Below are 275796 nucleotides of genomic sequence, written 5' to 3' on the forward strand. Positions count from 1 at the left end.
AAAAAATTTGGTTTTTTCGGGGGCGGACCATTTTGACGTTAGTGGCGCCACTTACACCCCTATTATACTTCTCGAAAATGGGCCACGTACATGTCACCAAAGTCAAATCGTGAGACTAAAAAAAAAATATAGACACTAAATTTACCACACAAAAAAATTAACCACCTCTTCGGGGGGGGGGGGGGTGCGCCACTGCCCAGCACTCGCAAGAGTCCTTCTCGGGAAATACCACTACGCTGTAATGTTATCCTTGCTGTGAACATTTCACAGGTATACGGTTTAACTATACCTATCAATTTTTATTTGGCTAATACATAACATTCAATCTTAAAACTTTAAGTGCATTGATCATTTCAAGTTGGACAAACTGTTATATATAAAAAGGGTTTGGCATCGTAATGAGAAATAATAACACAAATCTAGAATATGCATGTATTATGAAAGTTGAAAGAAGTATAGATTTTCCCGGGTATTTTAAAACATTTTTCATTCAAATTCACAAACTCTAACATTCAATTCGCCGAGAACAATTTCACACGCTTTAAACAAACTAATTAGTCATTTACCATTCAATTTCAAAGTTTGGTCAACGTCTTTAGTCACCGTTTTTACTGATGAAATTCGTCTAAGCTGTTGCCGAATGGCAGCATTCAGTGATCAAATTCGTCTTATATACATGTAAATCAATTAGACGAATATAATTTCTGAATGACAAGGTTTGGCGTAGACGAGACGAAATTGAATACTCCGTGACGAAAACGTGTGTTCATCGTTTGAATTCGCTTGAACTGAATTTGAAATTGTCTGACACCAGACGAAATTAAACACAGAGAGTGCACTAAATCAATGTTGATGGACAAATTTGAATAATAGCAGGGAAACCTATATTATCTGGCAAGCACTCATTGCGCGCGAAAAGGGTTCTGACTGCGTCAATCGAGGGCGCTATTTCTTACGTTTTTTCTCATGCAGAATTTTCGACGTTTTTAGCCCAGATTTTCTCATTCTCAAACAAACTGTGGATTAGGGAACACATTTTTTTTCGAAATGGTACATCATAAACTACATGTCTGGAAAGTTTTATAAAATTCGGCGGACCAGACCGCGCGTATCTCTAAAACTAAAGCGTTTTCAGGATCTCGTCCCACGGACTAGGGCCCTCAAGCGGGCGCTAGCACCAGTGTCGCACCCAGAATTTGGCTGGGGGGGGGGGGGGGGGCTTAAAAAAGTTCTAAGAAAAAAATTGGGTTTTTTTTTCGGGGGCGGACCATTTTGACGTTAGTGGCGCCACTTCCACCCCTATTATACTTCTCGAAAATGGGCCACGTACATGTCACCAAGGTCAAATCGTGGGACTAAAAAAAAATATAGACAAAAATTGACCACCTCTTCGGGGGGAGGGGGGTTCAAGCCCCTGAACGCCCCCCCCCCCCATCCTTGGGTGCGCCACTGCCCAGCACTCGCATGAGTCCTTCTCGGGAAATACCACTACCGTACGCTGTAATGTTATCCTTGCTGTGAACATTTCACAGAATAGAAACAATTCTCCTAGAGCTGCGCTTCCTCTTTCCAAATGTCAGACATGCCATTGAGAAATTATTACCGTCCAGCTTGCCCCCAAAAATTACAAGTATCTTTAAATACGCATAAACTGACATTATGAGAAGTCTATGGAAATGTTAATGGTGCTTTTAATACTGGTTGATCAGTAGCAGGGCAATCCTGTCTATTCCTTCATACATCGGCAGGGCTGATGTCAATGCCTGGTTCCACCCGTCTCAGTAGGGGTAAGATGAGCAGTTGTGCAGCACAGATGAAGTACACTGCGCTACCCACGTAGAAGACTGTCTGATAGCTATCACCGGTCAGGTCCAGAATCCATCCTACGAGTGGTTAAATATAAAGACAATTATTTATACAAGGACATATAGAATCTCTATTTTTTTTAGAAGGCTCCAAACTGACGAACAATAATCTTCATACTCACCCGCTAAAAGGGGCCCAAGTATAACTCCAATGCCCGAGAATATCAGGAAGAGTCCAACTCCAACAGCTAATTTCCTCACCCCGACAAATTGACGGGTTAAAACGATCACGATGGCGTAAAAGAACCCCGTCGCAAATCCATGTAGAAACGAAGCTATCGCAAAAATGTAATAGCTTTCAAAATTCAGGAGAAGTACGGAAGACCCAGCAAGAGCCATTAAGATGGCGGTCACGTGCTCGGCCGATAGTTTCCAGCTCACCAGCAACCCATTTCCAAGACGACCAAGCAAGCTTCCGACACCCAAAATACTGAGCAAGATTGCGGCGCTGGAGGGCGCCACACCCACGCTCTGCGCGCGGGGAACCAGGTAAAGGACGAGCCCCATGTACGCGATGCTGAATTCCAGCCGGATGACGCACAGCAGGAAGAAGCGGTAGCTTTTTACAAAAAGATGAAAACCCAGTGAGGATGCTAATCTCTTGAGTAATTTCAGAATGGGATTTGAGTTCTTGCTGTCGGTTGTGAGCGATACATAACCCGTGCTGCTGTTGGGAGTTTTGTCGGGTTCTGCAGGTAGACCTGTTTGAAGTACATCGTCACTATGGCGATAGTTTTCTTCGCTATTCTGGTCATCATTGGACATGTCCCCTGTCTCCTTCACTGCAAGGTGTTGGTGTTTCGAATGAAGATTCCCTCCGGACTTTCGTGTGGCTCGAATTGGGCGGAAAAGGGCGCTTAGTGTGACAATGTTTGCAGCAATTGCAGAGGCGATCAGAAACGTTCCTCGCCAACCGAAGTTTTCCAAAAGAAATTGAAAAATAGGCGGAGCCGCCATCATCCCCATTCCATTGCCCGAAATGGCTATCGCATGAGCTATTTTGTATTTCCTTTTGAAGTAAATCGCGACGGCAACCACAGCTGAACTATAACCAATCCCAATTCCTGCTCCTATTATATGAACACGAACACACACAAAGAAAAAAAAAACAATACATGAAAATCTGTAAGCATCTGATTAATCAAACAAACGTGTCTGTAGTTAACTTGAAAATTGCAATTCACAGTAGTAGTGCATGAACATGCAAAGCGTGTTCTCGCTGGTCGGCGGTTTTTTTTTTATCATCTTATATAACAAGATCCTACGTACGCTGTCTGACTGATGGCTGTGAGTCACTTTTTTTGGTAAAAGGCGAGGCCTAGCGAGAGTGTGGAACCACAAATACAAAATGGTTAATGGAGCGGTTTAGTTGTCTAAACGATTAGTTGAAGTTCATACTTTGTATGCACTGAACTGAGCTTGACGATAAAGATTTTGAATCAGAGGTTGACATTTTTCACTTTCGTCAACAAAGAAGGTAAGTGAAGGTGAATTACCAATTATGGAAACTGTAATGTACAGCTGGTATATGTCAGTCACCCAGTAACTACAGAGAAGACCAATAAACATCAAAATTCCTCCGACCATTCCGGAGACTCTGCATCCGAAACGTTCCGTCAGAACCCCTGCAGGAAGACCTTGAAAGACATTGAACGAGAAAAAAAGGGAAGATGTAAATAACAGAACTAGGCTGATAACATGGCTGCCTTGCTACAAGTAACATGGTTTATATGCCTTTCCCCGGGCAATCTGGACTAAGAGTGCAAAATTACCATACCACTAAAGCATGACATTGAAGAAATGATGCTCTGAACGGCTGCAGTCTCTTTGTCGTTGGTGTCGAAATCTTCCTTCCAGCTCAAGTACATGACGCCTCCGCTCCGAAGGAGACCATACTGGATGACGAGGGACAGGTGAGCGGCGATGACCACCACGATACCCCAGCCGCCTTCCTTTGGAGAATCTGGCTGAGCCTCTGCTCCACGCCTGGTCCGCAAGGTAGAACTCTTTGCCATAATTATTTTACAGTAAGTCCGGGGAAGGGTTTATTATAATGTCGAATGCAAGGTTGAAGTCAATGTTATTTGAAAGGCGGTGTTTATGTTGAAACATGTAGTGGAACAGAAACGTTGGCAGCAACGTTTATATACACTTTCAAGTTTGGCTTCAACTGATATGTAGTGTATTAAACTACATGTAAGCGTGAGTTCAAATGATATGATTAAACTACATGTATGCATATTAAACATCTAGCACTTACAAAACTTTGAACTTTGAGCCGTTTTGTTACAGCGAGGACAATGGGGGGGGGGGGGGGGCTGGTACCATCTGTCGATGGGGGCGCTGTTCAACTTGAACAATTATGCACACAAAGGGCCAATATATGGTGCTTTTTAGGGCGATACATGTGCGAAATTCTGAAAAAGGCACCCAAAACGGCAGATGCCACAAAAAAGGCACTTCTTTTTTGAAAAGGGCACTTGTTCAGAGAAAAAAGGGCACTTCGTAAAAAAAAGGCCACTCTTTACAAATTATTGGGGGGGGGGGGGGTAAGCCCGTTGAAAAAAGGACATTTAAATGGAAAATGGCAGTCTTTACAAAATATTGGGTAAATACCCTCCTCACCCCCCGGTCAATTTTGGAGGAAATATCACCGATTATGATGATCGTGATTACTCTATATGTTAATTGCACAATAAAGCGACAACAAAATTAATCCAACTGGACAACAGGATTGTCGGCACAACAAATATGATCGTAAGTTATTCTACAATAATCAAGAAATATGCAGTAGTGATTGAGTCTTAAGGAAGTGGTTAAGTACCAGGGTCACTTAATTACACTTGGGATACAACTAACAGGCCACATAAGCAGCAACGCGCACAGCCTGAACGATTTGCTCAATGTAAACAATGCACTGCTAAGTCAACAATGTACACCAATGTAGGAATTATATACCAATGTAAGTAATACATACCATGTAAACATTACACTCCAATTAGCCCAGGTTGGACGAAGTCTTCATTGCAATACGACTAACGTCCAGGGCAAGAATTCTCTACATGAAACCACCCAACATTTTTACCAGAGTTTTGTTATGTTTTACCTCGTTATAGAAGCTTATTTCACGCCTGCAAACTCTATGTGTCCTTATCTGTTGGGCTGATGGGTTCAGGAATTCCATATGCGATGTTGCCCGACCTTAATCTGGAAAATAAACTCTAAAGCAGCGTTAAACTTGTACGTGTTTGTAGTCTCTTTTCATCAGTTTATTCCCAGAGTCGTACGTCATGTACAATGTACGTGCGTACGAAAGCGCGTACGCACGCTAGCGCCCTCATTTGTTTAGTTTTGGTTGGAACCGTGACGTCACTCCAGTCAACCGATGTCGCGAAAACGCTCAACCAATGACCAAAGCCGAAACGTGTTTCTGGTAACTGGCGCGAAAACACGCTCGGTCATTGGATTAGCGACCGCGCCTCAAGTAAGTGCGCGTGCGTATGAGGGTGGTTACTAAGCAAATCGCGCGTGCGCACTGCATATTCATGCTGCATAGTCTGGCCCCCGGACCAGACGTGATATGAGCGTCGAGAATAATTGCCCGGTCTAGGGAACCAGACTACACGCTGCACAGACGTACATCATGTACATGTACGACTAGAATAGACTCGGCGGTGAGAAACTGATGAAAAGAGTCTACAAACACGTACAAGTTTAACGTTGCTTTCGAGTTTATTTTCCAGGTTAAGGTCGGTCAGCATCGCATATGGAATTCCTGAACCCATCAGCCCAACAGATAAGGACACATAGAATACTACGACGTAAAAATTAGCTTCTCCAACAAGGTAAAAATATTGAAATTATTGGTCAGAAATGTTTTCGTTCGGTTTTGAGCACTTTTTACCCAGGACTCCCTCCGTAACGTAGGGAGGAAAGGGAGTCCACCAGGGCTACACTCCAATATGCAATACACATCAATCATGTAAGCAACTTACACTCCAATGTAAGTAAAAAACGCCAAATGTGAACACTCGTACGCCTATGTAAGTAATGCACGCAAATGTAAACGATACACGCTGTTAAGCCTTAAAGAGGTTGTGGAATGCTCGTAGACATTTCCGTCATTTTTTGGGTATATGTAGCCTAAGGTGTGATCGGGAGTCCTGTTTATTACGTCACTATTTACACTGTTTTGTTTGCTGCTCCCAACGACGACTTTTTCACAAATAGCACGTTCGGGTCGAAGTACGTACGAAGTCTGAGCGGCGATTTGGCGAATATAAATGTTTGTTTCTGTTTATATTACCTTCGCATAGTACGGTATCATTTCGGTTTTTTTTTTCAGGCAAATGGTATTGGGAGTTCATGCTGAAAACAGCTTACCATTTAAAATTGCTCCAGTTATGATCGGACACATGAATACATGCAAATCAATGAACATGCATCCTCTCCAAATAACATCAGTTTTCACTACCCATATTCACTTTTTCTACGTTACAAAAAATAAATACATACTGACATTGATCACTACCTAAAAGAAACATTTTTAAACAAAATAATTAATTTTATCAGACAGGTTAAATTTCGTTATCCTTTGTACATGTTCTTACATAAAAAAATTCATAACTTAACTGGACAGTGTTTCATAAAATAGTTGTCTACCCGACCACTCTGCGTTTGTAACAACAAACGCGAAGCTCTAGTTATACTCGTAATTGTTTTAGCTTCTAGACTAATCAAAAATGAATGAGACATATAATTTAGGGCATGCAGCATGTATTAAACCGATAACTGAAATTGTGCGAATTATCATTATGGCCCAAAGTAGGTGGATCTTCTTCGTTTGTGACCAAGCGATCGCTAGCTTTAAAGTATTCCGCTAACTGAAACGAATAATAAGTCAACTAAAGTTAAGAGAAATCAGTGTCGTAAATCTGTGCCGCCGGCGAGTGGGGGGGGGGGGGGGGAACCCTAAAATTTCCCGGTGGTGGAAATTTGGAAGCGGGGGGGGGGGGGGGGCAACACATCATAGGGGCCTAGACAACACATCATAGGGGCGCTCTTCGGGATAAAGATGTATATCAATATACTCGCGCTTACCGTAACTTTTTAAAGCTTTCGCACTTTGTTTCTCCACTTTTCAGTGCTATTGAATACATTTAAGTTGTTTTTAGTACCTCAAAATACGCATTTTTTTCTCTCTCAGCACAAAAAAGTGGTTGTTGGGGGGGGGGGGGTGATTCAATCGCCCATCCCCCCTGGTCAAAAAGTGGGGGATATAATACCCCCACCCCCCCCCCCCCCCCCCCCAAATGCACGGTTCTTAACTTTATTGAGTGTACAAGATACTGATTATTGAGAAATGAAATAAGTTTTTGCTTTTAAAATAAAAAAACAATGGTTTTGCTCAGAAAACAAAATGACTTAAGTGCTCAAGAATTACATCACCGACCTACTAGATTGTCACGTGTAGTCCTTGGGACGAGGCTTTTTTTTCGCTCGCCACGCGGTCTGGTTCGCCGAATTTTATAAAACTTCCCAGACATGTAGATTATGGTGTATCATATCGAAAAAACTTTGTGCCCCGATTCACACTTTGTTTGGGAATGAGAAAATCTGGCATAAAAACGTCGAAAATTCTACATGAGAAAAAAAAAATCAGAAACAGCGCCCTCTATTGACATAGTCAGAAACCTTTTCTCACACAATGGCCGTACGAGTTCGGGCGGTCTGTTCTCGACGCGAGTATTTTTATTATTCTCGCACTCGAACGGCGCGGCGGAAACTCGACCCACCAACACTGCACTTAGAATAGGATCTCACACCACCGTACATGACCTAAGTATGCCTGAAATTAAAAAAAATGTTATAATTTGATGCAGCCTCAAAAAAAAGAAGAAGAGGCGGGTGGGCCGTTGGGTTTTACTGGTGGTTTTAAGGGAATGGATGGAGCAACAACAAAACATGAATCAATTCTTAAAACAATATTCAAAATAACAAAAACGATTCTCAGCTGAAACAAAATAATAGCAGTTGTAATGCTGCCACTCAACGCTTCCAAATAAAGGAATATAAGTTCTTTTTTCTTAAAAAACGTTTGCAAACAGAAAGTGGGTCCTTCAATTTGCGATGAGACTTTTGACATGTTAGGCCTATATACAACAATTTATGTAATCGGTCTGTGATGTATACATTTTGTCAGTTGAAAATAAACGAGTCAAATGCTCATTCAGTACAGATTGAAAAAACTTATGTCATCTAAATACCATTCTTCTTGTGTGGGTGAAAACTGTGCATATTTCAATTGTCCCCCACAAACACATAAATCAATGAAATTAAATTATATTATATTAAATAAATCACGATTTGTATTTCTTTAGGTAATTACTTAAACCACATTGCGCCTGGAACATGAAAAACAGTATTTGCAGTTATAGCCGTCTTTTTATTTCTGAGTCATTTTTTTATATATAAAATTGTAATCAAAAATAAAAATCAACCTAAGTACATTGATTGTAGTGTATGAGAACACGAGATGTAATTTTTGAGTGGTTTTGTAATAAGACGCTTCGACTTATCTGGTATACATGCATATAATCCCTTTTTAAAATTCTGCGTCACTGCTATTGAAAAGGGGGAAAAATCTGTTAAAACAATTTCATTTATGGATTTTCGACAAATCCCAACCCCCCCCCAAAAAAAGAAGGGGGGAGCAGAACTGAGAGATATTCCCCTGAGATTCTCATCTAGGTATACGGTTTAACTATACCAATCAATTTTTATTTGGCTAATACATAACATTCGATCTTAAAACTTTAAGTGCATTGATCATTTCAAGTTGGACAACCTGTTATAAAAAGGGTTTGTCATCGTGATGAGAAATAATAACACAAATCTAGAATATGCATGTATTATGAAACTTGAAAGAAGTATAGATTTTCCCGGCTATTTTTAAACATTTTTCATTCAAATTCACAAACTCTAACATTCAATTTCGCCCGAGAAAAATTTCACACGCTTATAACAAAACTAATTAGTCATTTACCATTCAATTTCAAAGTTTGGTCAACGTCTTTAGTCACCGTCTAAGCTGTTGCCGAATGGCAGCATTCAGTGATCAAATTCGTCTCATATACATGTAAATCAATTAGACGAATTTAATTTCTGAATGACAAGGTTTGGCGTAGACGAGACGAAATTGAATACTCCGTGACGAAAACGTGTGTTCATCGTTTGAATTTGCTTGAACTGAATTTGAAATTGTCTGACAACAGACGAAATGAAACATTGAGAGTGCACTAAATCAATGTTGATGGACACATTTGAATATTAGAAATAAACGATAAACGTTTTAAAATAGGAGGGAAAAGTTATATTATCTGGCAAGCACTCATTGCGTGCGAAAAGGGTTCTGACTGTGTCAATAGAGGGCGCTATTTCTTACTTTTTTTCTCATGCAAAATTGTCGGCGTTTTTAGCCCAGATTTTCTCATTCTCAAACAAACTGTGGATTGGGGAACAAAGTTTTTTTCGATATGGTACATCATAAACTACATGTCTGGAAAGTTTTTAAAAATTTGGCGGACAAGATCGCGTATCTCGAAAACTAAAGCGTTTTCAGGATCTCGTCCCACGGACTAGGGCCCTCAAGCGGGGGGGGGGGGGGGGGGGGGGGGGCCCTAGCACCAGTGGCGCACCCAGAATTTGGCTGGGGGGGGGGGGGGCTTAAAAAAGTTCAAAAATTGGGTTTTTTTTCGGGGGGCGTACTATTTTGACGTTGCTGGCGCCACTTACACTCCTATTATATTTCTCGAAAATGGGCCACGTATATGTCACCAAGGTCAAATCGTGTTACTAAAATAAAGAAAAAAATTAAAAATATAGACAAAAAAATTACCGAAAAAAAATTGACCACCTCTTTGGGGCGGAGGGGGGGGGGGTTCAAGCCCCCTGAACGCCCCCCCCCCCTTTGGGTGCGCCACTGCCCAGCACTCGCATGAGTCCTTCTCGGGAAATACCACTTCGCTGTAATGTTATCCTTGCTGTGAACATTTCACAGAATAGAAACAATTCTCCTAGAGCTGTGCGTCCTCTTTCCAAATGTCAGACATGCCATTGAGAAATTATTACCTTCCAGCTTGCCCCCAAAAATTACAACTATCTTTAAATACGCATAAACTGACATTATGAGAAGTCTATGGAAATGTTAATGACGGTTTAATACTGGTTGATCAGTAGCAGGGCAATCCTGTCTATTCCTTCATACATCGGCAGGGCTGATGTCAATGCCCGGTTCCACCCGTCTCAGTAGGGGTAAGATGAGCAGTTGTGCAGCACAGATGAAGTACACTGCGCTACCCACGTAGAAGACTGTCTGATAGCTATCACCGGTCAGGTCCAGAATCCATCCTACGAGTGGTGAAATATAAAGACAATTATTTAAACAAGGACATATAGAATCTCAATTTTTTTTAGAAGGCTCCAAACTCACGAACAATAATCTTCAAACTCACCCGCTAAAAGGGGCCCAAGTATAACTCCAATGCCCGAGAATATCTGGAAGAGTCCAACTCCAACAGCTAATTTCCTCACCCCGACAAATTGACGGGTTAAAACGATCACGATGGCGTAAAAGAACCCCGTCGCAAATCCATGTAGAAACGAAGCTATCGCAAAAATGTAATAGCTTTCAAAATTCAGGAGAAGTACGGAAGACCCAGCAAGAGCCATTAAGATGGCGGTCACGTGCTCGGCCGATAGTTTCCAGCTCACCAGCAACCCATTTCCAAGACGACCAAGCAAGCTTCCGACACCCAAAATACTGAGCAAGATTGCGGCGCTGGAGGGCGCCACACCCACGCTCTGCGCGCGGGGAACCAGGTAAAGGGCGAGCCCCATGTACGCGATGTTGAATTCCACCTGGATGACGCACAGCAGGAAGAAGCGGTAGCTTTTTACAAAAAGATGAAAACCCAGTGAGGATGCTAATCTCTTGAGTAATTTCAGAATGGGATTTGAGTTCTTGCTGTCGGTTGTGAGCGATACATAACCCGTGCTGCTGTTGGGAGTTTTGTCGGGTTCTGCAGGTAGACCTGTTTGAAGTACATCGTCACTATGGCGATAGTTTTCTTCGCTATTCTGGTCATCATTGGACATGTCCCCTGTCTCCTTCACTGCAAGGTGTTGGTGTTTCGAATGAAGATTCCCTCCGGACTTTCGTGTGGCTCGAATTGGGCGGAAAAGGGCGCTTAGTGTGACAATGTTTGCAGCAATTGCAGAGGCGATCAGAAACGTTCCTCGCCAACCGAAGTTTTCCAAAAGAAATTGAAAAATAGGCGGAGTCGCCATCATGCCCATTCCATTGCCCGAAATGGCTATCGCATGAGCTATTTTGTATTTCTTTTTGAAGTAAATCGCGACGGCAACCACAGCTGAACTATAGCCAATCCCAATTCCTGCTCCTATTATATGAAACGAACACACACAAAGAAAAAAACAAACAATACATTTAAATGAAAATCTGTAAGCATCTGATTAATCAAACAAACGTGTCTGTAGTTAACTTGAAAATTGCATTTCACAGTAGTAGTGCATGAACATTCAAAGCGTGTTCTCGCTGGTCGGCGTTTTTTTTTTATCATCCTATATTACAAGATCCTACGTACGGTGTCTGACTGATGGCCGTGTGTCACTTTTTGGGTAAAAGGCGCGGCCTAGCGAGAGTGAGGAACCACAAATACAAAATGGTTAATGGAGCGGTTTAGTTGTCTAAACGATTAAGTAGTTTGAAGTTCATACTTTGTATGCACTGAACTGAGCTTGACGATAAAGATTTTGAATCAGAGGTTGACATTTTTCACTTTCGTCAACAAAGAAGGTAAGTGAAAGTGAATTACCAATTATGGAAACTGTAATATAGAGCTGGTATATGTCAGTCACCCAGTAACTACAGAGAAGACCAATAAATGTCAAAATTCCTCCGACCATTCCGGAGACTCTGCATCCGAAACGTTCCGTCAGAACCCCTGCAGGAAGACCTTGAAAGACATTGAACGAGAAAAAAAGGGAAGATGTAAATAACAGAACTAGGCTAATAACATGGCTGCCTCGCTGCAAGTAACATGGTTGATATGCCTTTCCCGGGCAATCTGGACTACTAGAGTGCAAAATTACCATACCACTAAAGCATGACATTGAAGAAAAGATGCTCTGAACGGCCGCAGTCTCTTTGTCGTTGGTGTCGAAATCTTCCTTCCAGCTCAGGTACATGACGCCTCCGCTCTGAAGAAGACCATACTGGATGACGAGGGACAGGTGAGCGGCGATGACCACCACGATACCCCAGCCGCCTTCCTTTGGAGAATCGGGCTGAGCCTCTGCTCCACGCCTGGTCCGCAAGGTGGAAATCTTTGCCATAATTATTTTACAGTAAGTCCGGGGAAGGGTTTATTATAATGTCGAATGCAAGGTTGAAGTCAGTGTTATTTGAAAGGCGGTGTTTATGTTGAAACATGCAGTGGCACTGAAACGTTGGCAGCAACGTTTATATACACTTTCAAGTTCGGCTTCAACTGATACGTACTGTATTAAACTACATGTAGGCATGAGTTCAAATGATATGATTAAACTATGCATATTTAACATCTAGCACTTACAAAACTTTGAACTTTGAGCCGTTTTGTCACAGCGAGGACAATGCTGGCCAAATACCTCGATTTGCCCCAGTCGCTTGAGACATTGTTTATTTGCATGAGTTCATATGATATGATTAAACTATGCATATATAATATCTAGCACTTACAAAACTTTGAACTTTGAGCCGTTTTGTTACAGCAAGGACAATGCTGGCCAAATATCTCGATTTGCCCCAGTCGCTTGAGACTTTGTTTATTTGCAGAGCTTTGGTCGTTCTTACACTATCCAAGGGGGGCTGGAACTCTGATTCGTTACATTTTGTTCAACCTTTGAACTATGTAAAAAAAAAAAAAAAAGCTTTGTGTGCGCAGGATGCGTGTGTACAATATGTTTTTTTAAAATTTATTTCTTATCTATTTGTTTTTACATGTGTTACACAAGGTGCTCCTAACAGTTTAAAACTGGCTTCTATTGTGAGGCCCGGCATTAATTTCAAATGACCACGCGCATGTACAAATGAAATAGTGGCGGGAATCTGTCCTGGCCAAACCTAAGCTCGTTGTGTCCAAGTTTGACACCTATTAGAGTGTAGCTGATCTTCCCGAACCGGTCATTTTTATGGGGGGGGGGGGGTAACATTTTTTGAAAAGGGCACTTGTACATCCGTTGTGAAATGTAGACATGCTTTTTTCCGCACAATTGGCCTCCGTAAAATCAAAAAGCGGGGGGGGGGGGGGGCTGGTACCATCTGTCGATGGGGGCGCTGTTCAAAACAATTATGCACACAAAGGGCCAATATATGGTGCTTTTTAGGGCGATACATGTGCGAAATTCTGAAAAAGGCACCCAAAACGGCAGATGCCACAAAAAAGAGCACTTATTTTTTTGGAAAAGGGCACTTGTTCAGAAAAAAGGGCACTTCGTAAAAACAAAAGGGGACTCTTTACAAATTATTGGGTGGGGGGGGGGGGGGGGGGGGGGGGGTAAGCCCGTTGAAAAAGGGCATTTGAATGGAAAATGGCAGTCTTTACAAAATATTTGGGGGGGGGGGGGATGTAAATACCCCCCTTACCCGATGCAGCGTAGTATAAACGAGTCCTGTTTATTACGTCACGATTTACTATGTTTTGTTTGCTGCCCCCAACGACGACCTTTACACAAATTGCACGTTCGGGTCGAAACAGGACCTGGAAAACAGCTCTCACAAGTACCTTTTGTACTCATTTCATGACAGACACAATGTTCGCTTTTATTTCATTACACCTTAGGCTACATATACCCGAAAAATGACGGAGAAATGTCTTCGAGCATTCCACAACCTCTTTAAACAATAGAGGGTAATAGGGTCCCCAATTCCCGAGAGGTCCCAAATTTACGATCGTGTACAAAACATATGGGACTCCCAATTGGGAGGTCTTCCTAAAAACTTAAAATACAAACAAAAGAGGGACAAAGGGGGGGGGGGGTCCCTGTTTGCAGGCAAATACACACCTGTATGTGGATGTACAAGCATTAGGCAAAATAAAAAAGACTCCGGTTTCTGGTATGCGCGCTTCGCCGTAGCCATGCGCGTCGGCAAAATGAAAAAGGTTTTTTTTCAATAAAAGATGATGTCTCAAAACCGCCAAACTCACTGGTTTGACTGGAATCCTGCTGCTGCACAATTTTAACGTGTTTTCAGATTGGGTTATGGTTGAGAATAAGCTTTAAGTGGCCTCTCTGGACTCCCATATTTTGCACTAAGTTTAGTCGGGCACCATTTGCAGTCATCAGCCGACTTTGAAGCAAAAAGATCAGGTAAAAAAAAAAAAAAGCCGCGTCGCCGCACCACTTTTTGGGCAAGCTCCATACCAGAAACCGGAGACTTTTTTTTGGGCCTAACACTGTGTGGACTTCCGAACAAAAGAGGTCCAGATAAACCAGGTAGCAGCGACGTTGTGTGGACTTGCCCACGTCCACACAGTGTTTCCCCCTCTCTGGAAAACAGGTTTAGAGGCATTTTTGGGTAATAAGTTTAAGTGTGGCAAATGAAGAGCAACACTGTAGGGAATCATAGGGGAAAACATGGGTTGAAAGAGTTATCACTCGTGTGAGTAAAATGATTTTTTCACAGGTTTTTCTTAACTACACGGAAACAAAAGAATGTCCACACTACGTATGTAACGTAAACATGTATGTTTGGGGGTGTGGGTGGGGTGGGGGGGGGCATTGGGAATTCGGGGGGGGGGTCCCCCTTGGCTACGCCACTGCTCCCGACTATTGGCCGAGACCTTCATAACAAGGGTCGATCACAAAAGCCTACGTGCATTATTTATACGTATGTTCTACACAAAAAATCCTCAGATAGGAAATCTATTCGATTTAATGAGCATACTAATTCGAATTATACAAACTAAATCGAATCAAAGCGTGTATTGAAGTGCCGACAAATCAAATTGTGTGAATTATTTGCGGCCGGCAAATATAGTCGGATTTTTGTGTGTGTGCACTTGGGACCAAGGGAGCGCTGGCAAGAACTAAAAGAAATCAGCCCATTATATTATATTGCTTTATAATTTCGAATGATTGACTGTCAGACAATAATGCTGTTCTCGCGAGGTAGGCTGGTTCCCGCCCCACAATCAGTGTCGACAATATTCGTGCCGGCAGCCAGTCTGCTCGCGAAGCGGATCTTTATGCGTCCAAAGCAAAACCTATTTTAAGAGAGTTGCAAATGTCCAACAACAAAAAGAAGGGAAAAACAGGTTTTCTTGGTTGGAATGCAGCATTAAATTGAAAAGTTTTTGTTAGAAAAAAAAATAAATCGAAACTTTTACATAATAGCAGGGGCAGGGGGAACGCACTTTTAAGGTATATATAAGACCTTATTTTAGATGACCGGAAATGCATATATACACCTTTAAAGGTATTTTACATCATTTGCAGCTATCCAAAAGGTACGTAACTTACCGAATTATTGTTGAAAAACTGAACTTGGTTTAAAGATAGTAATTGCACTAAACTCGCTGTGAAATTAATCCTTCAGGCATGCTGTCATTTGAAGAAAACAATAAAAGAAGGTCATTTCCAAAGATGGTCGAAATGCGCATTAATTTTTTTTGGTGGAAATGTCCATTAGTCGTACGTTTTTTAACTCGTCAAAGCCGTGAATGGGTGCTCGCAAGGGCACAACGCACACACAAACACACGCGGTTGCTATTACTCGTCAGATTGCGTGACATCGCGTAGCTGCAATCGGCTGAATAAGAACGTGTCCCGGGCGCTGATTTCGGGCGCAATTCAAAACATGACTCGGCAACCCTTGAATTGAAATCGAGATCCTATCAATATTTTTTTCTCGAAATTTACAGCATTTACTGAGTTAATTTTCATCAGGTTAGTTATTAAGTATCCGTCTTTAGATTTTGAGCAAAATGCACAAATGACAAATGATGTCTTTGCAATAAATGGCATTTAAGCACCGAAAGTTTTATATTCTATTTCTCCAGACTGACAGCAAAGTGTACATTCCTGTAATAAAACTGGACATACTTATTGAGAAAGAATGTGCGCTCTGACCAGGTGCGGATATAGTTGATATAAAGGGGGTGTTGAGTTTCTTGGGGGTCGGGGTCCGAGGAGCCTGCGTGCCCCTTGGAACATTTTGAAATCTAACATGATTTCTCCTGCATTCTTAGGCAATTCAAGAATAACTTTCACTTTAGCACTAAAAAATTAAAAAGGTTTGAGTAAACACTTAACCATTCAAAATCAAATCAATTCGCAGGGGGATCGTTGTGGTTTATCAAGCTTGGATTCCACATCTTCAGAAAGTCATTTTTGTAAAGTTTTTAAAAATTCGTTTTCTGTGAAAAAACATAGAGACGAGGACATTGCGGATTGAGCAGAGCACTTAGATCACAATAGATAAATAAGATCGATCTTTTACAATAAGCTTTTAAAAGCCACTGGAAATGTATCGTGCCTGTCAGGCAATCGCGTGTAAAATGCCTTCTTTCTATAAATTCAACTCAAAAGCACGCAAGTGTGAGCCAACTCGTCATACCTATTGTCTGGCTTGCTGAAGCTTTTACCACATTGAATTGTCAGCACCACCGTGAGGAACCTGAAGAAGACATTTTCGACGGCTTGCCGCGTAAAAAGAATCAATTTACTCAATGTTTTGTGAAGTGGTCTTGGGGGAGTCCTTCCGAAATATGGCAGATATCAGATCCAATCAGAGTTTTTGTTCTTTTCTGCACGGATGACGCGAAGAGTTGCATTGAGTGGAAAAGGCCGCCCTTCGTGGACGCGTTTTAGTATGTTTTCTGTTCGTTGGGGGCGGATCCGGGGTTACGCTGGGGGCGAACAGAAAAGGCACCTCTTATTACGAGCACCTCTTAATGAGCAAAACCTAATACAAGGACCTCTTAGTACGAGTACCAATTGTTACGAACACCTCTTAGTACGAGCAAAACTTACATGTATGAATATCTAGCTATCAACAAACACTACGATATGGACCCCCCACACATCCAAGATATGCCTTAGGTTTGATAGGTTTCGGTAAACTTTGGATTAAAACGGATCGGGTCATACAGTGTATTTGGGATTTAGCGTGATTGTTTTTATTTGGGGAGGGGACATGAAATAGGCAAAGTATATTTTGGTCGAATGTAAAGATTTGGACTTTGTTGGGTTGTGACGTCATGACATTATTATAAGCCGACGACTCGTCGACAAAGGACGACTTTCCACGAAACGGAAGACAGACGGCCAAGCTTCCTTCCCGACGAAGCGGGCCATGCCGGAAGCCTCATATATAATAATTATTATTCAAACCAAAAAAGTGACTGGACACGGTTTAAAAAAGACACGATGTAATAAAGATTGAATACAACAAAGATCCTATATTTATTTAAAACTGGCTTGCTGTAGATTAAAAATATCCCGAGCCCTCCGTTTCATTGATCTTTTTGACCGAGTCTACAGATATAGAGTGCGTTCTTGAAGGATTAATGATTTCTTTTCCTTTTCACCTGCTTATACCGCTTGATGAATAGCACAAATTCACGCGAGGTACCCCCATTTCCTGGAAATCCTTCCGTTCTGTAACCCTATGCTTTTCCCGCTCTTCCTTCACTGCAAGGCGTACAGTAATAAACATCTCAATCATTTATTATTTTTGGCCAGGTGTGATCGGTCCGCTTGTTTTCTGCAGATGTTTAAAGATTGTGTACATTAATAAACTAATAATGGAGGCTTTCTTTTGTCGACATTTTGATTGATTTGCTTACCATTGCATGGTCTAACAGGGTGAGTCAAAAAAAGGTGACTCCCATTTGAAAAATATATTTAAAATATTTTGCTTGCTTTATTTCATTAAAAAAAGTACATTTTATTAACTTTTAACTGTGAAAATTTCACGTAACTTGCGTACTCTATTCCCACGTTATGTCTATTTCAATAAAAACATCACAAAACTCGGCTGTCCACCACTGATCATTAACCGTTCGTCGAACCGATGAATGCCCATTGAGTACAAAGAAGCATTAAAGGGAACTGCGTCCTGGAACATGCAGCTCAAGTGGGCTACAAAACGCGCTTTGAACGACATGATGTTGATCGGAAAGAACATTTAAAAGTATGGTATAAACATCCATACAACTATCCTTTAAAAACTAGGCGTTCTGTATAATTCTTTTGTTATGCGTGCAAGAACGAATTTGGGGCTCCACTTTTGCGACCCCAAAAAGTCGGGCTGTTTGGGTTCTATAGTTGTGATTTCATCCGTTAAGTTGTTGCCTTTGGCGGACGTTTAAGAAACCACATTTTGTGCATTGGTGATTAGTCGCCGCGGCTGTTCGTGAGCACGGTGCTGTATACGTACGTTATAATAGACACACGCAACGCGTATATTGTATATTAAACGACAGGAAAAACGTATTACCGCGACATGTCCGATGTAAACAACTGTTCTTTCCCCGTCTTTTCTCGGGAACGGTAAGACATTAGGTTGGTTTCCTTTCAACCAGATGTTTGAAATAGCCTAAGTAAACAATCCAAAACACGATATTTTGGGGGATTTCAGGACCTAGTGCCCCTTTAACGTTTTCCCACCTCGTTGAGTGAACGAGAACTTGCAAAGGAAAACATACAAAAAGGCCAGAGGGCAGAGACAGAGCAGCAAAGTAAACATCCAAGTAGTTAACTAAACAGTTCTTTTCAGGACTTCCGTTACTTCCGAAAGGATATATACATGACCATTATTGAAAAAAATAAAAAATAAAATGAACTAAATAAATAAAGCTATGAAAACATCAAAGAAGGCAAACTACCCTCACCCCAAATCCATTACATTCCTAACAAATGACAATTGATACCTTAGACAGATTGAAAATAGGCACTTATTTTGAATTGTCCATTACTCAATAAATATTTACCTGATTTGAAGGATTGTTTCGTTGTTGAACAGCTAATGAACGATACTCTCTTATAGATATATGCGAAGTATATTGGAAGCTGCGAAAAAAAGGACGCTTCGAGGGTTCTTTTTTTTTTTAAAGACACCCTGTACTATTTTCTGTTACCCAGAGAACGGCATAATGTCAAAAATATATTACACTGTTGCTTATAAGAAATCAGCAACTAAGCTTTATTTAGTAGTTAATCTTTTTTCCGGAATAACAATAAATTACTCATTATACCTCGTTTGTTTTGTTTTTAGAAACTAGTCAACATTCTCGTGCCGTGGAAATAAACAACCGTTCACCCACAGTCCAGTGTCAAGTTAGTACGAGTATCAGCACCTATACGAATACGAGGGCCAACGAGTCGAGCACGATCGCCTACGAGTACGAGCGTCTGTACGAGCAAAAAGTATATACTTTGCTACGAGTACAAGTAGCCTATGAGTAAAGTAGGCCTACAAGTATTTGTTTTCTTTCGAATATGAGTACGAGTACATTCTCACGAGTACGACTACATACGAGTACGAGGATGAAAACGTCCTCGTGTACGAGTACGAGTACGAGTACTACAACATTACCCAACAATAAAGCACGACTTATGTCACAGTCAGTACAAATTACCTTGGATTGGACATTTGGGAGACATCCCCAGAGACTTGTGCACAAAATATTTCAAACTTAAATGGGCCCTAACCCAATATTCCCTTGTCCTTTTCCCATGAATTTCGGTAGACCACGAGAAACAAATATAACCTAATTGCGACAGCAAAGCTTTGCCTCTACAGGGGGGCTGTGACATTAGGGAGACATGAAAATGTCTCACCAATGATCATGTCTCCTTAATGGTACATTTAGTGGAATAATAGTGTGTATTTATAAAGCGCATGTATCCACCAGTATTGGTGCTCAAGACGCTACATCATTATTACCCTGCTCATTGGGCAAATAAAACATTCCAAAGACAATCTCAGCTCCCTGGGGAGTATACAGCTCGATGCTGCCATTTCGGCGCAAAGCAGCTAAAATCAACCACAATAACCGCATTCACAGGTACGCATTTACTCCTGGGTGGAGAGAAGCAGTGAGTGACCAAGTGCCTTGCCCAAGGGCACACGCACCATGACCCCAGGCTGGACTCGAACCCACGACCTGCAGAATTACCCGCAGACACGAATTCAATGCTCCGGACCACGAGGCCACGGCGCTGTAATTTTAGACAGCAATACGGGAACATTACAATTCTTGTCCCCCGGTGGATGCAGTTCAACTGAGTCATCAAATGAAATGCCAGAAGAAAAGGAGAAGTTGAACCGTGAATGAGCAGTGGTGGATCTAGGTCGACAAAACACAAACACTCAGAAATGAGGGCTGCAGCCCTCCTTTTTTTGTCCTATTGTCTGCCGGTATCTCGATCCGCCGCTCAAGAGCGTAGAATAATAAGATCTGATTAAAATCGCATTTGGTGCATCGTCAAAGTTCAAAGAGCTTCATCAGAAATTCTCCTCCCCAATCAATGTCCAGCGATTATTATTTCAATATTTCTTTTGTCGAGTAAATTTAAAGGGAAAATAGTTAGATACAACATTTGCAAACATCACAAAACGAAATGATCAAATTATCACAAAATACCTTACTGAGTTGTTAGGGATTGACAGTCTAAAGCATCCTGTAAAATCGTGGCTCCTGGTGTGCTGACATTTTCAAGAAAAATTGTATTTTTCCAACACTGGTCGGCCGACCAGCGTTGGAGAAAACTGGCTTTTTTTCCAAAAAGTGCTCCTACTTTTTCCCAATTTGTTATTTCGCATTTTCTTTGCAATTGATTACACACCTGTGAAGGGGTACAAGCCTTCTTGACTGATATTCTGACCTTACAATTCCCCAAAGTCTATAAATTGCTCTGATTCATCTTAAGTGGAGTCGGGGAACCAGACTACAAGAACATGATTGGTTTTCTTGGTTTTTCCAGCATCTACAAGTCCAAAACGTGAAACAAGTCATTTAAACAATATTTGCTATAACATACTGATCCTCCAAATTCATTTATTTCTGAAAATTGCAGCAAAAGCAAATGTTGTACATTCTCTTTAAATAAGATGGATAACTAAATCGTGTCGACGCACCATTTTTGGAGCAAGCTCCATACCAGAAACCGGAGGCTTTTTTGGCCTAATACAAGCATGCGTGTCTGGGTGACATGCACACGGATACGCGTGCACGCCGCGGGTAGCATCACCTCACTTACCTTGACCGCTGGGTCTATTATTAGGCCTATATACGTGGTAACATGAGGTGATGCACAGGGCAGCGTCCGTCAGGTCGTCGTCAAACATAACGATTTGCAGTATGGATTTGCAGCTTTTCAATCTAATACACATTCAAGCAATTACACCTGACGAGGGGCGGGAGATGCCCGAAAATTCGTACTTTTAAGTTTCCACAGGGAGAAATGGCTTTAAGGGAAATAAATAAGTTATCAGGAGAATCCCTGTACAAGGTCAAGAACATCATAAAGTGTATCGCAATCTAATACCGTCCATGGTATAACATAGAATTTGTCCCCAAACCAGAACTGCTTAAAATACCGGTCTGGGGAGGATTCGCAGCGGCTCAGTCCATCAAAACCTTGACGAAAAAAAAGGGCTATCCGCATTTGTACTTTCTCTTCCCCCGGAGGGCATTCAGCACCGACCTCACTTCTCACAATTGCACACTCTCACTTTCGCTGACATCAGCGAACTCCATACCGGGATATTTTTTGTATAGTGCGCCCGTCACTTAAATATTCCCCCTCTCCCATCCCCCCCCCCCCCTGCGCTGCCCCAGGTCTGATGTCGGGATTTGCATGGGCGTTGCGATGGAGGGGGGGCAAGGGGGCGCTTTCCCCTACCCCCCCCCCCACCCTGGAAAACGGGAAAAAAAGGAGGGAAAAAAAAGGAAAAAGAGGTGCGAAGCCATATTGCTGTTAATTTGATGGGGGGGGGTATGGCAAATGCTCCCCTGCTCACTTTCGGAAAAATGATAAATTGAGAATTTAATCAAAAAGTAAAAGATTTTTGGGGAAAATTTTGCTTTGCCCCCCCCCCCCTGGAAAAAATCCTGGCGACGCCCATGGGGATTTGGTTACATTTTTCATGCCCCGGGGGTGTGGATTTTGGTCACTTGTTTGACTCTAACTTGATAAAAAAAAAACAGGGGCCCTACACTACACGATCACCCTGAAAAGAACCAGAGGCGCATAAGTTCACTGACAATCTTCTTCTCCAAGTCTTCTCTTTATATATACTTCAGTTCGATACATACATAACCACTTCACAAGATCCTGCACCAATCTATATGTTATATTCACTCGCACCTCTTATTCTATGAACACCATCTGTTGTCCTCGCGTATGCAATGCTATAGATGAGAGTATCAGATCTCTGCGGTCCGTGGTTTTTTCTAGTCTTCATTCAAGCAAGTTCGTATCTCCCATTATGCATCTTAGCCTCATCTCCTGATTGAGTCTACCGCTTCTTTATTCCTCACATGTTAATCTTGTTTGTCTATTTTGTGTGTATTTTGTTTTGCTCATACATCATTTTGCCATCTTTTCATCATATTGCAACCTCTGTCATCAGGAATTGTTCTTTGTCTTGTGTCAGCTTACCAATTGTAATGTCTTTATTTGCCTGTTTGTTTATTTGTTTGTTTGTCCTGTGTTGTTTCTGTCGGCTGTTTTCCACAATCTTCTGCTTATTAAAACAGCCCATGCTCTATTTGCTTCATTTATTTTGCTGTTAATTTGATATTTACTGCTTTATGGCTTAAAGGGAAGATACAACATTTGCAAACATCACAAAACGAAAAGATCAAATTATCACGAAATACCTTACTGGATTGTTAGGGAATGACAGTCTAAAGCATCCTGTAAATCGTGGCTCCTGGTGTGCTGACATTTTCAAAAAAATGGTATTTTCCGAACGCTAATTTTTCCTAATTAGTTATTCCGCATTTTCTTTGTAATTGATAACACACCCCTGTGATAAGGAGTACAAACCTTCTAGACTGATTCTCTGACCTTACAATTCCCCAAAGTCTAAAAAAATGCTCCGATTCATCGTAAGTGGACGGTCAGGGAACCAGACTACAAGAACATAATTGGTTTTCTTGGTGGTTTTTTTCCCAGCATCTACAATCCCAAAGCGTGAAACAAGTCATTTCAACAATACTTGCTATAACATATCCTCCAATTTCATTTATTTCTGAAAATTGCAGCAAAAGCAAATGTTGTACATTCCCTTTAACCTTAACTTTCTCCAATGTTTGTATTTTTTTGTGAAGCATGGAAATAAAAGTAAAGTTGAATATTGAATATTGAATATATAATTACGTCCGACAAAAACCATGTAGAGCCATTAATGTTCAGTGTTACACTGCAAGAGTGTTTTCAGTGATTCTGCTTTCATAAAATCACGTTTGCTTGACAATCAAACTCAACGTTTGCTTGACAAACTTAACTTATGAGGGTTATAGTCGCGCATGAACTATTGAATAGACAGTGCACATTGATGAGCTTGAGTCGTTTGAATTAATGACGCTTTCGAACATGCACGTCGAAGACAACCGTACAATCAACAACAACGTAATTATTTCATGAATGCAAAAGGCAAGACAGTCTTTCCATTGATATACAGAAATGAAAAAACAACAAAATCGCGTGCTTGGACATCTTTATTACAGTGCTCAGAATGAAGCATAAAACATAATGTATACACAACAGGAATTAAACTTCTTTAAAATTAGTTAAATTAACTAAGTTAGTTTGACAAAGACAGCTGTTATTTTATCGCCCGGACGTGCAGCACAATTAGGCACCAGACATTAAGTGTTGAGGTTGCTCTCCTCTCGCCGTGCTCTTCAATGCATTCGATTATTTTCTCAAAACGAATTCATTTCGTGTGTTGTATTTTAACAAAAACCTGTGTTTTCCTTCCATTTTTTGGACGTCTCCATCCCTATGGGAAAAAAATATCTTTGCTTTTGTGCCTCTGACGCACAAAATATCGCCCTGAACTTTTGTCCGATGTGGACGGAGATTCAGTGTCCCCCCCCCCCCTCGGAGATTCTGTCCTCCCGGACAACTTTGCCTCCGGACAACTTTGCCTGGCTTGTCTAGGATATTGTGTCACCCGAGACAGCTCTCTCTAGCTTATTCTGTCCGCTCTGCACAACGGAGATCATGGTTTACAACGGAGAATATGCCCCCCAGGGACAAGGACGGATCCAGGGGGGGGGGGGGGGGGGGGGCAAAGGGGGCCATGCCCCCCCCCAAAAAAACCGAAACCAATTTTTTTTATGTGACATCGCAATAAAGGCAGGCAATGAGTACACCACCATCTTTTCCTAAAAAAACCCCATAGGTTAAAGTGGTCAGAAATTGCCTCAGATCGCGCCACAGAGCATCTAGAATCCCAAAAAATTTCGGGGCCCTTAAGCGGGCCCCGAACCCCACGCCGTAATTTTATTGACCCACTTTTTGGGGGGACCAAAAATTTTTTTGGCCCCCCGGTGTTCTGGATCCGCCCTTGCCCAGGGATGAGGTCCCCCACGCGCGACGCGCTGGAACTACTTTACTAAACTTAGTCCCCCGCTCATTTTCCGCAGCTTCCACGCGTTTTGCTATAGATAAAAAAAAACAAATTACTAAGGCCAACGAGTGACGACGTGTGTACGCACTATTTGTTTAAGACTGATATGCCTGCGCGCACCTGTGCACCAAACAAGTAGTTCCTCAAGGTGGAGCCAAAAGAAAAGAAAAGGAAAGATAAATCACTCCTGTTAGTCAAGAAACATTACGAGTATCATACAGAGAAAAACATGAAACACTAACAAAGATTATTTCAGTGTACTCAGTGTATCAATGGATTTAGACTAGGGGACAAATGCCCCCCCCCCCCACACACAAAATGTCCTGCCACACCAGCTGCAAATGAATTTTTTTCATGACTAAATAAGAAGGTATGTCTCATCAAGAAATGAATAACTTCTGCATCGCTACCTTCTTACATCTCAAAAAAGGGACAATGCATTCCGTCCGACTGAACTTGGGAACAAAACGATGATTCCACTTTCAACAGGAGTGATACTTTTCCAAAGTATTTCTATCTAAAATTAAACTTGATTTCACTTTAAGTCGCCTGGTTCCTACAATCCTGGCCAAATCTCGCTGGGCCCCTTACCCCCCAGCCCCCGCTCAATGTTGTCTCTCATTGCGCGGTGTGGGCTCCATCCCCTGAAGAGAACAACATTGACCGGGGGAGCGGGGGAGTTGGTGACCGTTGGAGGCTAAGGTTATTTCCAAGTATCCCAACCATTTTGGCCGGGATTGTAGTTTCACTCTGTGGAATAAGAGTAAAACAGCAATTAAATAAAAACGTATTTTTGGGATGAAACATCCTTAATAATTTGCAGTGGACAGAGAAGATGCCTAAAGAAGCGCTATAAAGAACACATTTAAACATGACAATGCGCTTTCCCATATTTATATATCAGGTTGATACCCCAATTTAAGGGTTTTTTTTAAATTAAAATGATTTAACGGCCTGGAATGCGCCCAACTGGGCTACAAAACGCGTTTTAAATGAAATGATATTAAGTCCGAGTCGGGTTTTTGTCTTTTCTCGGGAACGGTATTAGACATTAGGTTTGTTTCCTTTTAACCAGAGACCTTTGAAATAGTATAAGTAAACAATTCAAAACATGACATTTTCGGGGATTTCAGGCCGTAATACCCCTTTAACGCTGACGATCGCTGAAAATAGCCTACAGGGGGACACAGCCCTAAAGGTTTATACGATTTACATCTAAAGCATGATGTTACAAGGGACCTTCCCGATTTTTGTGACATCCCAATACAAGTGGTAAAACAACAACCTTCCCGATTTTTGTGACATCCCAATACAAGTGGTAAAACAACATCATTTCACGCATTGATTTGAATGAAACGTACCTCAGCAACTGCTTCGTGCATAACGCATAACAATTCGGAGTTAATCGACCATCTATCATAATAGTAGCCGGATAAGGGGGCGTTTTAATGGTATCGATCCCCCAGCTACTTAAGTCAAATCAGTTATGGCTGTATTGGTCTTTTGTGCGTGTGGCGCATGCTTTGCTCTCCCAGCTCCCCCGAGGAAACGTCAAAATATCAAATTAAGATCCGCGGGAGTTGTAAATCCACGAATAACAACAGCGCTTGACCTTACTCGCTATTTTGTTTCGACGTTTGGGACATGCATTGCAGCGTCTTTAATAGCCGTTCTTCAGCGGCTTCAATTAGGGATAAGATCAGCCGGGAAAGAAAAGCGTGCGCTTTGTACAAAATAAAAAAGGTCCCATAAAGAATTTTCAGAACGGTGAAAGAATAAAAAGAAAACATAAAAATGTAGGAAACGGGTCATTTGATGAACATTCCCATAGACTTGTGCACACAATTTTGCCATCCTTAATGTCACCTAACCCCAATTTTGGAGTAGAAGCAATCGATCTTGCCTATTAGCGACTTAAACAATTTGCCTCGAAATATAGGAAATGTCTCACTTAATGTTCGGTGTCCCCCTAAGGTATAATTAATGACGACAAAATGTCTCCCAAACGTACAATTAAAACTAATAAAAGGTATAATGAGTTTAACAAAAAAGAAAAAAACTTGGTCTTCACGAAATTGTGGTTTGGTCTCTATTAACTTTGCCCTTGATTGGGGGTATATCGGAAGCAAATAACAAACTTCCTCTGAAGAAATTAGTATAGACAAATAATTATACGTTTTGTGATCAACTCAGCGTCCAGAACAGAAGCAGATTTTAAGCCTGCAGGATTGAATTAAGTGTTTCCTGTTTTTTTTACAAAAAATCACGAATGCTTGCTGACAGAAGAGAACTTAATGATTCCCCGCAACTAAAGCCCGCCGCACACGAGAGCTATGTGCTGAGCAAAAAGTCGTTCGAGGCCGTTTGCTTAGCACATAAAGCTCACAAAATATCCCCGTGTGCGGTTTTCTGCCTCGCGAGTTCGCGAGGCAAATACCTTCCCTGTTTGAAATGTTTATCGCCTTGCGAGGCGAAAAACTCACCGTGTGCTGGCAATTTAAGCGTCACGGTGCTGAGCCAATAATAATATAGCCAATACAATTACGTACTCTTTACACGTGATTTCAAGATAAGCAATTCCTCTAAAGCCTGCTGGCGCTTGTCCTCATTTATTTTTTAAATCACTCGGCCGATAAAGAAGCGCACATGTAATGTGCTTTCATTGGCTAGTTAATATTTTTAGCTAAATACGTAGCTCAGGTTTACCGCACACGGTGAGTTTGTCGCCTTACGAGGCGGAAAAAAAATCAAACAGGCGAGATATTTGCCTCACGGCATTCGCGAGGCAGAAAACTCAGCAAAGTTTCACCGCACACGGTGAGCTACGTGCTGAGCAAACGGCCTCGAATGACTTTGTGCTCAGCACGTATGGCTCCCGTGTGCCAGCTGCACGCGTAAGTGTTGCACAATTATTTTTATGAGCAGTTTAAATTGAGAGAAACCAATTTCGTTAAAAGTTGAATGTGAATAATCAATTGACTAAGAGCTGCATCTCACCGTGTACTATTGCAACAATGCAGGGCTTTTAAAGTTGTATATACTATTGATGTCATGATTTTTTTGTGCATCAATTATACGCTCAAAACGGCTCAATATTACACACGCTAAAAGAAAACTAACTGCTTTAAAAGAATAACAATTAAATAAGAAACATTTTCCAACCCGTATGGGTGTTTCCCAACAATTTTACCTCCTCCACCCCCAAAAAAGTACATTAATAACCAGTCCGTTCAATTTCATTTTGAAATAAATTGATGCCTTGCATCAAGAATCACTCTTTAAACCACTATATTGATGTGTTATTTTCCGCAAAAAGTATTGCGTTATTTCGCAAAATATTTTTTTTTAACATGGCACCAACGTATTTCCGTAGCGTATTGTGACTGAAAATGGACTATTTTACTGACTAATCGTGATAGTCGTGAAGCCTGGCATGTTTGGTGACATGCTATTTGGGTAAAGGTTTCCATAAAACAACAGGTGAGGGGGCATCCAGGAAGTTTGGTAAAATGGTCTCAAAAAACTTTGCCGCTCTTTTTAACCAGCCCTAATCTGAGAGAAGGGTGCACGACAAACATCTGCGCAATTCTATTTCCGGAAATACAAGTGGTAGTGAGATTTTGGTGAGGTCGGGCAATCAAAAATATTGCACTTTACCGCTCATATTTTCAATTTATTGGGATGGGTATCAGTTTAACATAAGTTACGAATTCGATTTTTTTTTTTACTGTGCTAGCTGGGTGGAGTCATCATGTCTACTTTGACCTCAAGTTGCATGTTGATCCTAAGTGGGCGTGGTAAGCGTTATGTTTTGCCTAATAGCGGTACCTTTTTGTTTTGAGTGTTTTCATAGAGATAATATTGTTATATTTAACTATTCGAAGTCTGAAAGAAACAATTTTTGGTTTCACGTGCCCAACCATGACTTCAGAGGATAGTGAAATCGGAGCATGTAATTATAATTATACAACCATGGAGCTATGTAACTAAGCCTCTCCATAAACCCTTGCATTTTGTGTTTCCGAACACTCCGACCTTTTACAAAAACCACCATCTATTAATATTGGATAGCTTGATTAAAAAAAAAACTCTTGAAGATTGTGCCATCCATGCTTTGATCAACGTGCCGAAATGTAAAACAAGGCAGAGGTTTTAAATATGACAGGAGCCTCATGTAAAGGTTCAATATAATGAAGTTAATTCCGACCGCGCAATGAACCCATTAGCAAAATTCATTCACGTCAAAAGAATTCAATCAAATCAGAAACTGGCAAATTGCCAACTTGTCAACTAAAAAATATATATCACGAGCACCACTCCTATATACGGTCACTCCTTTTTGCGTTCCAACGAACTTGATGTAATTAACAGCGATAGATCTTCTTTACTTGACAACAATAACCAGCAATGGTCCCAACTAATTAAATTAGTTTGTAAAACCGACCCAGTTCCTTTCCTTATTAAGTTTAGAGGAACTGATTCTAATTATTGGGTTTTCCCCCTCACCGACGTACACCGACGGACGTATTTTTTCTTAATATACACTGTATAATATTATAATCTGTGTTTATAAAAAAAAAAATACGTCGGTTAAGGGAAAAATCCTAAAGTCAAATCTTGTCAACTTTTTAAAAGTTAATCAACTGAGCTATCCAGCCCTTTGTTGATGGTTCCCCAATTTGTCAATGTCTTTGCTCAATATATGCCATGCAGCCAGGGATCACGCCTAACGTCCCGATGCCAGCAACATTAGCAATGTTGGAAACATGGGAAATGGCAAACGGGGATCACTTGAACAAAGACATAGACAAAATGGAGGTCGCAGTTTTAGAACCCGCTTCAATTTCTTTGTTCAATTTGTTGCAGGTATCGAGACTCTGGGCGTGATCCCCGGCTACATGGCATAATAAATTACGTACCCACAGATCAGCGTCCCTTAAACAAAGTTCTTGACAAAATGGGGAACCGCCAACACAGGGCTGGATATAGATCAGTTGGTGGAGCACCGGAACGGCAATCCGGTGGTTGCAGGTTCAAACTCCGCTTCATTCAATTCCCTTGGTCAACTTAAATTATTATATTGCATCTATGTTTCCTTTTGTGATTTTTTTTAAAAATGTTCAATACTATCAAGCCGACCAAAGTAGCAAATCAGAGCAAATGGGCTTTAGTCTTGAGATTGCCCTGAAAATAATCAATTAATAATAAGCAGATTATTTTTAGGCCAAAGCGAATATAATTCAGTCCGGAACAATGCCCGTGACTAGAGTAATTCTTTGATAGGCCCTAACTGAAACTGAAAAATCTGCGTGTTGAATGACATACACCGTTAATTCCAGGGTTTACATTATACTTCCGTTACGTCAGGAAGTTAGGAAGCGTTTGTATACGTAAAAACAAACGCTTCCTAACTTCCTTTAGTGTTGCTAAAACGTTCGAGAGACTTTTGCAATGTAAACGCAGTGTTTTCCTGAATGTCAAATTTCAATTACAAGCTGCTGAAAAACTTAAACCAGCTATTTAGGGAGTTTTATGTTCAGTAACATCGATATCTGAATAACGAATCTAAATAAAAATAGCCTTTTACTATAGTAAATGCGGTATCTTTCTTAAGCGAGTTAAAACGTTTATAAACTGTTGCAAACAGCGTTTGTATGCCTAATGTGTTAAATAGGTTTTATTAGGTATATACGTATTTCAATTAATTTTAATAACTCGTCCAATACAAGGTGAGTAAAAAAACCCCGAAACCAACATGTCCGGACCATTTTTTAGTGAAGTTCGGCATGTAGCACTTTCAAAATCTAGGATATAATAAACCAATTCATAGGCTTTCATTTAGTACAAGAATCATTCAAATTCAAGTTACGGATTTTTAAACACAACCACTGTTTTAAAGTTCAGTCCACGGATCACAAGAAGGTAACTGTTTTTTCGGCAAAACGAAAACTCACATAAGGATGTGTGTGAATAGTTTTCGTTTTGCTAAAAGAAATCACATTTTTTTGTGATCCGTGGACAGAACTTTAAAACGGTAGTTTTGTTTAAAATTCCGTAACTTAAAAAGTACATAAGTGATTTGAATGATTCTTGTACTAAAAGAAAGCTTATGAATTGGGCTTTCATATACTAGATTTTGAAAGTGCTACATGCAGAATTTCACTAAAATAAATAGTCCCAACATTTGGGTTTCGCTTGTTTGACTCACCGTGTAGGCTACACTTTTAATGAAAACAGTGCGATTGGGCATCTATTCTGAATGCAAAGTGAACGCGTATGCACGTGATAGTCGAGTGCAAAAAATCACAACATTACTCAAAATCGATTGGTTACGGAATAACTACACTTCTACATGGACTTAGTGTTTCAGGTAATGTTCCAAGAAGGAAAAGTCACAAAATATTTTTCGACATGGAAATAGAACCTGGCATCGCAATCGTCGTTTATCTTTGTTGCTTTACTGTTAGACAAATCGGTTTAACCAGGTACGACAGGTCGCCTTGGCAAACCCATGAACTCAAAGCCTTCGAGTCCATCGCGAGTTTCTTCAAGTAGTTTGCGTAAAGGATCCAGAATTTGACGCGTCCTCGAGCTGCATACGTCGCCTGCAAAATACCTCGCGAAGCCCCTTGCGGAATTGACGGTACTTGAAGGCGTAGATGACCGGATTGACGCAGCAATTAGCGGCCACCATCGCCACTGACAGCAGGTAGTACCACTCGTCGTAGTTGAGCTTCCAGCCGAGATTGAACATGAGAAAGATGACCTGGTTTGGGGTCCAGCACACCAGGAAGGTGATGAACACGATCCAGAGCATCTTGAATGTGTTACGTCTAGCTCGGAGTAGGGACTCCATCATACCTGCTGGTTGGGCGTTGCCCGCGTTGGATGCTCCGGCAGCTGAGCTGATGACGGACGGTGCCGGTCCCACCCTATCCGCTCCTCTCTTGAGCTCCACGCTGATGCGAATGTACGCGAACAGCATCACTGCCACCGGCACGATGTACTGCAGGACGGCCGTCAAGCCCCCGATGGCTTTCGACCGATACGCGGCATTCGAGACGCACTTACCGTCTTGCACCTTGAAAATGGTAAGGTTGTAGGACTTGAGAACTACCGCGATGATCCAGCACGACACAATGGCCACGCCAACTTTCAGTCTTGGGCGTTTGGCGAAGGCTGCTTGGTACTTGAACGGGTGCACAATGGCGAAGTACCGTTCCAGAGTCAACGACAACAGGTTGAACGTTGATATGATGAACAGGAGAAAAAGTACAAAGTTGGAGAACCAGACGTGGCACACCACCCACCCGAGGGCATTGCTGGGTACGGGGTCTGGTAGCGGGGTCTCGCTCTGCAGAAGCGTCGTTAATGAACCAAGAAGATCCACCACAGCTTGGTGGAAGATGAAGGCGTTGGTACGAGTCTGCATCGAGGAGACTTTACCGATGACAAGACAGACGAGACCGTTGCCCAAGGTGCCGACAATACCCACGATGGTCTTGAAGATACGCAGCCATAGAATCTCCTCCATGCTGGTTTATTTACTATGCACTCTGCGTTCTCTTGCAATAAAACCCATCAGCCCCTTTTGCGTCTATCTGCCGAGTGAAGCCGAGGCCCAACGTTTTTATAGGCCTAATAACCTACCACGTTAATCATTCATATTCCTGCGCCATCGTGTTTAATCGCGTGTGTAATACTAACAATCGTGTTCACGATGTCGGAATGACGTATAATGAAAAATCATCTGCTTCTTTTTTACGTCTGTCTGCTGAGACGATAAGCCGCGGCCCTGCCGCTTTTATAAATAACTTACCGGTACCTTGTCAATAATTCATATTCTTGCGCCATTGTATGCAATGTTGTGTGTGAAATGTTAGACATTTTGTTTTCGACATCGGAACGAAGCACTGAATAGATCCGAAGGGCATAATCTGTTGTAATCGTGGGACATTGTTGACAACTAAACCCTCATACGCATGTAATTATAAGCCAATTATGTGGAGTACCATAGGCCTCGTGGTCTGGTGTATTGAACTTATGATCTTAATTTTGGCTAAATCTGCAGGTTGTGGGTTCGAGTCCAGCCTGGGTATGTGGTGCGTGTGTCCTTGGGCAAGACACTTTGTCATATTAGTATATTCCATATTAGTAAATGGATACTTTTGAGGTAGAGATGGTCATGTATTTGATTTAGCGGATTTGCAACATTGGGCTGTATATATTCCCCAAGATATTTGGAAGTTTTCCTTGACCAAGTGAGCAGGGGTAGCGCCATGATGACCTGTTTGGTTGATATGCGCGCTATATAAATCGATATGATTATTACTATTATTATATCGAAATGTGATTGTTTTAATAACGAGCCCTCTATATGCACTATTATTTTTTTCATGTGAACAAATAAGTTGAGGAATGGCTGCAGCAAAGCACATGCCGAATCGCTTGGTACCTTGGTAGCATTTTACACGACGAGCTAAATGCTTCACGCTTGGTGGCGCACTCGTCGAGAAAAATACTAAACGCTTGGTGGCGCGCTCTAGGGCCTCTATTGTGAAATTATTGACCCGCCTGGTGACCAGGGTTTTTTTTTCTCTCCAAAACTTGTCTTCGTCTGTGCCTTCGGCTTCAACTTCTTTTTCTTGTGGTTCCCCTTATCAGCTAAGCCGGAGCAACACTCGGAACAGGATTGCTGTGGAGAAGGTTGCTCAGTCTAATTTTAGGTGCGAGTGGAAAGCAGCTTTGAACAGATCAAGGTTTGAGATAGATAGTTCCATAATAATTTCAAATTAAATGTCTGAACTAATAAGCCTAGTTGGGGTATGGCAGACATAACTGGAGGGCAGTGTTTGATTTGGGTAAAGTCTTTTGTATTTACTCAAACCAAACAGCGCCCTCCTTTTGTGTCCGCCTCCATCATTTGCAGCTATCCAAAAAGTAACTGACCCAGTTATTGTGGAAAAGCTTACTTGGTTTAAATATATAGTGGCACTAAACTCCCTGTGAAATTATTCTGGCATGCTGCCATTTCTAAGAAAACAATAAAAGAAATTAAAGACGGTCATTTCCAAAGATGCACACGCGCGTGCGGTTACTACAATCAGTCGGTTTAGTGCGTAACATCACTGCGTAGCTGCAATCAGCTGAATGAGAACGTGTCTCAGACGCTGATTTCGGGCGCAAGTCAAAAATCGAGATCATATAATATTGTTTTTCTCTGAATATACAGCATTGAGCTAAATCTTCATCAGGTTGGTTATTACGCACCCTTCTGTAGATTTTGAGTACTTTTGTTGCTTCAAACGAAAAAAAGAATCCACAAACGACAAATGATGTAGGCCCATCTACCCTTAAATAGGCTAATTGAATTGCACACACACAAAATGTGAAGAGACGCCGGTGTCACTAGGAATTGCTGCTCAGTCACCGTCTTCATGTGCGTGTATAACTAACAGCACAGGGACAGCTATGCAAAGAGAGAACAAATTCATTGTTTGTCCTCATGTACATCCTTTGTTGAGAACGTTCCTGAAACGCACGTCTGCGTGTGTGTGTAGTGCATTATTATAGGCAAAAAAGGAAACATAAAGCCTTATTAGACGTAAGGGCTAATTATGGCAAATAGGCCTACGACTGGTCGTGCACATTGGCCATACAAAAACAATACTGCATACATTGTGAGCTCAAAATGAAACAGAGCTTGCTTTGACGCCTTTGGACAAATTTACGGCGCGCGCGCGGTAGGTAATCGCTTTTCGATTGTCTTAAACTGCCTTTCTTGATGAGATAGAGGGGGCGGTCGTCACTTGCCTTCCATGATGAGTTCTATTTGATTGGTGCTTCATAGCACCGACAATGTTGTGACCTAAAATCGATGCAAATTGCCCCAATTCTATCTCTATCTGGGACTTAATATTAACAGCTTAACAAAAGAGTCAGTTAAGGAGAATACACGAGAAAGTGTGGATTCGTAGTTTAAGAATTCACGAGGCGCAAAGCGAAGCGCCGAGTGAATTCGTAAATTAAGAATCCACACTTGCGAGTGTATTCTTCGACTTAAACCATTGCGTCAAAAGAAGTATTGGCATTAATAGTGAGTGGAGATGAAAAGACTTGGGATAAATGTTGCAACCTGACGCCACTTCCGCGATTGTGTACAAAGTATATGGAGAGTCAAGATTTTTTTTAGAGTATTTCCTAACAAAATTGGAAATATTTCTCAGTCCCAGATTCATGTCTTATCATCATTTTTGCAATGAATGCCCTTCATTGAGATGATATATGGAGAAAACAGTGGCGTCAGGTTGCAACATTTGTCGCGGCTCCTTCCGTCGACAAATTGATAGTTCAGACGATGATTTCTTTCTGACTCGAAGTAGGTTTTGCAGTGACGGCGGAGTATCTGACAGTGAAGATGCATTGGTAATTTCGGAAGGACATTTTCGCGCATACGGTCCTATTAATGCTCATTATAGAGAACAATTGTCTGACGTGCACTGTTCAAAGTGTGGATTCGTAATTCCGAATCCATACTTTACTAAAGATTCTTCCTTCCGAATCCACACTTTGTGACCAGCGTAACAGATTCGTAGTTCCGAATCCACACTTTTAACAATAGTTTGACGTCATAGCAATGGTTTAAATTCTTGGTAATGCACTGTGAATACTAATAACCCGATGTTGCTGATCCCCATCGACTGCTCGCCACCATAATTTGCTTTATTCAGTTACCAGTGGCCTATTTCACGGCACCGCTAACCACACAAAGTTACTAAGCACAAACAAGTCTGGCTTTATAAAAGCAGGTAACCAGCCAAAACTCTGTCACGATTACAGCCGTTTCCTTGATGACGTTTGTTTGAGCAAGGTGAAACCATCTCAGGATTGCGAGACATGGTTGACGGAAACAAGGGACTCTGAGGAATATCTGACGTGCACCAGTACATGCTGTACCGAGGCTTTTAATTTGTTGATGCGCACACGTACATATAGGTAGAGGTAATGTCGCAAAATGCCATCATTTCGGAAACATTAGTTGGAGTCTAAGCAGGCCAAGGATTTACTGACAGTACACAACTTTTGCTCGGCGTAGCAATTTGTCTTTGTCACTGTCAATATTTGGATGGGTGCGAAGTTAATGAAATCTTGAGTCGGTCCCCTGCGTCATAAATTATCATCCCCCCCCCCCCCCAGTGCACACCCCCCATGCACCCCCCCCCCCCACACCCCGTTTCCTGAAAGCTAGATCTGCTCCTGCTCGGCGGTAAAATCCTCTGAAGACGACAAATCGGCAAAAAGAATTGTCCAAATGTTTTCACTTTGATCGGCGTCTGTCATGCATGGAAATACCAGAGAGTCAATTCCACGCCGCGCGCATCCCTTGTACAGTACAGCGCTACCTGAAGTGAGGGCGCTGTTCACATTTTAAAGCTCTGGCGGTTCGCTCGTACCCCCCCCCCCCCCCCCCCCCACCCCCTTCGCGGTACGCGAATATTTTATTTACACAATGGTACAGGGTACCCATTTTTCAGGCGACTTGAATCAAGAATATAGGATTGTAGAGCGCCGCGTACGGAAACACTACTTTCTGTGACAAAATGACACAAGGGCAAGGTTACATTTGGGCGAATTTTGCACATTTGGGTGGAAAGGGCTTAAGAATGACAAACAATCAATGGGATCCCTGTGCCTAAGGTAGATCTCCCCGATGTCAAGACAACATAATGTAAAGTGCTTTGATGTTAGTTAATAGCGCTATGTAAGAAAATTTTATTATTATTATTATAACATAATGAAATTAAAAAAAAATCTGAAAAAAAGTAAAACTGCTGCAAACTGCTTACTGACTGGATGGACCTGAAATATATAAATCTTAAAATTAATGTGGCCTGACGTTGCGAACTTAGCAAGTTCTTCTTCAGAGGCTAAAAGCCTCTTCTTCAGAGGCTAAAAAAAAATCTATTAAAAAAATAACAGTTAATTTGTTCTATTTACACTTCGCTAAACAAATGACAATATAAGGATAAAGCTGTCAGAATCTTGGCGTTTGTGCATTACCGTTTTAGTGCTGACGGGAATGAGAAGCATTGCAATGCTTCTTACTTTTTCCATGTAGATACAATTGTGATTGTTTCTTTTCACTTCAGTTCGATGTGAAACATCTCCACATCCTTGGAGTATTCGAATTTTATCTTGCCATGGACAATTAAAACCCTTACTTTGAGGTAAAATAGCTGCATACATAAGGTACTCTTTGATAAACGGCGAGGGCCGCTTCGGAAGGTTCTTTGGTCAAATGAATTTTTAATCAAATCACGCCCCAATAAAAGAACTCACCTCTGAAGGTAATTGCATAATTTGTCTCAATTTTTTTCTGAGTGGGGGACAAAACTGGTACCTCGGGATCTATTTTCACCTGCACAGCTTTTTAGCAGCCAACGTTTCTTCCTTTGGGGGGGGGGGGGGGGGGGGGGGGGGGGGGGGGAGGGGCTTTCTGTTTCCTGTGATCACAAACTTCATGTAATGAAAGGCGGAATGCATACGAGATTGTGTTGTTTTAACCGACTATTCGTGTCACAAATTTATAGCAATGTCAAACTCATTCAGAATTAAAGATCTAAAAATTAATGTGGCCTGACGTTGCGAACTTAGCAAGTTCTTCTTCAGAGGCTAAAACAGAAATGACAGAGGTACATACATTAACATGGGGGTGCACACAAACATGCAGGGCTGAAAAAAAGAAACACAAAAGGAGGATTAGGTGGGAAAGGTGTGGAAAGATGCAGGGGAGGGTGGATGAGAGAACAAAGAAACAAAGGGAGATGGCAAACCACAAGGGGTCTGGTGTAAACAGGGGAGGGACCAGAAAGGGGAAGGATCAAAGGTCACAGGGAGTGGGAACGGACAAAAGAGTGTGAGAGTGAAGGGGGATGATGCGGGGGGGGGGGACAGTATGGAGGTGGAAAGGGATGAAAGATGGGGGAAGATGGGTAAACACAAACAAGGAAGACCAGGTGGATTATCTGTAACAGAAGACAATGGAGGAAGAAAAGGATTAATCATTTCCAAGTTGGATGTTGAGACCATGTGGTTGAATAGTTCGAAGACGATTCATCCACACTTTCTCTCTGCTGAGGCGAACTGAGTCCTTGCGATGGCCAAGAGATTCAATGCCCTGCAAAATCATATCAGAAATGGAGTGGTTAGGCAGGTTGAAGTAATGACCAACAGGGGTGTCTAGTTTCTCGGTGTTGACCGTTGACCGGTGGGCATAGAAACGCTTCTTGAGCGTATTCTTAGTCTCACCTACATACTGCACTCCACAGACCCTGCAAGAAATGAGATATATGACATTAGAGGTGTTACAAGTGATGTTACCAATGGTTCTGTGGGTAGTGACAGAAGAGTGGCCAGAAAAGGAGTCAGACTCCTGGATATGAAATTAAAGAATTAAATGAAATATATACTTTTGGTAAATTTGGGACAGTCATACATACCGACCACCAAGAGACATGTAGAAACTCCTGCCAGAGCTTACAAATCTGATGGGCCTGAAACCCCCCTCCCAAAAAAATCCTGCATCCGCCCCAAAGTGGTCTACAACCAGCCAACAAGTCATTTGAAACCATAGAGCTATATTAAATTTAATATATCTCTATGTTTGAAACCTTTCTTGTTGACAGGTGCCCGCATTCACCATATCTAAGCCCAGTCACTGAACACAAGTGCCAACTGTAATTTCTTAACGTCCTGATGGAAATGTCGAGGCCATGAGGGATTAACCTCATTTCTTATCAAGAAGCAAGGCATAAGTTTGCTAAGCCTCTGAGAGTGCTTTTCAACAATTCCTTTCTGAAATGGGTTTTCCCTGACCACATGAAAATAGCAGAACCTTTTTATACAAATAGTAGTAAACACAGTACATGTATTTGTAACTATTAGACCCATATCAATATTGTTGTCTAAAATTTACGAAAAGTAAACACAGTATTTTGTATAGACCAATATCAATATTACCTGTGTTGTCTTTACGCTTTTGGTAACTAAGATATTCTCATTGGCAAAATGGAACATATTGGTGTCCGCGGCATTGCCTTGGATTGGTTCAGAAGTTACTTGAAATACGTAAAACAATATGTCGTGTTAATTCCTCAATATCGCAACATAAAACAAGTTCTTTCGGTGTACCTTAAGGTTCAGTACAACGACCATTATTGTTTCTCATTTACGTTAATGACATCTGTAATTAAACTAATACGGTTAAATTTTCCTTGTTTTTCAGACGATACAAATCTGCTGTTTAATCACGCAAACGTGAACACTGCTATGCACAACCTTAATATGGGCTTATAAATATAAGGGATTGGTTCTCATCATATCAGTTATCTATAAATCGTTTGAAGACTAATTATATAATTTCCATGGCAAGACAGAATAAGTATGACTGTGGTACCCCCATGTTGTTTAATGGGTTGCTTTGAATCAGGTCAAAGGTACCACGTTCCTTGGAATTTTACATTGATGAAAGTCTATCTTGGAACAAATATATAAAAAATGTTTTAGGTATGATCTTAAAGAACATTGGTGTGATGAACCTTTTGAGGTTGTTTTTAACAAGTACTATTCTTGTTACACGTTACAATTCCTTTGTCCTTTCATATTTCAATTATGGTATTCTTATTTCGGGTGGCGCAACTTCACAATGTAATAAACTGTTCTTATTACAAAGGAAAGCCGTCAGAATAATTACAAAAATCATCGTTCTTAGAGCGTAAATCTCCCTCATTTGCAGAATTACAAATACTGAAATTCAATGAACTGTACAGAATTAATTTGGGTAAATTGATGTTTACGTTTAAACATGAATTACCTCTAGATTTCAATAATATGTTAACTTTGTGTTCATTGGTATATTCATACGGGACTCGTGGGACATCCAAGGGTAATTTCTACATCAACTTTAACTGTACCTCAATATCAACAAATGATCTGACATCGAATGGCATATTGCTACACTGTTAAAAATGCCCGTAAAGTTACGGACTCCGTGAAGTGAAATATTCCGTATTTTCGGCGTAATTTTACGGAGGCTTTCCGTAAATGCAAATATTCATTATGCTAATAAGCGTGATTACAATCAACCACATCGGCCCAAACACCTGCACATAATATAGTACATATTGTACTTCCGGAACTTTTGCTGCAGGAAAACGGAACGCTTTTTTTCTTGCTGGCAGCAAAATTTCCGGAAAACTTTTTTCATTCCGTAAAATAAACAGACCTTTAACATGAGTTTGGACATGTGTACACGGTTGTGGGTGAAATAACAATATGTACTTAGATGTGTTATGTGTAGGTGTTTGGGCCGATGTGGTTGATTGTAATCACGCTAATTAGCATAATTAATATTTACATTTACGGAGTCCGTATATTTACGGGCATTTTTAACAGTGTATGGAGCAATTTAAAGGTAGCGTTGAAGGAGGCTATCACAATATATTCTTTCACAAGAAAACCGGCACAATTTCTTTTAAACGCACATAATGTACAACATGGAGAGATTCCCCAATATTGATGGCTTTAATGGCATTGTTTTTATACAAATATTGATCAAACCTTGTCTGCTCTCGCGTAACGCAATTATCGTAATGTCTGGTAGTAGTTTTGTGTTATTTTTGTATGTTTAGGATTTACCTTAAAAGCTTTTGCTTCATTATTATCCCTACACATATGGGTAATTAACCGATTTATTAATTACTTATCCAAATAATTGTAATAAATATACCGAAATTCGTGGGCGTAGGATCAGGTAAAATTGGGGTTAGGTGACATTAAAGATGGAAAAATATTGTGCACAAGTCTATGGGAATGTCTCCCAAATGACCGATTTCTCGTCATTGAATACACACTACTAATAATATTATTACAATGTATTTGTTGTTCAAAATGTAACTTTTACCAACATAAAAAAGTGTTCAAATCTACATAACTGGCAGGCGTCAGTCTTTGTGAATTGGTTAAACATTTTAACGTTTAAACAGTCTTTAAAATATTTTCTAAACGTTTACATAATTCAACAAAAATTCACATTCCTATTATTTTGAGTTAGGTATTTATCATTAGTGCCTATGAACATTTATTTACTGGTCGGCACTACTCCTATACGAGACTCAATCACATACAATTACCAGCGTGACGGAGAATGGTACCTAAAGGGGGGGGGGGGGAATTCCCATAGGGTTGTACACAATTTTACATTTCGGTGCATGAGAAATCTATCTAGCAACTAAAATACCCAAATTTTGCCTCAAAAGAGGAGTTGTGACATTAGGGAGCCATTGAAATGTCTCCTTAATGTCCGGTGTCTCCCTACGATATCACCTATGACGATAAATGACTCCTTAGGGATGCATTCAGAGAAATTATGCACAATTTACACATTCGAAACTTTAATAAGGAGAGTTTCAGCCGGAAGAAATTAGTGTTAAAATGCTGCGCCGCCACCTCTGCTAAAAGCCAGTGTGCTCAGCACGACTGCGTCGATAAAGGGAGCAATTTTAATTAAAAGCCTGTTTGCTTGCTTACTTCATGGCACCGTAACAGCTATCGCGCTGCTGCCTGTATTGGTTTTCTACAACGTTAAACATACACGTTGCGTACATGATTCTTTTGTCGTTGAGTTCTCAAGCTTCCCAACATTTCATCAATTCTGCCAGTAGTCCAGCGGATATGTGAAAAAAATTGTGCACTTTTGCATAAAAGTGTGAAACTTGTCACAGATGTTTATATCTATGCGAGAAAATGTTTTAGATGTGGAGCCATAGCAAATTTACCCTTTTAGGGGCGTGGCATACATTTAAAAAAGGGGGCAGGACTTGTCGTGCCCGCAGTGAAAACGGTTTTTCCCACTTGTTACAAAAGCAGGAAACTTTACAAAGACATAATTATATAGATTATTAGTGTTTTCCAGATTCGAAACACCACAAAAGTACCTTTTTGGGGGCGTGGCAGCCATTAAAAGAAAAGGGGGTTTAATTATTATGCCCACTTTGGAAAACATTGTGCCCATATTTCATGAACGAATAAAACGTCCAACAGACGTTTATATTCATGAGAAAAAAAATCCAGATGTGGAGCCATCTCGAACACACCCTTTTAGGGTCGTGGCCACCATATAAGAAAAAAAGGGGGCGGGGTTTTCATTATGCCCCCCCCCCGGAAATATTGTTCCCACAGTCATAGAGAAATGGAGTTTTCCACAGACATTGACATTCATGAGAAAACAATTCCAGATGTGGAGCCTGGATGAAACGGATCATGATACTAACATTAACACTCGTAAAAGTCCCAGCCCGGGTACCAGATTTGACCCAGAATCCGGGTTCTATTGGGCCCCACACTTTTCCGGGTCAAATGATACTTAAAATGACACTTCTCCGACTCATTTTCCGGGTCATTTTGACCTAGAAAAGTGTCATTTTGACCCGGAAAAGCGTTCGACCCTATACAACCCGAAGTCCGGGTCAAATAGACTTTTATCATGCTGCCACCATTTCACTCATGCTCCCTGTATCCAATAACAGTACCGAATGACAATTTTTTTGCGCAAAAAGGAAACAGACTATTTTTCCTTCCAGCCTCGCTTTGGTAACATTGATTTGAATAGGAAAAAATCTAATGGCTGCAACATGATATTGGTCTATTGTTATCATTATCATTTCTACACTGCTCAATTAAAAACAAAAGTTTGACTATGTTATTGCTCACAAACGAGCGTCTTGTGACATTATACATGCATTATTCTACTAGATATTACAAAAACAAAATGCCTTGTTTTGTTTTTATCTTCAAAACAACGCCAATCTCTTCTCGAGACGGATTTGCCGGAACTAGGACGAATTAGAATGCTACATTTACTGAATAACACTGATATAATGACATTTACCTATGCAATTTTAACATTTTAATTTATCACTCACACGAAACATGTTGTGTGACGAAACGAAGGTATAATTCGATTTAATATATCTAATACAAGTGTGAAAATAACCGGGGAAAATCTTTGCTATTGGGTATCGTGTCTTTATACAGCCGAGTGAAGACAGTGAACGTAAACGCGATAAAAGAGTGCACAAATCATAGCAAGGTTTAATACTCGAAATCCAATTGTAAGGAATATATTTTCCTCCTTTTCAATTTTAACGAGTCTATGAATGTTTAAAAAAGTGTAGTGTATTATTGTTCGTTCCGATGAAAGTTTTCAGGGATATTGCGACTTGAAAATGTAGAGATTATTTACAGTTCTTTTTTTCCAATCAAATGGGCTTATGCCTGTACTGGTAGGACTGATACCACGAGAAAATCCACACGTTAGAGTCTTCGAGTTCGTTGAAAAGTTATCGTGTTCTTTGCGTGAAGATTCGGTGTCGTATGAAATATAAACTCCTATAAAATCTGGTCTCCTTTACGTTATAATGGACTCTAACTACCAAACATGACCTTTCAAAATCCACTAAAGCATGCGCAGTACAACTAATGAGTCCGTATTTTACATACAGAGTGCAACTTTCACACTACAAGGGAATTCGACGTTTCCTCAACGTGCATGAGCTGCTTGCAAAATAGCTCGCGTAGCCCTTGCGGAATTGACGGTACTTGAAGGCATAGATGACCGGATTGACGCAGCAATTAGCGGCCACCATCGCCACTGACAGCAGGTAGTACCAATCGACGTTGAAGTTGAGCTTCCAGCCGAGATTGAACATGAGAAAGATGGTCTGGTTTGGGGTCCAGCACACGAGGAAGGTGATGAAGACGATCCAGAGCATCTTGAAGGTGTTACGTCTGGTTCGGAGTAGGGACTCCATCATACCTGCCGGTTGGGCGTTGCCCGCGTTGGATGCTCCGGCAGCTGAGCTGATGACGGACGGTGCCGGTCCCACCCTATCCGCTCCTCTCTTGAGCTCCACGCTGATGCGAATGTACGCGAACAGCATCACTGCCACCGGCACCATGTACTGCAGGACGGCAGTCAAACTTCCGATGACTTTAGAGCGATTCGCAGCATTCGAGATGCACTTACCGTCTTGCACCTTAAAGATGGTAAGGTTGTAGGACTTGAGAACAACCGCGATGATCCAGCATGCCGCAATGACTGCACCGACTTTAAGTCTTGGGTACTTGGCGAAGGCTGCTTGGTACTTGAATGGGTGCACGATGGCGAAGTACCGCTCCATGGTCAACGACAATAGGTTGAACGTTGATATGATGAACAGGAGAAAAATTACAAAGTTGGAGAACCAGATGTGGCACACTACCCACCCGAGAGCGTTGCTGGGCAAGGGGTCTGGTAGCGGGACCAAACTCTGCAGAAGCGTCGTTAACGAACCAAGAAGATCCACCACAGCTTGGTGGAAGATGAAGGCGTTGGTGCGAGTCTGCATCGATGAGACTTTACCGATGACAAGACAGACGAGACCGTTGCCCAAGATACCTACAATACCCACGATGGTCTTGAAAATACGCAGCCAAAGAATCTGCTCCATGGTGGTTTATTAACTGTGCACTTCGCTGTCTCTTGCTAAAAAACTCAGCCTCCTTTTTGCGTCTATCTGCCGAGCTGTGAAGCCGCGGCCCAGCTTTTAATAAGGCCGAATAACCTGCTACCTTAAAGTCATATTCTTGCGCCATCGTGTTCAATCACGTGCGTAATACTACAAATTCGGAACGAAGCATAATGATTAGCTCCGAAGGACATTATTAAACTGGGACATTATTAATTTCTGAAGCCTCTCACTATTGCAAAGCAATATCAAAATCTGATTAAAGGATTCGTTGTGAAAGAAAAAAATACTTGACGCACAGGTCTGGTGCCAAACACACAGTAATTATGAAAAAATTGGAGTAATACTTAGAAGGTGTCAAAAGCCCTATAAATGGCGCGATTTATTTGCAATTGTAGGTGCACAGTTTACGCGCAGTGCTTTGCTAGCTCCCAGATAGCCATTCCCCAGACTATAGTGACGGTCAATCACTTCTGCAAATGTGAAGGAAACGCAAACGTATCGTGGGTCTTCCGCTGTTTACAACACCTTACGACATCTCAGTTTGTGAAAGGGTTTAGCCGCTAAGTACCTGCGCCTTTTGGTATAGGACGGAGTGCAGAGGAGTGGATGTGACCATGACCGAACGCTTGGTGGCGTACTTTAGGGTCTCTTTTGTGAATCCCCGGTGTTGAAGAAGCAAGTTGTCATTGGAGCTAGATTGTTGATACGTGCCTCATTACAAAAGGGCTTTTTGCCTAAACAAACTCTTGCTCCAGAATCATGTGGATTTTTGAAAGCCTTAATGTCAGAAAGGATCAAGAACACAATTTTTGGTGGTTTTTTTTTTGGGGGGGGGGGGGCAAACCATTTTGGTCCCGAAAAAAGTAGGTCCAAACAATTTTCCACCCCAAATTTAATATAAAAAGCAAGGGGAGTGGGTGCAAATGTATTGCTTTAGTTTTGTGGGTTATGTACGCAATGGCAGCCTTTTTTTGCGACGTACTTGAACAAAAAAAACTCCACACATACACACAAATCGGGTTCCTATTTGTTTGTTTTTTTGGGGGGGGGGGGGTGGGGGCATGGCCCCCGTTGGTCCCTCCCCCTGGATCCACCGTTGATGTCAGAACGAAATGGAAAGACTTTGACGTGGGTAGAGGGCGCTTGTCAAATAAACTAAGAGTTCCTGTATTTTTTTTCCATTTTGGTGCCAATTTGGTGTCCTCACTTCCATGCAAATTGCCGCAAGTCTGGTAGGACTTAATTCTGTCGGCTGTGCAAAAGAATTTGCCCTTGGTATCGCACTATTATGAATATAACTCCATTGAGTTGATCCAACCAACTGCTGGGCATCATATTTGTGGCATTCATTTAGTGTTAAAGCCCCCGCCGCAAACGAGAGCTACCTGCTGAGCAAACAGTCTCCCGAAGCCGTTTGCTCAGCACGTAGCTCACCGTGTGCGGTGATTTTTTACTGAGTTGTAAGCCTCGCGAGGCCGTGAGGCAAATATCTATCCTGATTGATTTCTTTGGCCTCGAGAGACGAAAAACTCACCGTGTGCGGTCAACATGAGTAGATGGTCTTGAATGATTTTTTGCTCGGCATATAGCTCTTTTGTGCGGGGGGGGGGGGGGGGGCTTAAGTGGCATATAGCTCTTTTGTGCGGGGGGGGGGCTTGAGCTACGTGCTGAGATAAAGAGATTAGCCTATCAGTGAAAGCACATTATTCTTGTTTGTCGGCCGCGTGATTTCCAAAATGGGGACAAACGGCAGCATCAAAACATTTACTAAGTTTTTGTCGCGAAGAAAAGCACAAAACACAATAGCATGTCCGTTGTAAAGCCTGGTGTGATGATATCTGGCTGGTGTGCAATAATAAATGCATCAGTTTCACTTTCAGAATACCACTCACATCGAAAAGAGATTGCACACAAATGGACCAACGTTGCAGGTCGGCTTAAGTTTCCTTTAAAAAAATTCCACTTATATATGCTGAGTGTTTTGGCAGAGTGTCACCCCCCCCCCCGCCAAAGGAAAGAAAATCGATTACAGTATTGGATTTTCGGAGTAATTTTAATACATTTTTTTAACTTTCCGAACAATGAGTCCACCCAGTTTTGAGTTAAAAATGACTGACCTTTAAATGATTTATTAAATTGTGTCGATAACGAATGTTCAATATAAAATTACTGGTATTTACGATCACTAAACAAGTCATACTCTAAACATAGATATCCTTCAGTGTGGAGTCAATCACTAGTAGCCTTTTTACATGTACATGCATTTAATACTGCTATGTGATTTTGGTAATTGAAATGTCACAAAAATTAACTGAAAAAGTATCTCCCCTTTTAGCTTTTTTTTTTTTTTTTCTTTAACTTTACCCGTCAATTCCCGAGAATCAGTTCGCACCAATACCTAAATTTTACCTTTTTCCTGCAATCTATTGTGCTATTTTGAAAGAATTCAATACCCAGCATTATAAATAGCGAAACGTCCTCAGAAAATCAGTTAAACAATACGATCGAATTATCCGGGGGAAATATACTAAAAATGGACCAGTTACAATGTAATTCACTTATGCCGTTCTGCCTATACGTTGCCGAAGTATGAAGTCACTCCTCCGCAGTCAGATTGACTTCCTCACAAACAATTCATACGCAATCCTTATAATTCCAAGCAAGTTTCTTCACACGATCATAGACAGCAATTTTACATCCTACTTTTGTTGTGGAACTAATCTCTATAATTTTTAGAGATTAGTTCCAGAAAACGGTAGAGTATTTTGTAGCAGATTTTACCACATGGCAGTTATTATAACCACAGTTGTGCTTATTTTTGCTACCAAAGGAAATTTTAGCCAATTGTGAAACTTGGTTTCATAACCGCCATAGTGAAAACACATTGTTCACGTGGGGCGCTGCAGTACGGTGTGCGTGAAACAGTAACACAAACTTTAGACTGTTTCCCCCCCCCCCCCAAAAAAAAACCCCAATAAATATGGGCTCCGGTGGCTACAATCCTGGCCGAATCTCGCTGGGCCCCCACCCTCCCCGGCCCCCGTTCAATGTTGTCTCTCATTGCGCGGTGTGTGCTCCATCAGCTGGAGAGAACAACATTGGCCGGGGGAGCGGGTGACTGTTGCTAGGCTCAGGAAGTGTCCCAATCATTTTAGCCGGGATTTTAGGCTGTTTACCGGCCCCACCTAAAGATATTGTTCAAGTCCAAAAGAAAATGGGGTCAGGGAACCAGACTAGCCTGCACCCTTTAAAAAGCTACAGCAGCTGTAATTATGTCTTTATATATATAGGGCATGATAAGTTACCCAGAATGCCATCCCTACTTCCTTCACAAGATTCTGTGAAGCTCATCAGCCTAGCCCTTCCCGGCCCAGCGCCCTAGGCCCCGTTTGCAGGGCGGGGGGTACGTACGAAGCGCTATCATAAAGGAGGCACATCGGTATCGTAAACAGCTCCCCTGGTGTAATGTGGTGTTCTTGTGTAATGTTGTTTTCGTGTATATTTACGGTTTGGGGTTGTTTTTTTTCAATAAAGGATGAGAACGTACTGTTTACTTAATTTTTCAGGAAAATAATGTTTGATTACAGCCTGGCGAAGGACTGTTGGGAACAGCGAACGGAATAGGCATAGAAGCCTGATTAATAGTGTTAACAAACAAATCTGTAAAAACAAATTATCGTTTCCTTTTTTTCAAAAGGTCCGTATTTTCTTGAAATAGCAGTGATGGAGTTGAGAATCTGTATATCTCCAAATACAAACAGTAGAAGTCAGGCGCGGATCCACAGGGGGTTCGAACCCCACCCCCTCCCCCCACCCAGCTGGACCCCCCCCCCCCCCCGCTCTGACACACACAAAATAGGCTAAATATTACAAACATGATAAGATTGGATATAGAAATCTTACGGGCCTGAACCCCCCCCCCCGCCCCCGACCAGCCAAAATTCAAAATAGCCTACATAATAATAGTGTTCATTGTTGCGTAACGATAAGTATGTTTCGCGCACGTGTAGGCCTACTACTAACGAGGCTGCCGTTGGCCTATACAATTGTCCAATCAAATGAAAACAGTTGACTCATTACTTCCCGAAACATCGACTTCAATTCTGTTCGTCCATGAAGTCAAAACAGATGCACACAGCAATGTTCCAGGTTTCTCAGCCTATTATTAAGACAAATTGTTTTTGAGGAGAATTCTAAGGAAGCCTGGTGGCCGAGTGGTTAGATCCGTCGTCCACGAATCGCGGAGCCCGGTATCGAATCCCGTCGGTGTCTTTTTGCTTTTTAACACCGCGTTTTATTCAGTCATGCATTATAAGATGTTTAATTTCCCGTCGTAAAATACCAACAGTACCTTAGCTTAATCGGTAAGCACTGCTGCTGGTACTGTTCGCGAGTTCCAGGTTGGCACCTTCGTACAGGTTCAGGGCATGTGGTCCACTCAGAGGATCAGTGCTTAGGGTGCCGCCCTGTTCCTCCCTTGGCTCTTTGCTTTTACAAGGTGACTGGCCCTCCGGGGTTATATGGATAGCCAGGGAAGGAAGTGTGTATTGGCCGGGAACGCCGAGATCCTGGAAGAGCCCTAAGGGATTAGTTTCATGATTACATCTGCTTGCCAGGCCTACGGTAGTATTAAAAACAAAGCAAAGGTCTATCTAATAAATCAATGAATTTTTAGTAATTGGCTATAATCAAAACGAAGTTTTGTTCGATCAATATGACTATGCCATTATTAATGTCGCAATTTTCAATTGAAGTAAGAAACGCAGTATGCAATATTGTATCGAGCAAAAATATAAATTGTACATTTTAATGTGTTTTTTACATGTTTCAAAATAATAACGTTTCTTTAATTGTGAACATTCCCCAAATATATAGTTATTCGCAAAATAGGAAAACGCAAGAAAACCTAACCCTTAAAACTGGAAATACAAAATAGAAAAACAAAGTCAAGTGGAAAACCCCAATGTACCTTAAGGATTGAATTGGAAAATTCCATAACATGGGGCTTTTACAGACTTGACTTTGACTGTCAGTGACATACAGTCAGTGTCACGGATCCAGAGGGGCGGGGGGGGGGGGGGGGGCAGTGATAAACCCTACCGCCTGCGCTGAGGTGCCGCTGGCATTTTATGACCATAAATCAGCCAAGAACGGAGACGTATACACTGCTCGAAAACAGTCGTCTTTAAAATCCCTTTTTCTCGCGTTGTAGGTTTTTTAAATTGTGTGCACTATCAGTAATGCGTCTCTCGTATAAAAATGCAGTGATGTAGATACGTTGGCCTCGTGAAATTACTACAATGTCATTGACCGTAAAGCGTTTAATGCAAACGTCCCTACCCATGCGTGCAAGGGAAAGGGGTTTATTTATCAAGGACTACGGTGGGAACTATTGATGACGATAGAAAGTCCGCTTTGTGCGACCAAGCACAAATCCTGCAAAATTCGCCGAGCCTTAAATGGTCTCTTCGTGCGTTCTGTGTGTTTTTTTTTTGTAAAAGGCCAAAAAGTGTACGCAAGCATAAAATGCAATTGTTAATTGAAATGCTTGGTTATTGTAGAAAGGTCCTTAAATGGTATACTCCGATTTCACTTTCCTCTTAAGTCACGGTTGGCACATGAACAATATGATTGATTTGTTTTATTTTGCTTTTTTGGCAATTTGTTTTCTTTCAGACTTTGAATAGTTAAATATCACAACATCATCTCTGTGAAATCACTCCAAAACGTTTCGTTATTACGCAAAGAACCTAACGTTGATCTGGCAAAATTACTTCACCAAGGTTTACTACGCCCACTTGGGGTCAACATGCAAATTAAGGTCAAAGTATATGACTCCATCCAGCTAGCGGGTGCCGCGCAAAAACTTTTTTTTTCTTTTCATTTATCATTGGGGTCTACTGGGCTGCAACATTATATGGCTGTATATACCTTCATTATGGACCATTAGAAACCAGGCAAGAACGGGAAACATACACGGCTTGCAGAACGGTCGTCCTTAAGCCCATTTTTCTTGCGTTATACGTTATTTAATTGGGTGCACTACCAGTAATGCGTATCTCTTACAGAAATGCAGTGATGTAGATATGTTGGCCTCGTGAAATAACTACAAAGTCCTTGACCGTAAAGCGTTTTATGCAAGCTTCCCTACCCATGCGTGCAAAGGAAAGGGGTTTATTCATCAAGGATTAGGGCGGGAAATATTGATGACGATAGAAAGTCCGCTTGGTGCTGTCAAACACAAATCCTGCAAAATGCGCCAGACCTTAATGCGTTCTGTGTGTAGCGAGAAAAATCTATTTTAAAATTCAAGGCCTTACATTAATATTATGTTTTCATTTTAACATCAATATTAAACCAATTTTTCTACTGCAGATTGTAATTTATGTTGTTATCAATTATATACAATGTAGTAGAGTTTTCAGTTGTTTGCCTCTATTGGTTGCACCGTTTTACCATGAATTAGTTGTATTTTCCCTTTAACCCTAAAACAGTTAATATTATGAGACAGAAAATGATACAGGTTTGCTTTTTGAATTTAATGCATTATTTCTTCCTGTTTGGTATAACCCAATACATGTAATTGTTGACTCGCCAGCTGGGTTACTTAATAGCTTGACTCGCCCGACGCTGTTTCGACTAGCATTTGGCTAGCGGGCTACCGCTAAAGTCGAACCCTGCCGCACCATGTAATAAGGTAAACCGACGTATCTTGTATAGTTACGCCCTTTTGTCTCGTGACATCAGGTCACATCAGGTCACATCTATAGCACAACTATAACACGCATCTCAACAAACTCCCTTTTGTCAAAGAAACTGAATTAAACATGCAAGATACAAGATACAAGATACGCCCTGCTATATGTTTGAAACGGAAGGCAATGGGCCTGATTCACGAGTTGGCCATTTTTGTCGAGTTCCTTGAACGTATTTCATTAAGTGCTAACTGTTCAATGGGATGGCCCCAACTATTTATGCAGGCACAATGCAGCCTTATTTTACTGTCATTTTTTTTAATCTGGCTTTAAACATTAGGGAATTTTTAATTGCAAATTTAAAATTATTCATTGAAGCAGACTGGAATTAATTAGGAATTAACTTGCTTTCATTTCTCTTCGCAAGGTCCAAAAATTAAGACTTTACCTCACTTCCAATTCAATATGGCCGACTCGTGAATAAGGCCCATAATGGAATTGATAGTTCGTTAAATGGAAACAGCGCCCCCATTAGGGTTGCAGCCTTTTACCGTGAGAGGGCCGCGGGGTATTTTGGGACTTCTTACGGCTTGAGGGAGCACATCGTGTCTCACATCCTAATTTCTATATGCGTCGACAGATTCGCCAGGAATGTTGTTTGGCTGGTAATTACACAAATTGACGTCATGTGGTTGCGCTGCGGTTACTGCAAGAGGGCGGTTTGTTATAGTTATGCACATTTTTCGACAAAACAGTATTTTTGGTGTAATTTCTACATATTATTTCCATGCCAAAGATTTCAAATTTAGTCCAAACTTTCTCCTTTTTTTGGGGGGGGGGGAGCGGTTTCAATATCTATCCAATTAAAAAACAATACCCAATGTGATCGCTAGAGGGCGCTATACCCACTTTGGCGGCAACATCCTCATTTTTTTAAATTTCAGCCCTAAATGTCAATTTTCCTCAACCAAAATTTCACGAAGGAAGTACTTATGAAATACTTGTAGCGTTTTTTATGCAAGACCTGTCAAATCAGAACCCAAAAAATTCCACTCCAAGGCTAGACCAAGGCTAGACACTAGTACTCTCGCGCTTTTACAGCATGGGCGTCGCGAGGGGGGTTTGGGGGTTGGGCAAAAGGCCCCCCCCCCCCCCCCCCCCCCCCCCCCCCCTCTGGACGTGCCAACAAAAAAGAGGGGCGAAACTATAATTGTTGCTCATTTAATGTGTTGGGGACAAATATCTCTGCCCACCCTCCAAAAATGATCAATCGGGAAAATGCTGGGAAAAAAATAGGGATTTTGGGGAAACAATCTGCTTGCCCACCTCTAGAAAAAAATCCTGGCGACGACCATGTGTAGGCGTACCGTACATGTATATGCAGCCAGACCGGCCTGCATTTATGGCTACGCTACAGTTCCTACGTTCGTTCATAACCGCTGCTATTTTGCGTCTTTTCCTGTCACTTCATCGCAAAAGCCCGTGTTTTTCCAAGTCTTGTTTCAAGTATCATTCATGATAGTGTTGTCCCAACGGTGTGACTAGCTGTATACACGTATCCGGTTCACGTATGTAGTCAATAATGAACAGCCGTTGAAATTATTATTCATAAGCTGCATAGTCGCAAAAGCGCATGCGTAACTAGGTCCCGCTGGTCTCAGATTCGAATTAGAGACGTCCCCTCCTAATTCAAAAGTTGAAATTAATTAATTGGTTACTTATCGTCGGCCGATTTTTATTCCGTGCGATATCTCACTCAAAAGCTCATAACTAATGCAGTGCTAGAAAATTATCATTTCAATTTGAACATCTATTTAATAAGAATCATTCAATTGCATCTGGGTAGCGTGGGTACCAGCAGTGGCTGGGGAGTAACCTGCAATAATAGATACATCCATCAGGGCTCGACCTTAACTTTTTTGTTAGCTAGCCAGCCAGGCTACTGAAACAGACTCTAAACTAGGCCGCGAGCATTTTCACTAGCCCGCATATTTGTTGTCTTTATAGAGTGTCTCATACATAGCAATGTGCATACATGTAAAACGTGTCGAGCCTGAAAGTTGACCCCTGGTGGCGCGCTTCAGGGCCCCTCGAAAAGGAAAATTAACTTGTTATAAAAGTTTTTAAATTAGTTTTGGTACATTGCAATAGATTTCTTAACCCTGCGCAGCGTTTACAAAAAACTTTGCAACAACTCTTCAACTGCAGCTGCCCTTTGGGCAGCAGGTACTTTCCCGCACTACGCAAGACCCTATTCATAGCAATACAACAAAAAGCCACGTGCCAGACAGTGTCCAGACAGTTGCCAGACAGTGCGCTGGAAAGATAATTGACTGGCGGCTGTGGTATGCAGTTATGAAGGGAGATGACTGTGTCAAGTTACAGGTCTTTGTTGATGTTTCAATGAGACTTGGCAGGAGGCCTGGTCGAAAGTTTGTTGACACGGCCTGGGTGTAGCCCTGGCTGCAAAGTTCATTGAACCAGCTGATTTGGCAAGGGTTGAATGAGGATTAGATAGGAGGTGAACGTTATTGGCCCTAAAAAAAAAAATGTATTCAAAAAATTCGGTTACCTGGGGCCCAAAGGGCAGCAGGTCACTCTGCGCAAGGTTAAGACAATCACCCTTGGAATCTAGTGGAAACTGAAAAATCGCATGACGTGCAAGAGAAATTTCGTGCCAAAAGTGACCTCTCGGCGCGCGTCCAAAAACATCCGTGTGGACTCATGGAACTCAATTACTTTAATTCAAGCATGACAATATATGAACTAATTTTATGGCAATCATATGGTAAAAACTTAAACTTAAATAGGAGACGAAAATGTCTTTTGGGATGAACAATTGGTTTGAATAAACTGGAAGGATTTATTTACAAACAAATCTAAAATGACCGTTGATAAGAAATGTATTAAAACGTGATCCAAACGAGCCTGAATAAATCTAGAATCCATCGGATCATGGTAAATCTTTGCGTCGTTATCATTTTTGTTCTCACGCAAGATTTCTCATCTATTCGGAGGCAATTTTGTCAGTGTTTAAGAAACACATCTACTAATGTAACCCTTTAAAACAGTTGATAAAATTGGACACAAATTAATACAGGTTTGCTTTCTGAATTTCATGATTTATTTCTTCCCGTCCTTTCATCTTTGCCGTATCCCAATAATTTTTGACTCGCCAGCCGGGCTACTTAAGGAATAGTTTGACTAGCCGGCCGCTGTTCTGGCTAGCATTTAGCTAGCGGGCTACCGCTAATTTCGAATCCTGCATCCATGTATCTACCCCTGGGTTTGATGTCTATCTGAGAATGTATATATTTAATCCATTTAATAAATATTCTCTTATTCTTGCTGGATGTAATTATTTTTTTCTCTCGGCAAAGAGTTATTATTACTATGGAGAGCTACTCGCCATACGCAAAGACGCTGATTTCCGCTCAATCCCGCTTATCATGCGAAATTACACTCAATCGGCCTTGACAATGACTGTAAGACTCAAATGAATTGAAAAGTCTGCGCCCTACGCTGAAGAATTAAATTAGGAGTTCGCTCTCTATAGTAATTAAACGAGCCCCGGCCCTTCATCCTGAGTGATCAATCATTCCATGCCAAGGAAATCGAACATAAACCACAGGTCTGACGAGCATTTTTGATTTCTTTTCGCGGTAGACTTTGGTTTTACTTATTTACATTGCATAAAGGTTCTTATCAATCGTTCCCTTTTTTTGCGTCTTGATTTAATTTTTTATACAATTTTGGATTAGTAGATCAGTGAGCATCATCGTTAATGCAATCATACAGTACATCCGTTTCTAAGAAGATGAACATCGCCGAGTGTGGTCGCTTGTTTTCACAGCAAATATTCATGATGGTGACCGGGGGAGGGAAGATAAATCCTATTTAAATGGTCCCTGGGGACATATTATTTTCAACATCGTTTCCAATAGTTTAGAACCGGGGAGGGAAACTTGCTTCCTTTATCAGGATACGATACCGCAATAACAAGTACAGGATTGATATCGTGTACTTCGTGATGTGATGTGAACGTTTATTCTGACTTATTATTAGGCCTACGTCCAAGCCATAAAAATCCTCCCTTTCAGATTATCATGCCTTTAAGAGAATAAATGTGCGCTTGACCGGTTTTAAACAAGTCCGTTTAAAACAAGTTGCGGCAATGGCCGCTAATAATAACCCGAGCCGAAGGCGAGGGATATTACTGGCGACCAGGCCCCAGCCGGTCTTAAACAGACTTGTTTAATACCGGCCAAACACATCTCCATTCATAAATACCTTTTCCGTCTAAAAGTCAACACAAGTAAAAAATTTATATATATACATTTTCAACGATTTTGCTCAACAATTTAATTTCACGTTTTTTGAAAAACCCCTATAGCGATGTTATGGAATGGGCCGCTCGCGAGTAGTCGTAAGTAATTCCTTACATGGAGATTGGCGCGCGCGTGACGCTTACTGCCCGATGTGGCACAGAGCGCAGCTGTGCCGGTGTAGTGTGAACTTAGGACAATGAAATACTGAGTCATTGAAAATATTGCGAATGCCTAAGTGAGGATTGTGAACGTTCAACAAATAAATGGGTAAAGGGACCAGATTTCATAGGAGTGGACACTATCTATCTATAGGGGGCGTTGTTCAAAGCAGACTGTTATCTACAGTATCGGACGCAGGATTTTTCCGGCAGGACGGTTTTGCTCCACAACGGTTAGCGACGCCCGCCGCATGTTGAGCGGAATAAAGTACTGACGTCAACATCAATAAAAACGGGTTCGGCCGTGCGTTTTGCACCCGCAAACGTGGCGTTATAGAGTGCAGTGCCCGTATAACAGCTCGCCATATCTAAACCTCACCGTTGCGCATCCGCCCCTTCAAAAAATGGTCGAGGCCCACCTTAACGTTGCGCGATCTTCCCCCTTGAAGAAATGGTGGAGCCCATATAGCAAACCACCATTTCCAGGTGTGTTAACCCGTACCCATGGCGCCGTATAGAGTGCAGTGCCCGTTGAAAATGTGCAGCAGTGCGTGGCCCGGTCTATATAGACGTTTAGCCTCTGGTATTGCTTCTTTTTGCAGGTTTTTTGAGATACGCTCATCCAAACAACTTAAAACTTGACATTGCACATTCTTGGGTCCTGAACAATACACCTACCGATTTTCAACTCATACAGTGCTCAGTTCTGGAGATACAGACAGACAGACACATGGCGATGAATTGTAGTAAGATATTGGGTACGTTCGAGTAGCTTCCCCGTGTATACCCGAGGTGTACACTCGAGGAATTAAGCACCGACATGAGGGTAATCGAACGCTGCGGTGTATTCGTCTGGCATTCTGGAAAAAATTAAGGCCAAAGGTTGCTTTATGGCGAGATTTTATATTGTAAACAAACCAGGTATGTTGTCTGTTCTACAGACTGACTGGTGGGCAAATCGAATGCTCTTGTGTAAGTTTTCACTTATACACGCGTAAGCTGCTCGAACGCGCCCATTGTAAGGTAAAAGTGACCAGATTAAATAAGAGTCCAAATTTCTCCCACTCTCTTTCGATTACTTGAGTGAATTCGGTGAATCAACACAATACCAGGGCGTAAACTCAAATTCCAACCAGTGGCATATCTTGTTCAGAGGACAACCTTTCTGTAGGGTAAGCACATACCTCCTTTACTAGGTTTCTTTGATACACTTGGTACCTTCGACATGACTTTGTAGGGCCTATAGCACAAAAGCGACGTGGAAGATTGAGAGACGCGCCAATTTGCAGTGATTATACGAAAATTGACCCTTTTCCCCCACTTAACGTTTTTTCATAAGCGGTTCAGCCCTTTTAATCCGTGCTAAATTGGGTCTGACATTTTACTTTATATAGGCCATGTGTGTGTGTGTATAGAGTGATTACGTGCCCAGATTCGTCTATATAATTACTGTGTGATATTTCAAGTAGTTGAGGGGCCATCTCGCTTATATTTTCCCAAACGGCCAATCTATCTTCCGTGTAACAATGTAACTATAACGGTAATTTATTGTGTATCCTGCAGGATGAAATAAAATACATGTGCGTCAAATAACAACGAAATTCTACGCAAAGATGCGGTAAAATCACGCTACATTGTAAACACATAGCATTTATCATGCATGAAGTGCTTAACAGCGTCGTTCAGTTATTGCTCTAAATTCAACATTTTAGTGGTGAATTTCGCATGCGGCCTTAATTAGATTATTTTTTCCTTCATTTCTACAACATTGTCCGTGTACATCACGAGGTAATTGGCGAGACTGCTATAAGCATGTTAAAAAAAACAATTCGCAGCGTAAGCGGAACTCATCACCGAGCGTGTGGGGGGGGGGGGGTCATTCCACCCCCCCCCCCCCAGCTCACGGGCCTGTACTCAAGTATTTTACAACTGATCTCTGAATGATAATAAATCCACCCAAAGCAAATTTGTTAAGTTTTCATCAATAGAAAAGACACGTACGAGGCCACGCTTTTCTTGAAAGAAATTTGCAGTCCTAGACGTGCACTTATCCGTGATATACTTACAAAGACATCGACATGCAAGGGCGGATCAAGAACACATTGGGGGGGGGGGGGGCAAAAGACATTTGGTCCCCAAAAAGTGGGTCCCAAAAATTACGGCGTGGGGTTCGGGGCCCGTTTAAGGACCACGAAACAATTTGGGATTCTAGATGCTCTGTGGTGCGATCTGAGGCAATTTCTGACCACTTTAACCAAATCTTTTTGAGATGGTGGTGTACGCAGTGCCTGCCTTTATTGCGACGTCACTTAGAAACAAAAAATGGGTTCTTTTTTGGGGGGGGGGCATGGCCCCCGTTGCCCCCCCCCCCCCGATCCGCCTTGTCGACATGGTAAATATGATGTCACATAGCATTAACTGACGAATAGTATGTGGTAAACTATTATTATTGCGGTATACGATGCTAAATTAGTCTACGATCGAGCATACAGCTATAGAGATGCTTGGTTGGAAATGTCTTGCAGACTAACGGTGAAGGTTGGTTTAGTAGGTAGCCCAGGTAGATGTATCAATCCGGTTAGTTTTACGCCCAAACATCTCTCTCAGACCTTTGCGAAACTGGCGATACTTGGCCACGTAGATGAACGGATTGACGCAGCAATTAGCGGCCACCATCGCTACAGACAGCAAGTAAAACCACTCGTTGAATTGCAGCGGATACAAACCAAGGTTGTAGGTGAGAAAGATCACCTGATTAGGAGTCCAGCAAACTAGGAACGTGATGAACACCGTCAAGAGTGTCTTGAAGGTGTTACGTCTCGCCTTGAGTAGGGACCCCATCATACCCGCCTCTAGAGATGGCTCGGCGGAGGTAGCGGCAGCTGCTTCGGGCGGTGCCGGTCCTACACGGGCCGCGCTCCGCTTCAGCTCCACACTGATGCGGATGTAGGCGAAGAGCATCACTCCGACGGGGAGAATATACTGAAAGAATGTAGTCAGGATCCCTACGACTTTAGATCCAGGGAGCGATTGGCACCTTCCATCTTGGATCTGGAAAATGGTCATGAGGTAGGGCTTGATGGCGGCCCCCACGAGCCAGCAGGAGACGATGACTGCTCCGACTTTCGCACGGGGATAATTCAGGAAGGTTGTCTGGTACCTGAACGGGTGGACGATGGCAAAGTACCGCTCCATGGTCACCGCCAGCAGGTTGAACGTCGATACCACGAAGATGAAAAACAGCGTGAAATTGGAGAGCCAGACGTGGCAGAGGAATCTCCCGAGAGCATTGTCCGGCAGGGGGTCGGGCATGGGTACCTCACTCTGTAGGAGAATCACAGTCGAGCCCAGGAGATCCACCACAGCTTGGTGGAAGATGAAGGCGTTGGTGCGAGTCTGCATCGAGGAGACTTTACCGATGACAGCACAGATGAGACCATTGCCCAGGATTCCAAGAATCCCCATAATTGTCTTAAAAATCCGCAAGGCAAGTATTTTCTCCATTTGTAATTTTCAGTCGCCAAAGCAAATAAAGAAAAGAGCAATGCGTAAAAGCAATCAACAAACACCACTATCGAGGCTCAGGCTTTACAGAAGCTGCTCCGAATAGCATTTGTCTGATTGTCAGTCCCTACCTTTTGGCTTTATTTGAACGAGTGACTGAAACACCAGAAAGCCCTGATTATGCGCGACAGCTCTTCAGTAACATGCAATGTAATGGTCAGTTCCGTTGATTCCTTATTGCCAGACCTGTGCGTGCGTGTCACGTGGGCTCCGGATGGGTAATAAAATGGTTTTGTGCTTTTCAATTTGTTTTCCGGGCAGTGCAATATGTAATGTTGCCACAATGGATCAAGTTAGTTGCGGTCGATGATTCGCTTGTTCTCTTTCTACCCTCATCTTTAGCTCATCCATCGCATTCTTGACTCGATATAAATAATATGACTGAATAAAAAGATTTCCAACACGGTTCAAGCAAGAAAAATAAAGCGGTCTGAATTTGTGCTTGCAGATTATTGGTGTTGCGAGCGCGCAGCCTTGACACTGTCGATTTGTATTATTGATGTTTGGAAAAGGGATGGCACTATCCCATTCAGTGACACTTCTTCTCTGCTGACTTGTATATGGCTTAATATGGATTTTAAGCATGACTTAGTCTTTGCTGGTTATGTCCGATTGAAATGTAGAGTGGGCGGACATAAGAGATTGAGTGACTATGATAGGTTGGGTAATCAAATGTGATTAAATGTGCGAGCAGAGGATTATGTTCGCAAATCCTCTTGTTAGCAATAGCATGCTTTCGTGCCTTGCTGTTGGCACTCTTCAGTTGCAAATAGGTGATTCAAAAAAGAATTGAAGCTGACTCGCGAAAAAGTTGTGGTTGGGATTGGTTATATTCCAATCATGTATCGTAAGTTTGGAGTGTTGGTAACAACCATATGACTTTAGTTGGTTTCAATTGTTCCTCTAGTAAGGAGAGCAATATGTTGAGGTTTTATCAGGTTCGGTTAGTTTTTCGAAAAAGCCGGAGTTTGTCGGGAGTGGGTTTAGCTCTTGATTTTGCTGTGGTAGTTTCTCCCATGATGTAGTTCCGATCGGAGATGAAGACGTCATCAGTTGACTCATCGTTCATTAATACATTATTTATAAGAACTTAAGACGGCAGATTGAGCAGTTTGCATCGCAACGTCTCAGCGAAAGGGTTAATATCTGTCTACGTTCGATGGAAAATAAACCTGTGAACATTTGTCCCTTATATACGCGTTTTCGTACTTAATCATCGTGAATAACATTAATTAAATTGGTATGTATATGAAAAGCTGTCGTCACCGGCTGAAGTAGGCATAATGCCGCGCTGCCGAACACGGAATGATTATTAAGCCAGTATTCATAAATACCTAAGACCGTTTACGCATTCCTATTGGTCGAGAGCCCTTCACGTGGCCGGTCTTAAACGGATGATAAAGACATGGGGGTTTACCAAACCTCGGCATAGGCTTCGTCTTCGGCTTCATCTCCATGCAGCCATTTTGAAGCCCGTACCAAATGAAGGCTCCGGCTTAGGCTTTATCATGCGGCTCCGTTTTGGGCCCAAAAAAATGGAGCCTGGCGAAGCCTGCCGAGGAGATGACTTCGTGAGGCTCCGTGACGTATCTGTCACGTGACAGACACAAAAAAATTATACAATTTTCATCTGCCTTTAATGGCGGACATCTTTTTTGCTCGCACAACATGACTCAAAGAATCTTTTCAAGAAAATGGAAGTTTCCAACCGAAAGTATTTCGGTGTAAAGGTAAGTTCATGAGTTCATGACATAATTTGGAAAAAGTCACGAACTGTATGTAGACTTTGTAGTGAAAGTATTGGCAGATAATGGATGATAATTCTTTGTCGCAGTGCTAACGCTACGCTGTGTACTCAAGTCACAGTGGCTATCGTTACGGCAGTCGACCGTCTGTGGTGATTTCCGACCTGTCAATATAACCAGACTATTCTCGGAAAGAATTCCATACCCAGACATCACTTGACCTCCCTTGCAAAAATTCTAGAGACGGCTCTGAAAAAAATCTGAAGTGTTTTCTCAAAAGCTTTGTTCAATAATTTTCCTGCTAAAGACTTTGGCCATGTTGCATGGCTAATATTATTAATTAAAAAAAGTGATAGGCATAGGCCTAGGTCACTGTAGAAAAAAATTAGTGATGACCATGTGTGGAATTGTTTCCTCTATCCTCCCTTTTAAAAAAAATTAGTTTATAAAAAATACAAAAATCCTCCAAAGCCACGGGATAAATCTAGGACATGTCTAGTAAAACTTAAGTAGAGGGCATAGCCTACTAAAGAAAACTAGGGCCTAGGCTAGGCCTAATAAATAAATAGAACAAAAAAGAGCCAAAAGAATATAAAATTCTCACAGCACAAACTTTGATCCAGGGTTCACTATATTCAGTAAGTTCATGATTTTTTTAAAACCAACCAAGAGGCAGAGCTACCAAATCGTTCTGGTTGGAATAACAGCGATACATTTTTATAGGCCCAACATTTTGCCTGGATTTAAATTATGGCTTTGTTCAATACCTAATTAGTATAGGTTATAGGCCCTAGCAGTTGAAAATCACGTTACGGCTGCCGTAACTATAGCCACCGGTCAGAATGATTCTAGAACAGTAGACGTATAGTAACATGTACATGTAACTAGTGAATGTCGGGCATCAAGTTATGCATGACACTGTCCTTGCAAATATATGGTTTGGAATTTTAATTGACTGTGAATTAAGTGGCGAACCATTCTTTAGGCTAGGTCTACAACAGAAATATTGATGAATTTGTTTTTGGAATTAATCATGTAGTGTTTTGGATGTTTCTTTTCGGGTTTTTTTTTTTTGGGGGGGGAGGTTGGGTGAGTGTGAAGATTATGAAAATTTATCTTTCGCATTGCAATTTGTCAATTCTCTCGAGGGCTGTCCATCTACGAAAAACGTAAATTAGTATTCGATTTTTCGAAACTACATGTACGTGTTCCACCGAATATTTGATTATTTGAAACTCTCTGATTCATTTTTTATACACGCCACCTGCAACTGCTTGCAAAGCCAGTCAAAAGTGCCACACGAAGGGCGGCGATCAATATTAATTATGGACCGCTAGAGCGTTTTACCATAGGTATTTTATTTCAGTGTGAATTGGGTATTAACCTTCTAAAAGGATGGGGACAATGGACCACCTTCGATAAAAAAAAAGTGGCATCTGGCAATAAAGCGCCACAACTTTTCTTCTTTTTCCTCGAATATTCAAAACTATTTAAATATTTGGTTGATGATGAGATATTCAAATATTCAAGTATTCGGTATAGTGGAGACAGCCCTAATTCTTCCAGGATCCTGGATTATATAAGTCATTCCCTTTATGAAAAATCCTTAGGATTGTATTTATTTATTTCTAACTAGCAAATTTCCCTACATCTAAATAAGGTTTACATACAATGGCGAATGGGTCAACAAATTTTACAGGCCTGACAGGTTTTTTTTATGATATTTCCAGTTTGTACTAACTTCAAACATTAATTTGTAAACAGGGACGGAGGAACTTTACTAAGAGAAGTTCAACGACTTGAGGAAACAAATATGATGAAGAATTCCCGGAGGGAAGGAGAGGCCATTGTAATGCAATGTATGGACGAGTAAGTAGGATATACATTTTATAATACATCACCCAAAGATTCTGCCTCTGGATTGGCCGAAATCGATTCGCTTGGCAATTATCTTGTTGACCATTAACTGAGAATGTATGACATTGGTGTGTGCCTTGTGCGTGGTGTTCACAAAAACATTCAGCGGACAGGCTGATTGGAATATATTTTGAAAGCATTCATTAACTTTATTACCTCTGGAAAACTCTGTTACTGATAGTGAGATAAACATGAATATTGAATCCCATGGTCCTCATGACATTCACTTATTGTTGTTTTCATTACTCGAAAGGTTGCAACAATTAGGAAGAAGAAATGCTGGATGAAAGGTGCTGAGCAAGTACACAAATACAACCAAAAGAAAATGGCTACAGGTAAGCTAATACTTTTAACTCCAAGTCAGATTACCTCTAATTCTGCTGTGAACTGCCAAACAATTCTGTGCTAGACTGTTATAATCTAAAATCCTGATTCCATCTCTGAATATTGCTGCACATACAGTATGCTTTGTATTCCTTGAAAAATTGTATTAAGAAAAGTAGACCCAAAAAGAGTTGGGTTGGGAGGCTGTCCCTCCCAGTTTATGGGACTTAATGTGACATATGATAATATAATGAACATCAAGCCAGGTTGACATTGAACGGAGTAAGGGTAATACTTTAAGTGGCAAGCATGTTTGAAATAATAATTGTCACTGCACATTTGTACCTGTAAGGTTAATTTTTTTCATTAAAAGTGTGTTCCTTTTTTTTTGAAAAAGGGATATTTCACTTGAAACGATGAGTGTGGAAGTTATGTTTACACTGAACATTATATTGTCTGCAAAACTCAAATTTTGCAAATTTTTATCAAAAATCAAATAAGGATTTATGAAATGTTAAAGTTTTTTTTTTTTTAAACGCCTTCGTGCATCAATTAAGTTGAATGAGTATTTAAGTGTTGTCTTCGTTGTGTAAATTATGTTAATGTTTAAAGAATAAATCGCAGAGGTCTCGTCCAAACAAGAAGTCAAACATTCACTGAAAAGGGATGGAGTTTTTGGCCCCTGACAGCGCCCCCATGAAGTGCTTCAGTAGCATCATTTTCATCTGCATTGTCATCCTATACATCAAAAGGGTTCTTCCTGTCCCCAAAGACTCTCTCCCTATGCAAAGCACAAGGATTCTGCATCAAAAGCAACTGAAAACCCATGGTAATTCACAGCGAGTTTATACTCACCCTGACAAAATGTTAATTTTTACATTTTCGCCAACATTGATCATGAAACTTAAGATTGATTGTACAGTTAGGTTCGATTCAGAGTTAATTTTAGATGGATATCAATCTTAGATTTCTTTATGAAACAGAGATAAGTTTAATTGTAAATTTAAGGGTTTATTTTGGAGATAAGATTGATTTTGGCAGGATAAGATTAATTGTAAAGTTTTATGAAACACCCCCCTGGCGTGGCGTTGTGAACGAGATCTCGGTTGCGACCGCTAGATAATGATGATGATGATTTCGATTTAGTGGCTGTAAGACAATTCCCGTTCGCGTGGGCTAAGCTGGTTTTCACCCAATCAGTATCAATAAAAGTACCCCCCCCCCAAAAAAAAATGTGACAGACTTTACAAAAATGGGGGAAAGAATTGATTTAGTTGGAATGAAAATATTAGAAAATTTATTCTAATAAAAGAAATCAGATTTGGATACACTGTAACAAAATTTGCCCGTAATTTTACGGTAAAAGCACTGTCAAACGGGTTGCCAACAAAAGACCGTAAAATTACGGTCAGTTACGGGTTTCCAAAAATGACGGTGACCGTAATTTTAACGCGAATTTCCCGTAAATTTGACGGCAATTTTCCGTAAAGTAATGGAATACAAAGTGGGTGGCGTCAGAGCTGAGTGTAGGGGTAGGGAGGGGGGTAGGTTCCAGTTGCAGCAGCTGGGAGTGGGGTATGCATACGTCTTGCAGCTTGTCTTTTACACGCATAGTGGTTTTCAAATCACTTAAGATGAAATTATCTTTAAGTTGTAATTTTCATTTACAACTTTTTACCGATCCCACAGAAAGGGGTCAACCTATTGCTGGTCAACACCGCAGGATTAGCTGCTTGACTCTTCAAATTTCGCAATACCAAAGCTTTGACGTCCCAATGATCAGCACGTAGCGAACGTTGCGTGAGTGCACACGAATCACAGCTTTAAAAACTAGGCGGTTGTGAGGGTTTGAAAGGGGAGGGGTTTTGAAAAGTTCCGAATACAAACCATTGTGAATCCCAGCCTGCGTCAGGACACCAAGTTTTACTGGAAATGCACGTAGCACGTTCTTTCTTGTGACGGTTCGAGCAATAACGGTACTAAACCGTAAACAATACGGGAAATGGACAGTGTTTTTACGGGTTTTGTTTACAGTGTATAATGCCCATTGTACCCTTTCCCGCAAAGTATTTCAAGGCAGACTCGAAATTTCACAGCAGAGCCCGCTTTTGTATTGATATGACACAAATAAAGCCATTTATTGGTGCTGAAGTTATCCATATCATTGTCATTCATAGCTTGACAATGTTACGCGAAACGACGAAAGGTGCCGAAGCATCGCGAATGGTTGGAGCCGCTAGCCGAAGCCAGCCGAAGCCTACGCGTTCCAAAGCTTATTGGCAGCCTTGAGGCTTGGCGCGGAGCCGCACGAAGACGAAGCCTCATAAGTCGAAGCCGGAGCCTAAGCCGAAGCCGAAGCCTGAGGTTTGGTAAACGCCCATGGCTAGCTGGTCTTAAACACTTTTCCAGTGTCACATGAAATTTGGACTCCAATGAAATCCGGTGCCTTTTACGTTTCTTTGGTTGAACATTCAAATTCCCCACGTATGCATGCGCAATACTACCGCGACCTTGGAGGTGGAATGCGCAACGCGCACGCAATTGTGGAGGGGCATTCCATATTATAGTCAGAGAGGTGTTTCGTAAAACATGAAGTAAAGTTGTTGAACAAAATGGTTAACAACGTCTAGTTTTTGACCTGTTTTGATTTTTGGACCGAAAAGATTTGTTTTTTGACCAAAAAGGTATTTATGAATGGGAATAAATATGTGTTCCGTCGGTATTAAACACTCTGTTTAAAACCGGTGTGAGTCTGGATGGGTGATAATTACCCTCGGCTTCGCCTCAGCAGTGGCGTAGCCACGGGGGGGGGGGGGGGACAGCCCATGAAACCTTTGCCCCCCCCCCCCCCCCCCCAGTCGTGCCCACTGAGATTTTGAGTTTCTAAAAAAATTATCATTGATCTACATGACGCCCCCCCCCCCCCCTAGGCTTTCATATCCTAGATTTTGGAAGTGCTCCATGCAGAACTTTACTAAAACAATGGTCCCGACATTTGGGTTTCGTTTTGTTTTTACTCACCCTTCACAGGAGGTTATATAGGTTTATATAATAGCCTTACTTTTCAGAATATGACACAATATCTGAACCAACAAGCTGCTTTGTACGTAGTTCTCATCCCTCCACATTTTAAAGGCATTTTTGTTTTATTATCGAACATGTCCAAAACTTTGATGAAACATGAACACCTTTTCCACAGATTGAAACCAACGTACAATGCCTGCGAGCTTCATACTCTTACTGGCGAAGGACGGACGTTCTTGTTATTGAAATATATAGGTCGATAGCAACAAATTAGCGATCTATTGCAGTTGTCTGCAAAATAATGGTAGGCAATTTCACAGATATGAAGGGTGGAGGAATATTTTTAATTTCCGGCTTGGTTCTGCGTGCCGGTAGAATGATTCCATTGTTAGCTCGAAATCGATGATGTGTCAGTGTTAATACCTCTATGGTATCTTATTGTGCAAAAAAGATAACATTCAAACGTTATAAATGAAGCTATTCTGTTTTAACCCTTTTTATAATTTGTTCTTTGTGAAAAAAATGCTAGAATTGGCTATTTTGTCGTTGCCGATACCAAAAAATGCATTTATTGTATGTAAATCATGGTATTTTCTCCTTCAAAATAAAAATCTATGCAGAACATTTCAAACGGAAATGAGATTTGGTCATTATCCAAATATTTACTTACCGAAAAAATTGAAACAAAATCAAACTGATACTGCCAAAACCCTGTCTAGCTGTTATCGTTTTATAAAGTTAGTATCCTAAAGACTTCCTATTTATGAAACCAAAATTTGTTTAAAAAATAAAGTCCGTATATAATCTGAAACTTTATGGGATTTTTTTTAAGTCGTCAATCAGAATTGAAACATTTTAGTTTTCTCCCGTTGTGAAATACCCAATGATCTTTAACTTTACTCTGGAAAAGTGTGATATTATTATCACCAATAAAAATGGGCCAATATCTCTCTTTTCACCCGTGATGAACACGTGCAGAAAATGACAGGCCATAGCAAAAGTCAATCAGAGGTTAGAAAAAATAGATGCACGCAGTAGATTCTCCATCGCATTGGGTATCCTTTTTTATTCTTTGGTTTTCATTTCCGACCGACAGTTATTTGGGCACTCAATCCAAGAACAAAAGAAATATATATCTTCTTTTATTACCGCCGACCGGCTCTGTCTCAAACCCGCACCAATACAAAAAAGAATACAAATTTCAGTCAATCAGGCTCTGTTTTTATTCGTGAGTGCAATGGTAAGAACAATTTTATGAGGTGAGAATTAGAATGGAACCTTCCAAAATGGTGGCGAATGGAATGCCGACAGATGAAATGCCATCTGTCACCGAATGAAATCATGCATTGTTTGCTTAATACAACACCTGAATAAATCCTCGTCATCTGATTGATGGGAGCCGCCAAAGCAATGGAGCGTCCATTTACCATGGAATGGAGCTGCAGTGGCGTGTGGCCGTGCCGTGGATTGGGACCAAAGAGCTATATTAAAGTGTGTTGCCCCTCATCATATTAGGGGTTTATAGTTTACTTTAAAACCCTACTGTTAAACCACGACTGCCACTACAGCCAAAATGTTAGTGAGCTGCATGGTGCAGATATAATGTAAGTCGACTACATCTTGCCAAAAATGGCTTTATTATTTTGTTCAGTGATATCAATCAACTTAAAATCATCTCGATGCAAATTGCTTTAAACAAAATTATATAAGACACAACACGCGCCGGCATCGTTTAAATTAGCCATCTACACGGGTGCAGCTGCATGTTTTTTTCTCAAGGGTTCTTCAGAAGCAGAAATATCTCAGAACCTTGGAAAACAAACAGGGATGCCCTTTCGAATAAAGAGAGATCTCACATTACGGCCTTCAAAAGATAGCGAAGCCGGAGCATGTTTGAGTGATTTCAAGTCAAGCATCCAAAACAGTTAAAGCGTCGTTTAGTCATACGACACTGGACACGCACAAATAATGCCTTTTCCCTCCCATAAGAGCGTCCTTTTTATTTCTATTCATGGTTCTCATATATTGTTTTGGCCTCTGAAGTAGGGTCGGTCGTTGGGCCGAAAAAAAAAGAAATCTTAAGGAATAGACATTGCCACTGCACCCATTTAAAATAGATAAATAAATGTCCTTATTAGTATTAGTATTTTTTGTAATGAAACCAAGGGTTCCTCAAAAGCGCCCTGGGCACTGTATCTCGCAAGCCTGCAGAGACCTGCCAAGCCTAAAGAATGATGGCAAGTATATTATTGCCTGTGGTTATGTTTATTGCAATGAGTTTATCATGAGTTTACATCACTGAATAAAAAAAAAAAATTTGGCAAGATGTAGTTGACTTCCCAGGGGCGGATCCAGGAATTTTCGAAGGGGGGGGGGGGGGTCATCAGCAAAACATTTGGAATGTAGACAGGGTTTTTTTTCTCCGGACACCTGGTCTTCGAAAATCAATAGGTGGGTGGAGGTGGTGGGAGGGGGTGTTGGGATTGGAAAGGGGATGGCACTATCCCATTCAGTGACACTGACAAATACTAGCTGGTTATATCACCAATATGTCACTATTCGACCGTGCCCACAGTAACACTTCTTTGCATTTTGATGTGAATGGCACACGAGTACATATTAGAGGCAAAGTGGTGGTTAAGAGGCAATATACAGGATCATTTGCTTGTCATGCATTTTATTGGATTTCAATAATAACAACCCTCAAAATTCACAGAAGAATGTTCCTATAACCTATTTAAAAAGTAATATTCTGTTGAAATTTCAGCTCATTGGAAACACGATTTCGTCCACAGCACGTTGTTTTTCCACACACTGGTAAATTGAAAATCACCTAAATTGTGTATGTTTTAATAACATCAAGCCAGAGGGAATACTTTCACGGGGTTTCAGCATACGACCTTCAACCCCAGTTTTATTATAATAATTCGGTACGTTACTTAGGGACAAATGTAAATGATCCTGATTAGACCGTGGGCCAGAAATCCTATCTCGCCTAGTAAATGAAGTCCGTTCAAAGTTTCTGGCGGCAACATACAAATGCTTGGTTTTTTTGGGTGATGCTGAATTCAATTCTTTCTGGTTCCAAGCTGTCAGGTTGCATGTATGGGCACAATCTTCGTCCAAGGTTTAATCAGTTTATTGATGCAGTACTCACTCCAACAGAATCAAGCAAAACGTGCAGTTGGATTTTGAAGGGTTGGCGGGGGAGGGGGCGGAATAGCGTAAAAGATCTTATGATCTATGGACGCCTCCTCCGATTTCAATGCAGATTGTCACCCGGTGTAGATCATAATGTCTTCAACAAGCAACCTTTTTCCGAGTCGCATAAATACCGTTCACTTATTTCTAACGGCCCTTAATAGCTCATGTGACGTTACAGGAGAGCGGGTGTGGGGGAGAACACATAATCCTTGCATGGGTTTCGGGAAGGAATTGTAGCAAGTGCAGCCCGCCCCCTCCCTCATCCCCTGCCACGCCCCCAATTTGCCCAATAATCGTAATGCAATATCGCATGGAACAGTAGTCTATGGAATAATTATCCTCTAGCACAGCAAGCGTCTATGATAATTATGTGAGCAGATTCTGCAAGTAATTATGCAAATTTTACAGAACAAGACTGCGTCTTGACCTTGAGGTTCTGACCACTCAGCGCGGGCGCATTCTATATCGGGTCTTCGGCGACTCGATGTTGTACATGTATTACAAACATGGCATCGAAATTGACCAATTAACAGCTTAGTCCACATTTCTGATCGAAATGAGCTCACAGTTTCTATAGTCGCGGGGTCGCATACAATTTGAATAATATATCAGACGTTCGACCGCGGCTCTGCACACGATGCGATTAAGCTAAATGAGTCGTTTGTCGACCCTGGTCATTTTTTTTTTACAGATTTGAAAATTAAAGAGCACAATCTCAGCATTACTGCTGTGAAAACCGCATGCTTATACCATCTTTAGTTCAAAAATTATGGAAGTCGGAACACCAAGAGATGTGATGAAGTGATGTGATGAAGTGGCCCTATTTTGGCCTGAATCGCCAAATCAAACTTCCCTACAAACGACTCATTTAGCTTGATCGCATCACGCCTATCATCATCATGCTCAGATTAATGGGACAGCCGACAAGGTGAAACTTGTACCAGCTGATACGGCCCATACATGGCATTTGTTCAGGCACATAAAACCAAAATGGGGCGATGTAGCCTCCCCTTTTATCCAACCGTAATGAGCAAACATGTGTAGCAAAATTACGAACAAGACATGTTTACCTTCTGCACGTACATCGCATCTCTTCGTAGCAACGAAAGGAGGCAAAGGATTAAGTCACGTTCAAACATACGCCTCGATTCTGACCAAGGGGACGCACAATTAGAGCTGACCCATTTGGGGAATTAAAGTAAGTGCATGCAAGTTAATTAAATGGAACCGGTACGGGTGGAAGTAAGGCAGTTTTTTCATCGATTGTTATTCCTAGGTCGAAAATGTTGCATACATTGTCAAGAGAAGATCTGAATGAGCGAACCGTCGCGAGTTGCATCCCTTGTCAATATAAGACGCAACCACTTTGAAAATTGGGGAGCATCGCAAAACAGAAACAGTCGTAGGATCCTGTGGCAGCCCTGCTAGTTTAATTGTGAACTTACGAAGCTGAGAAAAGGAACATTTTTCTCATTACAGACGGAAGTCACTTACCAATGGTAAAGCAGAACTGACTACCATAACATGTAAGGCTGTCTCACGATCTAGGCATACTTACTGCGTAGTCAAGAATATGTCAGGTACCTGTCCTGACTAAGAATCATGACGTATATCTTACCGTAGAACAAGGACCCGCACGGCATCACGGGATCTTGTCTCGATCGTAAAACTATAAGGGATTCAAATTTGAGAATTCATAATGGAGAAAATACTTGTCTTGCGAATCTTTAAGACCTTTATCGGGATTCTAGGCATCTTAGACAATGGTCTCGTCTGTGTTGTCATTAGTAAGGTCAAGGTGATGCAGACTCGCACCAACGCCTTCATCTTCCACCAAGCTGTGGTAGATTTCCTGGGCTCAGCTATGATTCTCCTGCAGACTGAAGTCCCCATGCCCGACCCCCTGCCGGACAATGCTCTCGGGAGATTCCTCTGTCGCTTCTGGCTCTCCAATTTCACGCTGTTTTTCCTCTTCGTAGTGTCGACGTTCAACCTGTTGGCAGTGACCATGGAGCGGTACTTTGCCATCGTCCACCCGTTCAGGTACCAAACAACCTTCCTCAAGTATCCCCGTGTGAAAGTCGGAGCAGTCATCGTCTCCTGCTGGCTCTTGGGGGCCGCCATGAAGCCTTACCTCATGACCATCTTCCACATCCAAGATGGAAGGTGCCAATCGCTCCCTGGATCGAAAGCAGTTGGGATCTTGACGGCGTTTATGGAGTACATTCTCCCAGTCGGGGTGATGTTGTTTGCCCACATCCGTATCAGTGTGGAGCTGAAGCGGGGCGCGGCCCGTGTAGGACCGGCACCGCCCGGAGCAGCTGCCGGTACCTCCGCCGAGCCATCTCCAGAGGCGGGTATGATGGGGTCCCTACTCAAGGCGAGACGTAACACCTTTAAGACACTCTTGACGGTGTTCGTCACGTTCCTGGTTTGCTGGACCCCTAATCAGGTGATCTTTCTCACCTACAACCTCGGTTTGTATCCGCTGCAATTCAACGAGTGGTTTTACTTGCTGTCTGTAGCGATGGTGGCCGCTAATTGCTGCGTCAATCCGTTCATCTATTCATTTAAGTACCGCCAGTTTCGCAGTGGGCTGAAGGAGATTTTTAGCGGGAAATCCAGCCGCAACGCACATCTCCTGGCTAGGTCTAGGTCATTACGTTTACCTTCTACGCAACCTACCACGCTTTCCGTCCTTTAGACGCCATTGTTGGACGATATACTGTTCTGTGTATTCGATGAATTACCAGTTGTCAGTCAAATTGACATGATGATTGTTAGACTGTTAGTATTGTTGTGTATATTATACCAGACCTCTGTGAAGGGGTTACTCGGTCGGGGCTTCATTATACCGGTTTAAATCAACAGTTTGGTCCTGTATAGTATACAAATAGTGAATGCTTCGAGTGGTGTAGTAAAACTAGCCTCCCGAGGTGATGCATGGACATTCTATTTTCCCGAGGCGAAGCCGAGGTAAAATAGAATGCTCCATGGATCAGCGACGGAGGCTAGTTTTACTTCACCACGAGATATAGCATTCAATATTTGTTTTATAACACTTCACCCACAGATTCTGCTTGGTTTTAATATTTTAAATTATTTAAATCTGAACACAGTTGAAATAAACTTCAATTGTAATACAAAATTGGTGGAAAATGTATTTTTCTCTTCCAAATTACCCCTTCGCGAAATGTTTGAACCCAACTCTGTGATGGAGCGCTCTCTTTGGAACAAAACGCGCTACGCGCAACGCGCACTCCAGCATGCATTTGCACACAAATACCGCGCCGTGGAAATAGTACTTTGGTTGCTAATGGTATAGTACTTTGGTTGCTACGGGTATAGTACTTTTGGCCGTGCACAGAAAGATAGCAAAAATAAAAAGTATCATGTGACTCGCTCTCGGCCAATCAAGACACAGAATTTGTGGGTGAGGTGTTATAAATTACATTATGAAACAATCTTGTAAGTTCATAGTATGGTTCTAAATGGTTTCGGGCTGTAGGTTCGGTGCTGAATGTTTTTTTTTGGCGCAATGGCATAGTGGTTCACGCTACATGGATCGGGGTTACCTTATGGTATCGGGTATGGTCGGGCTAATTGTTCGAGACTACACAATGGTACCAATTTGTGTCCACATAATGGTTCTCTGATATCGGCTGCATGTTTTGAATTACATATCCGTGGGGCATTATAGCGGGTAAGTCTAGCGCTAGGGCCTATATGGTACGGGTTCTTCGTACCATTATGATGTTCCAGGTCAATGGAAAACAACATCAAGGTAAAAAGCAAAACAATCACGGTACCGGTCGCAGAATTTTTTTAATTCATTGGCATCAGTGTAGTAGATTCTAAAAACATGCGAGTTTCTTTCTGCAATATTTTCCCAAACACTTATTCTATAAAATACGATAACAGATACCTTTTCGTTAGTTTATTAAAATACTACACAAAGGCGTACAATTCGCTGTTGGAGGATGGAGGTAAAACTAGGTTAATTAAATCCCGGCATTTTTTAACCTTTGCAATTTTCAAGAGTGGGTGAGAAGGCAAATTCTGCAGTTGACTATCCATTTCTCACGGAATCTTTGAAATTAAAAACGCCATAATCTCAAATATGGTATCAAATTGAAGGGAACAACAAGACCTTCCATTTAAATGATGTTCCAGTGAGATGGAATCTGGTTAAGCGTATTTTTCCCCCAAACTGGTATTTGCCTAAACTTATGGGTTATTGGTAGAGTCATTTTGGCACCTTGGTTTTACATGCAAAACGTAAAAGGTTATTGTGAGTTGTTGTTAGGGAAGAGGAGGGTTCATATTCTATTCAAAAGTGTTTTTGCTGGATTGTTATTTTTTTAAATGTTTTAACTGGTACCCAACACAGGCGGACAAACTGTAACGTGAGATACCCTGAGTTAATACCAAAAAAATATCCCTCTATTGATGATTTTTTTTTATTGTAAAGGTAGAATACACTGAAATCAAAAAATCAAAAAGTCAAACTCTGATAACTCAAAACACCTGTTTAGTCAAACAAGGAATTCATTGCCTTCATTAACTAATATGGTACCCTGCTTATACTCAAAACTCTGCTGAAGTCAAATTTTGAACCTGTTCCATTGAGGTTTGACTGATCAAGATTTCACTGTATGACTTATACCCTAATAATGTAGGGACACTAAAAACATTTTTTTTTTCAGTGCACAGCATGAGGACAACTTTCAAATGCAAATGTATCTATATATTTTCCATGATTTAGTGGGGTGCTGTGGTGCAATGGTTACGGTGTTCAACTCGTGGTACATGGGTTCAAATTCTGACCGTGGGAACATGGTGCTTGTGCTCTTGAGCAAAGCACTTTACCATTATTGCTTCGTCCTTCGGATGGGACGTAAAGCCGTAGGTCCCGTGTGTTGTGTAATGCACGTTAAAGAACCCACTGTAGCACTTATCGCTAAGAGAAGGGGTTTGCCCCGGTGTTTCTGGCAGTGGCTGCAATATGCGCCGCATCACCTTGTACACCCTTATAAGGTGCTTCATAATGGGTCTCATATCTCTCATAAACTTTATTTACCTTTCTTTAATAATAGACATATCTCCAGCGCCTTGAGTACCTAATTGTTGGTAGATACGTGCGCTATATAAGACTCCGATATTATATTATTATTATATGACCATTTTGTGTAACGTGAGTTACTGATGAAAAAAACTTACTGTCAAACCGACAGAGGTTTATTATGTTGGCATTTTAAATGTAGTTTAAGCAATTGTTTTCAAGGGATCTTATATGAGAAAACTCCACCGTAAATGCCTTGACTTTATATAGATTAACGGCATGCACAGAATTGATAGAAGACCCCCTTCAAATGATACGTGGGGTATCATGAAATCGCCCATGAAAGCCCCAAGTTCATTTAGGTATCTCCACAGCTCAGCATCACGTAGGAATTATCAAATACATGAAACTGTAAATTGTCGATTGCAAATTGGCGGAACTTAAATAATGTCGTTGCCTGATTTCCACCATGCATGCACAGTATACTAATAATAAAATTGTAACGCACAGTTCACCTATAATAAAATTGTAACGCACGCTGGAGGTGACGGATATTTAAAATACCACTACGCTTGCAAGCAGAAAGGAACACACTCAATTGTTAACACCCGTAGTTGTCAAACAGTTGACCTATCGCGGTAGAATCGCGTTAGAATCGCGTCACCACATGAGTGAATGGTAATTACATGAGTGATTTGAATGACTCTTGTACTAAAAAAAAAATTATAAATTTGGCTTTCAAATCCTAGATTTTGCAGTTGCTACATGCAGAACTTCACTAAAAATGGTCCCAACAGTTGGGTTTCGTATTTTTTACTCACCCTGTTTAATTAATTGTTGGCTCAATGGGATAGATTTATAACGCTTGCTTATGCTTTAAGGTTCAAATTATTGAACAATTGTAATTAAAACACCGAGCTACCGTGCCCGGTTGCTGCTACATGCAGAAATACCCAAATCAGGATGATTTGATTGTTAATTGTGCATACAGGTGTTGCATTGATAAATGTCAGTACTATTCCATAGTGCGTTCCTAAGCTTTCCTTTTCATTAATTTCTTTGCCCCCTATTCCGACTGACCCTGTTTTGGGCTAACTACCCAAGAAAAAAACAACCTTATTTTGTTATTTCTGCCGACCCTGCCAGAACCACATTACCGAAAACGAAATTACAATTGAACAAATATTGAATACAAAAGTCAGGCATTCAGGCACTGTGTTATTTGACAAGCTATTAAAAATGAATACCAGATTTTCCCTCGCAACGTACGGCGTATAGCAACCAGTGGAATCCCACAAGATGAGAGGATGTTGCCTCTCATCGTATTAGGTGTCTATAGTATACATTTACTGGTATGTCATTGCTGCCACTACATCCAAAACGTTAGTGCGCTGCTCGGTGCAGACAATACGTGCTTGGCATCATTTAATTTAGCCATATCTATACGATTGCAACTGCAACTTCTTTTCTTCAGATTGTTTATTTTGTTCGACCGACCGACCCTACTTTCAGAGGCAAAAACAAACATGAGAATCATAGAAATGAAAAGGGACACCCTGACCTCGGGAACCGACTTTAATTACCGAGTGTTTTCACTATTCCGAACTGTTTTGTAACTAATTTCATTTACATCAATTTACGGTGGAAGTTACGTGTCGTGCTACGAGGACTCCCAAGGTTAAACAAGCGCACACGGGGAAAAATTCACCTGTGATGAAATTAAAGAAAGTTATTCTTATAAAATTACTCTTTCTCCGGGAAAACGATCAGTTACAATTGTATTGTTTTCGTATTGTTCGTGGCAAATTTAATCTTGGACCGCTATACACACTATTTTAAGACACCGCAAGGTCTGTTTTACGCTTGATATCTTTGTTTTATGCCTCTAGTTTAAGATGAAAAAAATTGTGGTAAATTTGCACCAAATTTGCACTACATTAAGTCAACTGATATGTGTTTGTGTTGAAGTTCTCGCGTGGGGACCTTGACTTGCATGTATATATTTTGGTGGGCGCTGAAATGTGTGCAAACGGGACTTGATGTTGTAACAGACAGGATATCGACACTTCAGTTTCTCGTGGATGGTACTGGCTTTGCGAGTACTGTCGCTATGGAGGATATCCTGGTATTGCGTATCTACAAGACCTTCATAGGCATCTTCGGCATCTTGGGCAACGGTCTCGTCTGTGTTGTCATCGGTAAAGTCTCGGCGATGCAGACTCGCACCAACGCCTTCATCTTCCACCAAGCTGTGGTCGATTTCTTGGGCTCGACGATCATCCTCTTGACCAGTGAGGTCCCACTGCCTGACCCCTTACCCGATGACAGCCTGGGCCGGTTTATTTGCCTCGTATGGCTCTCTAACTTCCTGCTGTTTGTCCTCTTCGTCATCTCCACCTTCAACCTGTTGTCGCTGACCCTAGAGCGGTACTTCGCCATCGTCTACCCGTTCAAGTACCAGGCCGCCTTCGCCGAGCATCCACACCTCAAAATCGGAGCGGTCATTGGAGCCTGCTGGATCATCGGCGTGGTCATCAAGGTCTACAACTTGATCATCTTCAAGGTGGAAGACGGCAGGTGCCTCTCCAACGCTGCTGCCCGTTCCCAAGCCGTGGGCATCCTGACGGTGGTCCTGGTGTATTTCCTGCCAGTGGGGGTCATGTTCTTCGCCTACATGCGCATCAGTTTGGAGCTGAAGCGGGGAGCGTCTAGAGTCGGCCCGCAGCCCGCAGTGGCGGCTCCCGCCAGCGCCAGCGGTCCCAGCACGTCCGGTGGTGCAGGAGCGTCATCATCCACGGAGTCCGGCATGATGGGGTCTCTCCTCCGGGCCCGGCGCAACACCTTCAAGACGCTCCTGATCGTCTTCATCACCTTCATGGTCTGCTGGACGCCCAACCAGCTCATCTTCTTCATGTTCAATCTTGGCTGGAAGACCCAACCCAACGAGTGGTACTACTTGCTGTCAGTGGCGATGGTGGCCACCAATTGCTGCGTCAATCCGGTCATCTACGCCTTCAAGTACCGGCAGTTCCGCAACGGTCTGAAGGAGATGTTCTGTGGTCAAAAGTTCCGCGCTGATGACATGGCCTAAAGGATTGATACATTTACTAATAGCTACTATTTTATCATACTCTGTTATAACCACGAAAACGTCAGGAAATGTTTACTCTTTCCATCGTTCAAACTAAGTAGATGGACACCTTTGTAGGTCTACACTGACTAATTAAAGGCACGTATATAAATTTAAAAAAAAAAACATTGGCAGGTCCGGAAACGGTCTTACCGATTTAATGGGGGAAAAAATGCTCAAAGTGAAGATAAGGACGACACCAAATATACTCTGGGAAGTTTATTTTTTTTCCGCCCGTAATGGTATCGTTCGGAAGTCAATAATCGTTGAAGGTGGTTTTCAAAAAGGATAACAGCGGGTACTTTTTACGAACGTCAGCAAGGGGATAACAAAAATGTGCACATATTTTCTGTAGTAGCAAACAAGGTGTAACGTTAACAAGTTAGATGTTATGCACGTACCTTACTTACGATTTTAAGCAATTTTGTTGCACTTAGTGGCAGAAAAACAATTCAAAGATTCTTCACTATCTGTAATCATGCACTGACTCGTAGTAGGATATTATACTAGCTTTCACTTCTGCGTGTATATGCCTGCTCACCTAGGCCCACGCAATAAATTGGAGGCATTTCAAAATATCATATAAATTAGACAACTATTGACCACGTGGCCTTGTCGTCGGCAATGCCATTACCAGTTAATATTGCCCATCATCTGAAATCTTTGTAATTAATTAAAGGGTCAAACGTTCTTGAAATTAGCCATCAAAGTTGAAACAGCTGTCAGCTGTGTGACTGTTTCCTACTAGTCAAATCTAACTACAATCCTGGCCAAATCTCGCCCCCCCCCCCGGGCCCCGTTCAATGTTGTCTCTCATTGCGCGGTGTGTGCTTCATCAGCTGGAGAGAACAACATTGACCGGGGGAGCGGGGGAATGGGTGACCGTGGCAGGCTCATCAGGAAGTGTCCCAACCATTGTGGTCGGGATTGTAGGTGTTTTTAGAGTGTAGGTTGTTAATGAGCATCGATTATGATTCATTTTTCTCTCTTGTAAATTACAATGAAAAGGGTGTATTTTTCTTCTTGTAAAACATAGCTATCACTACGTGCATAAATGAGAACAGTTGTTCGTACTTTCACATGCATTCGCAATTGTTTCATCGTTCACGTGTAGACTAAACCAACCTACTGGAAAAAGACAGAAAAAGATCCATTCGTCTGGTACCTCCCTGATACATATATCCCCCCCCCCCCAAAAAAAAAAAAAAAAAAACAGGGGAAAAGACATCAGCAGTTTAGGTTTTTTTTCCTCGTGTGATGAAACTTTGAAGTCGCGAGTAATATGAAAGAAAACAACTCAGAAAACATCTTCAATGAGCGTCAAACGGAAACGTGCCCAAGATCTGACATTTCGTTCAAACGCTGAAGTCTTTGTCGCATACGACAATCACTGTATCCCACTTTATAAATGGACATTATGTGAAGACTGGTACCGTTTCCACTTATGCGATACATGAATTTAGGCTATCAAAAAAATACCATTAAACATGACTATAATGCGGTGAGGAAAGCTGCATGCACGTGCCGTAACGTGCGCGACACGAAGCCTAGTTTTATTACTCGCCCATGCTTTTCCCCCAAACAATCAACCTTTGTAAGTAACATTTCGTTCCCCCGCTGATACTCACGGCTTCATTACATCATTTCAGACGTAACTTAATAACAAGTTGTATTAGGGAGAAGACCCTGATTTTTCTTTTCGATGTGAAGCATCGCTCATGGACCAAGACTGGGTAAGCCATATTAAGGCTGATCCAGACCAGACACATAATACATCACAGTCATGGGCGTCGCTAGGTTTTTTTAAGAGGGTGGCAAAACATATTTTTCCCAAAAAATCCCTGTATTTCTCAACATATTCACGATTTATCAGTTTTAGAGGGGGGCAGGGACATTTTGCCGCCCAACCCATTAAATTTTAACCAATATGACTTCGCGCCTCTTTTTCTTTTTTGTTTTCTCTTTTTTTTCTTCCTTTTTTTTTTTTTTTTACTTTTGGGGGGGGGGGGGGGGGCAAGCGCCCCCCCCCCCCTTGCGACGCCCATGATCACAGTGCTTCGATTCAGAATGGCTATTTACTTTCATGTACCTGGTCTGTACACAATGGGCCAGTTATCATTAGTATTTCGGAGAAGTCCTTTACCATAGCGCTGTGTGAGCTCTTTGCACCAGACACAATAGTCCAGGAACCAGACCAGATGTTGGTACCACCGGAGGTGGCAAAACTTTAATGGCGTTAATTGCTTTGTTTCATCACTACAAGTGAAAAAGATTTATAAAAATTGCCTTTCGTAATGAAGGGTTTAATATATTTTTTATGCAGTTACTCCTTTTAACGTAAACCTATGTGCATCAGGGGGCCGGGTGGGGCCACAGTTTATAATAATATTACTCCTGAATGCTTCGGCTGGTCGGCATGAAATTCGATGATCTCTCCAAACTTCTACCAGGGTCCAATATGGTACACACCGAATTATGGAGGATGCCCATATTGTGACTGTTGACAGAACCCAATGTTTTATTTACCCAGGCTTATCATGTATCTTTACTTGAGACTACAATTTATGACCACCTGACTATAACAATGCATGCTGGGAATCAAATATTGGTATTGGTTCGACCCCATCCAGTACGGAAGACGGATAGTGCCATTTAATAAGTCGGAATATATTTGTTTGTACGTGTGAAAATATTTTTTTGTACAGCGGCCGCCAGTTATTATGTGGCGGCCGCTACGTACAAAAAAAATATATTCATACTTATTGAGTGGCACTATCCGTCTTCCGTAGTCCAGAGACCCTTCTCTACTGACTTGAATAAAACATGTGAAATGTCGTATTAAAGAAATAGGTCAGTTATATTTTCCAGTAGTCAAGGCAGAATGAGCCTTGCATGAATGGTGAAAATTGGGTTCTGTTCTCAATGCCAATATATCCAAGTCAAAGGATGTAGCAAGGTCATTTTTATTTGGCGGGGGGATTTCTTGTAAAGGGCACTTGCACATCCGAGTCCGTGCTGAAATTTAGACACTTTTTTCTGCGGACACTTTGCCTCCGTAGAATAAAATAGTTTTTTTTTTGGGGGGGGGCATTTTTCGATGGGGGCGCTGTTCAAAACCGACCATTATGCACACGAAACGGACAATCATGGCGCTTTTTAGGGAGATGTGCGTGCGCGCTCATTTTTGGGGGGGTTGGGGGGTTGGGAGGAATACCTCCTCACCGACCCCCCCCCCCCCCCCAGGCTACGCCTAATGAATGGCATTCTGGGTAACTTATTATGACCTAGATATAAAGACATAATTATAGCTGCAGGTTTTTAAAGGGTAAATAGTAGCCAAAAATATCGGAAAAGGGAATAACCAAAAATATCCAGCATGCAAGGCATGCAGCAGCTATTTTTCAGAGATCATCGAATAGCCTACTGCATTATTAAGCACACATTTCATAAAGGATGGGGGGGGGGTTCATTCCCCTAGCTCTGTCCAAATGTTTTTCATCGAAATTACTTACAAATAATGCGAACCCCCCCGGAAAAAGGTCTACATTTCATTTTTTATTTTTTTTTGCTGATGAACCCACCCACCTCGGGAAAATTTCTGGATACGCCCATTTCGCCTGTTGTGATCCACGCTTTTGGCGAGTCGTTTATATTCATCATCGGAAGTTTTTCAAGGTGTCAAAATGCCACTTATGAACGGACGAGCCATCGACTGATGTCACGCTGCCTAGCTGCTGGCTCGCAGCCCATGCACACGGCTATACTCCAGGGCCTCCAGCATCAATAATTGCTTACCACATTTCATTCTTCATTCTACATGACCTACAGAAACTTCCTTTTGGGTCAAAATAGTGATAATTCGATTTCACAATTTATATCACTTTACCAACTGCTCGGCGGATGAGTTTAGGCCTATTCTTATACCGGTGTGCACCCATAGTGCTTCGCTCGTAGCCCCGCCCTGCAATCAGGGTCTAGGGGACAGGGCCGGGGCCGGGAAGGGCTGATGAGCTTCACATAATCTTGCAAATAAAAGACGGTCGGGATGCAGTGGCTTATTTTCGCACTGTCATTTTTTTTTGGGGGGGGGGGTCATCCCACCAGCTCTGGCAAAATGTTTTTCACCGAAATTATTTACAAATCATGCGAACCCCCCCCCCTCCCCCCCGTTCCGACACACAAATAAATTGTACTGGTAATATTTCGCGCCGCCTGTGCATAAAATACGGACAGAGGCAGCTTCGGGGTATTTGTACGCTTTCTAATAGTGTTAATAAGGCCCAAAAAAAAAGTCTCCGGTTTCTGGTATGCGCGCGCGTCGCCGTAGCCCTGCGCGTCGGCAAAATGAAAAAGTTTTTTTTTCAATAAAAGATGATGTCTCAAAACCGCCAAACTCACTGGTTTAACTGGAATTCTGCTGCAGCACAGTTTTAACGTGTTTTTAGATGGGGGTATGATCGAGAATAAGCTTTATGTGGACTCACTGGACTCCCGTACATTTTGCACTAAGTTTAGTCGGGCACCATTTGCAGTCATCAGCCGACATTTGAAGCAAAAAAGTCAGGTAAAAAAAAAAAAAAAGCCGCGTCGCCGCACCACTTTTTGGGCAAGCTCCATACCAGAAACCGGAGACTTTTTTTTTTTGGCCTAATCGTCGGTTTTTCAAAAACACTGTAACATCATTTTTAACACTGTAAATCAGGAGGGAGTAAACGCTGGTGAAAAAAGGGCATTTGAATGGAAAAGGGCAGTCTCTACAAAATATTGGGGGAGGGGTGTAAAAAAAAACCTCCGCTGGCTAATCCTATATCTAATCTTTGAGTCGGTCCGTCTGGGACCCGTTTCTACATACGCACATGCATGTTTCTACATTAGGCCAAAAAAAAAAAATTCGGTCTCTGGTCAGACCAAAGTTCCGGAATTGACGCGGCCACGCGGCTTTTTTTTTTTTTTTTTTTTGCTTTTTTTTTTTTTCTTCAAGCTTGGATTGTACATACAAGGTGGGTACTATCAAGGGCGGATCAAGAACACAATTTTAGGGGGGGCCAAAAAAAATTTGGACCCCCAAAAAAGTGGGTCAAAAAAATTAGGGCGTGGGGTTCGGGGCCCGTTTAAGGGCCCCGAAAATTTTTTTGGATTCTAGATGCTCTGTGGTGCGATCTGAGGCAATTTCTGACCACTTTGACCAATGTTTTTTTGAGGAAAAGATGGTGGTGTACTCATTGCCTGCCTTTATTGCGATGTTACATAAAAAAAAAAAAAAATGGTCTCGTTTTGGGGGGGGGCCATGGCCCCCTTTGGCCCCCCCCCCCTGGATCCGCCCTTGGGTACTATTTTGCTTTTTTGGTGTCCTCATGTACATTGGTGTCCTCCATAATTTGCCTTGGTGCTTTCGATCATTTGCCTTGGTGCAATTTCCCATTCCTTGGTGCTCTTTGGTAAAAAAAAAATTGAGGAGTTGCGGAAATAGAGGGCGCTGTTGGAGCTACCGCGGAACATTTTGGAAAAAAAAAAAAGATCGACGCGCATGCTTAAAATCGATTGGCCTTATCGCACATACGGTCGAGTTGTCTCAACGGTCGACTTGTCTGACCCCCATTTAAACGATGCCTCATGGGCACACACCCACTCCAAGACATTCGAACAGCGACCCCCGGAGTCAGGTAGCACCAAACCTCTTACCCCCAACCTTTTCCTCAGCTTGTTTAATAGATTTCAATTAACTGGTCGCCCCCCCCCCCCACCCCTCGCCCCCTCCCCACATAGACAACAAATTGCTGCATACGAAGAAAAGAGAACATGTCACATGCATGTTGTTTACAAAACACAAGGCGGAAGTTTTATTTTGAATGCTGAACAGCAAATGTTATGATAATAAAAAATGCAAAGACTTGCTAATAACATGAATAATAACAACAAAATCTTGTCAATGTGATTCTGATGGACTCACTGATTTATTTGAAAATCACTGAAAATAATTTCATTTGGTATTTCTCCTCATTTTTGTCAACTGTAACATTACACCGATTCTAAACTGTAAAATGAAATTTGGTTGTAACCACACGGGTATTAAAGGTACACAGCTTTGTGTGGATTGAGTTCTAATGTTTACTGTTGCATAGCTGCCAACTTTTCAAAATCCCAATTAGTAATCAACCCGCGCGGTCATTTTCAACTGCTCGTTTTATCAAAAGCTTTACCAACATCGAGTACAGGTACATGGTTTACATGTACACATACATGTGCATACCCTTCTTGTTGTGAATAAAAATGTATTGTAGGCCAAAAGATAATTTAAAAAAAAAAAAAATTTAAAAAAAAATTAATACTTTTTTTTTTTAATTAATTTTGTTTCAATGTCTGTATTTGTTTGTTGAAGTCAAATGAATAATAACAATAATAGCATGTGCGCATATTTTTTTTGAGATGCATGCTATCGATGTGGAGTTTCGAGTTCGTATCAATGTTTTTACACACAATGATTTAGGGCCACCGTATGCAATAGAAATATCCCGCCAACATACCTTGCAAACGCATGCTGATTTATCTTTTCTGGACGTTGTGACAAACTCAAACTCTATTACCAATTATTCCAACCTTACTCTTATTAAATTCCATGATTAAAATCTCGCATTGATGGGTCTCATCCCGGCAATAAGCGACCAAATGTGCTCACGATCGTCACTGAAAAGCACTCACATACAGTACACACAACCACACATCCACGAGATGCACACAAATGACACACCATTGAAAAATAGTTTTAGTCTGGTCCTCATGTACTCCACTGCGCACACTGCATTGATGTCTATCAGGTGCTTGACTGCATTCTTATTAGACTTGTCACCAGTCCATCCATTATCACGACATTTCGCCAGAAGTTTTCGGTCAAAAACGATACTTTACAAGTATTTTTTTTTTCGTTAGGTAGAAAATGGGAAATTCGTAATGTTTTAGTGGCAAATCGTATTTTCGTAATTTAACAAACAATTCGTAATAATTACGAAAAATTCGTAACAGTTGGCAGCTATGCTGTTGTTTCATCCCACACAATTAATGCAGCACAGAAGTAATCCACTATAATGTTTATGAGTGCAATGGTAAGAATAATTTCATGAGGTGACAGACGGAGTGGAACATCCAATCTGTCACCTAATGAAATTATTCTTTCCATTGCACGAACGTGAAACATTCATTATTTGTTTTATACAACACCTGAATAAATCCTCGTCATCTGATTGGTCAGTGCATGGAGCTAGGAGCATGTGTTCCTAGCTCCATGGTCAGAGCCACTAGTGTGACCGTGCAATAGAAGCTTTATATACCATGGAATAGAACTTCTATTTTTGCGATGCGGCCGGACCGTGGGTTGGGACGAATAATTCAAAGACATGTGATCAACGGCCCACCAATCAGATGACGGGGATTTATTCAGGATGTTGTATAAGAATAAATATCCCATAGTTTCTGAGGTGAATTTGTGTAATAGTCAACAGTGTGGTCGGGATACAATACCATGTACAGTCGAGTCTCGTTAATGCAAACTCGTTCGGACCTACCCAAATTGTTTGTTATGACCAGAACTTTGTATTAACAGAGTTTGTACTAACGAGAGTCGACTGTATTACTATTTCATGATTATGTGAGGAAGTACAACGAAAGAAAACAACTGCAGTTTTCCTAACATTCTTCCAAATTGCTGTAGTCGTCTCCACCACAAGTCCTCACAAGTCTCTGCAAGTCGACAACAAGTCCAGCACAAGTCCTTCAGTCCCAAGTCAAGTCACTAGCTACATATATTTAAATGAACTGAAACAAAAACATTCATTTTGTCATTGTTCATCCTTTACTTGTGACTGGACTTATGAAGGTACTTGTGATGGACTCGACTACAACACTACTCTTCAGTGCAGTACTCAGGATCTAAGCTCATACAAAACGCTCCTTAAAAAAGGTTCAATATTTACAGAAAATATCCCCATCAAAAATCTTAGACAGAGATTATGAAAAGTAATCATCATCATCTACATTGAATGTGCACATGGTACATGTATACCTATTTACTGGAGGAACGTTGATGCACCCCACTAAGGGGATGTTGCCAAGTTTTCGAACGAATTCCTTCAGCAGACATGCAGTCACAGATTAAAGAAAACCATTCCAAGCTTAACAAGACTCTGCACTCGTTTTCCATTCTTGATTGCAGAAAAGAGAAGTCAAAATTAGGGAGTCAGCCTTGATCAGTTGCATGCCTGCTACAGGGAGTGGATAATGTACAGAAAATGTTGTGAACGTCAGCAACTTTGGCACTGTTCGCATATGCGGAATGCCTCCAACATTCAAATGCACACTGGCAAAAACCCATTGGACTCATAGAGAATGCCCTTTCAGTTAACAGAAGCAATACATAGCACGGGGGCCCAATTTCACAGACCTACTTAGAAAATCCAATAAGCAGAGTTAACATTTGCTTAGAAGAAACAAACAAAAACAATCACCAGCCCAAATGACAGCCAATGTAACAACCATGCGGGGAAAGAATTTGATTCGCAAAAACCAGTCACTAGCTGAAACTGTCAGCCAATCTACTGGTAGATTCTTGTCAGATTTTTGCTTAGCTATTCGCTTAGCAGGAACTTATGCTAATCAGCTCAGTGAAATTGGGCCCAAATACTACGAGGTCCTAGGATGATGACGACAGTGCTGAATCTCCTCTGGTTGCCATGGCACCTGCCTGTCATTCTCTCATCTCGCCATCCTCCTCTTCCTCTTCGACGCCTCTCACGTACATCACGTTGTTACATCTGTCCACCGAAATAACAACAAAAGCGGGTCATCATAATAATAATTGTGCTTATATACACTTTCCATCCTATCAACGATGTCAAAGCGCTTTACAGTTATTACCCTGTTCATCAGGCCATGGGACCACACGGCAGCCGATATCAGCGCTCAATAGGTCCTCCACCCTCACAGGTACCCATTTATACTCCTTGGTGGAGAGAGGCATTTGTAGTTAAGTGTCTGGCCCAAGGGCACAAACACCATATTCCTGATACGGTTCAAACCCATGCACCTTCGTACATGAGTCAAACACCATAACCACTGGACCATGCATGGCATTCTACAATCATGATGTACATATCATTAAGGCCTGTGTACATGTACAGCGCACAGTAACATGCTGATTTCTAGGGCTGTGTCGAATGCATGTAGACCAAACATTCAAATATTTGATCGTCAACCAATTATCCAAATCGCCTATTTTTCTCGATTCATATACAGGGTGAGTAAAAAAAAAAAGGAAACCCAAATGGCAGGACCAATTTTTTTTATGAAGTTCAGCATGAAGCACTACCAAAATCTATGATATGAAAGCTTAAAGGGAAAATACAACATTTGCAAACATCGAAAAATAAAACTACCAAGTTGTTACGAAATACCTTACTAGGATGTTGGTAAATGACATGCTTAAGCATCGTGTAAAATTATGGCACCTGGTGTGAAGCCATTTTCAAGAAAATGGTATATTTGTCTACATTTCCAATGCTGGTCGGCCGACCACCGTTGGAAAAACCTAACTATTTTTCAATTACTGCACCAAATTTACCAATTTTTTTCAGTCTAAATGTTGTTTTGCTAGCTATTGGTTCCATGCTCATGAACGGGTGCAGGCCAGCTAGACTGGTTCCCTTACCTTACAATTTTCTGGTATGTTTGATCCATTTCATCTTTAGTGGAGTCAGGGAACCAGACTACTTGAATATTTTTGTTTTTCTTGGTTTTTCCAGCATTTTCGAACACAAAACTTCAAACATGTCAGTGTAACAATATTTGATCTATTATACTAACCCCCCAAATAGTTCATTTCTGAAAATTACAGCAAAAGCCAATGATGTACATTCCCTTTAATCAATGAGCTTTCTTTTAGTACAAGAATCATTCAAATCACTCATGTGCTTTTCAAGTTACGGATTTTTAAACACAACCACCATTTTAAAGTTATGTCCATGGATCACCAAAAAAGTGTTCTTTCAGCAAAACGAAAACAATTCACATAGGGATGTGATAAACCTCACCAGGTTTAAACAACCTTCTTTAACTTTTGAGCTGTTTTGTTCCTTCAAACGAAAAAAATTCACTTGTAAATGACAACTGATATACTCTGCCTTTAAACCTTGACAATCCCTGAGACAATGCACAGGCAAGCTAGCTTGCTTCGCTTACACTGTAGGCCTACTTGTACTTTGCTTATAGTGTGTTCGTACAGGTACATGTGCATTTTCTGAATATTCAAACAACTGTGGGTTTTTTTTTCAATACCGAAAAACAAAACTCACCTGATCAGAACTTCACCGAGGTTTCCCTGAAATACACTATCAATATACTCCTCTGTGTTTGCAAGCTGGGATAGAAACAAAAAGATACAAGAAACGTATTTCAACGTAAGTGAAGTGGATTTTGTTTACTTGAAAAGCACTATTCTGTCACATTTCTTTTCATCTTAAAAGGCAGTTGCACCTGGTATGCTGTCATTTTCAAGAAAAAAAGGGAATTTTTTAAAGTATTTTCCAACGATCACTACGCTGAGTGATCGTTGGAAAAATTGTCTTCAAATATAAACAGCGGTTCTCTTTATTACCCAAACTAGATGTATTTTCACAGGAAACTGTCCTCAATCCTCTAAAATTTCCCGTTGTAAAGGAAAACAATGGCAAATTAACTGTCCACAATCCTGCTAAACTAAATGGTGGGTTTGTGAAGGATCTCGGAGAGCTAAGGCCAGTTCATACTCAGCGTGTAAGCAAACGCAGACGGATTTTTTTTCTGCTGGGAATTGTTGAACATATTTCAGCTTCAGCCAATTTCGCAGCAATGTTTCGCATTTACATTTGTACATGTAACCCCCTTAAGGGTAAGGCCGAATAAAGAAAGAAGAAAAACAGACTAGTTTTTCATCAGATCTTTTGGAAACAGGAGGTTTTTTTATTTTTTTTATTTTTCATGTTTTTGTTTTTTTGCCAATGACAGATGCAGGATGGCGAATTCAAAACATCCACTGCTTTTCGTGCGATTTCTTTCCAAAACAGAGGATGTTTTTTTTCCTCAAAATTGCCAATACTTTTCTAAGACTTGCTTTTCAACCTCATGTTGGAAACAAACATTAAGACACAAGATGTTTCTGATGGTAAAAATTTTGGAAAATACGGCAGATTTTGCCGTTAACAAAGTGAAAAATAAAAAAAATTAAAATGATGCGGCAAGAAAAAAATGCGGGTGGGGACGAGAAATGGGTTGAGCTATTAAGACACCCTTTACACAGGGCTGTGACCTTTGGGCCTCCCTTGTGCGACCACGAAACTGGCCAGGTCGCCGTCGGAGGCTCAAAGGAGGCCGAATGGTTGCCTACATGTAAGTCGATCAAAGGTGGTACACAGGATGTTCAGACATTGCCATGGACGCCATGGTCACCGTAAATTTTTGAACATGTTCGAAACAGTCGCACAAAGGTAGCCGAGGAGGTTGGTAGCTCAAAGGTGGCTCAAATGAGGCAGAAGGGAGGCACAAGCATTGCCGTGGTTGCAGAATGGATGCACAATGGTAGGCTAATGGTCGCCACGTAATAGAATCATTCTGTTGCAAATTCAATCTGGGCGATGCTTCTGCCTCCCTTGTGCCTCCTTTGGCCGACCAATAGCGTACATTGAACGATGAATGTGGCGACCAGTGTGCCTCCATTCGGCGTTGGTTGCCGTAGGTTGCACAGGGGAGGCAGGCAAGTGGCTCAGTGGATGCACTGGTCGCTCGTAGCTCGACATGAAATTGCCCGAAAAAAATGCAGTTTTGTTGGTTCAAGGGAGTCACAAGGATCGCTGGAGCAGTTACATAGAAACAGGATTATCTGGGTTTAGGCGACCATTGAGCGTCCTGGCCATTTTTTTGGTTGCTCATAGGTGGTACAAAGGTCTCAGCCCTGTGTAAAGGGGGCCTAAGCGTCAACAAGCGCCAACAAGCATCAACAAGCGTCAACAAGCATAAACAAAGTGTCAACAAAGCATCAACAAGTTGAAAAAGCACTTTTAAACTTGAAAATTATGTTCACAATATTCAGCATGTTCAGTGAGCTCCTACGAGTATTTGAAACGTATCGCAATATTTCAAAGTATCTTAACATGTGCAATTTGTTAAGCGAAACAGTACGACATCAACGGTGCCATTTCCAGCGAAACTGGCCGTTATCTTGTTATTCTGGGACATGGTACAATCACGCATGCGCAAAAGAGAAAACAAAGATGACGGCGCCCAGTCACCATAATTTTCCCGCAATAAAATTTTGTTTTTATGTTGGATCGTGAACATGAATTTCCCCAATTTCTTACATAATACGATGTGAGAGTTTGCTGAATACGATGATAGCTTTTGTGAAGCTTAATCCCCTAAGGGTTCCTCGGAACTACCCTGCTAAATCCAACAGAGTCCAACAGTTACTTCCTGCTCAATCCAACAGAATCCAACTTTGCCTAATTTTTAGCTGTCTGCTGGATCCAACAGAGTCAAACTTGGCGTTATTTACCACTACCCAACAGAATCCAACTCTGAATATGTACATTTGCACAAGGGGTTTACTGCTCAATCCAACAGGCTCCAACGGGTATATGATATAGTTGGATCCTGTAAGATTCAGCAGGGTTAGGGTTAAAGGTGCATTTTGAGCTCGTTGAGCTTGTTGACGCTTGATCGTGCTTGTTGACGCTTTGTTAACGCTATAAAATAGGGTGACTGCTCTATGTTCCGACACCCCTATGTTCCGACAACCTAGATTGTGTTACTCCCGGTTAGGGTTAGGGTTAGGGTTAGGAATAGGAATATGTGCAGTCAGAACATAGGGGTGTCGGAACATAGAGGTGTAACCATAAAATAGCAGGACCGCAGAAATGACGGAGCAGAAAGTGGTCTGACCTGAAGGTTCATGTAGCCGTCCACAGAGACCAGGTAGCCTTTGTACTCCATACCCCACTTGAGTTTGACCATGACTGGCTTGCCCGTCAGCCCGTTGAGGAAGGGCTTGGGGTTGAGGGGTAATCCCATACTAGCCTGTGGTAAAAGAAATAATAATACACAATACTAAACAAATTTTAAAAGGAACTGAAATATAATAAGATGGAATTATTATAAGATGGAAATTTTTTGCGCCGGGGTGATACAAATCAAATATAGTCAATCAAATTCCTAATCGGCAAAAGGAATTTTTATAAGATGAATTTTTGCGCCAGGGTGATATAAATCAAATAAGCTTTTGCCCTTCACCGACGTTTAAACACTGTATACTCAGTGTGTTACCTCCCGAGTGAAAGTTGGAAAAAATCACTCGGTGGGACTCAAACCCACGACCTCCGGCTTTCTAGTGCAGATGTTTTACCACTCGACCACCGAGCTAATGGGATCAGCTGGCTGGTTCGAATCTGATGTACATAGCAGCGGGTACCGCATAAACTATTATAAGATGGAACTTTTTCCAACTTTCACTCGGGAGGTAACACACTGAGTATACAGTGTTTAAACGTCGGAAGAGGAATGTTGTTTTCATTTTGTTTGATTTTTTTCCCGCACATGATGCGGCCATAACACAGGTGCATCATGCGGGAAAAAAATCGCATTCGGGGATCTGCCTAAGAGCGCACCAATCAGAGCCTCGGCAGATCCCCAAATGCGATTTTATTTTTCCCCCCATATGATGCGGCCATAACACGGGTGTGGTGATTCTAGAAGTACACAACATGCACGCACGACTGCCGTGTTAAAACGTGTTTTTTTTCTAGAGAAGCCACCGTAATCTTCAATATTTCTCATATTTTAGTCACTTTTGTTCTGTTTCAAGTCGATCATTAGCTTTGTGAATGACTGCTGCATGGTATGAGGTATGTGTAATGGAATCTGGGTTGGGAAAATAATGGCAAAATGGCCATATGGACCATTTTTGTAATTCACTGGGGACATACGGTTGCGTAATTTCGGGACTCTTAGTTGTCATGGTTGTAGCTCTATAGCTCTAAATGCGATAAGCACTGGAGCTGGAGTTACTCAACATGCTCAAGCTAGAATTTAACCATCATGACCATACAGCCAACATTGCCTTGGCCAAAGAATAAAGATCCAGAAAAAAATGTTGCAACCTGATGCCACTTCACTCAGCGGTTGTGTACAAAGTCTATGGAGAGTCCAGAAAACTTTCTAAAAATAAAATTAAAAAAAAAGTAAAATCTAACTAAGACTGTATTTCCTAACCAAATTGGAAATATTTCTCAGTCCAAGATTCATGTCTTATCATCATTTTTGCAATGACTGACCTTCATCATGTTCATTGAGACGATATGTGAAGAAAAAAAGTGGCGTCAGGTTGCAACTTTTTTTTTATGTAGACCTAGACCCAAGTCGATTGGCTCGTACGTTGGACGCATGTGTGTACATGGCTTTCGATACGTGCGATTTTTGCACGTGCCCCATCCACGGCCACTACCGCCAATTTCGACCACAAAAAGGGGGTCTTAAACCAACTTAATTCCACAGTAATGCTCTAAATCCCATCTAGAAGATAGACAGAAAGCACAGTTGATATTAAAACACAATAACTTACCGACATTCTGGAGTAGTAAAGGTAAAAATCTCCCTCAGAAGTAAGTCAGAATCTTACACAAATCTACACGCTATCATTCACCGTACAGCACGTTTTGGTTCCGTTTGATCAAACTACAGAGGGCGCTGTTTACTTCATCACAAAGAATCGAAAATAAGCGAGTTGAAACTCGGTACTTCGCAATATGGGGGTGACTTGGTGAGTTTATTTGCTAAAAATTTACTTTTACAGTGAAATATTGTAGAATAGCTTCATAGTTATGTTTTTCGTGGGGGACAGCAAGATATATGGAAAGATTTCCCATATCTGGCCATCACTTGACACCCTGTGCAAAAACTGTTCGAAGTGGCTATCGTTACGGCAGTCGTTGTTTAGCGCCCTCTACGATACTTTTTTGATACGCTGGCAGGTATATAATTATTTGTTTCCACACGGTTTAACGAGCAGTGCGACAGCTCAGTCGATAGAAGGTAGGATTTTGCACCGCGAGGTTGCGGGTTCGAATCTCAGTTTTGCACTCGAATTTGTTTCCTTTTCTAACCTGAGGCTTTGGAGGATTTTTTTTAAAAGGGAAATAAAGTCCGAATTTCATAACGTTCAAATTCACTTTTTTCCTTCTAATTTTATATTTTCTTGTCATGTTTTTATCAAAGTTGCAGTCTACCGTAACGATAGAAAATGGGAAATGCGTTACGGCTGCCGTAACAATAGCCACTGCGAAAACTGTTTTCTCAGTCACTCTCAGTCTCAGTGGCCTACTTCAAATTATTTTCCCTGTGCTAGCATGGCTAGTGCTAAATAGTAAATTTGACTTTTTAGGACATATTTATTATCACTTGCTGATGGCTGATATAGTGATGGCCAGATATGGGAATCTGTCCAAATATGTGTACACAGTACCCACTACCAATAGCCATCAATCATGAACGGGAACAAATCACAAGGCCTAATCAGTATTCTATCTGTCATTCATTGTCATTTGTTTATCTATTTATTATTTTATTTATCATGATAATTTATTTATTTCTGGTGTAATGAAACCAAGGATTCCTCAAAAGCGCCCTAGGCACTGTAGCTCGCAAGCCTGAAGAAACCTGTAGAGAGGAGACAATGAGAAGAAATTATGTACTCTAGTTTTAGACATGTTAGACATGTTAGAGGTGGGAGGAAAACCCCAGAAGAATATTCTTGGGGGAAACCTGAGGAGAGGAGACAATGAGGAGAAATTACAGTTGTAGAGGTGGGAGGAAAACCTCAGAAGACTATTCTGTGGAAAACCCAAGGAATCAGGTTGGGACTGAAAACCCAATCCACATGTTGGCCCAGGCGGGATTCGAACCCGGGTCACAGCGGTGGAAGGCGAGGAAAGGACCGCTAAGCCAACCCTTAATATGCTTACATGTATATGACAGACAGAATACTGACTGAATACTCCTACTGCTAGTCTAGTCAGTGCAACATGAAGTGTATTGCCATTGTTAGAACATGGAGGAAAAAAATTGCCTCCTGTCTTAGAATGATGGGGAAGTCATTTTGCCTAAAACTAAATGTGAGCGTGACATGTCTTGTCTGTGTTTCTTTGTGAAACTCAACTTACAAACCATCATGGCAAGTATAAAACCTCCTATTAGGCCAAAAAAAAAAAAGTCTCCGGTTTCTGGTATGCGCGCACGTCGCCGTAGCCATGCGCATCGGCAAAAAGAAAAAGTTTTTTTTTTCAATGAAAGATGATGTCTCAAAACCGCCAAACTCACTGGTTTGACTGGAATCCTGCTGCTGCGCAATTTCAACGTGTTTTTGGATGGGGTTATGATCGAGAATAAGCTTTATGTGGCCTCTCTGGACTCCCATATATTTGCACTAAGTTTAGTCGGGCACCATTTGCAGTCATTGGCCGACATTTGAAGCAAAAAAATCAGGTTAAAAAAAAAAAAAAGCCGCGTTGCCGCACCACTTTTTGGGCAAGCTCCATACCAGAAACCGGAGACTTTTTTTGGGGGGCCTAAAACTAAATGTGAGTGTGACACGTCTTGACTGTGTTTCTATGTAAAACTCAACTTACAAACCATCATGGCAAGTATAAAACCTCCTAGCTTACTTGACTGACTGTAATCTACGATTGTCACAATGACACTGGCATGGTTTTGTTCCAGTGTTTGTCAGTGGCCGGTGACTGAGAGCAGGACAGTGCAGCAGACTGTCGAGATGCTGACACGGCGGATTGAGGTCCTGGGAGCAGTCAAGACCGGCAACTTCTGCGTGGACTGTGAGACGTACCAATCATCAGTTCCGACGATAAGTAAGAAAATGTACATCATATGTGTGATCCTTGGCCTCCTTTTTTTTTTTTTAATAACGCTTTATCATCAGTGAATTCCTTCCTTCCCATTTATTTTTCTGGAGCCCCTTATCGCCCATCCTCTTTCTTCAAAAGTTAGGTCTGAAGTACATGTAACAAGGGATGGCCAATTCCTACTTGCAAAGGAAAACCTCTGACATTGCAGTTCGTTGAAATACATGTAACTTGTTAATTTGGATAACTTGTGATGAAATGTGACGACTTGCGATCGACCTGTGATAGCAGGCCCTGACTCGTGTGGACTTGTGATAATTTGTGATGGCTTGAGATGGTGTGAGATGACTTGTGATGAATTTTGATGGATTTGAGATGAAGATGACTTGTGGTTGAATTGTCATTGACTTGTGATATCTTGTGATTGACTTGTGGTATTACATGTACTTGCATTCCATTTGTGAATGACCTGTCATGTCTTGTGATTGACTTGTGATAACTTGCATTTGATTTGTGAATGACTGAAGGAGACTATTTGGTGATGTCTTGTGATGACTTGTGATTAAATAAAGATCACTTAAAGGTAATATACATTGTACAACATTTGCTTTTTCTTTACTTTTCAGACATGGATGGATTTGGGGGCTAGTAGATTTCATAGCAAATATTGTTACACTGACCTGTTCAAACTTTTGTGTTCATACATATGTAGATGCTGTAAAAACCAATAACAAAGTGCTGTTCTTGTAGTCTGTTTTTCTGACCCAACTTCATACAAAAGGAGCAATTTATAGACGTCGGAGAACTGTCTAGGAATCAGACTACATTTGTAGCTGGCTTGCACCTGTTCACAGATGTGTAAACGATTGCAAACAAAACATGGACTAACCTTAATAAATTTGGTAAATTGGGGTTAGTATTTGAAAACAAAAATAAGTTTTTTCCGATGATGGTCGGCCGACCATCGTTTCTTGAAAATGACAGCATGCCAGGTGCCACGATTTCCCAGGATTCTTGAAACTATTATTCACTCACAGCCAAGTGAAGTATTTCATAGTAATTTGGTTGTTTTGTTTTTTGATGTTTGCAAATGCTGTAAATTACATGTACCTTTAAAGCAGTCCTTCTGTTTTGAGGCGTGCGATCACACCCCCACGCCATCACACGCCTAAAAGCTTCTGAGAAGTGCGAATAATCGCACACCTGAATCCCTCTGTGCTGCAGACCTCGGTATGCATTTACAGTATGATTATACTTCACAATTTGTGGAAATAAAGCATGTCAGAGAAAAAAAAAAAATATCAAACATTAGGCCTACCATATCAATATGATTTAAAGTATCAAGATTGGAAACCCAGAACTTGAATTATCACATTTTCAGTGTACCGTACCACTACCCAATATCTAAGGGGTCTCCTGCAAAAGTAATTCAGATTTAAGAAAGCTTGTAAAAGATTCCTACATGAATTATGATTTAGCTACCATACCATATAAAGTACACATAAAAACCTTAGAATAAAGACCCTTGGGTCTGTGGTCATGGTGGTGGACAGATTAATATAAAATTTGGTAGGATTGGGCAATAAACAAACCCTTTTAGTGAGCTCTTGACATGGCTTTACTGTAAACCTACATGTACATGTAGATGAATATTACAAAAACAATACCAGATGGTTCATTCCCAGCTTGGACCACAGAATGACACGCCTAGAAAAATCACACGCCTAGAAAAATCACATGCCTAGAAAAATCAAGGTGTGCCTTTTTCCACACACTTGTGATTTTTAAATCAGAAGGACTGTTTAAAGATGGCTTGTTTATGACTTATGATGGCTTATGGTTACCTGAATACAATGTTTCTTTTTCAGATTCCACCAAGTTGGTACACCTGATGCATAACAGCGAGCAGCCACTCACATGCTTCAGCATCACCGACACCGGGGCATTCCTTGTCGCCGACAACCACTTGGAGGGCATCATGCAGAAACTCAAGGGTGAGTCAGCTGGAACAGCGCTCCTTAGTGATGTCATTGTTTTTAATAGGAAACCAACAATTTAGCAGCATGTATACTAATATTGGATTCCATAACGTCGATAAGAAATATTTTTGAATAAAAAATATTGCAGCGACGTAGCTTTCGATGTCATCGCGACATCTTCATTCAGCGTAGTGAATTAAACCACTCCGGTCATGTGACCACTTTTTGGGCGACGAGCTGCCAGCCATCTACGATGACCTGCTGGCTTGTGATCGCCCAAAAGGTGGTCACATGACCGGAGTGGTTTAATTCACTACGCTGAATGAAGATGTCGCGATGACATCGAAAGCTACGTCGCTGCAATGTTCTTACCAACAATTTAGTTATTCAGGCACTCGCAATGATAAAGCTAATTTTAATAGTGCTTACAAGTTAACCCTAACCACCCCAACCGTTCAAAATCCAACTGCATGTTTTGTTGGAATCTGTTGGAGTGAGTACTGCACAAGTAAACTGATTATGCTTTACATGGGGTCAGGCATGCCACCATAATCAGAGTCCAACAGTTTGGGTGTGGAGTTTACCATTATGGGCAATTCCACGGTTACTCATGTTACAATTTTGATGTACTTTTGAGTTTCCTTGGGCTGTATTTACCTTACTGAAAAGGTTTAAAAACTGTTTTACTGACGTTACACTTTCGTAACGTGAGTAACCGATTTTCTGCGTCTTGTTTATCATACACACTACATTTTTCTGGATGTCACCTTTGGTGCTGAGGTAGGTCTAGGTCTACTCTATCTGCCATGGGGATAACAGTGATTAAACCTTTTCAGTAAGGTAATTACAGCCCCAGCAAACTCAAAAGTACATCAAAAATGTAACATGGGTAACCGTGGAATTGCCCTTATGGTGTTGGATTTTGCAAGAGTGAGGAATGTTCCTAGTAGATCACTCAAGGGGGTTAGAGGTAAGGAATGGTGGAAAATCTTTAAATTATGCACTTTAGGTTGTCCAGTCCACACTATTTAAACTCCCTCAGCAAATTTGCTAGAACCCTTTTTAAATCCTCCAAGCTCCACCACTGTGTAGTAAGGGCCAGTCTCAATTCTTATCCAGAATGAGTTGCGAACAAGTTGCGGGTAGAATCATTCACTTTGTCCGGAAGAAGCTCTGCATTTGTCCCGGACATGTTACAGGAAAATTTTCATTAAAACTTCACTCATCAATACTGAATACTCTATTGCGAGAAGATTGCAGGAAAGTTGTTCAGAATCTTGCAACTTTAATAGTACCCGATACAATGTCCGGATCTCCCCCACCGACTTACACCCTTACAAGAAACGTTGACCTGTTTTCTGTGATCGTCTTGGTTTTTTTCTTCTCAGGATTCTACACTCCCAGGAAATCAGCCCGGGTGGAGTCCAAGGGCCAGCGCTTTGAGCTGGGGGACTTTCTGGTCAAGGTTGGCATTGTGTCCATCGGCCCACACACCAAGGGCATTCTTGTTGAGGTACACCTTGCATCTTAGAAGTTGTTCTTGACCAGGTTTTAAATAAAACAATACCTTAGTCTAGGCAAGCCTCTAGAGTCTTTCAATGAGCGAGTCAGCCAGTCAGGCGCAAAGAGGAGTGTATAGGCCGTTGAGAGTATTTTTAGCTGCGGTATGGCAGCTCAACAAATTGTGTCTCTCCGTAAGTCCGTTAGTTAGTAACAAACGTCAACATTGTCTATTGCTCCTGCAAAGTTTGACCGATTTCAACCAAACTTTGTCAAAACTAGCTCAGCCCCAACATGTCACATGACCAAACTGGGGTCAAAACCTTATGTTTTTTACTCAAAACACTTAACTACTCCTGCCTGAAATTACATGGCACAATCATGTGACTCATGCATGAACACGAATTTGTTGGTGAGATCTGATTGAACTTGTTTATTGAACAATCAGTTGCAACTTTGTATGAAACTTTGTATTCTGTGTAAAATTCATCTGCATGCCAGAATTTGACATCAAATTTGGTTGGCAAATCATTTCGGTCTACAAAATCCTCACTGAGTAGAGTAGTGTAAGTGTTCCAGATGTCAGAGCTGTTAAAGAAAGTCATTCACAAGTGAAAGTCATTCATGAGTCAGAATCATAAGTCAGTCACAAGTCAAGTCACAAGACAGTAACAGGATGAACTATGACAAAGGAATGTCTTTTAAAAAGTATAGTTCATTTGAATCGCTTGTGACATACATGTAACTCAAGGCAGGATGACTTGTGATTGACTTGTGATTGGCTTGTGATGACTTGTGACCGACAAGCTTACAACTCTTTCGAAGTTGCAGGTTCGAATCCAGCTCCACTTAATTTCTTTGCCAGGAACATATTGCCATTTCCCAATTGTGGATTAATTAATTGATGATGAACAACCAGTATCTGTGTTATGTATCCTTAGGTGGAGTACACGCCATGCATCATTGTATCCGACTGCTGGAACCTCCTGAGCGAGTTCATGCAGAGTTTCATGGGCAACCAGTTGCCCAGCATGCCCACGACTCTCCTGGCCAAGCAGGACCTGCCAGTCACTCCCGTCGACACCATGATGCAGTATCTAGAGCACTTCAATAACTTCAAGAAGGGGCCTGGAGGGAGGTGAAGGGAGCCGGCTCTCGACTCATCATCCTCAGACTATCAAACCCTGCACCCTCTAAGCTGCTTGGGATTCATCCCGAGTCCTCCCAAAGCATGCAGGAACAGCGACTTTTCATTTCCCAGCTACCAAGAGTTCAAGACCCATGTAAAGCTACGGAGAGACAATGCACGAACTTTAGATACTGCTTCCCGACCATTTGTTGTGAGATTTTCGTTGGACGGACACAGTCAATGGGCACACTGGTTTGTTTGCCTATGGAAGTACTACAACCAGTGGTGTAAAACTCGCACTGGTACTGTTTTTTTGTTTGGTATTCGTACATGTACTCGCACTCGCAAGAAAATATTACTTGTACTTGTACTCGTACTCGTGACAAAGTACTTGTACTCTTGCAAATGTTCTCCCGCAAGAATTGTAAAAATATTAAGAGCTACATGCAGGACAAGAACCAGTTTTCAACTGTTTGGGAGGCCTAGGCTTCTGCCTAGTCTGACAACAAAAAGCTCTTGAAAACATGCGACACTTTGAACTGTGCTCCTACTTGTGGAAAGGAATTGTACTTGTACTTTAACTTGTACTCATGGCTATGTACTTGAAGTACTGGAAATGTACTTGAGTACTACATCTGCCTACAATACAATTTTATTGTAATTGTGCACAAACTGTATACAGTCAAGTCTCGTTAATACAAACTCGTTCGGACCTAGCCAAATTGTTTGTTATATCAGAATTTTGTATTAAGAGGAACATCAGTCCCATTCATTGTGCACATAAATGCACAGTCGGGACTAAGGCTTTATGTTTGTTATAACCAGTATTTTGTATTAACAGAGTTTGTACTAACGAGATTCGACTGTATAGCGTAAGTCATTCGTAATTCTTTTTTTGTAAACGAGTGAGGGGAGTAATTGTGCGTCCAGTTCAAAGTGGTTGTGCTCTACACGTGTACCTTCTTCAATCCTTCAAAATTATCTCAAACATCCTAGTGGGTTTAGAAGGATCTTGGAGTGTCGAGTTACACTGGGTACTGGTGCCGTGTACCTGTAGCTCGGAGGTCCAGTATTTGGAACTTGTTCACAGCATTGTAGCTGGACGTGATTGAGAAACGCTGGTTCCCATCATCTCAGAGTTGGAACCATTATTGGTTGTGGACTGTGTGTTGGTATTTGGCTGAAATTCAGCTGTCACTGCCAAATATGGAATGCCTCAATAGTTTCTTGCAGCACTTTAGAGTACATTAATGCTCCCTCTCTGTGACAACATGTAGAGCAGGGGTGTGAAATCTCAGCTTTAAAGCTGATTTCAGCTTTTTTTTGGTTTTGGATTTCAGCTGTTTTCAGCTTTTTCCCTCACTTGCTGTGTAGAAAAAGTAGAAAAAGTGTAAGAGATCTCCGAAATTCAGCCTTTTTACACCTTTTTCAGCTATTTTTATCAGTGGTCACTCACACCCCTGTAGAGAGAGATACCCTATCCATCAAAACCCATCAGGTGACAGGCTTAAACAGTTCTGTAAATTGGGCTCGTATTAGTACAAGTGACAGGCTGTGGTAGTTTTGTTAACTGAGGGTACCATGCCTTGACTGACATTGATAGATATGGTGGGTCAGCGCTGGTGAGTGCCTGTCAATGATGGATTCAGTTCAGTAACAATGAAGGCACAAAAGGTTCACTCATGCAAATCCCAGTAAAACAAAGGCAATGCCCCCTAAGATGGCTGCTACGCAAGCTGTAGCAGTATTCAAGGTGACCCTGTCTATCAAACCCCTTCAACAGGTTTTGACAGTTATGTGGTTTAATCCATGGGGGTTCTGGCAGTGTTGGTGACCAGCCTGTACATATCGTCACCGACACCACTAAGTACAAAAATGTAACACTCCACGTGTTAAAGCAATTTTTTTTTTTTGATTTTCAGTTTTTTACATTTTTGAACGTTATTTATCAAGGCCTACCATTGCACAAAGTTTCAAACCTTAAAGAGCTTTACTTTAATAATTACGCTAATTATCCATGGCAACTTTAGCACAAAAGTGAAAATTTTCATTTTCACGAAGTAACACTCAAGTTCTATTTACCATTGCAATGCATGGTGCGCACTCTGCTTAAGTGTGAGCAACAACGTTTTCACGAAGCAACACTCTCCTCGTATGAGCGCGCACGCACTGACCTGAAGTTGCACTTTCCTCGTGCTCCTCCAAACTTCTAAATTACTACATGCATGTACATGTACAGTATTAAAATGTATATTGTAATATTGAAATAGGAAGAATAATAAACTGATCTGTAACATTTTGCAACGAATAGCATTTCTCCGTTCTTTTCAGTAGTTTAGTCCAAAAGTCCTGAAACTGGCATTCGGCAAAACTGGCAGTTTTCTATTGGACCCGTGACAAGGTTGAAGCCAGTATTGATCGTGTCCTTAAATTGACCCAAAAAAAATAAATTGGAAAATTTGATCTCATGGTTCAGAAAACAGGTTTATTTCTGTTTATACACGACTTAAATCCGAGTCTTCAAAACTTCTTTGCTGAACAAGACGTTCATGTCCTTATATTCCAACATTTGATACCAGACCAGTCGGGGTAAAGTCTGCAACCTCGAATCCGGAGATACAATGTACCAATCCTGTAAGAATTCTTGATATAAACCCCAACTGCCCTGAATCCTTCAAAATCCTTTTTGCCAAAGCTGAGGAATTTGGAGGATTGAGGTTACATGGGCAAAAGTGCGTTACTGCATGATTTCGTAGGATGCACTTTGTCAAGGTCTTGGGCCGGACCTTGTGTTGTTTTTGCTCAGCCATGTATAAATACAGTCAAACCCTGAGAAGAACATTGTTAATACAAGGTACTGCTTATAACAAGCAAAATTTTAGGTCCCAAGTGTTTGTTTTCCGTTACTGTTAATACAAGGTACCTGTTATAACAAGGTAATTCATAAAATCCCAAGGAACTTGTTAATAAGCTATTCGACTGCATAGGCATGTATTATGCTTGAAATCCTCTGTACTGCTTCAGGATGTCACTGACCAAGCCTCAACATTATCGACAGTCACTGCTGCAGGATTTTGCAGGATTCAGGCAGTGGTCACCCCTCCACGGACCATATTTAAGAAATAATGGAGGAATTTGCAGGATTGAGGCTATGCTTTTTTCCATGAGGCCAATTGGAGGATATTGCAGTATTGAGGCTACATCCTAGCAAAAAGGCCACAGGAGTTAGGGTTAAAGCTTAGTATTCATCAAGTAAATGACACACTACGGGATTGGTAAGTTCCTGCATAGATTTTATTGTTCAAAACACAAATAAATACAACTGTATCCATCAAATCAACCTGATGGCACCCACCTTCCTGAATAAGCCACCCCACCCCACCCCACCCCACCCCACCACCCCCCCCCCCAAAAAAAAAGTAGAATAATTGTACAATCAACATTTCCTTGCTTACTTTCCTGTTCAAGAATGCATGCCTCCGACTCTAAATAACAATCCAAACTGATACTTTTCTGAGGTCAATTCACGAAGCCATTTTCGAAATTTTGACTTTGTCTCCCGTTCGCCTTCATCTCTACCTCCAAAATCATTTTCGAAGCTTTTAAAATAGAAACGCAAACAAATGCTCTACATCTAAACTTTGGACTTGGGTTATAAAGGTTTGATGCTCCTGAACAAAATGTATACATGGACCTATATTGAGCTGGAGCCTTCAAAGTCATCAGGGGTTGAAAAATCTCCCGAAGCTACTGCTGGGGTGTAGCCGAGGTTTGTAAAATGCAGCAAAAGTCTCCATACTGCCATGTGCTCTGAAGAGGGTCCCCCACTGGTCTGCTATGGTTCAGTTATTAGCGTTGATAGACTGGATGAGCCCTGCGACTGATTCTGATGCATATTTCTCGTATAAAGCTGGGGCTTGATTCTGGTGGCCAACACTGGCCGTGGAGCTGCAAATACAGAGAGATGTAAACAACAAAGCATTATAAAAAAATTAACTTGGAAGTAGATTTGGTATAGGGCTGTTCCGAATATTCGATCAACTGAATATTTGAACAGCTTTTTGCCAGTTTGAATATTCGAAAAGGAAAAATTATGCATGTGGACACAATCTTCCTCACTCCTGCAAATTCCAACACCATATGCAGAGTTGTAACGAGTCACTGATTTTTGTGACTCGAGTCGAGTTCAGTCATTTTAAAGAAGTGACTCGAGTCAAGTCGAGTCATTTTAAAGAAGTGACTCGAGTCGAGTCGAGTCGAGTCGAGTCAAATATTTAGCTTGAGTCAATTCGAGTCACGAATATTTTAACACTTTTTACCAAAATATATAAAAGGAGGGCATAAATTTAGCCGGCGTTCGAATCCAAGAGGCTTTATAAGAAATCGCCCAAAGCCAATGATGAAACAACGAATTGGAAAATGTGTTTAAAATCCGGTTCTTGAATAGTATTTTGTGCGTTCCAGGACCATAAGGTGGTAGTCTGTGACACGTTGTATGTTTGTAAATAAACATAAAATTCGCAGCGTAAGTCATTGCAAATACTTTTCGCAAAATTTTGCTTTTATTTTTGGGACTCGAGTCTTATTAGCATTCGCTCGAGTCGAGTTGAGTCTTTTGATGAGGGACTCGAGTCGAGTCGAGTCATTTGCTTGCAGTGACTCGAGTCAAGTCGAGTCATTTACCCATGGGAACTCGAGTCGAGTCACCAAAAATGTTGACTCGAGTCGGACTTGAGTCGGGTCATTGACTCGAGTCATTACAACTCTGACCATATGGTAACTCTACAACAAAACTGTCTGTTGGACTCTGATTGTGGTGGTATGCCAAACTGAGACCTGGAGTGCTCTGAAACGTGCACAACTAAATCAGGCCAACTTTACTCGCTCTTTAGCCAGCAAATTTCTCCAAAATTTTCATTGGGCAAAGAAAAGGTACTCAGTATTTCATCAATCATATTTGCAGACTCAATTCCATTTTCAAAAGGAGACATTTCTTAAATATTTGGCACATGAGATGGAAGTCAAGTGATTTCAAAATGGGGCTATAGACTAGACTGGTACATGTCCAACCATGGTCCAACTGTTTGAAAAGATTGACCTTTTCACTCAGTGTCATTAGTCTGGTGGCTGACTATAAACAGGCATGCAACTTGGAAATTAGAAGGAAAAAAACGAGGAAACTCCAAACCAAACAAGACCTTGTACATTATTTTTTAATTTGTAATGACATTCACGAGAAGTAAAAAACGAGGAAATCAGCGGATCCGAGGAAAAGCTGCATGCCTGTATAAAGAAATGTGCAGTAATTAGAGACTAGTTCCCGGTTCATGCCACGTTTCTTATATTTGACACACTTGATTGAAGCAGTATTAAAATAGTGTTGGACTGGTTGTTTCAGGTGCCAGTCTATATTCTGGTACTGCATGTGTTCAATACATGTACCTTACGTTTTGGGACTCTCATACACAGTATTGAGAGTGGTATGCCTGACCTCATGTAAAGCATAATCAGTTTATTCGTTCAGTACTCACTCCAACAGAATCAAACAAAACATGCAGTTGGATTTTGAAGAGTTGTGAAAGAGCAAACATTTATTTTCATTACCTGTCCATCCATTGTATCATGCCAATGGGACTGCCGGCCCGACAACATCTATGTCAGCAAACTCTCTCGCTAGCCATACACCAACACCAAAGAGGACTGCGTTCTTTATGAATTGCCTGCCAAAAAAGAAGAAAAAAAGCATGCGAGTGACTAATTGTCTAAAATCATACTATAGTTTAATATCAGTCATGTCACTGTATAATTAGCATGCAGGTGCCGGCTTAATTAATTTTAAACAGTAAATGGTATTTGCTCTGCACTGATCATGCGCAGTGACTTTTCTTGAGGACTTCTTAGTCTGGTTCTATGCCAACATTGTCCCAAATTTTCGGACTAGGGACGGTTCCCCAGCCCCCCCCCCCCCCCCTCCCATGCCTGGCATTATGCAATCAAATCATGCCCATAAATTAAAAACACATAGGCCTAGCATAGAGCCTACTTAGCGCCCTTTAAAAAAGTAAACTGTATAACCATGAGATCCAATTTGGCACTACCTTTTGAAGGGATTCGTGTACAAATCTGTGGTGAACCACGCAGACTTCTCAAGAAGAGACTTCAGTTCGGCCATGTTGCTTCAGTGTACTGCTAGCATGCATGGTGGCGCTATTCAAGTTACGTTTCATGCATGCACGCAACACGTGCGTTTTATTAATTGGATTAGTCTTGATTCAAGCCCACCTGGCCTGATGTCAATTGATCTGTCGGATATTCTTCGGCATGTCAAAAAAGGGTAAACTTGGAGGACGATGTATGGAAGACCAAGTGTGGACATTATTGCTTACATTTTCTGCAATCAGAGTATCAGAAAGGCATTCGTTTCTCAATGATCCATTAGTTCTGCTACCAGACACAAGGACGGCGTAGGCCTATTAACTTTTGATGTCGACTTTTCTAGGGTTGACTTTTCAAGTGCTTCTAAGTTCTAGTACCTGAAAAACAGGTTTTACTTTTCCCTTCTTTAGCAGTTGCGGACGAAAAATGGACATCTGCTTCTTATGAGTCAAGTGGCTCAGATCCAATTGTTAACAAGATAGCGACCGACTGCATGGTCCAAAGCATCAAACTTCAAACTGATTTTTATAGCCCTAGAAGATGAGGGTATATTAACACCTGAAATTCTTTTGGGAGGGGTGATGCCTATAATTTGCATAGCTGCCGTGTAATTATTCCTATATTTTGAAAAATTTTGGGTTTTTTTTACATGTTGAAAAAATGATCTATTATGGGGATTCTACTTACAGCACACTTACTTAAAGGGAATGTACGTCATTGGCTTTTGCTGTAATTTTCAGAAATGAACTATTCGTGTGGTTAGTATAATATATCAAATATTGTTACACTGCCATGTTTCAGATTTGTATTCGAAAATGCTGAAAAAAACAAGCAAAATTAAAATGTTCAAGTAGTCTGGTTCCCTGACTCCACTAAAGATGAGATTGATCAATTTATCGATGCTGGATAACCGTAATGTAAGGGAACCAGTCTAGCTGGCCTGCACCTGTTCATGAACATGTAACCAATAGCAAACAAAACTTAGACTGAAAAAAGATGGTAAATTTGCAGCAGTAGTTAAAAAATAGTTAGGTTTTTCCAACGGTGGTCGGCCGACCACCGTTGGAAATTTATCACTTTTCTTGAAAATGACTTCACACCAGGTGCCATAATTTTACAGGAATCTTTAGACTTTTATTTACCAACATCCTAGTAAGGTATTTCGTAAAAATTTGGTAGTTTTGTTTTTCGATGTTTGCAAATGTTGTATATTCCCTTTAAATAACATTTTATGAAGCATATATAAGTGACTGAATATGATGACATTATAAAAGATTAAAAATTGCCATTATACCCTAAAGTTGCACGCATTTATCGTTTTCCCAGAGTATGATCAGGCCTTCAGTTGCCAACTGTGACCTATCAATAGGCCTATATTATGCATGTTGGCCGGGTGAAAAAGAAAAAAGATGATTCCTGCTTTTATGAAATGACTTACAGGTGGCCACTTTTCGGCCCTGAGGAAACTCTGCTTTTTAGGTTGCCAAAAAGCCGGGGCAGGTTTTCATGTGCAACCTATAGTACACGGCGAAAACAGGCCCTTTTCGCATCTATCGCCGCCATATTCGACGGAGTATACCTTAGTTCTTACTATAGTATGACCCTAACAATATATTCTTTCAGAAAATGAAAGAAAAACTGAATAAAACACTGATTTTCCCTCGCCCATATTATGTTGAACACTGCATTTTTAGTCAAAAATCTCCCAGTTTCGGCGGCGGGCGGGAAAGGTCCAAAACGTTCGATATGATTTCCTGCTATACGAATATTAACAGGGCATTATAGTGGTCGGAATCATGACCGTCTGGTCAAAGCACCGGAACATTTTAAGAAGGTGTAAGGGGCGACGACACCTGAAATTCTTTTGAAAAGGGCGCCTAATTTACATGAGTCGTTAAAAGCCTACGTGAAATAATATTCCCATACGCACATTTCCTTTTTGTTAAAGTATTGGGGATTACATATCCTTGCTTCAACAACTTTTTCAATAAGGCCATACCTCATTATTGATGAACTTAAACTTACTTATTGGTACACTTGTTACCTTAATGAAACTACATGAAAAAAGTCACGTGACAATGATAACATCACTAGTAGTTAGTCCACATATAATTGGCTATTAATATTAGGCGAAGGGTTGCGAGTGCAAAGAAATCCACCAAAAGATTATAATGGTTGTTGATAATAATTTTGCCTGCGTCAAAATGTTTTACACGTAACTTGGGATATCTTTGAACCTGTTCAAGTCCCCCACGTCATAATTACAGTCAACCCTTCGTTTTAGCCCAATGCGGATGCTTCCTTTTCCCCCTTTTTTGTTTTCTGGACTACTATGACTTTGTCAACTTGAAAGTTGTTTATAATAATTTTGCCTGCGTCAAAATGGTTTTACACGTAACTGGGGATAGCTCGGAACAGTGTTCAAGCCCCGTCATCCCTTCGCCTAATTTTAGCCCAATACGGACGCTTCCTTTTTTACCTTTTTGTTTTCTGGACCATTAGAGAGACACTCTTGGAAAAAATGGTCCGGTTTAACGTGGTTAACTTATTCCTCATGATGGGACTTGCGGTTTGGCCGAAATCAATTGAGCGTGATCGGCTGACTGATAAGGTTTACGCACAAAACCCCGAGCCAACGAGGTTTTTGTATAGAAAGCTGCCGAACCACTTTTTGCGAGAGTGTGTCCGTACTGATTGCGCCCGCTGTCGGTCTTATTGCGCCACTTCTGATATATCTTCTGTCTAGCCCCCCCCCCCCCCCCCCCCAGCCACCCCCGCCACCACACCAAAAATATTAAAGTAATTAAATACTGTTTAAAAATGTGCTCGTTTATTCAGAAATTCATGAAGCATATTCAAACTGATTGGATGTTTCCAAAGTGTCTTTCCCATTTGCAAAAGTTCTTTTTAAAAGCCCATCTGCCGGGTTGAAACCTGCCGGTATGCCGCTAATGCTGAGCCTGCATACTACCAAAGTTACCAATGGCATCCCTACATTTTCTCGTACAAATAGGACCCATTTTTGGACCCTAATTTTATCAAATCTGCTCTTAGATAATAGCCCAAAAGCTAGGGAGATGATCCTCGGCTATTTTCGCACGATTCCACCGATTTTTAAACTAGACGGTCTCGTTTTTTTACAAAAAAAATGTGGGGGGCACTTTTTATGCAAATTAACGACTCGCGTAGAAATTTTTGAAACCCTTATCAAAATTATTGCGCCCGCTGTCGGTTTTATTGCGCCACTTCTGATATATCTTCTGTCTAGCCCCGCCCCCCCCCACCACCACATCAAAAAATAATAGTAATTAAATACTGTTTAAAAATGTGCTCGTTTATTCAGAAATTCATGAAGCATATTCAAACTGATCGGATGTTTCCAAAGTGTCTTTCCCATTTGCAAAAGTTCTTTTTAAAAGCCCATGGGGGCATGCAAATTGTGATTTGGGCGGCGTATGCAAATTAGGGTCTTTTTATTGGACAATCTTAAAAGGTAGAACCCAGGAGCCTAGGAGATTTTTTTTATTTCCGTTTAAGAGTAAGATTTCCCTTACAAAAACACCTAATTATTTTATATTCCCTGACGTGCCTTTATGTGCGCACCCCGCCCCAATCACCCATAAATAATAAAACGCTGGGTTTTGTTACTTTTGTAGTAGCTTGACCTCCCCCGCCAACAACTAAAACAAAATAGGCAAAATACTGACAACCTTCCAAGGATATCAAGTGTCTCACATCTTTCAAGTTTTATTTATTTTGTTTAATTCCTTAGTCTTATTGACATACAAATATTTAAACCAATTCATACAAACAAATACAAAAGATTACAAATGAGGAAAAAAGTTGGGCAGAAGGCCAATAAATTTGAGAAATTAACAATCCTTTATATCGTAGATGATTATTACATAAGCAACGACTACATGACTGTACACGGTAAAGCCAGGTTTTTGCATTTCGCCATTTTGTGAATAAGATTTTTAAAAGGGAAGATAAAACTTGGGAATGCCCCCCCCCCCGCCAAAAAAAATTCCTAGATTATTTCTAAACATTTCAGGACTATATTTTATCTAATTTAGCTATTCTGTGAAAACAAAACATTTGATGCGAGGCAAGTTTAACACTCGATATATATTGCGTTTATCCTTTTGTGAGGTTAGTTATTTAGTTATTAATAAGAAAATGAAAAGACATGCAAAACCACCAAGAAAAACAATTGTGCATACGAAGTAACCACCAATTAGAAAAACAATTGTGCATACGAAGTAAAAAAAAATAACAAGTAAAAAAAGTGCAATGAAATAAATCACAAAAGGACAAACACAAATGTAATTTGAGTGTCACTTATACCTGTTGCAATGCATTTTGATGGATAGAAGTTCCTGAACAGTTTATTCTTTAAATGTTCCTAAAAATTAAACGTTCTTGTGTTTTCTAATAAATATACAATGGAAAGAAAGTCACGCTTTAGTTAAACCGACGTCTTGTTAAAGACGTTAAATTGAAATAAAGTTTGTTACATTTCTTCATTTTAAACAATAAATTAATCCTTTTTGAAATCTTTAAAAACTCTTATGACTTAAATTGGTTTTCTTAAAAATGTACTTTCAATATAAAATTAAATTTATAGAGCAAAATTCTCCATTGTCAACTAAACAAAAAGCAAATAGAAAGCCTTAGGCGAGACCTTCCAAATCGGACTCACATAAATGATGTAGATTAAGTTTAAACCTTTACAAAAACACGAAGAAATGTCGCATGCGATAGTAAATATGTCGCATGTCTTATACAGCCATTTTCCTTATCGCTTTGTTGATTTTACTTAAGTTGTACCCTTTCACATGCATAACCTGGCTATTTCTGGCCTTTTTGAAGGCAAACTTCTTGACAATGTCACAAATTGCAGTTATTTTCGCTGACGAATAATACTTAAAAGATGTGGTGTAGGCCTATAACTTGGGGGAATGCCTTTAACATGCTGCTTTAATTGAAATTCAGTCATTTTCTTTACATCGATATAATGGAGTTCTTCCTTAATTTTTTTACCTTTTTTTCTGCCGGCATTTTCTCCACCGTTTACCAAAATTCGCTTTCCGGCGACTTTTTAAAGCAGTGTACCGTACCGGAAGTGGCTGCCGATTATAATTTGAAATTTTTTATTGACATTATTTCGGTCATTTTTCCTTAGCAAATTTTTGCATGGCATAGGGCCTATAGAAGTTTAGAAAATTACCGATTTTCAAAAATTTATTTCTTTCGCTGCCGCTGTTAATCTTTTTACCGTAATTTTCGTCTCTTTAATTTCGTTCTTCCGCAATCGATTTTTTTTTTACTTTGTAGGTAAGAAAAATAACACTGATATCAAGTATTATTTCTATCACTAACGCTGTTATTTTTGAGCCGGTGAACTATGTTTCGTCACTTCACTTATATGCCGCGTTGATTTTCGGTGTAATTTTCGTAATTTTCCTGTAGCTACCTGTAGAAACAGAGTGCCGTGCTGCGAGAAGAAACTCCACGTACTATGTGATTTTCGTTGTAATTTAATTTGGACCGATTTGATTTTTGTTTCCACGTTTCGTCACACGCGTTTAGTCAAATATTTCGGAGGAATTTAAAGAGGAAATCAAGCATCGTAAGAGGTGATATAGTATTAACCTAAAGGGGCCGGGGGGGGGGGGAAATCAGCCCCCTCGGCTTTTTCCGCAATAGCCTTTAAACATTTTTTTTCGCAACCTGAGCTTTAATGACTTTTAAGCCTCGAGCCTTGCGCATCTTTTGACACCAAAAACATACAAATCGGACGAGGGGTTGTCGCGCAGCGAAAATTTATCCGGCGCTACGCGCCGTGAAAACTGAATTTTCACATTATACGTCGTGTACACAGAGCAGAATTGCCATTCATACATATGAATAATTAATTAGTCGTAATTCCAAAACCCTTTGACCTTTATTCATGAAATTTCTTGGGTATGTTTATGAAGAGTTGTTCTATGCATGAACCGAGTTTCAAATTTTTTCGTCACTCGATGGCCGAGTTCTTGGGGGGGGGGGCTGAATCCGTTACAGGAATAACAAATTTAAGTGTAGGCCTACATATCCCTGGTCTCTTTTCAAGTAAAAATACCTCAAGAATCGGTAATGGCCAACCAAGAGGCACAGTCAGTCAACCGTCGGTCCTCCCAGCTTATGGCAGGTTGAGGCAGGCTCATCCATCATAGGGCAATTCCCTCACCAGTCAGTGGTCCTCATGTCTGTAAAAAGATTCAAATGACGAAAGAAAATATCCGAATTATTGTTAAATATCTGAAAGGTAGAGCAAGAGGGCGGGGGGGGGGGGAGAAATGTTCGAATTAACCCCACAAAGCAGTGCCCAACTACCAGCACTCTATATTTGTGGGAGATATAGAAGAGCACCAGATCACCCATTTTGATTACTTGTTTCTTCTTATTCTTTTAGGTACATGTAACTAAAAACTAACCTCAAGAATCAGTAATGGGAAGCCCAGCAAGCAGGACATCCGTTCATCTGTCGGTCCTCCTCCCTGCTTCCGGTTCCTCGGGTTTCTGTTTGATGAGGCTGTCGAAGCCCTGATGATGTCTTGAGGCAGGCTCATCCTCATCTCAGTAGAGCAATTCCCTCATCAGTCAGTGGCCCTCATATTGCTGAAAGGATTCAAATAACGAAAGGAAACATTTGAATTATTGAGCCGTATTCGTGCCACGGCTCGAAAGGGGAAAGAAAACATTGAATTAACCCCACCAAGCAAAGCCCCGCTAACAGAACTTGTTGTTTGTGGACGAACATAGAAGAGCGCCAGATCGCGCAGTTTGATTAGTTCTTGATTGTTTCTGTTTAAGTAGGCTACATGTATACACAAACCCCACAATTAACCCCACAATTAACCCCACAAAGCAGTGCCCAACTACCAGCACTCTATATTTGTGGGAGATATAGAAGAGCACCAGATCACCCATTTTGATTACTTGTTTCTTCTTATTCTTTTAGGTACATGTAACTAAAAACTAACCTCAAGAATCAGTAATGGGAAGCCCAGCAAGCAGGTCATCCGTTCATCTGTCGGTCCTCCTCCCTGCTTCCGGTTCCTCGAGTTTCTAAGTGATAAGGCTGTTGGAGCCCTGACGATGTCTTGAGGCAGGCTCATCAATCTCAGTAAAGCAATTCCCTCATCAGTCAGTGGTCCTCATTTTTCTGATAGGGAAACGAAAGAAAACATTTGAATTATTGAGCTGTATTCGTGCCAGGGCTAGAAAGGGGAAAGAAAACATTGAATTAACCCCACAAAGCAAAGCCCGCTACCAGAACTCGTTGTTTGTGGAAGAACATTATAACAGAGTCAGATCGCCCATTTTGATGAGTTCTGTGACTTGATTGATCCTGCGAAGAGGAGGCCAACATGTAAACTAACCTCAAGAATCAGTAATGGGTAGCCCAGCAAGCAGGTCATCCGTTCATCTGTCGGTCCTCCTCCCTGCTTCCGGTCCCTCGGGTTTCTGTTTGATGAGGCTGTCGAAGCCCTGACAATGTCTTGAGGCAGGCTCATCCTCATCTCAGTAGAGCAATTCCCTCATCAGTCAGTGGTCCTCACTTTGCTGAAAGGATTCAAATAACGAAAGGAAACATTTGAATTATTGAGCTGTATTCGTGCCACGGCTCGAAAGGGGAAAGAAAACATTGAATTAACCCCACCAAGCAAAGCCCCGCTAACAGAACTCGTTGTTTGTGGACGAACATAGAAGAGCGCCAGATCGCCCATTTTGATTAGTTCTTGATTGTTTCTGTTTAAGTAGGCTACATGTACACAAACCTGATAGTCAGTAATGGGAAGCCAAGCAAGCAGGTCATCTGTTCATCTGTCGGTCCTCCTCCCTGCTTCCGGTTCCTCGAGTTTCTAAGTGATAAGGCTGTTGGAGCCCTGACGATGTCTTGAGGCAGGCTCATCAATCTCAGTAAAGCAATTCCCTCATCAGTCAGTGGTCCTCATTTTTCTGAAAGGATACGAAAGAAAACATTTGAATTATTGAGCTGTATTCGTGCCAGGGCTAGAAAGGGGAAAGAAAACATTGAATTAACTCCACAAAGCAAAGCCCGCTACCAGAACTCGTTGTTTGTGGAAGAACATTATAACAGAGTCAGATCGCCCATTTTGATGAGTTCTGTGACTTGATTGATCCTGCGAAGAGGAGGCCAACATGTTAACTAACCTCAAGAATCAGTAATGGGTAGCCCAGCAAGCAGGTCATCCGTTCATCTGTCGGTCCTCCTCCCTGCTTCCGGTTCCTCGGGTTTCTGTTTGCTGAGGCTGTCGAAGCCCTGACGATGTCTTGAGGCAGGCTCATCCTCATCTCAGTAGAGCAATTCCCTCATCAGTCAGTGGCCCTCACATTGCTGAAAGGATTCAAATAACAAAAGGAAATGCCACGGCTCGAAAGGGGGAAGAAAACATTGAATTAACCTCACCAAGCAAAGCCCCGCTAACAGAACTTGTTGTTTGTGGACGAACATAGAAGAGCGCCAGATCGCCCATTTTGATTAGTTCTTGATTGTTTCTGTTTAAGTAGGTTACATGTATACACAAACCTGATAGTCAGTAATGGGAAGCCCAGCATGCAGGTCATCCGTTCATCTGTCGGTCCTCCTCCCTGCTTCCGGTTCCTCGAGTTTCTGTGTGATGAGGCTGTTGGAGCCTTGGAGGGTTGATTTTCGTCCAGACAAAGCAGCCTAGCTCATCCATGCAGTCTCAACTTTTAGATCATCAGTTTCTTTGATGAAAGCTGCAACTCTTTCCTAAGTGAACAGGGTAACGAAAACACTGGGCCTAGCCCATTTGTTACTGAAGTGAAACATTCCAAAGCATTATGTCTAAGCCTACCTGTAATAAGGCCACTTGTTACCAAATAGAAACTAAACGATTCTACCCTGTTTCCACTATTTACTTTTAAAAACAGACATGATCTTTTTTGTCATAATGCACACGAACATGTGCCAACGCCGATAACGGCAGGTTGCCAATAAGTTGTTCCCTTTCACAATGTCCTTATTTTGGGGGGCGGGGGAGGGGGGGGGGGCAATTAGGTCTTTTTGAAGGCACTTCTCGACAATTCCAACAATTTTGATGTTTTTGAAATGCCGCTGTAATATAACTGAAATTCAGTCATTTTCTAAACAGATATTTTGTTCATTATGGTTTTTCTTTTCGTAATTTCGTCAATTTCATTTTCTTTTGCTGCCGTCATTTTCCCACCGTTTGTCAAATTTCGCTTTCCGACTTCGACAATTAATTTTTATGCCGTTATTTTCGTCTTTTTGATTTGTTATTTCCATAAACCATTTTGTTTACTTTGTGGCAAGAATTTCATTTTCTTTTGCTGCCGTCATTTTCCCACCGTTTGTCAAATTTCGCTTTCCGACTTCGATGATTAATTTTTATGCCGTTATTTTCGTCTTTTTGATTTGTTATTTCCATTAACCATTTTGTTTACTTTGTGGCAAGAATTTCATTTTCTTTTGCTGCCGTCATTTTCCCACCGTTAGTCAAATTTCGCTTTCCGACTTCGACGATTAATTTTTATGCCGTTATTTTCGTCTTTTTGATTTGTTATTTCCATTAACCATTTTGTTTACATTGTGGCAAGAAAAATAATACCGATTTCGGGTAATTTTACTCTCACTAACGCTGTGATGTTTTCATCGCGTTATTTTCATCATTTTCCTAGCGTGTAGGCCTACACGTAGAAAGCGGAGTGATTTTTTTTTTCGGAAAAAAAATCGCTTACGATGTGATTTTCGCTACAATTTATTTTGGACCGATTCGAATTTTGTTTTCAGTTTTCGTCATACGCGTAGTCAAGTAAATATCCGGGTAGGTATTGCAGTAAAGGTAAAAAATAACACCGATTTCAGGTATTATTTATTCCAATACTGCCTAACATTTTAAAGTTGATTTCGTATTTTCGTCAATTTGAGGCCTGCCGCTTCAAAACCGTAACATTTTTTGCCCGACGTATTGCAGTTGAGAAAAAAATAAACACTGATTTCACGTATTTTTCCTTTCAACATCTGCTTCGATGTTGCTTAACGATTTGACATTTTCGTAGCCGCAACGATTAATTTAATTTAAAAACATGTAATTTTGTCTAAAGTCAGAGACAACAGACGGATACCATTAAAAAAATCACACCACACAGAGAGCAATGCACACAAAGGCAAAAAATCAAACATGCAACATTTACAATGAAACAAAATACACTCTACTTTTGAGTTTTTTCCCCCAAAAGTCATTCTCTCTGTAAGCATTTTTTTTACTCACAGATAAGTTTATCTTTAAATACTTAATAATGAACCGAGCTTAAAAGCTCTTCACAGAATAAAAATGTCTTTTATATAAATTTATGCAAAGTATAATTAACCAAAGTTATGACTTTTGATTTTACTACAATCATTAAAATATGGTCAACTGTCAACTGTGCCCTCACTGCTCACAGACTAGCAAAGTATAGACAATGCGGCGCTTTTACAGACGCTGTTAATCCCAGATTTTTTGACCTTTTAGTGTTCCTATAAGAGCGTATATGTCACTTTAACAGAGAACTCATTTAGGAATTAGTGTGATTTGTTATTAACCAACAGTTTTATCTGTATGGCTATTTAAGTAGTAGGCCTAACGTCCTTCCGTGTTTTTGTTAAATGGTTTAAGTTTTGATGTTCAAGTTCTTCTGAAGAAAGGGGCCTCTTGAAAATCGGCGCTACTATGCACCGAAGAGGGTATCCCTTACAAGTGACACTGCACCAGGCATGGTCACTGTCAATTGCCGATGGCCTAGATTTTATTAATCTTGTTTGCTCTTAAACATTTTATACAATTATAAAGAAATTATATCGTCGTTGGTGGACAACGCACCAGGCATTGCCACTTCCAGTAGTTGTTTTACTAACTTTTGTTTAATTATTGTTTTGAGTTGGGCAAAGTACCAGCCAACGTCCGTATAGAGGGCAGCATTCCAGTTGATGATCGATAAAACATCACAAAATGACTCTCAATCAATTACAAAATCGACTTTAAATTTGCGAGTGAAGTTTCTTGATAGCGAAAATAAAATAAAATACACCAGTACTTTCAAGTTTAGGGGGACAGTGTTATTCATTAGACAGATTTTCGTTTGCATTAAGTTAGTGTTATGTTTATACTTTAAAAACTTAATTTTTAGAAAACTTCTAAAACTTCCCATCGCACTGCCTGCAGGCTCAGTGTGCGCATGCTCGCAGCGGACTATGCTTGCTCCCTAATTTTCGTTGCTTCATTTTCCCTAACACTGTTCATTGCACTTTGCTAAACAGTTCCCTAGATTTTAACACTTCGAAGTATGGTACACGAAATCGCGCGATTACGCAGGTACGCGGATATGCGGATACGCAGGTACGTGGGTACGAAGACCAAGAGGAGATGAACATATTGTTCTTATTTAGGGCCTACTACTATACATATGACAATCACAACGTACGTACGTGATACATTTAATTTATTACATACGTACGTGATAATATAATATTACCTACTAACGTAATATTAGTATTATTATTGCGTACATACCTGATAAATAAGTACATATTACGTACGTACATGTATTGCATAATGATAATACGTGTATCCTTAAACGAGTATACGTTGTGTATACGTACTTAATAATTATCACGTGGGCCCTACGTACGTAATAATTATCACGTGGGCCCTACGTGATAATATTACCTACGTAGTGATAATATTCAAGTACGTGCGTGAGTTACGTACGTACGTGACAATAACACGAACGTAATAGTATTATGGGAAAAAAACCCCAAATAACTCCCATGTCCCTTCATGGTCTTCGTACCAAACCGCATCTCCGGTCTAGCCAAAAAAAAACCACGAGTTTGCCGAACATTACGTATGAATATGCCTTATTGTCGAACGGAAAAGCGATAGAACGCGGTGCGGAGGTTTCTAATCGCGTATGAGAATATTTTGCCGAATTTAAATGCCTATAACATTATCCTAACACTCCTACAGATCCAGCAGCTGCTTTGCGGATGCTGCATAATGCACGCTTGCAACGTCTGCACTCCTCCCAACTTGACATACAAAAAAAACCTAATTGATTGTTTGCATCACTTGCACCAACGTTTTGCCCAGAATGTTGATTAGGTTTATATAGTTTCAATTTATTTTTTTAGTTTCTGAGACTGAGGTGGAGACCGTCTTTTAACCTTCTCCAGAAAGGGGGTTACATAAGACCTGCAAGTCAATGTGACAATGAAGTAGACACTGTCACAGTTTTATCATTGAAAATACTGGTGTAAATTGGCGAGTTTAATTATTCAGGGACAACAATTTGAAGAAAAAAAAACTTCCACTGGAATGCTACCCTTCCACTGTTCCACGTGCGAACACAATGTCACTGCACCTGTCTGACGAATTCTTTCGAAATTGTATTTTCTCCCCAAGTGCGAACACAATGTCACTGCACATTTCAGACGAATTTCTATGCAAATGTTATACTCAACGTGCGAACGCAATGTCGCTGCACGTATTTTATAAATTCCTATATGCAAATTAACACACGTGGGAACACAATGTCACTGCACGTGAAATTCATATTGGCATTGCATTATTATTGAATAAAATAATCATTTTCGTTCAACCTTAATTGTGCTGTAATTTATCTTCCATGTAAACTTTTTTTTTTAACATCCAATAAAATTTAAGGAGTTCTCTGTTTCAGGTGACAAAACTCTCTACTTTCACCAGAGCTTCTTAAAAAATGTTTTTAAAGCATTTTACTGCCTTGAAATGAAGTAATTTATACGCTCAGCCAGAAAACAGTTCCTGGCCGGCCAGTGGCTTCTTTTTTGCAGTCTCAAACTTTATATCTAAACTGCCTCGGATTAACAGAGCCTATAGCAACGCCCCATTTTATTTACGAACGTGCGAGTGCAACGTCACTGCACGCGTCTGCTATGTCGAATTTCTATGCAACTTATAAACGTGCGAACGCAATGTCACTGCACGTGTAGGACGAAATATTATTCAAATTTATATTTTCCGTGCGAACGCAATGTCACTGCACGTATCTTGTCGATTTCCTATGCAAATGTTATGTTATACGTGCGAACACAATGTCACTGCACGCGTGAGACGAATCCCTATCTAATCACTTATTATTGCTTATCCCCAAGTTATACTTTATACACAAATAAAGGCCTTACACTTACTTAAAGTGGCCCTGGATTTTGTAGGAGAACCTTATACACATGTACATTAATCAGAGACATGTAACGTACCTCTTTCTACTCTTGAAGACATTGCCCCTCTTGGTGCTGATCGGAGTAAATGGTAACGATGTCTTTGTTAATACAATATAAATTGGACACAATGTTCACGTTCAATTAGAATAAACACAGCCAAAATGATAATTTTGAACAATGTAATGAGTTGCATGCAGTGAGCGTGAGGAGCACAACGACAGTAATGAAGGCCTAGCCCAGCACCGAAACAACAGCTTAAGATAAAGCCCGTGCACGCTAGGTCGCTGTACCATGGTGATCAGCGAGGCATGAATGTAACAATAGGGCTGGAGTCTGAGTGGAAATCTTCTAAAACACGTTATTTGCATAATGTGCATTCAGCACAAGCCTGGGTTAGAAATGAGAATCGGATAGAATGCTAATGACGTAATCCCGATGGGCGATTACATTTTGGTCACGAGACTTACTTAGAGGGGTGGCACAGTTTCATACTGATCAACTTGAGTTGAAAACAATTGCCTGTTTAAATAAATATGTGAAGGACGAAAACAAAATGTACTGCACCCACTTTTGGGGGTTGAATTTTTGGACTGACCGGTTACAGTCGCATCACCGGGGCACTTGCTCAATAAAAGGCATCTTCTGTTGGTGTAGCAGCGTATCCAGCTTTCTTGGGGGAGGGGGATGGGGCACATCCGTGCTGAACTTGATGTCGACATTTTTTTTTCACCGGACACTTGGCCTCCGTAAAATCAAATGGGGGTGGGGGGGGGGGCGGGGGGGGGGGCTTGGCTGGTACCAAGTTTACAAAAATTGGAGCGCTCTTGGAAACCGGCCATTTTATTCTGGTTCTGTATCTGGTGGAATATACTGCATGCATAATCTCATCAGCAGGGATGTAATATGCAAACGCCATGGTGACCGAGCAGATATTTACATGAAGTTGTAGCGTTTTCAGATTATTCTCAATTCTCAAATCGTCTAAATTTTTAGTTAATTATCACACTTTAATTATCAATGTTCCTTTTGAACTTTTAATGATTAATTCTCTTGAATTCAATACTCATTGTTTTCCTTGTTACACATACACCCACACAGTACCTATGCAATGTGTAGTCCCTATACTTTTATACAGAGCAAATGACCTTCACTGCCCACACACAAGTCTTTGGTCACTAAACCAAGCTACTTTTAAGATCATTGTTTTAAGGAACTATATGACTCATTCCTCGTCATTTTTCTGAGACTCAAGGAAACCACGATATGACTAAGTTTCCCCATTCTTAAGTATTTCTTATTCCCAAGACTTCCTGTTTCCACCAGTATATAAGTGCTGCTCCACCAGCAGTATCTCATTCTGTTTCATTCTGTTTCAATTCCAATTCGGTTCCATTTCTATTCTAGTCTATTTCAGTTCACCCAGTTCTCTTTGTCTCAGTTCACTGTAACCAATTCAATCAATCAATGTGTATTAAAATATTGTTCTGGAATAAACAGTCACGGTTAGGCCAAAAAAAAATAAAAATCGGTCTCTGGTCAGACCAAAGTTCCGGAATTGACGCGGCGACGCGGCTTTTTTTTTTTTTTTTTTTTTACTTTTTTTCTTTTCTTCAAGCTTGGATTGTACAGACAAGGTGGGGTACTATTTTGCTTTTTTGGTGTCCTCATGTACATTGGTGTCCTCCATAATTTGCCTTGGTGCTCTCGATCATTTGACTTGGTGCAATTTCCCATTCCTTGGTGCTCTTTGGTAGAAAAAATTGAGGAGGTGCAACAATAGAGGGCGCTGTTGGAGCTACCGCGGAACATTTTGGAAAAAAAAGATTGACGCGCATGATTAAAATCGACGCGCGCGCTGACCAGAGACCGACTTATTTTTTTTTTTTGGCCTTAACACAGTCCTCATCCAACTTGTGTATCGACCTATCCATTCCCCAACAAAGTGGGCCTCATAGGTCCGAGTGATGGCATCTATGTTAAGAGACAGAAATTCTGACTTGAAAATTCCAATGCTTGGTGCTTGACGTATTTCTGGTTGAAATTTATAATGTGCGCATTTTCAAGGCCCATTGTAGAGGTTTAAGGGCTCGGGTTTTCATATTCCCCGCTCATGCATAACTCTCAGGCTATACCATTTTGGGAAAACAAATTATCCGAAATTTTAGGCCAAAAAAAAGTCTCCGCCGGGTTTCCGGTATGGAGCTTGCCCAAAAAGTGGTGCGGCGACGCGGCTTTTTTTTTTTTTTTACCTGAATTGTTTTGCTTCAAATGTCGGCTGATGACTGCAAATGGTGCCCGACTAAACTTAGTGCAAATATATGGGAGTCCAGAGAGGCCACATAAAGCTTATTTTCGACCATAACCCAATCTAAAAACACGTTAAAATTGTGCAGCAGCGGGATTCAAGTCAAACCAGTGAGTTTGGCGGTTTTGAGACATCATCTTTCAATGAAAAAAAAAAAACTTTTCCATTTGCCGACACGCATGGCTACGGCGACGCGCGCGCATACCAGAAACCGGAGACTTTTTTTTGGCCTTACTAAGAGCCAGTTTTGTTTTTATCTCGAGGGGGCCGGCACATTTTATGCTCAAGGGGGGGGGGGGGGCACATTTATGTCCGCAGGAGGGGCACTTGGGAAAATCTAGGGGGGGGGGGTGGATGTTCCCCCGGTTTCGCCGCCCCTGGGCCCGAACTAGGGACAACTAAGACGTACTTAATAATTTATTTCACGACGCTGTCGATGATCGCAATATTTTTTCTAGATATTGAAGCTCTACAGCATCGTTTTTTTTCCGCGACATGAAATTCACGGTAGCAGAAAGAGCGAAAAGTAGAAAAAATTATCTTTGAAACACATTCAATCTGCCTTTTTGTTAAAAATTTCAGAAGCGGCGTCCTTCCTCCATGCTTTAAGTACGTGTGTGCACCATTTTCGGAACAACTGTTGACTGTGTATAGCGCCCTCTGCTGAAATGAAATTCACTCAGAAAACTGATTTAATCGTGCAGAAGAATTAATACTACAAGAATTATTTTAGTCAAATTTCGGCTTTTTTATGGGTCAAGCGTTACCCTGTTAACCATCTAAAATTGTTCCAGAATAAATGCATGTGGAATTTGCGAAACCACTGAGTGTGCTGTCTAAATAAACAAAGCCACATGTGATACGAACTACGTGATATTTAATAGAATTCAATATTGAGTCAGTTGCATGGCAACTTGCACTGCATTGCATTGCACTGTGTGTGCAATCAACCGTAGTACATGTACTGTACAGTACTACCGTTCGCGCATGCATGCATTATGGAGGCCAACGTAATTGATTGACTGAACGGAATCCGAAACTGCGAAAGTGTTTGTCATGCAATTCTTCCATGGTCATGTTAAGTTAAATAGGGTTAGTTTGATAAAAAATCTTTTGAAAAGGGGGAGTAAATAAGCCATCGTTTTTGGCGAACAACGATCATGACGATGTAACGAATAAACGATGACGAGAAAGGCTCATGATTTTGGACAGGTAACAAACTTTTTTATTTCTTTTTCGTGTAGTTTTGATGGGGCCATAGCCAACAACACACAAACATGACAAAACGGTCGTGTGTAATTTTGTATAAAAATGTCTTGGGGCCTCGTAGACCCGTGAACGTGGCGTTGTATACAACGCCACGTTCTTGTTTCATTTCGAACCTGGCGAAATCGATCCGACATACAGAATTCCGTATGGGTGTTGAGTACTCACCTAGAAATCTAAATTTGCCCGTCCGATTGTTTCGGCTGTGTAATTTCGACGAAATTTGCCCATTAGTAAAGACCCATACTAACGTGTAGAATTTAGATTTTAACCTGACCCTGACAAATAACCCCGGACGCGTCTGAGTCGCTTGGACAGATTGACGGCTGTTTCATGTCGCAACCCCGAAAAAAAAAACCCGCAGACGATTGGCTGCTCGGCTCATCTCGTGTACAGTACGTGTGTGCACACACACGTTGGCGCACGTGCGACCGCGTGCGGTGCGGTGAGAGAGGAAAGGACTTGAAACTTGTCTAAAACGATGTCTGTTTTAGCTGCGACAGTAAACAGCCGTCGAATCATACGAAAATAAAACGCAATGCGCATGCGTCAGTTGGGAGAAAATGGCAGCTAGCAGTATAGTAGCGAACGGACTTCATGAACCGGGGCCAGAATTTTCCTCAATTTTCGTCAAATGCAAGTTTTGACGTACAAATAGAATTCAAGACAGCTTCATATGTGAGTACTTATTACATGGGCAAAATAACGTCCAGTGTGTGTAATGGAGGGAGCCAGAGGGACACGTTCGCCAGGTTCGAAATGACATAAGAACGTGGCGTAGTTTACAAGCCACGTTCACGGGTCTAGGGGCCTCGGTCATTGTCGGTCCTGAGACCTGTGTCATGTTTTGGTCAATTGCAAATTTGCAACAAGAATTGCAACAGTGAATGTTTTTTTGCCATTTTGAGAATTAGAAATTTTTACCTAGGCCGGCCTACTAAGTGAAGTCTTCGAAGTTCAACTGCTGAGTCCGAGTGCATAATTCTGCAGTTGTCGTTGTGTCTTCATATTCAGGAGATGGCATTCAGACCCATTGCAATTTGAACTTCTAATCGGCAAAAAAAACAACAACATACTTTTTATTAATTCTGAACAGTTTCTTGGGGTAGAAATTACGATTTTCATATGCCATGTATGCGGTTTAAATTTACGGTACTTGGTGCTGTGCAATTCTGCAAAAAAGTGTTGCAACCTGACGCCACTTCCGCGATTGTGTACAAAGTCTATGGAGAGTCAAGACATTTTTAAAAGTATTTCCTCACAAAATCGGAAATAATTCTCAATATTTGGAAAAAAGTGGCGTCAGGTTGCAACATTCTTTCCCAATTCAGCATGCCATGCGCATAAACGGTACAGGTATTGCGTTTTGTCGTCATCGTCATTTTACCCCCAAATTAGCTTGAGTAACTCCAAGTCCAACTCCAAACGTGATAAATATTGGATCTAGAGTTACGGTACTCAAACTACCCCCAAATTATATATCTGTGACATACCTGCATGTTCTTGACTTAACATGCTTAATGTTGCCATCTATAACTTATTACTAGTCAATTAAATTGAACTTGGATTTTTTTTCCTTGTACTGGAACTGGACCCGGTAGTGTACACGGTTGTCCATGTTATAGCCTAACGTTGCTAGTCCATAAACCCCATGTGCATAAGATGGTAATTTCCTTCCCAAGATTTGCTTCCAGTTACTGTTTATCTTTTGGTTATTTTTATTTTCCCCCCATTCCATTGCTTCATCTATAGGCTTGTCAATTCTTTTGTTTTATAGTTAAATTTTGAAAATAATATAGCACCATCATTCAAGGAGTACAATCATCGCAGTTTAATCAGTTGTGATAATTTGGCTGTGCAGTGAGCATTCGACCAAGACGACCCAATACATTTCTCAAAGTTGAAAAATTTGTCGCAAACTAAGAACGACATAAAACATGACATTTAATGTCTCCCATAGGTTTGTAATCGGAACCACCAAGTTCTCAGTGCCGAGTGAGGATGATGTCCCCCTACTCACCCGAGGTCTTCTTCTTTGACCAGAAGATCATCCTGAAGCGCAAGAAGCGCCGGCGGAAACACCCGGATGAGCTACCACGCAGTCTGCGCTTTGCCAACCTCAACCCCCGGCTGGCCGCCTTCCTGTCCAGCCAGGAGCGGCAGAAGAACAAGAAGGCCCAGGAGGGGGAAGGCGGCGGGGAGGAGGGGGGAGGCGAGGACGGGAAAGGGGCGGATGGCTTCCTCAAGCGCCACGGCCGGAGGGGAAGCCTGGACAGTCTCGACGAGGGGGAGTACTCCCAGCGGCAGATGTACCACGAGGCGGTGGTGGCAGCGCCCACCCTCCTGGTCCAGCTCGCCAAAATCCTGTACCTCTTTGAGAACGAGCAGTTGGACCTCCCGCGGGAGCTCGTCAACTACCTTCAGAGCGGCTACCGGGAGTTGATGACCGAGGTCCAGTACACGCGATACGAGTGGCAGTGCCCCGAGAACGTCCCCCGAGAGGATGCCAGGGGGGACGGGGAGGGAGGGGCTAAGAAGCAGTCGGAGGGGGACCAGCACCAGGACGAGGGGGAGGGGGAGAAGTCAAGGAAGCGGGCGCGGAAAAAGAAAGCCGAGGAGGGTGAGGAGGAAGGGAAGTCTGGGACTCTGTCAGTGATGGAAAGCACCATTGGGAGCACCATGGGGAGCGTCCGGGATGCGCAAGGGGGAGCCAGCAGTGCTGCAATGGGCTCATCATCACAACGAATTAAAGCCAAGATGGAGAAAAGCAAAGGTGAGATACACTCAACCAAAAAAACAAATTCCCCCCTTAATACTTTTTTGTCTAACTCAAAAATTACTGGGCACATCTTGCTCAAATTATGACTGATCAGTACAGAAATTCCTTAGCAATCCAGCCATACTCTTTGTTTGGCCCAAAACAGTGATAATGTGTACAAAAATTATGCAATTTATGACAAATGGTACCGAAAATAAGTTGCACTTTTGCAAACTTGCAAGGTCATGAAGGTGAGTGTGAGCTACAACTTTCACGTACATGTATACAAAAGTGCAACTGTATTCAGTATCATTTGTCATAAATTGCATAATTTTGTACACATTATCGCTCTTTTGGGCCAAATAAGGAGTATGGCTGGATTGCTAAGGAATTTCCGTAGTGATTAGTTGTTATTTTGAGCAAGAGGTGCTCAGTATTTTTTGAGTTAGACAAAAAAGTATTGGAAGGGGAGGGCATTCTTTTTTTTGAGTGTACAAGTCGACGTTGCTTCCAGTTTTCCATCCTTGGGTTTGAGTAAAGATGTGTTTCCATCATGAAACTATGCTTCCTAGTTTTAATAGTACACACGATCATTTGCTTTTTGTGCAATTTTTGTAAGTTTGAGGCAACAAAATTGCTCAAAATTTGAAGCAGGCTGCATTTATAACAATTACATTTGTAACTTGTTGAAGTTTGAGCTCAGTGGGTTTTGGATAAACAGAGAAAAATGTGTGCACAATGTTTTGGTCTCGTGTCTGTGAGCATCCTATTTCAAAACCACCTTCAGTGCTGTTTACTTGCAAAATGATGCCATTTTCATACAGAATAACTCAACTGGATATTTGGTACGTAATATGTTCACTTTGAGCAGTGTTTCTGTCAATAGATCATTAAAAAAGTAATTTTCAAAGTAATTTCAAAAGATCCTTGAAATTTATAGTTGTACATGTAGCTTAATTTCTGTGATACCAACAAGTTTTCAATCCTTGAATTTGACGTACTTTTATTCACAGTGGACCGGAGGGCATCTACAAGCACCTCCAACCGGGTATCAGTCGCTGGGAAGATGGGTGGAGATACAGGCACGGTCATTGGAGAAGCACAATCTGAAGGTATACAAATCACATTAGTAACACCCGCATCCCTGACCTAAACACACCATCTCCCCCTCAAAAACAGACAAAATACTGAGAAAATGTGTATCACACACGTATGCAATCCATTAACCCTCCTGCTATTCAAACAGTCACAGACAGTCAAAATTCACTTCCACTTCCCTTGCTATACTTTTAACAAAAGCCAGTCACCATAAGTCAGAACATAAATCGTCAGTAACACCACGAAGTAACACCCATACCAGTAAAAACTAGCATTCGGAGAAAACGGCATCTGAAGTTGAACGCCTTCTAAAACGACACTTTGGGTCAAAACGGCAGAGTATTTTCAGTTGGGTTTCTCGTTGTGGACACTTGATGAATTGAATTGATTAAATCTGCTGTTTTTCACCCGTTTGTGTATTAAATTAGCAAGAAATAAGAGAAAAAAGGTGAGTGTTCGTTTGTGAAACCGAAAAAGCTGCGAAACTGTAAATTTTTGTTTTCACGAAGTAACACTCTTCAATGTATACAACACGAAAAAAGTGCAACTTCAGGTCAGCAAGCGCGCGCTCATACAAGGAAAACCTTTTTGCTCACATTTGAGCAGAGTGTGCACCATGCATTGCAATGGTAAATGGAACTTGAGTGTTACTTCGTGAAAACGAAAATTGTCACTTTTGTGCAAAAGTTGCCATGGATAATTGGCGTAATTATTAAAGTAAAGCTCTTGAAGCTTTGAAACTTCGTACAATGGTAGGCCTTGATAAATAATGTTTAAAAATGTAAAAAACTGAAAATGGAAAAATGGAGAAAAAAATTGCTTTAACACGTGTAGTGTTACTTCGTGGTGTCAGTTACGATATGTCAAGCGGAAACACGTACCGCCATTATTTTATACCATTTTAAAGCTTTGAATTTTAACTTTATCCCTGGCGAGTATTGGTTTGATATTTAAAAGAGTTTTAAAATTATTCGTGTTCAAATAAAGGCATTTCGAAAACAAGCTCAACTCGATGATGCGGTACATCAGATGCAGACTCGAGTCAACAATCTGTTGAAATAACCCCCAAAAAACAGTTTATCTATATTAAATAAAAGCACATTGAACTTGAAACGAGGAACATTATTGTGAATTTATTAAGGTGTAGTCTACGTGGATCGAAAAGAAAAAGAAACGCAGAAAGTAAAAGGCAACGAGATCACATGATGATGCATTTCCACATTAGAAAAAATGTGCATGATTGATTTTCCTTGAAATCGGTTGAGTTTGTTTTTGACATGCCTATATTTAAACATGAATAATTTCAAAACCCTTTTGAAAATCAAACCAATACTTACCAGGGATAAAGTTAAGATTCCAAGCTTTAAAATGATATAAAAATAATGGCGGTACGTGTTTCCGCGGCGATGCTAGAGCCTCGCGAAAAAATGTTGCGGGTATGTTGGGACGCGCTGTACATGTTTACTTTGGCGCACCGGCCATCCTTACCTTCATACAGACAGAGATTTCTTTTAATTCTCAGCTTCATATCTCTGGCTTGGAAATCGTTAAAAAGTCTTTGCTGTCCAAACCAAATTTGAAATCTTCTTAAAATGTATGTCTTTACTATATCTCCCGGTACATGAGTGAATGTACATTGTATGCACTTGAAACCCAAAGTCTGATACCAAAAAAGAACCAAGACACAAACTCTGTTTTCTTTGATTTCTTCTGGGTACAGCGGTACACCAGCCCAACTTCTTACAGGTCCTCAGTTTCTCCATGTCCTCCAAGGTGTGCGAGGAGAAGGGCTGGATCCTGGAGAAGGAGGAGTCCGAGAAAGAGTTTGAGCAGCGGACCGTTCTGGAATGGGCGCGGGAGAGGTTGCAGCAGGCCATGGCTTTAGCGTAAGTACTGGACTTTGTATATAATACCGTGCATGTATGTACTGGTATGTAACTTATTAAGGCCTTTTCACACCATCTCCATTTGAAGCCTGTTGAAACTAATCTGGATCCAACCCGGTTCAGCCCAAATTGTTTCCGACACGGATCGTAAAGACGCAACGTTCACACTGTACTTTACACGAACCGGCCGCTACTTGAACCATGTAATGTTCAATCCGGCTAGGGTCCCAGTGTATTCACCATGTTCACACTAGGAATTCTCAACTCGGATCGCGCGCATTCGGCACGTGGCGCTGTGATGATTTTCTCGATCCCATAATGCATTGCGACGCACGGCTCTGCGTGCACTAGACCAGGCTAACTGACAGGTGAACAGCGTGAATTTACTACTCTGTGAAATACGGACTCATTGGTAGTATTGCGCATGCCTACGTATGATAATTAGGAGAAGGACTGGTCACGTGAGAGGGTTTGACCAATAAGAGAGTAAAGAAATCCCATTTTTAAAGGAGTCCAATTTTCATTTATGACACCAATTGTGCAACATATTTCCAAAATGGCTCTGCTCATTTCATAAGACGATTCATTCTATTTAACGTTAGAAATGTACTTTTTGTGTACATTTTGCGGAGAAAAAAGTCATACGTAATAATACAAGCCCAGACTTAGCAAAGGATGCTCCATATCCAGGGAGTTTTTGGATGATAATTAGGGGGTGATTGTCTTGTGATTGACAGGTGTTTTTGATGGCGATGATGGGATTTGCAGAAATACATTGAATGCACATATTAAATGTTCATTTTGATGTTTGTAACTTATTGTATCAAAATTCATCAATGTAGTAACTCTTTGTGTAAAGTTTATGATGTTGATCGTCGGCAGATTCGACAGCTGGCTTCGAATACTGTTGTTTTTTACATGTACAGGATTTGCAGAAATATCATGTACATTGAAATGCACTATTAAATGTTCATTGTGTTTTTAACATGGTGTATCAAAATTCATCAGACATGTCAGTGTATTAGCTCTCTTTTTGTCAAGTTTAATCATTTATTGTCCACGCAGCTGCACTGGTGATGCTATAAACTGTAACAAACTCCCAACCCTTTGTGCTTTGATTTCACCGCATGGAGGTTCATTGAGTGGACGGAAATTAATATCGTCTGTACGACCAGACATTGTTTTTATGTTTGCTGTTGCTTAGTTGCCATACACTGTTGCCTAGTTACAATCTTCTGTCTCTTAGTTACACTACTTTGTAATCAGATGCTTTTTTTTTCAATTGTCTGACTGAAGTACACTTCAAAATTATGAGTGTCCTAGTAGCTGAAACACATGTAGGTTTTGTTAGAGTTGGAAAAGACATTTATAATGTACAATTTTGAATGAAAGTGTTGACATTTACCGGTACATGTGTATGTTAACCTCAGCTGCATTAAAGGGAATATACAACATTTGCAAACATCGAAAAACAAAACTACCACATTTTTACAAAATACCAGGATGTTGGTAAATGACAGTCTAAAGCATCCTGTAAAATTATGGCACCAGGTGTGAAGAAAAGTGGTATTTTGTATAAATTTCCAATGGTGGTCGGCTGACCACTGTTGGAAAAACCTAACTTTTTTCAACTACTGCTCCAAATTTACCATTTTTTTCAGTCCAAATTGTGTTTGCTATTGGTTACATGTTCATGCACGGGTGCAGGCCAGCTAGACTGGTTCCCTAACCTTACATTTTTCTGGCATCTATAAATTGATCCATTTCATCTTTAGTGGAGTCAGGGAATCAGACTACTTGAACATTTTTGTTTTTCTTGGTTTTTCCAGCATTTTTGAACACAAAACTCCCTTTAAATTCTGTTATGAATTTGATTAAAAGATCTGCTTTTTTATGGATAAGTGGCACATGTTCTTTGGAGAAAGAATTCAAGTCTTCAGTAAAACAAACCATGTACATTAAGCATGTAAAAGCTGAAAAAGTTCTCTTGCTTTTTTCCGATAGGCCTTTTTTCTTTAGGTCATTGTGTTTGCCTACTTGTCGTTTTGATATACGGGTATGTCTTTCTCATATGAATATAAAAGCAGAATTAATTTTGAAAAAAAAATGGATCAAACATATGTGAAGTAGTTCAACAAACTGTTTTGAAAATACTAAACCTTTTTTAATCATTTATTACTAAGTAAATTATTGATATAAATATGTCTGCATTTTATTGTAGGTTTGAAGGGAACACTTGAACCTTAATCGGAATATGATAGTCAAAACTGGGTTGCTAACAAAAGACTAGCGTACTATCTCTGTTTGGAAATGACTGTGTCTGGTCATTTATAACAGGGCTTGTCAGCTTCTGTTGTACACATATTCAGTTGCACAGTCGGTATTATTCATTAAGGTAATTTGAAACTTGTTGATTAAACATGTAGAAAGGCCACATAAATAGGGAGTTGTGTGAGTCAGTATCAGATAACAAAACAGCACAAAGTGTGCAGTAGTTGTAAATTCCATAAATAGAAAACCTATTCAATTATTTGACTTTATCCATGTTGGTTTTCTGTCACAGCCATTGTACATGTATGTATCCATGTAGCTACATGTAACACATGAATGTTCTCGCTGTAAATTCGCGAAAGTTGAACACGTCTGGCAAATTTCACAGCAAATGTTTCATGACATCAAATTTGCTTCGCATTTGCATCAAGTTATGGACTGGCCTTAATGTAAATTATGCAAGCCCAACTTTAACCCTAACTCCCTAGGCCTTTTTGCTAGGATGTATCCTCAATCCTGCAAAATCCTCCAATTGGCCTCATGGAAAAATAGCATACACTGTATAGCCTCAATCCTGCAAATTCCTCCATTATTTCTTGAATATGGTCCATGGAGGGGTGATCATCACTGCCTGAATCCTGCAAAATCCTCCGGCTATGACTGTCAATAGGCTGAGGCAGATAGAGGCAGTGACATCCTGGAGCAGTGTGGAGGATGTCAAGTATAATCAAGGACTAAATTTATGCACGGCTGCATGAGCATAAACAACACAAGGTCCGGCCCAAGACCTTGACACAGTGTGTACTCCGAAATCAGCAACGCACTTTTGCAATGTAACCTCAATCCTGCAAATTCCTCCAATTTGCAAAAAGGATTTTGGAGGATTCAGGGCGGTTAGGGTTAATAGTAATAACGAACCACTTTAAAACATACGTTTTGTATAGCCCCTTATCCCTTCAACATTTTAGATAGATTTACAGTGTGGGTTAGTTCATAAATGTAGGGTCCAAAAGTGTGATATTTTTGTGTCTCTCTTACACCATGACTCGTGAAATTGACCATACAAGTACATGTATCATTAAAATTGACTTCAAACTAGTTGGGCAGGACAGCACAGGTACTTTGGTTATCACTCTCAGAGATAGAAGGCATTAATGGGGTGCTGTGGTCCAATGGTTACGGTGTTCGACTCGTGTGCCATGGTACATGGGTTTGAATACTGACCGTGGGAACATGGCACTTGTGCTCTTGAGCAAGGCACTTTACCATTATTGCTTCGTCCTTCGGATGGGACGTAAAGCCGTAGGTCCCGTGTGTTGTGTAATGCACGTTAAAGAACCCAGTAACACTTATCGCTAAGAGAAGGGGTTTGCCCCGGTGTTTCTGGCAGTGGCTGCAATATGCCCCGCAGCACGTTGGAAACCATTATACATGTTATAAGGTACTACATAATGGGTCTCATATTTCTCATAAACTTTATTTACCTTTCTTTAATAATTGAAATAATTTCCAGCGCCTTGAGTACCTAATTGTTGGTAGATACGTGCGCTATATAAGACTCCGTTATTATTATTATTATTATTATTGAAGAATGTGTCCTGAATTCACAGAATCTTAAAAAAATACACAAAAAATGAGACCCCAAATTTCATGAATTTATTTGACTGACCCACATGTACACGTGTGTCAATTAACACTCTTTCGACTGCATTGTGGTTGACTATTTGGAACCAGTCAATACAAAAAAAATTCTCTTTTGGCTGGGGTTCCTTTTAGTCTGGTAGTTTTTTAGCAGTACTTCATTACACTGTAATCTGCAACTTTCGGGAGCGTCACAAATGTGAAATATGTTTTGTTTTCCCAGGTAGTCTGGTTTTTATTTTTAAAATTTCCCACAAATGACATTCAAAACCTTTCTTTTCCATTGTCTGAGAAATTACGAAGTTAGTTGTAAAGTTGGTTACTCAGGTTCCCGATCACATAATCTGGAACTGGTTCCTAGAACATCAACGGTCGGGTACTCGGGTATACCCAGTTCTGACGCACAGCACTAGCTTACTGACAATGAGGTTTTGCTGGATTGTGACTAAGGCCAAAAAATATAAGTCTCCGGTTTCTGGTATGGAGCTTGCCCAAAAAGTGGTGCGGCGACGTGGCTTTTTTTTTTTTTTTAAACCTGTTTTTTTTTAGGTTCAAATGTCGGCTGATGACTGCAAATGGTGCCCGACTAAACTTCGTGCAAATATATGGGAGTCCAGAGAGGCCACATAAAGCTTATTCTCGATCACAACCCCATCTAAAAACACGTTAAAATTGTGCAGCAGCAGGATTCCAGTCAAACCAGTGAGTTTGGCGGTTTGAGACATCATCTTTTATTGAAAAAAAAACTTTTCCATTTTTGCCGACGCGCATGGCTATGGCCACGTGCGCGCATACCAGAAACCGGAGACTTTTTTTTTTTTGCCTAATGTTTCTTCCTTTATCTAACCTTTCAGATTTTTCGTTCTCCTTACAGGAAAGAGCAACTGCAGCGAGAGAAGGACTTAGGCCGGGACCGGCCGCTGTTTCTGCGTTACTATGGTGATGCCAAGCGGGAAGCCATGTTGAAGTACACTGGCAAGCGCGGGGGTAGCAAGCCGCAGAGTCACAGCGCGGGCCGGGTCATCACGCCCAGGCTACCCCCGGCTGCGCTGAACCTGGGGAATGTTCCCCAGCACAAGGTGATCACGGGACTGCCGGACGGAACCATGAATGTCTTGTATCCTTGTCAACATTAATTAGAGTGAGCGGATTGCATTTGCAAAAGGATTCGGCTCATTACTCGGTGTTTTCGAGAAACATGTGATTGTCCATTGATTGCAGGATTCTGAATAACTAACTTGGCCAGAATCTTCCTGTGAAGAAGTTATCAGTTTGTAAACCATATTTCCAAACCCCCCCCCCCAAAAAAAAATAGGTCAACTGCAATAAATCAAGTGGAGGCTATAAAAAAATTACGTGCCCTCAGTTTTTAGATCAGGTTTAAAATCTATATTCTGTGGATTATATAAAGGAGACTTTCTTCCAATTCATCAGGGGATTATTTTCTTTTATTTTCTCACGTAGTTTTCATATGGATATGATACAAAAAACGAATGTTTATGAGTGCAGTGGTAAGAATAATTTCATAAGGTGACAGATGGAATATGTACCATCTGTCACCGAATGAAACTATTTTTTCCATTGCACGAATGTGAAGCATCCATTATTTGTTTTAAACAACACCTGGATAAATCCTCGTCATCTGATTGGTCAGGGCTGCTAAAAGTGTGACTGTGCAATGGAACTTCCATTTATCGTAGAGTGGAACTTTTTTGCCGTGCAGCCATGGCGTGCATTGGGATGAATAATTCAATGACATGTGATCACAGCGTTGTATAATAAGGGAATGGGAATTAATGTGTGCTTTGGGGGTGTTAAACACTAATTTAAACTGGTTGGAGTCTGGAATGCTGATAATTACCTGAGGCGAAGCCATATTTATTCCCATTCATAAATACCTTGGCGGTAAAAAAATTACGGTCAAAAAGTCAAAACATGTCAAAAATTAAACACTTCCGATGATTTTGTTTACTTTCTGTTTTTTCGAAACACGCCTCTAGCTTTATAATGGAGTGTCCCGCGTTGTGAATTTAGGACTAGAAGTTGACTCAGTGGTAGTATTGCGCATGCCTAACGTTCAACCAATAAAATGGTAAAAGGCACTGAATTTCATTGGAGTCGGAATTTCATGTGACATTGGAAAAGTGTTTAAGACCAGCCAGCCATGTCTTTATCATCTGTTTAAGACCGGCCACGTGACGGGCTCTTGACCAATGGGAATGGATAAACTGTCTTAGGTATTTATGAATGTATAATGTATTTACCCATTAGCACCTGCATGTTTGCATTTTATCTCTAATTGAAAAATAATGCCCTGGAGTGTTTGGGCATTTGCGGCGGTGGATATGGAGTAATTGTTCATCCTTGACTGAGCATGTAATCACAGCTACCCCTCAGGTAAGCTGGCCATCATCCTGAGCAAGGCCGGTTTTGGCAGGCCAGGCTACTACACCATTGCATACAACGACAACGCCAGCCACGACATGCTGGCCGAGTTTACACCCACGGGGAGAGGGAGTTGCTATCACCCCAACGGAATGGTCAGGTGAGTTTATGGCCCTACTTGATGGCCCCATCTTTCACTATTTTCCTGTGATGAAGTATGTTGTGTTTGTTTGTTTGTTTGTTTTTTGGTTGTGCTGTCTGACGGTTTGCAAGAAAACAATTCCCAAGCTTACTCAGGTGGAGTCGAACCCACGACCTCCTGCTAGTGCAGATTCTGCTCGGCCACCGAGCTAGCATTGGTTCCAAAACATCCTTAGCGGTGCGATGTTTCGGCATATATCGGTTATTTGACTGTGCAGCGATTCACCGAAGCATGTACCCTTAACACACGGGCCAACAGGCCGCAAAGGACGTCTGGGGAATTTCGTATTCCTGCTAAGGAAATTCTGACCAGAAGTGTGTTTTGCATGCGTGCGTGATGTACGTGTGAGCTTGTTTGGTTTCTGTATGTACTGCAGCTTGCAAGTGAGCTGGTAAGCGTCGTTGGATAGAAATAAAAATGTTGTCCACATGGACAAAGCAGTAATTTGGCAGCAAAGAACTGGGCCTTGAAAGGCTAGAAATCAGGGCCCTTCATCGATTTGGACCATGATTCGATCGATTGTACGGTCAACCGGTTAGCGCCCAGTCTGTCGCAATTGCACATGTATGGTTCGTCACCAGACTAACAGTTTTTGGAACAGCTGTTTTTTTTCCACCAATGCGCATGTGCTGCTATATTGCATATCAAGTCGCATCCTGTTGCAGTGCAAAATTCCCAAGACATTCTTTGCGTGTGGTTCGTCTACCGAGTCAGGTTCATGAGTGGGAACATTGATGCTGCTCAGCACGGTACAAAGGATGTACTGTTACTGGCTATCGTTAACTACCCCGCTAAGAACACCTTGCACCAAGACTACCACTGACAACTGAGCATGCTGGGAGTTGCCCATACTGTTCCAATCTAATTAAGCAGCCGGTACAGCAGTCTATCAATATTTTTGGTAGCAGAATAAAAAAATATAATGTTCACATTGAATTGGCTCCATCTTTTCCAAGCCGTTGATTCACGTTAAAAAACACACGTACAGCTTTGGACTTGTATTAAAAGATTTTTATTTCCAAATCTTGCTCCCAACAGATTTCTCAGCACCGAGAAAATGGGCATGCTTATGGACGCGGAGGGCGTGGTTGTCCGCAAGTGGGCGTGGCCCCTGCCCCACCTGCGCATGGCCACGCCGGTCTTCTTCCACCTCAACCACAACATCAGCTTCCGCTGCTACAACCGGACCCAGATGACCCTGACGTTCCTCTGCCACAAGGAGACCACCAAGATTCAGGTGGGCCAGGTGCTGATGGCGGTGGACCCTGTCACCCAGGAAGACTTTGTGAGTTTAAAGTGAATGCACAATATTTGCTTTTGCTGCAATTTTGAGAAATAAATGGATTTGGAGGCTGAGTATGTTATGGCAGATATTGTTAAACTGACTTGTTTCACGTTTTGGGCTTGTACATGCTGGAAAAACCAAGAAAACCATTCATGGTTTTGTAGTCTGGTTCCATGATCCCACCTAAGATCAAGCAGAGCAATTTATAGACTTTGGGGAATTGTAAGGTCAGAGAATCAGTCTAGCAAGCTGGTACCCCTTCACAGGTGTGTAATCAATTGCAAAGAAAATGCGGACCAACTAAATATGATTAAAATTAGTAGCAGTTTTTGAAAAAAAGCCAGTTTTCTCCAAGGCTGATCAGCTGACCAGCGTTGGAAAAGAAACATTTTCTTGAAAATGTCAGCACACCAGGTGCCACAATTTTACAGGGACGGACATTGGTTATGGCTTTTAAATGAGGTCTTTAAAATAGTTTATGGGAGAGATTCAAATTATGTTGCCAAAACCTGTGATCTCTTTTGAATATATCTAATAAGAAATCATCCAAGACAGATTGTTGACGTGAGATTTATTTTCAAGGTACCTGGCATAACTGCTTGAGGTCTATGTTTCCCCACTGAGAATTCGTTAACCATTTTCAAGAATGATCTTAGGTGGGGCTGTTTTATTATTATTATTATTATTCGTTGAAGGCAAAAAGAGCTTATTATTGTTAAAAAAACGAGACTGTCATTAAGAAAGGGTCTTCTTTTTTAACTGCACAATATCTCCATATATCAAGGTGTCCAAAAGAGTGACATGTCCAAATAAAGGGCAGATTATGCTCTTTCTACTTACGTATGAAAAACTACTGCGGAGTAATGTTGTGTATCGGGTAGGGTTGACCAGGCCAAAAATTATTGATGTAAAATGAATCCGAACCGAAACCGGTCACAACCCCCTACAACCGACCCCACCCAACAAAAATTCAGGGAAACCTGACCCGAAACTTAACCAACTCAGAACAAAAATGAATATCTGGCTTGGGCAACTTTGTCCACTTTCTGTGCCTGAGAACCTACCCACATTGTGTGAAAATTGTCCGTCTCTCAGTAACTGAACCATACCTTACGGTATCACAATGTGACCTACTGGTGGGCCTACATGTTATGACTGTGCATGATTGGTCGTACTGGGGACAAGACTCTGCAATAAATATTGCTCCTTGTCAATTTCCCAGCTGTTTCTTTTTTTTTCGGTTTACTTTGGTTTATTTCAGGTTTCTCCAAAATGGCTTAACCAACCCCACCCGACCTGACCCGAAAATTACAAACACAAATCCGAAACCGACCCGACCCGACTGAAATGATGGACAAAAAACCGACCCAACCCGACCCGAAGTCGGTTTCAGTTGGGGTCGGTTTTGGATTTGGGTCAGGTTTGCACTACACTACTGCAGAGTGAAACAACAAAATGACCCGAGGACAAATTTTGGTAGAATCCAGTTACAACTATTTTTCTTTCTGTCACACATTTTTGCAGGGTTATCTAGAGACTGAAGAGAACTTCCAGTCCAACGCCGCCAAGGAGAGCATCAGGCCCCCTCCCGTCGTCAAGAAACCCACCAAGCGGGAGCCCCAGCGCTGGAAGGCCAAAGGCACGCCCAACGTGAACCCCAAGACGGCCAGGCTCAACGCCTTCAAGGAACAGGTGGCTGAGATTGCCAAGAGCCTGGTGATTGAGGAGAGAACGGAGTACGGGATACCGGCCGAGAAGGAGCTGACTGTACTGGCCAGGAAAACCAGGTATTAATACAAACCCTCTTATTGTTTGATCAGTCACAAACAATCACAAAATTTCTTCCACTTCCCCTGCCATGCATTTGTATACAGACTAGTAAAAAACAGTTGGATCACATTCGTGTATTACACTCTGACTAGTCAAATTCCATCAACAGACAAAGAGGTAACTGGTAGGTACAGCTGGCATATCAATCACCTCTAGTCAAAGCAAATTAGCAGGAGAATATTCTTACTGTTAAAAACAGCTTCTTAATAAGCCTTTTCGGAGTTCCAACTGCGCATTCGTAACCTGTGACAACGCGCATTGTTTGTCTCAAATGGCCTTTGACATCATCGCGCCACTGACTTTACAAAAAGGCTGTTTGTGCATTGTGGATACTGTCAAAGGGCATTTGAGACAAACAATGTGCGTTGTCACAGGTTATGAATGCGCGCAGTTGGAACTCCGAAAAGGCTTATTGAATTTGACTGTTATGATGGCGTAGCTGGATTTGTTGGCTGAATTTGTCTGCTGTAAATCTTGAATTAAACACAGACAAATCACACATGGGCCATTCTATAAATTTAAATACAATTTTGAATATTCAAATATTCAAAATTCACCGATTAAGTTAACTGTGTGCCGTGCCGATGAAATGAAAGCTTACGGTTGACAAAAAAGTGACTTTTGACAATAAAGCGATGTAACTTGTAAAGTTTTTTACTTTAAAATTACAACACAGTCATGTGTGTATGCGGGTGGTAGTTTTTTTCTTTGAATATTTGAACCTGTAAAAAAAGTTATTCAAATAGTTGGAGGATGACAGAATATTTGAATATTCGGTATATTCGGGACAGCCGTAATCCAAAGTGTGACATTTTTTCCTGTCCCTGTTACCTCTTGCAAATGTCTGGACTTTTCTAATTTGCCGTTCAAGTATCATTACGAATAACTTTTTGATATGATTCGTTGCTCAGTTTGCTGTTCAAAATTAATCTTACAGGATGACGGCATAAAGGATTGCATGCAGCATGTCAAGAATTAAAAATCGTAGATGTCAGACCTAACAGGGACAGGAAAAAAGTAGACCCAAAATTTATAGAATGACCCACATACATGCATATGTTGAGCAAATCAAAGTGTAAATGATCAATTAAGTCGACAGAAAAGAAAGTGAAAATTGACAATGTATCATGTTTAACAAGCTGTACATATCTATGTCTTAGGGTTGCCTGCGAGGATTGGATGGACCACTACCGCATCGCCGTCGGAATGCAATTCATCAGCTCCGCGGCCCTATCCAAGCGGCGGAAGCGGGGCGTCCAGTCGGCCAAGGCTGCCCCCACGCAACCCCTGGAGGAGGACGGTCTAGAAGGGCTACCCGCGGGCAAGACCCCGGCAGCCAAAGCCAGGGTGCCCTCCGCGCCGGCCATCACGTCCCACAAGAAGCGACCCTTCAGTACCGTGTCGTCGCTGTCCATGAGCAGGAGCAGTCGCTCGACGAGCACGCGGGCCACGGAGAGGCGAGAGCGCGTGCGCATGAACGCGGAGGATCACGGGGGCGGGTCAAAGCCAGGCACGCCCACAAAATTCTCAACTATCAGCGGGTGAGGAATTGTTGATCTTCAAACAAATCCAGTGATGATAATGTTACAAGGCATTTTTAAGGTCGTACTAAGCTGTCTGGGGTTAGAATAGGAAGGCAGGTTTGCTCAAACATCAGTTTCTTTGAAGGTAATTATACAACATTTGCTTTTGCTGTAGTTTTCAGAAAGGGATGGATTTTGGGGTTAGTATTTAACAGCAAATATTGTTACACTGATCTGTTTAAAGTTATGTATTCCTAAATGCTGGAGAAAACCAAGAACAAAATGCTTGTCTTGTAGTCTGGTTCACTGACCCTACTAGTACATTCGAAACGGAGCAATTTATAGACATCGGGGATTGTCAGGTCAGGGAACCATACTAGCTGGCTTGCATCTGTTCACGGATGTGTAACCAAGTTCAAACAAAATGTAACTAAATTTGGTAAATTGGCAGCAGTATTTGAAAAATAGTCAGTTTTTGAAATACATACAAAAATTCCACTGACAGCACGTTCACCAGGTATTGAGTATTATTTCATAATTTGTGGGTCTTTTTCTTTTGATGTTTGCAAATGTTGTACATTGCCTATAACTCTTTTGAATATGGATTTATTTGCCTGAATAAGACGAAAGTATACATGTAACAAGTAGCTATGACATTCAGCGGACGCCATTTTGTGCCAATATATTGGCTCGCCCAATGAAAACATCCTGTAAACACTTCATTATGTCCCATAAGAAAATGCGCCATATATTTATTGTACTACAGGCTGAAACTGCTTTACAGCGAAATGCAAAAAAAACATAACGGTCAACCAGGTCAGATATCACATGCTGTATCTTCTGATGCCTCAGAAGTACATGTAGAGCTCAAGTGATGAAATCCATATTATGGAGCTCAACTTCTATTCATGATCACGATAACTGTTCAATATATTTTCCGAGAGTGAAAGTTTCAAGGGAGTCATTCGAATTATGTTATCTTTGCAGGCATGTGGCTGGCGGGGGCGATCGATCTCGTAGTCCAGCCAGCAGGGTTGCCATGTCAACGGTCAGCGCGGACAGGAAGAAACCATCTCCGCTTACCGGCTGCCCAATGTATCCTTGATATACAGAGATGTCACTTTTCCAATTTCAGCCGGAATTCCATTTTGTTTTTTAAATCTCACACAATTCTGGTTTTTCCGGCCGTAAAAAAAAACTGGAAAAAGAGAAGAGAACCTGTGGAAATGCATTTATTTTTACCTTGTTAGCGCTCGATCTGGAGTTTAGTACATTCAGGCGCACGCACGGCGCAATGTTGTTCATTGAAGTCGTCCTAAAAACAAGTCTTTGTTGGGTAATGCTGGGTACCAACTATGTTTTCGTCGCGTGCATCGCGTAGTGCAAAGGTCATGTACACACCGACAGTGTCGTGAAATCGTGCATGTTCCGTGTCGAATATTACGCTGGAAATTCGGGTAGGCAGAATAAATAATAGGAATATGGAAAAAGTCAAGGTGATTGCGGGAACTGACAGCTTAAAGGCCATAGAAGCAAATATAAAAACTAAATGGAACTGGGCTTGGCTACAAGATAAAGATGAACAGGGACTTTGTGTTGGAGTGGCTTTTTCACCAAAAATAAATTTCCGGTTTTTTCGAGCAGCTGTTCTGTTTTTTTTTCAAGCAGACCTAGTTCCATTTTTTTCAAGCAGACCCTGTGGCACAGCCATCAACCAAAATTAGAATTAACAATAGTGTGTACACATGAACTTTTAATGATGGTTAAAGGCACCTTCCATCATTCGTAATTTATGCATAATGTTTATTTGAAGCAACAAAAGAAGGGTGCTGAACAACTATTAAACCTGATGAAGTTTTTAGCTCAGTGGATGTTGTATATTCCGAGAAAACACTATTCTATGATCTCGATTTCAAATCAAACATATTTATTTATTATTTTGAATTGGGCCTCAATTCAGCGTCCGAGACACGTTCTCATTCAGCCGATTGCAGCTACGCGATGTCGCGCACTGAACCAATGAATTATAGCACCCGCGCGCCCATGTGCATCGTGTCAATGCTTGCATGCGCTTCGCCAAATTAAAAACGAACTACTAACGGAAATTACCAACGATGCGTCTTAACCCGTTAGGGGGTGCGTGTGCACATAGCCTAACGAAAGGATTAGAATTTTTCATATGATTCACCTATTGTCCTTAACTGACAAATCACAGTGCCTTCCGTGCTGAGATGCTGGGCGACACCATGGCCACGTGTCGCTGCAGCCGGCACCGCATTCCGAGCCTGAACGACCTGGAGCTGGAGCGGTTCCTCGCTACCGAGGTGCCCCGCTCCCAGCTGGTCGTGGTCTGCATGACGTCCTCACTGCTGCTGGATGGCCTGCCCTGCGCCGACATGCTGCTGGAGTTGTACGAGCGGCAGAACAGGAACAGAACCAAGCCGTGTTATCAGGTCGGTATGCCTATAGTCCGGGGGTTGACCACGGAAGCGTGAATTAGTGAATTTGGACCTTGTAGATCAATATTCCGACAGGTACCTCCTTGGCACCCTTGAGTGTTTTTTCTTAAACAATTATTATGTAAATTAGCTTCCCCATATTCGTTCAAACTTATCAATCGAGGTGACAAGAAAATGCACCCCAATTCACAGTCCACCTCCAACTTGGGGTTTGACAACAAAAATCACATATTGTCAACATTTTGAAGAGTATGTCAGGCATTCTTACAAAATGAGATGGAACTGGGCACAAGCCGGCCGTTGTCAAGAAAAATGCAAAAAACCGAATGGATTGAATTTTTTTTTCAATTTTCAGATTTATTGATAGTTGGAATCTTTGATATGTCTGCTATACATATTTTTAAGAAACAGTATAACAATTGTGGAATACATTTTTTTTATGGAAAACAGTTTGCATCTTTCGTTTTTACGAATGCAAAACTTGAAATTTTAAGGGCCTTTTTCTCAGCATTTTACTTTTTTGACATGTTGATTAATACAAACTTTAAACAGCCATAATTAGTCAATGGAATGTCTGATTGAAGTGTAACAGACCCTATCATAAGGAGAATTTTAATCTCTTTCCTAATACCTGCAAACCCTCATTTTGACCGCTGCCCAGTTCTGTCTCATTTTGCCAGAATCCTCACATAATTATGAGGTTGAAGAGAGAAATTGAGTGGATCAGATTTCAACCTTTGATCCGGACTGAAACCCAAATGCATAAAAATGTAAACCAAATTCAAGCCAACTTCACTCACACTTTGGCACACAGAATTCTCTCAAATTTGCACAAGGCAAAGACAAAATGTTCAGTTCACCACCAGCACAGTTTGTGGTCAGGATTCACCTAGGGTGCTATGCGTCCCTCGGGTGTTCAAAATGTCATATCCCACATCAAAGCTGTCAACAAAAGTGTACCTGATTCATCATAAATTTTGCTGTATTCATGTTTGCTTGTTTCACTGTTTCAGAGTCGCAATGATCCTTACCGGCTGTTCTTGTACGACGTGGCAGTCGCAGCTCAGCACACCAGTAATGACATACCAGAACTCTTCACCCGACACAATGCCGTTCCGGGGATGTTTCTAGTAAGCCATACGAACATTCTGGTTTAACACTTTGAGAACGGAATTCATTGCATTGGGTGCAGGCCTAGGATAGACTCCTCCTTGAGCAAGGCACTTTGTCACTCATTGCTTCTCTCCACCCAGGAGTAAATAGGTACCTGTGAGGGCAGAGATGGTTATTGTGACTAAATAAGCATTGCTTGCACCTAACAGGCAGCATCGAGCTATATACTCCCCAGGGAGCTGAGATGGTATTTGGAATGTTTAATTGGCCCAATGATCAGGGGTAATAATACTGTAAACGCTGTGATTCAGTTTACTAATAAGAGCATTCTTAAATGCCGATTATTATTATTATATAACACCCAAATTAAAATCCTTGTCATTTGATTGGAGGATTGAAGGTCACACGGCATTCATTAATTAAACTATTACACGGCTTACGTCATAACCGTGCATTTTTGGTTCCATTCACCATGCATGTTCGTTCCATCCCTTTTGATCTATTGCACACGCAGGCCTCACAGACCAAAGATTGAATAGTGCCGCACATACGATCTTTGCAACATCATGCAATTTATACAGCAATACAAAACTTGCCTGTGAAGCAAATGCAGTTACGAACTGAATTTGCCTTGCAGATTCCGTTGCATTGTTTTAGGAACTTACAAGTAGTAACTTTCATATTGTTAATTTTGTGACATTTAAACCTTTGCTAGTTTTGAACAAGCTGGAAAAACATCTATAGTGGATGAGCCAGAATGCAATTTTGTCAATTTTGTTTATTGTTATAGTTTTATCCTCCAATCGAATGACAAAGCTAGTAGATCTTTGGACTTGGATGTTATATCAAACAAATAATGTTATAGTCTTGTGTTTGTGCAATGGAGAGGATAGTTTTATTCATTGAAAGATAGAATGTTCCATTCAACTTGGCTTCGCACATTCCATCTTTCAACTTACGAAAATATTCTCACCATTGCACTTACAAACATACATTATGTGTTATACTAATTGTTTATAATTAAATTGAAATCATTCTCAATCCCTGATTCCACAGATCTACGCCAACTCCAGGCTCCTGTTCTGTGATCACATCTTCAACGGCTACGGCAACGCCAGGAAGGACTTCCAGAAGCAGATGTTGAAATCCAAACGGGATGCCACGTTGGGCCGAATACTGCCCCCTGACTTCCACTTCAGGTAAGTTAAGGCCAGACCAGCGTACACCTTCCTCAAGTTTTTATTGTTGGAGTGACAAAAGAGTAATAATAATACCCAAAACCCTAGCCATTACTTCACTAACACAGACTTGAAAACTTCCGATAGAGGGTACAGGAAATTTTTCAAGGAATTGTTACAAGAAATTGTTACAAAAAACTGTTACACCAAACAGTTAGACGAAACTATTACAAGAAACAGTTACAAAAAAATGTTACAAGAAACAGTTACAAGAAACTATTACGAGAAACAGTTACAAGAAACTATTACGAGAAACAGTTACAAGAAATTTTTACAAGAAACAATTACAAGAAACTATTACAAGAAACTGTTACAAAAAAACTAGTACAAGAAACTGTTACAAGAAACTATTACAAGAAACTTTTACAAGAAACTATTACAAGAAACTGTTACTAGAAACTGTTACAAGAAACTGTTACAAGAAACTGTTACAAGAAACTATTACAATAAACTGTTTAAAAGAAACTATTACAAGAAACTGTTACAAGAAAATTGTACAGGAAAATCAGCTCCTTCACAAGTACAAGTCTATCCAGACAAGTATGAATGTAGATAATTGCTGAGAATTGCATGTACAATGTAAAAACCCATACCCTTTGCTGTTAACCTACATATAGTGATAACCTGTACTACATTGTACTAGATTGTATTCATTCCCTTGATCAATTCATAAAACCATACTGTGCTTTGGAAGGTTTGGTTAGTACAGGGTGTTACCGGCAGGACGATCTAGGGTGGTACAGGGAGTAACAGGCAGGGCGATTTGGGGCAGTGCAGAGAGTAACAGGCAGGGCGGTTTGGGGTGGTACATCAGGGTGGCCAGGGTAGGTTCGGTTACTGGCAGGGCAATCTAGGGCGATACAGGGAGTAACAGGCAGGATGATTTGGGGCAGTACAGAGAGTAACAGGCAGGGCGGTTTGGGGTGATACAGGAAGAAACCGGTAGGACGGTTGGGGGCGTTATAGGTGGTAATCAACAGGCAGGACAGTTTGGGGCGGTATGGGGATTAACAGGTAGGGTGGTTTGGGGTGATACAGGGAGAAACCGGTAGGACGGTTGGGGGTGTTACAGGTGGTAATTAACAGGCAGGACAGTTTGGGGCAGTACAGAGAGTAACAGGCAGGGCGGTTTGGGGTGATACAGGGAGAAACCGGTAGGATGGTTGGGGGTGTTATAGGTGGTAATTAACAGGCAGGACAGTTTGGGGCAGTACAGAGAGTAACAGGCAGGGCGGTTTGGGGTGATACAGGGAGAAACCGGTAGGATGGTTGGGGGTGTTATAGGTGGTAATTAACAGGCAGGACAGTTTGGGGCAGTACAGAGAGTAACAGGCAGGGCGGTTTGGGGTGATACAGGGAGAAACCGGTAGGATGGTTGGGGGTGTTATAGGTGGTAATTAACAGGCAGGACAGTTTGGGGCGGTACGGGGATTAACAGGTAGGGCGGTTTGGGGTGGTACAGGGATAAACCGGTAGGACGGTTAGGGTTGTTATAGGTGATAACAGGCAGGACAGTTTGGGGCAGTGCAAGGAGTAACAGGCAGGGTGGTTTGGGGTGGTACAGGGAGTAACAAGCAGGGTGGTTAAGGGCTGTACATTGAGTAACAGGCAGGGTTGTTATGGGCAGCACAGGCACCAACAGGCAGAACAGTTTGGGGCGGTACAGGGGATTAAAGGCAGGGCGGTTTGGGGCAGTACAGAGAAAGTAGCAGGCAGGGGTTGTTCTAGGTGATAACAGGTAGAACGGTTTGGGGCATTACAGGGAGTAACAGGCAGGAGGGTTTGGGGCGGTACGGGGAGTAACATGCAGTGTGGTTTAGGATGAAGGGTGGTTTGGGGCTGTACAGGGAGTAACAGGTAGGGCTGTTATGGGCAGTACAGGGACCAATGAATGGGCAGAACGGTTTTGGGCAGTACGGGGAGTTAAAGGCAGGGCGGTTTGGGGCAGTACAGAAAGTAGCAGGCAGGATGGTTTAGTGCAGTACCTGGACTAATGTTATTGATTTGTGTCCTCTCACAGCCCCACCTATGGCCGTCGGGGCCCCCGCTCAGCCTGGGGAGGTGAGATCGGCGGGGCCAGGGAACGCCGGTTCTCTGGCTTCCCCCGGCTTCACTCCGGCCAGGCCAGCCAGCAGAGATTGTCCACGTCCAGTCTGGACCAGAGCAGGTCATCCAGCACTGTGACCAGCCTGGAGCAGATCACGCTACTCAGGCCGGGCACGACATCCAGGTGAGTGTCTTTGATCATAGAGCTGTAGTACATGGCAGTGTCGTAGTCCATCACCAGGGCACATCACCAGTTCAGTCACAAGTGAAAGTTCAATCACAAGTCAGCAGAGTTGTAATGACTCGAGTCAATGACTCGACTCGAGTCCGACTCGACTCGAGTCCGACTCGAGTCACAATTTTTGGTGACTCAATTCGACTCGAGTCCCTAAGGGTAAATGACTCGACTCGACTCGAGTCACTGCGAGCAAATGACTCGACTCGACTTGAGTCCCTCATCAGAAGACTTGACTCGACTCGAGCGAAGGCTAATAAGACTCGAGTCCCAAAAATAAAGGCACAACTTTGCGAAAAGTATTTGCAATGACTTACGGTGCAAAATGTATGCTCACTTCGCTTTGCGAATAGCAGTCTTGTACAAATATACAACGTGTCACAGACTCCCACCTCATGGTTCTAGAACGCACAAAATACTATCCAGGAACCAGATTTTTAAACACATTTTCTAAATCGCTGTTTCATCATTGGCTTTGGGCGATTTCTTATAAATCTCTTGGATTCGAAGGCTGGCTAAACTTATGGCCTCCTTATATAAATTTTGGTATATTGTGTTCAAATATTCGTGACTCGAATTGACTCGAGCTAAATATTTGACTCGACTCGACTCGACTCGACCTTTTGACCTAATGACGCGACTCGACTCAAGTCACTTTTTTAAAATGACTCGACTTGACTCAAGTCACTTCTTTAAATTGACTCGACTCGACTCGACTTGAGTCACAAAAATCAGTGACTCGTTACAACTCTGAAAGTCAGTTCACCTGTCCAGTCACACGTAACAGGGGATGAACAATAATAAAGGAATGTTTTTATCACAGTTCATTTGAAGAGCTTGTGAGTTGACTCTGGACTGGATGACTTTTGATGACCTGTGATTCATCACAAGTACCTCCACTACAACGTTGCTAAATTCTTAAAGCTCTTGCTGTTTGGACTGGGCACATTCTGTTTGTGCACAAACCTATGTAAACTCAAAATTTAGGCCACATGTGAATGACACTGGAGGTCCTGTGAGTGTTGCACTTGGCCATTAACTGTTCCTGTGTAGAGCCCATATTATTCCACTTATCGCATTGTAGTTATACCCCGATGAGTCAATCAAACCGGAGTAATAGGCAGGGCAGTTTGGGGCCGCACATGGACTATTGGCCTTATTCATGATTTGGCCATTTTTGTCGCGTTCCCTGAACATATTTCATTAAGTGTTTATATAACTGTTTGATACAGTGCTATAGGGTGGCGCCAGACTATTTATGCAGGCACAATGCAGCCTTAATTTACTGGGTTTTTTTTTAATCTGGCTTTAAACATTAGAGAATTACAAATTTAAAATTATTCATCGAAGTAGACTGGAATTAATTAGAAATTTACTTGCTTTCATTTCTTTTCGCAAGTTCCAAAAATTAAGATTTTTCATCACTTTCAATTCAATATGACCGACTCGTGAATAATGTCCACTGATGCCAACTCACCCAACTGCATGTCAGTTGACACGTGCTGCCATTGATCACAGAAAATATGCATGTATTCACAGCATTTCTTATGCATATTTTTGTTTTGTGCTTCAGGCATGCAGAAAGCTCAGCAGCTGACTACATGTCCCTGAATCTCTCATTCAACGGCAGTATGCAAGTAGCTTCCTGAGGAGAGAGATAAAATGTGAGCCATGTAAACGGCTGCTCACCCTTAAAGATGTCACACAGATGAGACTATGAAGAACTTGAACTCTTGAACCATGCAGCATTTCAGGAATTGATGCGACAGCAAGGCTGGTTTGGATGAAGAGCTATGGACTTGGCGGGGCACGGCGAGTAAAAGGGATTGACAATTGACCTATCGCCGTTTGCGAGTTAGCCACGCGCCTTAGACAACCCGATGGAGCTTCTGTACACTAAATTTTGTTTGTCTCAGATTGTGGGCGTTCTGCGTTCCTTGTATATCATGTAATTGGACAATATTTCGCAAGCTGCGTTGACGCGATTCTACTGCGATAGGTCAATACAGTTTGCATCATCCAGCATTTGCCTCAAAGAGGCCACTTTAATACATGTACAACTATTTGGTCGACTTCCTGCCTGTATTTTCATTGTTTAAATGCGGGATTTATTCGGAAACCTCTCCAAAAAAAGTGATGTTTACAAAAGAATTTCAACTTGATTGCGTGCAACGAACACAAAAGGTAACTACTTAATCCTTGGCACCAAGTGCAAAATGTATACCGTTTGATGTCTCCAAATGGATCTCAAACTTTTCCGATGATGCATTTGCAGTTGAAGGAGGCTTTGTGAAATACACTGGAGAGTATACGAGGACAGGCAACGTCCTAGTTATCCTGAAATCTTATTGTTTGCTTTGCGTCATGATGATGCTGTCTTCCGCTTACGCCGCCCGCGGGTCGACGTTGTGGCAAAACAGAACAGTAGTTGACTGACATTTCAGGATCAAGCTGCGCCTGAGCTACGACCGTCGGGAACATCAGTTGCCCATTTTTGGCGACCTGAGTGTAACTGCAACAATGAGGCATGCGCACAACAGGTGGGAATCAATCCCAGTCGACCTGTGTGAAGTTACAATGTCGTGCGCAAAGCATAGCATTATAATAATTATGGCAGGCAAAAGAGCACACTTGGTGATGGAAGATCGTTTTATTGTTATCAACACACGCACCGCCATTTTGAAAAAGTCACTTGATCACGCCTAAGCCGCAGAAATTGTCATCACTTCGTGGGCGTCATGCAATTGAGATGCCGCCTGTTCCTCGAAAATCACTCAATTTCTCATTGTTCTGACCCGAGCATGATTTTGTGCTTGATGCCAGCGGTTCCGTCTCTGTGCAAGCAAATCGCAGGTTGACCTGAGGTCAACTGTACACTGATGGGCTTATTCAAGTGTGCCATCATGTCAGGCAAACCCCTGCGGTTAGACATGTGGATCTTTTGACCCCTACATCACAGGTCAGTCAGCCAATGTGCAGGCTGATCTCAGACTAGGTTTGTGCTGCTCAAGGCAGCTGTTCTGCGATTCTCACAAATTGCCGGGTAGAGAGGGATATTTTACCTGCTCTGTTCAATGGGTCCTTTAGTTATGGAATCGGGTGGCATGTGCGTCAAGCGCTCGCCTCTCACCAAGGTGACCATGGTTCGAATCCTGGCCGCGGATCACATGTGAGTAGAGTTGTGTGTTGGTTCTCTCCTGTGCCTCTAGGGTTTTTCTCCGGGCCCTTCGGTTTTCCTCCCTCCAGATGAATCAAACACTTTCGATCTCATGGGGTTGATGTGGCCGGCAGCCATAGGCGCCTTTACGTGCCAGCGGCCCGACCACGTTGTAGCCCCGTCCCTTCGCAATTCAGCATACCAGCTGCGAGTAAGGATGATTAGCCTCCCCTAATAATTATTATTATAAATGTAACTTTAATACATAGACCCATCATAGTATTTTGCTTTGGAAAAGCACTTTTCTGTTTTTCAGAAATATTCACAGTAAGAAGCGAGAAATGATTTTGATTTTGCCAGATGGAATGAATTTGCAAGAGTTAGTTGCTTGACCACGGTTTGCATTTTACTGTGCCTATTTTTTTTAAATACTGCACTTCAGAGTGTATTCAAATATTTAAATGTTTTGTGGTGCTGTTTTTTTTCATGAACAACTCATTGATGTGTGCCTTTTCTGTTTGGTTTTATTTTATTTTTGGGTATGTTAGAGCCAAAGAGCTATATAAAATTACTAGAGCGCTAACTCCTCATTCTTTGGCCTGGAGATACTTTGAAGCCATCCTGCATTCTGACATTTTGAATTCATGTGTGAGTTTGTGGAACATAACGAAATTAGATGGATTGAATTTTGAAAGTGTACTCTAAATGCAACGCGCAAGTTGAACATACGCAAACAATTAAAAGCTTGTCATGATGGTTAAAAAACGCCACGGCAAAACTCATCTGCAGCGGATACGCGCACGCGTTGCGCTGTTTACGTAGAGCAAAATGAAACGCTCATTTGCTGATCGTGCGTTTTGGTTTTGGGCGTATCGGCTTCGATAAAGCACCTGTATAGAATACAAATGCAGATATGCAAATAGCTGACAAAAGATGTACAAAAGTTTGAGTTTTCCATAAGTTTGAGTACAAACGTGGATGCGCCTAGCAGGCATCACTTTGTACATCGAGCCATCACTCTGGTAATTTAATATAGCTCTATGGTTGGAGCCAATTTATTTGAATGTATATATGTGCATACTTGTACTAATTTGCATTATACCGGTAATGATTTTACAGTTGCATACTATTAGTTGTCCCACAAGTGCGAGTGGAACATGGAATTGAGTAGTGTACGTCTGTGTCCCTTCGGCCTCGTGGTATGTATGTAGGACACAGACGCACTACATTTTCCATGTCCCACGAGCGCGAGTGGGATAACAAACTTGACGCACAGTTAGTTGAGATGGAACATGCCCCGTGCGCTAGACAGCGGTTTTCCTATTACACGTGCATACAGAAGGAATGGCGTGGGGATATATGCGGAATGCGGTATAGACCGTGCTACATGGGATAATGTAGCACGTTTTTTTGGCCATGGATCAGCCAGTCAGCATCGAGGATTCAAGTTTGCTTGAAGATAAATGAACGTGTACATGTATATCATGCTTGTGGACACATTTTGCATGTTTTCATACACAAAGCTGTAAGCTCCAAGATTTCCCTTTTGAGCCTGAATCCGAAATCTGAAAATCAGCTGTTTGTACATTGTACATAATTTTTCCTATGTAAATACACCATTTTTAAGGCATTTATCAGGGTTGTATGATATTTCTGATGAAGATCTGTAAAAAGTTTTCAGCATCTGTACAAAAGAAATTGGCTGTGTATTTTTGTTTCCTTTTTGGGGAGGAAGTACCTTATGTAAACAATAAATTTAGCACAAGATTAAACTTGAATATGTTTTGAGAGCTTTATACCATTTATGTAGATAACTTTCAATGATGTTGTCAGATTATCTTCCATTTTTAAAGAATTTTGAAAGGTTACAACAAATATTTTGAAAACCTGAATTCTATCCACTAAGAGCAATATTGTTTTATTCCGTCCTATTTTTGTCATAGTAGAGATATCTTTGCTCCACAAGATTAAACTTGTCAGTATGTCATTGTTATACATGTATGTGAGGCGGTGTTCTAGCAAAAGCACACAGAAATGGGCAAATATCAAAATGAGTTGGCAAGTATTAGGAAAGAGAATACTGCTTTCAAATTGAAAGAAAAAGCTGTGAGCCAGGATTACCTTTCGTTATAAATGGGGCACTAACAATGCATTTTTACGCAACCAGGTCGCCAAAACCTTTCGTTGTAACAGGAATTTTGTACTGTCCGTTTTCGTCTTAAGCGAAATTTTCCCCATAGACATGTGCACAATTTTGCCGGAACAGAAGATATTTGTTTGTAATAAACGGAATTTCGTTCTAACCATTTTCGCTATAACAGGAGCCGCCTATTCAATTGTTTAAAGTTCATACATGACATGCCGAAAAGCTAAAATACTGAGAAAAAGGAGTTTAATTTTTGGACTGTTTTGTAGATGTGAAAATGAAAGATGCCATTTGTTTCCCTTAAAAAACACTTTTATTTCAAGATTTCATTTGTAAAAATATGTGTATTACATTAACAGATATCAATAAATCAGAAAATCGAAAAAAAATCAACCCTTTTTTTGGGGGGGGGGGGGGGCGTTTTTCTCCACTACGGCCTGTGCCCAGTTCCATCTTATTTTGCCAGAATACCTCACCTATAAGAAGCTACACATTTCAGTATTTGCATCTTTGCATGTATTTCATTTGAAAGGACTCACTTTTACCTCCACTAAAGTGAAGTGTGACACAAAGGTAGATTATACATTGAAAAAAAAGATTAAAATCCACAGCTGCAAGAAACCAACTTTTCTCTTCTAGCCATGCTAGCCACAAAGAAAAGTAGGCTGGTGAGTACATGTATGCACTAAATACACACAGGCTGTGGTGACTATCTTTATACGGATCTGATACACCGTGCCCTCTTGAGACATGCACACAATATAATAGGGAACAAAAGATTGTATACGTCTCCAAAGGGCAATTTCTATAGACATGATAGATGAATACGTCTCCACAAGATTTTCACGAAATAGATATATGGATTTTACTCAAAAACTAGGAATTTCCAAGGTGGGTTGATCGGTCGCAAATGGAAGAGTTTTAGAAAAGGGATATTAAGTCCGAATTTCAGCCAAGGAAATTAATTCTCGTTAAAATGAGAGCATTTTGAAACTTCACTTTCAAACTAGAAAACTTTACTACTCGAAAACAAAGAAATGTCTCCACAAGAATACAAAATTTCAGTATTCGTGTACACGTGTGCATTGTTCTCATATTTGGACAACAAAGATAGCAATAAAAATAGACAGCATTGAAAAAAAAGTACTTTGTTTCGCATTTTATTTCAGTTATCTCCCAAATTATGAACATACTTAGTTTTGAAATGCGTGGATTTAGAAGTCTCATAAAATAGCAAAAACTATAGGGTGAGGTGTTATAAAACAAATACCAACATCTCTTATTGTGGGTAGAGTAAACTTGGCCTCTCAAGGAAAACGTATGGATCGTTACTATTTTTACAATTTCCAATTCAAAGCCTACATGCATATGAAACCCACTGGTAATGAATTGTCGAGAACGCATATAATTTAGAATTAAATTACTAAGCTAAACATCTCAAGAGCTGGCAAGAAAAGCAATTTATAAATTGAGAAAAGCGAGGGAGTTCTTTGGTACACAAGGGTACACTCCATGCGTCGCTGAAAAAACTAGGAAGAGTCTTCGTGCAACGGGACTATTTAAAGATATAGTCCATCATTTGTCATGTTTGTAATTTGTGCATTTTGTTCGTTTGAAGCAACAAAAGTGTTCAAAATCTAATGAAGGATACTGAACAACTAACCTGATGTAGTTTCAGCTCAGCTTCAGCTGTATATTCCGAGAAAAACAGCATTCTAGGATCTCAATTTTAAATCAAAAGTTGCGGAATCATGTTTTGAATTGCAGCTATACGCGATGTCGCGCACTGATCCGACGAATTATAGCAACCGCACGCCTGTGCGTTGTGCCAATGCTTGCCTGCGCAGCGCCGAATAACAAAAAGAACTACTAATTTAAATTTTTAAATTTCTTAAGACGCACCGTTGGAAAGGCCTTCTTTCGTTGATTACTTCAAAATGATAGCTTGCCAGAAAGATTAATTTCACAGGGAGTTTAGTCCACTTACTATCTTTCAACCAAGTATGTTTTTCAACAATAATACGCCAGTTACTTTTTCGGATGGCTGCAAATGATGGACTATAGCTTTAAGGGACATGCAGGATGGTGGGGCTTTGGCGACCTTTTCAGCGAGTTTTGTGTGCGTGGCATGCATGGTTGCTGATATGGAAATGTAGGTAAACAAGCAAGTGTTTTCTTCGCAGTGTAGAAAATACCTTCGTATTTTTTTTGAATCAAGATAAAATATTCCCTTGCTGTTCAACTGCCAAAGAGGACATGTTTAATCTTGGATGTCTTTTTACACCGTAACTTTTTAACGTTTTTAGCACCAAGTTGCTTGTGTGTACATGACAAAAACCAGCTGTAATACAAAGATCAGCTTACAGAAGAAATTCAAGCTTAAAATTTGTTTTAACAAGTTCGCGTCGAATGACGTGTATACATGCAAAGGTTTTGCGGTATTCGGAACAGACGACAGATAAACAAGCGGGGAGCAAGGCCGGAAATATCTGTCAGCGACCCCCTCGCAGCAAGCGAGGCCGGAAATATCAGGGTGTGCTACCCGCAGATGATGGCCTGAACCCGTCTGGCATCGAGGTTCGTGAAAACAATCCCGCGTCTGGGTCCGGTCACTGTCAAAATAACCCCGGCATGAACTGGTTAATACAAAGATATGAGAAGTTTCATTTCTAACTCTGTTTCTCTTTGTCCTCTGATTCTTCGCTATCCTCGTCACTTCCAAAGAAAGTTTCCTCCTCTTGCCGACATTGTCTAGATTTCCTGGCAGCTTCTGCTGCCAGCGACGGTAAGAAAGACAGCCCAAATTGTCGCTGTCCTTCCGTCGGGTTGAAGGAAGGCCTCTGAGTTGCAGCATCTGAGAGATATCCGTGACTGAACTGGTTCTTAGGATCCAGACTGTCTTGCGATTGGCTAGCGACTGTTGTGTCGTATTCGGATGCATGACTTTGATTGGTTGACTTGGCCGACTTTAAATCACCAAGGCTACTGGCAAGTCCAGCGGCAGATCTTCTTGGTTCTGATTCCCCAACATCCCTTGAGAGGTCCACCATCCTTCCATCATCCGAATCCCTAACTCCCGATTCACTTACATTAACTGCAGTGTGAACAGTATCATTTTCACTGACGTCCCTTGAGAAACCACCTGTCCTGCCTTCAACCTTCTCTTTTGAATCTGTTTTTTTTCCGTCTTGACAATTGTGGATTTTCAAATCGCTGGAACCCTCCAAAGAGTCCAGCTGTCTGTCGGCAAGAATTGTATCTTTGGCAATTTTATTTTGGACATAAAAGGAGCTAGGTTTATTCTCCGCGACTCTACTATCTGTTTGTAAATCTTCATCAGTCGCCAGTTTGGGAGAAGCTTCTTTTCCAACAGATCTGGATACATCACTGTGACCATCCTCACCCTTGGCACATCCAGCGGTCCGGTTCTTCTCTGATTTCATGCGTTCCCTTTCTGCTTTTCTGACTGTCAAGACGGAGCGTAGTTCCTGCAGCAAGCGTTTGGTTTCCTCTGCCTCCCGCCTCCGTCGCACCTGTGGATTAAGAATCGTGCAAAATTAAGACCTTTCAAGATTCTACGTATGGGCGATTCCATGGTGACTCACGTTACATTTAGAGGGGGGTTATTCTATAAAGTCGAAGCCTCTAGGGTGCATGTTTTTCTCACAGAAGATCCCTTGGAATTTGGACGATTCACAATGCAGTGCGCCACTAAGAGTTTGCCATGGAGAGTCAACTTTTCAAGTTTACGGTCGACAAACATGGCCCATATGAATGAGTGTCAGGAGACAACTCGAGCTAACTTGTTATAGATTGGGGCATACTTTCTGCCGTCAATCAAAAATCACCATATTGGTAAAAAGAAAAGAAAAGGTCAAACATGTACTCGAATCATACGCTTACGAAACCACTGACAGAAAAAAATGAACAATTTCAAATGTCCCGCGCTGTGAATTTGTCGACCGTCTCCCACAATGCACTGGGAAAAATGAACTTTCCATGGCAAACTCTTGGTGGCACACTGTATTGTGAGTCGCCCGAATTAAGAGACTATAACTACCAAAAAAAGGGCCAATAAAAAAACTTTCTATTGGTTTGGCAATAAGTTTTTTATCGGGAACTCGCGTTACAAGAAATGGACATGGCAACAGTTGAAAGTTGCCTCATACTGTGTGCACTGATGGCAAAATCTCTTTAGTTCAATTACCATTATTAAAAATAATAAATCATAAAATATTGTGGCAACTCACTCTCTGGGGCATTGAACTGTGTCCAAATTGTTACTTTTTTCTGAACAAAAACAGATTTGCTCTGCCATATTTTACATATAACCCTAACCTCCCCCAACCCATCAAACCCCAACGGCATGTTTTGTTGGAAACTGTCAGGACGGGTACAGTACCCCTAAACTGACAAGTCTTTTACATTGGGTTGGCACACCTCCAGAATCAAAGTCAGAAATATGTGTGTGCAGTTTGCCATATGGTGTTGGAATTTGCCAGGATGGGTATGGTTCCCATAAAATCATGCTAGGGAGTTAGAGTTAAAGTATTTCTGCACAGTTGAGGATTTTGGAAGATTTTAGCGTAGTCCCTTGCAATAATGCCTAGGGGGTTAGGGTTAAACTTAGGCGTACTTTTTTAAGATCTGTTTTATTTTCAACTGAAAAGCTGGATACAAACCTTCTCAGCATCTGAGATTTCCTCGCCCCATTCCTCGTCATCTCTCTGCCCTGGGTCGGTGTCTGTGTACGCTTCAAATATCTGGGAGAACCAGGCACACAAAAATGACAAAAAATAAAACTGCAATATTAATTGTCTAATCATATGCAAGTTGTTCAATCGAATACCAGAAACTTGTTAGCAGAACCTGAAATGGAACATGACCAAAAATGTACAAAGGGGGATTTTTTTTCGATTTTTGATTTACGACTTCAGAAAAAAACCCTGATGAACGGGAACGTGAATACAATAGCTTAAAATCAATAAATGTGAGGCGTTCTGGCAAAATGGGACAGAACTGGGAAGGGGTTGAGATGAAGGTTTGCAGGTGTTAGGAAAGAGAATAACATTCTCCTCATAATACAGTTAGAACTGCACTTCCATCAGACATTCCATGGTCTGTTTAAAGTTTACATTTATCGACATGTCAAAAAAGTAAAATACTGAGAAAACGGCCTTTAAAATTTCGACTTTTTTTAGTCTTGAAAATGAAAGATGCCAATTGTCTTTCCTTAAAAATACTTCTATTCCATGATTTTATATTATGTCTTTGAAATATGCGTAGTAGACATATCAATGATACAAATATCAATAAATCTGAAAATTAAGAAAAAAATCACCCTCATTTGGTGCTTGCATTTTTATCCACTATTTGTTGTGCCCAGTTCCGTCTCATTTTGCCCAAACTCCTCACAAAAGACAAAGTTGGTGTAAAAAAGAATTGTAAACAAAAAGTGTCCAATGATATAAAAAAAGACACCAATTCTAGAGCAATTTCAATACAAGATCAGCTCAAGTCCAATCACGTCATTATGAACAAAACTTAAAGTATCACATGCATATCCCACCTGATCATCAAATTCTATTTCAGTATCCCTCATTGGCAGCAACAGGATGGGTTCTCTGCTGTCTGGATGGAGATTGGACTGCTCAGCATCAAGACTACCATCTCCCCTACTCTGCTTACAACCTGGGAACGAAAAAAACCAAGGGGAAAAAGCTGTGACGCACAAATACATGTATAATGTTCAGGCAACATGATAAATGTAACGGCTCATAACCCTCCTATGCAAACATACATTCTGTGCCCGGTTGTCCTTGCCATCCAAATCAATCAAGTGACTGTTTTCAACAGTTAAGAGTTCCCAGCCCACATAAAGGAGGATTGACTGGCTGTGACTGTTTATGTAGCTTGACGCAGCTATGCTTTGACTGCAAGTGACGAATAAGCCAGCATGTGCGTATACTGCTTGCCTGTTTTTGTCTGTTGACTGAATTTGACTAGTCACAGTGTTTGCTTGAAATATGATGACTGTTGGTGACTAACCTGTTTAAAAGGCATGGCAGGGGAAGAGGATTCATTTTTTGACTGTCAGTGATTGTTTAGATGGCAGCTCCATGGCATGGCAGCTCCATGGCAGGGGCCAATTTCATAGAGCTGCTTAAGCACAAAATTTGCTTAAGCACAAAAACGTCTTGCTTAATAAAATCAGGTTACCGGCCAAAACTCCATGCGATTGTTATGCTAAGTAAACAACAGCTAAATACCAGTCACAAGCAATGTACATCACATGGAGTTTTGGGCGGTAACCTAATTTTACTTAAAATTGTGCAGCAGCAGGATTCCAGTCAAACCAGTGAGTTTGGCGGTTTTGAGACATCATCTTTCATTGAAAAAAAACCTTTTTCATTTTGCCGACGTGCATGGCTATGGCGACGCGCGCGCATACCAGAAACCGGAGACTTTTTTTTTTTGGCCTAAACAATAGTGAACACTTGATGTGCTCCCCATTATTGAGTGTTCTTACTGATTTCTTTGCTGCTCATCTTCTCAAGCGATGACGCCGCCTCCTGCAGACAGTCCTGAGATGCCGTCAGCTCCCTCTGGACAGATTCCAGCATCTCGGAGGTAACTGCATTGATCCTGTCACCTCCTCCCACTAGCTGCTGGTCACGCCCCTCAAGAGCCTCCTCCACTGAAATCACCCTGTAGTAATTAAGACCATGGCTTGTGCGAATGTTCAAATGTACCCGGTATACAGTAAACTCCTGTTAAGTCGAACCTCAAGGGAATGGATACAAAATTTGTGATATCCAGAGTTCGAGGTTAACAATTTTTCAAATTTTTCTTCAGTCATGTCATCTACCATGTCTACACGTCAGTGTTTGTACATTAATGACTTCTACCATTACTGACTATGCACTGGGCATGTTACTTGGCACACTTTCCTTCTTTTTAAAAAGTCACCAAGCATCATTTTTCTCAGATTTCATATTGTTCTTAGCCTAAAACATGACAATAAACCACACAAATTGTGTGACTGTGTATAGCCAATCTTTATTGCATGTCATTTGATTTTAGATATCAACGCACCACGCTCGGCGTTTTCCGATGTGTGGCGTGGTCACATGGCCAGTCCTACTGAATCGATAGAAGGCGCACCACTTGCAGCTGGGCTAGCGGTAGTGATCGGGCTATCTGGCGCGCATCCTCAGTGGTTTCTAACTAATGCGGTCACACGGCCACAGCAAAGAGCTATTGATTGGATTGCTGGCGTGTGGGCCACAAATGGGTCAGTGGCAGCTACATGTAAGCTGCATCCCCAAGTGAAAAGACCAAGTCCGTTGGGCAGTAATAAGTCATAAAAAAAAGTTTTGCAATGTTGTTTATGCTTCTTTGTGACTGTTTTGGCGTCATTTTCTATGGACTGGCCTTACAAAAATTGCAACTAAACATTTTCGCGATGTTGTTTATGCTTCTTTATCACTATTTTGGGGCATTTTCTATGGACTGGCCGAACAAAAGTTTGAGGTAAACGGAGGTACCTGTGCGGGTAGTTCGAGGTACGGGGGTATTTATGTACCGTATAAAATCCTATTCTCTTGACAGGAATGGGGTATTACTTCGAGATAAACAGACTTTTGGGGTATCTGACTTTGAGGTAACAAGAGTTTACTGTATTCTACTTTCTTTTGATCTTTCATACTCTAATAGGTTCTTAAAACAACACACTTTAGAGCCCTACTAAAAGGGTGTATGCCAAACATTTGTACTGTGTTTCCTAATGTGCCAGTTCATACATCTACCTGTTTAGTGTTGCCTCGAGGTGGAGTCTCAAGCTTCGCACAGCACAGCCGACCCTATCCATCTCACCCCCACCCTGGGGAGGCCTCTCTGAGAGGACCTGGTCTGTGTTGCGGCTAGGTCTCTGCCTGTGACAGTCATAACTCCGTTGCAGTTTTTCTAGCGTTGCTTTGCATGATGCACTGATGTTACTGACGATATTACACCATGAGTTTAGAGAATGAACTGTCGAAGGATTTAATAAAAATAAAATGTAAATTAAATTTAATGAGAGCTAAAAATAAAAGCTTCTAGGCTTGACATGTGACCCTTCCCATCATACACCTGGATGTTTTTGAGCTCATGGTAATATCTTGGCTTTTCTATTTCACGAGGCAAAGCCGAGTGAAACTGAAAAGTTCAGATTTTACCGAGCGATAATATTCCTCCCATTTCACAATTTAAAGCCACTCAATATTTGTTTTATATAACTGACATATAGATCCTTGTCATTTGATTTACAGTTAAAATGAACTTCCATTTCAATCTTGCTGTGCCATGTTGGTACCAACCATGCCTTGCGCGATCTTAACCCCTGGAATTTTTTATATCTAACTATTTTGGAGATTGAAATTAGGACTACAGTCTATGTGTTTAATGCACAACGCAGTTTTTTTTTTTTTTTGAGGAATCAAATCTTTAGAATCAATCCTTTCAAAGTTGAGATTTCAACGTCGGCTTGCTAGTATTTAGAATGTGCGTACATCTCCGTAATGCATTTCCATTGATTTTTTTATTTCTAAGTCGGCTTTTATAAGTCACCATTTTGCTCAAGTCGTGGTGTTACCCTCGGTCCCCTTTCCATAAAAAGCATTACAAAATCCTTTGTGTAAGTCGGCATTCAACAAATCACGCATTGGCATCGACTTCCTGTACTGCGGTTGGCAAAGTGAAAAGTGGTTTGGCACGGCCCGTGATCGCTGCATGCATCGGTGTCAAGAAAGGGTATCCTACTCATGTACATCGCATATGCATCGTGACCATATCAATACCAGTACCCCCTCTAGTCTATACGCATGCGCTCTGTCCATTTTGGGGGTCGTCTTATTGAATGACTACTGCTAGCTGGCTGCAGTCAATGCATGCGTGGTATATACCGGACCGTACCACGCACGCATTTAATTTGTTACTGTGCACGTACATATGTACAGGTATTGTGGTCTCCACTATCAATACCCCAAACATGATCATAAAATTTGAGGATTAATTAGCTGGATTCAACTCAAGTTAAGGAGTAAATCCAGGGTAAATCGAAGCCAATTAGTCCAATTATGGTCGTCAGATTTGCCTATAAGAGTGATGTTAATTGGTAGTCTAGGTAGGTGATGCTAGGCTTAGATGAAAGTTAGCTTTACAAATGACCAACCTGTTATGTGTGGCTCTAGCCTTGCATCAGGGCACGTGCTCAGTACCAGCCTGCGTATACACTCTGACCTCTGCTCCAGGAACAAACTGTTCATCACCTATAATAGTTAAAATCAACACAAAAAGTCTACAGTGGCTAAAACTATGATCTGTGGCCTATTGGAACTCTGCATGAAAATTTAAATAATGAATATTGTGCGGGTTATATAGCGCTTGATACCAAAGTCTTAAAGTACTTCACAATTGTTGCTGTTTTTATGATTGTCATTTTTCTAATTTCTTGTACTGAAACCAAGGATTTCTCAAAAGCGCCCTAGGCACTGTAGCTCGCAAGTCTGAAGAAACTTGTGGAGAGAAGACAATGAGAAGAAGTTACAGTTTTAGAGGTGGGAGGAAAACCCAGAAGAATATTCTGGGGAAACCCATGGAATCAGGTAGGGACTGAAAGCCCAATCCACATATTGGCCTGGGCAGGAATTGAACCCGAGTCATAGCGTTGGAAGGCGAGGAAAGTACCGCCACACCAACCTGACTCCCCCCGTATTTCTGCAGTAAATGGCAAATGGGCAATCTGTCATCTACCCTCACAGGCATGACAGGGAGAGAGGAAAGAGGCAATTGCAGAAAAGTGTCTTGCCCAAGAACACAAACACCCATGGCTCCCTTCACGGTTTGAACCACATCACTGCACAATACGCATGAGTTTGACACCGTAACATAGAGCTATATTAAATTATTAGAGCGCTAACTCGATGTACAAAGTAATGCCTGATGGGCGCATCCATGTTTGTGCACAAACCTACGCAAAACTCGAAAGTTTGTACGGCTTTTGTACGGCTATTTGCATGCGTTTGTATTCCATACCGGTGCGTCATCGAAGCCGATACGCCCAAAACCGAAACACACGATCAGCAAATGAGCGTTTCATTTTGCTCTACGCAAACAGCGCCAACGCGTGCGCGTATTCGCTGCAGATGCTTTTTGCCGTGACGTTTTCTGAACAGTCATGATGCGCTCAAGTTGTTTGCGTACATTCTACTTGCGCGTTGCATTTAGAGTACACTTTTAAAATTCAATCCATCTATTTAGATTGTGTTCTACAAACATGCGCATCAATTCAAAATGTCTGCGCCCAGAGCGGCTTCAAAGCGTCTCCGCGCGCATGAATGAGGAGTTAGCGCTCTAGTAATTTAATATAGCTCTATGCACCGTAACTCTACTGTGGTACCACACTGTGCACAATTTGGGCATAAAATGAAATGGCGATCAGGTCTTTCATTATTTTTAGTCGTTTCATAACTTTTTCATGACAAACACCCGAGACAGTACTTACTTTGAGAGTAGCGAGGGAGAAACAGCCTGTGAGTTCCGTCAGGGAATCTTGATCATTCTCAATGTCAGTCATCTGCAAGATCAACAAATAAACCATGGAAAATCTTTCACTCAGGTCATCCTAAGATCATGTTTCCTGTCCTCATACTACCTTTGAACTATGTAATTTGCCATTCAAGTGTCATTATAAATGACTTTATTGACAAAATTGTTTTATTTGTTGAGTAGGTTGTTTGCCTCACATAACACTCTTGGAGGAAGAGTGCATTGACCCTCCTACTATTAAAACAGTCACAGACAGTCAACATGCATTTCCATCCACTTCCCCTGCTACACTTTTAACACAGGCTAGTCACCAGCAGTCAGATCAGGCAAGCACTGTGACTAGTCAAACTCAGTCAACAGACCATGAACAGACAAAGCGGGCAAGTTGTGGGCACAGGTGACTTATCAATCACCCCCGGTCAAAGTAAAGCTGTATCAAGTTACATTTCAGTCACAGCCAGTCAATTTGTGTCGACTGGGAATTCTAAACTGTTGAAAACAGTCACTTGATTTTGACTGAAAGGACAACTTGGCAAAGAATGTATGTTTGCATAGGAGGGTCAAGGAGCGCATCCGGAATTACAAAATAATAGATGTCAGTTGTAACAGGGAAAGGGAAAAAAAGTGGATCCCACATTTATAGAATTACCAATTGCAATAAGTACCAACAAAAGGTGTTTTTAATAACCCTAACTCCCTAGGCCTTTTTGCTAGGATGTAGCCTCAATCCTGCAAAATCTTCCGATTGGCCTCATGGAAAAATAGCATATAGCCTCAATCCTGCAAATTCCTCCATTGTTTCTTGAATATGGTCCATGGAGGGGTGACCACTGCCTGAATCCTGCTAAATCCTCCGGCTATGTCTGTCAATAGGCTGAGGCAGAGGCAGTGACATCCTGGAGCAGTGCGGAGGATGTCAAGTATAATCAAGGACTAAATTTATGCACGGCTGAGCATAAACAACACAAGGTCCGGCCCAAGACACACTTTGGCCATGTAACCTCAATCCTACAAATTCCTCCAATTTGCAAAAAGGATATTGGAGGATTCAGGGCGGTTAGGGTTAAATTAAGGTACATTGTGCATTGTGCTAACAAAGGATGCCATAAGATGCAAGTGTCCAATAGAGGGCGCCGTTACTGTCTAACAATACCTTAATCCATGGAGCGGTGTCCTCCAAACACACCACAGCCAGGTAGTTATTGACATGGTCGATCTCGGCCACCAGAGGGAGCTGTTTCATGACCCCCAGCGTTGCATCTCGGAGGGCGTTGAATTGAGCTCTAGCAGCTGAGAAGCAGGCCTTCCTGAGTGCCAGGCACTGGCGCTGCTGTTTTGAGGATGCTGCGTTTTCAAGACGGACAACGGGTGTGTAGGGGCTCAACCTAATAGCAATTTGAAATAGAAACCACAATGATTATAGCAGCTACCGGTACACTAACACAATCCCAGAATGTTAAAAAAAAAAAGTAACTTGCAAAATTTCGCCCGATTTTTTATTTATTTTGAGTAAATTTCAACTTCACAGAAAACAAAATGAAAACTGACCAGTGCTAAAAAGGTCTGTTCCATTGTGTACATGTCGTCACCGTTTTGACGAATGAATCTGCGCACACAGCTGCATAAGTGAGTTTGAGAAAATCGTGTTTGAAGTTGGTCAATTTTTTCAAATCACATTTTCGCATGCATTTCTCACCCAAAATTCAAAAAATAAATAAATGATGTGATAGCCCAGTATTAAATAACCAAAACTATTTCTCCGTTTTCATAAAATCGTGTTTAATTAGGAGACATTACATGTAATTACTAAAGATATCCATCACTTTGTCAAAACGGAAATTCTACTTCGTCACAAGTGATGTAAATGCAGCATATGTTTGTACACTGTGCGCGAGTATATAAAATGTATACCTATTTGATAGCATAGATTTGTCATTTCATCAAAATGCAAAATCGTAGAGGTTACATAAACCTAAATATAGCACATGTGCAAAATCTATAGGACTAAGGGACGATTACAGATTCGTCACTTCGTCAAAAACTTTGTGTAAAAACTTTGTCAACACTTTTTGTAATTAGCATAATTAATGACAGACAGAATTTTGTGTCTCAAAATTTGGTAATCATTTAGAGGACATCATAAAATGTTAGAATATCCAAAAATCTCCAATTGCTTCAAATATCGGTTTTGGACGGATTTCTCACTTTATCGAAACAGTGACAATGTAACATGTCAAAACTGTTGAACAATGTTTATGTCGAACATTCTCAGAAAGAGAAAATCAACATGTATAACAATGTTCCTCATTTTAGGATTCTGGAAATTATAGAATTCTGTTTAACTTACATGGTAAAGCCTCTGGATATGACTTCCACCTCCTGAATGTAGCGGATACTCTTCTTCAGCAACACCCCCTGCCGATTCAACAGCATCAGACATTGGGCCCAGGATTGAATGCTGTTTTGATGCAAGCTTTTCAGGCTGTTGAAAATCCAGCAGGTTCGTGCCCAGTGCAATGTGTAGGCGGTGGATGCCAACAGCACGACAATGTAGAGGGCGGCATACGAGTAGGTGAAGTTACTTTCTGCTGCACTCTGGTACAGTACAGCGAGGGCAGTAAACAAAACAGCTAAGCCACTGAAAAAAACGACACATTATTTGTATCTCTTGTTAGGGCGATTCTTCAGAAATTGAAACTGAATTAATTTTTGGGAAAAAATAAGGTTTTTTTATGTGATGTAATACAAATGATTATTGTTCACTAAACTGTTGCTGGTAAGTAAAGAAGCGAATTTCTTCAGATGTTTCATAAGTTGGTCTTTTCATGCATAAATAAGCTTCAATTTAATTACAAAATGTCACATACATTACTGATGAAAATGTCACACACGTGACCAACAGAACAATTCCCATTGAATAGTAAAAATAAACCAGTGGATGTACAATATTTATACATTCTGTAAATCACAAAAGACTAATCTTACTCCAAAATTAGTATGGGTGATGAGTGTTTCCTTAGAACTTTGGAAAAAAGTGTGAAATTTCGCTATGGGCTGATACAATTTTTACGTCTGATGTCACACACATGACCAAAGTTTGATGACCCTTCCTAATATTTTGAAAAAATTTGTGAAAGTAGAAACTATACTCTGAGGTAGGGAGTAAAAAGTACTAACGTGATGAATCAGTGAAAGTGGTAATATGTCAGATGTAGTTTTAATAAGGGGGAAAACTTCAATATCAGACGAGCTCAATTTACGTCACACAGTGTTACGTCACACAGTGTTACGTCACACAGTGTTACATCACACAGTGTTACGTCACACGGTGTTACGTCACACAGTGACCAAAGAATGGCCCTTCAGCTGAAAAATCTTATACATGCTTGCAGTGTTTTCACAATCAGTTCTAGCACAAGACTTTTCCCATGTGCATTGCTCTCAATAACTTGTGGTTAAAGTCTGCGAACTGCGGGTTCGTTTCCTGGCTGGGGTTATGGTGTGTGTGTCCTTGGGCAAGGCACTTTACACTAATATTGCTACTCCCCATCCAAGAGAAAAATACAATGTACATTTGGTACCTGTAACTACCACTGTCAACTGTAGGCCACGCAGCACAATCTACCATCCCTGTACATATTTCAAACCCAGACAAAATGGCAATCGTGTAGTGTACGTGGGGCCACTGTTTAGTTTCGATCGAATTAGAGTGAAGAGTGTTTTTTATCACTTAAAAATGACCTTTGCAAACTAAAGCAGACTTCTCTCAAGTATAATGACTCCTTTGGAACAGTTTCTTGGGGTGGAAATTACAATTTTCATGCACTGTTTACGGTTGGTGACATTCGATTAAGCGCGCCTTGCACTTTCATGGTACATAGCAGTGATCGCAATTTTTAATTTTCGTGCTGCGTTTTATTGTCATCATTGTCATTTTACCCCCAATTACCCCTAAAAATAAAAATCAAAACCCTGCCCTCTTTCTATGACATACATGTTCTTAATGTCGCCAAATAGTTAGGTAAGTCAAATAAAATAAAAGTGGATTTTGTTCTCTGGTAGAAAACCGGGCCTGTAACTACACGATCACCGACAAAACTCAACAATTACCGAGCTACAAAATGTAAAACTCTCACCAAAGCACATGACCATACAGCCCTACTGTACGGTGGTGTTGAGCAGGTGACTGCCGTGTGGAATCCTGACTCCCCTTGGGACAGTACGCATGAATGGTCTGCCTGTCTGCATCCAGCAAGAGGTGGCTGTCTAATGCCAGCGATGAATACCGCGGCAAGAATTCAGTTTCCTGAAAGTTGGTGGGGAAAACCAAAATATGAGTCCATCAAAATGGCACCAATGTATTGCCTTTAACTACGCCTACAGGAGTAGGGATGTCATCACGACGTCACTTCGAAAGGGTGACTGCTCTATGTTCCGACACCCCTATGTTCCGACAACCTAGATTGTGTTACTCCCGGTTAGGGTTAGGGTTAGGGTTAGGGTTAGGAATAGGAATATGTGCAGTCGGAACATAGGGGTGTCGGAACATAGAGGTGTAACCCTTCGAAAGTACCCTAAGTAAACGAATGCCAACTGGAGGACTGCCATTACCATATAATATGCATCATCATGTACATACGTGTATGGTTGTGCAGGATTTCATGACTATTTCATGACTTTTTTGGGGTTGGAATATCAACTCTACATGATCTGTAAGTAGTAAAATCTGTCATGAGCCAATGTGGCCCATCAGGCCGGCGTTTATCTCCGGTTTCAGTAGCATGAAATGACTAAGAATATTTCTACTCCCCCTGGTCGGGATGCTAGTCCATCACAAGTTACTCCCCAGATAATGCCGATACCCATTTATACTCCTAGGCAGAGGGAGGCAAGTGGGGGGGGGTAAAGTACATTGTAAGTAAGATTTGAGGCTTTGCATGGTGGAGATACTAAATAATGAAAGGTTTGCAGAAACTCCATGTGTGAACAATTTCTCAACTAAGAGAATGGTTCTGAAAAGAACCAGAGGTATAAACTCTATAAACTGGGGGTAAAGTGGCTTGCCCAAGGACACAACATATGACCAGCACCTGGATTCGAACCCCTGACCCTCTGATCGTGAGTCACGAACCCTAACCACTAGGCCACACTCCCTACTTCCATGGTATGACGTCTTGTGAAATAACAAAAATCCATAACTTTTCCGCGGATTTTTTTCCACGACTGTGGAAACCCCGGTATGTGTAAATGTTGCAGCAGAGGAATTCAGCATAGAAATATTTTCACAAACAGACAAATGAAAGTAAATAGTGCTGATACTTACAATGTGTTGAATGAAGTCTGATACTGGAGGGAACATCCATTCAAAAGCCTGATGTATTGCTGCCTGGAAAAGACAATTCGTCAAAGACACACGTTGTTTTAGACTCGTTAGTAACCTGCTTCAATCAACAGGATTTTACTTGTGTTCATACATAGTATGGGCTCTCATACATGTACATGTACACTACAAACTATGGCCATAGATGTTCTGGATACAGCCATATTCTTTATCACTTATTATATGACCGACATACAGATCCTTGTCATTTGATTGCTGGAACTCACATCAAGTGACATTCGTTATTGCTTCCATTCACGCCGGGGCTCAAAAAGTCCCATTCGCCCAAGGGGAATGGGATTTACCAAGGATCGTCCTTGTTCCATGGCGCGGCGTTTGTGTGCCAATGCATGCTGGTGTGTGCGTTTAGCGTTACGCGTAACTTTTCTTGAAGGGGTGGTTTGGAAGACAGACCTTAATTTATTTCAACTGTAAATCAAATGACAAGGATCTACATGTATCAGTTAAACAAGAGTGGCTTTAAATTGTAAAATGGGAGGAATATTATCGCTCCATATAATCTGGACTTTCCCATTTCACTCGGCTTCGCCTCGTGAAATGGAAAAGTCCAGATTTTACCTTGCGATAATATTCTCTCCAGTCCACTCTGAGCCACTCAATATTTGTTTATACTTTAAATACACTTTATTAAAAGGGCCATTGCAATGGATTTTCTTTGTTATCCAATTCAAACTTTGAAATGTACCTTTTGTGTTTCACTTAGCTTTATTTTTAATCTTCGTTTTGGTTTTATGCCAATCGATGAGCATTTCCATATTCAGGAGCAAAGTGCGATGTCATTCAGCATAAAAAGTCACCAAAATTATAAACAAATAAAAAAAACCCTGAAAAATAAATGAACTACTAACGGAAATTTCCAACGGTGCGTCTGGAAAGGCCTTCTTTCGTTGATTTCTTCAAAATGACAGCTTGCAAGAAAGAATAATTTCACAGGGAGTTTAGTCCCCTTACTAACTTTCAACCAAGTATGATTTTCAACAATAATTACGTCAGTTACTTTTTGGATAGCTGCAAATGATGGACTGTAGCTTTAATTGATAAAGTGCACTTTTCCCCGACAAAGAAAGTCGAAAACCTCAAACCTGTTTGATTTTTTTTTTTACCTTAAGAACATGTAGTTGAATCAAACAAACATCCTTCTTGTTCCTGTTCGTTATATCCTCTGTTTTCTTATCGCTAACTGAAGGAGCAGTCTCAAAGTCTTGGTCTGGGCAGGTCTCTCTCAGATATAGGCTCAGAGGCGACGTCTAAAGAAAAAAAAGGAAACAATGGATCATTAGGCCTAAAATAAGTTCTTTCTAAAATGTATTTATCCGGAACTGTCGCACTCACTGTACCCATGGTAACTGCAATCATGTTCTTTTAATGTCACCAACTACATGTAGTTTGGTAAGTCAAATGGGAAGACTGCCATACATGGACATCACTCATTTTTCCCTGCAGTGACCTACTGTACATCGTTGCGTCAGTGCAAAAAGGTCGTAACCCCATTTTGCAACAAAGTCTATCTCGGACAAATACGCTCCATGCAACAAAGGTCGTATCTCAACGTCCATTGACTTTGCCTGTACATCCGGGTTATTTTAAGCAAGATACGACCTTTTGACATACTAAACCCTGCGTTTTGCATTCATAAAGTTCTCCATTCTGCAACAAAGTCGTATCTCGCGCGAATACGCTCCGTGCAACAAGGTTGTATCTCGACGTCCATTGACTTTGCGTGTACATCCGGGTTATTTTAAGCAAGATACTGTACGACCTTTTGACATACTAAAACTTGCGTTTTGCATTCATAACTTCATTCTGCAACAAAGTCGTATCTCGCGCAAATACGCTCCGTGCAACAAGGTTGTATCTCGACGTCCATTGACTTTGTGGACCGTACATCCAGGTTATTTTAAGCGAGATACGACCTTTTGACATTCTAAAACTCGCATGTTGCGTCGTTCATGCCATTTTAGGAGATACGACCTTGTTGCACTGACGCGACAATATCAAGTATCAGCCATCAGAAAGCGACAACATAAAAAGTCAAAGTTAACATGTACATGTAGCAGGCAAATGGCAGTGAAAATGTTGAAGAATTTACTAAGAAAACACTTGCCATTGTTTCATAGACCAGCCTCATCTGAAGAGTCAGAGTCAAAGGCATGGTAGGGTTTGTGCACAGGGTGTCACGACTTAAGCTGAGTCAAGTGATGCCCAGGTAGGCCTATGGAACTCTTTCCAGTCAAATAAATAAAAAGTGGATTTTGTTTTCTTTCACACAGAACTGGGCATATAAATATGTGATCGCTGTAGGCCTATTATTTCATATTCGACTATTATGTATTATTAACAGTATTCAACTTCAACTAAGTTACCCAATCAGCAATTGCACTTTTCCGGGCGGGGACAGGAAAGTCAAAATAATTTCGAAATTTCGAAAGAATCTTGTATCCTGACGCCATTTTTGTCATCAAACATTTTTGTCATATATCATCTCAGTCAAGGAAGATCAGTCATTACATTGCAAAAATGCTCCAACATGTCCAAAGCCGAAATGAAGACGTGTTTCTTTTCTCCGGACACTTGACCTCCGTAAGATCAAAAAAGGGGGGGGGGGGGGGGGGGCTGTTACCCATTTTCCCAAATGAGGGCGCATGTTTGTTGTTTTTCCGGACACTTGGCCTCCATAAAATCAAAAAGCAGGGGGGGGGGGGCGGCTGCTACCCATTTCCAAAATGGGGTCGCTCTTCAATTATTAATGCATAGGTAGCTGGATTTACACAGCCCTAAATTTTATCATTGGGTTGTCATTTAGGGCATTTTTCACGTGAACTAGCAGAGAAGGCCCCCCCCCCCCCCCCCCCCCCCCCTGTATAGTTACACAATCATTAGCCCTGGTGGACTCCCTTTCCTCCCTACGTTACGGAGGGATTGCAATGAAGACTTCGTCCAACCTGGGCTACACAATCATGACCGGATGAAGCACTGTGAATTGGCGGCTGGATTTATACTCCATTCATTCTTTCCTCAGTGTTATTTACCTTAAGGAGCACTTCCTCATCTTCGGCCATGATGTTCATGTAGGCCTAGGTCCTCTTCTTGGATTTGATTTGCACATTTCACGCACTGTTTTCCATGCTTTTACACCGCTGCCAGTGACTCGACTGTACACAGTCATGACAGTCGATGACCGTCACTGGTGCGCGTACAGCAACATCGACAATGGAGGGCGCCCTTATGAACCATTCGCTGCGAAACTTCTAGTCCGCCGTTCGTACCCGTACACGGACATCCCCCCCCCCCCCCGCGAAAGTTGCCAGAGTTGAAAATGTGGTAATTAGATAAAATTTAGGAGAAATTCCTTCCAAAGATGATCACCCCTAAATGCCTGTGACCATCGCCATTTTGAAAAATTCTCCGGCACTTGCAAAAAGGAGCAAATAACTATAGGACCCATGCGCGCAATTTCGTGATCAATTCGTTTCTGTTCTTTTTCTTGTGTTTACCTAAACATTTTTGTATAGTTTTGATTTTGACTGCATGTAGTTGCACGAACATTTGATTATGGCATTATCGTTTCTGTTGTATCCCACACATAATAATATCCAGTATGTTTTAATCTCATGTGCACTATATTTGCGTAATTTGTCCGGATTGATTGTATGTCTAGTTAGTTAAGTTTTCATTTCGGTTTTGTTTTGTCAAGGCATCTCCATGATAATGATGCCCCCATAATTGCCATTTTTTTATGGTCCTTTCTTGCTTACTTATCTCCAATGTATATTTATAATAATATTACTTTAATCATATTACTTATTAATTTATTTTGTTGCATGGTCTTGTTTTTCTTTTTGGCATTAAGGAAATAAATGTTGATTGATTGATTAATTGAAATGCGCACTTTTTAAACATTATATTTTCCATGCTTTTTCCTGATAAATCAAAGAAAAGGACATTTAGGCCTGCGACCTGCGACCGTGAGCAGCATTTCTAAAATTCTGACCAATTGTGTTACTGAAATAGTGACACTTTTACTCATGAATATGGAAATTCGCATCATTTTATAAACCAAAAAGCACCAAATTGCCCTTCAAAGTGGCAAAATGAATTTAAAAATAAGGTGAAATGGGACGCAAAGATAACTATATTGACAAGTTTTGTAATAAATTGATTACATAACACGAGCCCTTCAAAGCATCCATCATGCTCAAGTCAAACCATATCATATCACCCCCCCCCCGACGGTTTTGACCCATTAAGTTACAACCTTGAATTAATGTTAATTAATATTTTGACAAAACTAATTAACTCTGTGTATAATAACTTCTTGAGGTGATAGATTATGTGTAATCAATCACAATTTAGGGAAAAAAAGTCGAAATCACAAAATATCGATTCTTCGATGTAAGTGTCACTCCTTGGTGATGGTGACGCCTAGGCCTAGAGCTGTTTTGTAACTAGAGAGCTCACAGGTGACTAGGCCTACACGCATGTACCGGCGGATCCTGGCCAAAATAATGATAAATGGAATGCTAAGTTTCATCAATTTATTCTCGAACTGCCTTAAGAACACAAACGTCGACACAACCAGAGAGTGCCATGCAAACGTTTCCTCAGGTCTCTATTCCTAACTGTAGATGACAACATTCAACCAACTGTTTGTCATGAGCATGGGTGTCGCGAGGGGGGCAAGGGGGCACTTGCCCCCCCCCCCCCACCGGAAAAGCCAAAAAAAAGGGAAAAAAGAGGGGAAAAAAAGAAAAAAAGAAAAGAAAAAAAAGGCGCGAAGACACAGTGGTGTAAATTTAAAGAGTTGGGGGGAGGGGGGCAAAATGTCCCTGCCCCCCTCTAAAACTGATAAATCGAGAATGTGTTGAGAAATACAAGCATTTTTTGGCCAAATTTTTTTTTGCCCCCCTCTAGAAAAAATCCTGGCGACGTCCATGGTCATGAGCAGTGTGTCCGTGAACACTCTGGTCTCCCTGGAGGTTTGTAAATCGGTAGCACCGATGACGATCTGAGGAATCCAGCTTAGACTGACGGCACCGACCGGTGATGATGAAGACAGTTGTGGCGGATTTTAGGCGGAGTCTCAGCCCGTTGTCCCGGAGGGGTCCTAGCGGCTGCGTCTCGCTGGCAATGCGCCGTGCCTGACGGCGCGCGATGACCAAGATGTGCGCGTACAGACCCAGCATATGATCACCAGCGAAGTGAAGAGCTAGGACACTGACCACAGCCAGTTGGTGTAAACCGTCCTCCTTCCAGACGCAGAGATGCGGCGGTGTCGCCGACACAACGCGGTAAATGACGAAGCCGAACGCACTCACCACCCAAGTCACCGCAATGACTATCTTGGTTCTCTTCACCGTGACAATCCTGAAGTATTGCAGTGAGTACACGATCGCGATGTAAAGGTCAATGTTCAGCAAGACGAGAGAGAAGACGCTCAACGAGACAAAAGTCCGGTAGCCGACTCCGTACATCTTACACATACCGTCACCCAGCACCCAGGACCCGGCGATATCCTCAGTGAGTTTCGGCAAAGCCCATGCAGAACAACCCGTTCCCGAGATCGGCCGCAGCCAGCGAAGTCATGAACAACTTGGTAGTCTGCTGGATGCTGGTGACTCGATGGATGATGATCAGGCTGTTTAAGATAAGGATTAATATGACAGTCAGTGTCATCCAGATGCACCCAATTATTGAGAATGCATTGTGCGGTAAAGCCAGGTCGAAATCAAAACTGACCGTGCTATTTATTGCGTTGTGCGACATTATCACATCGCTTACTCTTTCAAGTCAAGCAAGTTCTAATTAACACTCAGCAAGCAGACTGAACGGTTAAGTTTCGTGTATGGTTTCTACTACTGCAAGTCTACTTGTGTAATGACAAAGGATCTAGCTAAAGATAAAAAACATCTGCCTCTTTCAGGTTTTTCTTAGGATCACAGATATAACACATTTACAAGCTCAAAAAGGTATTCACCAAATTCTAAAAACACAACAAATATCTTGATCATAGAAAATAAATACATAACGCTGTGCTCCTTTTTGTTCATTTGTGTCCCATTCACACCATTTAAACCTTTCGACAATTTTAATCTACCAGGTTAAATCTTATCCACAAATTTCCATGCTAATCATTGCAATAATTACAGTCACCATAAAACAATGCATTGTATTGAATCTTCCTACCGACAGGTGTTTCGTGTGATATGGATATCAACTTCCCAGCAGGCATTTTTGGTCGATTTAACGTCTATCTGACGTCAGATTCCGACCAACTCCGACGTTGTTTTTTGGTTGCCGTAGTGGTTGTAAGTGTAAGTTTTTTAGACGTTGAAAACCTGACCAAATTCTAACGTCGATATGTGGTCAAAATTGTGACGTCGGTCTGACCATGATTAACTGCTAATCATGACCGAAAACTAACGTCCGATTATAGTCAAATTATGACGTCAGTCTGACCATGATTACCTGGTTACATGGACGTCTACAGGACGTCAGATTGTTGGTTGAATTTAGGTCAGAATATGGTTGAAAAAGTAGGTTATTTAGACGTCGAAAACCTGACCGAAATCTAACGTCCATATATAGTCAAATTATGACGTCAGTCTGACCATGATTTGTCTGGTTGAATGGACGTCGACAGGACGTCGCAGTTGAAGTTATTTAGACGTCGAAAAATGACCAAATTATAACGTCTGTGTGAGGTCAAAATTGACGTCTATCTGACCGTCGTAATAACGTCCTTTCAATGTTTGAATTCCATGATTGAAGTTAGGTCAGTGCATGGTTGCAAATGTTATTTTTGTAGACATTGAATACTGTTATTTCGGTTGTGTAAAAATCAAACGGTTGTGTAATATATGAAGCTAGCAACCTGTTGTGTAAACCGTTGTTTACACAACTTGTGTATAATATTACACAACTTGTTCATTTTTTTTAATAAACTGGTTGGCTAGGTTCTTATAATACACAACCGAAATAACAGTGAAAAAAGTAAGTTTTCTAACGTTAGTCAATATTCAAAATAGTGGCGTCAGTCTGACAGGCTTAAATAATGTCAATTAGACGCTTCAAATGTTCAATGTTAATAGGCCGATCAATTTATTTTGACATCAGATTTCATTACCACGCGGAATCACAACCAACACAGACATGATCTCTAATCTCTTTTGTGAATATTTGTGCAGGTATAGAAGACATCAGGCGGTTGATGTGGATCCTGATGGTGCATGGGGCCACGTAAAGTAGGGCTTGGGTAGTGTATTCGTCTCCCTCAACTGACCAAAGCAGAGAGCTGGAAAAGGGGGAAAATGAACAACGTCGTTAATTTTCTTGAATACCAACACATTTTTCAAATAATGGTGACTCGTAAATAATTAAAACAAAACAGATTCTTTGAGTTTAATTTTTAGAAATCCAAAAAAGTATTAAAAATAATTCTTACATGTATGAAGAAGACAAGTCGAAGCATAGGCCTATTTTAATTCTAATGGGCGATTTCATGCGATTCCAAGAAACGAATTTTACTGAAATTAATTAATGAAGAATTTTAAAATTGCAAGCACCGTAACTTTCTTTATAAGGATAAAAATTAACATTAATAGCGCTTCGTACGCCGTGTTTCTAAGTGCTTTGCAAAGACTACAACAAACCAATTTTATAGCCAATACTGGTATTAATAAAACATGAAATAGAGTACACGACAAAAGAAAAGTGGCATAATGTATCGTTATACGTGATTCCCAAAACTCTGAACACCGTAAACTAGATTGAAAACGTATTTGTCTCAAAATATCAGCATCAAAATGAAAGAGGCGTTTCGATCGTTTGAGTTAGTGATGGATGCGGAATATGTTGTGGGGCGGTTAAATTCACAATAAATTTAATATTCTAAATCTTCAATCAACACAGTACGTGTGGGAAGTCGTCTCATAATGAGATATGCTTTAGAATGACCTCATTTTTCCTAGGCCTAAATAAAGATTGGACGTGATGATAGAAAGCAGGCAGAACTAGCATGACTGCTGATTAGTTTGGATTTTCTACATCTTCAATGTTTAAACAAAGGGCATCGTTAGTGTAACTTTCTTTTTAAGATAAGGAATGACAATAGCATCCAACATCTAGTCTAACATTAATAACTTTCTACAATGAAGTTAAGGTATTTTGATGGAATTTTAAAGTTACAACTGACATGACTAGTAGGGTACATAATAATAATAAAGATACAATTTCCAAACTATTGACCTTCAAAGAAATTGCAAATCACTAACTCGGAAACATTCGCGTTTGAAACTTACCATTTTCAGACATGGCGAAATCAGATCATCTTGCTTGCGGTTCAATCGAAATCTTGACTTGTGCTTGTCCTATACATCTTGATGTCGTATCTTGACTTGGATTTATAGATCAGGAGTGGGAACATCTCCAATGTTAACTGCACTCCATCGCAGAACCGAATCTTGACAATATTGTGCACAAAAGGTGCCAAAAACCTTGTTCATTTTGGGCCAACATGTCTCTTCCCAAAGCTGCTTCAGTTGTGACTGTTGGTTTAACGGATGATTCAAACTGGCCAGACTCGTACAGCAGTGGAGTTCGTTGGAATGCAAGAGGTCACACACAGGGCATACATATGCTTAAGTGTACGTACGTTTGGGCTATACGGTTTTTGCGCGCGCGGCACTTGGCTCTGGGCCAAGACAATTATAATTGGCGCGCGCCGCGGCTAAGTGGAAAAATCTTCAAAATGGACGATATATTTCGGTTAAAACAATGATGATAACGATTGGACATCAAATTTATAACCATCAGCTAGGTGACCATAATTCAACGTCTTTTTTTTAGTCGTTCAAATTAAAAAGGCGTCCGATAATTTCGTTTGGGAATTAATTACTACGTTGCACATGCATTCCGGTTTAATGACTTTTTTTATTTGCTGAATAAATTAAGTGAAAAATAGACGTTATATTTTGGTCGAAACCATGACACTGTCGACGTAATGTAAATAACCAACAGCCGATCACAATTCAACGTTGAGTTGCTGAAAAGACGTCAGAAAACGGACGTTATATTTTAGGTAAAACCATGACGTTAAATATTGTAACCATCCACTGACCAAAAATCAACGTAATTAATTGATTCGTTGAAATAACGTTAGAAAACGGACGTAATATCATGGTTGAAAACATGACCTAATAACGACGTCAAATATTATAACCAGCAGCCGACCACAATTCAACGTCGCTTTGTAAGATGTTGAAATGACGTCAGATAATGGACGTTGTGTTTTGGTTGAAAGCATACGACGTCAGATATTATAACCAACAGCCAACCACAATACAACGTCGATTTTGAGTCATTGGAACGACGTTAGAAAACAAAGGTAATATCATGGTTGAAAACATGACTTAAAAATAACGTCAAATATTATAACCAGCGGCTGACCATAATCCAACGTCATTTTTGAGTCGCTGAAAAGACGTCAGAGAACTGACGTTATAGTTTGGTTGAAACCGTGACTTAATAATGACGTTAAATATTATAACCATCAAACGACCGGAAAACAACGTCATTATTTCATTCGTTGACACGACGTTAGAAAACGGACGTAAAATAATGGTTAAAAACATGACCAAATAACGACGTCATATATTATAACCAACAGCCGACCATAATTCAACGTCACTTTTTGAGTCGTTCAAAAAACGTCAAAAACGGACGTTGCATTTTAGTCAAAAGCATGACATAAGTACGACGTCGGATATTATAACCGACGGCCAACCATAATTCAACGTCGTTTTTTGAGTTGTTGAAACGACGTTAGAAAGCAAACGTCATATCTTGGTTGAAAACATGACATAATTGCGACGTCGCGAAGGGAAACGCAAAAATAACAATAATACAACGTTGTTTTTCAGTCAGTTGTATAGACGTTGACAAAACAACGTCATACCATGGTTGAAATTACGTTTGGTAATATTCCCGACCAAATTCCAACTATATTTCGACGTTGTTGTTACGTTAAATTCTGACGTTAAATTGTCGACACTAAAGCAACGTCTGGCAGACGTTATAATGACAACGTCGGCTTTTGGTCGACTAAAACAACGTTGATTTTCGGTTATGTATGGTTGATCCGACGTTGCGACCATAAAACAACCATTATACAACGTCAGTCTGACGGTCGGTGCCTGCTGGGAATTAAAAAGCAAATACCATTGTTTAAAGAAAGCTATAGATAAGGCAGTATACTATGAATCGTATTTAGCAAACACGTTCTGTGCTCAACAAATATGTTAGCTTAGCATAGTTCCATTTTGATTGGTCAACATTTTCCAATAGTGAATTGGGGAAAGAGTAGCGTCTATACATGTTTTCACAACGATAGCAAAAGGTCCCAGGGTGCATGCGGTATCAGTCAAGTCACTACTACTAAGAAAATATGTAATAGCATTCCGCACTAATTCTAAAAATAGAATCTGAACATGATGACGTCATGTAATAAAATTACTCGTAAGTGGGTGGGCTTAGTGCAATTGATATAATTTAAATTTTAAATAAAATCATTTCGACATAAAGAGACGCAGCAGAAATCACAAACTAGACTTAAGGCCAAAAAAAGTCTCCGGTTTCTGGTATGGAGCTTGCCCAAAAAGTGGTGCGGCGACGCGGCTTTTTTTTTTTTTTACCTGATATTTTTGCTTCAAATGTCGGCTGATGACTGCAATGGTGCCCGACTAAACTTAGTGCAAATATATGGGAGTCCAGAGAGGCCACATAAAGCTTGTTCTCGACCATAACCCAATCTAAAAACACGTTAAAGTTGTGCAGCAGCAGGATTCCAGTCAAACCAGTGATTTTGGCGGTTTTGAGACATCATCTTTCATTGAAAAAAAAAACACTTTTCATTTTGCAGACGCGCATGGCTACGGCGACGCGCGCGCATACCAGAAACCGGAGACTTTTTTGTTTTGGCCTAAATTACATCGCAGATATTTTGAAACATTCCTGTGGAGAATGCGCACACAATCCAGGCTAAACGCAAAGTTCGTCTGTAAAGTTGAACTTGGTTGAACTTTGCTGACTGCGTGTGCTGAGTCGAGGCCCATACAGAATGCACGTATTGGCAAGCTGGGGCTACAACAATGTCACACTTGACTGAGTACCATGAATTTGGTTCATTTTTTGCTTTTGACTGCATGACTAACAGTGGCGTAGCCAGGAATTTTCCAGTGGGGAAGGGGCGCTGGGGGGGGGGGGGGGGGGGCTGGAACATTTCATGGGGGGCGTCATGTAGATCAATGATAATTTTTGTAGAAACTCAAAACTATCTCAGTGGTGGGGGGGGGGGGCGACTGGGGGCGACAAGGTTTCATGCTGTCGCCCCCCCCCCCCCCCCCCCCAACCGTGGCTACGCCACTGATGACTAATACTACCAAAAATGTAAAAAAAAAAATAAAAAAAAAGAGATGTGAAAACAGCAGATTATACAACAAAACAAACCTGATAGTTTCAAGGAAAATATCCCTTTGATTGTTTGGTCGAATGATAATTATCTGTGTGGTCTTGACATACGGGGTGAGTAAAAAAAACGAAACCCAAATGTCGGGACCATTGTTTTATAGTGAAGCTCTGCACGTAGTACTTGCAAAATCTAGGATATGAAAGCCCAATTTATAAGCTTTCTTTAGTACAAGAATCATTCAAATCACTCATGTACTTTTCAAGTTACGGAATTTTAAACACAACCACCGTTTAAAGTTCTGTCCACGGATCGATGTGCATGTGTAAATTGTTTTGGTTTTGCTGAAAGAACGCACACCTGTCGGCGTTCGTCATATCCGTATGGAACCTAGGGTCCAAATCTCTATTTTTGAAGTGAAAATGAATAGGACTGCTGTAAACTGCTTTCTGACTGGATTGACCTTAATTATGCAAATATAAAGATAAGGCGACCTGACGTATCAATCATAAGCCTAGTTTAATATCGACGTCAGACTGTGCAGTGTTCGGAATCGTCGGAACCGGGTTCGGGTTCAACTTTGCCGATCGTGTGCGAGATAGTTTGCATCCGTCTAGGTTGTCGATGACATTTGCGGATGAAATGTTTCCAGATGTCGGCGTTGCAATCTGGGTCTTGTTTACGTGGCTCTCTGCGTTTGTTATATCGCTATGGAAACTAGGCTAAATGTTCATCTCTAATTTTTGTGTGAAGGATCAAGTTTTTTTGCCCGCACTTTAAAGTCAGGGCTAAAGAAATTCGGCAAACACATGAACGTAAAATACTTATCAAGTGCAGTTGTGTTTGTTAAAGCACTGGCTCCAAGGATCGATGGTTTGAATCCGTGCCGAAACAAGCTCGCCCCTCAATGCATTCGAACCCTGATAAGAAGAGCACTGTTAATACAAACATCCTGCTTATAACAAGGAAAACTGTAGATTCCAAGTCTCCGTTTTTTTTTTTCCATGACTGATAACACAAGGTAACTGTTGCAAGTCCCAAGGATCTTGTTGCAAACAAGGGCGGATCCAGAACACAATTCTTGGCGGGGGGGGGGGGGCCAAAAACAAAAATTGTGTCTCCCAAAAAGTGGGTCAAAAAATTACGGCGTGGGGTTCGGGGCCCGCTTAAGGGGCCCGAAAATTTTGGGGATTCTCGATGCTCTGTGGTGCGATCTGTGGCAATTTCTGACCACTTTAGCCAATGTTTTTTGAGGAAAAGATGGTGGTGTACTCATTGCCTGCCTTTATTGCGACGTCACATAAAAAAACCCAATTGGTTTCGGGTTTTTTTTTGGGGGGGGGGGGGCATGGCCCCCTTTGGCCCCCCCCCCCCTTGGATCCGCCTTTGGTTGCAAAGGTGCTCGACTGTATTATGACTTGTATTCCAATAAACAATAATGTCCCTTCAGCAGCACGAGTCATATAATTTCGTCATGCTTGTAATTTCGACATGCTTGTATTTGCACGTAAAAAAGGTGTTGAATACGGGGAAAGCAATGTCGATATTTCTGAGGAACTATTCAGGCATAAACACGGAAATAAAGGGTTCATGAATGTGTTGTGTGTATGACACGTAGGCCCAATAGGTACACGGTATTCGTGCTGCTTATAGCAAGGCAAGTTTACATGCTGTATAACGATACAATTTGGTGGGAGCCATTTTAAGATCCTTCTCATGGTCATTACTACTTCATCTTTTATTGCAAAACATTTCTCTTGTTGAACTAATTGTCCAGTATGACAATCACATCTACTGTTGAATAGGGCTAAGATTTTCCACGGAGTTCTTTTTCGGAACTGATTTGAGGATGCAGAACTTTCAGTTCATTTTAATTGTTCTGGTCTTGGCCCTGGACTGGTCGTTCGCACAAGGTAAGTTACAGCCGGTTTTGCCCGCAACTTGTTCAGATGTTCGGCCTATAGGGCCTATGTGTGCGTTGTGGTTATTTCTTTTTTTTTAATTTAGGAAGGCCTGTTTCACCTACAAAATCTGTTCGACTTGGATTATCCGGATAAGAACAGTTATTTAGTCTCAACTGTGCACATTCTTCTATTGATTTTTCATATTTATTGATAATTAATTTTTGGTACATATATTATTTTTCTGAACGCCATTGTGAAATTCTCATCTATGAAATTATCGTGATAATCAAAGACAATGGATTATTTCATTAGTCATGATTTTTTCAAATAGTCGTTTTTATGCACAAAGTTATTGGTCTACTAAATTATCTCCTGACAAGTTGTGTTAAAGGCAAAGGCCTACTGAATTTTAAATCCAAAAATTCTTACATATGATTCAACCGATATTTTTGATTAAGTGGACATCTACAGGGTAAGTAAAAAAAGCGGAACCCAAACCCCCAAATTTATATTTCATATTAAAAAAAATATGCAGCACCAAAAACAATAATGACTGGAAACCCAATTTGATAAGCTACTTTTAGATGAAAAAAAATACTAAAATTGCTCAATCCGTTCAAAGGATATCACCCTTTGACCCTAAAACCTATCTCGTCCAAAAATGCGATTTCAAGAATCGTCGTCACAATTGTCTTCAAACATCACCAGCGATAAAACCTCAGTTTAAAAGTTAAAATTATTCAACAAAGTCCTTTTGAAGGCCCGTCTTTTAAAAAAAAGTGGATTTTATAAATCATATTGTTTGCCTAATCAGGGTTGTCTTTTAAAGATATTGTGTACTACAGTTGTTGACAGTTGTTGAAACAAATCTTCTGTGTCATTTTCTTTGTTGTTCCAAACAGTCAAAACACAAAAAAATTGCTTTTTTTGGACGAGACAGGTTTTATGGTTATTGCGTTTAAATGGTGATATTGTTTGAACAGATTGAGCAATTTCAGTATTTTTTTTCATCAAAAAGTAGCTTATGAAATTGGTTTTCCAGTCATTATTACTTTTGGTGCTACATATTTTTTTAAATATGAAATATATTTTTTGAGGTTTGGGTTCCGCTTTGTTTTTTGACTCACCCTGTATTACTATTACGTTAGCAGCTGGGCCTATTTGAAATAGTCCATTCTATATTTTGTATAGCACGCATAATATCTGGTGACGTCTTTTGGCGTTCAAGTTGGCTTATTCGACTGATAATGCCTTCCTCTCTGGAATATTGATTCATTTTCGTCAAAAGTAAGCTGCCTGCCGCTGTACCTGCTCCAGGGATCAGATCTTTGTTTCGAGGATTTGTCTAAAGCAGTACAATTAACCAGAACAAATCGAATTCCAAACCTTCGAATGTCTATAGTGGATATTTGGAGTGAGTTTACAAGTCCCAAATAACAAGTATGACACACATCAGTTTACGTCAAACAAAATACGTTGTTATGTTTATATTTTTGCTTTCCTATAAAGTTGTGTACCTTAAATATCTAGACTGCTTTTCCACTTGATATGAACTATGGGAGCTACTAAAAAGCAATAAAAACCAATTCTCTACTCCTAGACATTATTCTGTGAAAATATTACAGTCATTTCGGCAGTCTCCAGATGACGAACATAACACACTCTTTGAAACGTCGTCTAAACAAGTGGTCAAGTGGCTCTTCTCAGAACCACACAATAAAGAGATGAAATTCACATGGGTGTTACCGCAAACATTCCATACTTCGACAAACTTCCTCCAAATTCGCGATTTTTAAAATGGTTTTTAATTTAGGTTTTTTTTTTTTTTTTTTTTTTTTTTTTTAGATACGGTGCCACCACAAGTATTTGGCTGTGCTGGTACAGATATAGCAGGAACAGATTTGACCACCACATCACAGACGTCAACTGCTATGTGGAACACACCCAGTGGCTACAATGTTCAGCCCGGACCAATTTTTGCACCCGTATTTGAGTTTTCCAACATCTATAGTCAGACGCCAGAGTCCACGCAATTCAAGTATGGCTTCACTACCGTTGGTTATCGGTTTGTAGATAACGCTCCAACAAGTCCTCCGCAAAACAGTGCTTTCTGCACCTTCTTTGTGAGGACTGGAGGTACGTATTGGGAAAGGCTTTTGCATATTTTGTATGGGATTCAGGGACAGAGAAATACAACTGCCTGCAGTCTGACAGGATCCATTTCCTTAAAAGCTATAGTCCATCATTTGCAGCCATCCGAAAAGTAACTGTCGTAATTATTGTTGAAAAACAAACTTGTATGAAAGATAGTAAGGGAACTAACTCCCTGTGAAATTTTTCTTTCCGGGAAGCTGTCATTTTGAAGTAATCAACGAAAGAAGGCATTTCCAACGGTGATTCTTAAGAAGCACCGTAGGAAAATTTAAATTAGTTGTTCGGTTTGTTATTCAGCGCAGCGCGCACAAGTATTGGAACGACGCACACGCGCGCGCGGTTGTTATAATTCGTCGGATCAGTGCGCGACGTCGCGTATAGCTGCAATTCAAAACAATTCAACACATGATTCAGTAACTTTTGATTTGAAATTGAGATCTTAGAATGCTGTTTTTCTCGGAATGTATAGCTGAAGCTTAGCTGAAACTTCATCAGGTCAGTTGCTCAGTATCCTTCATTAGATTTTGAACTGTTGCTTCAAACGAACAAAATGCACAAATTACAAATGATGGACTGTAGCTTTAAAGTGCAATAACGATTGTGTGGAAACTTTTTATTCTATACATTTATTTATCACATGGTAGTGTTTCATTAATTTTTTTGAAATACACTCAACCCAAAAAGGAAGCCCCCTAATACTTTTTTTGTCTGACTCAAAAACTACTGAGCATCTTAAACTCAAATAACGACTAATCAGTACAGAAAATCCTTGGCAATCGACACTCTTTATTTGGCACAAAAACGATAATGTGTACAAAATTATGGAATTTATGACAAAAGAATGATACCGAAAACAAGTTGCACTTATTGTATACGTGCAAGTTGAGTGTGAACATTTCGTCTCTATCTTCCAACAACAATTACTTCAAAATATTTTAAGAAATCAATTCTAAGAAATCTGTGTTGGAAGCTTCCGTTAGAGACGAAATGTTCACACTCAACTTTGCTCGTATACAAAATGCAACTTTTTTGTCGGTTTCATATCATAAATTGCATAATTTCGAACACATTATCACTGTTTTTGGCCAAATGAAAAGTATGGGTGGATAACTGAGGAATTCCTTTACTGATTAGTCGTTACATAAGCGAGAGGTGCCCAGTAGTTTTTGATTTAGACAAAAAAAGTATTGGGGGGGACTTTCTTTTTTGGTTGAGTGTATATGACGATATATATGTTATTTATTAAATAGAATTAACCTTGTCTTATGTTTTGTGTTTCATTTTTTTTTCAGTCAACAATGATGGTACCATACCAACAGTGCTCAACTGCCCAGCGAGCATCACTCAGCCTATACCATCCAGCCAAACTACCGCAGCGGTAAGCTGGACTGAGCCAAGAGCCACAGATAACAATGGCGTGCTGCGACGTTCCTGGCGGTCACATGCCCCCAACACTGCCTTTCCTGTTGGAACTACCCAGATTACTTATCAGTGGATCGACCCAAGCAATGCCAACTCACCAGCTCAGTGCATGTTCACGATGACTGTTTCCACTACAGGTATGTATGTATCTCAACACTGTAGTTCTCAGAGATTCTTAATTAAGAGAATCCCAAATAGCCCGATCTGGTTTTAGAGTCTGCAGGTCTGCTGAGCATACTACATGACTTTGTGTTTGATCTATCCTTCATTTACGCAAACAATTTATTATCGACTTGGTCCAAGCCAATTATCGCTGGATTGTATGGGAATACCATCCTCTTTGAAAAACAGTAATGTGGCCGTGTGTAGAAATCCAAATCCCACTTCTTTTTGCAAACATATGCCCAGTGAGTTTTGTTTTTAAAAGTGGTTGTTGACATTTAAAACAAAATAATCTTTGGCCAAATTAATCAGGAACGGATGGCGTGGTGCCTTCTTTGAACTGCCCTGCTGACGTTGAAGCTGGTTCAGATGGCACAGCCACCTGGACTCCGCCAACACCGACTGATGCTTCAGGGATCGTCTCAACCACCTCAACTTTAACCCCAGGATCAGTAGTCCCGGAGGGTTTCACCACTGTCACCTACAATACTGTTGATGGTACTGGCAACCGAGCCTCCTGTTCTTTCATAGTGCAAAGGGCAGGTAAGTCCAATGACTACCGGTATTTAAAATTGACTTGAGTTAATTGCCACATGTCTGTTTTAAAGCAAATTTCATATCTCACAATATCCCCCAACATAGATTTTGCAGCCTTGCTTAATTTTTACGGCCAAAATTCCCCATTCACCAATTGCATGGAGAATGCTTTATTACAAACCCCATTTATATACTTTGGATAGTTTAGTCATTTCTCTTGATCGAGACCCTGTCACAACGTTGATTTTAAACAACCTTAAAAAAACCGTAAACACTACACTGATGAAGTATAGTTATAGCTATGCAAACTTATGCACAGTTTTCTAACGTTTATAACTGTTCTTCCACACTTAGTCTTTCATTTGACGTCGCATAATTAGGTCTATACTCTTAAAGGGAATATACAACATTTGCAAACATCGAAAAATAAAACTACCAAGTTTTTGCGAAATACCTTAATAGGATGTTGGTAAATGACAGTCTAAAACATCCTGTAAAATTATGGCACCTGGTATACTGTCATTTTCAAGAAAAGTGGTATTTTTGTATCAATTTCCAACGCTGATCGGCCGATCAGCGTTGGAAACAACTGGCTTTTTTTCAAATACTGGCCCCAATTGACCATTGCACTTGTTTGCAATCGATTACAAACCTATGAACGGGTACGAGCCAGCTAGACTGGTTCCCTGACCTTACAATTCCCTAATGTATGTAAACTGCTCTGTTTCTTCTTTTATGGAGTCAGGGAGCCAGACTACAGGAATATGATCGTTTTTCTTGGTTTTTATAGCATTTTCGAACCCAAAACCTCCAAAAAGTCAGTGTAACTATATTTGCTTTATATTTCCAACCCCCCAATTCCATCCATTTCTGAAAATTACAGCAAAAGCAAATGATGTATATTCCCTTTAACAAAAGTGCAACACACCATGCATTTACGTGATATCAATTACATATTAATGAAATGCTGAGAGCTTTCTTTTTGTTTTGTGCCTTCACTACCTCTTAATTCATACAGTAACCGGCGCTTTTGGGCCGGTCATCACAAGCTGTCCAAATAATATCCAGCAGACAGTGACCAGTGCCAGTGGTATTGTGACATGGACAGAACCAACAGCTTACGATGACAGTGGGCATGTGCGGCTCGTCATGCAGACTCACTCTCCCAACACTGCTTTCCCAGTTGGCACAACACCAGTGGAATACCTCTTCCAAGATCCAACAGGGAGCACTGCTAGATGTGTCTTCACGGTCGAACTCACTGTTGCAGGTCAGTTTCTAGGCACATGAGTCTAGTGTCTGTATCTGTTAGCTTCTGTACAAACGCCTGGTGTGGCTATCGCGTACAGCCTCATGTATGAGGATAACTGTCAGAAACACCGGGGCGAACCCCTCCTCTTAGCGATAAGTGTTTGCTGGGTCCTTTTACGTGCATTATACAACACACGGGACCCACGGCTTTACGTCCCATCCGAAAGACGAAGCGATAATGGTTAAGTGCCTTGCTCAAGGGCACTAGTGTCTGGGCCCGGGCTTGAACCCACGCCACTGTTGCCTCTGAAACACCAGAGCATTAGTCCAGCAGTGCTCTTAACTGCTAGGCCATCTCACCCCATCATCAGACTGCATGGTCACTTTCAACAAATCGTAGGAATCTGGTTTTCAGCCATGTTAATACAATTAGTATTAGTTTTTGCTGCTCCAAGGGAGGTCCAGCCTACATCCCTCTTTGTACCTCACTGACTCACGTGCTGTCAATTGTGAATTAATATAGCTCTATGGCGTCAGCGAACCTCGAGCGTTTATCCAATGGGCGCAAATAATAAGTGGTGCGCGCGTGTGGATGACGTTTTTACTAACGAACCGGATAAAAAGACTAGATGGGCAGTGTGTAAACACCTTCAATCGTAGACCTCTATTGTCCCTATTTTGTTTGTACACTCTTACTTTTTAGGAAGTCGATTCAATAAATTTAATCAATGTAATCAATTCATGCAATTCAATCAATTCGATCAATTCAATCAATTCAATCAATCAAATCAATCAAATCAATCAAATCAATCAAATCAATCAAATGAATCAAATGAATCAAATCAATCAAATGAATCAAATGAATCAAATCAAATGAATCAAATGAATCAAATGAATCAAATGAATCAAATCAATCAAATCAATCAAATCAATCAAATCAATCAAATCAATCAAATCAATCAAATCAATCAAATCAATCAAATCAATCAAATCAATCAAATCAATCAAATCAATTAAATCAATTCAATCAATTCAATCAATCGAAAGGACCTTGATGGTAAGAACTCTTTATGAAACAAGTAGGGTACAAGACAGTAGATCAATTTGGAGAACACCTTTCGGAGATACGGCAGCTAGGCTCACGCTCGGACAATGTCCTTTAAATTCAGTTTCAAGTTCAATGAATATATTTCCATTGAAATGATGTTTTCTTTTATTGGCTGTTTCGGCACTTCTGCCGAAACAGCCTTTGTTTTCGTTAGGCCAAAAAAAAAAGTCTCCGGTTTCTGGTATGGAGCTTGCCCAAAAAGTGGTGCGGCGACGCGTTTTTTTTTTTACGTGTTTTTTTCGCTTCAAATGTTGGCTGATGACTGCAAATGGTGCCCGACTAAACTTAGTGCAACTATATGGGAGTCCAGGAAACCACATAAAGCTTATTCTCGATCATAACCCCATCTAAAAACACGTTAAAATTGTGCAGCAGCAGGATTCCAGTCAAACCAGTGAGTTTGGCGGTTTTGAAACATCATCTTATATTGAACAAAAAACTTTTTAATTTTGCAGACGCGCATGGCTAGGCTACGGCGATGCGCGCGCATACCAGAAACCAAAGACTTTTTTTTTTGGCTTTAAGATTTTTTTTGGGGGGGGGGGGCTGTTTCGGCAATTTTGCCGAAACAGCCTTTGTTTTCGTTAGGATTTTTTTTTTTTTTTTTGGTTTTTCCGCTGAACAGCGGAAAAGCCTTTGTTTTTGTTCTGATTTTTTTTTCTTTTTGATCTTTTTGGGTCCACCCCAAATCACATTGACTTTGTACACGTTTTTGGTACCGCCACTTTTCCAATGGAACTTATCTCTAGTAAAGACTCTATAGTGAAGTTGTGTCTCGAAGAGTGACGTCATGATTACGTCATCATGGGTCACGTGACGTCATCACAAACGTGCATATTTGGAAGGCCTATATCTACAGAACAGTCAGTCCGATTGGGTTGAAACTCGATATGTTGGTAAACCGGGATGTGTTATAGGTAAACATTGAAATGACGTCACGATGACGTCACGTTGGCTTATAAAATATTGTTTATTGTTGACGATGCAGTTGGCGGTGTAGATGTGACACCTCCTGTCATCAGTGGTTGCCCAGCCGATATAACTGTCAACCCGGATGCTGGTCAAACCTTTGCCACTGTAACATGGACACCACCAACAGCAACAGACAACAGTGGAGCTCAGCCAAATGTAGCCAGTACTCACAATCCCGGGCGAAGATTTAATGCTAACACAGTCTCCCAAGTAACCTACACATTCTGGGATGCCCGAGTCAACATTGCCACATGTCAATTTACTATCACAGTCACAGGTAAGGGGAAAAAAACATTATATTTTCTTGCACTTCTGATGATTTTTGAGCTAACCAATTCAGTTTCTCATTAATGTTACTTATTCAAAGATTCAATGGTCTGTAGAATTCTCAGCAATACTAAAACAAATGCATGTATGAATGAAGGATTCTAATCTCTTCAACCAGTCGTCAATGCACAGTTTGTACGGTACGAGCAAGCTCTGATTGGAGTACTTACCAGCTGGAAATAAGTTTAAGGATTACTCAACATTACATCTAAAAACTATCTACAGAGCCTGTAGGCTGTTAGCACGTTGGAGATCCATTTCAGTAAATTCCACAATTGCGTTATTTTCGGAGATTTAAGATTTTACTACAAAACACCATGCTTTACAAAATCACGATGATGATCTTTGGCATGGTGAAGAGGGCATACAAAAATTGAGTGGCAACGATTGATCATACGACGGTGTACACAATACAACATAAACATACATTGAGAACAATAGTGAACTATTTATATCGCTCTGTTGTTCCGTTGCGGGCTCCAGAATCTACAAGGCTTAGATATGGGTTTAATCGATTCTAGTAGAAACCGGAACCTGAAACGGAACCCCGCACCAGGAAAAGGGGCCGGGTGGGTGGGAAAACCATACAACTTACCACGGCTGCAAACTTCTAGGCGTACCAAACAAGATATATTTACTCACCTCTTATGAGTTACACTCTTACCACGTACAGCCCCGCGAACTCCACGCCTTCGGTCAGCTAGAATCACGAATGACTTGATTCCTCTGTCGCCCTCATCGTTTAGAGCGGTACAAATAGTGAACTATTTATATCGCTCTGTTGTTCCGTTGCGGGCTCCAGAATCTACAAGGCTTAGATATGGGTTTAATCGATTCTTTCCGAAACCCCCTACCGAGCTCCAGCCCTCAAACCATTCATACTCACCATTTCATCATCCACCCATCTCTAATCCCAACTCTTACCCTAAAACCTGCCCCACCCTTAAGGAAAAACGAGGACCAATGCTGCTTAATTTATATTCATTTGTGTATTTTAATTATAAAACAAAAGAGTACCCTTTTCTTTGTTATGCATGCATTCTCAAATAATTATGTCACGTAACCTGTCAAACTTGATACACCGCCTCTTGCATTCAAAAGTTGCCATTTTGCAGATGATCTTTGCCAATTTTAAAATTACTACACATGAATATGATTATGATTATGACTTGATTAAGACCTTATAATGGAGTAGTACACCTTAAATAAGAAGCCTGTCCCCCACCAAGCATCTTATGTGCTGTTCCTATTCATGCTCTTCTAAATATTTTCCTCTTTCTTTCCATAGGAAAGCACTGAACTAAGGCTTAAAGCCCAATGCCACAAGCAGATCCAACAGTAGGCCTATAAAATCTGAAATCTATGGAAATGCTCGCTGAACCTTGAAGCCTGAGTTAAGTCCTCTGAAAAAAACATCCCGCTAGATCAGCTGAAGATTGCTGACCCTGATCCTTACTGACAGCATCACGCAGTGCCTGTACTGTTTGTTTACGCCTGGTTATCTTTTCCAACTCTGTGTAGTGCTTATAGGTTTTCCTGGAAGCCCATCTGCAGTGATCCATGACCTGCTCCTCTGAAGCTCCAAGGAGACGTAAGGTGGCTGCCACCCCCGCTCGGTTTCCATGGGCCCTCAGCCGGCTATCGTCTGGATCTGATGAAGAGGAAAAGTAGGCCTGCAAACGCACGTTGGGAGCGGCACCTACGAAAGGCTTGTTGACAAGATACCTGTGGTCCTGTGTTGAAGGCCGAAAGAGAAAACCATCTGTAAGGCTGTAACCGTTTGACCTTGCCAGTTCCACCAAACTGTTAACTGCCCCGGCTGGGTCCAGATCTGTTTGACCCTCCAGCTTTGGAATGACAATAAGCGAAGAAGAGGACTCTCTAATCGTTTTCCCTACGGTGTGGTTGAAGAGAAGGTCGCCGCCCTCTATTCTCGAAATCTCGCATGTCATGGTCCTGCCTAAGTCGCCTGCCCTGTCACCAGCCCACCAAAGACATAAAAAGAAAGCTAAATCTCTCTGCAATATGTATCTCTGAATGAATGGAGAGCTGCTACATTCTCGGGATGACAAACGCCTCTTTATTTCTGTCGCCAACCAGCGTAACTTATCTGAGAATATTGGGACGGCTTGCCTTGGTGTGACGTGTGCCTCGGCCTGTTCCAGTCGAATAGCCCGTAGATATCTTTGAACCCGCTGTGATATGCAAGGGTTACCCCATAACGAGCCTGAGCGCCAAATCTCGGTTCTGCCTACAGAATTGTAATATCCCCTGAGCTGGCCAATGTAAGAGTCCACAGTTCCGGCTGCTAAATGACGAGGGCATTCACAAGGGAAGAAGCCATGCTTGCCCAAGTTTTCACATCCAACGGTGTGGACTTGTGTTCTCCCTTTAGAATCCTTGTCCACTAGGAAGGCGACAATATCCAGGGGCGTAGCTGAGTGTAAGTCGACTCCCTCTGTGTGGTATCCTTCGCCGTGGTGTTTCTGGATAAATTCTTCGAGTGATGCCACCAGCTTACTTTTCTGCTTTTCGTATGCCCGCCCATCCAAAAGGCCATCTAGCGTCTTCAACCTCGCCAGTACCCCGTCACGCTTTGAAAAAGAAGATGTAAATTTGTTTACGATCGATGTTCTGTTGTTCTATCGGAAACAAGCTATGTCGGGACCAGTGCGCAGGTGCAGAGCTGACCTTAAAACCATCTGCAACCTACGATGAAGCTTTAGACTGCCCCACCAAGACAGATGGACATCGTCCCTCAGATCCTCTTGCATAATGTAATCATTGGAGAGGAAAGTCCAGCCGGCCTCATTACATATGGCTCTTAGGGCTTCGTTAACTACGGCTACCGAACGGTTTACTTTCACCAGCCTGGTTTGACAGACCGATGACAGGATGAAAGCGCAATCGGGAAACTCGGCCCGAAGCCGAACGGCAGCTGCCCTGAACACTCTTATGACCTCTTGAACCCCCTCCTGACAATCTGCCAATCTGCTGAAATCATTGATGCCCCCATGTAAAACCACTGCATCCTGTGCATGTCGTCGACAAGAGGTGGCTGCTGCTCTACACAATGATGAGATATTATGACCCCCTCTTGTGACCAGCTGCACATCTAGGCTCAAGGGCCAACTGAATCCTTTCAAGCCTTTAAACATGGAATCTGACATGAGAAGGACCCTCCTTTGCTTGGGCAGCGGATTTTCCTTCATATGTTTACCGCAGTGAGGAAAGAAACATTCAAAGGCCCAAAGCTGAAAGGGCAGACCCTTCTTATTCGGCGTGTAACCATTAGCTGATGGATACTCAATGACCCCCATCTGTCCTTCCTCTGACAGACGAACTGACTGGCGTGCATAAGAAAGCAGACTTGGCCACCATGGCTTCGGGTGAGGGTGCTTCGGTACAACCATCGTTACCTTCACATTTCCCCATTCCTGGAACAGTCGAATGAGTGAAGCTATCAGAACAAAAGGTGGGAATACATAAAGCTCTTCGCCCACCGGGCACTGCTGGGCAAAGACATTTACCCCCGACGATCCAGGTGCCGGATCCCTTGAGTAGAATTTTAGAGCAGACCCGTCTAACCCACTCGGCACATTTGAAGGAAGTGCCATCAAGTCAAATGTGAAGCCTCGAGGTCCACCCAACTCTCTCTGAAGAAGCTTCCAGATTGACTGGGATAATCGAGCATCTGCCTTAGACACCTCTCTTGACGGGGCATCCGCTGGATTTTGCTTGGAAGGGACCCATCTCAACTGCAGCGTGAAGTTAGCCTCTAAAGTAAGGGCGAAAATCAACTTTAAAACCCTTGCCAAAGCTGTCGACTTCGCTCTGCGCCTGTTCCAAACATCGAAGAGAGCTAATGCATCAACGGTCACGTCCACACGTCTATCCCACAATGAGTCTAAGGCCGACTGCAAGACAAAATACAAAGCCAATGCCTCTTTGCAGCATATGTCTTCCACAGCTAGAATATCTTGAGGCCAGTAATCTCCAAAACTCGTGTTTCCTGACGGACCGACCAAAACTCCTCCCCAACGAAAACCAGACGCGTCCGAACTCAGAGCCACTGATACATGGTGCTCCTTTTTCCAAGGTATGGGTTGCGAGAATGAATCTATAAAACGCCAGAAAAGGATCTCGGCTCTCACTTCTTGTGTAAGAGATGTGGGGGAAACGTCGTCTAAACTTGACATAAATGTGCAACACTCTCTTACGAACAAGGATGCCGCTGGAAATACCAACGTGAAGCTTTGGCATTTTCCGACAAAGCGTTGAAGCTGCTTTAAAACAACCTGGTCTGCCAATAGGATATTCTCTCTTACTTCGGCAAATGATATCTTTTTCTTCTCTGGAATCCAGAAAGACAAGGATTTTGAACAGATCCCCAGACCCAGATGGATCATTCTAGAGGATGGCTGCAGATGGCTTTTCTCCATGTTGATGAAAAACCCCAAATGTGATTTCATGTAGCAAACCACGTAAAGCGACCTCAGAGCCCTGTCGAAAGCCCCGTCATCTGACGCACACTCGATTTCTGGGCACTGTGACACGAACAAATTAGAAAGGGAAACAAAGGAGAAATGACCCATATTGAGAATGTCAGATAACCTATTTAGGTGTTGCCGATGAGCCCGAACACTCGCCTATAAAACGGTCATCAATCCAAACCTCGGTATGGATACCCCGGTTCTTTAGCCATGTTGACAGGCACGAACCAATAGTCGTGTAAATGAATGCGCTGTTTTTAAAGCCAAATGGTAAGGTCGTGTCTACAAAATAGTAGCCAGCCCACTCAAAGCCACAGAAGGTCTTAGACGCTTCCGACAAAAGTATTTGCTTGTAGCCCTGTGCGTCATCGGTAGCTGAAAAGAAGCCATTTCTGTTAATGGATTTCGCAATTTCGCCCAAGGGAACTAATCTAAAAGGCGTGTCTTTACACCAAAGATTTGGTCCCTTCATCGACAAAACAAGTCTTGGCTTTTTGGGTTCTATGGCTAAAGCATTCACACATCTTGGCGGCTGAACTTCGCATGTTTTCCCCAAAAGCTCCACGGAGCCTTCTATAAGTCTCTTGGTCAAAGTCTCATTGATGAAGGGAACGAACTTGCGACACGACGGAGCATTTGCGAAATACATCTGTGGGGGCACGTCAGAGTCGAATTTTCTGCCTCGATATTCTCCTTTGAAAGGCTGGAAAAAATCAAAAACATCCACCCCTTGTCGCAGCCATTTAGATACGACCGGACCATCCGCCGACTCTTCAAGAACCCCGTCCCAAAGTCCCGGGTTCACATTCAGTGATCCAGCTACAAAAAGGTCTGGGTCTCGAAACCGCAGTGCTTGCATATCTGGCAAGACTCTGCCTGAGATGACATCCAGCGGGTCTGGTGCACATGCCATAGGGGAACTTACGGGTTTTCCAGATATGTCCACCCAACTGAGGACTTCCCTCTCTCGCTTTGCTGCCTGGGCCGCGAAGGGGTCAAAACACCGAATAGAAGATCTCTCCCATGAGTGACTCTCCAGCACTCTCCGGTAGCGCAAAAGTTCCTAATAAAATGGTACGAAAATTTCTAAGATACACATATATATATTAATTGTATATATATGTATAACTACTTTTTTTTTTTTTTTTATTGGAGAGGAGCACCAGAAGGAAAAAACTCTCGCAAATTACAATTTTGCGTCTCTCTAGCTCTTCAACTGCGAACCCTGTTTTTATTCCAATATTTATTCTCATGGCTATCAATTAAGGCCAAACAAATCCACATATTATTACACTCATGATTCTTTATGTTAACGTACATATTTAGTAAATGTCATACTCTGACAATATTCAAATATCCAAGGGTATGCACTAAGAGAGGACCATTTAAATTGGATACCATCAAATGCTTTAACCATCAAGTGGTATAGCACCCATCACTGACCATCAAAATGTCCACGTGCTGCATCTGCCAGCATTTATTTTCAATTAATCCTCAGTAAACTTGATATTGTCATTAACCCTGACCATCTGCACTCGCCTCGCCCTCGGCATTTCCTACAAAATCTCTTTGCAGTCGCGGGCCATGTGTCCCCGCTTTTGGCAGCGAAAGCACGCACCTGCCTGCTTAGCTGCCCCTAAACTACTGCGAAAACCCCAGCCACGTTGACCTTGCTGTGGATTCCATCGGGGCCGAAAGCTCTGCCGCCATGGCCTGGCAACGCCACCTTGTGGCCCCACCCGCGCTTTATTATCGGCAGGAGGAGCGGCCAAACCTAAATGCTTGCGAGCGAATCGCAAACGCTTGTCGGAATCCTCGCCCGTAATCGACTTGTAGATATACATGGCGATACCCTGTACCTTAGCTTCTACATGTTTCGTGCACTCGGTGAGTAGATTCACGTACATCTGTTTCTCTTTAATGTCGTCGGAGGACAGTGGTGCAAACTCATCCACGTACTTCCTTAGTAGTGACATCACGTATGCTACATTGCGGTCATAGCCAGTCTCCGCGCAGGCCTTCAAAAGCTCCAGTCGCCTTGGCTTGTGGACCTCAAAAGCGGATTTCGCCTGCATCATATATAAACAAACGAACGCCGAACATGCAACTCACAGGCCAAAATGCAGAGTAGAAATATGCCATCATTGATGTGCCCAAACTGGTATCTACTCTATATCATGATCACGGATTAATATCCCATGGACTAAGCTCGGATCACACTGGGTTTCCTGAGCTTTCTCTCGTGGCCCTGCCACCTCTAGCCTGTTGGAGGTCCAACCTCGATTCCAAATATAGCTCTGGTCAATCATGTTTCTCTATAATTATCGCTAGCTAGCTACCATTGACGTATTTTGCCCGCAGCAAGATAAATAACCATTCTCTACCTTAATAAAGCTCAGATCTATTCAATCTTTTTTGATCTCAGTATCATTGTTATTTTACTGCTATATATTGTCGTTATCTGCTCTAACAAACCTAACTGGACTATAAAATTCTCGGCAAACTTTGGTTAACATCTTGTCTGCGGGAATGCTGACTTAAGTGGTCTATCCTTTACCATATCCATATTTATAATTTTATTTTATTTTATATATATATATATATATTTTTTTTTTTTTTTTTTTTTTTACGACGTTCCGTTGTACATTGAGGTCAAAACTCGGTCTAAAATTGCTTAAATATTTAAAATTAGATATAAGGTTTGCTCTGCGGCGCCTCAGAGATCAAATAATGACCCGAGATCAAATAATGCTATCTTGGTCCTCTCAATTCGGATCAGGACCCTGAATCAAAGTTGGAATGGGATGCTATCCCAATGTGCATTGAGGCCCAGCCTCGGCTCGAACTTTCGGTACCTTGTCCCCCTGCATGTCCGATTTCCAATGAACCTTTGGAGGTTCGCCCTCAGAAATAAATAACTTATCAGCTTTTCCTCAATGAATCCTGTTCCTTATTATCTCAAGATCCAACCTGACTCCAAATACTTCAATTTATCAACATTATTTCCCAGAATTTCCTTTCTATGGTTCTTAAGGCCCAATCTCTGAATTAACTTAAATTTAATTTTTTACATTTCTACCTGGAAACCCTGCCCCTTATCACCTCAAGGCCTAACCTTTGAAACGACACCGAAATAAAATTTTATCAGACTTCTCTCGGGGAATCTTGCCCCTTTCCATCTCAACGCCCGACTTCTGGATCGAAACCTATAAAGCTTAAACTATGCGCTCTCTTCAGGGAACCCAGCCCCTTCTCACCTCTGGATTCAACCTCTGAATTGAACCCTAAATTTAATTTTCTGAAAGGTATGCTGAAATACTACATAACCTTAAATGAACCCCAACAAGGCGTCTGCGGATTTTATATAATTTACATCCAATATCTCAGGGGTCCTGCCCCATCTCACCTCGAGGTCCAACCTCAGATCCAAAACCAACGCCCGATTTCTCGTGGGTCCTACCCCAGGCGCATCTCGAAGTCCAACCTCGGATCCAAAACTATAATCCGATTTTCGGGGGGTCCTACCCAAGTGCTTCTCAAGGTCTAACCCCGGATTAAAATAACCTTTTCCCAATTAAGTATTGGATGCCAAATCCCCTTTGCGGTTCCAATTTCGCTACTTATAATGGAATTCCTCGAAACCCCTATCATGCGTCTCACCTCGAGGTCGAACCTCGGATCCAAACTAAAATCCAATTTATTGTGGGTCCTACCCCAAGTGCAACTCAAGGTCCCACCTCGGATCCAAAAACTTTTTCTCAATTTAGAATTGGATTTAAAATTCACTTTGCGGTTCAAATTTGGCTACATAATATGGAATTCCTTGAAACTTTTAGCATACGTCTCACCACGAGGTCGAACCTCTAAAATCCAATTTCTCGTGGGGTCCTACCCATGTGCATTCCAAGGTCCAACCTCGGATTCAAACCTTTCCCGATTAAGCATTTGATTTCAAATCCACTTTGCGGTTCAAATTTGGCTACATAATGGAGTTCCTCGAGACCTTTACCATACGTCTCACCTCGAGGTCCAACCTCGTATCCAAAACTAAATTCCAAATCCCGAGTGCATCTCAAGGTCCAACCTCGGATTCAAATAATCTTTTCCCAATTAAGTCTTCGATTTTAATTCCACTTTGTGGTTTACTTCTGGCTCCATAATCATAGAACCCAAGATATTTCTCATAAACCCTACCATACATCTCGCTTCGAGGTCCAACCTCGGATCCAAACCTATATTTTCTTGGGACCTTGTTCATGCGCCCTAGGTCCAACTTCGGGCTCACAATCTTAGCTCAAAAGGAACGAACATTTCTTTGTGCCATCTGCAACTAATGCTGACTTTATTCCATCAAACGATCTGCTCCACCGGAAATGTACAAACCTTGGGTCCTTAATACTTTGAAAACGTTTTACTTCGACGGTTCCGCCGCCTACGCCCCAATATCCAAACATCATATAACTATACCTTGCCCACAATTTTTTAAGGGAACGAATATACAATGAAATGCAAACAAGTTTATAAATACAATACACTTCCAATCTTATTCACCTGTGGCACCGGGCTAGGAGTCGTCTTCTGATCGACAGCGTCATCCGTTGCATCACTGGGACCAGGACATGTTGCGGCACCGGCATCTTTCGCTGGCAGCGCGTCAGCCGCCTTGTTCTGCTCTCCCTGCTGTTGGCGTTTCTGCTGCTTGGAAAGCCTTCCGACCGCCTGTTCGGCCAGTGGGCCCGCCTCCACACGTGCCATCAGTCGCTCAAAATTTCGCCGCTGACCTCCATTAGGGGCAAGGGCCAAAATGTGGTCTGACCACGCCCTATCTAGACCTAACAACTGGTCCACATCTTCCCAGCCGTCTTTAATCATGTCTTCAAAATACTTGGCCGAGATCTTGAACGCCACACAGAGCCCTTTAAATGCGGGACTTGCCTGGGTTTCTACGCCTTCGTAGGCGTCGGGTTTCTCCTGCAAAATAAAAGGCGTTTGAACATTAAATTGAGAACACCAATGCCGCCACTTAGAGTTCAGTCGATCTAAAGCACGAATATAAATGATGCGGAGCGCCGGCTTAATGCTGCCAGCGCGAACCTAATATCACGGACTAAAACAATTTGATTGTTAACTGAAAGGTTGAAGCATTCTACGTAGGCCTGCCTACATGCAGCTGAAATTATATAGATAAATGAGGACCCCTGGCCCAAGGCTTTCATTCTGCCTGCCGATAAAATAGACACCTGAAGAACATAATTCCTTATTCTTTATTATTATTATTATTTAATCTCAAAACATCGATCCCCTGATGTGTATTGGCCGGGACCGAACAAACCTCGTTATTATCCGCGTTGTACGATTTATTGTTCATGCAGTGTTCAACTAGTGCATCATTTATTTATTTAAGATCCCTTGCATTCCAGCATTTATTTAATAATTTGAAACGTAAGATTTATTCTGGGTGTTTTGTCTAAATGAAATGATGGGCTACCTTACCTCCACTATATCGTACGTGATATCCATGTCTTGATTGAGAGAACTGAAATTGAAATCGCACTATAGGGTTCGGAAAATCCAAAATGTACTGCGCACCGAAACACTGACCGTGGGCATTCCTCAAACGCCAAACGGTTCATTCAAGCACGTTGCGATCGCACCCAAACGAATCTCACTTCACGGCCCGCCGATTCACAATAGACAACATTCTCACGAAGCAATAATTTGCATATCATGGCCATCAGCAACGTCGTCAGACTGCCCTCTGAACGACATTGTGAGCCATGCGCACTCAGCAAGATTATCAACGGCCGTTGGAAGGTCTTTCAACGACCTGAAAAGTGCTAAACAGGATGATAAAATCGTACAAGGCAACTATTATTTTCGGGGAGCATAGCTCTCCGCGACACAATATTATAAACACAAGAACATTTTCTCCATGCATGTACATGTACCAGCAGGCCTGGCTAATCAACCCACATTTCTATTCAATAAACAAGAACAGTCTTACCGTTAATTTCCTTCGACAAAACCGCTCCAGAATGCCATAAAACCATAAACTACCCCTGATCTCCCGATCGCATTTCCCCCAAATTGCTCTCCTTATCCCGATTCCCCTATACTTATCATAAGATAGGGAATCGCTAATAATCGCCAGCGTAGCTCAAGGACACCCAGCTGGCGAGCTGCTAGAATCACGAATGACTTGATTCCTCTGTCGCCCTCATCGTTTAGAGCGGTACAAATAGTTGATTCCTTTTACTGTTTCTCTTCATTTTGCGACGAATAAACCCAACCCCAAAATGCCTGTTTTCCAGAGAGGGGGAAACCTTGTGTGGACGTGGGCAAGTCCACCCAACGTATCTGAGACCTGGTTTATGTGGACATCTTTTAGTCACCACTAAAGCACTCTGTCAACCACTCGTAACATGTATATCCAGAAACCCCTTTGAAGATGAGACACTTAAATAGCTGGGCCCATGAATCTACAGATTTCTGTTTGAGGTACTTTGCTTAAATATTGTGGTGTTTTTATATTCAACAGTATCATCAAATCCGTGCTTACCTTCACCTTGCCAGAATGGTGGGACTTGTTACAACGTTTCTCCTGGGATTTCATTCATCTGCGATTGTCCTGAAGGCTTTCAAGGAACTAGATGTGAATCATACGGTATGTTTTCCCCCAAATTTTAATTGATGAAAATACTAATATATCTGGAAAAAAATGCAATATGTAGGGGGGGGGGGCCTGAATACAGAATATCCGAGGGAGGGGGAGACAAAATCTGCTTTTACACCTGATCCTGCTGTTACCTGCCTTGTATCACTTAGAACCATTTAATTTTGAACGATGTCTAATCTTCAAAGCTCAATTGTGATTCGACCTTAATATTACAAGGTTTTCGAGAAAAGTGGTATTTATACTAAAATGGTTACTTATCAAGTAGTTCCATAGGAAAATGTAAATGATGTCTATAAAAAAAGTAAAACTAGGGACTACACGATTAAGATTAAAACAAATCACGCTAAGTTTAGATTGAAATACACACACACAACTAATAAAATCGAGTTAAAACTTAATCTATTAAAGGGAATAATACAACATTTGCAAACATCAAAAAACAAAACTACCAATTTGTTTACGAAATACCTTACTTATTGCTGGTAAATGACAGTCTAAAGCATCCTGTAAAATTATGACACCATGTGTGAAGTCATTTTCAAGAAAAGTGGTATTTTGTAAAAAAATTCCAACGGTGGTCGGCCGACCACCGTTGGAAAAACCAAACTATTTTTCAACTACTGCTCCATATTTATCAGGTTTTTTTTCAGTCCAAATTTTGTTTGCTATTGTCAACATGTTCATGAACGGGTGCAGGACAGTTTGACTGGTTCCATTACCTTACAATTTTCCGGCATCTATAAATTGATCCATTTCATCTTTAGTGGAGTCCGGGAACAAGACTACTTGAACATTTTTGTTTTTCTTGGTTTTTGCAGCAGTTTCGAACACAAAACTTCAAACATGTCAGTCTAACAATACTTGATTTGAATATACTAACCCATCGAAATATTTCATTTCTGAAAATTATAGCAAAAGCCAATAATGTACATTCCCTTTAAATTGACTGAATTTCACTCTAAATCGTATGGTCCCTAGTTTCAGTCGGCGGGAGTGAATTTTCACTCCTTGGAATTGTATGAGAGAGTGTCAGGTTGTATTGATGTTATTGTGAGAAAATTTCACTGATCGATTTCCCATGAGGTACTTTGCTTGAATATTGTGGTGTTTTTATATTCAACAGTATCATCGTCTCCGTGCTCATCTTCACCTTGCCAGAATGGTGGGACTTGTTACACGAATTCTTCTGGGGATCAAATCTACTGCAATTGTCCTGAAGGCTTTCAAGGAATAACATGCGAAACATACGGTATGTTTTCCCCAACTTTTAATTGATGAAAATACTAATATACCTTGGAAAAAAATGCAATATGTATAGGGGGGAACGAATACAGAATATCCGAGGGAGGGGGAGACAGAATCAGCTTTTTTACCTGATCCTGCTGTTACCTGCCTTGTATCACTTAGACCCGTTTAATTTTGAACGATGTCTAATCTTCAAAGCTCAATTGTGATTCGACCTTAATATTACAAGGTTTTCGAGAAAAGTGGTATTTATACTAAAATGGTTACTTATCAAGTAGTTCCATAGGAAAATGTAAATTATGTCTATAAAAAAAAGTAAAACTAGGGACTACACGATTAAAATTAAAACAAATCACGCTAAGTTTAGATTGAAATACACACACACAACTAATAAAATCGAGTTAAAACTTAATCTATTAAAGGGAATAATACAACATTTGCAAACATCAAAAACAAAACTACCAATTTGTTTACGAAATACCTTACTTATTGCTGGTAAATGACAGTCTAAAGCATCCTGTAAAATTATGACACCGTGTGTGAAGTCATTTTCAAGAAAAGTGGTATTTTGTAAAAACAAATCCAACGGTGGTCGGCCGACCACCGTTGGAAAAACCAAACTATTTTTCAACTACTGCTCCATATTTATCAGTTTTTTTTTCAGTCCAAATTTTGTTGGCTATTGGTAACATGTTCATGAACGGGTGCAGGACAGTTTGACTGGTTCCATTACCTTACAATTTTCCGGCATCTATAAATTGATCCATTTCATCTTAGTGGAGTCCGGGAACAAGACTACTTGAACATTTTTGTTTTTCTTGGTTTTTGCAGCATTTTTGAACACAAAACTTCAAACATGTCAGTCTAACAATACTTGATTTGTTATACTAACCCATCAAAATATTTCATTTCTGAAAATTATAGCAAAAGCCAATAATGTACATTCCCTTTAAATTGACTAAATTTCACTCGGGACTAAATCGTATGGGGTCCCTAGTTTCAGTCGGCGGGAGTGAATTTTCACTCCTTGGAATTGTATGAGAGAGTGTCAGGTTGTATTGATGTTATTGTGAGAAAGTTTCACTGATCAAATTTCCCATGAGGTACTTTGCTTGAATATTGTAGTGTTTTTATATTCAACAGTATCATCGTCTCCGTGCTCATCTTCACCTTGCCAGAATGGTGGGACTTGTTACAATAGTTCTTCTGGGGATCAATTCTACTACTGCGATTGTCCTGAAGGCTTTCAAGGAACTGCATGTGAATACGGTATGTTTTCCCCCAACTTTTAATTTATGAAAATACTAATATATCTGGGGGAAAAAAAATGCAATATGTAGGGGGGGGGGGGCGAATACAGAATATCCGAGGGAGGGGGAGACAGAATCGGCTATTACACCTGATCAAGCTGTTACCTGCCTTCAGTGGCGTAGCCAGGAATGTTTCAGTGGGGGGGGGGGGGGGGGGGGCCGCTGGAAGATTTCATGGGGGCGTCAACCAGGGGCGTCAATCGCTTCTCAAAAGTGGGGGGGGGGGGGACATACCTTGATCATAACTGATGCAAGCGCGAAGCCCTTACGGCGTGGTGTTTGGGGCCCGCCTAAGGGCCCCAAAAAAATTTGGATTCTAGATGTTCTGTGGTGTGATTTGAAGCAATTTCTTACGACTTTCCTCCATGCTTTAACAAATATTTTCTTGGCAAAAGATAATTATTTGGACATCGTTTTCGAGGTTGGAGACATTGAATCAGCTATCGGTATTCTGAGCTATTGGCGTGGGGTTCGGGGCCCGTCTAAGGGCCCCGAAAAAAAATTGGATTTTCGATGCTCTGTGGTGTGATCTGAGGCAATTTCTTACCACTTTAACCAATAATTATCTTAGCACAATAGATAATAGTTTAAACATAATTTTCGAGGTTTTCTCAGCTAAAGGCATAAGAAAATTTTTGGAAACTTGTTTTCGAGGTTGGAGTCATTGAATCAGCTACCAGAATTCTGAGCTATAGGCGTGGGGTTCGGGGCCCGCTTAAGGGCCCCGAAAAATTTTGGATTCTAAATGCTCTGTGGTGCTATCTGAGGCAATTTCTGACCACTTTAACCAATATTTTCTAAGCAAAAGATACATTGTAGTATGGCGTCATGTAGATCAATGATCATTTCTTTAGAAACTCAAAATCTCAGTGGGGGGCGACTGGGGGGCGACAAGGAGGGGGGGGGGGTCGCCCCCCACGCCCCCTACGCCACTGCCTGTCTTGTATCACTTAGACCCGTTTAATTTTGAACGATGACTAATCTTCAATGCTCAGTTGTGATTCGACCTTTGAATTACAAGGTTTTCGATAAAAGTGGTATTCATACTAAAATGGTTACTTATCAAGTAGTTCCATAGGAAAATGTAAATTATGTCTTTAAAAAAAGGAAAACTAGGGACTGCACGATTGGGATTAAAACAAATCACGCTAAGTTTAGATTGAAATACACACACACACAAATAATAAAATCGAGTTAAAAATCGAGTTAAAACTTAATCTATTAAATTGACTGAATTTCACTCTAAATCGTATGGTCCCTAGTTTCAGTCGGCGGGAGTGAATTTTCACTCCTTGGAATTGTATGAGAGAGTGTCAGGTTGTATTGATGTTATTGTGAGAAAGTTTCACTGATCGAATTTCCCATGAGGTACTTTGCTTGAATATTGTGGTGTTTTTATATTCAACAGTATCATCGTATCTGTGCTCATCTTCACCTTGCCAGAATGGTGGGACTTGTTACACGAATTCTTCTGGGGATCAATTCTACTGCAATTGTCCTGAAGGCTTTCAAGGAATAACATGTGAAACTTACGGTATGTTTTCCCCCAACTTTTAATTTATGAAAATACTAATATATCTGGAAAAAATGCAATATGTAGGGGGGGGGGGGGCGAATACAGAATATCCGAGGGAGGGGGAGACAGAATCAGCTATTACACCTGATCAAGCTGTTACCTGCCTTGTATCACTTAGACCCGTGTAATTTTGAACGATGTCTAATCTTCAAAGCTCAATTGTGAATCGACCGTTATATTACAAGGTTTTCGAGAAAAGTTGTATTTATACTAAAATTGTTACTTATCAAGTAGTTCCATAGGAAAATGTAAATTATGTCTATAAAAAAAGTAAAACTAGGGACTTACACGATTGAGATAAAAACAAATCACGCTAATTTTAGATTGAAATACACACACCCCACAAATAATAAAATCGAGTTAAAAGTCGAGTTAAAACTTATTCTATTAAATTGACTAAATTTCACTCTAAATCGTATGGTCCCTAGTTTCAGTCGGTGGGAGTGAATTTTCACTCCTTGGAATTGTATGAGAGAGTGTCAGGTTTTATTGATGTTATTGTGAGAAAGTTTCACTGATCGAATTTCCCATGAGGTACTTTGCTTGAATATTGTGGTGTTTTTATATTCAACAGTATCATCGTCTCCGTGCTCATCTTCACCTTGCCAGAATGGTGGGACTTGTTACACGAATTCTTCTGGGGATCAAATCTACTGCAATTGTCCTGAAGGCTTTCAAGGAATTACATGTGAAACATACGGTATGTTTTCCCCCAACTTTTAATTTATGAAAATACTAATATATCTGGAAAAAATGCAATATGTAGGGGGGGGGGCGAATACAGAATATCCGAGGGAGGGGGAGACAGAATCAGCTGTTTCACCTGATCCTGCTGTTTGCCTTGTATCACTTAGACCCGTTTAATTTTGAACGATGTCTAATCTTCAAAGCTCAATTATGATTCGACCTTTATATTACAAGGTTTTCGAGAAAAGTGGTATTTATACTAAAATGGTTACTTATCAAGTAGTTCCATAGGAAAATGTAAATTATGTCTATAAAAAAAGTAAAACTAGGGACTACACGATTGAGATAAAAACAAATCACGCTAATTTTAGATTGAAATACACACACACACAAATAATAAAATCGAGTTAAAACTTAATCTATTAAATTGACTGAATTTCACTCTAAATCGTATGGTCCCTAGTTTCAGTCGGCGGGAGTGAATTTTCACTGCTTGGAATTGTATGAGAGAGTGTCAGGTTGTATTGATGTTATTGTGAGAAAGTTTCACTGATCGAATTTCCCATAAAAAAAACCCAATGAATGGGAGGTTTGCGGTAGCCGTGAATGATATCTCTTAGTGAGTTGTGTTATTCTGAGAAAAACCAGTTGGTTTAACTTGACGTTTCGAACAGTATGCTCTGCTCGTCATCAGTCTCCTGCACGGACAGAGCATACTGTTCGAAACGAAACTATTAAGAGACTAAATGAAACAAAACTAAGAGATATCAACCACATGGTATTACCACAACTTTCTATACATTGATAATGTCCACAATGCAAATCCTTAAGTCTTAATTAAATGAAGAAAAAATTGGATAATAATATGGCATATTATGCGCGTCATGCGTGTGATGTTATGGATGGAAATGAGATGCTTTAATCATCCTTTAGTGTCGACAATTGGCGGCTTTTCTCCTTCTGGAAACAACTCTGTTGTTTTATTTTAGTATTACAGTCTGTAATATGATATAAAGTCTACAGAATCGAAGTGTGACTATAAGTGTCGATTTAGGTGTAACAGACTAGAGTCCTATACAGAATATTTTACCAAATGGATACTGATTCTAAGAGCAAATTTGAATAATATAAAAGAACTAATGTAAAAAAAACACCACCCGGCAATGAAAGACAGAAGCGCAAGAAATTAAATACAAACTCGTTTGGTTTCGAGCGTTGCACAAGTCAAGTTAACAATGACTGTGGAAATACTATTTAAGATCGTTTTGTTTTCAGCGTGCAATTGCTACACCGACTCAACCGGTAAACCGAACGACTGTGAGGTTTCAGCAAAGTGTGACGTTGCTGACATCCTAGAAGTCCTGGCACAGGTAGTTCATAGACGTCTTGCCCAATTAATTCATCATTACCTATGTAAAATTGAAATCGAAACTCATGAGCACACGAAAATAAGCTCTAGTTTCAGTTTAGTTAACACATTTTCCCGGTACCCCATGATTGTCAATGTGTAAACGCACACAATCACACGCCACATTGGTGTCTGTCTAACTTTTTGGAGTTTGTATGGCGACATAAACATTATTGATGCGATAGACGGATTATTACCAACAAAGTAGTCCAAGTAACTTTTACCCTACTTATCGCCTTTTTAAACATTTGGACATGAGCTGGCGACAGTCTACTGACGCCAGATCATGGAATGTAACTACGCCAGTAAGGAGGTCCGCTCAAATGATTAGATTTAAGGACGCCAAGGACAAATCAAGACAAACAGAAACAAATCAAAGCAGGAGTCAAATTATGCTTGGTCTCATGAACTTGTTCACAAAATCGATTAAAATAGTTTAAATTAACACCTGATCTCAATTTTAACCTACAAAAACAACTGTTACAAAAAGTATTGATAAGATAATAGATTCAGTTTCTAGCTCTATAAATTGTGACACAGTTGCCAATGATAAAATATATTAAATCACAAAGTTTGTATTTCTAAAGTTCCCAGATTCAAAGTGAGGTTCCTAAGATTCACCGGCTCCCCGAACGCCTGGCCAGTGTCCGGCTGTTGTGAACTAGGCCTCCAAATTGTTTGACATGAAACAGCCATATTACCATAAATCAACATGTGACACACGGTGATTAAAACTTTGAGATTGTGAAGACTAATTCACCCCCAAATCACTCCTTTTGTCAACATGAAATAAACTAAAACCTAGCCCAGCGGTAGCAGAGAACTTGCATTATGACATCAGAATGTAAAGATAATACAAATTTTGCTCAATTGAAACTAAAATGTTGGTTTTCAAGCACAAGTTTTGTACACGATACTCGCACTTTGGTGTGCAGGCAGAAAAGGGATGATATTCGCGCGTTCACGGCACTGAGTGCGCGTTTGTATACATTTTTCTGGGCTGTGTGCCAATTGTACGGTGCCTCGTAAAAGACGTCTCACTACATTACAAAAGGCGATAAGTAGGGTCAAAGATACTTGGACTACCAACATAGTGATTTTTCTCGAGATGCTACATGGAGTTTGCCCCCTATTTAAACCAAGAACGAAAACAAGCTCAACGACAGCTTAAGTTCGCAATTGGCTTTTGTGGACCACAGTTTTTAGAGACACTGCCCAACCAGTTTAGGGTTGGGGTTACGGTTTGTTCAAAGAGTAAACTTATTAATACTTCCATCATGTCTAGAACTTGGAGGGTAGGTAAGCTATGTGAGCCGGCTACGTAACCTTTATACTTGAGCCAGGCATTATATACAGTAATAAAATCATGTGATGAGAATCAGAAATTGTTTGGCTTGTACGCATTTGTGGTGATACATGAACTTAATATGAACCATTTGCATTTTTATTCATAGATCGTGGTGAATGAAACCAATGTTCTTCCAGTGTCCGCTACGCTGAAGAACGCGACATCGAGTTTAATGAACACAGGGGATGAGCTCTCTCTGACGGCAACGGTTCTGGAGAATATAGCAAATGTAACCAGTCCAAGCCTCCAGGTACTAACGTCAAGATATTCAAGATTCACATGCCTCATTCTAAATGATCTTTATATATACTGACTCGATATTGCACACGCTTTTTTTCCGTTAGTGGATGCCAAAAGCATACGGGTTGTAGCTTCTTCTGTTGAAAAACGTCAAGGGTAAACATATTTCACTTTTACTTTTTTGGGGGAGGCAAGAGTGTTTGCCCCTTGGAGGCTAGAAACAATAGACTTGTGTTCTGACAATTTGCTTCCATATAGGTGACCGTTAACGTTGTCAAGACGGTCGACAACGTTCTCAATTTACGTAACGAAATCTTCGAAGAGAGTGATGATGATGCTGCTGGAAGGATCCTCCAAACCTTCGAGACACAGCTGACGTACGTCAGGGAAAACCTGACCATGGTCGACAACCTGTCAAACCTAGCTGTCGATGTCGTCATACTTGGCCCAGATTTAGACACCGATTCCGGCATAAGCTACGCTAGCATCCCCAGAGGCGGGTTCGTCGATGACACCCTGCAGAACAATGAGGGTCAGTTGAGTTCGGTGACCGAACCACGGGATGACGCCGAAGCATTCATTGGTCTTCCCGGAGAAGCTCTGAAATTGGATGATGAACAAGGTAAAGAAAAACATGCAATGAAGTATTTTTGTAAGTAATGCAAAGAGGGAAATAGGGACAGTTATGTCAGGAACTAAAGCGAATTGAATCGTTTTTAAATCAAAGTATGTGACAATTAATTTGTTTCATGCAGGTTCCATGGTAAATTTGCCTGTTGTTTTCGCCGTGTACCTGACCTCCAAGCTGTTCCAGCCAGCCACACCCGAGTCCCTGAGCTTTCCTGACTGGAGAAAAGTTGTAGTGAACAGTCGCATCATATCAGCTATCGTCGGAGACCGAGATCAAATCATTGAAAACCTGATGAGCCCTGTTGTAACGTCTTTCATTTCTCTGGACGTAAGTGACATTAATAACATTCGGACACAAAAATGAAAATTTAAATGATGGCATACAATTTATTCCATCCAAGCCAAAAGCATACCAAGAATTTTAATTCGAAATTGTTTAATGCGGTAAATATTTTTTTATAAAGAGTTTCTTGGACCCGATCCCCTTGTTTCGTTTACTGCCCATCTTTTTTGTCTGTTTTTACAAATACAAATTGAAGAAGGTCACATTTTTTTTTTACTGTACTCAAGATGTTTTCTTTCGTTTCAGACATCACTTACAGGTGAGTCAATCTGTGTCTTTTGGGACACTGCTGCTAGCAACTGGTCCACCGAGGGATGTACTCGGTCCACGGTCAACCCTGGTCAACGTTTCGTGGCCTGTGACTGCAATCACCTGACTAACTTCGCTATTCTACTGGTGAGTCTAACGGTGTAATTGATTTAAATTACATTCTTCTGTTTTTTTTGTGTGCGAGTTTTTGTGTGGCTGTTTATTGCTTGCTTTCTGTTTTTGTTTTGTCTTCTCAGAGTTATTATGGTGACATTGACAACTTTGCGTTGGACATCATCAGCAAGGTCGGGTGTGCAGTATCGATCGGGGCGCTGCTTCTGACTATTATGGCCTGTTTGGTGCATCGGTAAGAATTGGGTTATGAGGGTAGTGGCCAATATCGCCAGAAATGATATTTTTAAAGTACCAGACATTCAATTAATAACGTGCGTTATTTTCCTCAAGTTTGAAGATTGTGGAAACTTTATGGGATCATAAGATGAATTTTACGTGGGAACATGATTCTGTGCAACTTTCTACCCCTATTTGACATCCCTTTTTGATCTGACATCTACTTTGATTAAAAAGTGTCCTTCATTAACATCAAAAAAGTTACATGTTTTTCCTGACGACTGAGGGCGCTGTTGCTTTGTTATTTCAGGGAGACACTGTTCAGTTTAGGGGTCTTTTGTTCAAATTGCGACAAATTGTCGCAACTACAACCGCAAAAAAATCCGAAATGCTGTCAGCTTTTGGTGTAGAAGTAGATGCAGGTTTCTGCCTGAATTGAATTGAAATCACACTTTTGCTTATGAATATGTAAACTTGCATTAAGAAACCACAAAGGCAAAATACCCTTGAAAATAGCAAAACGAAAATTGAAAATAAGGTTGAATGGGACACAAAGGTGCATTTTCAAGGAATACTTTAAAAAAATATATTGCATGGGCCCTTTAACTTGGTGAGATTCTTGTCAACCGCATGTTTAAAAAAGATAACGATTCTGCTTCGATGACACAGTGAGCTTAGAAACAACCCAGCCAAGAAGTCATTCATCAACCTGTGCGTATCCCTGCTGGCCTTGTACGCGGTCTTTCTGGCCGGTATAGACCGGACTAAGCCCCCGGTCACCTGTGTCATCATGGCCGCTCTGATCCACTACTTCTTTCTGACCTCCGTCTGCTGGGCCTCGGCCGAGGCGCTGAATCTTTTCTACCTGCTTGTCATCACGCGCAGGGGACTGATGACTGGATATCTGTTGAAGATGCTGCTGTTCTGTTGGGGTTAGTTTTAGATTTCCTTATCAAGGGCATGTACATGAGTCGCCCTCTTCAAAGTGTTGTTGAAGGTTAGGCCTTGGTGTCCGCGAGTCAATAGAGTGAGACCATTCTGAACTCATTCTTCATCAGAAGTGTAGAGTTGCAACAAATCTTGGATGGAGGTCCATGCCTATACAGGTTCAATACAAAATTGCTGAACGAAACAACATCGACATTACAGCTTCAAATGCAGACACTTTATAATAGAGCGTTTTTGTTCTTCATTTTCTGGAAACCTAAGTCGTGAAACATTTTCGAGGTGCGTTTGAAACTAACTGCTATAAAAGCTTTCAGTTATCAACGCGAAGACGCACTTTATTAAGAGGTGAACTTGCAGTTGCAATGTACTCAGTAGAAACTCACAAACTTAAACGGTATTACTTGTGGTTTATAAGGTATCCCGATGGTGATCGTGGCCTTGACGTTCGTGGTGCCGTATTTGGTCACTGGACAGTGGGAACTCGAGGGCGAATAGTGAGTATAAAAGGGTCCTTATGAGATGAATTTTTCTTAGGAACACATTTTGTGCAGGTATTTCCTCTAGAAATGTGGAAACTATTTGACATCCTTTTTTTGGTTAATTTTATTAAAAAGTGCCCTTCTTTACACGTTTTTTTGTTTCTGTGGACAACTGAGGGCGCCATTGCTGTGATGTCATTGTCAGTTTAGGGGTTTTCTGTTCAAATGGTGAACCAAAAGTTTGCTCACTTAAAGCATTTGTGAGACAAGTTTGCTCATTGGCCTTTTCGTGTTCACTGACACATTTTTAAGGAATCGCTGAAGAGGATATTTACGACAGCGAAACCGAAAATCCGGGCAACTTTTGATGCTGAAGTAGCTGTAATATGAGATTTCTACCTGAGATGACGTCACACTTTAGGTCATGAATACGAAAATTCGCATTAGCACCAAAACCAAAAATACTCTTGAACATGATACTTGGACATAAGGTTAAATCCTTGAATATGCATCTTTGTGTCCCACAAAGGTGCATTTTCAAGGATTCCATTAAAACGCGTCGATCTTTCATTATAGATTATAATTGTTTCTCTTTTGTGTACCTTATCATCTGTCTCTTTTTATTTATGATGTCACGTTTGAGCAAGGTTTCTATAAATAGAAAATACAGTAGACCTTATAGGTATAACTTGGTAACACATAGTTACATGACACAACGTATAGATTTGATTTGTGCATGAAGATGTCTGACTCTGTAGAAATGAATACTAACTATAGATGGGTTGTATCTTTGTTAATGAGAGCATGTTCTTACTCGACCTTACTTCAGTCAGATTTGCAAATACGCCCTGTGAAGCATAACCTACGAGAACTATATATTGGATGGTTAACTTGATACTAACTTGAAGCTAATGTGATCGTCTTAAAGAGTTAGATATTTCACACATTGTATCCGCAAACTTATCACAGTGTAATAATCTTCCAAAGAAGAATGATTAAAACACACTGACCTGCCTTGCTTCATTATCTAGCTGCTTCTTAACACCTGGCAACGCACTCTACTTCGGCGTCCTCCTCCCAGTTGGTACGATGCTGCTCTTCAACGTCTTCATCTTCATCCTCCTCGTGCGTCGTCTCGTCTGTCAGCGCATCGAGTCCTCAGTAACCCGCCGTGAGACCCACCTAGATGCCTCCATCCGTCACGGAAGACTCATGCTACCCATAAGCCTACTGCTGGGGGCGACTTGGTTAGTCGGGTTCCTGGCGGTTGAGGGGGCTACCTACGTCTTCCAGTGGATCTTTGCCGTTCTCAACTCGCTCCTTGGCTTGGCTATCTTCCTGCTCTTCATTGTCGGGAAGAAGACGGGGAGGAAAGGGCTTGGGAAGCTGATCTGCGTCGATCAGATCAGGAAGATGACAAGCACCCAGTCATCATCTGTAATCCGTGGAAGCACGCCCCATGGCGTTGGTGTCGCATCAACATAACTGATACAAATGACAAGATATACACATTGAGACGATTGGATGCAAGACCTGCCCCCTCAAAAACAAAATTTACATTTGGATGAGATCACTATGCAAAGCTTCAAATCGGCAGAAATTGAAAACAAAAACCTACAAGTTCAAGCATTTCATTAATGTGATGCATGAATAATTGTACACTGATATAACTCTGTTTGCAGGTTGACTAGATTATCATATGTAATCTTGTATAAAGAGTTCTTTTCTTTCGCGTACATATTCACCACTATCATTTAATTAGAGTTAGACCAGTCGAACTACCGTACATATCGTAAGTTCGGACTAAAGTGGTATATTTTATAACCTTTAGCGTTGATATAATGCTTCTGTATTGGTATATAATCCAGTCTTTATTTTGTAAAATTTTAACAGCTTTTATGTTAATGAACAAGTTAACTCGACCAATTATGATCGAGAAAAAGTATAAAGGAGCTTAAACTTGCTTAAAGTTATATATCTTTTATATTTACAGTTAGTTTTTTCGGCATTCTCCGTGGTCTATTACACAAGGGCGGATCCAGAACACAATTCTGGGGGGGGGGGGAAATTTTGGTCCCCAAAAAGTGTGTCCAAAAAATGACGGCGTGGGGTTCGGTGCCCGCTTAAGGGCCCTGAAAATATGTTGGATTCTCGATGCTCTGTGGTGCGATCTGAGGCAATTTCTGACCACTTTAGCCAATGTTTTTTTAGGAGAAGATGGTGGTGCACTCATTGCCTGCCTTTATTGCGAAGTCACTAAAAAAGAAATTGATTCTTTTTTTTTGGGGGGGGGGGGGATGGCCCCCTTTGGCCCCCCCCTAGGACCCGCCCTTGTTAGATCGTAGTTAGAAAGTATCGTATATTTTGTATATCTATAGGCCTACGCTTTCAAGTTCGCGTGAAACGGCACGCCTTCAACACCCCCCCCCCCCCGTCATTTCACCCCTCTGGCGTTTTCTGCACACCCTGATTCCGAACTTGAAAAATTAATTCAGCTGATCCACGACAATTAATACATTCATGGGCGTCGCCAGGGTATCCTATAGAGGGGGCAAAGCACATTTCCCCCCAAATCCCTGTATTTTCCAGCAATTATCGATTTATCATTTTTCGGGGGTGGGAATTCGGGGACATTATGCCCACACCAATTAAATTAACAGCCTTATTACTTAGCGCCTCTTTTTCTTTATTTTTGTTCCCGTTTTTTCTCTGTTTTTTTTGCTTTTCCGGGGGGGGGGGCAATCGCCCCTTGCGCCCCCCCCCCCCGACGCCAATTCATGTTGCGTGCTATATGATTCACGTGATTGTGGTAAATAAATTGGGATAAAAAGGAAACAATACACAAAATATAGCAATTTTCAGTATCTCTCTTTTATTATAAAAAGGAAACAGCGTACTGACAATCGTGCACCAGGAAAATATTTAATCTGAATTCAGTACACACTGAATTAGTACTGTTTCTTCTTAGTTATTTCAATTATTCATTACGAAAATGGCTTTTAGTTTTAAGTCGTTAGCAAATGTATTAGGAGCAGATGCATACAACTGAAATGTATAGAACCAAATTGTCATCAGTATATCACTATTCCATATCGCACCGGCCCTATTTTCTATAACTGAATTAAGATCAAAAGTTAGTTGAAGTTTCTTAATTGCGGTAAAATGTTTTTGTTGAAGAATAAAATTGAATACACTGAAGGCAAACTTATTTGAAGGCTCACATTGTCCTGATAATTGCCGAGATTTGTATGTTTAAGATGTTTACTTATCCTATTTCAAAACCTTCCGGTTGAGAGGAAACTATTATTGTCGCACTGTTCTTGAGATAGAAAAGACGAAAAATCCGGGGGGGGGGTTGTCTCTGACGTACACAAATGTTTTCTCGCATGTCGGCAGCATGTCGGCTGTGAATGCGATTTCTGAGTCAAAATGTCCACCCGAAATTCGTTCTCACAAGAATAACACAAACTAACGGATGGTTGTAATTGTGTGGACGCTTATATCTTGCTTTTAAATTCTCTTTCCATTTAAATGGCTTTTTACGTTTAAAATGCGTTTTGTAGCCCAATAGGGCGTTTTTCAGGACATAGTGTCGCTTCAATGGGGTGAATATAAAATGTTATAGCGGCATGAATGGTCAATACGATCTTCAGTAACACGCAGAAATCAAATTTAAAAGTGTTAGTAGTTAAGCCCAAAACCCTATTATCATAAAGTGTTATTGTTCAGAAGTCGTGGTGGGTTACTGTAGTCTTCAATGACGCCACCCATGCATCAGTGTGGTTATACGTGTAGGAGTTGTCCTGCATGTGAAAAACAAAATATAGCACAGGGGCTTTAAGTTAAGATTATTAACAATGATAACAGTTCTGCGGACATTAAATCTTCATTAGTTACATAACCCATGACGAATTTAATAGGCCCCACCCCAATTACAGAAAAAAAACGTGTGATTGAGATTTTTTCAATGTTAGCTGTATACTTACCTTGTTCCAACTCTGTATCACGTTTAATTAGCTGCAAAGATATAAACAAAAAATAGGCTATAATATTTATTTCTGTTCAGATGCCAATTTTCAGATGCCAATTATTAACACCCGCCCCCCCCCCCCGACATTACATACACTTATTAATAACCAGCATTATACAACGCCTGAATAAGTCCCCGTCATCTGATTGGTGGGTCGTGGATCACGTGCATTGAATAATAATTATTCGTCCCAACGCACGGCGCGACCGCACAGCAAACAAGTTCCGATGGGTGAAGTTCCATTGCACGGACGGTCACACTATTGGTGGCTCTGACCAATCAGAAGACGAGGATTTATTCGAAGTTTTGTAAAACAAATAATGAATATTTTACATTCGTGCAATGCATGGAAAGCATAATATCATCCGATTTCGCCGGTTGACGCACACCGTTCTTGTGTGTGACGCACGTACACCAGGGGATTTGTACTACATGTACTACACGCAGCGGCCGCGCTCTTCGCGGCAAATGAATCACAGTCTGGCTGGATCATGGTGTCGGTCGGTCACCCCCAACTTGCCGGTGAGGCCCTACTTGTGAACGGAGCGGATAGCCACGCATAAATTATGCCTGGATGCCAGATATCATTCTCACTGCATCTGGAAATCATCCATACTGCTCCAGCGTGAGTATCACTTTTAGTCAGAATAGTTAGTGAGGCAGTAGTCACGCCACCAATGAACACATTCAAGAAATAACGGATGGTTTTGGAGGGTTGATGCTGCATCCATTTTTTACATGGTGGCAGTTGGAGGATTTGGAAGGATGGAAGATGGTTCCTAGCCAAACGTGCTATACAGGGTGATTAAAAAAACAACCCAGATGTCGGGACTATTGTTTTGGTGAAGTTCTTCATGTAGCACTTTGAAAATCTAGGTTATGACAGCCCAATTCATAAGCTTTCTTTGAGTACAAAAATCATTCAAATCACTCGGGTTTCAAGTTCGGAATTTTAAACACAACCACCGTTTTAAAGTTCTGTCCACGGATCACAGAAAAAGGTGTGCGTTCTTTCAGCAAAACGAAAACAATTCACACACATCCCTATGTGGTTTGTTTTTGTTTTGCTGAAAGAACACGGAACTTTTTGGTGATCCGTGGACAGAACCTTACAACGGTGGTTGTGTTTAAAATTCCGTAACTTAACAAGTACATGAGTGATTTGAATTTTTTTTTTACTAAATGAAAGCTTATGAATTGGGCTTTCATATCCTAGATTTTAAAAGTGCTACATGAAGAACTTCACTAAAACAATTGTCCCGAAATTTGGGTTTCGTTTTTTTTTACTCACCCTGTAGAGGTTAGCGTTAAAGGGTTTTTTTCCTCGTTAACAACAGCCGACTTACCTTCGGTGAGTCGTTCCTCCAAAGCACGAATCAGATCTACCTTCAAGTCATCCAGACTGCGCTTTCCCGCTATTATAGATAACATTCCGCAGAATCATGTTACATGTATTTGCAATAGATTGTCGCTCGACAAATAGTCCGACTGACATTGTCTTTGGATGACTTTACTATAAGTTTGATTCGAAATGGTCAACCCCCCAAAAAAAGAAAATCACTGAGAAATGGGTGTTTAACTTTAATTTTTTGCTTATTAAAGGTTACAGGAAGTGAACTTTTGTAAGGAACATATTTTGTGCAACTTTCTACTCCACTTAAAATGTATGAACAATTTGACATCCCTTTTGGTGAAGTTGATTAAGAAGTGCCTTCTTTAAACATTTACAATTTTCCATGTTTTTCCGGACAACTGTATGAGGGCGCTATAAAATATAAAAGCGAGTGCAGTGATGAATACGCAGCTAAGCTTGGAGGAGACTTATACTTTGATAAAAAAACAAGAAATAACCTTGGATTTTAAGTTAAGGAATCTTTAATAAAACAGTTCAGGAAAAACCAAGACCAGTCTCATGAACTTTCTGGAAATCTCAGGGGTGATAAAAAATATACAGGGTCAAAAAAAGCGAAACCCAAATGTCGGGACTATTGTTTTATTGAAATTTTGCATGTAGCACTTTCAAAATCTAGGTAATAAAAGCCCAATTCATAAGCTTTCTTTAAGTACACAACTTATTCAAATCACTCATGTACTTTTCAAGTTACTGAATTTTAAACACAGCCACCGTTTTAAAGTTCTGTCCACAAATCACCAAAAACGGACTCTTTCAGCAAAACGACAGAACTTTAAAATGGTGGTTGCGTTTAAAATTAAGTTACTTGAAAAGTACATGAGTGATTTGAATGATGCTTGTACTAAAAGAAAGCTTATGAATTGGGCTTTCATAATCCTAGATTTTGAAAGTGCTACACGCAGAACTCTACTAAAACAACAGTCCAAACATTTGGGTTTCGCTTTTTTTGACTCACCCTGTATGCCAGCCTATAAGAAACTTCAATTTTGAAAATGGGATCGAAGCACTGACCTTTCACAACCGTGACAACGAAAACACACGAGGACACGTTGCCAGCCCCATCAGTCGCTCTATAGCTGACCAAATGCTGCCCGACGCTGAATGGGTTTGGGTTGGGCGGCGACATTTCCACCTTGGGTTGCACGCCAGAGTTGTCAGTGACGATGGCATCCTCCCAGGATACCTGGGCCGAGTCGGAACCAGGTGGCGCACTCACAGTGATATCAGCCGGGCAAAATGTGAAATACGGAGCGATGTAATCAACTATTAAAAGAATAAAGCAGAAACCACGCAATAGGAAACCCCAGAGTTGTAATGACTCGAGTCAATGACTCTACTCGAGTCCGACTCGAGTCACAATTTTGGGTGACTCGACTAGACTCAAGTCCTTAGGGGCAAATGGCTCGACTCGATTTGAGTCAGTGCGAGCAATTGACTCGACTCAACTGAGTCCCTCATCAGAATGACTCGACTCGACTCGAGAGGGCTAATAAGACTCGAGTCTCAAAAATAAAAGCAAAGCTTTGCGAAACTTTGTTTGCAATGACTTAGGCCTACGCCGGTGCCGGTTTTTGTTCGCGTCACGTTAGAATGTTTGCGAATAATGTATACATATACATGTTTGATCAGTTTCCCCATTAGTTGAATGGCGATCAGCTGGCACCCCCTTTTTATTTTCATTAAGAGCAAAAAGGGGTGTCACCACAGGTAGTAGCCCGAATGTAACTTTAAAAAGCCAAAACAAATTGACTCTCTCTCTCCTGTGTTTATTAATAGTGTTCAAATATTTGTGACTCCAAATTGACTCGAGCTAAAGACTTGCCTCGACTCGACCACACACTGTGACTCGACTCAACTCGACTCGACCTTCTCGACCTAATGACTCGACTGGACTCGAGTCACTTCTTTAAAATGACTCGACTCGACTCGAGTCACAAAAATCAGTGACTCGTTTACAACACTGGGAAACCCTATATCTGTACATGAATGTTCGGCCGTATACTGCAGTCGACAATCAACTTTTGAATAGAATTATGTAAACGTTGTTATTTCTCAGCCAGTGGATTTGACGACATTATATAATTATTGTTTTAATTGTGTAATAATTGGGTAAAACTAAAAAGGTCAAAGTGCATGACCTATGAACTGTTTTCATGGCCTATGAAAACACTGCATTCATTTTAGGACAGACTCTTTGCTAATTTCGCCTAACAAATTACTGGATAACTAGACAAGTAGAGGTATACATAATTCAGGGTTTTCTTCTTTTTTTAAAATCCAATTCCAGTTAGAAACCCAGTGTAGCTTCCATAGCGATTATCAAGTGAAGAAAAACATTCAGTCTGAACTTGAAATTAAGAAAACACAACTTTTCAGGGATTTCCGCATGCATTGGTGTTGTGTCACAGAAACAAAATACCAGTATTTCCTAGAAAGCACTCAGAGAGCGTAAATCTCCGCCAAGGTTAAACGCTTCCCCGCCATATTGTCAGTACACCCAAATGAAATACTTGCATAAATGGTGAAGAATCCTTAATTCAAAATGCTGGATCCAAATATAATTGATCTGTATACTTGTACCAAGGACCACCCAAAACATTGTTCATGCGAATCCGTCAATAGCATTTTGATCTTTTGTTAACAGACAAACCAACCAACCCACCAACCAACCAACCAACAAACCAACCAACCAACAAACTAACCAATCCGATGAAAACATAGCCTCCTTGTAATGGCGTAGGTAATAAGTGGTCAGGTTTTAGAATATTCCTGAAAAACAACTCTTCTTGATTACAACCATTGGAACACATGGCACAATGAATTAACCACGGATCCTAGACACCAGGATAAACGACTGTTCTGAGCTCCAGTAATAATAATAATAATAATAATAATAATGTTGTTTTTTTGCACGACATCTCAAACGGAAATATTCATAAAACTGTAAGTAAAACTTCTTATTTAAGATATAATTGTTCCAAATTATTTAAAAAATAAATACTTCAGGATATAACAGATGGTATTGTGCAGTTTTTGTCGTCATAGATGAAGTATTTACCCGGGAAATAAACGTAAAATTTCGAGGAGAACACCGTTTACCAAAATTTTGTTTTTAATGAGGCTTTTTTTTTTTTAAAGTTTTAGAGAGATGTGATGCCGAACCATCTTAATCTTAAAGCTAAAGATATTGTGCTCGGCATTACCATGGTTATGTAGTTATCACTTATCAGAATTCAATAATATAGACCAAAAACGTAGACTCATGAATATTCAAAAATATAATTCGCTGGCTTGACAGACTTCGAGGCCAGATCGGGCGCAAAGCCTTGCAATTCTGAAAGCCACTGCGCGCAGTGGTCTTTGTTGAAAAGTATTCATGGTGTTTGCCATCAGTACAGGCCGTTATCACGCGTCTAACCAGGAGTTGGGCCGAGTCGTTTATCCTGGTGTCTAGGATCCGTGGTTTATTTATTGTATATCGGACTTACCATCACGCTGGGGATACCTTTCCTCCAAAGCACGGATCAGTTCTGCCTTCAAGTCATCCAGGCTGCGCTCCTCCACTTCCCCGGCTAGACAAATCCAAACCAAATTATAAATTATAAAAATATCACGGTGTATAACAATATTCTGCTTGTTTTTCTTAGATTCTTAAATTCTTTCCACGATGTCTTTTACTTATCAAAAGGTACATGTTTGTGAAAAGTGTAAGAGATAGTTTGTGGTATGAACAATGCGTGACGTATTTACCCATATCCTTCTCGACGTAATCCTTGAAAACATGTTTTCCCACGTTGTCTTCATTCGGAATATAAGTACACTAAAATGTGTGGAAAGAATGTTGCAACCTGACGCCACTTCAGCGGGTGTGTACAAAGTCTATGTAGAGTCACGACAATTCAAGTATTTCCTAACAAAGTTAATCCTTATTTAGGACACCTCTATTTTTACGAATTCTGTTCAAAACTGACTTTTGCAGATGACTATACATTGCCAAAGTGACTTTTGTAGGCTAAAGCAGTCTTTTTTATCCTCAGATAAACTCATGTTAGTTGTAATTTTGAAAGCACTTTCAAAGAAAATGTGACTTTCCTACCTTTTTTTGCAGTTCGCCATCTTGTTTTTTTTAGTCTATTTTCTGTTTGTCATCGTCGTCCTTTACCCCTCATAAATCAAAGCCCTGCCCTCTTTCCACAAAATTAAGCCTGCTGATATTCAAGAAGGTGTCATTGCCAACTGTACAAATGTGTCAAGAAATATCAGAATGTCACTTTTGAGTGTCATTTAGTCAGCTGTTTGGTAAGTCTTTTAACCTTATATATGAACGGGGTCCTAAATGTAAGGATTACCCTAACACAATTGGAAATGTCCTATAGATTCATGTCTTATCGTTTTTGCAATGACTGACCCTCATTGATGATATATGAAGGAAAAGGTGGCGTCAGGTTGCACTATTCGAACCAAATGGATCTCATATTGATCAATTCCGGCCTAAAAGTTAAGGCTTTGAACGGATATAGAGATACTCACCGGGGTAGGCATAAGCACCACTGGCAAGGCCGACGAAGACGACAAGAAGAAACACCTTCATTTTGAGCGACTGAGGATTCGTCTGTTTAGGATTAAAGCCCACACATAACACTGGTTAGGCCTACTGATTTCGGTTCGATCGAGTTAAAAATAACCGAGAAAAAAAATGAATAATTCACAAAAATCAACTATCGCAAACCTTGTTTACTATGAAACTCTCTATGTTATAACTTATCACGAAGATAGACAAGACGCGAGTCCAAAATAATTTATAAGCCGAGAGCTGTCCGCCGTTACACTGCTTCCGTCTCAACTAAACGAAGCTATGCCAAGCTACCTAAACCACACCCTGTCCGATCGGATCATGAATTATGCTCACCCAATTGTGGAAACCCTCACAAAGCGTGTCCAATGAGGCAACCGAGTATCATTGGAGCACGATATAAGCCTACCCGACAGCTATTGTTTCTTATGGCCTCGGCCAAAGATAATTGTGCTTAATCCAGGCACAAGGTTCCCCACAAAAAGGTTTATCACAAGGGGGGAGGGGTGGTAACGGACGTCCGTGCCCCTCGGGTGCCCCGCATATGAAATCTTGAAATAAACAAAAGTATATATCACATCACCTGCCTTCAGGTGTCCCCCGGCCACTACCTTGAAAACATTGTCCACCCCCCCCCCCCTCTCCCCCAAAGTGTGCCCCCTCAAAATTGTCACCCTAGTAAGACCACTACTTATAAGGGCCCTTTTTCTTGAGGGGCATATTCAATGTGTTTTTAACGATAAAAAGCTCGTTTTTGATTGCCTGAAAACTCTGTATTTAGGGGGGGGGGGGGGTAACAAGGGGGCGCAACCTTCCCCAATGTGTCACCCCTTGTTTACGCCCCTGCTTTGGTTCGAAGATGGTGATTCCTTGCAAAGATTGAGTACCGGTGTAGTACACCCCAACTGTGGCAACTGAGCCAACGGCTCATACATAGTTGGGTACTCCCAACTATATAGTTTGGCTATAGTGTTATACATGCCTTACTGTATGGTCAAACTATAGTTAGGACTACCCAACTGTGGATGGGCCATAATTGGCGCAGTGGCACAGTTGGGGCATAACACCGGTAATGAGGTTTGATCAGCTGGAAAGATCAGCAACTGATGAGACAAGTATCCCTCCGATCGTCTTGAAAATTCGTGACATGATGGACAATGCTAAAGGTGCACGCCATTAGTGCGTAACAATGGCGCGAGGACGAAGCCGTTCTCGCGCACGAATGGATACCGAATAGAAGGTCACCTACTCTAAGATGGACACAATCGAGTCTGAAAGTGAGAAGACACGCGGCAAGCTTCTATAGACCCCTTGCGCGGCCATTTTACACTGGGTTGCTCTTTCCCTTGCTATAAATTTTGGTCAGAATTATCTCTAACAGTAATCACCCCGTCAACATTCATGTCGGAATTTTATAATTGGTATTTTTGATGAAAATAATGATGAAAAATCACTTCGAGATGGGTAAAAACGAATGTCATGTACAACCTTTCACATTCCGGCATTTTTGTTCCTATATTGGTCTCCTTGTTCGTTCACGTTGCCACATCGCGGACTTTTCGTGAGAACGAGAATAATTATATAACGATGCGAACCTTTCCGTACCTACAGCCGATGGGTTCTAGATTTAGTCGGGCTGGCTTGAATGCACTCCTAATATCAGCGGTCATTTTAGATTTGTTTGTAAATGCTAATGAGTCTTTCAAGTTTATTCCAAAAAATGTCCATCCTAAGGGATATTTCAGTCTTCTATTTAAACGTTTCAGTTTTACCTAATGAGCGCCATTTTTTATTCCATGTTCAGCCAAGTACACCGATAGTCCACATAAATTTTCGGAAGTGAGAGGTCAATTTTTGGCACGATATTTTCTCTATCACGTCAGGTGAGTTTCCATAAATTGAGATGCAAGTTGCAATTTTACAAAGGCCCTTTTCGAGGATGGTTATCTTATTAAGAAATCACTGTGCAAAAAAATAATTGCAAATGCTAGACATTTTGCACGTTACTTGTTCTATTCAAGGGTTCCTGACGCGGCGGCCACCATGAGGGAAACTTTCAGGCTCCATTGGCACAAAGCAATCCCCGAGCGAGCAAACACATGGCGCAGTTTCATTGTGGACACCCCAAGGACTCTCTTATTGGCAATTCATGTAGCTTGATGGCCTCGTTTGGGCATTTCTTTGACCGATTGGTGTTTGTTCCAAGATGGGGATTACGTTGTTTAGATGAATTTTCCGCTTGAAAGATAAGCTCTCGGAGAAGTCAGTACATTTTGTTTGCCTTTTGAGTCACAGTTTTCCCCCTCTGGCTCCTCCCCCGATGAGAAGACCTAAATACAGCGGTCCCAGGGGCGGATCCAGGAATTTTTGCAGGGGGGGGGGGGCGGGGGGTTCATTAGCAAACAATTATGAAATGCAGACGGGTTTTTTTCTCCGGACACTTGGCCTTCGAAAACCAATAGGTAAGGAGGGGGGAGGGGGAGGAGGGCTCGGCTCGTACCATCTTTTCAATGGGGGCGCTGTTCAAATAAGACGATTATTATCACTATTGTTACAAATACATGTACATGTATAGTGTACGAGAATACATCATTAACAGTAAATTAACATCATCATTAACAGTAAATTATTTTGGGTGTCGGCATTATTTTTAATGAATTTCTATGGAATTTTTTTTTTTTGACAGAGCTGGGGAGGGGTTTGACCCCCCCCCCCCCCGATCCGTGCCTGGGCCCCGATATTACAGGCGAAAACGGATTACATGTACATGTACATGTACATATACATGTAGTCCCATCTTCGAGTATTGTCAACCAAGACAGAATCGACTCCGTGAAGGTATTGATAGGCCTGCATGTCATCACCTTCCCTGGCTTTGTGAACAAGACACAATTGGCCCAAACTTTGAATACCCATTAGGGCTAATAAAGATGCAGTTTCATTGAGGCTACTCCCAAGATCTTTGACTCGGATTTCAAAGGACCCGTGACAATTTCTGCCGTTTAGTGGCCTCAGTCGGTGGGGATTTTCTTTCGGATGAGTCGGTTTCTCGTCCTCCATAATCTCGACCCAGACAAAAAAGTGGCAAGACTTCACGGTATATTATTGCCCTAGTACATTGTGGTTGCCATGAGGCAAGTGTTATTGCACTAGCCGATACATGTAGTAGCAATAATATCATGGCGATTTTCTTTGCTTTATTTTTAAGTCTACTCGCTGCGCTTAAAATGTTAAGCCAACCAAAAACTTCGGCTTTCATTTCCTATAAAGCCAATAATACAATAACTTCAAAGCAGATGCCAACAAATAAAAACCAATCACTCAACATTTTCCCTTTACCGCTTTTATTAAACAAAATATACAGAAGAAACCTACCACCTTAGTAAAAGAATAAGTTCAGTAATTTAATCCGCGATTGACCCAGTTATTATATTCTTCGTTTGATATTTTCTTTAAAAAACATGAAACAATTAAATAGTGTAAAAGTGTCAACCAACTTTGTTGAGATTTTCTATGCATTCCGGGTAAATGTACAAAGTCACTTTGAGAAAGTAGTACAGTCGATCGACTCTCGTTAGTACAAACTCTGTTAATACAAATTCTGGTTATAACAAACATAAAGCCTTGGTCCCGACTGTGCATTTATGTGCACAATGAATGGGACTGACGTTCCTCTTAATACAAAATTCTGATATAACAAACAATTTGGCTAGGTCCGAACGAGTTTGTATTAACGAGACTCGACTGTACATCAACTTCACGTTTATTTCTTGTAACATATAGGTTTGTCTACTGAGAGGGAAATAAGTACCCAATATTGTTTGTAGTTACAAAACACTTGCAGTTTGCTTGGGAAACAGTTTGCTGAGCCAATATAACGAATACTTTAAAAGCAGAATGATTTTGGTGGATTATTTCTTACAGAGTAGAAAGTTCGCTGCTTCTGATATGTTCAGTAAAAATTGATATTTAACCGCTTGTACATGGACTTAGCCAATTTGTGTTTAACCAAATAAAATAAAAAAAAAATCAATCCAGTTTAGTGATTCGGGGTCGGTGACCAGTCTTGGATGACGTCATCGGCGACAGGAGCAGGATTGCTAATAGTCCTGCAAAACAGACGACAAAAGGGGAGGGGTGTTAATTGGTCTGATAGTCTCGCGTAATGTTATTTGTATTAGCGTATACATGTACATGTAATTAATCTGTCATGTGAAACTTGCAAATTAACAAAAACCTTATGACTGTAAATGGAGACCAATGAACAAGATTAGTTCTCCGCAAAAATAATGAGCTTTGCAAGCATTTCCGACCTATGACAATTTTTTGAGGCCTTGATCCGTTGAGTTTGTGAATGAATAGATTTGTCTTATTAACTTACCGGCTTCTCCTCAAATTCACGCTTATCTGCAAAGATTATGAATGAGAAATATTATTTAATATCAGACAGGACATTTTATCCTTTTACTCCAAAGAGCATCGGAGCGATTGTGTATACAAAGTCTTTGTAGAGTCAAGAACATTTTCCAAATATTTTTTTCTCGGTCCCAGATTCATGTCCTGACTGACCTTCATATGAAGACAAAAGTGGCGTAAGGATGCAAAATATTCTTTCCTTAAAGCCAGTTATTGAGGACTCATGAAAAAATTGTTTCAATGCATTTCAATGCAGTTTTGTGTCCAATTGTAATATATTTTGCAATTTTTCAAAAGTGATTTTGGTGACTGTTTTTTTTACGCTGATGCAAATTAAAAGGCTTTTCTACCACACTTTTGAGGTCAGCATTGTACCAGTGTCTTTGTAAATTGCTTTATAAGAGAAAGGCACAATCTAAGATGCTGGTTTTTTTTGCTACTGCAAGTTTAAAATGGTTGAAATTTTATCGGGTTTCACAAAAGGTGCGGCCGTTTGTAATGTAACTTCGCATAACTTACTCTCGCCAAGTGTGCCCTCCAAGGCACGGGTCAATGCCGCTTTCAGGTCATCCAGGCTGCGCTGCTCGGCTAAATAACGAAACAAATGTTTCTGGATCTTAATGGGTTCTTTCAGAACTCTTCTTATTTTTCCTAATTTCATATTTTGAAATATTTAATTGGAAATCGATTCACAGTGCATCATTCCTTCACCGAAATCCGGAGAGGACCGAGTATGTGTAATGATCTCGTTTGTCTGAGATCGTGATGACTGAAGGTGTGAGATAAACAAAAACCGTGGGATTTGTTGATTACCAAAAAACAAAATATAAAAATTAGAAATACTTGGGACTTTTATTGTCTTACCCTGCTCACGCTCCTCGGCCTCCACAGCTGAAAAGCAACCAAAAAGAAAGAAAGAAAAACATTGGTGTTTATAAAGGACAATTGAAAAAAGTTGGGGGAAAAACTAAAAGGGACCAACAATTCCGGAGAAATTTGGAGAAGAAAAGAGTATTTACACTTGCGCCAGTTGTCCGTTGTGGCTATCAAAGGATAAAAACCTCCAAGAATGAATCTGTTATTAATAGACATTTTGCGTTAAGGCGGAGTAAGAGGACAATAGCATTGTTTCCTTGGATAGGCATGGGCAAACGTTTTCTGCATTTATTAATAAATAAAAAAAACAAACTTATCACCCCCCCCCCAAATTTTCCCCGGCCAACAAAAGTGCCCCTCTCGTGGTTGTCAATATGCCCCTTCGAGATGAAACTGCCCCTCCTACGCACACGTATGAAAGCATGTGATCGCACTATTGTCTCCTCTCTTGTAATGAAAAACTGCCCCTCGAAAGCACAAATACCCCTCTCGCAACACTGCCCCCTCTTAAGATAGAAAACTGGCCCCTAAAAAATAAAAGTGCTCTTTCGCGATAAAAAAAAATAATCTCTCCACACAACCACCGTTTTAAACTTCTGTCCACGGATCACAAGAAGGCAAGTGCTTTTTTTTCAGCAACACGAAATTGAATCACATAGGGATGTGTGTCAATTGTTCTCGTTTTGCTGAAATAACTCACACCGGTTTATGTGATCCGTTGACAGAACTTTAAAACGGTTATGTTTAAAATTCCTCAACTTAAAAAGTGCATAAGTGATTTGAATGATTCTTGTACGAAAAGAAAGCTTATGAATACGGCTTTCATATCCTAGATTTCGAAAGTGCTACATGCAGAACTTCACTAAAATAATAGTCCCGACATTTTGGTTTCGCTTTTTTTGACTCACCCTGTACACGACTAGGTATCAAGAAACACAAAGAGCAAGCCTAAGGTGGACAACGGATTCATAATGTGTTCCTCGTCATATAGGTTCATAGCGAAATGAACGAGACCAAATTCTTTTCTTCCGCTTTCACACCGACGGAAGGTTCCCCTTTTTCCCGAGCAAGTGTTCCTTTTTGGTGTTGCCCCCAGTTTGAAAAGCGTTCCGCCGCCCCTGACCAGAGCACTGCCTCATGAAGTCACATCAGTAAAAACACTTTGCTTGATAAACACATAAGATGACCACAAAGCGCTTTTAAAAATGAGCATCGTTTACTGCGCTTTGGGAAGGTAGATTTTCACGTGTGTTTTATTCTTTATTTAGGTCTACTCGGGCTTACCCTGGGCACGTTTCTCTGCAGCCTCTCTCTCAAGCAAAGCCTTACGCTGCTCTCCGTCATCTGTGGGAAGTTACACATAGATAAATAAATTCCGAAGAATGTTGTCTAAAGTCGAGTTGGCCCCATGCCGTTGGACAGCTTTTAGGCAGTCTCGGTAGGACATTAACCCTAACTCCCCAGCATGATTTACTAGGAACCATACCCATCCTGGCAAATTCCAACACCCTATGGGAAACTGCACACACTGACCTTGATGGAGGCGTGCCCATCCCAATGTAAAAGACTGTCAGTTTAGGGGTACTGTACCCATCCTGACAGATTCCAACAAAACATGCTGTTGAGGTTTGATGGGTCGAGTTATGTTAATGAATTTCGGTTCAAGCAGAACAACAAAAGCACCCAGAATTACTGAAACGGAACAGAAACCCTTCAAGTGTTTATAAGAGGCCACCTTTGATCTATCGGACTCACCACGGGCAAGTTTGTCCTCCAGAGCACGGATCAGCTCGGCCTTCAAGTCATCCAGGCTGCGCTCCTCGGCTTCTTCGACTTCTTCGACTAGATACAAATTCACATATTAAAGGGAAAATACAATATTTGCAAACATCAAAAAATAAAACTACCAAATCATTTTGAAATACCTTGCTGGACTGTTAGTGAATGACAGTGTAAAGCATCCTGTAAAATCATGGCACCTGGTATACTGTCATTTTCAAGAAAAGTGGTATTTTGTATCAATTTACAACGCTGATCGGCCGATCAGCGTTGGAAAAAACTGGCTTTTTTTTCAAATACTGGCCCCAGTTGACCATCGCACTTGTTTGCAATCGATTACACACCTATGAACGGGTACAAGCCAGCTGGACTGGTTCCCTGACCTTACAATTCCCCAATATATGTAAACTGCTCTGTTTCTTCTTAAATGGAGTCAGGGAACCAGACTACAGGAAAATGATCGTTTTTCTTGGTTTTTATAGCATTTTCGAACCCAAAACCTCAAAAAAGTCAGTGTAACTATATTTGCTATATATTTCCAACCCTCCAATTCCATCCATTTCTGAAAATTACAGCTAAAGCGAATGATGTATATTCCCGTTAATACACTGCGTGATATTCAGCATTTCAGTACAAACCCACAGAATTGTTTTCGAGACATCCAAACTAATCTCGAATTCAAGGAACCGAAAGTGCGTATAACAGAATGATAAATTCAGAGAAAAAATATTAAAATCACACTATATTGCTCCTATTTTGATTAATAATAGCTTATATACGGCTAAGAATGATTATTTCTCAACACAATGCTGTTTCCCTATTTCTCATTAATTTCGCAAAACTACATTCAGAGATATAGACCACGTTGTAGCCGTGTCCTTCGCAATTCAGCATACCAGCTGCGAGTAAGGATGATTAGCCTCCCAAATTATTATTATATCATTATTGGTATTATAGATATAGACAGTTAATTGAAAGGGACGATAATCAATCTCAAATTGGCCAAAGGAGAGATTGCCGGCATGTTCATCTCCTTTATCCACTTTGCAGCAAATTGGATAACATTACATGCCATTCCTTTAAATTATCTGTCTGTATCTCTCTGGATGATGTATCGAAACGAGAAAGGGAAAACAGCATTGTGTTGAAAAAAATAAAATAATCATTCTTTAAGCGTATGTATTATTAAACGAAATAGCAGATTTTTTAAATATTTTTGTTTCACTGAATGTATCTTTTTTTTTATACACAAAATATGCACAATATATTCAACTGTCGTTTTATTTGAAACTTTGAGGAGTTATGACTGACTTGACAATAACACCGAAAACGTTTTTAAAGTATTTTATTTTGAAAATTAGCAACCTGTTCAAGGCCAAGTCAAAAACAAGCGGAACCCAAACCCCAAATATCATATTTCTCATTTTGAAAATATGTAGCTCAAAAAAATAACAATGACTCGAAAGCCAATTTTCTAAGCTACTTTTAGATGTAAAAAATACTGAAATTGCTCAATCTGTTCATAGAATATCACCATTAAAACACAAGGACCCTTAGACCTCTTTCGTCCAAAAAATGCGATCAAGAATCGTCGACACAATTGTCTTCAAACATGACCAGCGATAAAACCTCAATTGAAAAGTTGAAATTATTCAACAAAGTCCTTTTGCAGGCCCGTATTTTAAAAAAGTGGATTTTATAAATCATATTGTTTGCCTAATTATTTGTTAATAAAGATATTGTGTACTACATTTGTTGACAGTTGTTGAAGCAAGTGTTCTGTGTCATTTTCTGTGTTTATCCATACAGTCAGAATACACAATATTTTTTTGTGACGAAACAGGTTTTATAGGGCCATTGCGTTTAAATGGCGATAAACTTTGAACGGATTGAGCAATTTTAGTATTTTTTCATCGAACAGTAGCTTATGAAATTGGCTTTTAAGTCATTATTTTGGTGCTACATTTTTTTTTTTAAATATGCAATACTTTTTTTTTGGGGGGGGGGGTTGGGTTCCGTTTTTTTGTCTCACCTCGTAGCTCCAAGTATCAGCGTTATGAACTTACCCTGGGCACGTTTCTCTGCAGCCTCTCTCTCAAGCAAAGCCTTACGCTGCTCTTCCTCATCTGTAGGAAGTTACAAAAGGTTAAATAAATACCAATTATTTTTTTGGAATTCCTTAATTTCTCACATGTTAGCTCAAGCATATTCACAATATCAAAAAAAAAAAAAGCAAAAAGAGAACAAAACAACCTCAAGCGCTATATTCCTCGAACCCATGGCCGATTTGGACTACTTTGGAACACGGGGCGTTTTTTTTTTGCAATTTTAAATGTGCATTTTTTTGCTTGAATTATTAGGATCGTCTTTTGTTTTCTCATTTTCCAGACAAGGATAACTGCAGATATTCGTTTAATGGACCGCGTATTGTTTTGCAGCATACATTGTATTTTAACCAATCACATCATACACTCTAACACGAATACTTATATTTATCACTCTGTTTGGATGGAAGACACTCGTTATCTCGTAGTGTTTTCCCTTCAATTAAACTTATCCGAACCAACAAAAAATATTGGATGAAAACGGACATGGGTTCGAACCGCAGATCTTGCGATCCATAGTTCACTCCGCTATCCACTAGGCCACTGTGGCAGCTCGACGAAAGCCGTTCTTTGAAATGCTTTAATATACATGCATGACTAAGTGATAGCAATGGTGTGACGTCATTGTTATTTTCTTATAAATAAACATCAAACTAGCTGAATAATCATGATCCATTGACGATGTGTGCTGCAGATAAAAACACCGCTATAACGGACCCTTTAAAATCAAAATGAAAGCAAGAGTAAATTTTGCCTAAAGTCGAGTCGGCACTGCAGCTGTTCGACTGCTGGGTAGTTAGGCAGTGTAGTTCCGATTTTCGGTTCGAACCAAAAAAAAAACCATCCAGAATTATACCGAACAGAAAGCCTTCTAGTCTTAATGAGAGACCGCCTTTGATTCATCGGACTCACCACGGGCAAGTTTGTCCTCGAGAGCACGGATCAGCTCGGCCTTCAAATCTTCCAGGCTGCGCTCCTCGGCTGAAATACAAAATGACAAAGGAACACATTATAAATCTACGCCATAAAGTTATTGGGGGGGGGGTAGGTGCACACTAGCTACTTGATAACATTTTTGCCGGGGCTGGGCAATCTTTTCTGCTTACTCGCTTCTTGTTCCTCTGGAGCCGCCTCCTGGACGAAAGCACGCTGGAAGTCGGTTTCCTCTTCTGGAATGACAAACCCAAAACATCAAATTAGGTTTTGCTCTTCACCGATGTATAAACACATATATACTCGGGGTTACCTTCCGAGTAAAAGTTTAAAAAAATCACTCGGGTGGGACTCGAATCCACGACCTTCCTGCTTTCTAGTGCAGATGTCTTACCACTCGACCACCGAGCTAACGGGATTGGTTGGCTTGTTCGAATCTGATGTACATGAACATAGCAGCGGGTACCGCATTAACTATTCATAAGATGACATTTTGCGTCGGGGTGATGTACATGTAAATCAAATTAGGTTTTGCCCTTCACCGACGTATAAACACTGTATACTCAGTGTGTTACCTCCCGAGTGAAAATTGGAAAAATCACTCGGTTGGGTATCATGTCTGCTTACCCGCTTCTCGTTCCTCTTCCTGTTGAGCCACCTGCTGTAGAGTCTCCTGCTGGAAGAAAGCACGCTCGAAGTCGGTTTCCTCTTCTGAAATGACAATCCAAAAACATCAAATTAGGTTTCGCTCTTCACCTATGTATAAACACATATATACTCAGTGTTACCTCCCGAGTGAAAATTGGAAAAATCACTCGGGTGGGACTCGGAACCCACGACCTCCTGCTTTCTAGTGCAGACGTCTTTAGTTACCACTCGACCGCCGAGCTAACGGGATCAGTTGGCTAGTTTGAATCTGATGTACATTTTGTACATAGCAGTTAACAATTAGCAGCTGCATTGTTATCGATGACAGGGAATCTTGTTTTGGTGCCTGATAAAACCGATTTTTTTAATCATTTATTCCAAATAAAGTCTTCAAAATGGGAAGGTCGGAAACAATTCTCTTTTTTTTTCAGGTCATCATTTTAGGCTCACCCTGATCACGTTTATCTTGAGCCTCTTCCTCAAGGAAATCACGCTGCTCGTTCTCCTCTTCTGAGAAGAAAAGAAGAAGAAGATAATTTTGATAATTTGTCCGATTAGAAAGATGATCAGTAATGTTTAATAATGAAAGAAGAACTGGACATAAAGCTATAGAGGCGAGAGTATTTCAAATTAAAACAGTGTGCTCCATCGTGTGCATGATGTTAGAAAGCACTCTAAAAACTGTGTGAAGCAATTAAACACAATTTTGCTATCACTTTTTAAACATGTTTGGAAGCTAAACATTTGCTAAATTCCTACACTTCAAGTTTCAATTGCCAAACACTACTCATCTTTACTCTAAACATGTTCAGTATTTAAACGTGTTTACAAACTCATACCGAGAAAGTGTTTAGAAACAGTTTTATTGAATGTACACCCGATTCCACACCTTCACAATCACCCGTATCAAAAGTCACAGATTAAAATAAAATAGCGCACACGGAAATATTAATTCTGTATGTCAGATCTAACATAATTATTGAAAGCGACTCAGTGCACCCAGTTAGTTTGAAAGCATTTTAAACTTAAGCAATGAAGCGTTAAGACGCCCTCTGGAGACGGCCTTTGCGCACAGTGCAAAAATTGAACATTGTTTTCTAAACCCTTTCTTGCTATCAGTTTTTTTTTTATATATGTTTAAATACCAAACATGTTTAGAGTAATTTTGATTTGATCACATGTTTAGCTTCTAAACATGTAGGTGATAGCAACACAGCTTTCAAAGAGCATCTAACGGAAATCATAACAATCGGAAAAAAAATAGTCGGGTCAGGTTATATACTTCTGAATTGAGCAATTTACTGTAGCCCACAAAAGCGCGTGGACACGAACGTACATGTATTTGAAAACGGCATTGAAATCACTGTGAGTTTCTCTAATAGGTGCCTGCCAGACCGAATTCACAGTTTTATTATTAGGAAAAAGGCTTTGTTGCAAGTTTCAATTTATGCTACTAACCATTGCCAAGTTTTTCCTCCAAAGCACGGATCAGCTCGGCCTTCAAGTCATCCAGACTGCGCTCCTGGGGCTTAGCTATTCGTGTAAATAAATCCATTTGAAATTACCAGTCAGAGATGAATTGCATAGCCCATTGAAAAAGAATCCCATACATTGACAGGCTATTAAACTTTTCCCTGCAGTGACCTATCAGCCAGCAGAAAGCGATAACATGTCCTACTAAAAGTCAGCAGGAAATTTTGATCCATTAAATCAAACTTTGATGCGATTTTGCACATCCCTTTTAGGAAGTTACCCTATACATGTACAGTTTACAGATTTGTCAAATGATGACGATCAATACTCTTGATTAATGAAAGGTGTAGTGGACCTATATAGGGGGAGAGGGTATTTCCAAATGATTAATTATTCCATCGTGCCGCTAGTTCTGCACTTGTCTGCATAACAGCAGCCAGAGAATTGGGTTCCAGTGACAGAATTAAATCAGAAATTGAAAATAACAGCACGCAGATATCATAATTCTGTATTTCAGGTCCAACTTATTTTTTGAAAGAAAATAAGTGTGCCCAGTTTGGAAAGCATTTTTAATCAAAAACATCATGAGGTTTAAGACGCCCTCTAGGTGGCCATTGCGCAAATAACTGAAAGCATCTCCCTTCCGTTTTCGGACTACTGAATTAAGAACAGCGTATAAAACGAATGGACAGGAAACTAATAACAACGGCGACATTGAAATCACTGGTCATTGTTAATAAAAAAATACTGCCAAAACGAATTTACAGTTTACAATTAGGATATGATACTATTAATGCGCAAGCTTCATGTTATACTTACGTGCGCCAAGTTTTTCCTCCAATGCACGAGTCAGCTGGGCCTTCAGGTCCTCCAGGCTGCGCTCCTGGTGTTCCTCAGCTAATCGGATAAATAAATAGATAATCAGTTGGAGATGGATTGCATATCAGATGGGAAAAGACAACAGGCAACCTGAAATCTTTGTGCTGTATTTTGTTTATGCAGTGATAATGAATCAGCTATAAGCAAAAATTGGGGGCATACCCCATGTTCCCCAAAATCTATGTTCCCCAAAACCCTTAGGGTCAGGGGGGTTAGGGTTGGGGTACTTAGGTATTGGGAAACGTATGCACCCAGTAACATATATCTGTGTACAGTTTATCCTTATGACCGAGGACTGGGGAGGATTACCAGTGGAAAACATCGAGGGCCTGAAGCCAGAGTCCTCGGTAGTATCATTGTTCAAACCTTGTTGGATATGCCACGATGAGGAAGTTACATTGTACGGTTCAATCAGGAAGGGAAAAAAGTGGGTACTGTATATTTCATTGGCAATGGCAATTGAATTAAAAACAGATTTGTTATGGACTAAATACATAAAATACATTGGTTTTTTTTCTTCTTGCCTTGTCCCAATTGCTGAAGGTCTCGGGCAAACTCATCCTCTAAAACAAAACAAGGAAAAGTGACCGCGTTAATTCAGTATGCACTCACTGTTATGAACTTGAACATTGCAAGACCTACCCCAAAACACAAACGCTTTTCAAGTCCATTTATGGGCATAATTTCAGTATGACAAATAACGCATAGCCTAAATCGATTCCTTGCAATGCAAAACCAAAATTTACATTGTTTGCATTGTTAAATTTAGGTTAATTCAGGGCAAGTGTCAGTAAATTCGGACTTTTTTGTTCACAAGTTTATGGGAATGTCTCACAAAGGTACGGAAAATCGGAATTACTTTTGTCGTTAGCATTTTAAGGCGTGGCCGACACGATACGGGGGCGCTATTCGGTTGGGGTAACATACGAAGGACTTCACCCAAATCAAGCAGCGCCCTCTTGTGTCTGCCATGCCTCAAATGGGCGAATTAAATTGTTTTGGTTTCCTTACCAAGTGGGAAGGCGCAAGCCAGCCCGATGCACAGAGCAATGAACACAAACGTCTTCATTCTGGGGATCTCGTTCGGTGTTGGAATCGACGTGTAAAACCTGTGGAAATCAATATCAAGAAAATGTAATAATTCAGGATATAGACATGTGGGTTGACAATGCTACCAGTACGCCCTCAACTTACATAAGTAGTGCATTATTGGATTTAGTTTGAACCCATCCTAAATCTCTTCATAACCGGATAGCTATTCTTGAAGGATACATGTTGCATTTGCTTTGGGTTCAAATTAAACAAGAAGTGTTTGGTCTTTTTCCACAACGGCAGCATTTCGATCAATCTTTCAATTTCTAGATTTGTTGTACAGGGCGTTACAAAAAAGGAAACCCAACTTCAAAGAATGAGTATGGACAGACGATATGTTTGCTGGCTATAAAACTGGTATCATCTGAAAGCGTAATCTCTTTGCTTTTCAATGATACTATGTTTAGGTCAGTTTCTGAGTCATGCATCACTGAGTATCATTGTCTTGAAAACTGGTTGCAAAAATGCAGTTGGTTCACTTTCACAAAAAAACCCACTGGGCACGGTGTGCCCATTGTTACGAAAATGTCTGTGAAATGGCTTAAATGTTGGCAGATTGTTTTGAACGTGGCTTGGTCAAAACGAGAAATTCATGACAAACAATAAAATTCAGTTTTGAAACCAACCCGACTTGTTTTGTTTTTTTGTTTCTTTTTATGCACTCGTGTCTTCTTCTTGAATACTTATTCTCATGCACACCATGCCTTTTGTGTTTGACATGAAGTGAACCAACTTCAATTTAGCATCAAAATCTCATGATGCATGACCCTGGAAATGTAAACAAGGTATCATTGAAAAGCATAGAGATTACGCTTTCAGATGATAACAGTTTTATAGCCAGTAAACATTCAGTCTGTCCATACTGGTTCTTCAAAGTTGGGTTTCCTTTTTATTGAAACACCCTGTACAGTTTTTTTTTTTTACCTGATTTTTTCAGAGTTGTAACGAGTCACTGATTTTTGTGACTCGAGTCGAGTCGAGTCATTTTAAAGAAGTGACTCGAGTCGAGTCGAGTCATTAGGTCAACAAGGTCGAGTCGAGTCGAGTCGAGTCACAGAGTGTGGTCGAGTCGAGTCGAGTCGAGTCAAGTACTTAGCTCGAGTCAATTCGAGTCACAAATATTTGAACACTAAATTACAATAAAAAGCAACAAACACAAGAGAGAAAGAATACAAGGCACCAGTCTATTACGGAAATCCAAAGACATAAAGTATGCTGTATGGTACCCAACCAACAGTTTCCATTGCTAGCTCACGTCACAGATAAGAAGATGTGAAACTTCGGTCTTATAACTGGTTTGGCTTCGGGTCTAGATTTTGTTGTTCGCTGATCGCTGACAACGTTAAAACCTAATTGCATTATACAAAACTGTTTCTGGTTATTTAAAGGTGGGCCCGTCCGTATCCATTTTTTTGTGTGAAATGGGGACATGAATTTAGCCAGCGTTCCACCAAGAACTTCAAAATCGCCCGAAACCAATGATGAAACCACGGATTGAGAAATGCGTTTTAAGTCTGGTTCCGGGTTTAGCATTACATGCTATAGAACCACAAGGTGGGAGTCCGCGACACGGTGTATGTTTGTTGTTTCATTATGGAGGAAGGAAACAGACTGCCGCTGTATATAAACGTACATTATTCGCGAACATTAACGTGACGTGAACAAAAACTGGCAACGCGAACGGCGCAGCGTAAGTCATTGCAAATATTTTTCGCAAGTAAGTTTTGCTTTTATTTTGGGACTCGAGTCTTATTAACCTTCCTCGAGTCGAGTCGAGTCATTCTGATGAGGGACTCGAGTCGAGTCGAGTCATTTGCTCGCAGTGTCTCGAGTCGAGTCGAGTCATTTACCCGTCGGGACTCGAGTCGAGTCGAGTCGCCAAAAAATGTGACTCGAGTCGGACTCGAGTCGAGTCATTGACTCGAGTCATTACAACTCTGGATTTTTTTGCTTCAAATGTCGGCTGATGACTGCAAATGGTGCCCGACTAAACTTAGTGCAAATATATGGGAGTCCAGAGAGGCCACATAAAGCTTATTCTCGACCATAACCCCATCTAAAAACACGTTAAAATTGTGCAGCAGCAGGATTCCAGTCAAACCAGTGGGTTTGGCGGTTTTGAGACATCATCTTTCGTTGAAAAAAAAACTTTTTCATTTTGCCGACGCGCATGGCTACGGCGACGCGCGCGCATACCAGAAACCGGAGACTTTATTTTTTGGCCTAAACAACCGCACTAATGAAAAGAAGTTCGCTAATTAGTCCCACGCACATCCGGAGTATGTTTGGACTGCGAATTCGTAACTACCGGATTTGCGTGCCAAATGAATAACTCCCATTTAATTTGTTTACCTGTATTTGCTATTGTTGTTTGTGCATGCTGCCGGGGCAATAATTGCCAGTCATTAATTAGAGATATTGATAAACGAGCCGATCCAATTAAATTTGGCTCTAGATGGGCGTTTAGGCCCCCCAAAAGTCTCCGGTTTCTGGTATGGAGCTTGCCCCAAAAGTGGTGAAGCGACGCGGCTTTTTTTTAATTTTTTACTTTGTTTCCTTCAAATGTCGGCTGATGACTGCAAATGGTGCCCGACTAAACTTAGTGCAAAATGTATTGGAGCCAAGAGAGGCCACATAAAGCTTATACTCGATCGTAACCCCATCTAAAACACTTTAAATGTGTGCAGCAGCAGAATTCCAGTCAAACCAGTGAGTTTGGCGGTTTTTTGACATCATCCTACATTGATTTTCTTTTTTTTTCAATTTTGCCGACGGGCATGGCTACGCGGCGACGCGCACGCATACCAGAAACCGGAGACTTTTTTGACCTTAGCTAGGTTGCGAACTTGCGATGTTATTGTTAGCAGGCATGTCTTCGTGCATGACTTATTTTCGTTCGGTGTTGGGTGTTAAACCAACCCCCTACCCGTAGATCCGCATACCTTATCGTCTAACAGTCATTCAAAAGCTAAATATAATCTCCGGGACAAAACTATTCGGATCCACATGTAACAAATAGATTTACTTTATAAAGGAGGAAAAATAAAGCAGTTTTGAGCAGTTTGGAGCTAGAAAGCATTCGGATAGCTCAAACCTCCGCCAAGGCTAAACAAGTTGCCTCCATATTGCCAGTACATCGGGGCCGTATCATAAGTCCGGCGCCTCATAAGTCTGAAATTATGAGACGTCGGACTTATGAGGCATAAAATTGATTTATTCCACCTCATAGGTCCGACGCCTCATAAGTCCGAGGCCTCATAAGTCTGAACTTATGAGACGTCGGACTTATGAGGCATAAAATTGATTTATTCCACCTCATAGGTCCGACGCCTCATAAGTCCGAGGCCTCATAAGTCCTCCGTTGGAAAAACCGAGGCGTTAATTCTCGGACTTACGAGGTGTAGGAGCTATGAGGCGTCGGGGCTATGAGGCGTCAGACTTATGAGCGGACCCCAGTACATCCATAAGAAATACTCGCATGGACTAGCATATAATAGTGCACATTGCATGTGCTGGTTCATTGACTTGTGGGGTTAGATTAGGTGCCCACACAAATCTGCTCCCACAGAGCGATCTAGTGAAAGTTTTCCATAATTTTATGATGGATGACAAATCCTACAACTGTACAATCTGAAACAAATCCTGCATCCAGACGCAGATCCCAATCACTTCCACAATCTAATCGACTTGTGTACCAAGGACACCCCAAACATGTTTTCGTGAAAATGCGTCCATAATTTTTTGAGTTATCTAGTTCACAGACAATTCAACTGTCCGACTAACCAACGCACAAACCAAGGCCAGTGAAACATAACCTCTTTAGCGGAGGTAATTAATGGCAGAAAACAAATCCTTTCCGAACAGAGCATCCATGTTTATTCACAGACAGGTCTCTGGAGTGCTCTGAAACGTGCAAAACTAAATCAGGCCCACTTTACTCACACTTCAGCCAGCAAATTTCGACAAACATTCCACAGGGGCAAAGAAAATGTCCTCAGTATTTCACCAACCAAGTTTGCAGACTCAATTCAATTTTAAAAGAGACATTTCTTCAATATTTTGCACATGAGAGGGAAGTCAAGTGATTTCAAAATGGCGCTATAGACACTAGACTGGTACATGTCCAACCATGGTCCAACTATTTGAAAAGACTGACCCCTTCATTCAGTGTCAATAGTTTGGTGGCTTGACTATGGAGAAATGTGTAGTAAATTGAGATTACAATGTAGTTCCCGCTTCATGCCAGTTTCTTAAATTCTTTTGGCATGGTTGATTGATGCAGTACTGAAGCTGTGTTGGACTGGTTGTTTTAGGTGCCAGTTTATTTTCTTGTTTTGCATGTTTTCAATACCTTAAGTTTTGGGACTCTCATACACAGTATTGAGAGTCCCAAATTTTCGGACTTGTTTATTCCCATCGCGCTAAAGACAACCAATAGACATTCACGAGGAAACCCTTTGGATCGTGTTCCTCGAACCCCGTTTTTGTTTAAATTGTAAACTGTTAAATAGGATGGTGCCATTTAACTATTTTATGATGGAAGTGCATTCCAAGCCTTACTTTCGATTTTGTTTTAATGTGGCTGAAAACTTCAGGGTAATAGTCACACTGATACTAAACTATTCATCAGAGTAGACCGGTATCGCATTGTAATGAACTCTTATCATTTCATTGCTTTCATTTCTAGCCGTAAATTCCAAAAATGACGAGTTTACCTCGCTTTCAATTCAATATGGTCGACTCGTATAAAGTCTGTTGTCAAAGGTTCGTTGCGCATCGTGCTAAGCTTGCTTGGGCGCGACGTACGCAGCGTAGCGGAATCTCAATAGAACGAGGCCATGATGCCAACAAAAATGCTCAGAGTCAGGAACATTTTAGGTTATGAAAGGAATTCCTTGAGCGAGCCTCTTGAATAGCTGAGCTTTTGAATAACTACCTGATGCAACTGAGGGGTACATCCCAGTAAATAGCCCAAATATCCATCCGCCGAGCTCATGAATAAAAGTTATACATTTGTATACTAACATTATTCTGTATTAGAGAGTTCCGAGAGCCATGGAATTGGAGAATAAGAGATATGACCATGAACCTCTTGCCCAGACTTGGGACTTCCCAATTCAGGAACATTTTGGACGCAATCAATATAGGGCCCGAAATTGGCGTTATTTAGCCATGTTGTGGAGTGATCCATTTTCAAGATGACTACTTTACCAGTTTTAGAAACATCACTTGTTTGAAGGAGTTAATTGTCTGCTTTGGATGAGTATTTCTCGAAAAGTCAATAGTCAACCCACCAAAAATTGAAAAGGAGATGAAAGACCACCATCGTTTTTCTGTGCAGCCTGAGCAACTGTGAGAGTTCTGAGTATTTTTTTGAAAGAATTTGGGGATTAAAAATTACCGTTGCAACCTAACGCCACTTCATATCAGCGACTGTGTAGTCTGTGGATAGTATCTCCCACATCCGATAGAACATTTTCTAGGCGTTTCCTAACAAAATTGGAAATGTTTCTCAGTCCCAAATTCATGTCTGATCATCATTTTTTTGCAATGAATGCATAGCCTTCATTGAGATGTTACATTTATATGAAGAAAACTTGGCGTCAGGTTGCAACATTGTACATGTACTTCCAAAATTTGCCCTGGGAACCCCCTTGGTAAAATATGTTGCATCCAACCGCCACTTGTTTTCATCATACCATCTCAACGAAGGTCAGTCACCGCCCAAAAAAATGTTGAAAGGATTATGAAATTAGGACTAAAGAAACATTCCCAATTTTGTTGGGAAATAGGTTGGACAATTTTGACTGCATAGAGTTGGCACACAAACGCTGAAGTTGCGTCTGGATACTACATTCTTTCAAAAAAATAAACGCATTACAATGACCGCACTCACGATTTCTAAGTCTTAATTTATACACTACCATCAATTTGGTGTCTAAATATCTCATTATCTTTATAGGTAGTTTTAACATTAACTTTTTTTCATTCACTCCGTACATCTTAAGCCCAAACAAGACAAATACAAGACTAGTGTATTGACTACCAGCTCGAGGGCGTGGCAACTAAATTTCTGATGCCATTGCACAGCCGAGCACGAAGTAGCCAATGTGTAAAAAGACGGGCCAAGTTTAAAGCGCACTTTGCTCCATATGGTACCAGAAAGTTTTTTTTGTCTAGCAGAAACTGATCAGGATCTGACTGAAATCGTGGTTTATCTTATCAGTTATAAAACCGGCATTAGAAAGGAATTTTGTATGATTAGAAAAGGTGTTTTGTATAAAGTAATATAGGTTTTGTATAACACTCACGATACGGGTTGGGGTCCAGCGTAGGCGAGTTCCACAGTACAAGCGGTTGTTTTCGTCAGTCTACCTGCGCTTCACAATGACGAGAACCTTCGCTCACATAAATCCTATGATAGTTCAGCCTACTACGCTTGAATGATTTGGAGGAAAAACCCGTGGGTAGTTATACCGAACTTTTATTCCGCCAACAATACCCTTTATTGTTGATACCATAATGCCCTCCGTTCGCATAAACCGCACACATATACCTCGGGCTAAAGTACCTTCACTGTTGGAGGGACAAATCCTATGACGTCACGACCGACGCTTTACCCATGCGCAGATTGCCAGAAAAGACCCGCATGAAAAGTCCGAACGTTCGATGAGGTTGATTCATGCTTTTAGCTATTCACGAGTCACCTTCGGCCGCGATTCACTGCTATTGTCATGCAAAAATAAATCTGCGTTGACAGTCCTTTTATTACACCGGAATGAAAGAGGTGGATTTCAAGCTAAAAAAGAAGAAGACATGTCCAGGTTAACGCAAGAAATGTCTGCATTTTGGAAATAGTTTGCGTGTTCAAACCCACACGCTATTTAGTTTTTATGGAAGCCCTACACTTGTTCTTATCAAGTTTTGTTGTTTCTTGAAGACGAAAGTGAACAAGATTGGGTCTCCGCTTTCTTATTTCAGTACTAGTGAACCGCTTTGATTAGCTATACTAACAGCGCCAATCACAGTGTATTTTTTGGTATGGAATACATAGGCCTACACCACGCATATTCTCTTTTTCTTATGACCGTGTCAAAATCTGAGGGTTAAAAAGTGCATGGTGTATACCGTCTGGTCTCATGCATGATCAAACTTTCGTTGACTGTCTAGTTATTACTTCCTCGGTACAAAATGTACAGTCTGTTCCCGACTGTGGATTGGGGGGGGGGGTACAAAATGTACGGTCTGTTCCCAACGGTGGATGATGGGGGGGGGGGGGTGACCCAGGGCGTAGCTACCATAAAACAAGTTTGCGCCCCAAGACGCCCCCCCCCCCCCCCCCCCAATTTGGCATCCGAAGAAAAGCACATCCATATACATGTACCATGCTTAGCTGGAAGAATATCAAGTCCCTTTTTTTCCGCGATTTTGTGGGTATTTATATCGAACCTTTACCATTTTTTTTTTGCGAGTGCCTGTTTATTGTAACGTCCCATGGAAAGTAAATAGCGGTAGTTATTGTCTAATGTAGCCATGATATACGTTTTGAACAGCGCCCCCATAGGAAGATGGTGTCCAGCCCCCCCCCCCCCCCCCATATGATTTTACGGAGGGCGGATGTCCGGCGAAAACAAACCTGTCTACCTTTCAGCACGGATGAAACTTGGGCGCCCCTCCATTGTAACCTCAAGTCCCCCTCCCACACGCCCCCCCCCCGCACACTCGGATGAGAACCCTTGTTCACCGCTGCGTGGACCATTGTCCCGCCCCAAACGAACCATTTCATTATTTTTATTTTTGTAAAGTCACCTTGCAAAAAAGGAACCCACTGCGTACACTTGGCTCTGTGGATAACGGGTTATATACTCAGACTAGGCGGAGCCATGGTCTATAATATTTGAGCAGATCGCACAATTATTGTGCAAGACAACCGCATCTTGACCTCTAGATTTTGACCGGGCGCTTTCTATATTGGGTCTTCGGTCATTCACCCGTTGTCGAGCAATAGACATGAATAAAAAACACCTAGACACAGCAACTGGTCAAGCGCTGTGTATGGGGTGTATGACAAAACACTATACATTTGAATGAATTGACCAATCAAAAGTTTAGTCCTGCTTAGGGCATGAAATGACGCCACAACTTAGTAAAGAGGACTCCGATTGGCTGAGGCGCGAGATCGCATAAATCTACATGCTTCGATGTATCAGACGTTACACATGAGTGGCTCCGTGGATAACGGGTGATACTCAGACTAGGATCCTACATGGCCCTGAATTTTCCAAGGAAACAAAGTTGCTCATTGAAGACCGTCTTCTGCTCAGTGTGGCATGATGATACGGGACCATGCCATGAAAAGGAGAAGAGGAGGGGGCTTTCTTGTCATCCAGGGGCTTAGATTTTAAGTAGCTTCTTTCGATTGTAGCAAAAGGGGGAAAGACTCATCCAGCTTTAACACCATTGTGTTATACGTACAAAGCGAAATGCTTCGGATGACTGCGCAGCAGGAGGAGCCAATGAAATCGCGCCACGCGTTCTTCTTAATTCACCAAGGAACAAATAAGCCTAATGCTGCACTAAGAAAGTCACAACACATCTCTCAAGGTTTTGTATTTACATAGAAACATTAAATCACATTGCAGCTGCGCAAGCCTTTCACTGATGACATGCTGAGCTCAATTCCCAATTAAGTTGCTTGATAGGCTTCTTGAATCTGGGTTTTGTTTGTGGCAGTCAAATTCTGTAATGGCACCAAGTTCTACGCAAGCCCGTTTCATCAGCGCGATGACTCCGTCATGTATCTTTTTTTTTGTAGACAATGTGTTTTGGAATTGAGTTTGAGTTTCATCTCTTATAGTCCGATCACGATGTCTGATCCAAAGTTGTAATAACAAGTCACTGAAGTTTGTGACTCGATCGAGACAAGTTGAGCCATTTTCAGGAAGTGATTCGCGTTGAGATAGTAGGTCAAGAAGGTCGAGTCCATTCGAGTCGAGTCACGCGTACAGTGTGTGGTCGAGTCAGTCAAATTTATGCTCATTTCGAGTCACTGACATTTGAACGCAAAGTACAGAGTAGAAGGAACACATGCACCAGTTTATTAAGAATATTTAAAATATGCTGGAAATTATAGACCGCTTTTGATGGACGTTTCTACCAAAGATCAAAAGTTTAAAGATGTACATAGCAACAGTTAGCAAGAAATGAAACCGGTTTTATTTCGGGTTTGGAATAATCATTACGGTGACAACATCAAAACCAAATTGCAACATACGAAACTAGTATCTGATGTTTTCTGAAAGCAGAACATACATTTAGATGCAGTCTAGTTCCACCAAGGGCTTAAGAAATCAGCCGAAGTCGATGATGAAACCAAGAATTGAAAAATGCTTTTAAACTCTGATTCTGGGATAGTTTGTGCCATATGTACATTGCATAAAACCACGAGGTGGGAGACTATAACACGGGTATAATGTTTGTAAGAAAAAGCCGCAATTTGACGGTAACGCGAAGTACGTGAACATAAAAACTGGTCTGATCTCATGCCTCTACAATCTCCCACCCTCGTAGTTTAATTATAAGATTTACAGAAGACACTCGCCATAGTATGGCCACTCAAGTAAAAAATAATCTAGTTGTGTGGATGTTTGTATTATGTAAGCTACAATGATGAGACAGCCTCGTGGTTTATTTTTTTGTGATCCAGGAAATCCACACTGATCTATATCAATATCATATGGTTCATAAATTAAACAAGGAGCAGCTTGCTGTTTCTGCTAGCGCTGCCGTAGTCTTGGTGCAATACGTTCTTACAGCGGGGTAGTTCACGATAGACGGTAGCAGACCAGTAAATAAACTTCCATAGACCCCAATGGTAAATGCTCCCACTTCAAAAATTCTGGAAAAATACTCACAACTCTCCAAGGTGTTCGAGACACACATCAAATTAAAGCTTATTTCATCATTTTTCATTTTCTTTTCAATGTCGGGGGGTCAACTGATGACTTTTAGGAGAAATTTCCATCTGAAGATGATCACCCCTGAAAATAGTCCTGAAGCCCATCGCCATTTTGAAAAACGATGCCTACACTCCATTGCAAAACAGAGCGCTTTCAGGGTCCAAATTACATCCAAATTACACAGAACTGCAAGCTCCCAGTCCTGTGCACGGCTTCCACCCATATTTTTTTTTACAAACCCTCAAGTTCATGGCCCACAGCATGCTCAAATACTGAAGATTTTGAGGGCATGCAAATCGTGATTTGGCCGGCGTAGGCAATTTCGGACCGATTTACTGGTCTGCACCCCTAGGGGCCATATTCACGAGTCGGTCATGTTAAATTGAAAGTTACGTAAAATCTAAATTTTTACGAAGAGAAATGAAAGCAGCTTAATCATAATAAATTCCAGTCTGCTTCAATGGATAATATTAAATTTGTATTTAAACATTCCCTATAATGTTAAAAGCAAGATAAAAAAAAATGCCAGTCAAATGAGGCTGCAATGTGCCTGCAATAAAATAGTCTGGCGCCATCCCATTCAACAGTTAACAATTCATGAAATAGGGGGCCTACATTCAGGGAACTCGACAAAAACGGCCAACTCGTGCATAAGGCTCATGGGAGCAGACCAGTAAACGAACTTCCAAATGTAGACCTCAGAGATAATTACGCACAGTTCCAAAAAATATTTAAAAATACTCACAAATTTCTAAGGTGTTTGAGACACCCATCAAATTATAGCTAATTTCATCATCTTTCATTTTCTGTTCAATTTTTGGGTGGTCATCCCATGGATCCGCCCTTAGTGGCCCCTTTGAAATGCTTCTGCCCCCCGGTACAATGGTACAATGGATATCCATAAAACTTTCACCAAATAATGACCAAAATACCAGCCTATAACATATCTCATTTGCACCTGTTTTGATAAATGCTACATATTTTTAAATAATTTCTTTAATTTGGGTCAAGATCATATATTCTGACTCACCCTGTAGTAAATATTAGATAGCGAAAAGATGTAGCTTATAGATACTCCCTTTTGCCTCGTCACATCAAGCACAAACTCGAGATATCCCGATGTACGTCCTTTTGTTAAAGAAACTGAATCCTTCGCTCGTATCCCCCGCCCTGCAAACAGCGGGAGGGGGGGGGGGGGGGTACGAGCGAAACTGAATCCAACATGAGCAATTTTGCATGATAGTACATCCCGCTATCTTTGAACTAAAGGCCGTAAGAATTTCGAGAACTCGTTAAGGGTTACTCGTTAACCAAATTATTTTGTGCAACTTTCTACTCATAATATTAAATGTATGAATAATGACATCCTTTTTGGTTAATTTTACTGAAAAGTGCACTTCTTTATATAAACATTTGCAATTTTTATGCTTTCCGGACAACTGAGGGCGCTGTTGCTGTGATGTCATTCCAGGAAGACACTGTTCAGTTAAGGGGTTTTCTGTTCAAATTGTGAACCCAAAATTTGCTCATTGAAAACATGTGTGAGAAAAGTTTGCTCATTGGCTTACTGCCATTTACTGACACAACGACGAATCACCAAACAAAAGAAGATTTACTACAGCAAAATATAAAAAAATCCAGCAAATTTTGAGCTGAAATATGGAGGTTTCAAGCCCGGAAATGACATCACAGTTTCGCATCACTTAGCATAAAAACCAAAAAAAAAAAGCACCAAAGTACCCTTTTAAAATGGGGAAAAAAACCCAAAAATTGAAAATAAATTTCAATGGGACTCAAAGGTGCACTTTCAAGGATTGCACTGTCATTATATTGAATATAATTTAAATGGAACAGCGCCCCCAATATCCCTCAAAATGATTTTATCTCAGAAAGTCCAAAATTCAACTGTTCCCACACGGACTTCATACTCATGAAGCCAAACACATGTACAAGTACATGTAATACTTGTACAAAGCAGTGTGGACAATATGTGCTGCAACGAAAAAAGGTCAGTTTGTAATTCCAGATTAACCCCGATAATAATGCACCGAGCCGCTAACGGTCATGGTCAATGATCACATATTTCAATTGGGAGTTTGCCTTTAGACTTTGTCCTTCTACCGAGTTTGATAACAAATGACCTCAATAACCAATTTACCAAAGTATTAACACGTGTAATGAAAGAACACGAAACAGATTCTTATAATAGTTTATGCGGTACCCGCTGCTATGTACATCAGATTCGAACCAGCCAACCGATCCCGTTAGCTCGGTGGTCGAGTGGTAAGACATCTGTACTAGAAAGCAGGAGGTCGTGGGTTCGAGTCCCAACCGAGTGATTTTTTCCAACTTTCACTCGGGAGGTAACACACTGAGTATACAGTGTTTAAACGTCGGTGAAGGGCAAAACCTAATTTGATTTATATCACCCCGACGCAAAAAAATTCCATCTTATAATACGAAACAAATTTAAACCTGACCAATTAGATTTAAGCGACCGTACATGAGCTCAAAGGATTCTGCTGGTAATTGTGACAATTTGAGACCAATCTTAAATGGCACACAATTGAGCCACGGAAGACATTTTTTTTAATTGCAGTGGATTATATTTACTTTGCAATGTGCGATGTACACTGCAGCCAAAACATTCGGAGGGCTAGAAAGTTTATAAGAATAAAATAAAGAAACAAGCGCTGTTCAGATTAACATGTATAACATATGTCTCTATTTATTCTCTGTCCAGTTATTTGGGTTTTTAAATATTTTCTTACGTAATGGTCAAGCAAAGAAGACCTTTATTTCGACATTCTTTTACTGATGTTGCAATTATAAATGTGACTTAATGGCAATAGTTGGGCTAAGTTATTTTTTTGAAATTGATTTGATGTATCTACAACAACAAATAGTAAGCCTAATTCTAAATTTATTAAAAATGAAATCTGATCTGTTGCAACATTTGTCACTGCATGCTTCCTAGAAGAGTTGAACAAATAACAACAATAATAATATCAATGAAAATGCTCTGACAGCCTTTTGAATTATTTTATTTAAGTTATTTTAAACTTTGAACACACATGGCCTCATTTCTTTTACAGCAGGTTATTTGTTCTACAGAACGATATTTCAATTGCACAACCAAACCCCCCTTTGGTTAAATATCAAACAGTATGACAAGGATTTTGTTACCACTTGTTCTAAGTACACAACTCATACAACTATTTTCCAAAACAAAATTAAGATATCAAGATTGCATTACAAATTGCATTAAAAAAATTCAGTACACGTACTTGTAAACACTCTCTGCGCATCACATTAATTTTCAGGGTATTTCCCCCCTAATTTAGTCATGAAATGAAAATAATGAAATACATGTATCAGTCCTCCTGATTTGAGGCGTGCAATCACACCCCCACACCACCGCACACCTAAAAGCTTCCCGAGAAGTGTGAATAATTGCACGCCTGAATTTCCCTGGACCACAGATCACACACCTAGAAAATCACACACCTGGAAAAAACACACGCCTAGAAAAATCCAGGTGTGCCTTTTTCCACACACCTGTGATTTTCAAATCGGAAGGACTGATGTATTTAAACATTTGCTGATTATTGATACACAGAATCAGGATTTTGGGGGAATATTTCCACACATTCGACTCTACAATGCATTATTTAAATGCAAATTTCAGTGAAGATAATGCATAAGTAAATCTGTAGGCTCATTTAAAAGTCTACTCAAGTTTCTTGGATTTATCTACAAGCTGTCGCTTGGCAATGTTCTCAAAGAAAAGAAACGTAAAGTGCATCTGCAAGATATCACCCAGGAGCTTGGAGATGAAATGGCCACTGACCTCGGTGAAGTATTCACTGTAGTGGGGCAGGTGGAGATCCATGAGCTTGAAGACTATGAAATTGGCGAAGGTCAGGCAGCACATGAAGAAGGTAAAGTTGTTGCCCTTGCAAGGGAACCTGAAGAAAGTGCTGAAGCTGACATTGATGGCCTGGGCCGAGTGGATGAGCAGCGCGACCTCGAAGCCCAGGTCAGTGAAGAAGACCAGGTTGTAGCTGAGGAGGGAGGAGAGCATGAAGAGGGCCGCCAGGTCCCGATTCCAGCCCACCGTCAGCGACTTGCACCACAGGATCACCCAGGTGAAGAACGGCAGCGTCACCCACTGGTCCACGACGGCGCTCTCGTGGGTCTGGCTCATGATGCGCCAAAACTGGATGGGCCCGTACAGGATGCCCATCCAGCAGAGCGTGCATGCAAAATACGCGTGGAGCTGCCCCACGGCCCCTTTCTTCTCTTCCTGGTAGGTTCGCACCATCCAGTACAGGCCCACTAGGATATACCCGGCGTTTACCAGAGCGTTGAGCGGCATGGCCAATCCCAGCCAAGCGGGCAGTTTAAACGGGCCAATGGCGTGGTCTGCCTCTTCACCGTAGTGCTCAAACCCAAGGTCCACCTTGACTGGCTGGAAGACGCCTTGGAAGACTATGATGACCATGAGTGCCGTACAGGCAGCCACGGGAAGGAAAGTCTTCAAGACCAGCATCTTGGCAAAAGTAGTTACCTGCAAGTACAACAGAAACATCGGTGTCATAATGACTTTCTGTGAAGATGTTAGAATAGATCGTCCAAACAAACTGAGAAAGGATATTGGAAAAACCTACATGTATCCTCACGACGCACCTTAGTAATAGTAGCTGATTGTCCAGCACTGCAGAAGGCATACAATAAATAAAAAAATGTTGCAACCTGACGCTACTTTCGAAACAGAAAAAAAGACAATTTCTTTTGCTTATTTTGTACCTCAGAGAATACACTTTCATGTGAGAACTGTAAGGAATATGCTGATAAAGTCTTTAAGAGATATTTGTAGGCGAACGTGTGACCAACTTAGTAAATTTGTACTGTCACGTGACGGTTGAGGGCGTCAACATGCAGTGACAGGTACGCGTGCGAAGCAAACAAACAAATTTTTTTTCTGTTTAGAAAGTAGCGTCAGGATGTAACATTCATTCCCAATAAATAAATGAAAATACAACTTCAAAACACATTTAAAGCACATTTCCTGCAAGTGTGCTATTTTGTGCTCAACCTAGCCCTGGTGGACTCCCTTTCCTCCCTCCGATAGTCGTATTGCAATGAAGACTTCGTCCAACCTGGGCTAGTGCTTAACCTAGTTACTAGTTTAAAAGCATAACGCAAGGTATACGTCCCATAGTGCAACTGGTGAAGGTAAAAACCGGGATGAAAAATAGACACAATTTACAGCTTGCAATTTACATAACTTGGTAAACCAGTGCTTACGTTTATTCGACAAGCTGAATCTGCGTGAAAAGGTACTGGGAAAAGTTCCAATGAACACCAATTAACTGGAAGTTCACACCTTTAAAAAGTCATAGTATGAAAATGTGCACCAACTCGCTCAGCATACAGCGGTTGTTTCCCAATCTTTTTGTCTCGTTGTAAATTAGCGCCCTCTGCTGGTGAAATATAAGTAAGGACAGTGACTTCGCTCGTATCCCCCCGCCCGCCCTGCAAATTAAACAGGGCGCTGGGTTCGCTCATACCCCCCCCCCCTCCTATGTGTAATCGTTGTTGTATTATGTACATACAATAAGGCAAGGCCCGCGACCAAAAACTGGTTTCGTAAAGATCCCGTAAATAAAAGTAGCTGCTCTCGAGAGTAAAGAAAACTGCTCTGGGGGAAAAAAAACCCTGCTCTTTAATAAAAAGGGCTCTTGAAAAAAAAATGCTTTAAAAAAAGTGCCGTGTAAAAAAAAATATATAACTGCTCTCGAAAATGAAAAGCGATGGCACTAACGGGCTTTCGTACTGGGTGTTGTCACTGTTTTTTTTTTGCGAGAGTGCATGTACAAACCCATGCACATAATTGTTACAACGGATTCGTAATTCCTACCTTTTATTATAGATCATCCCTGCTTGAATAACATTGAAATATCTAGATCGGATCACGTCAGCTGAGGTCTTGTGCCTTCAGTGTCCGAAAGCACTTTCCTTTCAAATCGGGCTGATAACAACCTCGTCCCCAGTGCTTCCTTTATTTCCAACCGCATTTCCAATAGTAAGCCCTGAGGAAACTTTCTTCCCGTGTCCAGATTCGATGCCGCAATTGGCTAGAAATGGATTTTTATCGTGTACTTGGTGCTGTTAATCAAAATGTGCAATACGTGTTTTCGCGATCATTCGTCCACGCCTTTTCGAAAATACTCATTTCCTTTCCCAGTTTGCTCATATTTATATGAAATGTGATACTGCATGTTGTTTCGATAAGATTGTAACAATTTAATTAAATAAATCGTGTTTTCGTAACTCACGCCATGCTCGCGCTGCGACGAATTGACTCTGTTTTTACCCCATACACCGCATACAAAAACAAGCGCTAATGTAACGCACATGCAGGCACCAGACTATTCTTCATTTACATACGTGTTCAAAAATCTTGCACATGCAAATGAGCCAATACCAGGGTGAGAGAGCAGGCAGTGATGGACGCGTACTGCTCGACACCCTGGGGACGAAGTTGGGCTGATAATAATAAGCATTGACGTTAACGTCTCCTCGATCGTGTCACCAGGTCAGCTTAGCCATTCAATGTTTGTCAGGGAAGTAAATAACCCGCATATTTCAGCAAGGTTCTAGGGAGGCGGGTCCATGCGCCATGCATCGGCCGACCAGCTTTGGAAAAAAAACAGTTTTTCTTGAAAATGTCAGCCCACCAGGAGCCACGATTTTAAAGGATGTTTAAGACTGTCATTCCCTAACAATTTAGTAAGGTATTTCGTGATAATTTGACCATTTCGTTTTTTGATGATAATGTTGTATTTTCCCTTTAAGCGGATCTGCCCAATAACGAGGCAGCGGCAATATATTTTCCCCGACACATACGGTTAACTATTTTTGTTGCCCACTTCTTCCGTAAATTATTCTCAACTTTGAAGACTCTTTTAAAGTTGTATCTAACTTTTGCATTTGCCGAACAACGTCAATTAGCCAATAAACATGGGGAAACATTGACCAACTGTTACAGTTTCGTGGTTTAAATTTACCCAACGAATCATTTGCCCTATATTTTTACAGTTGGCAGTTTCGGGCACGTCTCCCCCCCCCCCCCCCCCCCCCATCCAAAAATAAATGACCTTGCCTCTGGTACCAGTATAAAACAACGGAAGATCCGTCATGCATTCATAATAAACTTGTCATAAAAAAGAATAAGTGTGGAGCTTACATGCAGTATGTTATTGCATCTGCAATTACAAGGTGACAGAGTTTTGATTGTTTCAGTGACGCAGTGAAGTTAACTCGTGTCGCACTGACCATTCGACTTCAGTTGCCCTCTGGTGAAACAGCCAAACATTTTGAGCAATGTGGATCAAACAGTTGGTCTCCGGAATTGTCCTTTTCTGCCTTCTCCTCTTGGCAGTTGTCGAACGCCCGGACCGGCAGTGGGTGGTGTTTGCAGACGACACTGGTATGTAGCCTACATGTTTGGGGAGTCAGGGGAGCAGGTTGGTGTAGCGGTACTTTCCACACCTTCCACCGCTGTGACCCGAGTTCGAATCCCACTTGGGTTAATATGTGGATGGGGTTTTCAGTCAATGCGTTGTCAGTCCCTACATGATTCCAAATCGATGATTCAGAAAATTCCTCTGGGGTTTTCCTCCCACCTGTAAAACTGTAGTTTTCATTGTCTCCTCTCTACAGTTTTCTTCCGGCTTGCGAGATGCAGAATCCTTGGTTTCGTTGGGACCATACTAATAACATACATTCTGATGATTTTTTGGGGGTTTGAAGGCCTACATGCATGTTGCTCTTTTCACAGAAATATTTTCGAGACAAAATTATCACAGTAAATAATGTTGTTGTTTTTTTTTCGAAAAAAAAGCAATGATCGCCCAAAACGAAAATACTGAGTATTTATTGTTTTACTTCGAAAATTTCAATTAAAGACATCATATTTCATTCGTATATCCCAAACATTTTACCGACGTATCGCATTATCATCAAAAAGCATTATTGATTTTGAGATAAAAACAAATCCCGGACTTTCGAGACAAAATTATCACGGTAAATCCGAGTAGCACGCTGTCACTTAGAAAAGCAAATATAAGTGAGTTTCAACGGTCAGTCAATTGACTGATTTGACACGGAGTGTCATGGACGAAATCGTGTTTCGTGATCGAAATGATGTGCATGGTTTTTCATTGTTTTCTCGAAACGTGTATCCACTGAGTTGAAATTTCAACAGGTTAGGTTTTGATCTACACCCGAACCCAAACCAGATAGCCTATCAGACCCAAGTTTCGCTTCTTGTTAACTGTTAGTGATACTTATGACTTTCTCTTTTGCCTTTTGCTATATTGCTATATAGTGTTCAAATGTGTACCTCGATTTGACTCGAGCTAAGTATTTGACTCGACTCGACTCGACTCGACAACATACACACTGTGACTCGACTCAACTTGACTCGACCTGCTTGACTTAATGAATCGACTCGACTCGAGTCACTTCTTTAAAATGACTCGACTCGACTCCAGTCACAAACAACTCAGTGACTTCCGGGTCATGCAAAGAGTAATAGACGCGTTAATTTGGGGCGTAAAATTGACTAATGAGTTCATCTCGAAGCAAAAATAATGCCGAACTTAAGTGTGCACATCTTTATTATCTCGAAACGTTTCTTCCCAGATTTCAACAAGACTTTGCATGAGTTTGAGGTCCGTCTCACCGGGGGCCGCTACCCGAACGAGGGCCTCTTGGAGCTCCGATGGCCCCCCGCCCAGCCGGAGTGGGGGACTTCCTGCACGGACATCGAGGAACCGTTCAAGGTGGGCCATGTGGCATGCCTGGCACTCGGCTATCAGGCCGCCTACTCGGTGCGGGCCACGGCACCTTTCGCTCTGAACACCGGCCCGATATGGTTTCGGGGCATACACTGCGGTAAGGAGGTGCTACAAGACCATGGAATGTTGGAGGACTGCACTCTGCAACCCTGGCACCTGAGCAATGCTTCATGCGACCACAGTTGGGACGTGGGTTTGGTATGCTACACAGGTAGGCACTGCAGTCTTCTGACGATGACTAGAGCAGGCTAGTCGAAACGTTGAGACCAAAGACAAGTTCTTTTAGAACGAAGCAGGACTGTTCTTATCAGAACTAAAAACTATACTGAGAGAAAGTTGATTGTAATCAGGACAAGTTCTTATTAGAACTAAACATCTACTGAACGACTTGACAGTAGTTATTATGGTGTTACCGCAAACCGAAACGATACTATATGAATCATTTTAACGCTTGTCAAGAATGAGATGCACAAATAATAATAGGGGAAGATTGGTCGTCATAAGGCAATCGTTAGACATTCACCTGTGATATAGCCCAAATCTGGATTCCAGATATTCAAATATGCGCATAATTTGTTTAGTCTGAGTTTCAACCGTTGTCCAACGAAGCCTTAGCTCCGGAACCAACGTCTGATATTGTGCGTGCAAATTTTATGCGACCCCGCGCGCCTGCCAATCGGAGTCGACTTAAGAAATAGTGACGTCATTTCGACCAGAAATGTGGACTAAGCTGTTGGCTGGTCAATTTGACTACCATCTTTGTGTATAAATACAACAACACGTTACGGAAGACCCTGTAGAAGGCGCCCGCTGAATGGTCAGAATCTCGAGGTCAAGACGCAGTCTTGTTTTGCATAATCAATCGCTGAATCTGCTCGCATATCATAGACGTTTGCTGTGCAAGCGGCTATTCCATAGACTAAGAATTTGTCGGGTCCGATTACAAAAATTCCCGAATGCTGGATTTGATTCATTCAGGTGATAGCAATCTTTTTCAAAATGTCTTGACAATTTTCTTCGATATTAGTACTTCTCTTGACACTTCTTGCCTAAAAAGGCAATGCATTTATAAAAATCACCCTGAATACTTAGAAAGTGCAAGTTTTAGTTTTGAAAAAAAAGGAAACAATTGGAACAAAATCTCGAGAAATGATTTTGCCCAATACAAATTGTTTTAGCGCCCTCTAACGGGGAATTTAGATGCCGACATTTATTTGATGAGAAATGACCCCTAAACTGTTTGAACCAAAATTTAAGGTACGAATGAAAAAAATAATACATAGGCCTTAAGTCACAAATACTGTTTTTGCCCCTCCCCCTCCAAAAGAGAAAAATATGCAAAGCGCCCTTTTGTGGTCAAAGCAGGTCAACCGAATGACGTCATAGTGTAGATTGCTGGTCAACCATCATTCCTGCCAAATTTGAGGAAAATCTGCCCTCGCATATGGAAATTAGAATTGAGGGGAGGGGGTGACACACAATATGCCCCGGTCCTGAGAAGACCTGGAATACCCCCTGTCCTGATGATAAGGTTAATCGGCCTAAAATATGATACCATCTGTGCCTGGAGATTTATTACTTTTAAACTGACAATGTCATCACTTTCTGTTTGTGTTATAGGATTAAAGAACCCGTTGCTGGAGATTGGGACCAGTTAAATTCGGAAACAATCAGTTGGTTGTTGTGCCAAGACAATCTTGTGTTGTGGTTTGCACGATTACAAAACTGTCACTCAGGATATCCTGTTCTTTCTTCACATTGCAAACTGTAACATTGCACATTACGTCACTCAAAGCTGTAAATGTCCCTAGCATTAGAAATAACTCTTTTGGTAGCTTCTTACTGTCAAAGGTGAGTTTTTTTTGTGTCTTGTCGTCGAATCAACAGGCGATGTCCGACTCGCGGATGGCAACTCGACTAACGAGGGTCGAATCGAGCTCCACATCGGCGGCGACCAGTGGTTGTCTCTGTACGGCGCTTCGTCGTCGTCAGACACAACAATGTCCGATGTGGCGTGCCGGTATCTGGGGTACCCCTTTGCCGTCGGTTCGTCCTCCGAGCAAGTCGACCGGGAGAGCGTGCTGTGTGGGCACGGCTTCTGCTGGGGATCGGAGAGCTCACCGGTCGATTGTCAGTACGACAGCAAGGCCGTACCATGTGCGGACCTAGACTTTATCGAAAAACCCTACGTCCATACGAGCTTTGTGCGCCCTCGGTAAATGTTCATATACCTAGGTTGAGAGAATTTATGTTTGGTGTTGTTAAATGTTTAAATCTAGTTATTTTCTCAGTTATGGGAGAAGGGGCGGTGGAAGCGAGATGTCAGTGGAAAGATTCCTCCACTTTCGAACGTCCAACATTTTTGCCCTATTCAGTTGAAGTTTCATTGAGATTAAATTAAAATTTAAATTAATATCTCCGCCAATGCACCGCCCAACAGAAGCATCCCATTCCAGCAACATGATGACAAAGGAAACCTTCCGATTATCTCTACGTTATGTTGATTATAACACAATGACATAGATTATTACTAGTCTACGTTATGTTGCACCAACCTCACCTTTCTGCTTCACATGTTAAGTGAATATCTTGGAATCAATTCGGGCGATTCACAATGCAGTGCGCCACCAAAAGTTTGCCATGAAGAGTCCATTTCTCAAGTCTACGGTCGACAAAACACGGCCCATTTGAATGAGTGTCAGTAGACAACTTGAGCTAATTCTTTATAGATTGGAGCATACCATTCTCCCGCCTTACAAAAAACACCATATTAATAAAAGGAAAAGAAAAGGGCAAACATATTCTCCAATCATACGCTAGGAAACTACTGACCGGAAAAAGTAACATTTTAAAACGTCCCGCGCTGCGAATTTGTCGACCATCTCCCACAATGCAATGGGAAAAATTAACTCTACATGGCAAACTTTTGGCGGCGCACTGCATTGTGAATCGCCCGAATTGGTTCCTCTGGTCTTCAACTTCGTCAGAAGATTGTTTTGTCACAACCAGTGTTGTGTCGATTCCACACAAAAAAACCACCTGGGAAGTCCGGTCACAATGCATGCACCAGCGAATGAGGCATGTATTTGTCAGATCATTTGCGAATTGACTCCTACTCGGGACTGGATGACTCAAGATTGAGTCGTGATGGAATTGTGAGGAATCTGTGTGGTAGACTTGACTATAATATACTTGCTCTCAACCTTTTCAAACTGTTCAGACTCTGACGTGGTCCCAAACGAGGACGTTCTTGAGTTCCGACTGGTGGGCAGTGCCGACAATCACTCGGGTCTGGTACAGGTCCGGGACACAACGCTGGCGGACGACGGCTGGCGCACGCTTTGCAATGAGAATCTTTTTTTTTTTCATCGTGGACGAGCCTGTTGCGAGACTCGGAGACCTCATTTGTGAACAGCTAGGTACGTGAGAGTGATTTGATGCTTTGCATGGTGGTTAGCACAACTTGTGTGAACATTGAGAATACACCATGATTGTGCATGCAGTTATGTCATCCTCTCTAACCAATGTCTCGGCTTGCTCCAGCACGTTTGTTTATGGTGTAAGTCGAGGATTTTCTTTTGATCCTCTTCCCTTTTCCTTTGTTTGTACCCTAACATTTTACGCAACGGCTCTCATTGGTTTTGTACACGTTTTCTAACCGAGGAGTCCTCGATTCAGTTTCTGAGCTCAATTCACCGATGATGTTGCACGTGTGTGTCTTCGATTTACACCTTAAACAAACGCGCGTGATTCGGACAAGACGACCATGGTAAACCGAGTAAGAATAAACGAAGATACCTAACTTTCTTACAACTTTTCGAACCTGCCTGATTTGAAGCCGTTATTCTTTTGTTCACAAAGAGTTTCCGTGGTCATATGACACCGAGTCGGTCGCCCTGGCGGACGTACGGGTCCTCTATCGAGCTGACTGGAATGCCATCAGGGGTGCAGAGCTGCTGCGACGCCGCGTCATCAAGGAGGGTGCTGATGGTTCCAGGGCAGAAACTGAAGACCTTTTCAATTGGAAATGGGTGCGGACGGAAAATGTATGTGAACAGCATGGCTATCCGGGTCTGCGAGTGACGTGCGCAACAGGTAATTTGCATTGGTTCTGCACTTTAGCCGTGATATATATTTAATTTTTAGTAATGTAAGTAACCTTAAATTAGCAACTGGAGCATTTTGGAAAATGTTTCCTGGTTTTTTGTTTACAACGTGAACCGGAATGGCACATATGGAAAAAAAATGGAGAAAAAAATGCATGCGTGCTGTTAACAAGGTTACTGAATGCTCTATGGTTTCTGATGAGTGTCACTTCATTTGTTTTTTGTCTAGGTGTGGAACTTTATGGCGAACGAGTTTACCCTTGCCCTCAGCAGACATGCAAGCAGCGTTGCGGGACAGCAGTAGCTGGTTTGTGTGGATGTGATTCCGCATGCACGCTTTGCAACGACTGTTGTCCCGATTACACTTCGATATGCGCTCCAGATGGCGCACTGCCTTATCCTCCCAATTTCCCCTTGGCCTGTCGGGTCTCGTCTGCCAACCAACGCGAATATATAATCCAGAGGTGCGGGTGGGATTGGGCTGACGATGATGTCAGGAACAGATGTGAAGGGGATTCCCCCGTCGACCTGGTGTACCATGTACCAGATGAATCATCCCATCCACCTCTTTTCAGAAACAGGGAATGTGCCCAGTGCAACTACATCAACACAACATCAGCTAACATGGTTGACTACGAGACATACAAGAACACGACGGTACCTCCTTACTGGACTCCGCCACTAATAGGTGCTTGCCCGAGTGGCTATAATGGATCAACTGAGCTTCGGGAGGGTTGCGCTGGTTATTCCGCGAGCTTTACCATCAACGAATCTTGGTACAAGAATCCCCACTGCGCCCTTTGTAACGGAGAAGACCTCACGAGTCTCGACTACTGCTACCGAGAGTACGGGATTGTCGCTCCTGCAAGTCTTGAGATTATCTTAGGCCGGGATTCAGACGCTTGGTTTCCTTCGCCGTCGCTAGAAATTCACCTTGGGGACTCAGTTCGTTGCCTGCGTAAAGAATACCACCTGACCATTGTGCCGAAACCCTCTCAATCCAGTCTCGCGATCGATCCGAAAGAGAGTCTCCCCATGAGAGCGTACGAGGCCGCTAGTTGTTTGATACGACGGATGGCTTGGCAAAGCGTCCCACTGACACTGCCTTTCATATCACAGTTGCTCGCCGTCGACGCAGAAGAATTCCCAACAGGAGATGGTACGCTGCTCTCAACATCCCTTGGTAATTTCTCAGACACGAAAGCGCTCCTTCACGGCTTGTTAACTGTAGAAGAAACGTCGGACGAGTCGGTCCAGGACACGTGGGTTGATCAATGCAACTTGGAGGTGGTCGAACTGGCAGAGGTTTGCACTATTGCAAATGTGACCAATGTGAGAACATGTCACCACCAGTGGTTTAGTACCAAAGACGCAGAAGTCGTAAGCAACATTTCAATCAGCAACGTTTCGGTTCTGTATTTGGGAAATGGTGTCATTGTTGAACCCTACTATCTTTCCCACGTGCACGTGTACCGGAACACCGATGCTGGCAGGTTCTTCAATGAAACAGAAGTGAGGGTTTGTGGTCGGGAACTGGAACAACTGACTTGTCGCTTCCCTCCGGTGAATGATACATTGGTTATTGTGCGAGATGGAACCGTGTATCTCTCATACGCAGGTCGAGAGTTCCTCGAAGGGGAGTTCGTGTCCTTGCCTGATGGGCTCATTCTCATTTGCTCGGATGTGTTCAAAGAAGATGGCCCGTACATCAATCTATCAGAGCCCCTCACTTTGGTCAACTTCCTGGGTTTTGTAATTTCTATGGCAGCTCTCGTGGCCACTTTTGCTACCTACTTGACGTTCTCGGAGCTGAGGAACGTTCCCGGTGCAGCCATCATGAGTCTCTGCGCTGCCTTGTTCGTCGCTCAGCTCCTGTCCGTGACAGCCCTTGGTTCTACTCTAAACAGCTCGGTCTGCGTGACCATTGCTGTTGTCTTGCATTACCTCTGGCTGTCCACTTTTACCTGGCAGACGGTGCTAGCCTGGGACCTAAGGAAAACCTTCGCGTCCAATCGTCCCTCCTTGGGAGCCTCCAAGATGAAGCGCTTCTTCCTTTACTCTGTCTACGGTTGGGGTGCCCCTGTCTTGGTCGTCAGTGTTTTCTTTGCCTTCCATCTGTGTGGTGACTGTATGGGTCTGGGGTACCGATACGGCAGCGACAAAGCCTGCTGGATTATTGGTCGGTTTGCGGTGCTGCTAGCTTTTGGGGTCCCGATGATGTCTTCCGTTATCCTGAATGGAGTACTCTTCGCAACTACTGTCTGGGGTGTTCATAAGACCCTGAAGGCAGCCTCCATGGTACATCAAGACAGATCTAAATCTCAGAGGGCTTCCACCGAGTTAGTAATTTATCTGAAGGTAAGGTTTATCTTCCCTTTTTATATTGGAAAGGCAGTAAATTAGGCTGTTTGCAGTACATTATAGTCATACAATTTGATAACGTTGTGGAGTAGACTAGACACCGACATGCTTTTTGGCTATTTTATCCAGATTTCTTGCGTGATGGGCTTCACTTGGATCCTCGGATGCCTCGCCCAAGTCACGTCATACCGCCCTCTGTGGTTCCTTTTCGCCATCACCAACTCAGCACAGGGCGTCATCATTTTCGTAGTGTATGCGTGCAATGCTCGCGTGAGGGCAATGTGGAGGCAACGACTGCGCAGGACAGAGGCCAAGAAATCTGACTCGGCTGCTCGAACAACTAAGGCGAGCACTCCGGTCACAAAAGGTCACTCCGGAAACAAGAGGGGGCTGTGACGTCAACAGTGTTTAGTGAAGGGCAAAACCTAATATTAATTTGCATTACCCCGACGAAATTCATCTGATGAATAGTTTAATCGCGGTACCCGCTGTACATTGTACATCAGATTCGATCCAGCCAACCGATCCTGCAAGCTCGATGGTCGAGTGGTAAAACGTCTGCACTAGAAAGCAGGAGGTCGTGGTTTCGAGTCCCACGCGGGTGATTTTTTTCCAACTTTCACTCCGGATGTGACACTGAGTATTCAGTGTTTATACGTCGGTAAAGGACACCTGACGTTGATTTACATTTACATCACCCCGACGCAAATTTATCTGATGAATACATCATTATTAATTACAACTTATTGTTATTAGTATTATTATTATTCTGGTTTATTAAAAAAAAACACCATGTGGCAGCCACTGAGCCACAAAATATGTGGTTGATGAGACCGGCTTACAATACGTTTAACATTACTTATAATACATATAAATAAAGAAAGGCTCGTTACAGAAGTACAATTTAAACCGTGAATTATATATTATTAAAACGTTGATCGGATTTAAAAAAAAAAATACTCAGAATTTACCTTAAACATCGTGAGAGGATAGTGGCATTAAAATTGGATTAGGCCTTTTTTGAAAACTAAAGTGATATTAAAATGTGTATGAAAAAGATGTAAATATCAAAGTACAAACAAACCCTGATTATTGAGAACATATACATGTATATTAAAATTATATAAAAACGTGGAAGTTATATGGGTGAGGGGCCCGAGGACACCGTTTTTCTAATTACACAATTCACAGAAACCAAGTCGGTGAGGGGAGCATCGTATTTTTTTCAAAATAAAAACTATAATGCAAAGAAAAAACAGGAAGCATCTATACAGGGTGCGTCAAAAAGAAAGGTACCCAATTTGAAAAATATTGTTAAAATGTTTCGTTTGCTCCATTTTGCACGTACAAAAACAACATGGGATAAAGTATATTTTATTGACTTTTAACGGTGAGCATTTTCGTAATTTGCATACTCTATTCCCAATTATCATCTTTCAATTTCTGTTCAATTTTATGAGGGGTTGTCCAACGATAATTGGTAGAGAATTTCGTCCAAAGATGATCACCCCAACAAGCAGGCCTAGAGCCCATTGCCATTTCGAAAAAGGACGCCTATATACGCTCATTTTTAGGGCCTTCTTTCATCCACATTTCACTGATACGATTTCGTAGTTCTCTGCACGGGCTTCCACTTTTTTTTTAAACCCTCAAGTTTACGGCCCTCAAAACGCTCTTATCCCGGATATCAATTTGCATTCAAATCGCTATTTGGCGGGCGTAGGCAATTGTGAACTACTTGTCTCAGGGTTCGACCTTAACTTTATTTTTCACTAGCCAGTCGGACTACTGAACGGACTCTTAACTAGCCCGCGGACATTTACACTTAGTCCGCATGTTTTTCTTTTATAGAATTTCTCATACACAACAATGTGCATACATATAAAACGTGTATCCTGAGGTAATCTTTGCATGGGTTTTAACAAACAGATCTTATAATTCAAACTAATAAGACACAAACTGATACATGTTTGCTTTCTGAATATAAAGATATATTTCTTCTTGTCCTTTCATCTTTGCCGTATCCCAGTAATGTTTGACTCGCCAGCAGGGCTACATAAGCATTTGGCTAGCGGGCTACGCTATTTAAAGTCGAACCCTGCTTGTGTGCATTTCACTGTTTTTAATACTTGACAATAAAGCATTAAACATCGTGTAAGTTTATATCTTGTAAGTTATTCAGTGTGTTGTCGATGTACAATGGCAAATTACATTTCGATGTACATGTATATGACAAAATGCGATGCGGTTCTTGCGTGCTTCGTTCTGGAAGACTCCCACATGATGATAATTCTTGTACAAATTGTTCCGAATTGAGCTAAGGTCACTCAACTTAAGGTATGCATAATTATTATCAGTTCATTAGCATACTCTCTTTTTACCAACCAATTTTGTACATCATACACAGCAATTAAATACTTTTTTTAAACACTTTCTTGCTAACACTTTGTAAACATGTTTAAATACTAAACATCGGTTAGGCCTAAGGATGGATAGTGTTGGCAATTGAATATTGATGTGTAGGAATTGCACACGTAATGTTAAGCTTCCAAACATTCTAATACAAAGTGATTGCGTTTAATTGCTAAACACATGCAGTTTTTAGAGTGTAGTGAAAATGACTAATGGCTTTTGCCCGTTGGGTTGTGGATAACTTTTAAAAATAATTAGTCTTCATTTCAATTATTGTTTCGTAGATTAAACTAATGTCTGGCAAGCCAATTTGCTGTGAAGAAAATGTATTTTTCTAATTAGCGCTGTAGAAGATGGGTCTGTGCCTTTACCTATAGTCTGTGTATCACCCGTTATCCACGGAGCCAGGTCTCCTGTATAACATCTGATATGTCTTGACATGCAGATAATGCAAGCCGTGCGCCAGCCAATCGGAGTCGATTTTACTAAATCGTGACTTCATTGCATTCCTAAATCTGGACTAAACGGTTTGATTGTTCAATTCGAATGCTGTGTTTTGTAAAACAACAACATCCGGGCGCGGTATCGCGTAACATGATACAGAGCGCGTGTCACTATTTTTTTATAGAGCGCGTGACACTTGAAGATATGACGCGCAACGGGTGAATGACCGAAGACCCGATATAGAAAGCGCTCACTGATTGGTCAAAATCTAGGAGGTCAAGAGGCGGGGTCTTGCATTCGCCGTGGTCTATTACACAGACTATATAGCCTTTACCCTGCAACGATTAAAAATGCGTAGGCCTAATTTAAATATCAACTACGAAAAAAATTAAAGAATCAGCATAAAATAATCGTTTATTAATTTAAAAAAAAACCAATCAAATAAAAAAAATAATGACCCCACAACCGAAGATCAGGTATGTGTGTATGTGCTGCCGTGTGCTCCAGTGCCGGCCCCGCAACTGGCATTGTCGCGGCAAGAATTGTGATTGTTATTGGTTTTTGAGTTGACACACACCTTCCGGGTCGGAGGCAACTAACGTTGCACACGGTTGGTATTGTAACGAAATTGGCCTGAGTGCTTGTAGCTTTCGCGCGTCATAGCGCTGAGGCGTGCCATACTTGCTGAGCATGCGCAGTGGGCTGCTTAGGTGACCTTGAGCTGTTTGCGCGCGCTGTGCCTCGTGTGTGTACGTGGCGGGAGTGGCTGTGGAGCTAGCGGACTGAAGAGACGTGTGACGGCGGAGCTCTAAGAGAGTTGTTGTAGGGCGCTAGGCTTGTGTGCGTCAGCGTTGCTGTTGGTGTGTAGTGGGAGCTGGTAGCAGCGAGGCGGAGCGGTATAGCGACCGACCGCCGGATCCCAGAGCAGCGTGAGAGAGGCTGATCGGAGTGTCCGAGACAGCGGGACTGTTGGAGCCGTGTCAGAGAGTCCGTGGCGGCGGCGGTTTGCCGAATCTAGTTGCAGCAGCTCATAGTGCGGGGTATGTCAAGCTGACGTATTTGATAAAGTTAGTGACGAGCACAGTTCAGGACCGATATTGTTGAACCTCCCCACAAGTTATCACATTCAGTAATAATTTCTATTAAGTGCCTTCAGTAATAAACCTCTCTATCAGTAATTCTAAGGCTCAGTAGGAAACTCGATTATATCCCTTAAGGATACAGGAAACCCTTAAGGAACCTCAAGGCTATACCTTAAGGAACAGCAATCCCTTAAGGAATCTGCAACTTAACTGAAGTGATTAAGGCGTCTTAGTTATAATAAAGGGAAAACCCCGCGGCTCTTGAGTGATCTCTCTTTGTCAGATTATTGGGTTCCTGCGCTGCTCTGCCTGGTATTTATCTCCGCTCCATAGGGTCCCCGGGAAAAAGTGTTGCGCGCGGCGATATATGGTTGCCAAACGACCTCCCCCACAGTGCTGTAGGGCTGCCGCTCGCCTGTGCAGTACCGAGTCAAACTTGACCCGGACGGGATTCGCCACATTGGTGTCAGAAGTGGGATAAGGCGTGACACTTTCAGGAGACTGCATCTGCAGTGATGGATTCTAAATGGATGGAGGAGGAGCTGGATGTTCTGAGGATGGAGGCACACCAGGCCGAAAACATGTACGAGGATGCACTCAAGGAAAAACGGGAACTTGAGGAACAAGTACAGAAAATGAAATCAATCATCGAGGATAAGGAAATAAGCCGGACTGAAACACCGGAACTGTTCACCCCAACTCCTGCTGTCTCAAGCACTTTTAGTTCAATACTAGGGATACCAGGCACACCTGCAAACACTAGACAAACGGAGGAGACATCCTTGGTAACCGCGAAGGAAACTAAGAAAAGTGAGGACAGAATTAGGAAACCGAACATTTGTCCTGACCGGTTCAGTGGAAAAGTGCCATGGAAGGACTATAAGGCACATTTTCAAGCTTGTTGCGTAGCAAATGGATGGAAGGACAGCCAGGCTGCTGTATTCTTAGCGGCCAGCCTTCAGGGACAGGCGTTGAAGGTGCTGGGATGCCAACCAGAGGGGAAGGAACTTTCACTTAAGGATCTTTTGGACAGACTAGATCAACGTTTTGGACCAGGACAACAGGCAGATTTCCATCTAATGGAGCTTCGTCATCGTCGTCAGGGCAAGACTGAAACCCTGCAAGAGCTCGGAGCCAGTGTGAGAGAACTTGCAGCATTGGCGTACCCGGAGTTCTCAGACAAGAGTAGAGAGAGACTGGCGAAGGGACATTTCATGGACGCCGTGAAAGTCAGAGAAATCAGGGAGGGTATTTTCCGTTCAAAGCCTGCCACCCTTGATGATTCGATCAAGGCGGCGTTGCAAACACAGAGTTTCCTGCAGACAGAGGATCGTAGGACTAGCGATAAGGCTAGGAAGTTTGCTAGAGTACTAGAAGGCAAGGACGAAATTACGATGAAGGAACTGAAGGGAGAGATAAGAGAAACACAGGAGTCCATGGGACAAGCCTTTGGAAAAATCCAGTCGATGCTACAGGATATCAGTAAGGGTAGCCAGGAGAAACAAGTGGGTTATGATTCTGGACCGAGATCTGGAAAGGGATGGAAAGGCAGAACACAGGACGTGTGTTACAACTGCAAAGCCTCGGGACATTTTGCTAGGAACTGTCCTGCACCAAAGAACGACAAGTGTTACAGTTGCAAGGAAAAGGGACATATTGCACGGGACTGTAAAGCACCCAAACGTGAACAAAACGTAGAGTCGGGAAACGACAAACAGCCTTCCCTGGGGTCCAAGGGTGGGCTGACGATTCGAAAGGACCACAAACAATAGGAGGAATACCTCAGGGGATTACACTTCCCTCAAGGGACCAAAGGAAGGGAGGACTTTATGTGAGTGCACGTGTGAGGGGAGCAGAGACACTTATGTTAATAGATACAGGGGCGACAGACACAATAATTTCGACGGCGGTATACTACAAGATACCGAAGGAACAGAGGCCAACATTGAGCACGGAGGGAGTAGGACTGTATGGAGCTGACGGTCACTCCATAGAGACGATAGGTGGAGCGTGGTTAGAGGTTCAAGTTGGGAAGACTACCTCCCCAGTGCGGGCGATCTTTGCCAAATTGGAGATGGATGGAATCCTTGGGATGGACTACCTCCTACCGACAAGGGGACGGTTAGATTGTCAGGAGTTGGTCCTTGCCCTGAATGGACAAAAGATTAAGTGTGTGAATAAACAGGGCAATAATTTCTGTGCCCGGGTGGTCGTAGGAGAGACCATATCAGTGCCACCAGGGCACGAAGCACTTGTATCAGGGAGAGTGACTCGGAAGTTCACTGGGCTCGGGATAATGGAACCTGCGGAGAGTACAGAGTTGACGGCTAAGGGGCTGATTGTTGCTAGGCTTTTGGTAAAGCCCGAGGAAGATAATTTGCCAATAAGGGTTTTCAACCCAGGAAGGAGAGTATGTGTTGTTAAGGCCGGCAGTATGGCTGGTTTGCTTAGTCAGGTGGCGGAAGAGGACGTGCAACCACATCAACCCATACAAGGAGGACGACCTGACCGGTTGCCTGAACATCTGCAGGACCTGTTCAACCGGAGCATCGAGGGAGTGAAGTCCGAGTATCATGCGGAGGTGGCAGGATTACTTACCGAGTTTCAGGATGTATTCTCGAAGGGTAGTGAGGATATTGGACGCACGGAATGCGTAAAACACCATATAAAGACAGAGGGAAAAAGGCCTATGCGAGAGAGACCCAGGAGATTTCCTGCAGTCGAACAGGAGGAAATTAATCGGCAAGTCCAGGACTTGCTTAAGGACGGAAGGATTGTACCCTCAAGTAGCCCGTGGGCTTCAAACGTAGTGCTCGTCAAAAAGAAGGACGGAAGCAAGCGGTTCTGCGTTGACTATCGGAGACTTAATTCCATAACGATCAAGGATGCCTACCCAATCCCCAGGATTGATGATTCCCTTGATGCGCTTTCTGGGGCCCAGTGGTTTTCTACGCTGGATCTCGCATCTGGCTACTGGCAGGTGGCCCTGGATGAGGAGGCACAGGAGAAATCGGCCTTTGTAGTAAGGGGCGGCCTTTACAGTTGGCGTGTGATGCCTTTCGGGCTAAGCAACGCGCCTTCGACGTTTGAGAGACTTATGGAACGAGTATTAAGTGGCCTTCACTGGGAAACACTTTTAGTGTATCTGGACGATGTTATAGTGTTCGGCAAGACTATACTGGAGGAACTCAGTCGACTGAAGGTCGTGTTGCAGCGCTTGAGAGACGCAGGATTAAAGTTAAAGCCTGCTAAGTGTGATCTGTTCAAACAGAAAGTTCGCTACCTCGGTCATGTAGTAACTCCGGAGGGCATTAGCACGGATCCTGATAAGATCAAGGTGGTCAGGGATTGGCCAGTCCCCAAGACAGTAAAGGAAGTTCGCAGTTTTGTAGGACTAGCGTCCTACTACAGGAGGTTTATAGAGGGGTTTTCAGCGGTGGCGAAGCCTTTGCACAGGCTTACGGAAAAACACAGGGATTTCCAGTGGACCAATGAATGTCAGGCATCCTTCGAGGAATTGAAGAGGCGCCTCACGGAGTCGCCTGTCCTCACTTACCCGGAACCAGATGGAGAGCTGATACTTGACACAGATGCCAGTGACGCAGGGATAGGAGGGGTCCTAGCACAGAGAAAGGATGGCTAAGAGAGGGTCATAGCCTTTGCTAGTAAAGTGTTGAAAAAGGCAGAACAAAATTACTGCGTCACCAGGAGAGAATTGCTGGCGGTGGTGACGTTCTTAAGGCACTTCCGACCGTATATCTATGGACGAAGAATCACAGTGAGGACAGACCATGGAGCCTTAAGGTGGCTCATTAACTTCAGGGAGCCTGCAGGCCAAGTAGCACGATGGCTACAGTTAATCGGGGAGTATGATTTCGAAGTCATCCATCGAGCGGGGAAAGCTCATCAGAACGCGGACAGTCTATCCCGTCGACCCTGTTCCCAGTGCGGGATGGGCGAGTGGGACACCAGTAGAGATGAGGAAACCATATGGAAGGAAAGGGGTAGAGCTCCTTTGACATCACTGAAGGGAGGAGAAACCACCTTAAGTGATGGAGGCGCTCAGGCAGACGTGAAGGAGGGCCGGAAGAAGGAAGAGAAACGAGCAATGAGGTCAGGTGAACCTGAAGAAGAGACGAGTCTTTTTGCTGCCCCCTCGGGAGGAAAGGGGATGGGAACGGAAGCTAAGAGTGTTGATAAGCCACCGAGGGAACCGCAGAAGAAGGAGGCCGAGGAGGAAGAAACTCAGGTCCCCTTGACACCTGGCAGGGAGTTAGAGATAGATGATGTGGCTGGGATATCCTTGTCACCAGCTTCCGTGTCTCTGCTCGACAGTGTGGAGCCGCGACGCAGGATGGTATATGGAGGGAAACCACAAGGGATGATGTCAATGAGGCAGGATGTCCAGGCAGAAGCTAGCGACGGGGAGGAAACAGACCTCAACGACGACGCCTCTATTTCTGTTAACCTTGGGCGAGCACTTCAGGGAAGCTCTCTACGGTATCAGGAGGGGGATCTTCGGAAACGCACCTTTCCACCTGCCACAGATATTCAGCACGGGCAGGCCAAGACGTCAGCACTGGAGGAACCACCACGAGCCAGAGTATGCAGGGTCAGTAGTGGCAACCCTGGGTGGCGACGGGCGACTCCGATCGATACTGCTGATCTGGAAGTGATGATGGCCGGGAATGTTCGTCAAGTGAAGGAGGTCAGCACCAGGAGCCAGTTTCAGAATGGGTTGAAGGTATCTGAAGAGGTCGTAGAGAGGACCTACGATGTGGAGTTTACGGCCGGTTTCATCCTCAAGTAGAGTCTAGGTTTTCTTAAGGTTTACATTGTTGTTTTTAACTTAAAGCATTACTTGTTTCTAACTTAGTTTTGGAACAGTGTAAAAGTTTTATAAGAGAGTATATTTGTTAAAAAAGAGACCGATCTTGCCTTCATTAGCTACCGCATTCCCTTAAGGAATACTGTATTTATTGATGATCTTTGTGTAAACTCCCTCAAGGAGCAGGGTAATTACTTTTGATTATATAGACGTCCTTGAGGTATGTTGTGATTGTATTTCATGTGTATAAACTCCCTGAAGGAGAAAGTGGATCCTTGTCTATTTTTGATAAAGCCGTATCAGGTGTGATTGTTTTGGACACTCCCTTAAGGAGCTCCCTTAAGGAACCTCAGAATCTTACCTTTCTTTAAATTTCCCTTAAGGAGACCACAGTAGCCTTAAAGGTAAAGGTTCTTATTTGTGTATAAGTGAACTCTATATTTTCATTGTATAAGATGGCACCTCAGTTAATTTCGTTTTGGTTGTTTTTCAGTTTAACGGACCGGGACGGTCCGAACTTAAGGTTGGGGCTGTGTAACGAAATTGGCCTGAGTGCTTGTAGCTTTCGCGCGTCATAGCGCTGAGGCGTGCCATACTTGCTGAGCATGCGCAGTGGGCTGCTTAGGTGACCTTGAGCTGTTTGCGCGCGCTGTGCCTCGTGTGTGTACGTGGCGGGAGTGGCTGTGGAGCTAGCGGACTGAAGAGACGTGTGACGGCGGAGCTCTAAGAGAGTTGTTGTAGGGCGCTAGGCTTGTGTGCGTCAGCGTTGCTGTTGGTGTGTAGTGGGAGCTGGTAGCAGCGAGGCGGAGCGGTATAGCGACCGACCGCCGGATCCCAGAGCAGCGTGAGAGAGGCTGATCGGAGTGTCCGAGACAGCGGGACTGTTGGAGCCGTGTCAGAGAGTCCGTGGCGGCGGCGGTTTGCCGAATCTAGTTGCAGCAGCTCATAGTGCGGGGTATGTCAAGCTGACGTATTTGATAAAGTTAGTGACGAGCACAGTTCAGGACCGATATTGTTGAACCTCCCCACTAGTTATCACATTCAGTAATAATTTCTATTAAGTGCCTTCAGTAATAAACCTCTCTATCAGTAATTCTAAGGCTCAGTAGGAAACTCGATTATATCCCTTAAGGATACAGGAAACCCTTAAGGAACCTCAAGGCTATACCTTAAGGAACAGCAATCCCTTAAGGAATCTGCAACTTAACTGAAGTGATTAAGGCGTCTTAGTTATAATAAAGGGAAAACCCCGCGGCGCTTGAGTGATCTCTCTTTGTCAGATTATTGGGTTCCTGCGCTGCTCTGCCTGGTATTTATCTCCGCTCCATAGGGTCCCCGGGAAAAAGTGTTGCGCGCGGCGATATATGGTTGCCAAACGACCTCCCCCACAGTGCTGTAGGGCTGCCGCTCGCCTGTGCAGTACCGAGTCAAACTTGACCCGGACGGGATTCGCCACAGTATTTATGTGCCGCTTTTCCTGGGACAAACATAATCACAGTTTTAATGTTTTTTGCGAAGATAGTACTGTGGTTTCATCGTTCTAAATTGTTGTCAAAATTGTTGATTGGAATCAAGTAATGTGCACAAAATTGTACATGAAATTGAATTAGGATGACTAAACTTTGCATTCAGAACCCTTGTTTTGATGGATATAGGGCATACTTTTGCACCAAAATGATCATTTTCAGCAACAGTCCTCGTGACTGTGACCGCGTCATGAACCACTGTTTGTATTGTTCGTGCCCACAAAACATGAAAGAGGTCGTAAATATTGTTGAATAAAACATGTTTATTCATGTTTACGAGGGTTAGAGCGTAAGGGCTATGACTATTCATGAAAATTTGTTATGTTTTTATTGTGTGTGACAAATATATGGAAAACCGACTGGCATTAAGCACCATGTTCTGCATTTATTAGGACCCCCTCAATTGATAGAATATAATGCATGCGTATGCAGGCCAATTAATTAAAACATTTCCTGAATCCCGACTATAAAACTCAATAATCTTTTAAGAGCTGTTAAATATAAGTTGATGATTGGTAGCGATGGTTGAAGCATTTTAAATCAAAACACACAACGTTGTAGAGATGCAGTTTGTTTCAAATCTCTATTCTATTCATTTGGGAATAAAAGAAAAATTAAAAAACATACATTACATTTCACAAAGGGTGGAGTTCAGTTCCCGTGCACCGGGATACAACGTATAGTTCACTAGTAATACAAGATAAAATATCTGCAGTGTCCTAAAAGTTTACAATCTTTTTTGCTGTAGACCTATTAGTTATTATCTTTTAAACAGGGGACTTTCTTTAGTATCAATTGTAGTTTACGACTGAATGTGATCAGCAACATATCCAGGTTGTGCTTCGGGTAGAGGCGGGGGCAGCAAAAAAGATGGGTTTTTTTACCGCAAAAAAGTTGTTGCTATAAGGCCAAATAAAAAAAAAACATGTTTCTCGTTCGGGTTTTTGAAAAAAAGGAGGAAGCGGGGCTTTTTTTAATTTTTTTTATTTGTTTCAAGATGGCCGCCATTTAAAAATTTCCTGCAACCGTTGGTGTTTCCACTGTTCAAAGACACTTTTAAAATGAAAGATAGGTTGGACAAGAGAACTGAACATATCTACAGTGTCATTTAGACTTGTATTTGTCTACAATTCATTTTCCGATGAATTTGTGGACTTTTCGATGTTTTTTTCACTGCATTTTTCAAAAATAAATAAAATAAAAAAATCCAGGCGGCCTCCAAAAAGGAAGCGGGTTGGGATGAGAAACATGTTTGTTTTTCTACTTCGCCTAATTCCTTTCATTGTAAAAATGGTTGAAAGCGAGGGGGGGGGGGGTAATACTCCTTTAGGATTGACTGTGAAGTGTAAGTGCTTCTATTTCCTAAAATAAAGGGGGGAAATTGTGAAATGTCTCACCCCCCCCCCTCCGCTGGATATGCCACTGGATGGGGTGAGAGGGTTGTGAGGTGGCTAACCCCTATCCCTTCCATTATTTCTTTGGGGGGGGGGGGGGGGGGGGGGGGAGTTTGAGAAAAATACAAACAAACTTGCCTGAAATAACCAAATTTGAATAATGAGCATTGCATATTGCATAGTTAATTGTTATAGGTCTTTGGTCTCTATAAAGGTTTTGGCCTCAAAAACCTCAGCCACCCTTCCCCTTAAAAAAAATCATGCATGGACTGCAACATCTCATACATCATTGGTAGAAGGCACCAATCTGGCAAAGCTAGTCCGAGGCCAATTTGGTCTAATTTAATGGAGTCCTTGTAGGTTTACATCTGAGTCATTTTTTTTAAAAGTCTCATTCCTTATTCACAGTTGTGAATTTATCAACTTAACATTATAGGCCTTTCTTTTGTTTGTAAACATTGGCGCCATTTTTTATGGGCTGCCTTAAGCGCATAAATTGAAGCCGTGGTTGGCAACACATTTTTTTCCAAAAACGTCCTCATAACGCCATCAACACATAGTAAAAAGGCATATGTAGGAATTATTTTGTAGCTTTGTTGAAAATGTTGTATTTTCAAGTATCAAATAATATGTTGGTGATCTGTAATAACTCTTCTTCATTTTTGTAGTGTTGGACCTTCCATAGCTTTGCAGGCCGTGGTTGGCAAAAATGCCGTTTGCCAACCAAGCGCAGAACTTATTGTCAGTCACCCGATCCGTCAGCCAGTTAGTCAGGCATCTGGAAACAGCAAAGTGGTAAGGAGAGCCTTGAGCAAGTTTAAATCACGATTAGGGCCACTCAGTGAGTCAGTCCATGGGTCAGTCAGTCAGTCGGGTGAGAAGACACGAAGGCTGGCCCATTGGAAACAGCAAAACACTTAAACCGGCCGAAAGGTAGGTGTGCGAATTTTTGCTGAGTTTAGAATTATGCAGTTTCAGAGTTTTTTTGAGTTAAATCGTTTGTTATTGAACACACACCATCCGGGCCAGCCAATTACTTGTAGGTGTGCAACTTGTATTTATGTGCAGTTTTTCTGAGGACAATCCCTATCACAGTGCCTTTCATGGAACAAAAATGTCGCTAGAACGTAGGTATTATACTTTGAATATTTATTGTAGTCAAACGCATCAGTTTCAAATTTCCAACATGGAAAATTGTCAACGATGTGAGTTTGCCGTGCTACTAGTCTGTCGGGAGAAGATTCGCGTATATTTTCAGCCGAAATCTGCAACCATTCCCAACAGTTATTGTGCTCTTGAACTTAGACTCGCATCGGCGCTTGTATTTCCTCGACGAGGTCATGAATATGATTGATATGCCACAATCAGTGCTGAACTCTCAACCACAGCAAACCATTATGTGGACGTACAGCCTACATCTTATACATGTACATGTAGGTCTACACTTCGCCCAATTACAATCGCCGAATTAAAATAGGTTATAGATGTATGATGAACACAGTGTTAATTAATGAAGTGTGCATGCATCCATGCCGTTCCCAATCTGATGATCGAGGCAAATTGACATGAAATTGATGGAAAAGATCGGCAGCACAACTATAAGGCTTGACGAATTACAACTGTGTGCATATGCTATCGTCGAGTTCACATCGTTTGGGGAGCATTAAAAAAAGAGAGATTAAAACACAATTTATGATATGCCCTGTTCACTAGAAACAATATCAGTTCCTAAAATAACTTTATTTGAGTATTAATGTAATTCTCAGTTATTTCAGACCTATCTCTGTAGATATTACCACAATCCCACATCACCACACCCACTTGCCAGTATAAATTAATCCCTGATCCTGCAACACCTCATCAGACAACAAAGTCCGCGATGCAGCACTCACTATCCGAGAGGCGCAGGAAAAGCTCAACCGGCCGAAAGGTAGGTGTGCGAGTTGTTGCGTTTACCGTGTCGCTATTGGGCTGGCCATGCTCCAAGCTTGCAAGCTCCACAGTAAACAGAGATTTGCGATTTTAGATTTTTTTGTGATTTGTTGAACACACACCTTCCGGGCCGGCCAATATTATTCTACAGCAAAAAATGTATTTATGTGGATTTTTTTAAGGACATTCCTTAGCACAGTGCATTTTTTTAAAATCTAAATTGAGGTAAAACCGCTTCTTGGTATTCATTTTTCATTTGATGTCAGGCGTATCAGTTCAAAAATCTGAACACGGAAAACATGAACAATTTGATTTTCCTCTAATACCTGAATCTTACTGCACGAAATGTGCGTAATTTTTAGCCAAATAGTGCAGCTAATCTTGGCGGGCATTATGCGATTGACACGCATCGTCATTTGTATATGAACGACATGCCCACAACGAGTTCATGCATACCGATGTGCCATGACGCTACCTCAACCCCTGCAGAAATAAATACTGCAGCCTATTATTGTGCATACACACATCCATGTGTGTACGTATTTGAGTAATATGGTTCAAGATGACGTTTATGCAAGTTTAATTCACCAGTGATAACATTGAATGAGTGCGTCGATGTGTCTGTGCGGTCCGTGCGGTGCAAAGCATATATATATAGGCTGGTCCCAACGGTATAATAATTTCAGAATTATTGTACGATCGTGAATTGTGATGAGAATTGTATTTGCTTGCATGTGCATAAGCATTATGTCATATTCACATGCATATATACATAGTTATGCATAATGCATAATGCACGTGTGCATAACTTATGTTAATATACGTGTAGACCGACTTACTTATTTACGTGTACATGTGTGGCAGTATTATGTTCTGTACGTCATTCTCTGCAACACTCGTGCGCTGTATTTAGGAGTGTCGATGGCACTTTGCCGAGTGTCAGTGGCATATCAATATTCATGTTATTTCCGAGTGTCGATGGCATATCAATATTCATGACATTGCCGAGTGTCGATGTCATATCAATATTCATGACATTGCTGAGTGCTAATGGCATATCAATATTCATGACATTGCCGAGTGTCGATGGCATATCAATATTCATGACATTGCTGAGTGCTAATGGCATATCAATATTAATGACATTGTGGAGGAAATGAGATATTCACAACGGTACAACTGTCTGTCGTGACTCGTCTCCAACTAACTGTGTCTTAAAATATACGCAGTTTCCCTACTGTGATTCTTTACACTGCAACGCCTGAATAAATCCCGTCATCTGATCGGTGGGTTGGTGATCACGTGTAATTGAATTATTCATCCAAACGCACAGCGCAGCCGCACGGCAAACATAGACGTTCCATTCCCCGTTCAATGGAAGTTTAAGTGTCCTCGATTTATACCATAAACAAACGCACTCACACCTCCACACACACTCACTAACACCCAGATAACCACAGGCAATCGTGGACCATGTATTGTCTCTCTTTTGTTTGTACTTTAACCTTCTAGGATGACCTCCCATATGTCTTGTACACGATCGTCAACTGTGGACGTTCGGGAGTTGTGGACCCTACTGTCCTGTATTGTTCAACGCCCCCTATTTGAATGCAGAAACAAACTCAAAAACATTGGCAACGGGTGGAGCAGGGGCGGCGGAACCGGGGTGGGGGTGGGGAAGGAGGGGGGCAAGTGCCCCTCCCCTCCCAGATTTTCCTAGGCCAACAAAAGTGCCCCTCTCGTGGTTATAAAAATGTGACCCCTCGAGAGGAAAACAAAACTGCCCCTCAAACGTCCACAATGAAAGCATATGATCGCGCTACCAATAAAATTGTCTCCTCTCTTGTAATGGAAAACTGCCCCTCAAAAACACAAATGCCTCTCTCGCATTAACAAGATTGTGCAGCTTCTTGAGATGGAAAACTACCCAAGCACAAATATCACTCTCGCAATAATAAAATTGTGCCCCTCTCGAGATGGAAAAATTGGCCATCAAAAACAATAGTGCTCCTCTCGCGATAACTTCTCGAGATGTAAAACTGCCCCTCGAAAGCGCAATTTTCTTATTGCCCCGCTCCCAGCATTACAATTGTGCCCCTCTCATGGAAAACTGGCCTTTAAAATTAATAGTGCTCCTCCTCACGCGAATAAAATGGTGACTGAGCTGGCTATCGAAAGCAACAGTGCCCCTCTCGCTCTAAAAAAAATGGTCTCTCTATATAACTATAGTCAAATTCATGGGCGGACCCAGAGAGGTTACTGCC

The 275796-nt window shown here is 41.4% G+C and overlaps 20 protein-coding genes, 3 long non-coding RNA genes and 1 pseudogene across 31 annotated transcripts in view; 8 read left to right on the top strand and 16 right to left on the bottom strand.

Moving 5' to 3' along the window:
• Positions 1 to 1705: 1705 nt before the first annotated feature.
• On the bottom strand, positions 1706 to 3898 carry LOC119719173 (monocarboxylate transporter 12-like). The gene is made up of 4 exons (XM_038188526.1): positions 3643 to 3898; positions 3362 to 3502; positions 1988 to 2935; positions 1706 to 1883 (listed from the first exon to the last, which is right to left on the bottom strand). Exons 1-4 carry the CDS (start codon positions 3878 to 3880, stop codon positions 1735 to 1737), a joined length of 1476 nt encoding a protein of 491 aa, XP_038044454.1. The 5' UTR covers positions 3881 to 3898; the 3' UTR covers positions 1706 to 1734.
• Positions 3899 to 10049: 6151 nt separating this feature from the next.
• Positions 10050 to 12461, bottom strand: LOC119719178 (monocarboxylate transporter 13-like). The gene is made up of 4 exons (XM_038188539.1): positions 12044 to 12461; positions 11762 to 11902; positions 10379 to 11326; positions 10050 to 10274 (listed from the first exon to the last, which is right to left on the bottom strand). Exons 1-4 carry the CDS (start codon positions 12279 to 12281, stop codon positions 10126 to 10128), a joined length of 1476 nt encoding a protein of 491 aa, XP_038044467.1. The 5' UTR covers positions 12282 to 12461; the 3' UTR covers positions 10050 to 10125.
• An 18665-nt stretch (positions 12462 to 31126) lies between these two features.
• On the bottom strand, positions 31127 to 32113 carry LOC119719389 (galanin receptor 2b-like). Its single transcript, XM_038188827.1, has one exon. It carries the CDS (start codon positions 32111 to 32113, stop codon positions 31127 to 31129), a length of 987 nt encoding a protein of 328 aa, XP_038044755.1.
• An 11036-nt stretch (positions 32114 to 43149) lies between these two features.
• LOC119721499 (neuromedin-U receptor 1-like) lies at positions 43150 to 44126 on the bottom strand. The gene is given in 2 exon segments (XM_038191575.1): positions 43150 to 43214; positions 43217 to 44126. Coding segments are annotated over 2 exon segments (975 nt in total).
• Positions 44127 to 57872: 13746 nt separating this feature from the next.
• LOC119721500 (galanin receptor 2a-like) lies at positions 57873 to 58832 on the bottom strand. The gene has a single exon (XM_038191577.1). It carries the CDS (start codon positions 58830 to 58832, stop codon positions 57873 to 57875), a length of 960 nt encoding a protein of 319 aa, XP_038047505.1.
• Positions 58833 to 70734: 11902 nt separating this feature from the next.
• On the top strand, positions 70735 to 71810 carry LOC119721501 (trissin receptor-like). Its single transcript, XM_038191578.1, has one exon. It carries the CDS (start codon positions 70806 to 70808, stop codon positions 71808 to 71810), a length of 1005 nt encoding a protein of 334 aa, XP_038047506.1. The 5' UTR covers positions 70735 to 70805.
• A 4468-nt stretch (positions 71811 to 76278) lies between these two features.
• Positions 76279 to 77259, top strand: LOC119721502 (cholecystokinin receptor type A-like). Its single transcript, XM_038191579.1, has one exon. It carries the CDS (start codon positions 76279 to 76281, stop codon positions 77257 to 77259), a length of 981 nt encoding a protein of 326 aa, XP_038047507.1.
• A 7140-nt stretch (positions 77260 to 84399) lies between these two features.
• Positions 84400 to 92034, bottom strand: LOC119719963 (small nuclear ribonucleoprotein F). Its single transcript, XM_038189451.1, has 4 exons — positions 91934 to 92034; positions 90259 to 90393; positions 87639 to 87703; positions 84400 to 86102 (listed from the first exon to the last, which is right to left on the bottom strand). The coding sequence occupies exons 1-4, from the start codon at positions 91937 to 91939 to the stop codon at positions 86036 to 86038; spliced, it is 273 nt and encodes a 90-aa protein (XP_038045379.1). The 5' UTR covers positions 91940 to 92034; the 3' UTR covers positions 84400 to 86035.
• Positions 92035 to 92043: 9 nt separating this feature from the next.
• LOC119719952 (mediator of RNA polymerase II transcription subunit 20-like) lies at positions 92044 to 99597 on the top strand. Its single transcript, XM_038189441.1, has 5 exons — positions 92044 to 92131; positions 94087 to 94232; positions 96095 to 96220; positions 97594 to 97718; positions 98647 to 99597. The coding sequence occupies exons 1-5, from the start codon at positions 92118 to 92120 to the stop codon at positions 98845 to 98847; spliced, it is 612 nt and encodes a 203-aa protein (XP_038045369.1). The 5' UTR covers positions 92044 to 92117; the 3' UTR covers positions 98848 to 99597.
• A 2688-nt stretch (positions 99598 to 102285) lies between these two features.
• Positions 102286 to 105069, bottom strand: LOC119719974. The gene is made up of 3 exons (XR_005270029.1): positions 104933 to 105069; positions 104439 to 104554; positions 102286 to 102782 (listed from the first exon to the last, which is right to left on the bottom strand). It is a non-coding gene; the product is annotated as an uncharacterized LOC119719974 (long non-coding RNA).
• Positions 105070 to 111062: 5993 nt separating this feature from the next.
• Positions 111063 to 112057, bottom strand: LOC119719978. 2 transcript variants are annotated; one of them, XR_005270030.1, is made up of 2 exons: positions 112019 to 112057; positions 111063 to 111241 (listed from the first exon to the last, which is right to left on the bottom strand). It is a non-coding gene; the product is annotated as an uncharacterized LOC119719978 (long non-coding RNA). The 2 variants fall into 2 exon arrangements; XR_005270031.1 differs by lacking the exon at positions 112019 to 112057 and adding an exon at positions 111470 to 111526.
• Positions 112058 to 113651: 1594 nt separating this feature from the next.
• LOC119719987 lies at positions 113652 to 118921 on the bottom strand. The gene is made up of 2 exons (XR_005270032.1): positions 118327 to 118921; positions 113652 to 113827 (listed from the first exon to the last, which is right to left on the bottom strand). It is a non-coding gene; the product is annotated as an uncharacterized LOC119719987 (long non-coding RNA).
• A 2633-nt stretch (positions 118922 to 121554) lies between these two features.
• On the top strand, positions 121555 to 148986 carry LOC119719994. Its single transcript, XM_038189488.1, has 15 exons — positions 121555 to 121807; positions 123822 to 124634; positions 125633 to 125731; positions 127438 to 127603; positions 132390 to 132632; positions 133902 to 134060; positions 135141 to 135387; positions 136912 to 137174; positions 138378 to 138758; positions 139728 to 139835; positions 140956 to 141193; positions 142213 to 142329; positions 143369 to 143511; positions 145571 to 145780; positions 147405 to 148986. Exons 2-15 carry the CDS (start codon positions 123863 to 123865, stop codon positions 147478 to 147480), a joined length of 3222 nt encoding a protein of 1073 aa, XP_038045416.1. The 5' UTR covers positions 121555 to 121807; positions 123822 to 123862; the 3' UTR covers positions 147481 to 148986.
• Positions 148987 to 153655: 4669 nt separating this feature from the next.
• Positions 153656 to 170308, bottom strand: LOC119720001 (vezatin-like). The gene is made up of 13 exons (XM_038189500.1): positions 170152 to 170308; positions 168226 to 168369; positions 167045 to 167107; positions 165858 to 166027; positions 164069 to 164359; positions 162875 to 163106; positions 161678 to 161749; positions 160346 to 160442; positions 158943 to 159165; positions 157664 to 157842; positions 156704 to 156825; positions 155817 to 155897; positions 153656 to 154667 (listed from the first exon to the last, which is right to left on the bottom strand). The coding sequence occupies exons 1-13, from the start codon at positions 170188 to 170190 to the stop codon at positions 153804 to 153806; spliced, it is 2577 nt and encodes an 858-aa protein (XP_038045428.1). The 5' UTR covers positions 170191 to 170308; the 3' UTR covers positions 153656 to 153803.
• A 13873-nt stretch (positions 170309 to 184181) lies between these two features.
• Positions 184182 to 189719, top strand: LOC119721503 (hyalin-like). Its single transcript, XM_038191580.1, has 5 exons — positions 184182 to 184200; positions 184538 to 184768; positions 185781 to 186032; positions 188110 to 188370; positions 189709 to 189719. The coding sequence occupies exons 1-5, from the start codon at positions 184182 to 184184 to the stop codon at positions 189717 to 189719; spliced, it is 774 nt and encodes a 257-aa protein (XP_038047508.1).
• Positions 189174 to 194274, bottom strand: LOC119720020 (annotated as a pseudogene).
• Positions 194275 to 194282: 8 nt separating this feature from the next.
• Positions 194283 to 199150, bottom strand: LOC119720012. Its single transcript, XM_038189511.1, has 3 exons — positions 198407 to 199150; positions 197465 to 197884; positions 194283 to 194982 (listed from the first exon to the last, which is right to left on the bottom strand). The coding sequence occupies exons 1-3, from the start codon at positions 198431 to 198433 to the stop codon at positions 194470 to 194472; spliced, it is 960 nt and encodes a 319-aa protein (XP_038045439.1). The 5' UTR covers positions 198434 to 199150; the 3' UTR covers positions 194283 to 194469.
• LOC119721504 (adhesion G-protein coupled receptor G7-like) lies at positions 198641 to 212052 on the top strand. Its single transcript, XM_038191581.1, has 13 exons — positions 198641 to 198683; positions 199452 to 199577; positions 200713 to 200838; positions 201978 to 202103; positions 205683 to 205777; positions 207270 to 207413; positions 207662 to 208025; positions 208159 to 208361; positions 208623 to 208772; positions 208883 to 208992; positions 209646 to 209908; positions 210340 to 210418; positions 211435 to 212052. Exons 1-13 carry the CDS (start codon positions 198641 to 198643, stop codon positions 211886 to 211888), a joined length of 2283 nt encoding a protein of 760 aa, XP_038047509.1. The 3' UTR covers positions 211889 to 212052.
• A 1200-nt stretch (positions 212053 to 213252) lies between these two features.
• LOC119720026 (sushi, von Willebrand factor type A, EGF and pentraxin domain-containing protein 1-like) lies at positions 213253 to 220685 on the bottom strand. The gene is made up of 7 exons (XM_038189533.1): positions 220577 to 220685; positions 220378 to 220459; positions 219336 to 219419; positions 216859 to 217110; positions 215780 to 215848; positions 214390 to 214420; positions 213253 to 214206 (listed from the first exon to the last, which is right to left on the bottom strand). The coding sequence occupies exons 2-6, from the start codon at positions 220436 to 220438 to the stop codon at positions 214413 to 214415; spliced, it is 474 nt and encodes a 157-aa protein (XP_038045461.1). The 5' UTR covers positions 220439 to 220459; positions 220577 to 220685; the 3' UTR covers positions 213253 to 214206; positions 214390 to 214412.
• A 3464-nt stretch (positions 220686 to 224149) lies between these two features.
• LOC119720035 (trichohyalin-like) lies at positions 224150 to 241082 on the bottom strand. Of its 7 annotated transcripts, none has more exons than XM_038189551.1 (16): positions 240933 to 241082; positions 234541 to 234638; positions 234054 to 234092; positions 233470 to 233547; positions 232636 to 232710; positions 231628 to 231687; positions 231157 to 231240; positions 230703 to 230765; positions 230509 to 230577; positions 229558 to 229617; positions 227468 to 227554; positions 226997 to 227056; positions 225701 to 225727; positions 225356 to 225424; positions 224802 to 224827; positions 224150 to 224529 (listed from the first exon to the last, which is right to left on the bottom strand). In XM_038189551.1, exons 2-16 carry the CDS (start codon positions 234596 to 234598, stop codon positions 224521 to 224523), a joined length of 864 nt encoding a protein of 287 aa, XP_038045479.1. In that variant the 5' UTR covers positions 234599 to 234638; positions 240933 to 241082; the 3' UTR covers positions 224150 to 224520. The 7 variants fall into 7 exon arrangements, with proteins under 7 accessions (XP_038045479.1, XP_038045472.1, XP_038045487.1 ...); XM_038189544.1 differs by having other exon boundaries at positions 234033 to 234092; XM_038189559.1 differs by lacking the exon at positions 231628 to 231687 and having other exon boundaries at positions 234033 to 234092.
• A 6194-nt stretch (positions 241083 to 247276) lies between these two features.
• Positions 247277 to 250061, bottom strand: LOC119720075 (transmembrane protein 187-like). 2 transcript variants are annotated; one of them, XM_038189601.1, is made up of 2 exons: positions 249891 to 250061; positions 247277 to 249150 (listed from the first exon to the last, which is right to left on the bottom strand). In XM_038189601.1, the coding sequence occupies exon 2, from the start codon at positions 249130 to 249132 to the stop codon at positions 248311 to 248313; it is 822 nt and encodes a 273-aa protein (XP_038045529.1). In that variant the 5' UTR covers positions 249133 to 249150; positions 249891 to 250061; the 3' UTR covers positions 247277 to 248310. The 2 variants fall into 2 exon arrangements, with proteins under 2 accessions (XP_038045529.1, XP_038045538.1); XM_038189610.1 differs by having other exon boundaries at positions 249970 to 250057.
• Positions 250062 to 251864: 1803 nt separating this feature from the next.
• On the top strand, positions 251865 to 255666 carry LOC119721505 (egg peptide speract receptor-like). The gene is made up of 3 exons (XM_038191582.1): positions 251865 to 252075; positions 253293 to 253658; positions 255335 to 255666. Exons 1-3 carry the CDS (start codon positions 251970 to 251972, stop codon positions 255664 to 255666), a joined length of 804 nt encoding a protein of 267 aa, XP_038047510.1. The 5' UTR covers positions 251865 to 251969.
• Positions 255667 to 257144: 1478 nt separating this feature from the next.
• On the top strand, positions 257145 to 260457 carry LOC119720088. The gene is made up of 3 exons (XM_038189622.1): positions 257145 to 257542; positions 257783 to 259911; positions 260044 to 260457. The coding sequence occupies exons 2-3, from the start codon at positions 258178 to 258180 to the stop codon at positions 260308 to 260310; spliced, it is 2001 nt and encodes a 666-aa protein (XP_038045550.1). The 5' UTR covers positions 257145 to 257542; positions 257783 to 258177; the 3' UTR covers positions 260311 to 260457.
• An 8946-nt stretch (positions 260458 to 269403) lies between these two features.
• Positions 269404 to 275796, bottom strand: part of LOC119721507 (ATP-binding cassette sub-family D member 1-like) — a 38470-nt gene continuing 32077 nt past the window's right edge. The window contains exon 9 of the mRNA XM_038191583.1: positions 269404 to 269609. Within this exon, the coding sequence (XP_038047511.1) occupies positions 269404 to 269609 (206 nt within the window). The remainder of the gene's footprint in view (positions 269610 to 275796) is intronic.

This window comes from Patiria miniata, unplaced genomic scaffold (assembly GCF_015706575.1).
Source record: "Patiria miniata isolate m_02_andy unplaced genomic scaffold, ASM1570657v1 HiC_scaffold_13, whole genome shotgun sequence".
NCBI lineage: Eukaryota > Metazoa > Echinodermata > Asteroidea > Valvatida > Asterinidae > Patiria > Patiria miniata.

Excerpts from the sequence above, each read along its gene's own strand:
- LOC119719173 (XM_038188526.1), bottom strand. The coding sequence starts at position 3,880 with ATGGCAAAGAGTTCTACCTTGCGGACCAGGCGTGGAGCAGAGGCTCAG. Across the intron at positions 2,936-3,361 it reads CATTACAGTTTCCATAATTG|GAGCAGGAATTGGGATTGGT; the intron begins GTAATTCACCTT and ends TTCATATAATAG. Across the intron at positions 1,884-1,987 it reads ACTTGGGCCCCTTTTAGCGG|GATGGATTCTGGACCTGACC; the intron begins GTGAGTATGAAG and ends AACCACTCGTAG.
- LOC119719178 (XM_038188539.1), bottom strand. The coding sequence starts at position 12,281 with ATGGCAAAGATTTCCACCTTGCGGACCAGGCGTGGAGCAGAGGCTCAG. Across the intron at positions 11,903-12,043 it reads TTCAATGTCATGCTTTAGTG|GTCTTCCTGCAGGGGTTCTG; the intron begins GTATGGTAATTT and ends ATGTCTTTCAAG. Across the intron at positions 10,275-10,378 it reads ACTTGGGCCCCTTTTAGCGG|GATGGATTCTGGACCTGACC; the intron begins GTGAGTTTGAAG and ends CACCACTCGTAG.
- LOC119719389 (XM_038188827.1), bottom strand. The coding sequence starts at position 32,113 with ATGGAGGAGATTCTATGGCTGCGTATCTTCAAGACCATCGTGGGTATT.
- LOC119721500 (XM_038191577.1), bottom strand. The coding sequence starts at position 58,832 with ATGGAGAAAATACTTGCCTTGCGGATTTTTAAGACAATTATGGGGATT.
- LOC119721501 (XM_038191578.1), top strand. The coding sequence starts at position 70,806 with ATGGAGAAAATACTTGTCTTGCGAATCTTTAAGACCTTTATCGGGATT.
- LOC119721502 (XM_038191579.1), top strand. The coding sequence starts at position 76,279 with ATGGAGGATATCCTGGTATTGCGTATCTACAAGACCTTCATAGGCATC.
- LOC119719963 (XM_038189451.1), bottom strand. Across the intron at positions 87,704-90,258 it reads ACGGCTACATGAACCTTCAG|CTTGCAAACACAGAGGAGTA; the intron begins GTCAGACCACTT and ends TTTCTATCCCAG. Across the intron at positions 86,103-87,638 it reads CTCGGTGAAGTTCTGATCAG|ATGTAACAACGTGATGTACG; the intron begins GTGAGTTTTGTT and ends TTCGGTGGACAG.
- LOC119719952 (XM_038189441.1), top strand. Across the intron at positions 94,233-96,094 it reads ATCATCAGTTCCGACGATAA|ATTCCACCAAGTTGGTACAC; the intron begins GTAAGAAAATGT and ends TTTCTTTTTCAG. Across the intron at positions 97,719-98,646 it reads CCAAGGGCATTCTTGTTGAG|GTGGAGTACACGCCATGCAT; the intron begins GTACACCTTGCA and ends ATGTATCCTTAG.
- LOC119719994 (XM_038189488.1), top strand. The coding sequence starts at position 123,863 with ATGATGTCCCCCTACTCACCCGAGGTCTTCTTCTTTGACCAGAAGATC. Across the intron at positions 125,732-127,437 it reads TGGAGAAGCACAATCTGAAG|CGGTACACCAGCCCAACTTC; the intron begins GTATACAAATCA and ends TTCTGGGTACAG. Across the intron at positions 141,194-142,212 it reads GAACCAAGCCGTGTTATCAG|AGTCGCAATGATCCTTACCG; the intron begins GTCGGTATGCCT and ends TCACTGTTTCAG.
- LOC119720001 (XM_038189500.1), bottom strand. The coding sequence starts at position 170,190 with ATGAACATCATGGCCGAAGATGAGGAAGTGCTCCTTAAG. Across the intron at positions 160,443-161,677 it reads TCTCCCTCGCTACTCTCAAA|GTGATGAACAGTTTGTTCCT; the intron begins GTAAGTACTGTC and ends TAACTATTATAG. Across the intron at positions 154,668-155,816 it reads AAATCTCAGATGCTGAGAAG|GTGCGACGGAGGCGGGAGGC; the intron begins GTTTGTATCCAG and ends CTTAATCCACAG.
- LOC119721503 (XM_038191580.1), top strand. Across the intron at positions 184,769-185,780 it reads TTTCATAGTGCAAAGGGCAG|TAACCGGCGCTTTTGGGCCG; the intron begins GTAAGTCCAATG and ends TAATTCATACAG. Across the intron at positions 186,033-188,109 it reads GGTCGAACTCACTGTTGCAG|TTGGCGGTGTAGATGTGACA; the intron begins GTCAGTTTCTAG and ends TTGACGATGCAG.
- LOC119720012 (XM_038189511.1), bottom strand. The coding sequence starts at position 198,433 with ATGGATATCACGTACGATATAGTGGAG. Across the intron at positions 197,885-198,406 it reads TCACGTACGATATAGTGGAG|GAGAAACCCGACGCCTACGA; the intron begins GTAAGGTAGCCC and ends TTTATTTTGCAG. Across the intron at positions 194,983-197,464 it reads CTCCTAGCCCGGTGCCACAG|GCGAAATCCGCTTTTGAGGT; the intron begins GTGAATAAGATT and ends TATATGATGCAG.
- LOC119721504 (XM_038191581.1), top strand. The coding sequence starts at position 198,641 with ATGGCCATCAGCAACGTCGTCAGACTGCCCTCTGAACGACATT. Across the intron at positions 205,778-207,269 it reads TCCTAGAAGTCCTGGCACAG|ATCGTGGTGAATGAAACCAA; the intron begins GTAGTTCATAGA and ends TTTTATTCATAG. Across the intron at positions 210,419-211,434 it reads TGGGAACTCGAGGGCGAATA|CTGCTTCTTAACACCTGGCA; the intron begins GTGAGTATAAAA and ends TTCATTATCTAG.
- LOC119720026 (XM_038189533.1), bottom strand. The coding sequence starts at position 220,438 with ATGAAGGTGTTTCTTCTTGTCGTCTTCGTCGGCCTTGCCAGTGGTGCT. Across the intron at positions 219,420-220,377 it reads TGGTGCTTATGCCTACCCCG|CCGGGGAAGTGGAGGAGCGC; the intron begins GTGAGTATCTCT and ends GGATTTGTCTAG. Across the intron at positions 215,849-216,858 it reads CGTTGTCACGGTTGTGAAAG|CGGGAAAGCGCAGTCTGGAT; the intron begins GTCAGTGCTTCG and ends TATCTATAATAG.
- LOC119720035 (XM_038189544.1), bottom strand. The coding sequence starts at position 234,598 with ATGAAGACGTTTGTGTTCATTGCTCTGTGCATCGGGCTGGCTTGCGCC. Across the intron at positions 230,766-231,156 it reads GGAAGAGGAACGAGAAGCGG|AAGAGGAAACCGACTTCCAG; the intron begins GTAAGCAGACAT and ends TTGTCATTCCAG. Across the intron at positions 224,828-225,355 it reads GGAGGGCACACTTGGCGAGA|ATAAGCGTGAATTTGAGGAG; the intron begins GTAAGTTATGCG and ends TAATCTTTGCAG.
- LOC119720075 (XM_038189601.1), bottom strand. The coding sequence starts at position 249,132 with ATGCTGGTCTTGAAGACTTTCCTTCCCGTGGCTGCCTGTACGGCACTC.
- LOC119721505 (XM_038191582.1), top strand. The coding sequence starts at position 251,970 with ATGTGGATCAAACAGTTGGTCTCCGGAATTGTCCTTTTCTGCCTTCTC. Across the intron at positions 252,076-253,292 it reads GGTGTTTGCAGACGACACTG|ATTTCAACAAGACTTTGCAT; the intron begins GTATGTAGCCTA and ends GTTTCTTCCCAG. Across the intron at positions 253,659-255,334 it reads GGGTTTGGTATGCTACACAG|GCGATGTCCGACTCGCGGAT; the intron begins GTAGGCACTGCA and ends TCGAATCAACAG.
- LOC119720088 (XM_038189622.1), top strand. The coding sequence starts at position 258,178 with ATGGTTGACTACGAGACATACAAGAACACGACGGTACCTCCTTACTGG. Across the intron at positions 259,912-260,043 it reads AGTTAGTAATTTATCTGAAG|ATTTCTTGCGTGATGGGCTT; the intron begins GTAAGGTTTATC and ends TATTTTATCCAG.